General features: G+C 40.1%; 3 protein-coding genes and 1 long non-coding RNA gene across 9 annotated transcripts; 2 read left to right on the plus strand and 2 right to left on the minus strand.

The window, feature by feature from the left end:
- Nucleotides 1-32,381: 32,381 nt before the first annotated feature.
- edil3a (EGF like and discoidin domains 3a) lies at nt 32,382-158,850 on the plus strand. 4 transcript variants are annotated; one of them, XM_085425309.1, is made up of 10 exons: nt 32,382-32,764; nt 65,418-65,447; nt 74,801-74,929; nt 97,570-97,683; nt 106,502-106,683; nt 121,088-121,243; nt 122,052-122,196; nt 122,415-122,599; nt 143,659-143,814; nt 155,902-158,850. In XM_085425309.1, the coding sequence occupies exons 1-10, from the start codon at nt 32,701-32,703 to the stop codon at nt 156,049-156,051; spliced, it is 1,311 nt and encodes a 436-aa protein (XP_085281435.1). In that variant the 5' UTR covers nt 32,382-32,700; the 3' UTR covers nt 156,052-158,850. The 4 variants fall into 4 exon arrangements, with proteins under 4 accessions (XP_085281435.1, XP_085281437.1, XP_085281438.1 ...); XM_085425311.1 differs by having other exon boundaries at nt 65,421-65,447; XM_085425312.1 differs by lacking the exon at nt 65,418-65,447.
- Nucleotides 158,851-218,391: 59,541 nt separating this feature from the next.
- LOC146657311 (uncharacterized) lies at nt 218,392-222,047 on the minus strand. Of its 2 annotated transcripts, none has more exons than XR_014914053.1 (5): nt 221,696-222,047; nt 220,932-220,997; nt 220,433-220,581; nt 219,888-219,980; nt 218,392-219,590 (listed from the first exon to the last, which is right to left on the minus strand). It is a non-coding gene; the product is annotated as an uncharacterized LOC146657311 (long non-coding RNA). The 2 variants fall into 2 exon arrangements; XR_014914052.1 differs by having other exon boundaries at nt 221,540-222,047.
- A 7,488-nt stretch (nt 222,048-229,535) lies between these two features.
- LOC146657312 (hyaluronan and proteoglycan link protein 1-like) lies at nt 229,536-235,665 on the plus strand. The gene is made up of 4 exons (XM_085425306.1): nt 229,536-229,811; nt 234,171-234,515; nt 234,778-235,077; nt 235,194-235,665. Exons 1-4 carry the CDS (start codon nt 229,733-229,735, stop codon nt 235,481-235,483), a joined length of 1,014 nt encoding a protein of 337 aa, XP_085281432.1. The 5' UTR covers nt 229,536-229,732; the 3' UTR covers nt 235,484-235,665.
- A 3,124-nt stretch (nt 235,666-238,789) lies between these two features.
- vcana (versican a) lies at nt 238,790-251,081 on the minus strand. 2 transcript variants are annotated; one of them, XM_085425308.1, is made up of 8 exons: nt 245,827-251,081; nt 245,615-245,728; nt 245,386-245,499; nt 243,988-244,146; nt 243,629-243,711; nt 241,470-241,614; nt 241,172-241,354; nt 238,790-239,592 (listed from the first exon to the last, which is right to left on the minus strand). In XM_085425308.1, exons 1-8 carry the CDS (start codon nt 251,075-251,077, stop codon nt 239,576-239,578), a joined length of 6,066 nt encoding a protein of 2,021 aa, XP_085281434.1. In that variant the 5' UTR covers nt 251,078-251,081; the 3' UTR covers nt 238,790-239,575. The 2 variants fall into 2 exon arrangements, with proteins under 2 accessions (XP_085281434.1, XP_085281433.1); XM_085425307.1 differs by having other exon boundaries at nt 238,790-240,549; nt 245,827-251,080.
- Between the last annotated feature and the right edge of the window lie 37,277 nt (nt 251,082-288,358).

The following is a 288,358-nucleotide window of genomic DNA, read 5'->3' on the forward strand; positions in this document are numbered from 1 at the left end:
AAAGCCAAAATAACTTACACTCAGAAGAAAAGAAGCACTTGTGTACAGCAGACACAAAGAGAAAGTAACACGTTTTATGTTTTGTCTCACTTTTTTCTCACTCTACATCTGAGTTGAAAACAGTAAATGCACGTTCCATCAGTTTGTTGTGTTGTTCACATGCTGTCCCCAGAGTGAGTATACATTGTGAGCAGGGAGTGAGAAAAGAGAACAAAGACAAACTCCTGTGTATGGAAATAGGGAACCTGTCCATGTTTGTGTCTTCAAGGTCATGAAAAGGACAAAAATACAATGGCTTTTTATTTCTTTAACGAAACGCATGATTTATCTGTCAACAAGTCATACTGAGGTCAATAAAGGATGACAGAGTTGCAGATGAATTAAGCATGAACTCACTTTGAAGCTGTGAGAAACACCCTATGGACAAAAGTACTGGGACACCCATACATCACAGCTACAGGAGCTGATTGGTCAGCATGTAGCTCCTGGTGCTTCAGTTTCTGTGCTGATGTTAATGCCAGAGGAGGTTGGGAACACTGCAGGAACTGAATCAGCAGAGCATTGTTAGTTTTTATACACCATGCCCAGCTCTAAGCTATACGTGGTCTGACAGTTTATGGCTGAGTTGCTGCGCTACTTTGCAATGATACTACCTGCAGCTGATCACGGCATATCTAGGAAAGAAGACACTTCACACACTCATGTGTGTTGCAAAACTGGCACCATACTTCTAAACGATTGTTTCACAATGTTCATAAAGGCAGGCTCTGCGGCTAGTTACTTGATTTTATACACATGACAAAAACCTGAAAGATTAACACGTGACACAGAGTTTTGTCCATGAAGTGTATATCAAACTGACCTATTTTATAGTGTTCATTGTGGCTTTAAGTGCCATTACACTACAACATGCATTGTTACCATGCAACACAGACTCCTAGTTATACGTTTCATGCTATTTTCCTTCACCATGCTGGATTTACTTGTAACACAGTGTGCAGGGTCAGAGTCTTATCTTTCATTAATTTCGTTTAAAGTGACTTTTGCATCTCAAACCACGAAAATAAAGGTGATTAAGATTAACAAAAAATAAGAATAATCAATGCACTTCAAAGTTATTTCACTTTAGGAGATACTGAAACAATCCCAGGATGTTGTGCTCTATAGTCTTGTTGAATGTATGAGTTCAACTCCAGAGTAAAAGCTTATTTATTTCTAGTAAGAATGCAATGGCTGCTATCTGTGGAATGAAAGTCTTTTATAATCAAGTATTTTAGAGGAATAGTTTGGCATTTGGGGCGACCGTGGCTCAGGGGGTTGGGAATCGCATCTGTAACCGGAAGGTCGCCGGTTCGATCCCTGGGCTCTCTGTCCTGGTCGTTGTGTCCTTGGGCAAGACACTTTACCCTACTGGTGTTGGCCAGAGGGGCCGATGGCGCGATATGGCAGCCTCACTTCTGTCAGTCTGCCCCAGGGCAGCTGTGGCTGCAACTGTAGCTTGCCTCCACCAGTGTGTGAATGTGAGAGTGAATGAATAGTGGCATTGTAAAGCGCTTTCGGTGCCTTGAAAAGCGCTATATAAATCCAATCCATTATTTCTCTAAACATCTACGTGCTTTATTTCTTTTTATTTTCTTTTTCACATTAATTAAAAGGTTAGGCCTACTGTTTTTCTCCATTTCCAGCCTTTTTACTGCTCGACAATCTGTTTAGGACATGCATGTAAAGGGTTAAAGTTTCAATAATAATGTTGACGTGGAACAAAGATTGGTCTGCAATAATCTATGGGTGCATTGTAGCAAGGCTCTTTGATATCTCTCTGTCCATAAGTACTCAAAGTGACTCTCCTGTAATCATAGGCAGACTAACCTACACAGAGCATGAGCAAATAATCCCCAAACCCCAAAACAGAGCCAAGTCACATCATGTGTTCAGGCGTCCTGATTGCAGCACAGTCAGGATTATTAATGCTTTCAAAGTAAATTATACTGTGCAGGAATCGTTTAGGATTTCAGCAGAGCAGGAATCAGGTTTCCTTCAGAGTCACGCAGCATTCCTTTTAGTGTCTGTCAACAACTTACAAGAAATGCAAATCAGTATAAATAAATAAATATCAAGGGCCATTGGTGACTTTCAATATCACAAGCTCTAAACAGTTGAGAGTTAACATACTAATAATAAATAAAATTAATGATATATCTGTTTAACATCTTGAGCATGTTTAAATATGTTTTGTTTTTTCAATAACCAGCACTAACATAATTTAATGTAATTTAGTTACATGTTTTTCTGTAAAATGAAACATTATGCTGTTGAACTTATGGCACCTAACTGCAATATTCTACATACAGTTGGTTCAAGTTAGTTTGAATTCATGTATATGGTGTGAATTTATTCTAAGTTGACTTTTTGAGTGCTATGACTATTACATTATTCAGGTGCCAGCTATGGGCTTATCTGGTGTGAACTGCCACGGGGAGTTTAGTGTCCTGAGTTAAGGACTCGTCTGCCACGTGTGAGTTAGGCCTTTAACCTTCCTGCCTTCTTGGGACCTTTTTGTGCCACTGCTATGTGTTAAATGGCTGCCATTTCCACTGTGTTCAGTGGAATATAACCAAACTTGCCACAGGATAGTTTTTACCTGTCAATGTTAATATTCCAGTGTGAATTCCTTAAATCAGCCTAAAATGGCTGAGCAGCAGAAATCCCCACACCCATCACCCTGGGGACCATTTTCTGCCCATTGACTTCCATTATAAACGCTATTTTTCAACCCCAAATTATCATCATATGATTTTATTTTTTCTTCTTTTCTTGGATGTCAATGAAGACTCAGGGCCTTGAAGTTTTAATTTTTAAATTGCAAAAAAAATACAAAAAAAATAATGGCAGGTCAAAATGTATGTTGGTGCCAATCTTTGGTCCATCTAAAGGCCTACTTATAATGACAATCACATATTACTTCAACTGGTTTTTTGTGGAAATATTTAGTTTCGTTTTTTGGTTTTTGGGGCTTATAACACAGGGCGCTCATGTAATAACACTGGGATTTGAAGGGTTAAAACAACGAAAATATAATTAAAACTTTACATGAATATTTCAGGGAGAAGTAGTTTTACAAGGTTGGCTAATTTAAAGTGGAATAAAATATGGATATATGGTCTTTTTATGGCGTGGCTGAGAATGGTCCCTAGGGTGATGGGTGTGAGTTTTTTAAAGGATGGCAGGAGGGTTAAGGCACAACCTTTCAGGGTTTCTAGCCACTCAAAGAAATCTGCAGTATGAGACCAAGTTTAGTTTTAATTTAGGCCAACAATGTTTCTGTTGTAGCTACAAAGTCCCAAAAGGCATAACTCACACTTGGAGAGATAAAAATGTAATTAAAAAAAAAAAATAAACAAAAAACTTTTTGCATAGAGTATAAACTATACTGAAGTGAATATTGATAAGAACAAGCTGTATTAAACTAGCCTGGTCCTATCCCCTGAATCACGTGGCCTCTTGAAATTTGTGGGTTTGTTGTAGTCCAAATCAGCAGCATGCTCTCAACCGAACTGTGAGGCACCTATGCAAATGAGACTAGACCTAGTCAATCTGTGACTGAGACAGGAAATGGGGGCTGAATATTCCAGCATGCTTGCTGGTTATGTGATATTATGCATGCAGACCGCTTGGAAATGAGCCACCCATACTGAAGATGGAGTGGGCAGGAAAACACCAGTTTCCAGGTTTTGAAGTGGCACTCTTTCACAAGTACCACTTCATTCCCAAACAAGCCTTCTTGAAGCGGTATTTAGACTTTGCTGCCAGATGGGTTTATGTATCAACCAGATACATGAAGGTATCGCACAATGAATGGGGTGCTCTAACATGACTACTCATTCATTCTAATGAAAAGTGCTCACATAGAGCATATACCAGAAATAAGTAGTACTTTTCCTGGACTAAGTCAGTCTGAGAAAAATATTCTCTAGAAACTTCTTGGAACCGCTGCATCATTTTTAATAGATGTACTGGTCAGAAAAATTTCCATAATATTTGAATTTCTGTTTCTTAAGTAGTAGCTGTATGTTGCAAAACCTATTTCTGGAACTGAAGCCGAATAAACAAACACACAAACCTGATATCCGCTCACTCTGGTACATCTGTTAACCTGCTTGTTAAGGCAAATATCTCATCAGCAAATCACATCACAGGAACTTAATATTCCAAAACTTTTAACTTTTGTAATATGCTGTTAGTCCATCTGATTGGCATAGAGAGAAGAATGCACACATAAGAGATAAGATTATTAGTCCCAAAATGGGAAATTAGTTGTACATGTACATATTTATTATTTCATCAAATTATAACACATCTTTCCAGGAATAACAATTTAGCTTCATACAGTGTATACAAGATCCAGTAATAGTCCACAAATTCTTCTGCTGCATCAAGCCCTGGCTTACCTACCCACACTACACTGTGACTTCTGGCATCTCTGTTCTAGATACGGTGTATTATGCTAGTAGTGACTAATTTACCTTCAAGCCTAGTCAAGCAGAGATTAAAAGCAGGCTAAACATTTCTGCACCTCACCTCTCCATTATTTTAATTTGTGCCATCTCTTGGGGGAGTTTATCAGACTTTATGAAGCACCCCTCGGGACTTGTAAACAGACTTTGATGTGTGAAATCAGTTCCTCTTTAACCTTACTACACTATTTTGGCTGTTGTTCCATTAGCTATTGTAGTTTTGTTCATTCTGATAAATATTTAACCACAGACATACAGTCAGCTCGCTCTCAAGACAACACTTAACATTCCTTAAGTTATCTTGAAACTGCTTTAAATTATTCTGCCATTTCACACACTTGACCTTTGATGATACAAAGATGTGAGCCTAGATTTATTATTTATGACTGCCTTCATTTTCTTTTTACTGTGAATGACCTGTTTTCACTCGGTGCTGTGATTGTGCATTACAATTGAATCTGTTGTCTTCTAAACTATATGATTACCTTGTAATAGTACCCCAGGACATTTGATAATCCCAGCCTCCCAGTATCTCTGCTTATATTACAAAATGTTAACATTGCAGTGAAGTTCATAATATCTCTTAAAATTAGCAGTAACTGGATTTTTCAACAATACACCCATGAACCACATTACCCAGGTCACAAGTACCTAAAGGTTCATTTTTCAAGTATGGCAGTCCAGGTGGGAATAGCATTAAAAAGGAATACCCGTTCCTTTTAATGCCAAAGGGAAAACATCAAACAGAGAAAAGAGCATGAACTTAAGACATTTTCTTTTAAGGAATATATTCATTTTCACCTCTGATCAACTTTTAACTTTAGCTCCTTAGATCACAGAATACTTGTGTATCCCTGCGGTCTGGTGGAGGGATGATATCTGACACAGTTCAGTCCTTGAGACTAAGGTGCGTGCTTCTGTTCAGTCTGACCTGAAACATGTTCAAGATCTCTCCCCTGGGTCACAAAAACATCTAAAAGACAGACCATCAAGGGCACAGTGAAAGAAACAAGAGAACAAGAAGGCTCCATTGTCTTCTGTTTTTGAAGTCCATGTGCATGTGTTTCAGTGTAACGTGTTTGTGGATGAGGCAGAAGAGAGACAAAGAGGTTGAACAGGAATAGGTTGCACAGAAAAATGGAACTATTTCTTTTTGAGTATAACACTAAAGGCTTATTTTCGCCTTGGCTGAGGGACTTAAGAGCAATGCATAACTTCACAAGGTTTCACAACCTCACAAAAACAAGGAAAAGTGTTAAGGCATCAATTGTATTTAAATTATTTTACTGTGGTGAAGCGCCATAGTTTTCCCTAACACTTTCTTTTAAACAGACACCTGTTATTGCCTTAGCCTTTCTCATCTTACAAAGCTGACTGATAGACAAGAAAACCAAATTAGTCTGAGAAGGAAAAAGATTTCACTCTTGGAAGAAATAGCAAAAGACAAAAGCAAGAATGTTGCAGAAAATTGTTACCAAAATGAGTTGGAAATGCAATCAGTTACTCATCAGTTTCATGTGACAGCCTATCTCAATTTCACAGAGCCACCCCTCATTTATTTATTTTTTTATTTTTTTATTTTGCTTGCATGCAGCCAGCCATTCATAAGGAAAAGAAATGGGAGGAAAGGATAAAGGATGCCAAATAAGAAATACACTGAAAATCAGCGTCTGCGGGTCCTATGGAGTTAAATCAAAACTTACAATATTTAGTTGAAATCATTCAAAGACACAACAGTGAGTTTCTATTTCATCTGTAAACCACAATGGAGTTGCAGTCATGCTTTGGGGTTGCATTACTGCATTTCATGCATCGCCATCTGCAAAGTGTCCTGGAATTTTGTAAATAAAGTCTGCAACATGGAAAACTGTGGTCAAACTATTTATTACTGCGCACAGGAGAACACACATACACATCAAAACATAACAGGTTCATAGTAATGAGCGTTCTAACCTCGGGGCGTCGCAGCACCACTTTTATAACATCGCACAAACTCTGTGTATCTTTTAGTTACAACAGTCTTTTGTCCAACCCGGGCTGTTGCTGAACAAAGAAGACTCCCACTGTCCTTTCCCAGGCCAGCACCTGGCGCTGGCCCTGAGCTTCATCCTTCTGAGCAAAACAGCAGATCACATAGTGAAACATTGTTAGGCCCAGCTAAGCAGTTTTCACAAGGTCATGCTGACACATACTTACTTAATCTTAAGCATGCAAAGGTCATACAAAAATCATACAGTGAAATTCTAACCACCTAAATCTAAATGTGAGGGTAAACTAGAATTTTCCACAATTTGTACCACAATGATCCCTGCTATGCTTTTAATGCCAGTGAAGTTAAAACACACACACATGCAATGGAATAATCTCAGTCATGGATTGGCCTCTCCAGAGCTCAGATCTCAACATTTGAGGTTATTGATTGTAGGTTATTGTAGGGTCTTACAATATCCAATATATCTTACAATATAAAGTGCCTTGAGGTGACTGTGATTTGGTGTTTTATGATTTGAACTGAATTGAATGAGGGGTGCCTCAAAACCTTTGAACCGTACCGTAAGTTTCCACATGGATTACTACAAATATGAACATACTGTAATTAAGGGAGTCATTATTACCTTATAGTAAGTTTTTCTTCCTCCTTACTTTCTTGTAAAGATTTGCTAAGGTCTTTTGTGATATAGGATTTAGCTACCTTTAATATAAGTGCACACAGGTGAAAACCCTTAAAATGTAAATTAATATAATGAGAACAACTTATAAAGAAACACTAATTCAGACTTTAAGGAATATCTTAAGTTGATGTGTTTTGCTTAACCTATCAGCTGCATAAATATTAAAATATATTTTATTTTTATTAAAACCCAAAGCATTCAAAGAAGTGGCTCTGAGAAGACAAGGTAAATAGCAGTGACTCAGTAGCTGAGATCACAGCTAAGATGTTACGTGTTGAACAGAATTAATTTTCTCACAAAAAGCTTTGGGGACTGCTGTACACTCATATCTGAATCTCCAAGTAGTATTGTGCTGTCAGAAAACTGTCAAGACAGGCTTAAATACTCCCATGTCAGCACACGACACCTTGTAAATAGCAGATTGAGTCTTGAATGGGAAACGGCTGATAGTAGGAGAAAAACATGAAGCTCATTAGGGAAGTGGTGTTCCCCAAAGTCTGCCATGGAAGTTCTTTTTTGCAAGTAAAATTTTATACGAGATATCCATGTTGTGATGGTCACTTCTACGAAAAACTTTGTTTTTCTTTTGCTAAATATAATATGTTGTTGACCTTTCACTTTATTTTTGTTGTGCTTCAACAGAATTTATAAGTTTCATCATTTTCAGATGGTTTAGTCCAGTCCTACCTGACCTACTTTACCATTTTCAGAGAATTATTTATTTATTTATTTATTTATTTATTTATTTATTTATTGCATCTTAAGCCACTTAACACTGGCCTTTGAATCATTTCAATGCAATGTCTGCACAAAGCAACATCTCTATCCTTAGGCACTTTATTACAGTAGTCTGTTGCAAAAACACATTTTAATCCTGCTGAATCTATGAAAAATAGTTTGACAGAGATAAAATAGATAAAATATACCAACAAAATGTTCTTCAAAGAGCTATTAGCTAAGAACTTTGTACAGCTCTGCATGCTGTGCAGTGTGTCCTTAACTATTTCTAGGGATGCACTGAGCCACCCGGCATTTCTTCAAGTTTTCTTCAGCAATAGTATTTTTGCAGCAACTATGTAATTTCCATAAAGCTTTTAGCCCAAAACTTGGTATATCTCAGCACAGTATGCAGAAGAAAAAATAAATATGCAGCAGATGAACAGCATCAGAAAGTCATTTCCTTAATAAATGGGAAAGAAATCCCTTACAGAGTTTGGGGAGATGTATTTCAAGACTTCTACATTTTACTGTATATGAAACCATAAAACCAGTTACTTAAAAAATTCAGAAACATAAATCTCTAATAAATATTAATATAAATGAATAATCCAAATAATTATGCCTGATTTTCTTTACACTTCTTCCTAACACGTGCCTTTTCCTAAATCCACTAATCGTATTACATCCATCCATCATCCATCCAGGAGCCCAGGAGGCATCCTTGTCAGATGCCCAAACCACCTCAACTGGCTCCTTTCGATGTGGAGGAGCAGCGGCTCTACTCTGAGCCTCTCTCGAATGGCCGAACTTCTCACCCTATCGCTAAGGGAGAGGCCAGCCACTCTTCGGAAGAAACCCATTTCCGCTGCTTGAATTCGCGATCTCGTTCTTTTGGTCACCACAGCTCATGACCATAGGTGAGGGTAGGGGCGTAGATCGACCGGTAAATTGAGAGCTTCACTTTTACACTCAGCTCTCTCTTCACCACAACAGACCGGTACAGCGTCCGCATCGCTGCAGCCCCTGCACCAATCCGTCTGTCGATCTCCCGCTCCCTTCTCCTGTCACTCGTGAACAAGACCCCGAGATACTTAAACTCCTCCACTTGGGGCAGGGTCTCGTCCCTGACCCGGAGTGGGCGCTCCACCCTTTTCGTATTACAGTCACTAATAAAATAATTATGCTAAGTATAACTAATTGTTTTATAGTTGCATGCAGAATGAGTGATATAAAAAAACAAAACAAAAAAGAATCATTATGTAAGTACAAAATTTTCCTGAATTCGGTCTACAACTGAAGGGTAAAGCTATGAAAATCATCCATCTATTGATGACAAAGACATAACCATAAATTTCCAACTGTCCCCAGGTCAGAACAATCCATACACTGCTTCACACATGACATCAAGTCTATTCAAAGAATCTGCAAAGTCAATATGCTAACAAAAAACTATAACTCAAGGATTCCTGGGACAAGAATGGTGCTCGGATGACTGTACGCTAACCTGAACCAGGCAGCCAATATTAAGCAATTAAATCTTCAGCAGAGATCCACAGGTTTGCTGACTGTCTCGTGAGGTCACAAATTATGGTCTTAATGTACTGTGGACATCCATCCTGAAGCCATGACAGGAAACGGGCTACGTTTGTAACGTTGCAGGTATGGACACTCTTGCACTGTTTTGGCTTTGAGAAATTAAGCTTAGAACACTTCTTATTTAAATATATAAAATTCCCTCATTCATAACATTTCTTGGGAACACCAGTTAAATATAAAGAAATCCGATAGAATAAAAAATAAAATACCCTAGCAAGTTTATTTGTCTACTTTAACGTGCCTTTGCATTGACTATGTAAGTCTCTGAAACTCTGTTAGAGGGATGGAGAACCACTCTCCTGAAAGATTTTCCTTCACTTTTTTGATGTTGGTGGTAGATAAGTACAGACTGGGTCATTATTTATGTACATGTATACTTTTAAAATCATGAGCAGTGTTACAGAGGTTTGCCTCTGGCTAAATCGTAGCTTTAGGCTTTGATGGACAGGAAGACAAAAGAATTCTTAAACCAGCTGAGGCTAAATTGGGGGACTTAGAAGCATCTGCCCGAGGAGAGAACCTGGTATGGAGGTTGAAGAACATGAGTTGGATCAGTGATCATTTTTTGACGCCTGCCTGATTATTGTTTCATCAAAGATACCCTGGACTGTTAACTGCTACCTTGCTTTTATGGCTCTCTATTAATCTAGGCTTTCGTGTATAGTGAGGTTGCCAAGCCAGGCAGTGATACCTCAAGGATGTTTTCACCTGCTGCGTGGTAAAATGAAGAATCACTTTCTGGGAAGGAAGGATAGCCACAGTTATTCCCCAGTAAAGGCATTTTTACCCATGAATACTATGTTAATCTATTTTCAATGGTATCTGTAACTGTCAACCTACACGAAGGCTATATTGTGGTCATGCATAACCACTGGTAAGTGGTTTTCAGGGTGCTTGAACACAAACACTACTTTCTCTGTTGTAGGTATTAACAACGATGGAGTGATTCTCTGACAAATGGATAAATCAGAGTCTTGTGTTTGTATATGCAGTGGGTCTGACATGAGACCCTTTACCCCTTCAGAAAGAATCTACATAATGCTTCAATGAGTGCGAGTACAGGATGAACAGCACTAGTGTATTAATATTCAGTTTGGGGTGCAGGTTGTCAGTGGTCAAGGTTTCAGACAAGATCCTGTTCAATGCTGACCTTCTGGGAAAACACTTAATAACATGGTAGTTCATTGCATTTGTGGGAGGACATAAGGCAGCAGGGTGTAAAGGCTGATCTGAGATCAACAAATAACATTTAGTATACACTGATGTTGGAAGTTAGTGACTAAGTACATAACACATCTTTTTCTGTTTTTGTACAAACTGGTAGGCTCACATCTCGACCGCTATCTTCATCAGCAAAACGAGCAATAGATCTAAAATCGTTGTTCTCATGTGGACAGGATTCTTAGGGATCAGTGTGATAGTTGCAGTTTTCTATTACACTGTTGCCACATGTCTATAGGAACCTATTAAAAATAGGATACTAAGCTGATGTCAGTTCATCTGCACATGCTTTGAATAGACAACTAGAGATGCTATCTGGGCTTCTGGCCTTGTTAAAATTGATTTGCTTGAACAGCCTATTAACGGGGTCAATCTCTAGCCTGTCAACATCATAAGCATCAATACCATCACCACCATCACTGTGTTGTGTTGGCTGAAAAATAATAAGCGCCCAATGCTTGTAGAGAAATACTCACTGAATTTGCTATCGTCAATTAATTTATTTTTTGTGGTTTTCATGCTGGTGACCCGGTCCCATAGTTTTTAGATACGATTTTCTTTCACAGCATGTTTTCCTTCTTTGAATTTCTTGTTTATTTCCTTTTTCCAAGGGTTTTTTTGTTTGTTTGTTTGTTGTTGTTGTTTTATTTCAGTGGTCTTAAAAGCCTGTTTCATTTTGTTGATACAATCCTTCATTTTTTTTCCAAATGCATAATTTGTTTCTGGGTGAGACTTTCATTGTCTGTTTTAGGATTAAGTTGTTGACAAAAAAAAACTAATTTGAGGTAACCTCTGTGATCTTGTCAGTGATATATTCAGTTCTCAAGGGAAGCTATCCATGTTTGTGCAGAGAAAACAGCTTTTTGGTGGCTTATTTCTGTCATCTGTCTAATCTTTGATGGAATTCAGAATTATGTAAAGTGTCTTTTAAGGCTGTGGTTAATCTATGTCTGCATGTGTGTGCAGACATAGATTTGGGACTTGTCAAAAGTCCTGTTCTTGGTTATATTATATTAAATACACATTGGTCCTGCAACTGATGTATCCATAGGCCTATATTATTGGCTGTGTTTTTTTAGCTATTTGCTGATATATTGGTATTAGCATTTATCGCAGCTGATTCATAAAAATTAAAACAGGAAAGTAGCGAGAGGAGAAACATCCTTCAGTGTGTTATAAATATTAAGATTGCATAGTGTATCTACTAGCGCTCTGCAACTTCCCTGTTGGCGACATGCGTTTGGAGCAGACACTGCACACGAACAGCAGCGAGTTGAGTAAGAGTGTAAACAAGTAATCCACAAGATGTTGTGACAGTAAAACAAGTTTATTTTTAAACTGCATTGTCAAATTATCTCAGTAAGAACACATAAATTACACATAATAAATGTTAAAGAAATCTGTTTATGTTTCTGTATCTGAAAGAAAAAAATATCGGTTGATATATCCGATTTTTAAATACTGGTTTCTTTATTGGCCTTAAAATCCCAAGATCTTTGGGCTCTACTACAAAATCTCTGAAACAGAACATTGATTTTTATCCTTTTCAATTACTAGACCTCTACTAGCTGAGTGAATGCTGACTGAATGCTGAGTGAATGCCTATCAGAAGTTCACTGGGGAAGGCTGCTGAGTTTGGCTGGATACTTGGTCCACATTTTTGTCCATGATTTCATGCCGATTTTGTCACGGTCTGGCTGGCAGACCGTGGGGAGATGGGGAAATAGGACCCAAACGCCGGACTCTTCAGTGCAACAGTGTTTATTTACAAGGTGGTGAAGTAAACAACAATAAATCCCCAGTTTCCCAGACTCCCGTGGAATGTCTTCTTCCCAAAAGTCCCCGTGTAGTGCTCTCTGCCCCAGTGTCCCTGCACTCCCCGTGCTTACTGCTCCTTCTCGTCCCACACTCCTCCTGAGGGGAAAACAATAGAGGCAGCCGTTAACACTTATAGATGTGCATAGGGGCAGTGCAGACAACACACCTAATAATAATAATAATAATAATAATAATAATAATAACAGTCACAGTCCCCACTTCCCACGGACCCCGAGTCCCCAGAGCCGGGTCCGTGACAGTACCCCCCCTCTAAGGGTCGGCTCCCGACGACCCAAAACACAACAAAAACCACAACCCAAACATCTCAGGGCGGGCGGCGGGGGGGAAACAGGACGGAGGGCCGGAAAACCCCAGTTCAAAAGTCCAACCACTGCCATGGTGGCAGCAACAGTTCTTGCGGCCGACCCAGTGGACCGCAAGCAGGCAAAACCCGCTATGGGTCAGGCAGTGGTGGGAAAACCGTTCGGGCGGCCTACCTCCAACCCCGTGATGGGAGCAGAACGCTTCAGGCGGCCTGCCACGGATCCGGTGGCGACGGCGTTGCAGTTCCGGCGGGCGGCCACGGGTCCGGTGGCGGCGGCGTTGCTGCTCCCGCCTCAGCACAACCCACGATTCCCGATGTACCGGCCGGGCTGCTGGACGTGGCGGCCGGGCTGCTGGACGTGGCGGCCGGGCTGCTGGGCTGCTGGACGTGGCGGCCCCTCCGGCACGCCGACCTCCAGCTCTGGCTCAGCGGATCCCTCCGGACCTCCGAGCTCCTCTGCTGGCAACGCCGGTCCCTCCGGCTCGTTGAGGTCCGCCAGCAGCGGTGCGGGCTTATCAGTGGGTGGCTCGCTGAGCTGCTCCGGCTCACAGGGCTCCTCCGGCATTAGCTCGCTGGGCTCCTCCGGCATTAGCTCGCTGGGCTCCTCCGGCATTAGCTCGCTGGGCTCCTCCGGCTCGCTGAGCTCCACAGCTGGCGACGCGGGCTCCCCCCGCTCGCTGAGCTCCTGCTCGGGCAGCGCGAGCTCCTCCTGCGGCTCCCGCTCGCCGAGCTCCAGCTCCGGCTCGTTGAGCTCCTCCAGCAGCGGCGCTGAGCCGGTCACCCGGCGGTGACGACGGCGACATGGCAGCAGCAGGCGGTGGATGCGGTGGCAGAGCAGTGGATGTGGAAGGTGGAACAGATGATGACTGACCGACTAGCTGGGCAGCTAATTGAAGTGAGGGTGATATGTCCAACATGAAGGGTGGAGAGGAAAACAATGTTACCGCTGGCTCAGCAATTTCCAGGGGGCCAGAGGCAACTGAGGCCTCCAGTTCAGCCTCTGGGGAAGCCCTGGGGAGAATCTCAGCCTCCCGATTGTCTGTAGTGGCAGGCTCATGTTCTAGCACTGGGTCCGCGGCTCCTCGTGCGGTCAGTCCAGAGTCAGCTGGTTCTTCCCAAACCACAGGAGTGAGGTGAGCTACGGTTTGACGAGGATGACGCCGGCGCCGTCTCTTTCGTGTTGGCGGGGCAAAGGAACCTGTCCCCTGTTCATCTGTGACTGGATTCGTTAAAATGACAGGGTCCGGTCTACTCACTGTGGTGACCAGCACTGCCGGTCTTTGGTCTGCTGGCACAGAGGCCATTGAAGAAGTGAGAGGAGATGGAGTAGGGCGCCGTCCTCCTTGCAGTGGAGGGTCCAATAGGTGAGCAGCAAGCGGCGGTGGGAAAACCTTCCGCCTATTAAGAAAAAACCAGGCAGCGAGGGCTGCCAGGGAGGCAGCCGCATCCTCCTTGCCCGGACAGCCTAAACCAAACAGTTCAAAGCTAGAGCTAGCCCTCAACACAGTTACAATTTGAATTAGTTTTGCAATGTCCAGAAAGCTCATGGAACAGGTGGTTGAAGACAGGAAGGCATCAAAAAATACGACCTGCATGTGTCTCTGATGTGGATCCGTCGCCTGGATAATGCTCCGACAGTATTTCCAGAGCTGGGCGAGCAATTCCTCCTGTGAGACGGTCCTTGAGTCCGCTGGGCCCATAATGGCGGGATTATTCTGTCACGGTCTGGCTGGCAGACCGTGGGGAGATGGGGAAATAGGACCCAAACGCCGGACTCTTCAGTGCAACAGTGTTTATTTACAAGGTGGTGAAGTAAACAACAATAAATCCCCAGTTTCCCAGACTCCCGTGGAGTGTCTTCTTCCCAAAAGTCCCCGTGTAGTGCTCTCTGCCCCAGTGTCCCTGCACTCCCCGTGCTTACTGCTCCTTCTCGTCCCACACTCCTCCTGAGGGGAAAACAATAGAGGCAGCCGTTAACACTTATCCCAGCAGGCATACACTCACACTTGACTTGTTTGAAGACTGACGTGTAGTCAAACGCAATAATCCCGCGTCGGTGGAAGCTCCATCGCTCATCTAAATAGCTCCCCCGACGAGCCCAGATGAGGAGCAGGTGTGCGGCCAGGACTTCGGTGTGGCCAGCCCTCAAGTTAGACCACGCCCCCAGGGCTGAAGGTGCCTGTAACTTGGCCACAGCAGAAAGGCAAAACACACACATACCTGCCTACATACAGATGTGCATAGGGGCAGTGCAGACAACACACCAAATAATAATAATAATGTAACGTTCACAAGAACCAGACGGTTGGGGTCTCAGTTTGTCCGTTTATTCGGCACATAAGCCAGCGGGTTGTTAACTCAGGGGGAGCGCTCTCGAACTACACCTCTCTTCAGCCTGGCACACACACAGAACAACCAGGTCCCCCCACCCCTTCCTGTACACCACCCTCACTACTTCCTGCAGCCCAACCAAACATGAATCTTAAAGGAACAACAACAGTGTGCAGAGAAAACCAACATGTCACTGTCCAGTAACACTTAACCATCGTTACACTGCCCCCCCAGCAATAAGTTCCTCGTCCCCGAGGGAACGACACAGTCTCTGAGGCGGGGCGGTAGCCTACGTTCCCTCCTTGACCTCCTGAGCCCCTGAGGAGGACGCGGAGCTTCGGGGCTTTGGGGTGAAGAGTCCGAGGGGGGGGAACGCAGCCCCGGTCGGGGGCCCCTCTGAGCAGGGTCATGGACGCTCTGTACACGTCCCTCTGGAAAGGAGGGGAGGGACTGTCCTCTGTAGGGGGCCATCCGGTCTCTGTGGAGCGCTACTATCCTCCCCCTAGGAGGCAACTGCACCCTGTAAACAACCTCCCCCACTCGCTCTAGGACGCTGCAAGGCCCCACCCAGCTGCTATCCAGTTTAGGACACCGTCCCTTCTTCCTCTTTGGGCTGTAGACCCACACCAGCTCCCCAGCACGGAAGTGCCTCCCTTTAGTGGTGATGTCGTAATTCCTCTTTTGGCGCAGGCCTGCCTTCGCCAGCTGCTCTCGGGCGTAGGAATGTGCAGAATCCAGCCAGTCCTGCAGCTTCCTTGCGTAGTCCCGGCCCGGTGGTGCCTCTGGCGCGTCCGGGGGTTTCCCAAAAGCCAACTCTGCAGGAGTTCTCAGCTCTCTCCCTAACATGAGCAGGGCAGGCGTACATTGGGTGGAGTCCTGCACTGCCGACCTGTAGGCCATGAGGGTAAGGGGAAGATGGTAATCCCAGTCCCGTTGGTGTTCTGAGGTAAGGATGGCTAGCTGCTGGGCCAGCGTCCTGTTAAACCTTTCCACCAGCCCATCGCTTTGGGGGTGAAGTGGGGTGGTGCGGGTCTTCTTAATCCCAAGGCGTTCACACATGGCAGCAAATACCTTGGACTCAAAGTTATGCCCCTGGTCACTGTGGAGGGTCTCTGCTGTCCCAAAGCGGCTGAACATCCCCTCCACTAATACATCAGCGACAGTCTCAGCCTCCTGATCTGGGATGGCGTATGCTTCCGGCCACTTGGTAAAATAGTCCATGGCCACAAGAACATAGCGGTTTCCTCTGTCTGTGCGAGGAAATGGGCCCATGACGTCCACAGCTACTCGCTCCATTGGAGCTCCTGCTGGTTGCTGCTGAAGCTGAGCCCGGGACTGGTCTTGTGGCCCTTTGTGTGAGGAACATGCATCACAGCTGCGGCAAAAGTCCTCCACATCCCTCCGCTGTTGACCCCAGTAATAGCCCTGGCGGAGGCGGCGAAGAGTCTTGGAGACCCCAAAGTGGCCAGAGCCAGTGCTCCCATGGCAGGCTCCCAGCACAGCTGACCTCAGCGACCTTGGCACCACAACCTGCCACCTCTCCTCCCCCGTGGCAGGATCCTTCCAGGCACGCTCCAACACCCCCTCCTTCAGCCTGAGAGCTGCAAACTTGGCCCACAGCCCCCTGGTACAGATGGAAAACCCAGTGACCTCATCCCAAAGGGGTTGCTCCCCCTTCTCCAGCCACTGCAGGACCGGCAGCAGGTCTGTGTCTTGTTCCTGCCGTGCCCTCCACTCCGCTGCATCCACCACCAGAAGAACCCTGCAGGCGAGCTGTGCTGCTCCGTCTATTGTCGTGAGTTCCCGCTCTATTTCCTCTCGCTTCTCACAGTAACGGCAGCCAGCTGCAGCACATGGGCGGCGAGAGAGGGCGTCTGCGTTAGAATGGTGCGTCCCTGCTCTGTGCTCCACGGTGAAATTGAAGGCTTGGAGCTCCTCCAGCCAGCGAGCCACCTGTCCCTCTGGCTCCCTGAAAGACATCAGCCACTGAAGGGCAGCATGATCAGTTCTGACAACAAATGCTGTGCCACACAGGTAGTATTTAAAGTGTCTCACCCCCGCCACCACAGCCAACAGCTCTCGTCGTGTGACACAGTAGCGCCGCTCGCTCCTGTTCAGGACCCGGCTGAAGTACGCCACCACCTTCTCCCCTTCCGGTCCAACCTGCGACAACACCGCTCCCAGCCCCACATTACTTGCGTCAGTGTCCAGGACAAAAGGCAGGGCGGGGTCAGGGGGGGCAAGGACTGGGGACTCTGTCAGCGATCTGCGGAGGGTGTCGAACGCCTGCTGACAGTCCTGGGTCCAGATGAAGTCACGGTCCTTCTGCAGCAGGTGGAAGAGTGGTGCGGCTATGGAGGAAAAGCCCTTCACAAACCTCCTGTAATAAGACGCCAGTCCTAGGAAGCTTTTGAGCTGTTTCTGGTCTGCTGGTGTGGGCCACTCGGTAATGGTGTGAATTTTTTCCTCCAAAGTGCTGATGCCCTCACGACCCAGCTTGTGGCCCAGAAACTCCACCTCCCTCCTCATGAAGTGGCACTTGTCGGGATGCAGCTTCAGGCCTGCAGCCGCCACCCTCTCCAACACTTGTCTCAGGGCATCCAGGGCAGCATCAAAGGAGCTCCCGTGCACTAGAAGATCATCCAGGTAAACCAGACACTGTTGCCGTGGGACGCCAGCCAGCACACTGTCCATGAGCCTCTCGAAGGTCGCAGGAGCGTTGCAAAGGCCAAAACTCAGGACTTTGAACTGCCATAGTCCCCTGTTAGTGCAGAAGGCTGTCTTCGGTCTGGATTCCGGGGACAGTGGCACCTGCCAGTAGCCACTCCGCAGGTCCAGGGTGGAAAACCAGGAGGACCCGGCTACTAAGTCGAGGGACTCATCAATCCTGGGAAGGGGGTAAGAGTCTTTCTTCGTCACTTTGTTGAGTGGTCTGTAGTCCACACAGAAACGCATCCTAGGACTTTTTTTCTTAGGCACCATCACCACCGCGGAGGCCCACGGGCTATCAGATGGTTCTATGATGCCCGCCTTCATCATTTCACACAGCTCCCTGTCTGCAGCCTCCTGATGAGCCAGGGGCAGGCGGCGGGGGCGCACTTTAATAGGCTGGGCATCCCCGGTCTCAATGACGTGCTCTACCAAGTGTGTCAAGCCAACATCACTTTCTTTCAGGGCAAAAATGTCACTAAACTCTTTTAGTACCTGCCATAGACTCTCTTGCTGCTGTGGAGTCAGCCCCTCACAGTTCTTTGACCAGATACTCCTCACTGCTGAGAGCCTCTCCTCCTCCTCCTCCTCCTCCGCTCGCTGTTCTGCTGGCGGGTCTGCAGGGGTCTCTGCGGTGGAGGTGGACGCCGCGGCAGATGCTGTGCAGACCGGGGGAGGAATAAGCGGCACCTTCTTCCCATCAGGGAGTACGAGGAGGAATTTGCCTAAGTCCAGTACACCACCAATGGCTCGTAAAAAATCCAGCCCAAGGATGCAGGCGTCCTGCACGTCAGCCACCCAGGCAGCATAAGACACACCGAGGTCCCCCACCTTGAACTGGAACACTCCCTTCCCTCTCATTGGGGCCAGATCACCGGTCACAGTCTTAAGTTGCACGTTAGTCGGTTGTACAGCAGCTCCGGTTGGGACAATATCGGGTCGGACCAGCGTTGCATTGGATCCCGTGTCCAGCAGGGCCGTACAGGACACCCCCGCAATCGTCACTGGAACATGGCAAAAGCCGCCAACCTGGGTCCAGCCCACAGTGATGGCCGCACCGGGTGGAGGTGGCGGTGGTGTGGGGATGTCGTTCTCCCAGGCCCGTGTACTCCCGCCTACACGGGCCCGTGGGCGTTTCCCTGAACCGCTGCAAGCTTGGGGCACTGCCTGATGAGGTGTCCGACTTGTCCACATCCCCAGCAGCTCTGAGGTCGGCGGTGTGGGCCAGCCCGAGGGGAAGGCGACTGCAGCGAAGCTGTCTGCACCAAACTGCACAGGCCCGCTGGCGTCTCCATCTGTTCCACAGGTGCTGACACAGCCCTCACCACGTGTGCGTCGTCAGCGCCCCCAGAGGATCCTGCAAGCATCTCCCTCTCCAACGCTAGCTCCAGGGCTGCACTGAGTGTGGCCGGCCGAGCAAGCTGAGTTTGCATGCGGAGCTCTTTAGGGCTCAGGGCCTGCAGGAACTGGTCCCGAGCTAACTCCGCCTGCACTGATGGTGGCATGCTGTCATACGCCCTCCGGCAAAGGCACTCGACTTCATGGGCCAAAATGCGGAGGGGCTCACCTGGCAATCTGCGTCTGTTGTGGAACTCCGACCTCAGCAGCACTGGTTGGTTATACTGCCCGAAGCGCCTCTGAAGTGCTCCGACCAGAGCATTATAATCTCCCCTCTGCTCCTCGGTCAGCAGCAGCAGGCATGCAGCTGCATCCTCACACAGGCACAAAGCCAATTGGAGAGCTTTATGTTCCTCAGACCAGCCAGCTGCAACAGCTAACAGCTCGAACTGTGCGATAAACACTTCCCATGGCGTCTTGCCGCTGAACTTAGGCGTTTTTATATTCGCTGCAGCTTGCTGGGCGCCGCCATGTTTGTTTACATCACGTGACGGCGCGCCGAGCGAGGTCGACTCCTTCCCGCCGGAATCGCGGCCGCTGTGCGAACAGTTCCCGAGCCTAGTCAAACCTGGAGAAAATCCAGCCTCGGCAGACAGCCGCAGCGCCGTTTCCCTCACTCCATGGGCGGGCGAGCGCGGACGAACCTCCCTCTCCTCCCTCTCCTCCGTCTCCTTCTTAATCCTGCACGGCAACATCCTCGTCTCGTAACGGCAAGCGTCGCCGGCAACAGGGTCTCGGGCGTTCTGGGGTTCTTTTTTCTTTCTTCACTTCTGACACCAATGTAACGTTCACAAGAACCAGACGGTTGGGGTCTCAGTTTGTCCGTTTATTCGGCACATAAGCCAGCGGGTTGTTAACTCAGGGGGAGCGCTCTCGAACTACACCTCTCTTCAGCCTGGCACACACACAGAACAACCAGGTCCCCCCACCCCTTCCTGTACACCACCCTCACTACTTCCTGCAGCCCAACCAAACATGAATCTTAAAGGAACAACAACAGTGTGCAGAGAAAACCAACATGTCACTGTCCAGTAACACTTAACCATTGTTACAATAATAATAACAATAACAGTCACAGTCCCCACTGCCCACGGACCCCGAGTCCCCAGAGCCGGGTCCGTGACAGATTTCAGGCCAGTAGGGAACCTGTCTAAACTACAATGGTGTCATTACTCTGTATCCATTTAATATTTCATATTTAATATATGCACTGAAAATTGACTTCATAAAGGAAAGCCTCAAGGCAAAAAAACAAAGAAAAAAAAACATTGCATCCTGCTTTAGTTTGAAAGACACTGTATGTCAGTTAACTAAAATCAAATTGAGATCAAAGCACCATTTCTGTGCTCCTGATCATTTAAAAACAACAACAACCTAGAACTGATATTTGAAATGATTTATTTCTTGGTGCAGTAAATCATTTTTGTGAGTGTTTGCATGAGCATGTCTCTGTGCTTACAGCTCTCTACCAGACAACGTATTTGAAGATAAAACGAGCAAATATTTACCATAGGGGAAAAACTGCGGAGCTTAACCAACATATTTGCAAACAATCACAGTAAAGATGCAGAACAAAATTATGCCTCTGTTTGTTTATTTCACACCTCCTGAGGTTCATGGTTTCTATGGAGACCCACAGTATGTGGGTGGTGGCTGTGGGGACTCAGGAGAGACCTTATCCCCTGCTCAAGTTCTGCAACATCGACAGTCCAAACACTTTAGATCCACATTCATTAATATCCGCAGCTTTTCAAAATTTTGCTCACATTTACTTTTTAAAGCCTTAAAAGATTTCTTGCACAAAAAGGAAGGGAACTGCATTTTATATCTGCATCCAGGCTGTGGGTACAGTGTTTCATCATGTGGCCAAAGTGTTGTTTTGTTATTGTTTATTTATTCATTCATTCATTTACTTTTCTGGTACTCATTTACAAAATATAGGATCATTTGTGGGTTTGGGGGTTTTTTTTAACGGCTCTATGATATAAGATACTTGTTACTAGTACATTAAAGCTTAAATAAAATAAATACTATATATTCACTTTTTTGCAGTTTGTTTGTTTACACTACAGTACTGGGCAAAGACACAACATAGCTAAATCAAAATCCATTAGAAACCACAATATTTGAACTGAAAGTTGGCATTTCCAGAAGTCTCATGGAAGGTACTTTTGGCTGCTCCCTTATTTCCCAAGGGGTCACCACAGCAGATGGATCCTCATATTTGACATGACACAGATTTTACACCGGATGCCCTTTTTGAGGCAACCCTCCCATTTATCCGAGCTCGAGACCAGCGCGAGATCGACGCTAGCTCGTGATCCCCCGAGGCTGGGTTGCTTTCCCTCCTAGACTCAAAGCAGGGATCTTTTGTCTGTAAGTTGAGTGTTTTAATGACTATACCGTGGAGACGCTATTTCTGGAAGCCTCATGAAAGAATAAAATCTCCTTATCGATAAGGAGGAGAAAGCCAATTTTGTATTGTCAGCTTTACTTCAGCAGTGTGCCAATTACCCTGCAGCGTCCACAGTTCCCACAGCTGTTTTCCAGATCTGTAAGAGAAAGGGAAACAAATTTAGGAAGGCTTATGCTGCTCAAAGATGGCTCTTGAATTGGAATGGAAAAATGTCAAGTGTACTGCTTTGTAAAGACTGGGATAACAAAATTGAAAATCCTCCATTGCCAAACAGAGAGTTTCTCACAGACACAGGCAATCCTTGCATAACATCTGAATTATTTAAATATGGCAGCGGGGGTGCATAAGCATTACTGATTTAAGTCTTACTGGGTGAGAATGGACACAAACATTCCTTGACAGCTATAAAACCATTTTCAGCTGCAGAATGTGTGACAGCGTCCATAGAGTAAAGGGTGACAGTTTCTGCAAGTAGGATCAATATATTGATCGTAAGTCATGGATCACTGGCGCTGTCATGTTGGTGGTCATCCCAGCTCTGCTTAACTTATTGATCATTTAATAGATTTTGCCAAAGAAGTTAATGGTCATACAGGAATTAATCATTACCGTTTATCAGCCTGGTGTGTCTATGAAGGCATCTGTAAAATACCAGTTATTATTGCAATGCTTTTTATCAGTTTCATAAAAAACAAAAAAACAACTTTCAAGGAAAGTATTTGGTACTCATTGGACAGTGCTCTGTTTTCTATTAAATTCATATCAAGACTCTAAAGCTTTGTGATACAAGGGCATTGGATTGTCAGATATTGTTTTTATATATAATACAATGAAAAACAACAGCTGTTAATATAATACAATCGATTAAAAATATAAAAGAAATCATGTCTAACAAGAACATGGCAGCACAGCTGAGGTTTGAAATATTGTGTCTGAAAAATACACAAAAGATCTGAAACAATGTGCTCTGGACAGATGAGATCAAAGCGGAGATTATTGTCTGTAATGCACAGCACCACATTTGGATAACACCAAAACACAGCAAATCACTACAAACACCTAATACCAACTGTAAAGGACGGTGGTGGGGTGAGTATTCTCGAGCCAGATGTGAAGCTATCTGTCCAATAGCTAAAGTTTGGCCATTAATGAACAGTGAAGCCAAAGCACAGCAGCAAATTTACACCAGAATGACTGAATAAGAAAGAATCAGTATGCTGCAATGGCCCAGTCAAAGAGCTCAGCCCAACTGAAATACTGTGAAATGTCTGCAAATCTCAATGAACAGAGGCATAAGAGTAACATTCCTGTATGAGTTTACCAGAGACTGATAAACTCATACAGGAAATGGTTACATTAAGTTATTGCTGCTAAAGGTGGTTCTACAAGCTACTGACACAAGGGTGCATAAGTTTTCACAGGACTGCAAAACATTTTCTGAAAACTATTTTTTCACATGACTAGATTATACCACTTGTATATAATATAACTCAATACTCATTTAACATTATATTTTTACATTAACCTTTATTGCTGAAAGGCTTGAAAAAAACAATAAGATTGTGTTGCTTGATTTCAACTGAACTCCCTGCCACAAATAATTAAACAGTAAATTACCAGCAGACCTAGCTGCTGGTAATATGTGACTTTCAGTGACGTGCAGTTTGTCACTTTCCTTAAGTTATTCAACTCTGAAAAGAATATTTTCACACATGCAAGTGAGTAAACACTGTGATACTGTTGTTTACTCTCAGTAAGTGGAGGCTTGATGTTAAGTGTCACCTCTTGTTTATCCCTTTCATCTCCTCCGTTTCCACCCACTCAGTTACTGCATCATGGCTGCGATTTTGGAAAACAAGAAACAAAATTGTCAGAGGGCAAAACATTTACTTAATCTTTGAGTCAGGGATTTTAGATATCGCTGGTGGCTCGATGGTGAGGTTACTGTGTTACCATCACAGCAGGACACTTCTGTGTTTAAAGATCAAGGTTAGGTTTAGCCTGTGTGGAACTGTCCATCTGTGAACCCAGGTGCTCCGGTTTCATCCAAAAAGCCAAACTTTTTGGGTTAATAGTATAATCTATTGAAATAATGTGTGAAATTCAAACATTATTATCGTTGGATACAGCTGTTTACCCCTTAATATTAAGCTAAGTTAACTGGCTGTTTCTGATACCGGTTTCATTTTTATCCAACACAAATGATCATCTAATCTCACTGTTGCAAGGAGAGCACAGAAATATATATCTAACGGGCCAAAAGGTCTGCTTTTTAAAATACTTTTAGGGTGAACTGGCCTGTCAGGCTTCATGTATGTTTGTTTGAGCCAATAAGATCATGACATTATGTGTATTATGTAAATGCACTACACAGAGATACAGTAGAGACAGGGTAGTGGCTAATTTTGCTTTAACAGGGTGTTTTGTTGTCTGTGGCTGTTTCATTGCACTTTAAATACAAAACATTGCCAAATATGTAATCCACAAACACTTTTTGCAACAACCAGTAGACACGTTAGCACTGGCTCTTTCAATTTCCAAATGTCTTTTTCCAGCTTCTGGGTGTCTGTAAATACTTTCTATGGTTCCAGTGGAACAGAGGCTGTAAGTAACCTCCGTAAATGGTTTTATAAGCAGTTCACTGAAGCATGATGTCTCCTTACCTGAAAGCCCTTTTCATTATCCTTCACATATTACCACTGATACAATTTATTTTCAGGCATTTGCGGCATAGGCTGCTGATTCTCTCAACTGAGGCTACTTCTCACGCTCTTCAGAAAGATCGAGTGGCCTGTGTTCTCAAGATGAACTATAACTTTATATCTATAGGAAATCTCACATTAGCAAACTTTTCTAGACTTTTGGTTTTTCTTTTTTGTTTGGTTTCATCTGAGAACATTTTGAGTTGCACGTCTAGGTTGAGGCTAGAAGGGCAAACAAAGGCCAGTTTTTACTGCTCGTAAAACAACTTCAAACAGGATTTATGATCAGAGCAGATCCTTTGAAAGGCCGCAGCTTTTAATGAGTTTTGTCAAACAGCAAAGCATACTCATCAAGAATAACTAAATATATCACCCCGTTTCATAAGGCATTGCAAAAGAGAGAATTCATTTATAATAAACACACATTCGTTGATACTTTTAAAGATTCTTCTCAGCCTTTACCTTTTAGTGTGAGTTCTGCTGTTTCTGGTTGTTACGGGTAAACAGCTAAAGGGCTACAGGAGGGAAGAATGGGTAGGGATTTGGACATGATGGTAGGCAATGTGTGTTTACTCGAGATGATCACGGAACTGGAGGAGTCGGGTGGGAGGATTTGGTCATAACTCAGACTGTTACATTATAAATCCTGCTGTCTCATGCAGGCAAAGAGCGTATTGATTTTTGCACAAGAAATATAGTCCAGGTTGTTTGCCTTTGTTGATATGCAGCATTGTGGTGTGGAAAATGAGTTGCAGAGGTCTTGTGGGGGGTGTGATCGCACACATTGACGTGAATAACCACCCCTCAGCATAATCATGCATTTGTGTTTTCAATTCTGGTTCTTTGGTACATTTGTTTCAGTTGAGTAAGTCAGGTGTGCAATGTGTGCTTACACGGTTGGCCCAAAGTGCTCCTATAACTGTGTCTTTGCATATTTCAGCTGCGTTTCTCAATTCTTTGCATTATCAGGGGCTTGCTCATATTTCTGTGTTCATGAGAAAATCTGAAATGTGTCAATACTGCAGTCCTAAACTTTTTGAGACAACCCTCATCTTTTCATATTTTGCTTGGAAAATCAGAGATAGGTGCAGCGGTTTAATGAAATGTGCAAACATACATGGAAAAACTAAGCGGAGAAAACCAAACCTTTGTAGAATTCTAACAAAGCTGAAAGTTTGGCACGACCAACTTTTTTTTTCAACTGAGCCTGAACTCTTAGTCAAGGTTTCTTGTCATTTATTTACGTAGTCTCAAGGAACAGCTCTCCAAGCTTCTTGAAGGACGCTCCAAAGCTCTTTGAATGTTGTCTCTCTTTTGTTCTTTTCTCTCTCGAGTTGATCCCACACTACTTCAGTAATGTTGATGTCTGCGCTTTTTTGTAAGCTACTGTGTGCTTTTTTTTAATCAAGCTATTTCGGATTGTTGTCATACTGAAAAATGAGGGAAATTGTCAATCAGATACTTTCCATATAGTATTGTATTGATCAGAATCTGATGCTACTTTTCTGCATTCATAATTACATCAATTTCTTACAAGATCTCCAACACCATTGGTTGAAATGCAGCCACAAATCGTGACAGAGCCTCCACCGTGTTTCACAGATGGCCGTAGACACTCAGTGTCACTTGCGTCAATTTGAACCACAATTTCCAAATAAAACCAGTTGTCACTGATTTTCAGTCCAGTTCTTGTGTGCTTTAGCATACAGTCTTTACTACCTGTTTCCCTAGAGAATGGTTTCTTCACAGCCTCCTTTCTATTGAAATAATTACTCATGAGATTTCAGCAAACAGTAGACTGATCAACTGTTGCACCGATGTAACTTCCTTCTAGGACGCAAAATATAGAGGAAATGAAGGGTGGTTCAAGACTTTTGCACAGTACTGTACCTTTAAATAAAACATTTTTGAAACAGAATTCTGAAAATCTGGAAAAAGTCCAACAAAAACAATTTAATCTGTTCAAACTTGTTCCTCCAAACTTCGGAAGCCAAATACGTTTGCTTCTCACACCCTGCAATTTTTATCACCCACTAAAACTTAAAAATCAAAGGATTTTAAGTTTTTCTTAAAGGTCATAATAATAGCACCAGAAAATTCTGTTTTTATAACATCATTAGTGTATTCAATTTAGTTCCCCACAACTTTTTCACGTTTGTGTGTCCAACATTTTGAGAAAACCACTGTGATAAAGGAACTGTTGTTAAGAAGACAAAGAATATTTGATCAGTCTGGGTTTTTAACCTCCTTTTTTAACATCAAAAAATTGGTGATTATCATCTTGATGGTGACAGTGGTTGTGTCTCTGTTTCAGGCAGTGATTGTTGTGAATTAGAGGTTTAAAACTGCTGCTGTTGTGATTTGCTGCCATATAAATAAAACTGAATTGAACAATGACAATAACTTGTGAGAAGGAAAGTTTAGGATATTGCAACATCAGTGTGTTACTACATCAGTGTAACAAAGCCTACCTAAATATTATGATTTTCAGCCATAGTTTAGAAAAGAAATATAGGTTTCTGAATGAGGGGAGTCAGGCCAGTGTTTCAGTCATCCACCAGATTGTTGCCTTGGACATAGTCATGGTGGAAATAGATGGGGCAGGGTGCGCTGTGGCAAATGTTTCTTTTAGTTGGGGTGAGTAATGGAAAATGTTTCTTGTAAGGCGATGTATTATCGTTCTTTCACTCTAAAAATCACAGGGTAACTGGGCTGCATTGCAAAAGAACAAAATGTATCATATTAAATATTGTTGAGTGCAACAACAAGACAAAGGGGTTCTGTTTCCTCATCATTTACAGTTAAAATAGTGGAACTGTCTACTGACATAAAAGTGGCTAATATTGAGCATCACAATCATAGCTTAATTAATCACCTCACTCATTCATTTGTAGTTTCAGCACTCCGTGTATTTGCAGCTGAAAAAGTATAATAATAAGCACAATGAGAAAGAGAAGGAAAGTATGCTTGTGCCAGTGGTATCAGGAGTGAGGGACTAGAAGAAGAGAGGAAAGAGAAACAGAGAAGCCTGCTGGGGGAACATAACTCCGCTCTGTCCCAGTGCTGAGAGAGGAAAGAAAAAGAAGACACAATGCAATATTCTCTTTGGAATTAATACACTGTCTCTTCTGCAAGAGCATCTAATTTAGTGTTACTTGCCTTCCTCACAGTCTCAAGCTGCCCCTCGCTCTGTGTCTCTGCCACTTTCTTCATCCATCTCCTTTACTATCTCGCCGTTTCCATACTGCTCCATGCCATAACCATCCTCCCACCCACCCCTCACCCCGCAACATCCACCACCTCTTTCACTTCCCTGCCTCTCATTCTCTTCTTCTCTGCCTTAGGCCTTTGTTAGACTGTCTTTGTGGCGAGTGCAGAAAAAGAGAGACGGGGGCCTTGAACACAAGTCAAGCAGTTTGAATGGGAAAAGGATGGCAGAAGAAACTGGAGAAATGGGAGATGAGAGAGGGACCGAGTGGATATGAAAAACCGCTCGCCTCCTGTGAGAGACTGAATGAAAAGGAAAGGGAGCATGCTAATGAAAAGACAGGCAGGCAAGGACGAAAAAAGTGGTTATCTGTAGTTTTAAGAAAGTTAACCTCATTAAAATTGTGCTAAGAGAAATGCTGAGGGCATACCAGATAATAAATTCTCATGCTAATAGTACATGCTTGGTCAAAATTCATAGATTTTTTATCTATTAAGTTCCAATTCAAAAGGATTTCTGCATCCTAAAGGTGCTACAGCTGCCTCTCCAACTGAATAAAAGCAAAAACTCTGTATGCCCCAAATGAAACATTGCTGGAAGAGAAATAGTGAACACCCGTCTTCAGCTCTTAGTTTTTTTTCTAGAAATGAAAACATGGAACTCGTTTTAGTGGCTAAAACAAAAACAGCAGTAAATGAGTCAAATATGAGAAGGTCACTTTGTTTTCCAGCCCGTTGCTCACCCTAAATGGGTCCCCACGGTCTAAATGAGGATGGATGCGAGCTGAAGACGATTCACTGATCTGTGCTCTGTGTTTCGACAAGCCGAGGGAAAGACAAGGGCAAAGGAGGCAAACGGAGTTGAGTTTGAAGAAGGACTGACCATGTCTAGGTTTAGATATGCGAGTGTGAAGGATTTACAGAATACACTTGTGGCTGCTGTGATCTGTTTCTAAGCTGTGAGAGGACACTGGGAGGAGGTCAAGAGGTCGGTACTTAGCGTGGAGATTTAGCAGCGAGCCCTGGTGCCAGTGGACAATCTTCTTTGATCTTCTCTTTGTTACTCAATTCTTTTACTTTTTCCTACAGGGCATACACAAAACTAATGATGCGTTTAATGATCGCAGATGCATGCTTTTTAGTCAGATGTTAAAGTTTTATATTTTTTAGATGACATATTTTGTTTTTCTGACTACAAATAAAGGCTTTACCTCACACATTTTACCGATACCTTTATTTATAATGATATTATCAGTGCAAAAGCATGAAATCTATAGTCAAAGATTGAGAGGACGGGATGTGATCTTGGAGGGCTGGATGGACAGGTACTATTTTAAAGGGACCAGTGCAGTGCTTTGTAGCACTTTGTAGCAATATAAAATAGAAGTGGATCCTGTGTTTTTCATATGTAGGAATGTCCATTATTGGAGTTGTGCTTCGCTAGACCTGTGCCATTTCCTAAACCTAATTTATGGTCCTGCAAATATGTCTGTCTGCATACACATTTACGTGTGCAAAGTGAGGTGCAGTCCTCCAAAATCCCAAATGCACATTGCTGGACACAGATGACCTATGCCTATTGATTGACCTGAATAGGAAAGGGCGTAGCAGTGGAGTTTGCCAGGAGTGGGAGAACTTTAAAAAAAATCTTCAAAGATCAAATATCACAACATAACTTTGCTCTTCTCTGCAGCTGGCAGACAGACCACCAACAGCACAGGCAAGAGTAGCCAACAGTCTGGTTGTACCACATATTTTGTACACTGCTTTCATCGAAAACAAACACTGCAGGTACACTGTCAGCCTGCTACTGCCCCCAGACTGCCTTCATGTTACCTCCGCTTAAGCATAAAATAAGCATTACAACCACATGTTTTACCAGATGTCTGCAATCACAAAATGTTCTTGTCTAGAACAATAAAGACATTGACTTTGGTCATAAAACAACTAAATTTAGTTTGTTTGCCTGCTTGGTTGCAGTCAGAGTTGCTGCTGTGTTGTGTTGTTCTGGAGCCATCTCAGCAGGGTGAAGCAGTTTGCAGGATGTAGGTTGAACTATGGGTCGTTCAGTCTTTACTGTCAACATTGATGGTTGCACAGCAGTATTCTGTAGTGTTGCTCTTGTAAGGCAAACAGAGCTCAAAGGGTAGGCACCTGACTGTGGCCCTTGCTCCAGTGTAAGCGAGGTTGAATGGTACCTGGTGATTTTAGTTAATATTGACTTTCCTGCTTGTTCAGAGTGAAGGAAGAAAACTTAGGCAACATTAGGCAAAAGTGAACAAAGTGAAGAAAATACAGAAGAAAGTTTGTGAGCTGTTGTAGACAAGTCTTGTAGGATTATGTGAAAGAACTCCACACAAAATAATTCAACACAGGGACATGAAAAATAAAGAACAAAGATAACAACCAACGAGGAGAAAAAAGGAACTAGGACTCCAGTATCATACTGAAGTCTGTAACACAGCATGGGGTCTCCTTGTTGCTGGACTTACTGATATATCCTTCTAAAGACAGAGTTAGGTGCTGTTACATGGGCAGGTTTGATATTATCATAGCACAAACCGCACCTTTCCCCTTCAATATAATCAGAACTAAAGAAAAAGGCAAATAGAACAATGAGCAGGACAATTTAACAAATTCACATCTGTTAACCAATGTGTCCTTAACACAATGACTAGACAGCATCAACAGTTGTTCTAATTTAATTTTATGATCACAATTACAGCTAAGGAACATCAGCAGCCACTGGATAATTTTTTTTAGGGATGTGTCGCATCCCTTCTTTGCCTTCTTTGCCCTTGTCAGTGGATTCATGAAAACCAATGCTTTTTTAAATATAATGGTACGCAGATGTTCCAACATGATCATACTTTGAGGGAGAGGGATGTGCTATTCCACCAAGTATTACGTGCAATGGAGACAAGTCTGGAAATCTGACACAGTGGGAGGTGCTCTTTGGAATAGAGGGCAGCTTCTCATTATCATGATAGCAGACTTTACTGTGGCCACTGTGGATGATTTATTAGTCTTGACCAAGTGCATACAGTTATAGGTCTCTATCTACATTAAACCATAAGACACCTGATATCTTTCATGATTCATATTGAGGAGCCTGAAAGCATCTCAAGGTCAGACTGTTGGGTAAAGACATCGACTTAAAGTCAGAGTCCTGCTACTTTTCTTTCTTTCGTTCTGGAAACTTCTCTCTCAGATGTGCAGAAATGGCAATGGTCACAAATATGGAATGAAACAGTGCATTTATTCATGGATCAGTTATTCGTGTAAGGAGAACATGTCATTGTAATGTCTGCAGCCAGTATGCTCTTGCTATTGCAGAAAATGTCTTTAAATACTATTATTATTTCTTAGAAAACAGATCAAAAATGTTATTGAGGAGTAAGATAGCTATGTTGAACAAATATATGGGGGGAGTTGGTCGGGGCCCATAATCACAGTTCTCACCATGAGTTAATCAGTGTCAGTTTATAATTGGCAAAGTGCAATTGTCACATTAATTTAACTCAACCCAGATTCATGAAAATCCAATCAGAGGTGGGCGAAATATCACACGTGGCACAAAGGAACAATCAGTGTGGTGCCACCCTCTTGAGAAATAATCTAATTTTGAGAATGTCACACCCCAGTGAGACACCTGTATACGTTCAGTATGCATAAACAGTCTGCACACGCTGTGAAAAAGCATGGATGCGTTATTGTAGGTTACTTATTAAAGTTTATGTTTCAGTAAGATCTTCAGTTGAAGGATGGAAATGGCTTGTAAACTGGAAACTCGCTGTAAGCAGGGAAGTTGTGGTTTGTGTAAATTAATATGCGTTAATTAGATGTTCGTTAAACTCTGTTTCAGAGATGCTGTTCAGTCAGTGCCATCTTTTTCTCTCTCCTAGAAACAACAGGAGAATCTACAAAATGAAAATTGTTCATAGAACATTACGGCCAGTATCCTAATGCGATAAAGAATTTTCCAATTTAATCTTTTTGTTGAGGATACTAAAACTCATCAAGGCTTTCCAGAAAAATACTTTTGAAACTACTAAATTAATTGCTGAGCATCCAACTTCCGGAGGCTTAAAAAACAGAAATCTGAGAGTGAAATAAGGAGTTTGGGAGAGGCTGATTATGCGCAATTTAAATTTCTAGCAAGTTCTGACTTTTGGAAGAATTATTTTAAAGCTCTCTCTCTATTATTTATTTTTTTTCGGGCGGTGGGAGTGGGAGGAGGAAGAGTTTGCTCCACCAATAAAGCCTACCATGAAGCATCCTCCGAGTGACCAAAGGACCAAAGTGACTGTGGTCCAAGCTGTATAACGTTTTGACTGTGTGACTGCACCTTTAAAACAATAAAAAAAAAAAATAGTAAGGAAATTAAAAAAAAACCCAAACTTATTTATCCTTTAAAAAATAGCTTTATAACTTAATTTTTAATATTTCTAAAAATAACTTTATAAATACAACTAACTGCGTAAACAGGCATTGGCTTAAACTCTACATGACATGATATCAGAAAGAGAGAGAGAATTAAAAATAAGAAAATAAAAGTCGGCGAAAAACATGGTACTATTTGTTTTTTTTTTAATTCTAATTATTATTTATTTATTTATTTGAATACACGAGACATCAAATGAAGCGCAGTTCAAATTAAAAGTCATCACTTCTAGTTTTATTTTGTATGTGTGTAGCGGAAGTGATAATTCTTCTGACTCTGGGAGGTTTGACAGTAGTCGTCCGGCAGCACCGAGTGAGCGCACACGTCGCTCTCTCCACTACATCGCACCACTGCGGTAGGAGGAGTGCCCGGCAGGCACAGTCCACTTGTTCCTGCAGGACAAAATCCAGGTGGCGAGTCTCTCACTCTGTCTCTCTGTGTCTCCCTCTCTGTCGACTTTATCACAGCGCAAGACTTTACCTGAGAGGACATAGTCATATAGCAACAGCTCTCAGGGTAACCCTCACAGTCCAGCCGGAGCAAAGGAAGGAGAAGTTTGGGCTATTGCCACGCGATTTTACCCACAGCTCCGTAACCTTGGAAGTCGGACCTGATTATTGTGAGAGGATGGGACCGCTACTCCTTTCCGTCGCCCTGTGCTTGAGCGCCGCTGTCCCACAGCGTGTGAAAGGTGAGCGGAACAAGTGACAGGCAAAAATAATCATTGTCACATTTTCTTTTCTTTTCTTTTTCCCCACACAAATAGTTCTTTAGCGTGGGAGCATCACCGAACAGGGGATCGATCAGAATCCTTTGGCATATTTACATATTCTACTGAAAGTGACAAAGTGCTGGTGATTATTCAAAGAGGATCGTGGGGAGTGGGGGTATCCCACATGAACGGTTCAACACTGTATTGTTCGCGGGAAACGGAGCAATCTCGGCACGTTTTTTTTTTTTTTTAAATCCGTGCACGACTCGTTAGTTAATTGGTTTGATTGTGTTCAGAGGAGACCTGTTTGAGTATACAAGCGGCCGATTGTGTATTTTATCTGTGTGTAATTGCTCTTTGATAAAGGGCCACATGAGACTGCGCACAATTAAGGCAAATGTGCACAGCTCCAGTGTTTCGTGCGCCCTCACAGTGACCATCTTCAGCTGCTTGCTTGGCTTATGTGCGAAGCTTACATGGGGTAAAAGAAGCTGAGGGTCCAGGTTTAGCTCTCGTTAATTAATGCAGAGGGACAAAGGCATCTTTCTCCCCTTATTTTCCCTTTTTTTAATAACCAATATAAAAAGAAGAAAAAAAACGGAATAGAAAGATTTCTTGCGTGGTGACTAGACAAATCTAGAGGTGATATATATCCTGTAATAGTTGCCTTATCATTATTAACCAGCGCAATATTACAAGTAGGGTAAATGGACATTGAAGTAGGGCTGCTCGATTATGGCAAAAATGATAATCACGATTATTTTCACTGAAATTGAGATCACGATTATTTGACGATATTTATTTAACCCTTTAAGACCTACTATAGAACCAAGTCCACCAGAGCTTATATTATTATTTTTTTTACATGCTGTAGTGCCATTTGTGGGAGCATTTCAAGTTGCTATACATCAATACAACTGTTATAGCCCATATTTTAATAATATGTATGCATTAAGTCCATAGTAATTACATAAATTGCAAAAAAGTGCAATAAACTACAAAAAAAATAGAAAATCGCTTTTGTTTTGTTTACATATATTTCTACTTGGAGAAATTTAAGAGGTTTATCCCTCAAAACTTTAAATACAATAAAGTTGCAAAAAATAGTTTACAACAACAGGAAATTTATTTTGAGTGTCTTCATAGTTTTATTTTGGAGATACAGCAATTTTTATTTACTGCAGGAAAAACAAAAAACAATCCTATGATGCAAATTTGCAAAGAAAACAGCATGTGCATCATTTCACTGTGGGAAGTGTTACGAACAGCTGATAGGAACGGCAAAGCGTGTTTCTGGAATATTATGCTTTTGTTCCTGCAAGCGCTTTTTATGCAATTTTTGCAAAGCTATATGTGGAACGAAACCGTGACCGAGGACAAGCTGATGGCATAAGATGTAAGTACAACTCCTCCGGTTTCATATGCAAAACAAATTATTGCGCTAGCTTACACGGTTCAGGTTCTAAAGGGATTTAAAAATAGTTACGCAAAACGTAGCATGCTGCTCTGACCGGATTTAAAGGGTTAACAATGACTTTAAAAAATAATATAAAAAAGTGTGCAACACCACTGAAGTTTTTTTTTAAACTCTCTTTTCAACCAACGGCAGTCACTCTCCTCTCCAAATAACTTCTGCTTAGCTTTCCGAGCTTCCCTCGGGTCCTCTTAATCAGCGGTCTCCACCCTTTTTTGCGCCACGGACGGTTTATGCCCGACAATATTTTCACGGACCGGCCTTTAAGGTGTCGCGGATAAATGAGGGAGGGGCTAATAATCGGCTCAGTCATTTTTAATGATCGTTGAAAGCCCAGATCGTAATCGTGATTAAAATTCGATTAATTGAGCAGCCCTACATTGAAGTCTAATGTAAGGTCTTACCAAAACATGTCACACTGCTTTATGCAGAGAGAAAACTGCTGAAAGCTTATAGATTAACCTGACTCCCTGAATCACCGTTCCCATCATTTACATCCTCCCCCCTTTTGCCCTTTCTGTCCTCTGGTGATGGGGATGTTTAAGCTTTTGGCCGCTATATATTTTCCACCATCAGTGCAGAGCCGTACCTGTGGGATACAAACATATATATATATATATTTTTGATAAAGAAAACAGGGTAGTCCTGATAGAAGTGGGTCATGCCATTGTCCCTGTCTCTGTTCATTTAGCAACACGCTTGCCTCAGGAGTCACACATGTCAGACAGACCTCAGTCTCTACACTGGGAGTGTGCCCCAAGCAGAGTTTCTAAGGCTCCCTAAGCCTCACAGTGTCAACTCACAGTCAGCTGTTACAAGACATAATACTCCCTGGTAGGCTGGCATAATGAATGTACAGGAAGAGCAGAGAGCCGTGGTGCCGCGGGTCGACTTGTTTCAAGGCTCAGTGAGTTAAAAATAAACCCCGGACTAGTCCCTCAATTAATCATATCCCAGTTAAAAATTGTGCTATTGTAAAGGGATTTATTTTTTTTGTCCATCTGCTTCAAAAATGAGTTAAGCTGTAACCTTAGTCACAAAAGGGAGCTTGTTAGAGGAGGAAATGGAGGTTAATCGACAGTGTTAACGTTTCATCTGTGTTTGAACAACAGCCATAGTCATATTGGTCAGCCTGGCAGCTATATTTGCAACCGAACCCCTTCGTCACCGTTGCTGTCAGTCTGACATGTTTAAAAAATCCACAGTCAGATTAAAAGGGACACGAAAGCATTCAGCTGTCATGAAGAAAGTGGCAGAAAAAAATGTCTTGTGATTATTAGAAATCTCTTTGTGTTGCCTTGAAGATACGGTTTACTTACCTTTTGTCATTGCTCAAAGACAGCAGGTGTCTTCTGAGATAGCGGCTAACAAACACTGCATGGAGGATGTCACAGGGTGCCTCTGTCCACTGAAACAAATTGATGGGGTAGAAAGATTCGCCTTCAGGTAAAACAGACTGCATTGTTCCATGTCAGCGTGCAATACATCACCTCCTCTCTTTGGTTACTGGGGCTGACTCTCACACATTGTTTGGGGTCCTGCCTGTCTGTCTGGACAAAGCACATGACTGCACCCGTGGGTTCTGTGGATGGATATGTAAGACGCTTTTGTGCTTTGTTTGGAGTGTTAGCCTTAATGAGTTTTATGCATCTTAATTTTAGCCCCAGTCTTGTGATAAGGACTTCACAATTAGAGGCTTTTAGTCGAATGGACAGCCATCTGGAGTGGCAGTGTGATTGTTTGCTATTGGTGAGCCATGATTAGTGTTAATATTGTTGACTGCTGTTCATTTAAGCCAAAGATTGCACTTGTTTAACGCAGTTGAAGAAGTCAAACAATACACTAATGTAGAAATATTGCAATTTTGCGAATGTTGGCAGCTTTAAATTGCTCATCATGCTCAATATGATGTAGGTTTGAGAGGTTGGGAGGCTTACTGAAGGGCAGCAGAAGTTTTGTTTAGCTGAGAGAAATTGAGCTTCTGCTTCCAAACAGTTGGATGGATATAAATGAGATATACCGACTTGATAGATAAATCTATCAAGGCTGATTTGATAGATTTATCTGAAAGGTCAACACATTTACTGGCAGCTGAGGTTATGGTTGATGTACCAATGAATTTTAATAAGAATGACATGTGACCTACACTGCTCTGCAAAAGTAAAGAGCCACCCCTCATTTCTGTATATAAAATGGGAAAACACTACAAATATACATGGCAATACAGTATATAAGGCAAGAGTTTGTGCAATCCTAATGAGGTTAAAAAACCAATATTTGGTACGACCCAATTATTCTTCAACACTGCCGCAACTCTCTTAGGCAAGCTTCCCTGTCATTTCTTTAAGCAGTCTTCAGGAAAAGTTCTCTGGGGTTCTTAAAGAACATTCAGAGCTCTTCTTTGGATGTTGGCTGCTTTTGTTCTGTTCTCTATCAAGATGATCCCACTTGCTTCAATAAGGTCTGGGCTCTGGGGAGACCGATCCATGACTGATAGTCTTTAACTGTGTTTTTCTATCCAGGTATGCTTTAAATGCATTGACCTTGTACTGGGAACCATTTTCATGCTGGAAAATGAAGTTGTTGCCAATTACATGCTTTCCAGATGGTATTGCATAATGGATCAAATCGAATCGCACGTTTTTGCCTTCATAATTCCATCAAGTTTGAGAAGATGCTCAATAGCACTGAATGTAAAGCATCCCAAAACCTCACCAGAGCCTCCGTTGTGTTTTACAGATGACTGTAGACACTGTTGTACCTCTCTCCTGATGATTTTCAGTACAATTTGTGTGTAATTTGGCATACCTGTAGAAACCTGGAGAGATCCATCCATCCATCCATCCATCCATCCATCCATCCATCCTCTTCTGCTTATACCACAGGGCTAGAGGGCCAGGAGAGCTATTTAGAAAATAAATAAATAAAAGAGAGTCTAGCTCCTTGGGAGCAAAATATGAAGAAATAAGCCTTTTGCACATTACTGTAGCTCTACAGTGCTGTGCACTAGTGTGCTGAAGAAATGAAAGCCTTTTAAAAGAAGATGTATTTGTTTCCTTGCCACAAAAGAGGAAATAAATAACAGCAAAAACAAAATTTTTTACTCTGACTCAGAATTTTGGTCCATCTCTATTATATCTTTAATAAAATGGAGCTTTTGTTTGCAGACATTTAAATGGATATAATGCATATTAATTGTACAGATTTATCCAAACCTCATTACCTTTACTGGCCACTAAAGGTTATGGTTGATGTATGACTGACTTTTAATAACAATAACTGGCGACCTACCTCTACAGTGCTCTTCAATCCGGTTTTAAATGGCACAGTCCTTAATCAGTGGAGAGAGGTCAGACTTCTGTCAAATCAGCAGCCATGATTAGCAACGGATTCCAAGCAACTCATTGGACAACAACCCCTGCACAAGAAAATGCAACATAGAATATCAAAACATAGAACTAAGTGATGTATTGCCAGCGCTGCTGTTTTTTTGTGGAACTTAATAGGGATATTTGTTGTCAGTGCAGATGTTCACTAATCCTTTTTATATTTGAAGGAGACTTCATTTGTCTGTCATGCTGACAAGGTGATGCATACAATGCTATTTGTCTTTGCCATCTCAGTTCTCCTGCCTACATTTCATGCTTGACTTATATGGAGGGCACTGGAGTGATGGTTATCAAGGTTGCAAGGACATATGAAGAGGAAACGCTTACCAAAGAGCTTTAATGCAGCCTTGAGAAGAAAATAGCAGCATGGTGGTAAAAGACCTATTTTAGTCAATGCAAACTTTCAGACAGGAAAAAAATGGATGTTTCATAGTTATTTTATAACATTTTGTGGTTTTGTTTGATTTAGAGTTCTGTGCAAAAGTCTTGAGCTGCCCCTCATTTCTTTATATTTAGCTTTCAGGTTCCCAGACTTTCTTGTCATTAAAGTGGTTTTGAGAAGTCGTCACTCTTGGATGAGTGACGAAACATTTCCCAGGCTGTTCATCTATGTCCAGATGAACAGAATCATCTTTTTGGGAGTTTTTTACCTGGATGATTGAGCATGCATCAAGACATCTCGAGAAATAGTTCTCCAGATTTTTTTGTTTTGTTTTTAAGAGTTTTTCTTTTACACATTGGCTGCCTTTTTCCCCCAACAGGGTGATTCGCAAAGAGGGGAAAACTTGCATATATTAGCACTGTGTGCAGTGCATTCTCAAAAAAGTGGTTTAGACCTGCTTTTCAGTCAGTGGTGTTGGGGATCTTGTCAAAACTGGTGTAATTATGAATGAGGAGAAATACCATCAGGTTTTTATTTGACCATGCAATACTGGAAAACCCCTGATTTTTAATGGTGGGCAATGTGACCTCAAAATTAGATTATGACACTTTGAGAAAATTTACGATATTTCTGACAAAAAAGACATTTGGAGCATTTTATCGATGCTTCGGGCAGCAGCAAATGAAAGACATTTTCCATCCTTCTTTTCCAATGAGCTACTGTCATTGAGGACACACTTCCTGATTTGAAGTGTGAATCTATTTTATAAAAATAAGGTGCTACCAGCAGTGTGGTGCCAGAGAGACACAAGATGTGTGGAATGTAAGCACAAAAGTAACCCAGGGAGTGTAGTTTAACAATAAATAAAGTACCAAATTATTAATATTATTACATTATAAATATGAGCCATATTTTTGCTGTTGAGTCTTGGCTCATGCTTTAAGCCCTGTTTTGCCACCTTGTAAACACATCAATAATTGAATGGGTTGAACATCATTAGCTGCCTGTACTGTATGTCTTCCTTCGTAGCCTGGACAATGTGTGTGTTTTTTTCCTCGAGTCATGAAACACATTTGTTCTTCCCACCTTTGGCAGGAACAATTTTCCTTGCATATTTTGCTGAGTGCTGTGCTTTGTTGGAGGTTGCTGAAGTAGTTTTAGTTTTGGCTGACTTGTGGCTGTTGCTGTCAGTTATGCCTGGGCTTCTCTGCTTGCATGCATTGGGGAACACAAAGGCATGGGGATGCTACAACATCGTCAGTGTAAAAATATCATGTAAAAATTTATACCAAACAGTCAAAGCTAATCCTCACAAATGATATGATATGGCACAGCCCTAATAATGGTTTCATTTTCCAGCATGACAATGATCTCAGACACACTGCCAATACAGCAAAAGCAAAGCTGGATAGGAAAACAGACAATGGAACACTATCGGTCATAGACTGGCCTCCCCAGAGCACGGACCTCAACATTACTCCAACAATGTGGGATCACCCTGACAGAGAACAGAACAAAAGGCAACACCCCAAGATAATTCAGGCTATGTTGAAAAATAAAGGCGGTCCTACCAAAAATGGACTTTCAGGCTTGTTAGGATTGTCGAAACTCTCTTTCCCCTTATATACTGTGGTTTCCATTTATGTTTGCACATATTTTAGTAAATCATCCAACTATTTCCCATTTCCTTGCACATTAGAAAAAAACTAAAAAACTGAGGTGCCTCAAGACTTTTGCAGTAATGGTACAATAATCATGTGACCGTCACTGAAACACTGAAAATTATCGTGTTTGAAGCCCAGTTCTGTATCCTCAAGGTGACTTTTGCTTAACTCTGCATTTGGCAGTGAGTGAAAAGGAAGAATTCTTCAAGGCATCAAAGAGACAAAAGATAAACACAAAGACTGATCACCAGTAAAAATAGCAATTTTCACACAATAGCTTGTCTGTTTTCCCATAGACCTTAACTCAAAGGTGATGTTTCTCTTCACAAAACTATGGAAATGTTGATTCTGTATTTCCCCAAACAGTGTTAAAGTTCTATCACTGACTAAAGGCAATATATAACATTATGACAGCTGACTTAAGCTGTGGCGTTCTTAGCAAAGTGTTAATGTCAGGAAAAAAAGCAGGAAGAGCCCCGTAGCTTGAGTAAAAAGATTATACAAATTCTTCATTTGTAGTGTGAGTTATCGTTGAGTGTACATTCATTTTTCAGCTAAGAACATGCAGCGGCCTGTCCCTTTCATAGCTTGAGTATTAACAAGACCACATGCTGGGTTTAAGTAATCCCACTGGGTCACAATTAATGTTTCAACTGTTGGAGGCACAAGAAGACTCACTGCATGTGATGCAAAAAAAGTTGCAGGTAATAACTTCAAATATATGCACTTTAACAAGTGGACCTGCATGTTTGAAATCGTTAAAGGGTATAGTGGATCACTTCAAAGTGACACATGTGACACAATAACAATTTTAGCTCAATTATGCTGTTTTCATAATGCTTCAAACCAAAATTATAAATGAAAATGACATTTCTTTTTGATTACTTGATTTTCCTCCTTACAGCAGACAATTCAGTATCTCTGCTAGTACTAAACCTTACTGCCAGTGGATGGTTGTTAGTGGTGGAACGGTGGTCGCACAACGTAGTTTGATGATAAAGTATTAAAGCATGCAGAAGTGGAACGCTGAAGGTTCAAAACACTTTTGATCTGTGTAACTCAATGAACAGCATTCTTCCCCCTGCAAATGCGATCTTACTTCACTGTTTTATTCATGTGTGACATTCAGAAGACATCACCTGTATGTAATTTAACACTAAAATTTGTATCCGCAATGCATTTTTGTGTGACTCACCAATAAATACGAAATGATTAATTTGAAAAAGCACCGCAGGCTAGTTTAAGTATAAAAAGATGGGAAAAAAAATCTTTTTTCTGGCCCTTTTCCTGCAATGCTTCTTTTATTGGCACATAAATTCAGAAAAAAGCACAAATATCATAATTTTCTGTTCACTAAACTTATATGGAGTAATTTGCAGAAGCGCAGCTCCTCTTGTAAATGAGTAAATCTTTGCATTTTGATGGATAAAGGTCTGTCAGCATGAGGCAGAAAGGGGAAATAGGTTTTAAATGCGTAAAAGTGCCTTTTAGATTTGTTTATCGACACCACAGATGTGACTATTGTTAATAATATTAAAATATAAATAAAACAAATTTATGTCAGAGATGTATTCTGATACCTCTCAGTCATGGTACAGTATCATAACAAACTTGGATTTTTTTTAAAAATTCAAATTCTCAAGGTTCAGCTACCATTTTTTTAGGTTAAAAATCAGAGGTATACTGCAAAAAGAAAGGCCCTGGGGCCACAAGAAAAATATTAAAACCAAACTTTTCACAGATAAGGAAGCCTAACAAGGTAAACAATTGGTAACAGTCAAGTTGGATGAAAGGAAGATAAACCAGGGTATTTTTTGGCTGGAACGTTAAGAGTTTTCTTGTATATCGTTAAAATGTTTGTATCTATCTTTCTCTATATTATTTTAAGAATGTTGTTTTTATCAATAACTGCCTATGCAGATGTGTAGGTGTGCCAAGTGTAGGTGTGTGTGTGTGGGAAGAGGATAGGTATTTAGGAGGAGGGAGAAATGAAAAGCTTACTGACAAGTGTCAATGTGGATTGTAAGTGTATCCTCAGCCAAGCACAATTTCTATGCTCAGTGGGTGTGCCTGCTGAGTGCAAAGGACCCCCTGTATTTGACAGGGAGGTATCACACCAGTATCAGCATTCATTATTGGTTTTGGCCATGAGTGAAGACTTCACCTTTCCCCAACGGATCAATAGGAAGAATAAAGTATTTTGCATTAAGTGCAGAACTGCAGCAGCCGTTAAGTCTGATGAGATGTAAGCAGTTTCAGCTTGCTTAAGTTTTAGTGGTTGACAAACAAAGAATGTAACTCTTGCTTTTGTATGGGAGTATTAGACTCATTTACATCTCTCAAAAAGAGACAATTTCTGGTTGTATTAATTACAAATATGGTTAAACTGCTTCGGATGGAAGTGAAGCTGCTGTAGTTAAAATGAGATTGATTACTTTAGTCTTTGGTCTGATAAAGAACCCACCATATTCAGTCAGGCCAGTCTACTTACTTTAGTTTAGATGAGATTAAGTGCTTAAGCCACCTGTCCCAAGGAGATGATGCCTCCTGATTCTGTCCCAAGGACATACTTAAATGAAGAGTCCCAACTCAGTCTATATTAAAAAAAATCCTTGAATTATGTCTCTGTCTTTGATTGACAGTTATGATGCCATAAAACCTACAAGAAATAACTAGCACTCATGTAAATTAATTAAACACTGTAACTGTTTTGCAACATATAATTTATTTTAAAACTTCTTTGAGGTGTTTTCAGCTTTTTACACTTAAAGACTTGCCAGCTCTGTATTATACAGTATTTCAACTTACATTTGAGTATATTAGTACATGCACTGAATGTATTGTCTGTTTTTCTTTGTGTGTGTTTGTGTGTGTACAGAAGAGTTGGCTTTTGTGCTTGAAGCTTGGAGAGGTAACCCAGAAATGTCATCACACCAAGTCTAGGCAGCAATTCTGGCTGTTTTTCACAGTGTGGAAGTGCATCCATACTTCACTCATTTGGCAAAACACAAAACAACATGCATTTATTTATCGTGTGAGTCAGCCCGAGTTTACACTAAATTGCGCTGAATAGAAACAGGTGAGTGACTGAGAGGAAGCAGGATACAATCAGTCTGGATATGACAAGTTTCAACTGGAAGCCTTTGCTTTAAACATTTTTTTTTTCAGAAGAGCAATTTTAGGTAACGACATAATGTATATGTTATCCATTTTGAAGATAAGTGCAGTTTTTTTTTTAAGTGCAACATTTTCCATCCAGATGTTTTAGATTACCCTTGGGGTTTGTAGTACCAGCCACGGGTAGAAAGAGGGAGAAAAAATAGAGCTGAGAGCCAGGATGAAAATTCCCTTTAACATGATGTTCATCGAACAGAAACCACTCCTGCCCGAAAATCAAAGTGAGACATAGTCACAGTCAGTTGCCCTCACAAAAAGGGCAAAGGTTGCAACAATTTACACCAGATTTGTACTTTCAGGTACAAGTTTCTGATAACTTTTTTTGCTAGAGTCTCAATGCTCAACAACATGTCACAAGACAGCAATAGTTTCAGATGAGCTTCTCTTGTTTTTAGCTCAGTAATAAACCAAGGGCAAGCCAAATGTAGCAGTAACCACTTATTAAGGTCTTAACCCTGTATAGCACATAGTAAGTAGAAAGAAAATTATGGTTTTATACTAAAATACCAACATTAAAATATTACTTGACACCACTGTGACCAGTTTGCATGCTTTAAATCAAACAGAACTGAATTGAATAAACACTCAATTTGATTTGTGAACAAAAAGTCAGTATTTCTTTCCACTTCCTAACTTTTGCTTAATGTGGAGAATCCAACTGTTCACCTGTTCTCGATCCACTCGTGTTTTTCATTCTCATTGAAGGCTAGAGCCATTCCCAGCACGTACGATATACAGTAGATACATAAATTGTTAAAGATAATCTGAGAATCTGTTTTCAGATATTATTACTAAGATATTATTTTCAAATTTTGTGTCATGCGAGATACTAATAACAGCTCGAGCTGATTCAAGTTTGGTGAAAGGTCAAGGTCAAAATCAGCAAAAACTCCATGAGTATCTAAATTGGCTAAGCATTTGAGCTAAACCTTCATTGTTAGCACCCAAAGTCAAAGTTGACCTTGAAAAAATCTCCAAGTAGTATATCAGACGAAAGGGCACGAAGAGAGCTGTACAACACATTTTTTCTTTTGTTTTTTCAATACAGTGCCCTACAAGGTTACATTAATTTTACAGTTTTTACAGTTTAAAGATTTCAGCCTATTCTGCTTCAGCCCAACTATTTTTGTATGTAATACTTAAAGGTCATGGGTCAAAGGTCAGGGTCATGTCAATTGGGAAAAAGGTTTAGTTTCCATATTACCAAAACGAACATCAGCGTAAAACATTAAAGTTTTAGTGCAGCCCTTGCTTTTGAATTGTGCTCTTTGGGTTTTTGTTAATGGAACAAAGTGTAACAATGTCTGAAACCAAGACCAAATCTGTGGTATAAATGTTGTAACCGAACTGCTGTTGAGATGTCATTTCATTACTAACAGAGACACTGATGGAACCACACCAGAATTTATTTAGTGCTTTTCTGGTCACGGTGATCACTCAGAGTGCTTTAGGCCAGAAGCTGTGTTTCACCACAGCCTCATACAACAATTTATTCTATAAACTTTAAGCACTTTATCTACTGCTCAGCCAATTCAGCTCTCATAGTCCTGTGGGAGCCCAAGAAGGAATGCTCGCGTTGTGAGGCAACAATGCTAACCATTGCACCACCATGATGCCCAAGTGGGGTAGACACAGAAAAAACAAGGCAATTATGTAACAGACACATCATTACTTCACACTTCATAGCAGAGTAACAGTAGTCTGCTTCATTTTCAGATTTAGCTAACTACTGGGACACAATTGGTATGTTGGCAAAGTTGTTACAGTTACATAGTTTAACTGTACCTCTCTGCAGCTGTTTTTCTAAAATTAAAACTGTTTACAGCATGTGTGGAAATACAGGATGATAAGCAGCTGCCAGAATGTGCAGATGTAATGATATGCATTGATATTATCCATATGCTTGTTGCTACACAAGCTGGCCATGTGGTCTTTAAAACGTGCTTGCCTGTTTGAATACAGATGTTTTTTAACCATTTTTCCTTTAACGTTTGTGAATTCAGTCAATTAATCAATCAGTTTTACAGAAACCACAGAATAAATGTTCTCAGTGATAAACAAGACCACTGAGTTATACAAGAACCATTAAATTGTTTGTTTTCACTTTCTCCATATTTTATAAAGAAGAAAAAGTGTGTCATTTATAGCATAGTCATTTATAGCATAGTCAAGCGTTACAACACTGGTGTTGTCATGTTTAATTTTATGCCTCTTTTAGGACTTCTCACATTCTAGAGAAAGCAATCAGAGGAAGCAGACAGGAAGAAATGAAACAAATGTCAGCCTATGCTTAATGTATGAACTGTTCAGCTTTCAAGCTGTTACTTCCCTCTTATTTAGTTTAGTTTTCATATTGCCACCTTGTAAACACATTAGGTTGTATACCCAACCTAATTCTAACTTGCATTATTAACCATGTTTGATATCGTCCTATTTTATCTACTTTCTGAAACAGACCTTTGTACAACTCACCACTGTTTGAGGCACATGAAATATTTACAACTTTGATCTCTCTAACCTGTTCACTTGTCCTAGGTGGGTGTGCTCTATTGCAGATTCTGCCAGTGTATTGTGACTAAGCTTGAAATCTTGTTCTGCACCGAGTGTTGAACCTGTGAAGAGTGTGACAGATTAAATTAGCAACTGAAAAGTTCAAAGTTTAAATTGCAGTGTGTATTTTTAACTGTGTTCAGTGCACTGAAGGAGAGTCTTTGTGAGATATTGCACTCTCACTCTTGCTGTCTTCCTCTCTTGCATACACAAACTCTAGAAGTTATAATTATACACATAGAAGCATAGTTCTTTAGTTGTTGCTGCATTTCGTTGGAGATGTGGTTGGATAATAGGAATAATGCTATCGACTGGACACTAGCGGCGTCTAGTACATGTGTTTATCTGTCTGTGTCACATGCTGTTCGGTTACAAAGATGTGTTATCTTTTAAAGATGTGTGCTAAGGCAAAGACAAAAATCACTGAAAAGTGAATACAGCATTTTACGTCGAAGCTCAGTAATCACCCTTGACTGTACATCATCACTCACACTGAGCCTTTTCTTGCTTGACACTGAATCTCTAAGTAAGTAGTGCCTGCTACATGAAATTCACTGACCAAGGGGTAAGCAGGATGAAAAAAAATTCAATTTGTCAAGGCCTGCCCTTTCCGTTGCACACAATGCACAGCTTAGGCCTTCGGGTGTGAAGTATGAAGGGAACAAGAATCAGAAGATATTTTTCAAGTATTTTTCATGTCCTTCGATGTTTCCTGCGTTGAAGAGGAACATTAAACAGAGCTTACCAGCAATTTTTGACTTTTCAAATAGCCTGTGTAAACTTACCTAACAATAAATTGCGGCAGGTGAAGGACCTGCTATTCAGTGAGACAGAACAAAGTAGCTCATCATGTCATCCATGTGTTTTTCATTTTAATAAATGTGCTGTTAATTAATGGGGATGGTAATTGTTCTGTTGGCAAGAAAACGAGATCAGTACCATTCTCACATTTGTTCATTCAGTATTTAACTGGAGTAAACAGCTTATGTTTAATTTGATTCAACACTGCTTTTAAAGTGCTGGTTAATCTGTAATAATATTAATTGTTATATTAGCAGACTGAATTTTATATAAGTAAATTAAACCCTTCAAATTCTCATTAACTAAAGTGTTAAAATTTACTTCAAACAAGGCACTGCATGCAGCAGGTATTGCTGCAAAAAAAAGGGAAGCTTTGTTTTGCAAAATATACCAGTGGTGGATAGAAGCAGGTGGAAATCTCACTTTTCTTTGTGTCAAAGGTAAAACAGGTAGTTATACTGGTTAATGTTGTTGTTAACCAGTATAACTATAATGTTTAATATGTGAGCATGCCCATAAAATACACCCATTATAACAGTGTCATTGTTGTGATCTGTTGCCTCTTTAGCAGTTTTTAACATAGATTTATTTTGGTAATCATATGAAAATACGAACCACAAAAAAACCAAACCAAACCAAACTTTATATAAGGATTTCACACACTTAGCATCACAACTAGCTAATCGAATGAAACAACTTCTTCCTATTTCCTGTATTTATGCTAAGCTAACAGGCTTCAGAATCCATTAGACATTTGTGAGCTGCATGGTTTAACCCTCCTGTGTGTTTTTTGACAAGAAAATAAACATGTAGAATTTTACACAAATCTTGATTTCAATTTTTCTTGATAAAATTCTCAAGCAGAAATGTGGAAATATTAAATTAGCCATATTTCCTGCTTTTATCAAAGTTTTGATTGGTTCTCTGAAGCACCCTGTGTCTCCCTGTCTCACAAAAACACTTGCAAAAGCTGGGAAAACATGACTAAACATTTGCATTTGCCGTACAAGTGCATTCTTTGTGAATTTTCAATCAGCGTTGCTCAGTCAAAAGTGTGGCATAATTTTTCTTTCATCCAAAATGCCAAATGCAAAACATCATGACAACAAGAGGGCTAATGAGGTAACATTTAAGGAACAGGGTCAAAGAAATGCCTAGATGTGTTGTTGAATATGCATTAATCCCGTAAATTTGTGTCACAGTTTCCAGCTAAAATGCATTTTTGCTTCGCCTAGTTTGTCTTTCCTTGCCTGTTAATTTGCAGCGGCACTTTCCGTCACAGACACCTTCCTCTTCAGCGGTTACTGCGAAGATTCAGATGAGATGTGAGCTCTACTCCTTTATACATGTTTGATGAATCTTTTTATGCTACTTCTGGGATACAAGCATGAATGTGGGAGATGTTGTCTGGAAAAAAGGTACAAAAGATGGGAGGTGTCCAAGTTTGTAATGAGGCTAGCGAGGCTCTCCTGGCTCACAAGCAAACTAGGGCATCTGTAATGAGCGTGCAGAGAGAAAAGGGGGGGTGGGGGCTGAGAGAAAGCAGAGAGGCATGTTGTGAAGTTGCATCAGAGCATCAGCTGTCCAGTGGATGGTGGTGGGAAGCAGGTGTCTTTCATAGTTCTCCCTCAACAGGACTTGAAGAACAAATATAGTAAATTACCAGCGTCTTCAAACCTTTAAACATATTCAAAACAAAACTCAATTAGCTTGCTTTTTAAAAGGACATTTTTGTCTTCACAAGAATTTCAGACAGGTAGCAAAGCATGCTAGAGAATGATATAGGTGCCCATTATATGAGTGTTACCATTGAAAATAATATGTCTGATGGGATTACAGCAATTAGCAGTATGAAATGGATGTTCCACACTGCTCAATATGTCTGTGCAAATACGTAATCTGATGACCGCAATTATTAAAAAAAATTGAAAGGCACCAAGTGGCATTACTCCTTTGTGATATGGCTGTATTGGAAAATGACATATTTACTTAATCCAATTAGCCTTTCTAACTCTTAATGAGCAAGAACCTGAAATAGGATGCTTTTGAATCATAATAATTAGCACAATCCATCAAAAAGCCTTGATGCTATGCATCTCTGCCTGTCTGAGAATTACATCAGAGGAAAGATTTGAGCACTATTTAATTGTTTTGGCTTTTACTTTTGTGACTGAGGGATAGCCATGTTTCTATTTTTTCTGTAATTTGATAGATAGCTAATTGAATAAAAGAAAGTTTTCTATTTTTTATTCTACTTCTCCTTATGGCCTCAGAAAAAAAGTGTAATCCCCTGTAATTAAATGGAATGTCAGTGTACTTTGTTTGAAATTACAGGGTAATTATATTGACATACAAATACTTAGCAAGGTGCACTGAATAAAGGAGGTAGCAAGTGAGGCTTTTAAAGGGAACAGATAAACAGTTGTAATATAGGTAAATGTAAGTAATAACACAAGTAATTTTTGTTGTGAATGACTTCAGGTGTTTTACAGGAAAGGAGACACAAATTTTTGTGTAATTTTAAGTACTGTATAACTAATTTACTGCATAATTTCTTGTGGAAAAACATATTTGGAAATCTTACATTGTAAGTACATTTTATTTTTCATGGCAAGATTCGCATTATGGAGTGGCGTCAGACAACTTAACACAGTCGAATAATAGAACATCCATCGTGCACATCAACATAATGAGTATTAAATAAAGATGTAAAAATACAGCATTAATTCACTCCATAATACTCGATCATCACCAAAAAATGATGGAGTACTTAAAATCACTTATATTATACTTAAAATTACTTACAGTTTAATTTGTGTTCTATCGTGTAAAAAACCTTTAAATTACTAATGCACAACATAAAATTACTTACACATACACTATTTAAATTTACTTACAGTATAATTATTTCACTGTTTCCTGTAACAACCTGACTGTTACCTCTGAAATTGCAGAATATGTACCTCTAAGTATTTGTAAGTAAATATGATAGTCACAGGCCATATTATGAAGTGTTACCTTTTCGGTACTTTTGATTATAGTTTGTTTATTTCTCCTTCATAAACACATGGAAAACTGTCTCACGTGCTTGTTTTGTTAGCCACAAACTCTTCTTAAATTATCAGAAGTTGAGAAACCACACTTGGCATATACATTACATGTTATGACTCTGAAAGTCATTATATGAAATAGTATCATATCAGGTATTATGATGTTATTGTCTTGCCTACCTTGTACCAATTTTTAGCATTTATGCACCTAGAACACCTTACAAAAACATTGTATAATTTTTTATTTTATGACAATAAAATAATATGTATCACTACAAAAGTTTAATTATGCATCGCGTTATGATGCTGGGACGTTGCCTAGCAACCACCTAGCAGATGGCTAAAATGACCCATTTTTCAGCGTTAAAACATCTACCACCCCTATTTTTTTTTTTCACATTTCTCAATTTAATTACATACACTGAACAAAAATATAAACGCAACACCTTTGTTACTGCTCCCATTCCCCATGGGATGGACGTAGAGACCTAAAATTCATTCCAGATACACAATATAACCATCCCTCCCAAACAGTGGTCACAAATCAGTCCAAATGTGTGGTAGTGGGCACATCTGCTATATTGAGATAATCCATCCCACCTCACAGGTGTGCCACATCAGGATGCTGATCTGACATCATGAGTAGTGCACAGGTGTACCTCAGACTGCCCACAACAAAAGGCCACCCTGGAATGTGCAGTTTTTTGCGCTATTGGGGGTCTGGGGACCCAGAACCGGTCAGTATCTGGTGTGACCACCATTTGCCTCATGCAGTGCAACACATCGTCGCATGGAGTCTATCAGATTGTCAATTGTGGCCTGTGGAATGTTGGTCCACTCCACTTCAATGGCTGTGCGAGGTTGTTGGATATTCGTGGGAACTGGTACACGCTGTCGTATACGCCGGTCAAGCACATCCCGAACATGCTCAATGGGTGACATGTCCGGTGAGTATGCTGGCCATGCAAGAACTGGGACATTCTCAGCTGCCATCTGCCCTGAACAATGTGAACCATGATTCATCCGTGAAGCGCACACCTCTCCAACGTGCCAGACACCATCGAATGTGAGCATTTGCCCACACAAGTCTGTTACGGCGACGAGCTGGAGTCAGGTCAAGACCCCGATGAGGACGACGGGCATGCAGTTGAGCGTCCCTGAGACGGTTTCTGACAGTTTGTGCAGAAATTGTTTGGTTGTGCAAACCAATTGTTCCAGCAGCTGTCTGGGTGGCTGGTCTCAGACGATCTTGGAGGTGAACCTGCTGGATGTGGAGGTCCTGGGCTGGTGTGGTTACACGAGGTCTGCGGTTGTGAGGCCGGTTGGATGTGCTGCCATATTCTCTGAAACGCCTGTGGAGACGGCTTATGGTTGAGAAATGAACATTCAATGCACGGGCGACAGATCTAGTTGACATTCCTGCTGTCAGCATGCCAGTTGCACGCTCCCTCATTGCTTGTGGCATCTGTGGCATTTTGCTGTGAGACAAAACTGCACATTCCAGGGTGGCCTTTTGTTGTGGGCAGTCTGAGGTACACCTGTGCACTACTCATGATGTCAGATCAGCATCCTGATGTGGCACACCTGTGAGGTGGGATGGATTATCTCAATATAGCAGATGTGCCCACTACCACACATTTGGACTGATTTGTGACCACTGTTTGGGAGGGATGGTTATATTGTGTATCTGGAATGAATTTTAGGTCTCTACGTCCATCCCATGGGGAATGGGAGCAGTAACAAAGGTGTTGCGTTTATATTTTTGTTCAGTGTACATTAGGTGCCAACAGGAGGCCAAACAATAGCACAGGCATGCACTAGCTGTTATTATTGACCTCATCACCCCAGCTTATTTTCCTTTATAAGAGTCATATTTATGAACTCTGTGTTTCAGATCAAAATTCAGAACTGTGAAAGCATGGTCATCATCTTTAATAGGATATTTAATATCAGCCTAAAGGGATACTAAACCTGAAATAAGTACTGCAGCATTTAACTTTCTCTTGAACACTTTGTATAAGTAACATAAAATAAAACAAAGTATAAAATCAGCTGAGATCGTTCGGAGGTTAGTTAAACAGCAGAATCACTTTGGTGTTGGGAAGTGCTATTTGGGCTGTTTTCCAGCTTTAATGCCTCTGTCTTTAATGGCCTTGTGTAATACATAAACACGTAAGGAACAAGCTTGTGTTCCTCATTACGATGGGTATTTTTGTCAGTGTGTGGAACTGCAGCCTCCGAGTTTTATATTGTTAAATGTTAAGTTTGACAGTGTGTCCCAGGCCATGTTATGGAGTCATTTAAAAGTAATGTAACAATATGTTTGCAAAGAATTGCTTTCTCCAGGGAATAATTAAGTAACGTAATGCAATACTTGTGAAAAAAAAGCAGCCACTACTATTTAATAGAATAGATGCTTGAGAAAGGACACTAACATGATAACCCACACTTAAATTTTGATGCTGTGTATTTCAATGCAACTAGTGTGTCAAGGAAAGACTTTATATAAAAGAGGATTGCTTAGGCACAGTGCATTGTTGGGTCTGCTGGTTGAACCACTCAGTCATTATCCCTTGGATAGGGCTGAAAGATGTTAAATCCAAATTGTAAGTACTAGATTAATAAGACATTCATGACAGGTGCATGATATGAGCAGTGAATACTTTTCCCTGTCAGTTAAGGTCGTGCTTCTGCATCTGTGTATCAAAGATTTTTTAAGGACCTCTTAATTGTTTCAAATCTAAAATGTTTTTGTTGTTCTGTAACCGTTGCATACATTTGTTCTGTAGTCATGGTTCATACTATAGTGGTTAACTTCAGAAAAAGCTAGATCCCAAGTTGCTGGAAAAAAAAATCCTGTGAACCCTCTAGGCCTTGGGCTGAGTGCATTATCGCTGCCCCTGGCCCATGATGAGGAGAAGTATCGATCTTATCCTCAGACGAAAGCCCTCTGTGCACCTCTGCAGGGCTTAGTGCTGGCTGAGGCAGGATGCACAGTAATGAAAACAGTAGAGGGCAGAATGGGGGACCAGCTTATTGCTAACAAGGATGGAGACCTTTACACAAAAGAAAAGAAATAAGCTAGATGGGCATTTCTTTAAAACCCCTCCCTCTCTTCAAGCCACTCTACTTTTTCTTTCTCTAAGCACAGTTTAGGTCTTAACCACACCACGGACTCTAGCCTTGATGGTCTTATCTGGAATTTTGAGCTCCTGTGGGAATATATCTCTGTACAGAGTGGCTAAAAAATAAATTTAGCACACTCCCACTATGAAGTCAGAGAAGCAGTAGAGGCAAGAAAAGAGCAAGAAAGTGATTTCAGCATAACCAAACTTATAAAATTCAGAGGATGCTCCTGGCTGGCAAGAGAGATCTCCAATCCTTTGAGCTCCATTTTTGGATGCTTTTGTGGTAACAGAAGTTGCTTTATGACAAGGACTCCAAAGACAGATTTTTGGGTGTGCAGGCCTTAGAGGTGATGATTACATTTGATGATACCTCAGGCCTCACGCTGACTGGAGCTCAACCAAACCATACGAATTATGGGATGTGAATTTTGGATCATAAATGCTTTTAACATATAGTGATCAAAGTTGTAACAGAGTTGAAACAACTGTTTGTTTAATGCCTAACAACAGATTTAAAAGCCCCCCACAAATAAACGAGAAATAATTTGCTTTTCTTATGTATTATGTATGATTCTCTCTGCATTTTAGCCAGTGTAGGAAACACATCTGTGCCTCCTTCCTTACGAGGGTGGGGAATATATTGAACGCATAGTTTGCCACAGCTACACCTCTTGCTGTTGTTTATTGGAACTCTCTTAGAAAATACAGAAAAAGAGAGATTGAGTTGCTTCTGAATTTAGATTTAACAGTTAATAAAGTAAATGTATCCAATTGCCTGGTTCAATTAAATACTGTTCTGTTTTGTTTGGTTTCAATTTCCCCTTTTATTGCATGTTAGTTTAAAATGAGAAACTTATAATGAAACAAAGTAGTGCTTAAATGCAAAGAAATGCTTGCATTGGTTACTTAGATCAAAACACTGGCGTGACTGTATTCGTCAATGGGTTCACATTTAAGCGTATTAGGAAAAATTATATTTGCAGGCCATATCATAAAGCATGACATCTCCCATGACAGCTCAAAAAATATCAACACACTTTGCAGGTTGTAAATGCCTTAAGAATAAGTAAAAAAGCTGAACTAATATCAAACATCAACAGACTTAAATTTCCTTGTTATAAAGTAAAACCTGACTGAGCCCTTTGTTTGACCTCCTTACTTCCAGTAGATATAGAAATCTGTTTAACTCAGAGGGGGGCGGTGTAAAGGAATGTGCTCACCAACTGTCTGACTTAATAGGAGCACCTAAGGTTTCTTTCATCCTCAAATGTCCCTGCAGCAAAGGCGTAGATATCGTCTCTCTGGACCAGGACCTTCGATAAGCTTTCACAGACTTGGTGGCCAGTGTGAGCTCTGTTATCGTTTACCCATTTCATCTGTGTGATGTGCTGCTTCCTTTAGATCTCTCTCTTCTGTCTCGCTTCTCTGGTGACTTTAATTCCAGTCCACATTCCTGTATGTTAATTTTTTTCTACTTCTCTTTGTGCCTTTATCTTTATAAGGCAGTTTCTGAACGGTAGTTTGCATACGTGTTCAGCTTACCAGGACCACACTGTCTGTCTTTATAGTTTTCCATGGATGTTTAGCATTTTCAGCCCTCTCAAACATATTCGCTCTCTTCTTACTTTCCCCTCCCTGAGGCCAAACCAAGTTTATTCCCTCTAGCTATTACATCCAATTAAGGAGGAGTGAGAATTTCACCCCTCCTTCCTTTTCTCTACACTAACAATACAGTGGAATGAGTCGGAAGGTTCTCCTCTCTTGTTTGATGTGAACAAATTATTCTTTAGCTACACACTTCAAAAGGAAACCAAGATTTAGTTTATATTTTCCCTGCTTTGTCATTTGGTGAACACAATGAAAAATGAGACCTCTTGACGTGGATTGATTCCTTTTTAATTTCAGATATTCTCCTCCAGCTTGACAAATACTACAGTAGTTTGACACTATAATAGAGTAATTAAATTAAATTAAACGGGTCACAAGTTGTAATCATGTAGCCAAGCTTCCTTGCTTTAAGCAATGAAAATACTGGTTACTCAATGAAATTTGTGATACCAAGGTTTTTTTTTTCTTTTTAATAAAGAGTAGAGCAAGATGGCACTGGTGTTCAGGTGGTTTAAATAGCATAAAACATACAGTAACAAAAGTGTAGGGCGCTGGTTTATCTCAGTGGGACGAGCAGGCGACCATAGCTGCTGGCCCGGGTTCGAGTCTGGCCCTTTGCTGCACGTCTTCTCCACTCTCTTTCCTTTCAGTCTTTACTATATCTATTAATGGCAGAAAAAAACAGCGTAAGTGAAAGGTGTATATATTTGACAACACTTTTTATTTTAGATTTTCTGAGGGAGAGTTGGTTTCTGTAGGCTAGTAGATGTTTCTCAGCTTTCCTCTATGACTTTAAGCCAATAATTATGATATTCTGTTAAATGAACACTGTGTATTAACAATGTATTAACTTGTAGCATTGTATTAACATTGCGTTACACGTGGGCAGGCCTGCTAACTGTTGTTAATATTAATCATAGCCGCTAGCTATTACCTTAATGATAACGTAACAGATGGCTAATGTAGTAATCATATCACTGCTAATAGTTAGATGGCTAACGTTAATGTGTGCGTTGGCTTCTTTAATATTTATGGTAGCTGTTCAATTTCTTGACATTCCTCTTAAAGTGTTGTTCAGTATTGTGAATGCCAGCTACTTCCGTTACTAGTGAGTGACAGAGCTGCGTGCCTGCCTATCTGCAGTAGAGCTATATGTTGTAACAACAGGAGGAAGCGAACACAGCGCTCATCCTGCTGTGAACGAGTATCTAAGCTGATACTCTAATTGTTAGTATTTGAAAACCCTAACATAAGCTTTGCTCTTATGTATCAGTATCACAGTGTGTAACAGTATCAGGTGTGTTGGTAATATACAGGGTGGGCCATTTATATGGATACACCGTAATAAAATGGGAATGGTTGGTGATATTAAAGTCCTGTTTGTGGCACAGTAGTATATGTGAGGGGGCAAACTCCTCAAGATGGGTGGTGACCATGGTGGCCATTTAGAAGTCGGCCATCTTGGATACAACTTTTGTTTTTTCAATAGGAAGTGGGCCATGTGACACATCAAACTTATTGGTAATGTCATAAGAAAAACAATGGTGTGCTTGGTTTCAACGTAACTTTACTCATATATACTAATGTGCCACAAACAGGACTTTAATATCACCACCCATTCCCATGTTATTACGGTGTATCCATATAAATGGCCCACCCTGAATATGCCAGTCATGCTGACTTACAGTGTTGTCTTTTTCCTTGTTTTTTCCCCCACTATTTATGAGCCAAATCTCTGGATGAACAATTCTTCTACCTTCAGAGGCCCTTCAGTTGAATATAAAGCACCACCGCACAAGGGGAAAGCGGTCCTGATGACCTTTAAGTGCCTTTTCCTTCTTCAAAGTCTGTGCCATCAAAAATTCTTTTCCTACAAAATAATTTTTAGGAACTAAACAGCTACTGTGATCCTGGGCGTTGTTTCTCATACTGTCAGTGTCAAGTAGTGAATTTTATATATAACAGATGGCGGCTCTGGTAGGTGTTTGCCTTAAGTACATCCCAAAGCCCATGACAGCAGATTTCTGTGCCACAAATTATACAACTGACACATTTGACAGTTTAGTGTATCATATGAGTGTACAGGCGTTATACAACCTGACTTAAAAAAAAGACATAAATAAAATAAAACAAATAACCTCACTGTGTCAGTTCAGCTGTTCTAGAGCTTTTATTATTTTTTTGTGAAAGACAATAGCAGTTAACCTTTAGAGTTCCATCTCAGATAATTGAAGTGAACACAGGTTTCTGATACAAAGGGGTGGAAAATTACCATAAAATTTTAGGAAAGAGCTTCTGCTGCATAATGGGGTTGTGCGCTCTACCACTCAGGGACCTCATTTGCTTTTGTTTATTGGTTGTACAACACCCCGGCAGAATATGCCCTGCATACATAAGAGTGAAAACAGCTTTTTTAAAAAAAAATATTTGACCAATTTATGAGTGGAGATGCAAATCACATCTACCTGAAAACGATGTATAAAAAATGGCCATAGCTACCACGTCACTCACCAGTTTGTGGGTGACACAATAGTGACAATGTCATAGACTCATTATAAAGCCTTGAGATTAGTTTTTTTAATAGTTTTTTTCAATCACAATTTCTGAATAATTTCCTCTTCTGACCTTTAAAATTACAAACATTTACAAAATGAATTTAATATTTTATTCAATATGACCAAAAATGAAATGAATCACTGAACCCAAAAGAATCGCTACTCCTCCTGCTGTATTGTTCAAATGACTTTCAACTTTTATAACTGCGGAGCTGAATTAACTACTATCTCACTGATGTTCTGGTTTATGAAAGGTTTACACCAGTTTACAGCAGAAGAAGAAGAATACCCAGAGGTTACCTGGCCATCTGTTCTTTTATCAGTTAGTTTTGTGATATTAAAGTCTTTGCCAAGGAATCTCAATAAACAGAGTGTTAGTCAGTTAATGATTGTCTTTTTAAGAGTATCAAAAGTTAAAATGCAAATGAATCGTTTTGTTATGGCACTGAAGGGCACTTGCTTGTTTTAGTTTTCTATCTCTTACCTTTCAATCAATCACATTTCATTTGTAAAGGGTTTCAGTAACCAGCATGAGAGTTTTCATTTTATTGATAATTGCCTGTTAGGCTGTCAGATTTTTTTTCCTGTTACTGTATTCTTGTGGTAGAATTCAATAAATCATACAGACTAAGTTACCTTCAAGAACATATGTTATTATGTTGACACTTTGTTTTGCACACTGACTCTAAGACTAAGAAACATATCGATTCCATGTCAAAAAAACAGTATGAATCAAACCTTGGATATGTCTGCGCTCTGTATTGACCACATTACAAAAACACTTCTCTGCAGACAGACTCATCCATGGGGTTTTCATTATCTTATGCTTGGAATAGCAATTTGATGCTCTATTTGACTGAGCACCTCTTCCACATGCATTCACATACAGTTTGTCGTATTATTAGTTTCAGGAATTTTACATTTCTTTTTAATTGAATTTTTTCAATCAGTCATACTTTAAAAAAATGAGAATCTGTCTTATATTACGGCTCTGTGTTTGCCCACATCAGTTTCTTAATTCTGAACACAATATGTACCTTGTGCGTTATTGTGAATATGTTGCCATATGGTTTGAATACTTGCTACAGAAAAAGAAAATCCTTATATTTAAGTCTCCTAAACTTGTGTCTTAAGAGAGACACATAATTGCAGCAGATATATGAATAACATAGCTAAATGCCATTATCATACAGACGCACCAGCTACTTTGCAGGTACACCTTAATAGCACCTGGTTGGATCACCTTTTGCTTTCAGGACAAACTTAATTCTTTGTGGCACAGATTTAGAAAAGTGCTGGAAACATTCCTCAAAGATTCTGGACCATATTGATATGATAGCATCATGTAGCTGTTAAAGATTTGTCAGCTGCACATCTATGATGTGAATCTTCCATCCCAAAGGGGCTCTATTGGATTGAGTTCTGGAGACTTGTGGAGGCCATTTGAGTACAGTGAACTCATTCTCATGTTCCAGAAACCAGTTTGAGATTATTTGAGCTCTGTGAATTGGCATGTTATCCAGCTGGAAGCAGCCATTGGAAGATTGGTACACTGTGATAATAAAGGGAAGGACTTTGTCAGCAATTGGCCCAAAGATTGCCAAGAAAATATCCCCCAGGCCATTACACTACCATCACAGGCCTAAACGAGTGATACAAGGCAGGATGAATCTATGCTTTAATGTTATTAATACCAAATTCTGACCCCCATCATCTGAATGTCACAGCAGAAATTGAGACTCATCAGAGCAGTCTGTGCAAATTGTAGCCTCGTTTTTTCTTCTTCTTAGCTGGCAGGAGTAGGATCCAGTATGGATTTCTGCTGCTGTAGTACATCTGTTTCAAACTTCAGCATGTAGTGCGTTCATGCTTTTCTCCATACATTGGCTGGGGTTATTCGAGTTACTGTTGTCTTACAATAAGCTCAAAGAAGTCTGGCCATTCTCCTCTGACTTCTGGCATTAACAAAGGCAATTTTGCCTAGAGGACTGCCGCTCACTGGGTATTTTCTCTTTTGGACCGTTTTCTGTAAACCCTAGAGAAGGTTCTGTGGGAAATACTCCAACTACCATGCCACATTCAAAGCCACTTAAAAGTGGCTTTCTTTTCCATTCTGCTCAGGTTGAATTTCAGCAGGTCATCCTTTATTTTGATGACTAAAGAAAGCTAAAGTTGCATATTCTTATCACACTGGCATTAAACATCATTGCATTCATTATGGGTCCACTGTACTGGTCTAAGGCTACAAAGCCACAAAGCCACAGGGCAATGGACAGCGACTTGTCCATTGCCCTTTCCACCGTCACTCCACAATGCACAAGAATTGTTAATTCTCAAATAGTCTTTATAAAATTTGCACACAAAGATCACCTAACAGATCTTTGCCATTGTCCTGAAGGTCAACTCATACTTAACATTTTATGAGCACTTTTCAGTTTTGACAAGAATCACTACTTCTCCTTGGTTATTGATAACATAGCAAGATTAATTTGTCTTGGATATGACTCTTTGTGAGTTTCTCCAACTTCATTTTTTTGCAATACAGTCAGCAAAACACAACTTTCTTTGTGCACTTGCACATAACAGCCACAATTCACATAACCTCTGAATTTTGATGGATTGTTTATTTAAAAAATAATTTTAAGCCACATGTCCTGTATATCCGTTTAATAAAACAGTGTAAGTATTTCTGTGCTGTATCAGGAAACACAGCTGTACAGCTGAAGTATTTTGCCAGAAACTTTCCAATGAGATTTTTTTTTCATACCTCCTGCCCCATTTTTCACAATATATCTACTCCTGTTTTATTACATAGAGGTTGTAATGGTGCATAAAGCATGCCTAGAAGTCATATGAATTGTTGGGATAAGTGTCTGACATCTTTCTGTAGGGAGGTGCCTTTCTTTTCCATTCTAAACCACATGTCAAAGAGCCCCACATTAAGGGTATACTTTACCCTGCACTCCTGCTCCGCTGACAAAAAAGTAAAATGAGGATGGATGGGTTATTTACTTACAGAGAGATGGTGCTCACCACTCCACTTGATATAAAGGGTTGTGCTACTGCATTCTTCCTTGTCATTAGTTGGAAAACAACTAATGATAAGGAAGTGCCTCAACAATGCCTCCCTAATTATTGTTGGTATTGTGTCTGTGAGTCATTTCACAGTTAGCCACCCACTCCATAGCTGGATGATTTAATGTTAATAAGCACCGTAGTGATGGAACAAACACTTTTAAGGGTGCTCTTATGTGGGAGATAGATGTGCAATGAGCATCTGTTCATGGTTTGTGTGTGTGTGTGTGTGTTTGTGTGTGTTTGTGGAGCACAGGGAAAGGTGATATCTTTAGTGCAAATGTAGAACATGTATAAAGGCTGCCATATGTGCTGCAGTGCCACTAACTAAATCCTATTTGCAACAAACCACTTTAGACATTTGTTTCTTTTATTCACTGTGAGAAGAAGTAAAATGATATTTTCACACATAAATACTGATGGTCTTCATGGGAAGCTGTGCTGATATCAGTAAATGTCTTATAAGCGAAACAAAGTCTCAAGCGTTTACACTTTCAGAGTCCAGAGGACTTTTCTAAACATCTTAACCATGCAAAGTGTAAATGATTATTGCCTGTATTGTGTCTCATAGAAATGATACCTTTACCTAGAATCACCATTTGAAGCTGTCTGTGATGATTTATGACATTGCTAGTCTGCAGGTGACTAGAAGTGTGACTGTGATAATTACTATTGCTCATTTATGGCTGAAAACACATGGAACCTTTTAAGCTGCAGGTTGAGTCATGCACTAATTAAATGCAGGTCTGTGGCAAATTAAACTGGTTTGTGTGATAATTTTATGGATCTTTTTTTTTTTTAAGCTACTGTATGCTAATTAAGGCTGAGCATATCTCCTACTTACCACCAAATGTTGGGAAGAAGCATGGGAACTCTAACAAAAGTTTTACTGCTTGAGATAACTACAGTAGAGCTACTTGGCACACAGAAACAGGATTTGTCAGCTCCAGCAAGGTGGTGTCTGGGCTGCCATCATTAGCACTGACAGCCGACTGTCATATTTGATGCTACACTGCTAAATGGGAATACGATCCATTACCTGGATCGTTTTTCGACTTTGCCATGGCTTCACTGGCCATGACAGTGAGAGTGATAAGCTTTACAGAGCCTTTATTTTCGACAGAACTCGGGTTTACCTCTTTCTGGTTAACGTTATTGGGTTTTCAGTTGATCAGCCCTAATTAAGCACTAAAAAAGTTTGCAGTAGGTCACACTAGGTATAGCTGAAAGGCAACCTACTGAATCAGATCAAACTTCTCCATTAGCTTGTTATCTCTTAAAAAAACTGGATAGTAATTTGCCTTACTGATGTAAGGGGCATCCACTCAAACACCCGCTGGATATCCTTGTAAAAAACTACCATCAAAATGAGGTTCCTACACAACCTTTCCAGGATACAAAGCACCAGTGAGGGTCAGTGTCAACACAACAGCATAAAACAGTCAGTGGCTCCCACGACTGTGTAATGCACTGCTATCATAATAACAGTGCAATCATTGTGTTAACCCCTTACCCTGACAAATGCAGGTACATCAAAACAATAACGCTGTCTTTAGTATTGAAGTGTTGTAGGGTTATAAGGCTAATGGTAATGGTTAGGAAAAAACACTGAAATACATTAAATATTTCATGCAACCTAGCCCCACTCAAAGTCCAAATGTATTTATCGATTCACATTAAGCCTAACAGACAAATAATTCTCTGTTTCTTTGCTTTTTGTTTTAGACGTTTGCTCAGCAGCAGTTTCTGGAAAATGACTGCTGGTTAACAATGAACCTTAATGGAGAGTGCATCAGTCAGTATGTTACACTTGCTCTGCTGTGTGTTAGAAGACATTCAATTGGGAATTTGGCTGCAGTAAAATTCTCTGTACACAGAGAATAGAAGAAGAATAGAACAATAAATAGATGTAAAGGGCTTACTTGCTGACAAAAAGAAGAGTGCAAAAATGAAGTCACGAGTTCATGGATTTGCTGCTTTGGACGTGCCAGGACTTTAGAAGGCATTATTTACTTTCCATCTTGTGGAACGTGGTGTTAGAAATGCCTTTCATTTTTGGCACAAGTGTAGAACTTTGGGACATTGCAGATGTGACTTTTACTTACATGTTAACATTAAAAAAAGTAAATAAAAATTCAGAATAACACTTTCGCCTTCTGTTATGTGGAACTGGAACAGGGCCAGTTTGTGTTTTAACTTTAAATTTTCTAGTGAACTCAACTAAAGGGGTGAAATTCTTCGTGAATCAGACTGAGTGACTGTGAAGGCCACAGAATGTATTTCACATCATTGTTATAATTCTCAGCCTTCAGTGACCCATGTGCATTATCGCTGAACAGGCTACGTACTGTTGGCATTCTTTTGGTCCACATTGCATAACCCTCAAGGTTTTCATGGATACGTTTATGTGTGTAAAACAAGCTGTAAATACTAAAGGTCACAGCCATTTAACTCTACTAACTAAACTGTACTAGCTGATTTCTGTTGGTCAGTCATTGATTTAAATGCTTCTTGCAAACAAAGTTACTAAATCAAAATGGCTTATCATATTAAGGAATGTGAGTGTACTGTGTACATATTTACCCATCATGGTAAAAAAAATTGGTGAACCCTATTGTTTAATATATAAAGGGGTATCTTCACCCTTATATGAATGTGTATGTACAGTATGCATGTTCTGCATAGTTTTTATGCTTGTTCACTTGCTCCTCTATCTCCACTGAACACCTTGAGGTCATATCAATTCAGGAAAGCCTGACTGGTTCCTATTTAGATTATGGATGGTTATTACTGCCTCCTGGCTGTCAGTCAGATTAAACCAATAGAGGCTTATCATCTCATAGAGAGTACCTTCTCCTGGTAAGAAGGAGGGGCCATTTAAATAAGCCATCTCCAGAACCTTCCATGTTCTACAAATTTATTAATGTGGTCTGAAGAGATATCAATGCATCAAGTATTTATTGTACACCAATATGCTTGGTATTGCCCTTGTCTGTCAGTTTACTTTATGGATTTGTCTCAATAATATAGGACTATACCACAAGAATTACACTGTTGCCCATTCCTGTGTTTGCTCCTGCAGTAAACAAATATAATACCAGGTTCAGGGAGGAGAAAGACAAGACAGCGAAAGGAGTGCATGGGAAGGCGAAACACACACTTTCAAAAAGTTAACTGTGTGCATGCAATGTATTTTTGTGTCTTCATATGGGAAGAACTGACAATAAGCCATACTGTAGAATGACCCACGTAATATTTATAGCTTGCTGGCTAGCAGAACAGCTGTGTTTTTACCACTTTTTGATATAGACGAACCAATAGATTTTTAATAGATCCAGCCAATGGAGGGAATACTCTGGTAAGGCTCTAATGACAGCTTTTGACAAGATTTGTTGGATTTGCAGGATTTTATGAATAGAAAATATATCAACATTCAGTTTGTCAGTCATTTTTGAATCAGCATACAGCAATTCTTTGTTTTCTGTTGTAGAGATTTCATGTAATGACTTTGTTTTAACATTTTAGCATAAAATTAGAGGCACTTTCTCAAGAATGTTAGTAACAGTTTTTAAGTTGTGGTTAAGAATGATATTTATTGAAACAATGCCTATCTGGGTAGAATTCATGATAAGAACACAACCATTATGATGCCAATAATTTACTGTTGGCATTAAACACGTCACAATCAGACCTCACATGCATCAAAATGCATACCATCAATTCAGACTCCCTCTCTAAGAGGTTCAGCATTAATGCACAACATCTCTGCTGCTACTGATTTCAGGAAGTCAGCGAATAATCTGACAACAACAAAAGTGACTCCGCCTCGGTTTCCCAGTCAAAACTTTGCACTTTCACCATTTTAGTCTAGCTGAACGTGTAGGTAATCTTTAATACATATTTTTTATTGTTTATTTAAACCGATAGTCTATTTTTTGTCCACAGTTTATCCCGATGCTCACTGCTGTGGGAAATAAGCTATGTGATTCAGCTAACACTGGGTGTTTTGTTATTTTTATGGAGAACACCAACAATTAGAGACATAAATTTTGCCAACCCACTGTACTTTCAATATTTTATGCACTCTTATGATTCACCACTTCAACACTTGGATAAACATAAAACCCATCCTTTTATGCATCTCTGTCTTCTCAGCATGTGTATTTATGTGTGGGTGTGAATAGTTGTCTGCACTCTGAGGCATATGTTGTTGTTTTTTTTGCCTTTATCAAGTGTGCAGTTTTGTGTGTGTGCACATGCGTGTGCACACACACAAAACTGTGTCTGAGGGCTTGCAAGTGTGCGTCTTGACCCTTATGGTGAGGCTGAAGAGAAAACGGGCGCAGAAAGAAAACCACACTAAGTGAACCGTGGAATGCACTCGGTTTGGGGATTACATTGGCCCGTGCGCATGGTAAAACACAAAGGAGAGCTTCTGCTGCCAGGCAGATGAGAGGTTGAGAAAGTGCTTGGCTTTGACTCTGTGTGGCTTCAGTTGAAGCTTTCTCTCACAGTCAAAGCAGCATTAAAGGCTGTGGTTCACTCTTTAATTGTATCTGTTTATCACATTTATGACTAAGTGAATCATTTTTCCCTTCAGTTTACAGATGCTGCTGCCTTGATTCCAATCGTATATTTCTGTCTAAAGAGTACCACAACTAGTGATGCACTAAATAATTTGCTAGACATTTAGGAGATGTGTTGAATAAAATAAATAAAAAGAAAACTTATTTAAAATCCCCCGAGAGCACTTTATTTGATTTCCACATCCAAAAACACCACAGGGAGCAGAACCTGACAGAGCGCTGATGTTTGGTTTATAAAAAGAATAAAATCTGGTCTCCAAATGGTTCTGTGTGTTGTGGCTGGAAATGAAACAGATTTCTCAGATGGTTTTGTATATATTTGCACCTGTGTGCAATGCAGGCGCTCTATGTCTGCTTTTCTGCTTATGCAGGCTTCACCCTCTCCATATGTTAATGTCTAATTAGTATTCAGTGCTGTGGATGAAAAAAATGCTCATGACATTGAATCATACTTTAATTAAGCAAGAATTGGTAAGCAACATCATTAGCTATTGAGAAATAATAGACACGTATACTTAATATGCTCTGTACAGCAGCAAATCTCAATACATTCAGGCCTCGTTTGTCCATCCATCCATTTCTGGTTACACATTCTGTTCATCCCCAATAATAATGACAATCATATTTATCATCCTTGAATCTGATGCCCTTGGTTGACTGCCTCTGCATCTGTGCCCAACTTTTGGGCATGTCTTTTGGACCAATTTCACACTAATGATGGAGACAGAGGGTTGTGGTAATGCTAGCAGACAGGCCAAATCTAAGCCACAAAGCTGGACTGGGTCTTGGGAGCCAGGGATGCAGATAGTAAGTAAGTATGCCACAGGGGCTAATCCTACATTGGTCCAGAATGATGAACACATATTAGGGAAAGGTAACAGACCAGGACACGTGTATTGATGGGGCATCAGATGTTCCACTGTGCCAGGTTACGTTTCATGGCAGCACTGGAGAGCATGTCTGTTGGCAGGATATTGTACCCTACAGGTAGCAGGTGTGTCTGCCTTCACATACTGTGTGCTCAAGGGAATTACACTTAAATAAAACTTTGCATATGATAGCACAAAATGTAATTATCAGTACAGCCGAATCTGTTGCAATACAGCTGCGGCATTAAATACATAGTTGTGATGAAGCTAATAGGAATTTTCTCTCTTCCCTTTCCCCCCTTTTTCTCCTTTGTGTCTCAACAGCAGCAGATGGTGAGGAACCAACTTCAGCAGGTGGGAATTTTTTATGCTTGGTAACGTGATTTCCATTCATTTGTTTTCATGCAAGTGTGTGTGTGTAGAGGGGGAGATAGAGAAATGGAACGAGCCAAGCCTCGTCCTTCCTTCATTACTCCTGAGTCTAATTCCTGCATTGATTCCCTGCTCATGCCGGGCCAGAAACAGTCATGATTACATCATTTAGCATTTCACTTCATAAGGCAGTCCTATTTAAACTTCCTCTAATAGTGTGAATCTGAGAAATGTCTTGTCTTTGTCTAGTACAGAGTTTTGAGATTGAGCTCACAGTCCAATTTGGTCCACTGATTGCTTTTGCATGACTGTTTTTCAGTGGAAATGAAATATGGTGGATACCTGAGCCTTTATCATATTTCTCAGGGTGTTTTTTTTCCTTGTGTGTGAGTGCTGATTTTACAATCCATTTACTTAAAAGCAGCATTAATCCATAGCAATTCCAATATGCTTATTCTAGAGTTAATGCAGTGCATCCATAAATACATGCCATTAGCATCAGTCTTGATGTACATTGTATTAATAATAATAATAATAATAATAATGGATACTTTATTGATCCCCATGGGGAAATTACTTGTTTTTCTCTGCATTTGACCCATTCACTCAGTGAAGCAGTGGGCAGCCCACTAAGCAGGCGCCCGGGGAGCAGTGTGTAGGGACGGTACCTTGCTCAGGGGTACCTCAGGGTAGCCGTTAAGTGGATTCGAACCGCCGACCTTCCGATCATGGGGCGACCACTTTACCTACTGAGCTATCCCTATGGAGTGGACTGAGTGTATTCTTTTTTTGCTGGCTCCAATAGATGCTAAAGTACTTATCTCTGAATTATCATATAGATGTTAAAATCATATTTTTAAGGTAGCATATTTGGTATTCCAAAGTACTGCTTCTGATTATTGAAATAACTAATGTAACAAGAGTTTTATTACAAAAGCAAGACCACAGAGGACAACAGTAAACAAGAACCTGATTTATCTTCATCAGTGATGTAATTAAAATGTCACTTCACATCCTCGGGAAGTACTGCAGCTGAATATATAATTCCTCTTTCGTTGCATCCTCAACATCTACAGTAATTGTCTTTGTCTATGTTTCTTTCATTAATGTTAATCCCTGCTGGTTTGTTGGAGATCAAGTAGGTTAAAAAAAGAATGATTTATTTAGATTAGACATAATACCACAGGAATCAAAGTACTTTGCTGCAGCAATGCAAAGAATGTGACACAATAGACAAACTACACAGGCGTCTCAAGGGAATATGTAAGTCCAGTGCAGTGACTGCTGTCTACTTTTGCTACTAAAATAGGTTTGCCTGCTGTATAAACTACTTTTTGGCATCAGCATCTTGCTCTTTGCACAAATACCTATCGTAAATCCTTTTTTCCTAAAGCATTTCAAAGCAACTTTTCGTGTATTATACTCACTTCAGATCAGAGCAGCGAGAACACGGCAAGAAAAAATAATTATGGAGTAAGAAAATGAACTGAATTAGGTTTGACTTGTGACCACTGACCTGGAACTGGACCGAGACAGAAAATAGGACAGAGTGATGAGGAAGGCCAAAGTGCTCATGACAAGTTTGAAGAATTTAGCAAATCAGCTGCTATTTCACAGCATTTCATATCCTTACTCTACACAGCTTTCATACTTTGTCTCCATTCATACAAAGGGGGATATTGTTTGCTGTGTTTGGTTATTATGGTTATTTGGCAGTGTATGAATACTGCCAAGTTATCTACACGGCTTCCCTTTAAAGCAGTGAGTTTATTCTATAAAAGTATCGTTTATTAAGCACCTGATGTGTTTTATGAGCAAAACCAATTTCATCAAAAAAACCACACGGACACGGCTGTTCTTTGATCTGCCTCGGTTGGAGGAATTTAAACTTTTAAGGCCTTTTTACTTCCATTACTAATTGCAGGGGCTGCATAAATTAAACTTTAACAAGAAAACTATATATTTTCTGAATTCTGTTCGCCAAACCTTTATTGCACAATCTCAGCGGTTGCAGTATGTGCAGTCAAAATACCATGGATACTACTGAGACCGAAGAAGCATATTTGAGCATATTTAATTGTAAAACTAACATTTGCCAAGTAGAAAGTTGAATATTAGCTCTCCAGTGAACAAGTTAGAGCCAGCCTTTGTCACATTTTCAGAAATGTTATTGGTAGACTGGGAATTTTATTTAACATATATAATTTAGATTTTGCTAATAAACATTGGAGTTTTTAGAAAGTTTCATGTTTTTTTAAGAGACCCCTGCGAGAAAAGGTACGGCTCTGACATTTTCATGGCATTTAGTCTCTGACAAGACAGCCTTCATTTCCGCTTTTCTTTGGATCTTTCTAGAAGGATGGTGGTCTTCAATGTGACCTCTTCTTTTGAGTGACATATTCCAAAGCATTTTTGTTGCTGCGCGAGTCTTACTACTTTTACCTTCAAGTGTATTTGTCTGACATTGTCAAATCCTGATGGGCGGAAATGGCAGAGTGGGAAGGGCACGGGAGAACAAAAGGCCAAAGACTCACTAAAAGCCCAACCGTCCGGCGGCTCACGCTGAGAGCCTCGATGTAATATTGTTTGTGCAGTGCCAGCTTCCATCAGTTGAAATGCAGGATGGATGCAGTGACCATGAGCCCATGAGCCAGTAAAGTCATCATACAAAAAGGCTAGGTTAAAATACATTTGACGCAATTAGGGCATATCAGATGTCTCAGCAAAGTAGCAGGGTGCAGCTTCTGAGCTGAAGAGCTTAAATGTAAATTTCATACTCTTGAGGCAGGTAAAATGTGTGCGTGTGTGTGCATGTGTGTGTGTTTTCTTTAAAGATATTATGAAAGCCTAACCGTGTGGTTGAATCCTGGCTTGTCATTGTTAACTGGGAACTGTTTAAGATGGCAAAATTGGAACTGAAATTCAGAGTTGACAGTCACACAGGCATTTCAGTTTTGTTATTTAAATGTCTACCAAATTTCACTTTTTTAATAGCAGTTGCTGATCTAAGCAGGGTAAGGGCTTGCGTACTAATATTTGTGGTGCCAGATTAAAAGCATTTCCTCCCATGTTGCTGCACAGTAACTTTTTCCCTGGGATCAGCAGAAATATGTCACATGGAGACAATACTTTGCCTGACCTGCTCATAACCCTAAACAATGCATGTAACCCAACAAGCAGTAGGAAGATATGGTAAATGGACTGATTCTTATACATCTACTCTCCTGGAGTACTCAAAGCACTGCATACAACATGCCTCATTCACCTCCACTCATACCAGCACTTCTAGACTCAAGTGCAACTAATAAACATTCACACACGTTCACACTCCGATGAACGCATCGGAAGGCAATTTGGGGTTAGTATCTTGCCCAAGGATATTTGGCATGCAGACTGGGGGAGCCAGGAATTGAACCACCAACCTTCCAATCAGTAGCTGATCTGCTCTGCCACCTGAGCCACAGTCACCCCTTCCTAGAAGATATCTTTCCTTTATCTTGGATTTAATTTTCTTTGAAAAAGCTTTAATATATTATTCAGATTGTACATGTTGTTCTCTTTCAGTCTAGAAAAAAACATAATGAGGAAGGGGCTGGGTTCATTCATGTCCATATAAATTCAACTGACTATTAATACCTCAAGCTTTGCAGCTCATCTGTGCTTTCTAAAAATTGACTGCTACCATTATTATTAGCTGTGTCACTTCTTTCAGGCTAAGCAGAGTATGTGCAAAGCATGAAATACTGTCTCCCAAATGCCTGAATTCTTATACATTTGGGGGTGAGCTAATGCTTGTGACAGCAACTGTGACAGAGCACATACGTAGCCTTAAGCCTGAAAATGTCAAATCTCTGTGATTGATCTGCAAGGAAACAAAGGATGCTTTCCTGTGTTTAACCACTGGTCAGGATTTCACAGCTGATTGATTGGCCTCTCTTTGCAGTCAGAAAGGAAATCACAATGCCCATGCTGGACACAACACAGGCTTGCATCAATCACTATGCAAGTCTTGGTTTGTACAGCAGGGCAGCAGCTAACATTTAAATTCCCAAGAAAGCTCCCAGTGTTTCCTCCTTGCATTACCCGCAGTGTTAGGATAGTTACTATTAATCTGTAAAGATTTATTATTGTGCTAAAAATACAGTGAGTAATGCAATTATAACAAATTCATCTTAAGGTGTAATTCCTCCTATTTGAATGTCATCACTGCTGCTGAACAAGCTTTACTTTCTTTTTTTTTTTCTTTTTTTTTTTTTTGTGTCCCGTTTGGATCTTTAGCCATCAGAATTGTTGTCTTAAGGCCAAGAAAGATGCCAAGCGGATTTATTTTACCAAGTGGATCATCATGGCCTTGCCATATTGGTCCATTTGATTGACCTTTATTATAATTATGAATTTATTTTATTTTCAGTTGCTACAAACGGGACAGACATGACTGGGGGATAGGACAGGGAGAAAGAATGAAAGAAAGAGAGGGAGAGAAAGAAAACCAAAGGGGAGAAGAGACGGTGAGAAGGGGGGGAAGAAAGAAAAAAACAAACAAACAAAAAAAACAAAACACCTGGGTCACCTGTATGGAGAAAAAAAACAGAAGAGAAAGCAAACAACAAAGAGCAACATAATAAAAAAAAACGGCACCATCACAATAAACTAGCTAGCAGTAGATATCAGTAGATACTAAATAATAAACGATATTGTGCAGCACGCAAGATAGACAGCGCACAATGTGCTTTGAGGCAGCAGCCAAGAAAGGTGTAGTCCGCGTCTGTGAATACCCGTGTGTACATTAGATTACACACAGGTGCACTCTATTTAGTCATTAGCACTCATCAGGCAATGTCTATGGGCAACTGACTGCACTCAGAGCAAAGGGGGCTGAATAATTAAGCACACCCCACTTTTCAGTTATTTATTTGTAAAAAATGTTTGGAATCATGTATGATTTTCGTTCCACTTCTCACGTGTACACCACTTTGTATTGGTCTTTCACGTGGAATTCCAATAAAATTGATTCATGTTTGTGGCTGTTTGTGGATGTGACAATGTGGAAAAGTTTAAGGGGGCCGAATACTTTTGCAAGCCACTGTAGTAGAAGCATTAGCAGCTAATACTTTCCAGCAATCAGCAACACACAACTTAAATGGTACATGGTGTGTGTTTGTGTGAAGAAAACACAATTTAATGGCACACCATGTTTACTCCCTCGCCTTTCCTTGGAAAGTTGCTTCTTTTCTCTAAGTAGTGTTTGGTTTTTCCTCTCTGTTGCTTCCATCATGGCTCCCAGTACTTAATCCTTTCTAGAAATGGGCAGCTGTTGGAGTGAATAAGGGATTTCTTTCTTTTTTTGTTTATAGCATTAAAAAACACTTCTTTCTTAATGAAAATCATCATCCTCTTAGTTGAAAAGTTTGGAGACTATAAACTAACTTATTTCTTTTTTTAAAAATGTTTTTGTAACTATTATTTTCCCAAGAAATTAGAAACGGAACGCGGTTTTGTTTTGGTTCATGTTTTTTGTAAGTTTCTGAAAAATTGTGTCAGTCTCAGCCCACCGAGGGCACGAAAGTAGCTGTTGCAATTTTCATGTGGTGTTTTCCACTGGCGAGACAATTTGCGCTCTCTCAGATGAACAGTTTTTGATATTATATGCTAAGTGGATGTCAGATTTTTGTATGTGTGCTAATGTGATCTGGCATTTGATCCTGACTCATAACAGTTCTGCAGTTCCTCAGTTTTTGGCTTATTTTGAACTCATACCATACAAAAGTTTGCTTAATTTCCGGCACACTGGGGCGTTTTTTTTTTCTTCCTGTTTTTCTTTTTTTTTTGACAGAAATTATGAAATCAAATGTAGATGTCATACTGAACACTCTTTGTATCTCTCTAACACACTAACTGAGAAACCATTCCCTCCCTCTTTTCTCTCTCACTACCTCCTTTTGTCCCCACTTTTTCTGTTTTATGCACTTGCCATTAGGGATGCTGTCAGTACAGCATGGTGCGACTACAGATCATTACATCAAAAGAGCCCTGAAACCTGTCAACCCCCTTTCTCACAGTGAGCAGGTCCTCTGTGAAAGCTATTATACAAGCCTCTGTTCAACTGATTATCCACCACTCTGATTATTACTAATACAGGTCCAGGATTTGAAATAGTATGACTTCGATAGGATTACCTCATTTGAAATTCACACCTAGAGGCCTACTAATTCCAGTGAGAGAACAATAATAGGGTCGGTAGTGATTTTGTATTTATTTGTTTATTTACTTCATTTTTTTTCCTATTCTTTTTATGGGTTGGGGCTAGTGTGAAATGGTTGCCCCGTTGATATAGTAAACAATTTAAGGCTGCAGCTTTTTACTTGACGTTGTCAAATGTTGTGCTCATGGCTGCTAATTTGTCAAACTGACTTAAGAGGGCATGAGATTCTCACCCTTGAGACTTCTTCTTGTTTCCCATCGCTTAAAATGAAATAAGAGACCTGTCAAAGCACAGTTTCCCTGTCAACTCTAAGATATGACTGTAAAATGACTGGAATAGAAATTGCATCACAAGATAGGAAACTTACAAGGGCATGCTGATGAAAAGAATTCGGATTTGCTAGTTCTTTTCTCAGCAGGCTTTTTGAAACTTTAGAGTCATGTTAGATATCATTACTAAATGCAGATTGTGCAGTCAGTTCATGCTGTTGGCAATGTGGTAGCTCTTGTTTATAGATTAAAAAGCATGAAAGATAAATAGATTCAAAAAAATAAATACTGTACTAAAATTAGCCCATTTTTATGGGTCCCTTACAAAGCTCAGTTGCTGCTCCATTATATAAATATCAATTAACTGGTTCACAGGTAACATGGTCGTATTATAATATACTACATTTGAATTTTTCTGGATATAAATTAAATCAAAATCATGCTTTTATAAGCTGCTTTAGTTGCGCAAATGCTAAACATGGGTCCTTTAAGCCCTTTGGTAGCTGGTTGATTGGCAACATGACAATGTCATGATATAGAATAAGAACCTTCATTGGCTAAAGATGTCTCCCGTATTTGGTTGCTGTACTTGTGATCCTGTAGGAGGAGTTTGCGGACAGGCAAACAATGATTTTGTGGTTTATAATAAGATTTAATCTAAACATTACATTTTACAATAAATGATCAATTGACATGTACCTAGCTAGCACCCAGATGCCTGGGTGTAGGCGTGGGTGACGAGGGTTGACATGCAGCAAGGAGTCTGGGGTGGATGCAAGCCTGGGCGACCACTGTAAGAATTCAGCCTAAGTGCACGGTGCGCACACATCACTAGGTGAGCAACGAACACGCCTCATCAATCTGCAAAGTTTTGACAGACTCAGTGCAGTTTTACAACTCAATGTATAAAAGATTAGACAGATATTGGCAGGTTTTTGAGTTATGAAACCTACAAGCTTGCATCTAGGCGTCATCATTAACATTTTGCCTCATTCTGCAGGCTAGTTCATGAAAGATTTTGAATGTCACAGTTTTGTGGGCATTGGCAGTTAATTAATTCATTGCTGTATCATACACAGCAGGTTTTGTTATAATAATTTTTATTCATAACCTTAGTTATCATTATGGGTTGCAAAGAGGTACCATAACGAGAACAAAAACAAAAAGAAGAAAGAAAAAACAGCAACAAACATGGAAAGAATCATGCTCCAACAGAGTTATTAATCATTACCGGCGTAACTTTGAGGCGTTTTCTTTTTTTTCTTTTTTTTTTTTTGCTTGTTTTATTGAAATTCATTCTATTGTTTGCTTAAATCCCAAAGCATGAATTCTGTAGTGGCGAAGCTTCCCAGTGTTCTGTGCACCCAAATATTGATGAGAAAACAATGGTAATGATGAATGGGGTTTTGTTTACACAGCATGAATACATGTGATTTGTGGCTATGAATATGAATTCCCTTGCAAATTAGTGTTTGGCTCATAGGAGCCTTTTGTGTTCTGAGCAGCACTGACCCTCACAGAGGGTACAGCATAAGCGTTTGATTTTCTGTAGGAATGCTGAACTGCGGTTATCTGTGCACAACATGGGGTAACTTCAACCAAATGGACAGATTTTATTGGTGGAGGTCATTTGTACAGCACTGAAAGCAATAAAAACATCCACTGAAGCAAACTATGCAGAAAACAGTATGTTCCAATACAAATGAAGTGACTTAAAGGATTGCCTCAGTTTATTAGTAGAGTAAATTTGCTACAATTTTCTGAAATTCAAACAATGTTTCTGTCTTTTGGTAATGCTTTTGTGTCACAAAAGTACTTTGGAACACCAAAGGGCAACAAGTATCTCAATAAAAAAGCCATTGCAGTCATTGGAGTTAACAATTTAATGTACATTGGAGCAAAATAAGAACATCATGTGACCTTTTTAAAATGTTTTTTGCACCAATATATTTATAACTATTAAAGACAGTGCGTTTGTGCTGGCCATTCTGCTGCACATTCACAACTTTAGACTATACCTTATATTGTTCAAACCCTCAGAGGTTGGCTAGCCTGCCCCTAGTATTCAGGACAGCAGCAGTACTTTCACAGTGGCAATCACTTGAGCAATCACTTCTTCAGAGACTATTATTTTGCTCTGTGGAGTACAAATTCAGTACAGTATTAATAACGATTCTCCATTTTGGGGGACGCATGAACAGAAACTCTTAAAACTGGTGAATTGTTCACAACAATGGCCACTTTTCATTAATTCAAAATAATAATAATCTTGTTTCAAATTTAAGTAACTGCTTAGTCAAAACTCGACTTATTTGTGTGAGGATCTGTGTGTGTACGTATGCGTGGGTGACGCCGTGGGTACATTTCAGTGCATAGATGGTGGTGCTCCATTTTACCTTGCAGCTAGTCTGTGCTTTTCGCTTAGCACTGTGAGAATGAAGTGTTGCCTTCCTGGAGGGGACACATTCAGTGATTTCTAGACGGTGCCTTGGGCCGCCCTCTAGACAACAGCAGCAGTCACTGAAAGACAGACTCTCCCGACACTCCTTTCATCCTCAGTTTCTCCTGTCAAGCAGTTTTACTTAAACACCACCTCACGATGTCTCCCAGAATACCTTATGTATTAAAACTTTGTGTGTTATTGTGTGCTATTAAAAACTGTAGATGTGTTTAATGGGACACCCATTGTTTAGTTTATTAGACTACTGGCTGGATAATGATGTCTAAGTACACTTTTGTATCATATACCAAAATTATTGTGGAATATTATCTGCTGCAATTTGCTCTTGTGTGTACAGTTAAAAAATTTTTTTTTAAAAGCCACCCCCATCATCGGTGTCTGTATTCTTCTTTTTTCTGTGCAGGTCCTTGCCATCCAAACCCTTGCCACAACAGAGGAACGTGTGAGATCAGTGAGACCTACAGGGGTGATACCTTCATTGGTTATGTGTGCAAGTGTCTACCAGGTTTCAGCGGAGTTCACTGCCAACACAGTAAGTTGGACCAGCCTCTTCCCTATCCCTTATTTAAAGTGTCTCGAACGATTACGGAACTTAATATAAAGTCAAAAGGTTTGCAAGGCCTCTGTGTCTCTTTTATGGCATTACCAGGAAGAATGATTGGTCTGTTTGATCATAACGATTTTCTAACAGGAGTCAAATAATAACCTTGAGCAGTGAACAGATGTTGAAAAGCTGACAAAAAGTAAATTCCTGGTGAAAGGACGAGTTCAGCAAAATGATAGTGAGTTCAGGAGAGAAAGGAAGCGCTGAGCTTGCTTCCTTTTGTTGAGCATGCTCTTAATAAAGGTTGGTGTCAGAGGGTTTGTGCTGCCTGTGAGATAACTCTCGACAGTATGTTAGACTGGGAACACTGTTCTCATCCCATGCACAATTTATGCTGTCTTAGGAACTGACCTTTTGAACTCTTAAACTAGCACCTGGAATATGGGGACAAGGGTAATTAATGACTGCAATCATGGGGTACAAGCACATTTGGGTGTGACCAACACTATCGAGCCTTAAACTATTATTGAGACCGAGCAAGTCAGATATATAATTATTTTTCTTTGAACAGCAACATGCATCAATTCACGTTTCAAAGCTTCATTCAGCTATTGTTTAGATCCAATATCTGTTCTGAAAGAATGAGTCTGTTTCGCTTTAAGTATTCTTGGTAGTCTCAGCAGTTTTTGCAGTCAATTTAATAACAAAAATGTTAATAATACTTGTAGCTGCTCTTACAAAAAATAGTCTGTTATTAAATAGGACCGCTAAAGCTGAGCAAATTAGACTATTTATTTGAAAATGAAAAGTCATACATAACAAATGTGAGGTAGCATGGTGGTGTGTTGGTTAGCACCGTTGCCTCACAGCAAGAAGGTCCTGAGTTTAAAGCAAATGGCCAGCTAAGGCCCTTCTGTGAAGCGTTAGGATGTTTTGTTTACGTTTGTTCCTAGTTAACCTTGGAGGACAGAACCCACAAAGAATAAACTAAAAACCTAGAAAAATAAATTGTGTTAAACTCAATAAAAACAGAACTAAAACTAAATACTTTCAAACAATAAAACTAGTGGCCACGGGTGCTACCCCTCAGCCTCCTAGTAGATGTGCCTATTGTATTAGTTAGAAAGGTAATTTTCAGAAACATTGACCTCCGACCTTGAACTCAGTCACTCTGAGTGAGGATTCACACTTGTCTGACATTTTTAGGAGATGCACCAATCGTATCAATTTTTAAAAAATCCCAAGTGACGTCCTTCTTGCGTTATCGCACTCACAAGATTTTCAGAAAACCTTACCTCTTGTCCCTGAGTCTGAGGTCACTGAGATTTTCCCACATTTGAGATGTTTTTGTAGATGCACAGTTGTGTCAATTTGAAACTCTTTCACTCACTTCATTCTCGAGTTATCCCATTTCAGTGTCCACAGTGCGCGCCCACCTGCCCCTCAGGCAGGGTGACAATACCCCATCGGCTTTTTATACCTGAGGGGTACAAACGAATTAGTACAACTAAATGTGCGTTAGGCTGATTGATGATTCTAAACTTGCTGTATCTGTGAATGTCTTTCTGTCTCTCTGTTAGCCGTCAGTAGGTTGACAGCCTGTCTACCATGTACCCCAACTATTGTCCTATAGCAGCTGGGATTAGCACCAGCACAATTGTGACCCTAAATTGTATAAGCAAAAGAAAATAAATTGATGGACATAATAATTGTATCAGCAGACAATTAATGCAGACCTTTACATTTTCACTTTTCGACTGACTCCCGTGATTTAGACGTAGCATATAGCTTTCTCTGTGTGTGCCAAAATCTTGCTAAATCCCGCAGTATGATATATAGGCCAAGTTCTGTGGCTTTCCTGCCTCTGCGTGTGCTTGGCTGAGCATTGTATTAGCCTGCATAACACAGTTGTCCTTCACTGCCGGTGTGCTTGTAAGTAATGGCTTTAATGTATCATGGTGCAAACCGTGTGGCGTGATGGCTCCTTCTTAGTTTGTAAGAGAGAGGATTTGTAGAGAGAGAGAGAGAGAGCGAGAGAGCATGGTGAGATGTTAACCAACGCCTAACAAAAAATGTGCGCCAAGGTTAAAAAAGACAGAAATGTGGGGTTTTTTAACTCATAAAAGAAATAGTTTTTTATGCTGCACTGGTCAGTGTCAGGCATAAAACAGAAAAGGAAATAGAAGGAGTCAGTAGATCAATGTTATGTCATCGAGTTTGTCTCCAGCCTGAACTGTGAGCAATTGGCTATCATTCATGTCATAATTCAGTTATTGTTTCCTATTATGCCCTGGGGTGGTGGGAAACTGATTCGATACAGTCTGAATACACATTAAAGTCTGCCAATTTTACTCATGGACATCGTCTGAATGGCAGAGAGTCGTGAGAGAGACAGGAGGGAGACATTAATAAGCAAATCTGTTTCTGGGTAATTCCTGCAATTAAATTATAAAGCGACACGTATAATGACAGTTTAGCTGGCTTAATAATGGTAAGATACTGGCTTTAATGCACGATAAGCTGAAAGGTATATTGTGCACCTTCACAATTTGGAAAATGTATGAAACATTTCATTACTGGTGGACAGTTTTATCAGAAAGTTTGAGTTATTCACAGTTAATGTAGTGAAGGGGGAAAATGCAGTATTTGATACTGGGTTAGTTCACTGGTTAAGAGAAAAAAGGTTATTGATTCCAAACCTCCTGGTTAACCGGTGACTTATTATGTTGAGTTAGGTTTGCCCTCAACTAGTTCAAAGACATGCTCGATTAATTGTTAGGTGTGGATATGAGACTAAACGTTTGTCTGTGTCTCTGTGTTGACCCTCTGATCGACCGGTGACCCATCTAGGTTGTAGCCAGAGTCTTGACTATAAATTGAACTAGCAGTTAAGGAAAGATGAACAGATGGGAGATCCCCTAGTCACTAGTTTGGTAGATAGCTATAAAGCGATAATAAAATAAATTGATTGTATTACCTTTGCCTAAGCACAGGGGATATTTTAATAGTTTAGCAGAAGTTTTAATTTAAAGCTACTGTTAAGCTGACATATCGTATTAGTCTGCTGCTCCTGTTGATTACATATTAAAAAAAGGAAATTAATTATGGTAGGCTAAGTCATCCATTATTGTATGAAAATGTAGTTAACCTTTTAGTGCTTTCTTGCCGTTGTAGCTTTTCTCTTTGTGCGGTTATTCTGTTTGTGCCACACGGCTTCATAACGAGGTGATTATGTTGCAGTATTCAGTGTTATGCCCCCCACACTTCTTCTCGCAGCCACTGGGCTCAACAGTTTTTGTGGCAGAAACATTGCAGTGCAGGTAGCGTAAAGAGTGGGTGCTCTTTGGAAACTATTTCTACATGCTAAATGTTAGCAGTGACAGCTTTTATCACTTGTGACATTTGGTTTGTCCCATTTTGAAGCCTTGAGAAAAGCATTTTCACAGTCGTTGGCGTTTTGAAACTGGATGCGAGGATGAGGGGTCAATCTGCGCACTCATTGGTTCTAAGTCACAAGTCTGCAGCCAATGAGCATATCCTAGATAAGCCTCCTTTGTGGACTTCTAATGACTAAAATAAAGTAATGTTTTATTTATTATGACCAAAAATGGAAAAGAAATAGTTGCACAGAGGCAACTCCAAGTTTTTCAGACAAATTTGCTTTTTTATTTTAAATTACATTTCTTATTTTTAGAACTTAGATGTTTTCGACTCTTCCTGAGGTGATGAGATTTTCACATTCAGGTCAGATGTTCAAGTATCACTGCTGAAGGTGATGACAGCGTGCTGGCACACTAACTGTGCAGTTAACACAAAGTTTGACAAGCTTGATTTCACTCAGCCACGTCATATGAAAGTAAAAGATAGAGTATTTTGTCTCTGGCCTGTCAAAGATGAGGTGAATTTTATTGTGATTGCATTAAGTTGGGTTTTAAAGCAATTCTTAGTCTGTCTCAATCTCGTCTGAAAGCCGTGGCTTTCCTTTGGTTAGTGTCATTGCTTTTATTATTATAGTCATTATCATCACAAAGTCATTCATCTTTCAGATAGTGTGGTGTCATGTCCCTGTGGTGACAGGAGAACAAATGCAGCCTTATTGGGCAAGTAGCCAAGCGCCGTAATGAGCTGTCACAGTGTGAAGATTGGGACTGATTGCCTCAGACGTCGTGAGGTTGCAGATCATTTTTAGAGCACACGTTCTCAGTCCGTCAAGGACAAATGTTGTATAAACTGTAGGCATTTTTATTCCTGCTCTAAGAAAGTTGTGAGAAAGTCATGCGTAACATACATGTTTTATCTTTAGTTTACTAAAACAATCATTTGATGTGATGCAGTGATGCCTGCTTTTGAAAAATCCAAAGTTAAAGGCAGTAGATAAAGTGCTTTTCAAGCAGAAATGTACTGAATAAAGACCCTGTTTAAAAAAGAAAGATAAAAGAATTAACAGAGTAATTGGGCTAAACTGTCTCTTAGATGGTAAGTGCTCTCTTTCTCATTCGATCTTCCTCCAATCTTTCATAGCCTGCAGGTCCTTTCAATAGTTGCCACCTCGTGCTCGTGGATCAATATGTTTCTTTGGCTTTCTTTCCTTTCTTTCTATAAGACACCAACAGATCCAGATTGATTGGTGGAAAAAATTGTGAAAAGCTTTAGTTATTTTTATTCAACCCCTTTATTTGTTCATGTATCGTATTCCTATAATCCTAGACCCGCCACCTCGCAAACCTCTTGCCACAAAATAATCAGCCACTGTTTATGGCTGTGGCCTGATGTAAAGCCGCAGGGAACCATTACTGTTAGTTAGTTCACCATGGGGCTGAACGAAGACTGACTTTCATCAGCACATGAAGAAAAAAAGAGACTCCATAACTCCCTCTGCATGGTATGTCTCGTAGCCCATTTATTGACCTGATTAGTGTATTTCGGAGCGAGTGAGGAGGCATCCGGAGATCATTACTTATTTGTTTGTTGTGTGATTCTTGTGTGTCTGTCCTCAGGCTCTCCACCTTTCCAGTTTGATTTTCCAAAAAGAAAAACGAAGATGTGACTTTTTCACCCTTGTCTGTTTTTTTGTGCTCAATTTACTGCCTAAGATAACAGCACTAAAACCCGAGGCAGCATGAATGAGTAAATGACAGTGGTTATTTGACTACAACAACAGCTTGTGCTTGTCAGCTACAGCACAGCACCCCTTCACCTTAGCAGCACTCTAGTTACCTGCCTTGGCATCGCGGGAGGTGAGCCTGTAACTGCACATCTACAGCATTTTGTGATGGCAGAGAGGGGAAAATAGAAAGCCTCCTGCAGAGAGCACTGAGAGAGTACAGTAAAGTGAGGCAGAGCAGGTCTGGTGGGCTCTCGCCAAGATTGAAGCAGCTGTTATCTCCTTCAAATTGTGAGGCTGCACTATTAAAGTGACTTCAGCAAACATCAGAATGACACACGAAGACTTTCTTAGCCTTTTGTGGCTGTGTTTAAATGATAAACACAACCTGAGCATCACACTCAGGATTAAACAACCAGCATAATGTTTTTTAAGAGATATTAGAATAAAAAGGATCAGCCAGCTGTGGCTCAGGAGGTAGAACAGGCTGTCTAATAATCAGGAGGTTAGCGGTTTGATCCCTGCCTCTTTAACTCTGCATGTCAAAGTTGCTAGATGCTCACACACATGTTTTATTCAAATAAAAGGAAACTTTTATTCAAGTTTCGAGCAAGCATCACATCATTAATAGATCTACATATGCTTGGGCTTTACACCTCATCAATAATGTTAACGCCGTCACTGCTGGGACTCCCGGGAGAGGTACGAGTGTCGAACACGTGGACTGTGCATATGTTTTTTGTCCACAGTGGATTTTATTTAATCAAATAGAAACACTTCTAACCAGCAAATAGGCCCATATTTCCAGCAAATGATGCTCCAAATTGTCTCTGCGTCCACAAAATCAGCTTCACAAAGTACAGTTGCTATTTTGTTTATCGCTCCAGGGGAAAGTCGGTCGCATGCAGAAATCCACTTACTGTCTTAGATCATATAAGCAGTATAGCTGAATTATGTTTAAGGGCAGATTTGCACTTCAAGTCTAAAAAAATAAGTGTTTTCAGGGCAGGCTTAGTTAAATGGATTATGATAGATTTAAGTGCAACTTAAGTCAGTGAAAAAGTTTGTTGAAAAAGTACTTTGTCCATAGAAAGTTCATCTGTTTTCAAAATAAACAGAGGCATGGATTTAGTCACAGTGCCTGAGGTCTGTACTTGTAGCTATAAATTGGTTTCGTCTTAACAGCCTCAGTGTTACAACATGCTTGAAATTTCACTGAAATTATGCTAATCTGCACTGCAGTTATTTTTATATGAATAAATTAGCATGACTAACTTGTAGCACCACTTTGTTTTTCTCACTAAAACTTGTATATGTGTTCAAAGGACGAAGGCAAGACATTTGTGACGCTTTATTCCAGTCTGCTTGTCAATATGCCAATAAAGTTAAGTTTTTCTGTCTTCCCAAATTCATCATTGTATCAAAGATCTCAAAAACAATGTGTCCTACCACTACAAAGTGGCCTCAGAACCACTGTGAACACCTCCAGCTTCGAGCTTCTCCCTGTTGTTAGATTGCTGCGATACAGAGCTGTGTGGGAAACGCTGCCATTTCCTGACACCGTCTCAACATTACATTCAGTCTCACAGCCCACCCACTGCTCACAGTCTGTGGCTGGAAAGCTGCGTTTACAGGCTGAGATGAGTGTAGAGGATCCTGGGGGAAGGGTCTGTATGTCCAGCAGACATTCAAAGAAGTGACCACAAGCACAGAGCCAAACCGACAGACGCCGATGATCAGCAAAGAGCGTGCCTGTAGATCAAAATAAAAAGATTGCTCTGCCTGTGGGCCAGCAGTCGTTTTGTTTCGGCTTACTGCACATTTGGTCTTTTTTTTCCTTTAAGCATCAAACAGTAGAATTCCTCTTTACAGACTTCAATAACTGGTGTCAGTAAACCCAACATTGTGATGTCTTCTATGTTCTTTTTCTTCTGTGTGAATAAATACAGATGAACATCTAAAATGGTAGATTGTATGAAATTTGAAAGCAAAAGAGAATGTCTGTATCGTCCTACCTGTGTCCACTATATTGTTCTTGAGGGAGGGAAGCAATCAGTAAAGGAAAAATAAACCAAAGAATAAAATACATTTTTTATGTTAGCATGCCATACACAAGTAGTGCGTGTGTTTAGCGGCATAAATGTGTTTTACATAATCCCATTGTGGCATCAGCTTTACTTTTAGAGTTTAAAAGGCAAATACCTAGAATCAAACTCATTGCATGGGGTTATAAGGACTTGGTTTAAGGCTTGGGTAGTTTTATTTTTAGGTTATTGTTAGCATCAGGGAACTGCTTATGGATAGGCTAAGTCTCCAGAATATGACTGTAAGTTAGTGTAATGTCCTGAAATGATGGAACCATGAGAGTGTGTGTGTTTGTGTGTGTGTTGCCTGTAGCAGACTAGCTGTCTTGGACTTGCTGAGTGTGACAGTGGCTTCTTCAGAGTGGCTGATGGGCTCCTGGTGAATAAGCCACTCATGGGGTTTCTGTGTAAATGGCGTACTAGAAGCAGATGTGTGTCATTTTTGTAATATAACCAACACTAGCTTACTTGACAGATGTGTGATTATTTCCACTGTTCAGATAAGGCATTCGTCTCCTGCTTTATGAAGTTACACTTGGCATGTGAGGAGGCTTCGGTCAAATCCAGAGTTGGTGGAAACTCACCCAGTTTGAGTAGTGTGTGTGTTACTGACAGTTTTTATTTGCTTTCTGGTTCCAAATAACAATTTGGAAAAAAGCTGTAGGAATAATAACTGAGAGGATTCATAGGTTAATAAGAATTTACATGTGTACATTTGTTTCAATGTTTCAGTTTTTCAACCTCTACCTTTACAACAGCATTTGTGAGTTTACATTTTTCTGTCATTTTGTATTGGTGCTATACCAGCTTTTACAATAAATAAATACACACATTCTCTTCCATTACTGTTTTTGGGCTACAGTGTGAGTATTGTAACTCAACAGTAATATTCCACAATGGTGCACCATGATTGAGCAATTGGTGGTTGTTACGTACGGCAGATTTGCTTCCAAGCCCTACGCACAGGGTTTGGTTGAAAAGATTGAGACATTTAGAAAAGAAAAAGGTCTTTACTCTGTGAAATGAAAATGAAATGAGTAGATGTCTGAGCTAACCGTGGGCTCTCTAAAGGAATCACTCCCTGTATGGGTTTTTCCAGTTAATCTAGTCTATAGATAGTCTGTGGGAGCTGCACAGTTCATTACATGTGTGTAAAACCAAAACCCATCTGTGTCTTCATCGCCGTAATAACAGTAACACCAGTGATAGTGACAAAACTACTCCCCTTCATTTGTATTTTGCAGGACATTGAACATGAGTAGGGCATCGTTTTATGTGATGCAACCGTCTTTACATACACATTAATGCTTTTGTAGTAGAAGCTATTTTCACCATTCTTTGGGTAACTCCTGACGTTGCATCTAATTTAAGTCTCAGTTTTATAACGTTACTTTGTTGAAGGTTAATACCATTTGTGTCTCCCTTTGGTTTCCCTCAAGGGTCCTCTGTTTGTAAAGAACATGTAGGTGAGTGGGAAGATAGTTTTGCTACACAAGAGCAGTGATTCTCAGAAACTGGTTGAATGAATTTCTTGTATACCTGCGCCCAGAAATCAATATGTATTGACTATGTTTTGACTGCCAAAGCCTTTTGTTTGTATGACTTGATTTTATTTTATTGTTTTTTCTCCTTATAGTATAAGTGAGTGATTCTTTGGGGACTTTTCATTGTTAGTGGACTGAATCCTCAATAAGTATTAGACAGACAGGCAGATCGTAGACAGGTCAAGTCATAAAGTGGAACACATGTAACACACTTTGCAGTTTTGTAAACTATACTCTAATAAGAGCCAACAAAAAACAAGCACAAAAAATGTATATACTTTTCTGGTTGGCTTTTATTGAGTCTATACTTTGTGTGTGTGTGTGTTGTGGGTGTGTGTCGGCATGATTTCACAAAGAGGGAAACCCGGCCAAAGATGAGCCTTGTACTTCAAATGTCTATTTCCTTGGGTATCCTGCTGTCTCTGTCTCTTCATTCCTGGAGGAGCTGACCCTATCTCGCCTCTGTCAGAGGGCAGTTTGGATAACAAGCTGGGGAAACAAGCTAGAATCAAGGTGTTTAGGAGCGCTTTTTCTGTGCCTCTGACACCAGTATTTACTTAGCCTTTAAGGTGGAGTTGCCTGCGTGGTAGATCAAACTGACAGATGTTTTTCCTCAGGTTTATTGAATACATAGAATAGCGCTAGACGCTAGATATTTTTGGCCCCTGATCCTTGTTATGTTTTATGGACATTTTATACTATACATATTTAGCACCATGGCCTGAAATCATATAATTGTGATACCTCACCTCGCCCACATGTCTTCAGTGAGCAATCACTTCTGCAGATCCTTTGAAATTAAAATGCCTGTAGAAATATATTTTGAGTAAAATGACCTGTCCTTGTTAGCAAGCTGGTGCTTTGCCAGCAAAATTACAGCACAGCATAACATTGCTGTTAAAACAAAATATAACTGCACAGAATGCCTTGAGGAAGGTGAAGCTTTGTAAAATGGTCAGACTAGTGGCCTGAAGTGCAGTGCTGTAAGAGAAACATAACCTTCTAGTGTTTCCTGTCACTTTGGCAGTTCTTTATGTCACTTTTTACAAGCATTACTCACAAAGTAAAAAAAAAATAAAAAATTGGTATTTGAATCAGTACAGACAGTACAAAAACAAACTGTGCATTAAATAAAACTGAAGTTACAACTTAACAAAACATAGTAAATACATAAAAAGCTGAAGAATCTACAAAATCTGCCGACCATCAGGGGCATCCACACAAGACGCGATGCACAGTGACGTTCTTCAACTTCATGTGACAACAGGGGAAATACCTGCTGGCGATGTGAAGCTGGCAGGTCCCGAGTTAAACTTTTCTCAACGTGCAGATGAATAACTGAAGCGACTACCAATGAGTGGAAAGGATGCTGCTGATTGATATAAGACAAGGTGGTAAATACATCAGAGGGTTACCAGGGTAACTGAAGCCCGGAAGATCTGCTGGTGACCTACAGTTGGTTACATCTCCTTTAACAGTACTGATAGAGCATTTCACTGCTTTGAAAGCTCAGGATGGGTTTGTCAGGGCCTGTATTTTCTTAACTTAGTGCACTGAGATTAAATGAGAAAATGTGAAGAAGGAAACAAAACTACGAAAAAAAACAGCCTTGGAAATGTGATCTGTGGATGTTATGAAAAGAAACAGGTGAAAAATAATGAGATGAGTAAAGCTGCAAAGGTGTTTGGGCATTTCTATTTTCTTTGTTTGCAGCGCTGTGCACGCATTCACCTGGTTTATCGTTTCTGCAGAGGAGTTGTTAGTGAACGAGCTGTTACCAGGGCCTAATTGTGTGAGGCCCCCTCAGTCAGTTGAGCTGCGTTGGCGCCTCCTGGCCTCTGCAGTAAAGATGGGCCATGTTGGCGGTTGGCCAAAGCATAAATAGAGATGCAATTCCAAATCCCAGATGGCGAAAATAGTCAGACTCCATTCTACCCAGGGCTTTTGGCTGCCAGTGCCAGCCCAAACAAAACACTGATAAATGTTGTGCTTGACTAGAGCTGCATTATTTCAGGATGGTCAGTGTGGGCCAAATCAGTGTCAGTGTTATTTTCCTGCAGGTGGAGTTCATTCAGTGTGACACATAAAAGATATTACATTCATGGTCATGAGAATGTGGAGCATTTAAACCATAACATGGTGATATCGTGATGTATTTCTTTTTGATGATGTTAAATGAATAAATGACAGTGGTAATGTTTTTTTTAGTAAAGCAATCATGGTTGTGTTAGAGACATAATTATGTCAGAAAAGGGTCAAAATTCAAATAAGTCAAAAATATTAGTGTCAAATTTCTCTCTGCTGAAAGCACTTATTCACAAAGCTGGAAGTGCCTTTCACTGTTTTATAAATGCTTTCATTTCACCCAGGTAGATGTTGGTCATTCACTGGACTTTTTTCTATTTGACAATGTAAAAAACAAACAAAGAATAATTAAGTAAGAAAATCAGTAAGTTAAAAAAATCACTGTTATAACAGTATTATATCCAAGGTCCTCAGTTCATTAATTCTGCTTCTTCTACCAATTGTTTTCCTTAGAGAGTGGCGCAACATTTAGAACAGGCATGATTCCCAGATGAGTTTGGTAATCATCTAAAATTTTTCTTGGCATGTTTTATTTTTCAAATATCACAATAACTAATAACTGAGAAATTTGCCAGAAACAGTCATGTTTCCATTAAAATAATAGTTTGGCATATGATGATGATGATGATGATAATAATCCATGATTAATCTTAAAACAAAAAGCAAAGAAAATAAGAAATGTGTATTTGCATTAAAGGAGCCAAGTGGGGTAATGACAATAGTAATAACACCACCAGCGTACAGGGAGGGTACATGGGATATAGGATGCTGTGCCACTACCACAAGGAAAATTGGACTTGCACCAAGAAATTGTTGTCGTGTAGGACAGCAGAATGGACCTGACATTTGAAAAAGAAGGCCGACCAAATTTTAGATAGCGACAGAAATGGTTCAAATATAGTTTTAATATCTGCAGTGAGATAAAAAGTTGGGTAATACAATGCTGCTGAATTCTTTGAAAGCAGCAAATAAGAGATACATTTTGACCTTGAATCAGCTTATTCAGCAAAGAGGAAGAAATTACTTTTTCATTTCTGAACACTTTTTAGTTAGATATATTTAAAAAATCCGAGATGTGCTAAATGCGACTATGCAAAGCTAAATTTGTCAGTTAATGGGGAATATATATGCTCAAAGCCTCGGGATGTCTAGTATCTCAATGAGCCAAAGAGCCTCAATGCACTAATAATTTTATGGCCATGGCCTTACTCGGTTTGTGCTGTCAATTCTTATATTCTGGGTGAGATGGCTTATACATGTGTGCACTGTAGGAATATGAAAATTTGCAATTTTCTATTACAAAAAGAGAAATCCTGTTTTAGTGGCTTAACACTTTGTTTTCCTCACCTTCATAGCAACAGTGCTCACAAGCACTGTCAGGAGAGGGGCAGCCAATTAAAAATACAGATAGGGAGCTCAAAGGGAGAGGAGTTGTTTTAGGCAGGATGAACTGAGTGGCAGTTGGTAATCACTCAAAGCTACTCCAGTGGAGCTGGAAATCAGCACAGTAATTTGTCTTTATATCTTAAAGAATTGAGGTTGTCAGTGATGTTAAAAAGAGGGTTTGGCTAACGGACATTGTCATTGACCATCGTTGTTCACTGACTGTCAGATGTGACAGCCATTACTAAAGAAACTGAAAAATTGCTTCACCACAGTCAGCAAGCCTGTGTCAGGATGTGAATTGTTGTTTTCATTCAGTATAAGTTGTTCGCCCTCACCTTGGTTAGTCTTACCTCTGTTTTCTTCTGCACCTTTTGTCTATCTGGTTATTACATCCTTGTGTCCAGTCAGTCACTCATTCACCCCAGGGCCCCAACTTCAACTTTACTGTGAGGTTGTCCTGTTTGACAAGCTTTTCAATATTGTTCTGTCTTTTTTCCCCTAGTGTGATTTTTTTGTCTGTGACATTCGGTCAGTTTGTAGACTTCCCCTTCTGCCTGCTCCCCATCTGGATTGTTTGTCTTGCTGCCTGTGCTCCTGTGAATTGTTACCGCTGGTTATGATTTTTGATTTTTTAAGCACATTCTGTGTTGTTGTACTAGCTTACGTATCACTTTAGGTTTAGAAATACACTGTGGACAAAAGGACTGGGCACCCACCGGAGCTTGGATAACCCATGATTCTAAACTCATAGCCAATAATATAGAGTTGATGTTGGACAAGAGAGCCTAGCTCACAGTCTCATTACTAGTTTATCACATTTTTCTTATGGGGTTAGGGTTAGGGCTCCGTATTGGGCAGCCAAGTTCTACACCAAACTCATCCAACCACACTTTTATGTACTTTGCTTTGCGCACTGGGGCACAGTCATGCTCAAACAGAAAAGGGCTTTCCCCAAACTGTTCCCACAAAGTTGAAAGCATGAGATTGTCCAAAATGCTGTGGTAAGCTGAAGAATTAAGATTTCCTTTCACTGGAACTAAGGGGCTCCAGGCCAATCTTAGAAAAACATCCCAATAGGATTATCTCTAATACACCAAATGTTACAATCTGCACAATGCAGTCAGGCAAATAATGTTTCCCTGGCATTCACCAAACCCAGACTTGTCTTTTAGACTGATGGATAGAGAAACATGAATTGTCACTCCACTGGTCCAGAGTCCACCGGTGGCTTTACACCAGACCATCTGAGATAAGGTGATGTACGGCTCAAAAACAGCCATGGAAAACTACACAACAAAGCTCCCAGCTGATGTTAATCCCAAAGGAGGTTTGGAACTCTGCACTTATTGAGTCAGCAGAGCATTAACCACTTTCATCAACATTTCCTCTCACCATTTGGTGAACGTCATCTGTAACTTTATGTGGTCTGACACTGCGTGGTTGAGTTACAGTCGTTCTTAAATGTTTCCACTTTGCAATAATGCCACACGCTGCCTTTATTTATGTATTAATTTATATTTTTCATGGAGAGAAATTGGCTGTTGTTTTATTGATTTTGAAGAAATCAATAATACATGAAACTGAGTATGAGTAGTCCAGTTAGGTAGATATCACCAGTTCCCACTTCATTTTTATTTGTTCTGTATTAAGAGCTTTTGTAGTATTTTTGTGACCTTGTAAGTAGATATAAGAGCAGAAAGTAGCCTTGTAAGAGTACATGTCTCTTCTGATTTTCCCTCTTTGCCCATCATCTCCTTTTACCTTTTCCGTTCATGTCATTTAAGCATTCTAGCAAGTGTACCTGAGTAACATTAAGGAGCTTGTGGATCAGACTCTTTTGTTCCAAATTTCATCAGTATTCCCTTCACACATCTGCTGTGGAGGCTCCATCTGTAAGCTTAAAATGACACTTAAGGCCTTACTCTGAGTGTCATTCTTCCTCCAGGCTGAGGGCTCTTCACATTCTGCACATCCCAGTTTCGGCAGAGCCCCCCAGTCTGCATATCTTCAAAATGATGAGTGTTTTGCTTCTCAGATACTTAAACCTCTGCAGTGCATCCTAAGACACCTTTTCCAGGGCTTCTGGAGTGCTGCTGTGAATAACTTCTCAGTAGGCTAATCCCACTTCAAAAAGCATGTCCTTGGAATACACTATTCTTAATCCTGCATTCACAGCTTCATGCATCATCATCTCCCCTGACACATACGCCACATGTGCACCACTGTGAAAACAAGCTGGGATGAGATGAGAAGTTTTTTAGTCATCAATAAAACCGGTATGCTGCTGAGAATCGAATAACAGCATCTCAACTATATTACTGCGACTACACGTTTCACAGACGCATCGGATGAAGTTTCTCTTTTAACTGGTTGACTGACTTCATCAGACCCTTAATAGAAATTCTGCCTTTTGTGGTGATAGTCACTTCACATGACTAAGGAAAGGATAGACTGACAGCACAGACTGACAGTGGAGACAGGCACTTCCTTGTTCTGTCTTCTATCGCTGACTCAACTTGGAGAGACAGGGCTTGTCTTTGCTTCATGTAGCATAGACTAGACACATTTCACCGGACTGGGACTTTGCAAACCCAACATCCAAAGATGACGGTCCATATACAAAGATGCATTTCTGGAGACCTGTTGGCACAAAAGGATTATAGAAGTTTCCACCAAAAAATCCACAAACAGAAAAAGTTCTACATAACTACTGTATTTACAATATGTGCATACATGTATAATGTTTCTGAGTATATGCTAAAGCTTATTTAATCAAGACCTCTAGGTTGAAATGCAGGCAGAAAAATAATATCATGCATTTAGATTTTATAATTGGCATAACAACTAAGCCTTAAATCTGCACTTAAAGCTCAATGGGTGGTGTATTTTTTCCACTGAGATATGAGCAGATGCATAACATTCAAACAACCGTGTGGGAGATGGGATACATGTATTTTCACAAAAGAAGTAAGCAAGACCATTGCATGATTGCAAGAGCAGCATGAGATATGTTGTTCTTATCAAAACTGAAGTAGTGCCGTGCCTCTAGCTTGACCTGCGCCGTATATAATATCACATAAACTACCTTTGCCACTGAATGATAACATAATCTACTGTTGCTGCTGTATGTTCTTTAGTTGAAAGAACTGAAAACTATAAATAATCATCATCAGACATGAAATTCTTGTTCTTGTAACTTCCTCACTGGTACATAGCCCATTAACTAAAGACATTAGTATTTTACCACACTGGTTATATGCTTGTTTTTTGGGGGGTTTCTACGTTTTTTTCACCCATCGATTGCAATCTATTTTCAGTATCAGATCAAACATTTACAGCACCGCTATGAATCACAAGATATCAGTACCAGCCTGTCCCAGAGGAACTCTAACCACTATTACGAATAGCATGATTACTTCCAAGAAAGTATGGGTGTCCAAGGTCAGGGGTTAATTATGTGGCAGGCATAAACAACCGGTGATCCACTTAATTGCTGTCGATCACGGACCATAGAGGTCAGACCACTGCTCCATTCTTGCCTAGAGGATCAGCTTGCTTACCAAATACTTTTGCATTTGCTGGCTCAGTAACACAAAACAGATAAGATGAGATGAATCTTCCCCAGGGGAAATTTTTCATGTAAGCTAAATTACCGTATGTCCAGATGCAAAGATGTAACACTGTGAAACAACTCCTTATGAAAACAAAGTCTTGACTAACCTCCAGTTCTGTGGCTTACAGTGCCTTGGCAGGGGCATAAAAGAAGGCTTTACCCAGTCTTGCCCAACATCTGACTGTAATTTAATGAAGGACGTGGGTGTGATGTAGGGGCAATACTACTGGGACATTACCTTTCATTCAGCTAATTAAGTTAGGGGGCTTAACAAGTTAGAGAGGATTAAAGGCTTTTAGCAGCCGTTTATTTCAATCATTTATGTGATTTAATGTCATGGTCCTGGGTCGTTGACCCAGCGTTTTGTGTTTTGTGATTATTTCCCTCTGTTCTAGTTATTCTGTGTCCTCCCCCCTTGTGTCCGGTTCGGGTTCTAGATTTCCTGTTTTGTTCTGAAAGTCTGTGTCTGTTGTCATTGTGTTCAGCTTGTGTCCTCCAGTCATCATGTGTATTCAGATCAGCTGTTCTTCCCTCCTGTGTGCGATTACCCGATTACCTTGTGTGTGTGTGTGTGTGTATATATAGTGGGTGTCGGTCTGTGTTCGTTGTCGGCTCGTCTGCGTTCTATGGTGTTCCTGTCTCGGCGTCTCTCTGCCCCGCACCCCTTTTGTATGGTCTCAGGTTTGTCATTTAGTTCTCCCAGTTTAGGTTTCTTCAGTTGTTTTGTCATGCCTCACTGCCTGTTTCTGCCATTGTCACTTTGTAAATAAACATCACTCGTATCATCAGTCACTGCTGCATTTTGGGTCCTCCCTTTCCTCCACACCACACGGCTCACTCCGCCAGCCGTGACATTTAAGTTGTTGTTTGGGCTGTTTGGACATACTGATGCCATAGCCTCTAGATACAGTCCAATGGAAACTAGAAGCATATTTAAATATGATTCTGCTGTGCAAATTAAGCTTCCATAGACCGTATTAAAGAAAACACCAGACCATGGGTGGTGAATAGTGCTTTAGAAATCCTAATTTTCAAGATGTGACCCATTAAATACACTTGAAAGCAGAGTTGTTGGTCTGTTTAGTTATGGTGAATGGCTGTACTAGGGGTAGATGAAGAGTCCAGTGGAGCCCAGAGTTTGGGTGAACCGTCTTTATACAGGCCTGATCCTGCTCCCTGGACACATCATAGTCAGTTTAATACTTGGAGCCAGTCTTATTTCCTGACACACAAGACTACTCATTGCTCTCCATATTGTCTGGCTTTTTTTTTTTTTCAGGGAGCAAGATGTTCCAGTGAATTGACAAGAGCATGATGATGGTATGGCCAAAGGCTAAGGAATTTTATTAAAAAAATTTATTTTATCTTTTGGAGATGTGATAATGATGAAATTTTGACAAATCAGAAATATCAAATTTAAAGAGACACAAATGAATAAATTATGATAAATTACCAGGGAGTACCATTCAATAGAGTCTTAGCTGAATCAGTCTTGTGCAGGCTCTATAGAAACATTACACGCTTCATTGGTCTGGCTGGACAGTCAGTATACAGGTTCACATTTAATTGCCTAAAAATAGAAAACAATTAATGACATCGTTAAATGTCAGCTGGGATTGGTTCCAGGCCCCTACAATACAGATCTCAATGAGAAAATGGGATGGATGGATTCTTTTATTTTTTTCAATCCAATTGAAATTTAAGTTAATTCTACTCATGCTAGTTTGCTAAATTGTTCTGATTACAAAATTCAGGCCTTAATGAAACATGTAGAATGGTGGATTTTGGCTAACTGTGAGTGACAAACCACCACGTGACTCTGTTCAATTCATGTAAATCAAGTTTATTTATTGGCACCTTATTTATTTATTTTATCGCTTCCTGTTTTGCTTTCATAATAATCTTTTTTCTCGCCATCTCGATCCCTACCTTTTCCTCTCTTCTCCAGTTTCTACCAGTTGGATTAACTGCATCCCCCAAAGTAATCCCCTTTCTCCCAACTGATTTACTGGCAAGTCTCACTTTCCCCACGCTAATCTCCTAGGAGCTGATGGCCTTTCATAAAAGGAAAGCAAATCGCAAAGATGGACTAGCTGTGTTTTCCTCTCTCTGTGGATTGTTGTGCTCTAGGCTATTTGAGTGGCCGAGCCATTTGGCTTACCTCTATAATTGAACCTACTGGTGGCAACAAGCTATGTACTTGTAGCAACAGCATCACATTTCTAAGTGGTGTGATTGCAGTTGTGAAATAACCGTGGATGTGGATTGTGCCTGTGTGCACACTGAACTTTGCAGAGTATGCTGTTCAAGACCTTGTGGGCTGCAAGGAAGCAACATTTGTGCTATATATTTTGAGTTTTTCATAAAATTTTAATTTTTTTATTAGATCCAGAATCAGTCAATTCAGCATTCAGTTAATGCAGTGATTATACAGTAAAGTAGCTTTTCTGTAACTGGTAATAGAGACTGAACTTTTAAAAGGAGACAGCATTTGGTAGAAAAAAAAAACTGATAAAGAGATGAAAACAGATGAACGTGCAAAATTTAGATATTTTGGGTGGTTATGGTGTGATAAGAAATGACATCAAACAGAATCCCTTATGTAGTGAGCGAAAGGCTGAATGGCGAATGGAGACATGGGAAGAGGCCCGCTGAATAACCTGGATGAAGCGGGGATGGGAAGGAGGAGGGATACATGACAGACAGCATGAGAGACAAAGTGACAGTGACAGACAATTCATTTAAAGAACAGAGGCTGGAGATTTGATTGGCTCACAGAACACAGACAGATCGGTCACTGGATGAGACTACCAATGTCAAACTTTCAAAATGAATGGATTTGACAGCAAGTGAAAACCAATGACAAAAAAGCAGAGCAGCGAATAGAGCTTATAGCGCCATTAACACCCCCCCCCCCAAAAACAAACAAACAAACAAACAAACAAACAAAACAAACAAAAACAAAAAAAACCCTTTAGTTTAATGTGATATGAAAGGGGTAACTGTTTCCTCAGTGGGTAATAATCATAATCATGATAATCATAAGTTTTTGTGTTTTTGTAATTGTCAAGACTGCCTAAAATTGCTGTTTTTTTGAATATCTTCATTTAAACAAATAAAAGCTGACTTGCTTTTGGAGGTTTTGAAGATTGATAATTGTAATGTGATTATACAACCCGAGTTACTACAGTTTAAATAAAACATATTCCATTTTCACTTCATTTACCTTCTCTAACCAATGTTTCATTCTGACAAGCATGTTTTTGCTCATGTTTTGCTAATAATGTGTTGTCAGGGTGAGAGTGGTTTCATGTAAAGCTTGACAAATCTGTTTTTGACTATCCAGATATTCCTTTGTTGGTTTGGCATGTGTTTTTCACTCGTGAGATGTGGATATTCGTTTTTCCAAAATGTGGAAATAATTACCATCTCAGCTTGGGCGAATGACATCCCTCTCACTCACAGCAGTGATCTTCACACTTCAGTTCACCTCATTGCTGCCAACTTAGCGACTTTGATGCTAAATTTATCAGCTTTTCATGCCCTTTTACATACTTTTTTTTGTTGTTTAGTTTTATGCGCACAAAAAAATAGTCGCCACTACAGCTCTCGGAGACCAATGTGTTGCTCTTCTGCCACAAGCACACCTCATTCTTCTGATCTGATCTGTTGAAGAAATTGCAGAGAAGCAAGTAGCAGGGCCTGTTTGTGTTGCTCCCCTACTGCCATAATCAGACTGTCCTATACTACGCTTATCAAAGCACAGTTAAAAACAAACACAAATCAGCTACTGTGAAGCACAATAACACCTAATTACTGTACTGTTTGTATCTGATTGTAGCAAGCAATTTGGAGGTTAAAACACAGACATTCAAAGGTTTAGGCTATCTAACCTTGAACAACATTTATGCAAGTACTACAAAATAAATCAGATATTTTTTGTTGTTCAAAGTGATTTCTTATTTAAAGTGGACCAATTATGAACATATTTCAGCTGGAACAGGCTCCCAGCTCGCCCCACAACCCTAAGATGGATAAGTTGTTGAGAAAACAGACCTCATTACTCTGCCCCTTCTTCTCTTACTAAGTGTATTTTTTGTGATTGCAAAAGTGTCATGAAGTTGTTATTGTCTCTTTGGTTGTTTTTGCTTTTTTCCTGTTCAGATTGTAACCCAGGCTCTGACTTAGCATTCAGTACATCTCTTCAGTCGTCTCACAGTTGAAGACTCTAGTGCATTCACCCTAGTGGACAATGAAAAAGATGTAATCATGATGTAATTTTGGAGGAATGGGACCGTGCAGCAACTGAAAACTGAAGTTTTAATGGCTTTGTATTAAAATGGCTCTTTTTTTTTTTTGTGAAGCAGCGAAAAACAGCCAAGCATAGACGTGCACAGACGATCACAAACTGCCTCTGTAATGATTAAAAACTAAAAAGATACTTGCCACAAAATTGTCATGTGGCTGCCAGAGATGGAGCTGACAGGCTAGGACTGTAACACATTGAAACATATTCAGTGTATTTTACAATATAATCAAATATAAGTAAGCCATGCTGTTTAGATTTGACTACAGATTAAAGACGTTCCTGCTTCTAGTCACACCACCACATTGACCTATATGCATGAAGACCTGACTATATTCCTCCTGAGCGTCCAACATTCCCCCTGAAAAAAAAAGATGTATTTTGAGATAATAAAAGTGACTCGCGCTATTGTGTACGCTACAGATAAAATCTTAAAGCGATGAAGCACCATAACAGACTTACTTTAATCATGTTTCACTTTCTTAAGCTTCCTAAATCTCAAGCCTAGTTACACATTCATGAAGCCAAAATGTACTTATAACTCGCAGACAGCCCAGGGTAGGTGTTAGAGGAGTCTTGTAGCAGCCATAGGCAAGTTTGGAAGTCAAATCATTAGAAATTTGTTAAAAATTGTTCAAAAGTTCACCACTTTTCCTCTCGCTGCTTCAAAATCATCCCTGTAATTTCTTGCTGTTAACTCTACCTGTAACAGAACAGAGTGCAAATGGGGTGTAATGGGTGGGGTTGGAGTTGTGTCACCTTCGATAACCAGTTTGATGAATCAGTCAGAGAAAATCTGTTTCGCAGCGCAATTACAGAGCAAAGGTGATAACGCATTCTGCTCTCCTGTATCTGTGATACTTGAATGAAGAGACAGAGGATAACAAGCACGCTGGAAAAAGCTTCTGACAGTGGGGCAAAATTGTGTGTCATCACCGTCTTCCACTTTAGTGTAGGTATTTTATAGCACCATAGATATACAGGAGTTCAGCTGCAGTTATTCTGACTTAGAAAAATAACATTGTTAAATGTGATAAATTTGATGCTTTCTAAGTGGACGTTTGTCTGTAAAGCAGTGGCCCACACAAGTCTCCCCTCTCGCTGAACTTTTGATATTGTAAGACAACGACAACAATTTTTTTTCCTAAAAGAATTTTTTTTTTTTTGCATATATGGAAATATTAGTTATTCAATTAAATTCAGACGACTCCTCGAGTTATTGAGTAATGCATTAAGGATGGTCTGAATCCACCATTGGAATAAAGAAAATAATGTAAACAAGTTAACAAGTTTCTATTGATTTATTATTTTTCTAGTACATTCAGCATTTATATTTAGTTCAAATTCAGCAATTCAAAGTTATTTTATTGGCATGGCAGTTTTTAAATAAACACATATAATTAATATATAATTCTATGCATACTGTATGTGTATGTGTGGAAGATGTGCCTTGTCCTTCTCCTTTGAAATGTCTATTTGAATTTGGAATTGGTTAAAGGAAGTGTTCCTTACCTCACTAAATTTTTTACACTTCAGGAGGAAAATACATCTCTGTTTCTGTTTCAACCTTACCTATCAAACAGTAATCATATGTCGGGCTTTCTTTATGTTGCCATGCCTTGTTGTGTCTTTCTCGTTTGATTGCCAGTTTGTTTTCACCGAGCTTATACTGGCTTAGGATCTGTCTCTGCTTTCTGTCTCTGATGGTAAGGAGATATTCTTCCAATTCATAGTCTTTGTTTAGCACTAAATAAAACATGTGAGTCTGCATTGGGTTTTAGTTTCTTCTTTCCAGTGTTTCAGATAGCTATCTTCGCGTTGTTTTGATTTGGTTCACTCTGATTGGTGTTTGGAAAGCAGTGTTGTGAGACTGATCAGCGTGTGTTTGAGAGGAGGCAGCGTAGTATCAACACTAGCTGACACATGGGACTCTTTTCTGGGATCATCTCTTGGGTTTGGAGGGCTTTGCATTGGATGGTGTCTTGGGGCCTGGATTTAAGATGATTAAAAAATGTGAGTGCTCTCGTTTGAATGTTAATTGTCAGTGAATATCTGCCTAATTCTGCTTGACAGACATTTGCTGGTGTGTTGCTGTGTGTGTGTAAAGCATATATAGAGAATTCTGCATGTAGAGATTTCAAAGAGTGTTTATCTCAGTAGGTATAGCTCTGATGAATAAACCCCATACTTTGCTAACCTAAGTAGGCTTTTTGCAAACTACCCAAATGATGTGGTATGTTCTGAAAAATACTACAAAGAAAGTAAACTGTCAAGAAGTGGATTATATTCTAGCAAAAATAATCTTCCTCTGAGTTTTTGAGTTATTAGTTCCAAGAAACCTGTGTCTTTGTGTGAGCTTCCATGTGCACACAGAATTGAGAAACACGCAGAGAAAATTCAATATGTGCTCCCTACCAATCCATTTTAATGAAGATGAAGTCTTTGTAATTGCCCACGTCTGCTTCATATAAATGAATGCACTCTCTTTTTTTCTTGCCTCTTCCAGATATTAACGAATGCGAAAGGGACCCGTGTAAGAATGGGGGCATTTGCACAGATCTGGTTGCCAACTATTCCTGTGAATGTCCAGGAGAATACATGGGGAGGAACTGTCAATACAGTAAGTACTCCTGTTTCTTTTTTTGGCAGTGTTTACCTTCTAACTCTTACAACATACCATTGATTCGAACAGCACACCTGATGCTGCAGGTAATTGCACTGCTGGTAGTATTACCGACACAAAGTGATCGATCAGAGAAAAGGGGGGCTGGTAATTCTCATAAAGAGCGTCTGTCTTCTGCTTTAGTGCTTGGTGCACCTCCCTTTGATGATAGATTTTCAATGATATGCAAGTTTATCAGGAAAATCCCCACATGGAAAAAGCAGATTTAGTGAGTCACAGCTGGAAGACCTTGGGCTCTATGAATAAGTACACTTGGGAGAGTTTTGAAGTACAGTTTGAAGTATCATCCTTATCATCAGTTCAGAGTAAGATTTGAACATTTTCACCTAAATGTAAATAGCAGCTTTATGCAAATGTGACATTGATGTTGTTGTGCGTTTTAAAAAATGTAACACTTTCTCTGAATAAGACATCATTAAGACATTATAAGATATTGTAATGCATAACAATTAATTATTATAAGCACTAAAAATAATGTATTTCAATTCCAGTATTCAAATGCTTGCCTTCAAACTAAAATAACTGAACTACATGACACATTATAACTACTATGACTTAACCATTTATAAAGTCACAAAGAGATCCATCCCTACAAACCAGCATTCTTATAAATACCCAATTCTGGTGTTAATATAAAGTGAGATTCTTATGCAAAGTGACTGGAGGAGGTTATTATTGGCAAAGCTATGACACTATAACACATTCTCAGCTATATTCTTTGCTGCTTAGTGTTAGACACAAAGAATCAGATGACTACCAAAACCTTATCAAGTGTTTATTTTCCAAAACACACAGTTCCAACACAGAAAACGGCACCGTCACAGTAAACACAGCTGCCAGTGGTACAAGTGGGAGGTATTATTGACTATTCTCCCAGGACAAGTTTGAATGTGAAACAGAAAGTGAGGCTGATGTTGTGAGTGAGTATGTGAGCTCAGCCAGCTTTTATTGGGCAAATAAAAGCTAAAGTGAAAATGATCAGTATTATTAGCATCGCCAGAAGAAAAGAAAATGCATTTTAAGGCTTTAGTGATGAAAGACTGCAAATTTTGTGCGTAGCTATCAAATGTTTACTGATGCCATATAAGTGCCTGAGACTTGATGCCTTTTGGTCTTGTGTTGGGGAGAATATGGTGCTGCCTAATGTAAGGTCAAATTGGCTCATGCTGGCTCATGCAGAGTCATTTGGGATGCTGGCTGCACAGAAAAACATGCATTTCATGTTGCTGGTTACAAAAACACAGAAACCTAAACCTGAACATAAAGGGTCTTGGAAATGTTTCATATGTTCTACAAAAGGCCTAACAGAAAATTGTTTCTGGGCTCTTATTGAAAGGAATCAGTTGGGTGTGAGGGTTAGATTTCAGGTGAAGAGGATTAATAACTGTAGGAGCCACCCTGTGAACAGTGTGCTTTCTGAGCACCATTAAATGTAAAGAACCATACAGTTAGACTCATGAGTATTTGGATAATGGCACCATTCTTTTTATTTTGTCTGTGTACATCACCACAGTGCATTTTAATTACACAACCAAGATTTGACTGAAGTGACCACTTAAAGTTTTTTCAGCAAGTATTGCATTGCTTGTTTAGGAAAATATATATATATAGCCGTTTTTATACATATTCCCCATTTTCACAGGCCCCAAACAAACTGAATTTAAGGATTGTTTTGATACTCGGATGAAAATCCTTCATAATCAATAACTGCCTGAAGTCTAGAAGCCATGTATCCACTGTAGCCACCTTCAGCTGCTGCTTGCTTGTACTGTATGTCTCTCTGTTTGGTCTGTTGAGTTCAAATCAGCTAACGGTCACGTCACTGGTTCCACTGGCAGGCCTACATGCCCATGTCATAACATTGCCTCCACTATTTTGACAGGTAATGTGGTATGGTTTTCGAATCACGAGCTGTTTCTCTCCTTGTTCACACTTTTCACTTCCTATTATTCTGGTCTAAGTTAATCTGGGTTTCATCTTTTCAAATTTGTTGGGATCTTTGTTGTTGTTTTTCCCTCAAATGTGCAGATGTCTTCTGGCAAAGTCTAATCTAACCTTCTTGTTGAACAGCGGTTTGCACCTCGTTGTAAACTGTCTATATTTCTGTTCATGACGGCGTTGACCGTCTTGATTGTCGACCCTGGCAGTAGTACACCTACCTTCATGAGAGTGTGACTGTCTTTGTTAACCACACACACACACACACACACACACACACACACACACACACACACACACACACACACACACACACACACACTTGTGTGTGTATATATATATATATATATTAGGGGTGCAACGATACACAAAATTCACAGTTCGGTTCGGTTCGATACTTTGGTGTCACGGTTCGATATTTTTTCGATACAAAAAAATGTTCATGCCTTTTTAATTTGTCATTTATTAAAATTATAATTTTTATATATTATAGTCTGATTTGTCATAACTTTTCCGTTTTGTGGTAAGCTTTTCTTTGGCTTTCACTTCTTCACCCTGACTTGTCTTATTTGGCTGAGCAGAACTAAAATATATATCCTGCTGCTTTTACACACGCACTCACATAAGCTCAGCGATTCTCTGCGCGATCAACCTCTCACATGTTTAAGCTGCGGGAGATTTCACTTGTCATGTTTGCATAGTAAGCTAACGATTGATGAGTTGATGTCAGAGGAATTGGTGCGCAAATTATCATCACTCACCAATCAGTACTGTCGCTCTCTATGCACAGTTCGCGCGATTGCAAAGTGAAAGCAAAAAACAAGCGCAAATTCAAACGCGATTTCAATATGTCACATATTGACAGTGGCTCACCGATGCCAATAATATATATATATATATATATATATATATATATATATATATATATATATATATATATATATATATATATATATATAATAACATTTAACATTTGAAGAAGTAAGAAGTTATCATATCATCATAGTATAGTGGTCACATTCTTTAGGAACATAATTAAACCTAATATTATAAACATATTATAAACATTTTAATTCTCATAAAATGAAAGATGGATTTGTCTTGTCTTGTGTAAGTATTTTGTGTTTACCAGCCCTCTTTTTTTCCCACTGGCTGCATGGAAAAAGTCTTTAAAGGAGTAGGTTTTTGCAAGAAGCCCAAGAGCTCAAAGAGGCTTTATGTGTTTATTATGCTATTGTGAGGATTTCGTCTGCAGTCTAGGAAAATATTAGGATTAATATATCAGTGAACTTGGAGCCCTGAGCAGGCCCCCAACACGGCTACTCACAAATTAATTCATCAGATTTTGTTTGCTTAATGTGCCTTATAATCTGAAAAATACGGTAACTTCTACCTTCCTTTAGCATGTCCAGAAGTCAAACTTCTTGTGTGATGGTTCCCTTCTTCCTCTGCCTTTTGGATGCTACCGCAGGTGCCTTTGACGGTGCAAAACATTTTCAGAATCAGAATCAGAATACTTTATTTACTATTTACTATATACTATTTACTATAATTACTTTGTTGACATTGTTGTGTTTGTTGGGGAGAGAACTTACAAACATACAGTACAGCACTTCAGAGTCACACTGCTAGCGATCGCAGATTTATGTAAATTTGACAAGCTGAATGCATTCTGTACTGGACAGACGCGGCACGGAGGAGACTGATTGACTGATTGATAGTTACGCCTATTCAATTGTTTGCTAATGCAAATATCTAATCAGCCAGTCTCACGGTAGTAATTCAATGCATTTAGGCATGTAGACATGGTGAATATGAAGCACCAGAATGGGGAACAAAAGAAACTTAAGAGACTTTGAATGTGGTTGTTGGTGCCAGATGGGCTTGTCTTAGTACTTCAGAAACTGCTGATCTACTGGGATTTTCCTGCACAATCATCTTTACAGCTTTACAGAGAATGGTCTAGAAAGAGAAGATGTCAAGTGAGCACTTCTCAAGGTGAAATTTCGCTGTTGTGCCAGAGGGTAGATGAGAATAACTAGACTGCTTCAAGCTGATAGGAAGATAACAGTAACTGAAACGGAGTAGTGTACCCGAGTATTGTTTCCATGAGCAACCCCTTTGTGACCAGCAGGATAATGCATCATGTCAAAAAGCTCAAATCATCTCATACTGGTTTCTTGAATATGACAAGGAGTTCAATGTATTCAACATTTTAATTTTAATGTTTCTCATAACGCAAAGTGTAAGTATTTATTTTATTATGGTCATTTTGTATTGACATTTTTTTTTTCATATTGATTGCATCAGTGGTTCCCTATATATTAGCTGTTCTGTGAAAATGTAATTGTAGACTACGAGTTTTTCAATATGCTATAGACCATCCAAAGTTCAGAACTGCACAGCACGTATACAATATGTGCAGTATTTGCACCTGGTATTTCAGCTAATATTAATCAAAGGTTTTATTGGCTGACATACTGAGAGGTAGAGCAGGGAAAGCTTATTTTTAAAATAAACAGTGGAAACCTATTTCAAAAATGTATTTAGATAATATAATGTAAGGAAAGTTAATATGTGCATGTGGATTGTTGTACTAACACAAGCTATGCATTTTTCTCTGTTTGTTCTGCTTTATTCAACAAGAGCGTAGCAGTATTCTTTTAAAACACACATTGCTAGCTTGGTCACTTTTAAAGTTGCAGCTACACAAGAACATGTGTACAGGTGCATTTTATTCACCGCCATTTGTCACCTGTGGAACGTCTGTCGTGCGGCTAACATCTGTTAGGTGTATTTATTATTCTTTGACTTATCCCCTCTTTTTGCTCCATGGTCATTAGTATTGGTGCGGTGGCATTAATTTCAGTGGGGCGCTAATTTGTTTAGGCTTTAGGTAGGGCTTGTGGGAGATGGATTCAGCTGTCACATCACGGTACTGGCGGTGTTAGTGATGTGTGCTGTCGCAACGCTGATGTATGCTCAGGGGCCAGGAGGGCAAGGCCCCGGGGCTGGCTGCCTCTGCTGCTCTGACTGACGACTGGCAGGCAGCTCGTTAAGAGTGGCCCATCATTGCCACAAGGTCAGAGGGACCGTGGATTTGCAGCAGTGTCTTGTCACAACATCTATATGGAATATCTTACAAGAGAGCTGCCCAAAAGGCACAACATCTAGACAAATATAATATTGTGTTGATGCAACACTGCACCTCGATCCGCAGGCTCTAATGGGGAAAAATAGATTTCCATTTCATTTTTAGGAGGTAAATTTGGGTGATATGACATTTGGTGCCAGTGTCTGAAAAAGCATGTGTAACTGCAGGGTCCCTAACAAATTGAAAGTCAGGATTCATTAAGAAGACTCTCTTATTAAATTAAACTTGCTGCATTCTTTGCATTTGGTCAGGAGGGATTGTTCTCCCCGCAACGCCCATGTTCTGTTCATATCATTCAAAAAAGTATATTTAAGCATGTTATCAGCACAGCTCTAGGAAAGGCAGTGAAAATAATCTGCAAAGTCTGAAAGAGTGGGTATCATGGCTGGAGACTCTTTTGTTTTTCTTAGAAATAGAGAAACGTATTCTGCATTGCCCGGTTACTGTTGTTCCTGACTTTAAGTTCCTAGGGCGACGTAATCAGTTCTGCAAAAAAAGTTCACTTTTTTCTTCAACCTGGCAACCCCAAAGTCTGTAAAATCCAAGCAAATCTGCAGTTTGCGTTACTAATTCAGCATCTGAGCAAATGTGAAACAAGGTCACATTTTCCATTCTATCATCACTTAATTCCTTTCCAGTTAGACATTTGTTCAGTATTTTGTTGTAATCAAAACAAGGATTCTTGAGATGAAGCCTACAATGTGTTTTGTAAGGTCAGTGTGAACCCTAAACACCAAATTTTTGTCAGTGCATCCTTGAGTCCAGAAAAAGTTTGTGCCAAACTTGAATCTGTCATGATCCTGGGTCTGCTGACCCAGCGTTTTGTGTTTAGTTTATGTAGCCTTCAGGTTTCCTAAGTTTATCATTATCATGCCTAGGTGTTACTAGTTATTTTCCCCTCGTGTTTCCACTATGTTAAGTCTCCCCTGCTTTCATGTATTTTATGTCTGTGGCGTATGTTGTCAGTCCAGGTTGTCATGTTTATATCTCACTGTGTTTCCTGTTTTATTGTGAAGAGGTCTGGTGTTCTGTGTTCATCATGTTCAGTTTTACTCTCCCACTTGTGCTTCCTTCCAGCCTCCAGTAGATCCCCCTGGACTGTCCTCAGACATTACTCACTGTCTCCATGGCTCCCTGTTGATTAGCACCCCACTGTTTTTAGCAGCTGGATAAGTCATGCTAGGGTTGTTTTCATCATTCCACTCTTTTCTGACTCTTGGCTTTCTTGTGTGGTGTAAGCCTTCTCACACGTCTCAGTGTTGCCAGTTTGGTTGTCTGTTGGAATGCATGTGTGTCGTTTGGATCTGTGTTTCAGTACTGACTTTGAAATGCCTTTTTTTTTTTTTTTTTTTTTAGATATTTTGTTTAAATGATGAAGGCAGCTTCATAGTATTTAGGTGACCATTGCTCCAGGCATCCCCTGAAGGCTGGTTCGCACAGCCACTTGCACTTCAACCAGCATAAGCAAGCTGTGTCTCGAGCTGAAGTCTGTACTTGATGTGTCCTCATTCTTTTGAGACTCTTCCAAGTTCCCTCAGTTTTTTTTCTGTGCTGTAGTTTTTAGAGCTCTTGCACTATATCTGCAATCACAAGCATGCTACTTGAATAATCAAATTGTTTGATTGATTTTTAATGACAAACCAGTGGTCCTAGAAAAAGTTTAAAAATGATGGTGTCATTAACGATTAAGGTATTATTTTTTTCGCATTCCTTTCAGAGACATACCAAAGTAAATGTGAAAGATAAACAAAGGTTGTGGGGAATTCAGCCTCCATAATGCTAGCATTGATAGAGAATGACATGCATCACACTGCAAACACTGTTGCAATCACAGCAGACCAGTAATAACTGAAAAAATCATGCAGAGACAAATCTTCTATAACTATAACTGAGAAGATAGAAGACAATGCCATTAAATAATAATTAATTGCTAAAATGTCATCAACTAGCTGACTTTTGCATAAGTAGCAAATAATCCTGCTCATCTTTATTACTATTAGTGCTATGAGTGGGTTCTCTAGTTTTCTTTCACATTGCATATCACGTGAAACCAATTTCTCGCCATTTTTTATGCAGGTAAACTGCATGTTACAGTTTAAAGTTTGCATGATGAGGAGTTTGGGAAGCTGGCTGTGTCACTGCAACATCACCCCTGTTTAACATACTTTATTGAGTGTGAGAGATTATAAACAGGTGGAGTAACAGCTGAATCACTTTTGGTGTCAATGGGCCACAGCTTATTTTAAGGTGCAACCACAGTTGCGTACAGTGTTTTCTTGCCCACATCACTTCCTTGATTCTGATGCTTTTCCACAGATTCGCAATTCGTACTTTCAAACAATATAGGATCTATAAAACATTTTTACATTATCAGAGCTGTCAAAAACAAAATCTGTTGTGTTTCGACAGAAACAATATTTTTATGTGCAATGTACTGTGGTATGTTGTATAATTTATGTACACCTTCTCCAGCCCATTCCATCTACATCTATATTCTGTGCCAAGTTTTTTTTTTGTTTCATCTCTCAGTATTTTTCTTTTTTTAATGGAAACACAAAGAAGTACTTGTTGTGCAGAGCAATAAATTCTTTATTGGATCAGCATTGCCAGAATCCCTTTTGCCACAGGTATATTTATTAAAATGCATTGGATATGCCTGGACACACTAATTAGGCTTAACTGCAAATAACAGCAGCTTTAAAAAGGGCTTTTTGACTGAGGATAATGGTGTCAGACTTCCCCATTTTAATGCAGCCTCTAAGATATTTAAAGCTATTGCAAAGCTTGTTGACTTTGGGAATGATGCTGTTCAACTGTGGCTGCAGCTCCTTGGGAGAGAGCCCGGGGGCTCTGTTCCTGATGGAAGAGATGAAGGAACAACCTGTTAGTCCATCAAATGTGTGTAGTAGCACTGAGACGGAGACAAGAGTCCCAATCTGCAGCTGTGACTTAAAAGAACTTGGGAGACATGAGAAAAGCGCGTTGTTGACAATCAAAATTGTAGGGACAGTAGAATAGAAAATAGCTATGGTGAACATAACAGTGAGTTAACAAATAATGCAACAATAGTCAAGAGAAAGTCAGAGTTTGAATGACCTTGGCTAATATAATACAAATGAAATTTTGGAGCATCTGGGAACTGAGAAGTGGTTCCACTTGAGAACTGGTGCCAAATTGCTCAGTCTATTGGAACTCCAAGCTGATCAGTTCCCTTTTATTATTGCTGGCTTAGTTTTCTGACAGTTGTCCATTGCAGAAGGCTGACACTGAATTCATGGCACTGGAGCTTTTTTCCCACCTAAGTCACATGCAAGCCTTTTTTGGCTACTCTTGGTCTACACTGTGTTCAGACATAGAGATAATAAAAGCAACCAGTGATGCTGTGTAGGCCTATATTGTTATTTTCCAATAAGCTCAGTAATCAATTGTGAATCAATGGGGAATCGGACCACTGAGGGGAATCCATAATGATGACTCCAATTCAACATTTAAAGATAAAAAGAGTGAAACAAAACAAAATGGGGAGGATAAAGTCAGTGGTTTTGTGTTTTTTTTTTTTAATATTATACGCGTTCCTGAAACTCACTTTCCCACATTTCTGAGTGTTAGAATGATAGGAGGACTCATCTATCGCTTCCTCTCTCTGTCTCTCTGTTCTCTCAGAATGCTCTGGCCCACTGGGCATGGAGGGCGGTATAATCTCCAACCAACAGATAACGGCCTCTTCTACCCACCGTGCTCTCTTTGGCCTACAGAAGTGGTACCCGTACTTTGCAAGGCTCAACAAGAAGGGGCTGGTCAATGCCTGGACTGCAGCCGAAAATGACAGATGGCCATGGATCCAGGTAAAGCACAGTCACAAGACAGGCGCCACATAAAGTTGGGCCACAGCCAAGTGCAAATGAATTCAGCTCTCAGTTACAGACAGATTCCTGTTTTTGATCTTTAAATGGTTTAGTGTTATATTATTTAGAGGATCCCTGGTGTTTCACGTCACCTGTTTGTAGCTGATGGTAAGTATAAAGTGTTTGCGGTTTGGAGTTAATTACAGATCCTGTAAAACTGATGGCTAGCTTGCTCTTAATAAAGACTCACCATAGGTTTAAGCTGTAGGGTAGAACAGATACTGCTGCAGTTTGGATTAACATGAGAAACAACATCAAGTGGCAAACCGTTTACTTTTTAAAATCTTTATTCAGCGGCACCATCTCTTGTTTTGTTTGAATTGTGATTTACTCACAATAGTAGCTGTGCTGCCACTGTATCTGTTGTCAGAAATTGACTTTTGCAAAGTCCCCTACCGACAAAACTTTGTTGCATTGTTTTGTAATTATTCAGAGGTATTGTTGGTTTCTGTTTGTTAAGCGTTTTATGTTTTACTGAGCTATCGAGAGAAGTTTGATGTTTAAATTTATACTCAACTGTGTTGTAAACAGTAATTTTCTTGTTATCCGTGGAAAAAAAAAGGATTAATTGAATTCTGCTCAACAATTCCCTTCGTATTTTTGTCCTTTTGTACCCTAGAGTGTTTGTATAACCACCTAGAGGGCTTTCGTCAATAACAAGCATATAATTGTAAAATGAAAATGTGTGTTTATAGCAGCAAAGCACTGAGGCACAAAACCCTCCTCTTACTCCGACTTTGTTATAGTTAACCTTCACACTGTGCCATTAGTCGGTGCTTACTGTCAAAGAGCTGCATAGACAGATCGATATCATGGATTAGTTGTTGATCCTGAATTATGTCTGCACATCATATCAATAGATTCTGTCCTCTCTGGTCCTGCACTGTGGAAATCTTATTAATGTGTAGTCTTACAAAATTGTACTGATAAGAGCCTGGGAGCAGTTTTTTGCACTGAGTGAAGTGATGGTATTTAAATGTTTGCATCATTATTACCCAAAATGTAAACTGACCTAAGAGGAAATGGATTTATTTCTTTGGATTTATAGCAAAAATTCATTCTAAAACAGCTCTAGCACATGAAAACAGTTCTGATATCTGGATTTGCGCTCAACTCAAGATTTTCTACTCTTCATAAATAGACTCTGAGTTATATAGGATTTTTAAGGCGGATACCAATACCGATATTTGGTGATCTAAACATGCGATATATTGGCCAATAATTTTTATTTCGTATCAGACACACAAAACATGTTTAATACCATTTTATATTCAGAACAAGTTGTGGATTATTAATTTACGCGTTGCCCGACTCTGCTCAGATCAGCTGGTTGTTGTGTTTGCAGCTTTGCAAACACGTTTCCATCTGAGAAGTTGCAGAGGCCTCCCTAGTGGACAGACTATTCGATATCAGAATTCACACCTTGGTTAACAGGTCTTTCTCTGGTCTCTTCTTTATTTTTTAAATGTTCCTTTAATGGCTATTATAAGTGCAGGTATCTTTAAATAGCTAATAATGGCCGATGACCCCTGCAGATACATCGGTCAGGCTCCAGTAATAGAGATCAATAGTAATAATGAACTATTTTGGAAATAAGGTGTTTTTTTTCTCACATTACATTCCTCTCACTCTGTACTGTGATGACAGACAGCAAACTTTGAAGCACGCTGTTGTCAGATATAAGAGAAACAGACAATGAACCGTGAACAAAGTATAATCGAAAAACACCATGACAGTGTGATGGAGAAAGTGAAGCTGTATGTAACAACAAGAGAAAAATAAGACAGGACAAAAATGGATTTGTAAAAAAAAGAAAGAAAGAGATGATTGAGAGAAGAGAGCCCTGGCACATGGAGAGGGTGAGGAGAGCGGCACATCAAACATTCAGGCAGCTTGTTTGACTTTAATGATGCCATGTGGGATGCTACGCAGGGTGCTGTAGGCATTGTGTGTTTCTACATAGGGCCTGGATAATTGGGATGTGAGTACAGAGGTATACAGTCATGTCAGTGTTTTGGGATTATGCTAAGGAGTCGGTGGTGTGCTTTTGTAGTGTGGAGTGACTGTTCACATGTCTGTCATGCAAAGCAGGTTACACTGACAGATGACAATCCCGTCAGGAGACACTTCAGGTTTGTATGGCTATTTGTAAGGTTTACTCTGGAGCAGAATGTACTACAGTATGTGTTTGGATGCCAGCCAGTTTCAGCTCTTTCCCCCTAAATCTCAACAAATGAATCAGCCGTACACAGAGCAACGAATTTTGAATAATACATCATAGATTTTCAGACAAAGCACTTCATATGCCTTTGTTTGCATTTATGTTGGTTTGTGTGTTTTTGATTTGTGCGTGAGTGTGAGCTCGCTACTGTTCACACATCTATGTACCGTGAGACAGCCTTGCCACTTCTAGCTCACACATAAAATTGCATTTGAGCACTCAAGGGAAATATGCTGCCGGTCTCACCAATATCAGCAAAATATAGCTTTAGCCGGCTGTGCTGGAAGAATGAAACAATACAAATCACTTGTGAAGGCTAAAAGGGTCTATACATATTTCACCTGCAGTTAAGCAATTAATGACATTACATTAAAATGCAGATCTCCATCAGTATGGACACATTTCTTTGTTTATAGAACACGCTTAGATTCTTGGACTTCAATTCTGTTCCTATCTGAGAAGCTATTTCCTCTTCATTCCAGCGTGACCTCAGTTATTAAAACATTCTACCGTCTGCTGTGGTTGAAATGTGACCCTGAGAAAGGTTTTTCTGTCACAGTTTATTTTATAATCGCAGCATGACTGCACGGAGGTTAAATTGAATAAAGCCTTTGGACACATAGGCTTGAACGTTACGACTTTGAACTAAAAGGCCTGAGATTTCCTCCCAAAACAAACTCTTAGATAAAACCAGTTAAGATTTTGAGGTCTTAAACTTGCCGCTGCACCTTTAGCACTGAGAGCAACAACATGATTTGTACTCTGAGTTATTTAGCAGTTTCTAACAGTGGTATGGCGGCCATCAATCCCTTAGCAGAGAAGCATCAAATCACTCACAGTGGTTAACTTGCCTATTTCTGCTTCTGCTACAACACCTCGGTGGTGCTTCGATCTTTAGGTGCTTTATAAATGGTGTGAAGATTTGTTTTCCTGCCATTTAAAATCATTTAAACTTCTTCAATGTCCATCTGTTCACATACAATAACGTGCTTGTATATCACCAGCTACTGCTGGCTTTTGTTGGCCTATAAGTTGGCACTTTAATATAGTTATGATTGTGTTAAAGAATATAAAGTTTGATTACTGTACACACTAAACATTACTGAAATAAAAAACAAGAAAGAAAGAACAAAGAGATGCTGATGTTCAGCACTCTTGAGCCAACCTGTATTTATTTATATTTTCTGGCAATATAGTATTTATTTACTAGGGATAGAATATGTGCAGCCATTTACTGAAACACACATGAAAATACAGCAACAATGGCAACAACAGAGTTTGTACAGTGGTGCCACAGGGCTGTTAGGTAGCTTCAAGGGCAGTCTAATTGTTACAATATTGTTGCAATTCCCTCCGCAGTTCTGATCTCAGCATGTAATCAACAAGGGGTATATTTTGCCTGACCTTTGTATGCCTGTGTGTACGCATGTGTGTGATGTTTTGCTTGTTGGTATGAATATTCTGTGTGTGGAATAATTAGTGGTCTTAACAACATACAGGGAGTGCAGAATTATTAGGCAAATGAGTATTTTGTCCACATCATCCTCTTCATGCATGTTGTCTTACTCCAAGCTGTATAGGCTCGAAAGCCTACTACCAATTAAGCATATTAGGTGATGTGCATCTCTGTAATGAGAAGGGGTGTGGTCTAATGACATCAACACCCTATATCAGGTGTGCATAATTATTAGGCAACGTCCTTTCCTTTGGCAAAATGGGTCAAAAGAAGGACTTGACAGGCTCAGAAAAGTCAAAAATAGTGAGATATCTTGCAGAGGGATGCTGCAGTCTCAAAATTGCAAAGCTTCTGAAGCGTGATCATCGAACAATCAAGCGTTTCATTCAAAATAGTCAACAGGGTCGCAAGAAGCGTGTGGAAAAGCCAAGGCGCAAAATAACTGCCCATGAACTGAGAAAAGTCAAGCGTGCAGCTGCCAAGATGCCACTTGCCACCAGTTTGGCCATATTTCAGAGCTGCAACATCACTGGAGTGCCCAAAAGCACAAGGTGTGCAATACTCAGAGACATGGTCAAGGTAAGAAAGGCTGAAAGACGACCACCACTGAACAAGACACACAAGCTGAAACGTCAAGACTGGGCCAAGAAATATCTCAAGACTGGTTTTTCTAAGGTTTTATGGACTGATGAAATGAGAGTGAGTCTTGATGGGCCAGATGGATGGGCCCGTGGCTGGATTGGTAAAGGGCAGAGAGCTCCAGTCCGACTCAGACGCCAGCAAGGTGGAGGTGGAGTACTGGTTTGGGCTGGTATCATCAAAGATGAGCTTGTGGGGCCTTTTCGGGTTGAGGATGGAGTCAAGCTCAACTCCCAGTCCTACTGCCAGTTTCTGGAAGACACCTTCTTCAAGCAGTGGTACAGGAAGAAGTCTGCATCCTTCAAGAAAAACATGATTTTCATGCAGGACAATGCTCCATCACACGCGTCCAAGTACTCCACAGCGTGGCTGGCAAGAAAGGGTATAAAAGAAGAAAAACTAATGACATGGCCACCTTGTTCACCTGATCTGAACCCCATTGAGAACCTGTGGTCCATCATCAAATGTGAGATTTACAAGGAGGGAAAACAGTACACCTCTCTGAACAGTGTCTGGGAGGCTGTGGTTGCTGCTGCACGCAATGTTGATGGTGAACAGATCAAAACACTGACAGAATCCATGGATGGCAGGCTTTTGAGTGTCCTTGCACAGAAAGGTGGCTATATTGGTCGCTGATTTGTTTTTGTTTTGTTTTTGAATGTCAGAAATGTATATTTGTGAATGTGGAGATGTTATATTAGTTTCACTGGTGAAAATAAACCCCTCCTTGAATCGCTACCTTATCGTGGTGGAGGGGTTTGTGTGTCCCAGGGATCCCAGGGGCTATGTTGTCTGGGGACTTTTGCCCCCTGGTAGGGTCTCCCATGGCAAATTGGCCCTGGGTGAGGGACCAGACAAAGAGCGATTCATAAGACCCTTATGAAAAGGACACCGAGGGAACAGTTTACCCTGCCCGGGATAGGGTTACCGGGGCCCCGCCCTGGAGCCAGGCCCGGGGAGGGTGCCCGAGGGCGAGCGTCTGGTGGCCGGGCCTTAGTCCATGGGGTCCGGCCGGGCACAGCCCGAAGAGGAGACATGGGCCCATCCTCCCGCAGGCCCACCACCCGCAGGAGGCGCCATAGGGGTCGGGTGCATTGTGTGCCGGGTGGCGGCCAGGAGCGGAGGCCCTGGCGGACTGACCCCCGGCTGCCAAGACTGGCAATAGGGACATGGAATGTCACCTCTCTGGTGGGGAAGGAGCCTGAGTTAGTGCGTGAGGTTGAGAGGTACCGGCTAGATATAGTCGGGCTCACCTCTACACATGGCTTGGGCTCTGGAACCAGTCTCCTGGAGAGGGGCTGGACTCTGTCTCAGTCTGGAGTTGCCCCTGGTGAGAGGCGGCGGGCTGGGGTGGGTATCCTAATATCCCCTCGGCTTGCTGCCGGTACGTTGGGGTTTTTCCCGGTGGACGAGAGGGTTTGTTCCCTGCGCCTTAGGGTCGGGGAACGGGTCCTGACTGTCATCTGCGCTTATGCGCCGAGTGGCAGTTCAGAGTACCCAGCCTTCTTAGAGTCCCTGGGGGGGGTGCTGGAGGGTGCTCCACCTGGAGACTCTGTTGTCCTGCTGGGAGACTTCAATGCTCACGTGGGTAACGACAGCGAGGCCTGGAGGGGCGTGATTGGGAGGAACGGCCTCCCTGATCTGAACCCGAGCGGTGCTCTGTTATTGGACTTCTGTGCTAACCACAGTTTGGCCATAACGAACACCCTGTTCGAACATAAGAGTGTCCATAAGTGCACGTGGCACCAGGACGCTCTAGGCCGTAGGTCGATGATCGATTTTGTAATCGTATCAGCAGACCTGCGACCATATGTTCTGGACACTCGGGTAAAGAGAGGGGCTGAGCTGTCAACTGATCACCACCTGGTGGTGAGTTGGATCAGGTGGCAGGGGAGGACGCTGGACAGACCTGGTGCACCTAAACGCGTAGTGAGGGTGTGCTGGGAACGTCTAGCAGAGGCCCCAGTCCGCGAGATCTTCAACGCACACCTCCGGCAGAGCTTCGACAGCATTCCGAGGGAGACTGGGGACATTGAACATGGTCCATTCGGACTCAGAGTCTCCATTGCCGAAGCTGCTGCATTGAGCTGCGGCCGCAAGGTGGTGGGTGCCTGCCGTGGTGGTAATCCCCAAACCAAATGGTGGACACCAGAGGTGAAGGGAGCCACCAGGCTGAAGAAGGAGTCCTATCGGGCTTGGTTAGCCTGTGGGACTCCGGAGGCAGCCGACAGGTATCGACAGGCCAAGCGGAATGCGGCTCGGGCAGTGGCTGAAGCAAAAACTCGGGTGTGGGAGGAGTTCGGAGAGGCCATGGAAAAAGACTTTCGGACTGCCTCGAAGAGATTCTGGCAAACCGTCAGACGTCTCAGGAGGGGAAAGCGGTGCTCTACCTGCACTGTGTATAGTGCTGGCGGAGCGCTGCTGACGTCGACTGAGAAAATTGTCAGGCGGTGGAAGGAATACTTCGAGGACCTCCTTAATCCCACTGACACGTCTTCCGAGGAGGAAGCAGAGTCTGGGGATGAGGGGAATGACCCGCCAATTTCCGGGGGCGAGGTCACTGAGGCAGTTAAACAACTCCTTGGTGGCAGAGCCCCTGGTGTTGATGAGGTCCGCCCCGAGTTCCTGAAGGCTCTGGACGTTGTAGGGCTGTCCTGGTTGACACGCCTCTGCAATGTTGCGTGGAGATCAGGGGCAGTACCTGTGGACTGGCAGACCGGGGTGGTGGTCCCCATCTTTAAGAAAGGGGACCGGAGGGTGTGTTCCAACTACAGGGGGATCACACTCCTCAGCCTCCCTGGGAAAGTCTATGCCAGGGTGCTGGAAAGGAGAGTTCGTCCGTTAGTCGAACCTCGGATACAGGAGGAACAATGCGGTTTTCGTCCTGGTCGCGGAACACTGGACCAGCTCTTTATCCTCTCCAGGATACTTGAGGGTGCATGGGAGTTTGCCCAACCAGTCTACATGTGTTTTGTGGACTTGGAGAAGGCATTCGACCGTGTCCCTCGGGGTGTCCTGTGAGAGGTGTTGCGGGAATATGGGGTGTCTGGCCCATTGCTACGGGCCATTCGATCCCTATACAACCGTTGCAAGAGCTTGGTTCGCATTGCCGGCAATAAGTCGGACTCGTTCCCGGTGGGTGATGGGCTTCGCCAGGGCTGCCCTTTGTCTCCGGTTCTGTTCATAATTTTTATGGACAGGATTTCTAGGCGCAGCCAAGTGGCGGAGGGCTTTCGCTTTGGTGGCCTCAGAATCTCATCTCTGATTTTTGCAGATGATGTGGTTCTGTTGGCTTCATCGGGTGAAGGCCTCCAGCTCGCACTGGAACGGTTCGCAGCCGAGTGTGAAGCAGCGGGAATGAGGATCAGCACCTCCAAATCTGAGGCCATGGTTCTCAGCCGGAAAAGGGTGGAGTGCCCACTCCGGGTCGGGGATGAGTTCCTGCCACAAGTGGAGGAGTTCAAGTATCTCGGGGTCTTGTTCGCGAGTGATGGGAGAAGGGAGCCGGAGATCGACAGACGGATTGGGGCTGCAGCTGCAGTAATGCGGACGCTGCACCGGTCCGTCGTGGTGAAGAGGGAGCTGAGTGTAAAAGCGAAGCTCTCAATTTACCGGTCGATCTACGTCCCTACCCTCACCTATGGCCACGAGCTGTGGGTAGTGACCGAAAGAACGAGATCGCGGATACAAGCGGCAGAAATGAGCTTCCTCCGAAGGGTGGCTGGCCTCTCCCTTAGAGATAGGGTGAGAAGTTCGGCCATCCAGGAGGGGCTCAGAGTAGAGCAGCTGCTGCTCCACATCGAAAGGAGCCAGCTGAGGTGGTTCGGGCATCTGACAAGGATGCCCCCTGGGCGCCTCCTGGGTGAGGTGTTCCAGGCATGTCCCACCGGGAGGAGGCCCCGGGGCAGACCCAGGACATGCTGGAGAGATTATATCTCTCGGCTGGCCTGGGAACGCCTTGGTATTCCCCCGGATAAGCTGGAGGAGGTGGCTGGGGAGAGGGAGGTCTGGGCCTCTTTGCTTAGGCTGCTGCCCCCGCGACCCGGCCCCGGACAAAGCGGATGAAGATGGATGGATGGATGGATGGTGAAAATAAACAATTGAATGGGTATATATTTGTTTTTTGTTAAGTTGCCTAATAATTATGCACAGTAATAGTCACCTGCACACACAGATATCCCCCTAAAATAGCTAAAACTAAAGACAAACTAAAAACTACTTCCAAAAACATTCAGCTTTGATATTAATAAGTTTTTTGGGTTCATTGAGAACATGGTTGTTGTTCAATAATAAAATTATTCCTCAAAAATACAATTCAATTCAATTCAATTCAATTTTATTTATATAGCGCCAAATCACAACATAAGTCGCCTCAAGGCGCTTCATAGATACAGAGAAAAACCCAACAATCATATGACCCCCTATGAGCAAGCACTTTGGCAACAGTGGGAAGGAAAAACTCCCTTTTAACAGGAAGAAACCTCCGGCAGAACCAGGCTCAGGGAGGGGCGGCCATCTGCTGCGACCGGTTGGAGTGAGAGAAGGAAGACAGGATAAAAGACATGCTGTGGAAGAGAGACAGAGGTTAATAACAGATATGATTCAATGCAGAGAGGTCTATTAACACATAGTGAGTGAGAAAGGTGACTCGAAAGGAAAAACTCAATGCATCATGGGATGCATTGAGTTTTACAACTTGCCTGATAATTCTGCACTCCCTATAAATGACTCAAAGCTAGCTGTTCTGCAGTCAGCTGCGTTTTTACCTGGAGGTTGTTGTTGTCGTAAATAAATGCAGTTCTGCCTGTTTTTACTTAGAGCAAGATTTCGAGCTCTGGAAAGATTCTAATGGAAAATATGTTTTAAAAATGTCCTGTTTTTCTTTTTTATTTATCAGAATCCAGTCAATTAAAACCAATATGACATAAGTGAATGTGTCACGTGCAGAAAGAAACTAAATGTTCAAAGTTTCCATCGTGATTTGAGCTCCAGCTAACAAGTATGTCATTACTGCTTGTGCTCTTAATGATTTTCTCAATTATCCATTCTGCTTGCAAAATGTGAAGAAACAATGAAAAATGGCTATAATAATTTCTCAGAGTCAAGCTGCCATTCGCTGACAAATTGTTTCAGTCCTAGTCATTATGCATAACTCAATTAGCTTCTGACATGTATTTTTATGGCAGGGGACTACAAATGTAGATAAAAACAAGCAGTAATGGCTGAATTATCTACATGTATTAGCACAGGTTGAATTTTTGTTTTAATTATGAATTTGGCTCTCTAAATTCTCAAAAATAGTTTTTTTAGGCAGTCTCAAAGGATGAGGGGAAAATTAAAGCTCCCGTGTTAATGACCTTAAGTATGTATGTATATTTTCTTTATGCCTCTCGAACAGTTATGCTGAACATTTTCTGGCGGTACTGAAAACATTACAGGGAAAAACAGGTTGAATCATGCTGTGCAAACAAAGGATATGTTCTTTGTTTTGCAAATAGAGTCTGAGAACAGAAAATATTTGATGTAGATTTTTTTTTTACTTTAGAGGCTCATTTTACTGAGTGCTTCGTACACAGGTTGCTGTCTGTGTCTGGAACAAGAGAGAGTGAAATTGTGAAAGGGTAAAAGTTCATTCTATACTTCTTTCTTTAATATGCTGCAGTGTTACTATTTTATATCTAAACCAAATTTACAGAGTACACAGTGTATGCTAAGTGTATGCTCTTTGTTAGATTATAATGAAAAAAAACCTTCAATAGCAAACTATATCTAAAATGCAAGCTCATCCTACTACAAGACATCAACCTCTGAATGCGGATCTGAATTGTTTTTTTAGACGAGAGCTGCAGCTGCAGACCAAAAGTAATAGAAAAGGGAAAAAGATCAAACTGTGCTAAATACTGAGTCACTCAGTCTCATTAGCAATGACCCTAAACTGCACAGATACATAATATATAACCCATATCAGAGAAATGTCAACAAAATTTTGCTAGCAGTTTATAAAGTTATAGTTTATATAGTTATAAAGTTATGATTTTGTAAAATTAGACAAACATAGAAAGCTATAGTCTCACAAATTTGCTAGGTACCTGATTTCTTTCTTTTGTTTTCTCATTGTAAATATTTATTTTGCATTTCTTTTTTTAACAAGACATGCATCACTATTAGCACTCGAGCGACAGAGGTCCTTTTCTGAGTGGTGAATTAAAATGTGAAGAATCACCCCAATTACCTCAGCGGTGGCCTTTTAGTGACAGGGCTTCTAATTAGTGCAAGAAGTATCTATCTCTGTGGAGAATAATGAGAAGAGCAAAGAAATGCTGTGAATTGGAAAGTGTGGGTCACTGCGGCTCCGAGGCTCTAAGAGGTTTCCTCATGTATAATTACCATGATACGTTGGTTTAAGCGTGTAGAAAAAATTGGCGTAATTGAGTCGTAGCCCTAAAAGTGGAAATTAAGATACAAATCACTGCTGTAAAATATTTATTTCTTTTTTTGACAGTTCAAGCATAGATGATAACCATTATAAACAGCGCTGGATCTGTTAGAGGCGATGTTCTAATCTCGAATGTCGTCAGGAGACAATGCTTAGAGCATTTCTGCTTTTTCAATAACAGAAAAAGGAGAATATAACTTGAGCTCGTGCTCTCAAATATTTTACTTGTAAATTGCCTTATTTCATAGTAATGTTACCACTCGTTTACCAGAAAATGTGCTCAAGCCCGCAGAATACCACAGCAAATGTAGTCGCACTGCCAGTTCCATTTTTGGCACAGGCTTTTAAAGGGTTTGTGCTCTTAAACAGACTTTAGCTAACAAACATAAAGCGAAATGCAGGCTTCTTTCTTTTCACTAAGTTGCTGTGTGAAATGCACAGACACAATAACAGCAGCACTGACTCACACAGAACCAGCCTAATTCATAGGAGTAATTAAAATTCTGTTTTAGTCTGCATTTCTTTTATTGGTTTGGCTGTCCCAGGTTAATGGTCCTTTGCCTAATACTTCCTCAGAAGTGTGCTACTGCTACCCATCTGTTCTGCACAGAAATGGAAAGTTAGACAGCTGTGTTTTTATATTTTGACAGGGAATGAGATAGATGAGCCTTTTTTAGTGAAAATGACGCTGTTTCATTTCAATGTAGTTCCAACAAAGAATAACTGTCATCAGCTCTTATTTTCTTTATCTTATTTGTCACAGTCTGAGAGGCTATGTTGGTCTGAGAATTGCCCAGTGCCCTCTGGCTCTACTCCCCCCCCCCCCCCCCCCCCCCCCCCCCACACACACACACACAGGTTTTTTTTAATCAGTGTTAAAATTGACTGTAATAAATGGCAAATAGTATGTGTCTGTGAGTACAATGAACACAGCATCACTCCTTAGTCACCACAGGCTTCTGCGTTTTGCCACAGTGAAGTTAGCTGTCATCAACTGTCATCAGCTGTCTCATTTTTTTTATACAAGCTCACCAGAAATTACAGGCGAGTGGCATTTTTTTTAACCAGTGCTGACAGATTGAAGACAAAGACTGTAGGGAAGCATAGATGTGGCGGGTCTAATATTACTCACAGGTCTTTCAAACTTGCTGCAGTTGTGAATAGAGAAGAAGAACCAGCCGGTGTGATAGGCTGAGGTTTCTTCCAGTCAATCAGTATTCCTCAGAAATGTAAAACTCTGTCAGCGACTATCACCGAGACAAGCTGGTGTTGACACCATCAAGTCTTCTGCACTGATATTGAAGAGACAGGATCCTTAAAGAGACACTTTGTTTATTTTGAGTTCACCGTTAATACCATCGGTTTTTGTAAAACACTCTATATATATATATATAGACTTTGTATCCAAGAAAGTCCAGTGATTAGAAAATCGACACGCTGTCAAACATGCTGCTGCTTTGCCAAAAGAAAATGTTCAGGAAAATATTGAAAATGCATCCTCTGGCCATTTCATTAGTTACACTGGTGTAATTGGTTATTATTAACCCAAATATTTTATGTGGAAATCAGATGGAAGTAGGGCTGTGCGATATGACCAAAATCTCATATCCCGATATTAAGACATCTATCGTCCGTTAACGATGTAAATCACAAAAATGTAACATTTTCTGTAAATTCTGTGAATCTCGGGCAGCTCGACTTGCGTGAAGTGTTTCCAGCTGGGCGTCGCTTACCTGGAGTCGAGTGTTTTAACCGATGCATGAAACTATACATTTTTAGACATAAGTTGTAACAGCCGCCGTTTTCTTTGCGAGTATTTATTACATGGCGTGCTGCGGGGAAAAGCCTGTTCTAACGTTTGAGTCCAAGGTTTATTTTTAGCACCTGGCGGCTCTTTTTTGCTTCTCATCCGTAAACACTCTGCATCTTTCACGTGATTCGGTTTATTTGGAAAAGTCTCAACAGGATCTTGAGCTTTATTGTGAAAGGTTTATGTGGAACAAGCGGACACGCGGAGGTTTTACCGTCGTTGTTGCTAACGACAACGCATAAAAACAAACACTTGTCTGTCTGTAGTGTGGTTATATTAAATGTAAGAGAAAGAGAGAACTTTAAGAAATTATTATAGCCACTACAGTGACCATCAAAATAATGAAAAAATATTGCCGTAAACAGTTTATTTTGCGACACCACGAAACAAACGATAGCGTAAAATGAAACGATAGACGTTTTTATATCGTCATCCGATATATATCGTTATATCAAACAGCCCTAGATGGAAGTAACTCAGAGCATTTAGCCATTTAGACATGGTCAGGAGGAGTTCCTGCAGTTTAAACAGAGAATCAGAAAGGGTAAGAAAGGTGATTGGTGCCAGACAGGTATTTCAGAAACTGCTGATTTACTGGGTTTATATTGGTCCACATAAAGAGAAAATATCCAGTGAGCAGCATTTCTCTGGTTGAAAATGCTATGTTGATGGCAGAAGTCAGGAGAATGGCCAGACTGCTTCAACCTGACAGGAAGGCAACAGTAACTCAGATAACCATTCATTACATCCAAAATATGCAGGAAAACATCTTGAAGCAGACGGGCAACAGCAGAAGAAGACCACGCCGGGTGTCAGCTATGAACAGGAAACTGTGACAACTATTCACATGAACTCACCTGCATTGAACAAGAGAAGATTGCAGAAACACTGTGTGGTCTGATGAGTCTCAATTTCTCCTATGATGGGGTCAGAATGTGGTGTAAACACAAAAGCATGGACCCATCCTGTCTTCTATCAACAGTGCAATGATGGCGGGGATATTTTCTTGGCACATTTTGGCACTGATACTACCAGTTGAGCTTTGTTTAAATGCTACAGCCTATCTGAGTAGTGTTGCTGACCATGTTGATCTCTTTATGACCGCAGTTTACGTGTCTTCTGATGGCTGCTTCTAGCAGGTTAACTCACCATTTCACAAAGCTTACATCATATCAGATTGGTTTCTTGAAAAGAACAAGGAGTTCACTGTACAGATGCCAGACCAAATAAGGATGTTAATATGGACCACAACCTTAGAGGAATGCTTCCAACACCTTGCTGAATCATTGCCACAAATAATTAAGACAGTTCTGAACGCAAAACGGGGTTCAATGTTATGCTAGCAAGGTGTACCTAATGAAATGGCCGGTGAGCATATACTTTATCAAAATGAGCTGTCAGGGAAAGCTACTGAAGATATTGGTCTATATGTAATGAATCTGGTTTGTGGGTGCTGAGTAGGATCTATGGAAGCCATTCGTCATTTTCCTCTTTCTTAGTGCCTCTTTTTCCTCTTGGCTCACCAAGCTGCTTTACACTGGCACCATATTGACAGTTTGCACAGTGTGGGCAGACTGGATATGGGGTGTACAATTGATTAAATGTTCTATTTGGACACAGACTTTTAGAATAAGATGGATGGCCCTGACAGAAAAGATACAAGGGGGTGAACTGAACTCGATGACATGCATGCTCACAGACACTTACACCTCTATATACAGTGTCTGAAAATAAAGCTAGAATTTCATCTTCAGCCTATCTGTGTTTTTTTCTACTCCACAGATAAACCTGCAGAGGAGAATGAGGGTCACGGGCCTAATTACCCAGGGTGCAAAGCGTATCGGCAGCCCAGAGTACGTCAAGTCTTACAAAGTAGCCTACAGTGATGACGGGAAGACCTGGAGAACATACAAAGTCAAGGGCAAAGATGAGGATATGGTGAGACACTTGTACGGGCACACAGACATAGGTGTACGCATCCATCGTCACCCATTGCTTCTTGTTCTGTGGTAGACAGACGAAATACACACTCATACATGCGCACACATCGACTAGAGACTGTGCACTCAGTCAAGGACAGGGTGGAGGACATGATGAGATGGCTTTTTAATTAGCTAGCGCACACCGGGCCCATCCTGCTGCCCCTTACCCCCCTCCACTTTTATGACTTCTAGATTGAATTTTTATACTATTTGGGGATGAACAGCCACCAAATAGGCCACAGAGCATTCTATCATTCCTGACAGCAAGCCACGACTGTCCTCTCTTTGGCTGAGCTCCGAAACAACCAGACCTCCAAACTTATTATCAGATATGTTGTCAGATTTGTATGCTCTACGTCTGGGCTTTGATATTTTTAATTTAGAGCTCTTTTGTTTTGCTCAGTCAAAGCTAGACACGGCTATGACATGTCTATGTTTGTTTGTACATCTTTCGCTCCAATCATATAGTTTCTGTCAGGCTATCTTCAGCGATTTGGATGAAACACTCCAGAAGGTAACGTGATATAATTGGAGCACTAATTTAAAACACACCACTGTTCTTATGAATTACTGGCTCAAATGGTGCGACAAATTGTCTATTTTTCCCTGTAATTCTAGCTCATTGACCTTGAATGACAGTAATTTGTTGAGCGTGGAGTAGACACTAGAGACAGCGGCGGATAGACTGCCACATTATTGAAAACTGATCTGCTTCACCATCCTCCCCCGCCCCCCATCTGCTGTTATTTCATCCCTTGCAACAGATTTTCAGAGGAAATGTCGATAACAACGCTCCATCAGCCAACTCCTTCACCCCTCCCATTGAAGCCCAGTACGTGCGCATTTACCCCCAAGTCTGCAGGAGGCACTGTACTTTACGCATGGAGCTGCTCGGTTGTGAGCTAACAGGTGAGTGAGCTTTCTTTATCCAACTGAATACACTAATCACCATCATTATCATAAATGCATCATACTGGAATTTGGAAATCCACTCCAGTATGCCTCTTGCACAGTTGTTCCTCTTGTTTTTAAGTAGTGTCAGCACTGAATCCATTTTCAGGAGGCCTGGGGTTAGATGTAAAAAAAAAAAAAACAGTTTAGAGCCAATCTGTTTTTGTTGTTGCCAGGCTGTTCTGAACCACTGGGTATGAAGTCAGGCCATATCCAGGACTATCAGGTCACAGCCTCCAGCATCTTCAGGACGCTCAACATGGACATGTTCACTTGGGAGCCTGGGAAAGCCCGTTTAGACAAGCAGGGCAAGGTCAACGCTTGGACAGCTGGTCATAGCGACCAGTCGCAGTGGCTACAGGTGAGATATAATCTGAGCCAAGTCTGTTATCTGTTGCAGCTACTGTAGAGATAAATCAATGTATTAGCAGCAAAATGAACAACAGACACCCCTGTTCTTGCAGATAGCTGGCTTTCATTCTGATGAAGGATTAGCTCTTACCTCCCTGGCATAATAATTGATGGTTGTGCATGGTAATGCATGCCAATGGATTCAATTATATTTCATAGGGAAGGACTTCACTGTTCATGCCAGTTGAGAATTAAATTATCTCTTAAAAAACCACCTTTGTTAGCTGCTTCTCAGTATCCTTCTTGGAAACAGTCAGTAATAGGTTGTAAATTCTGTTTATTTCCATGTCAGTCTTTCTGAATCCAACACCCACACTGCCTCAGTTGGAAGAGTTGCGCCCTGTTATCTCTGGCTGCAGTCCAAGGCTTTCTATCTCTATGAAACCAGCCCATCTATTTGTTTTCATTACAGAAGTGAAGGCTAAACATGTCTCCTGAAAGGGACAAGACACGTCTCTAAGTGAACGTTTACCTCCCAGTCTTTCTGTTTAACAATATGTGAGATTGATGGTGGCTGAGGGAGTTTCAGATAGATATCAATAAGGCTCAGTCAGGCTTAGAATTCCCTTACGTATGGCCTCATATATTGGATTTTTTCTTTTTTTTTGTTTTTCATACAAAAAAGAAAAGTCATAAACGCTTTTTGCTTTTAAAGTGCGAAACCAGATCTTACTTCATGCTGTGAAAGTGATAGCATAGAAGAAAATGTGATGTGGATTATCTCATCGGGGAATTGAAGATCAGTGATTTCTTTGATTTCTTGGCCTTTCTCGCGGACTTGCTCGCACATACCCCCTCCCTATCAGTGACACAGTTAACGCTCTGTAGTCATACCGACTGGTCTGGCTGTTATTAGATTGGTTGGGTTCTGATTCAGACATGTTTTTTTATTACGCTGAAAGCTTTTTTTAGATGGTGACGGCACACAGGGCTGTGTGTCGGTGGAGACAGGTACTTAGGCGGGCTCCATCCATGCTAGGGAGTTTGGCTAAGCAAAATTGATTGCTTTGGGTAAAAGAAAACTTGCAGTCTCATATTACATGCTGTGCTGGCAGGAAAGAGGAGATGCCATACAGATGAAGTGAGAAAATCAATGGCTTCCATTGCCAAGAACCATTTCTGTGCACACGAGCAGATACAATATCCAGCTTTTAAAAGTCGACATTTAAGAGTTCTGTACTGTAAAGTATGTTGATGAGGCTGTTGGTAATGACTGTTTTGAATATTTAGCGATCATCTTATATGCATTTGTTAAGCTCCTGCTATAATCACTGTCTTCTTTCTACTCGTTGCCATGGCAAATAATTGATTCAGAGTGGCGTTACTGAATGACTTAAAACCTCACAGACTAATGGAATTAATCAACCTTAATGATAAAATAAGTATTCCTATTAATCAAGAAAACTGTTCTTTTGCAGATTGGACACAGTGAAAAACCCTCTTTATGCATCAGGGTACATAATTTAATATAATATGGATTGCTTAATGCAGTGGTTCCCAAACTTTTTTTGCTGGGCCCCCCTTGTTTTACAAGAAAAATGTTTGCGCTCCCCCTTCTCGCGCATGCACGCGCGCACGCACAAACACATCCTCCAACCACACACGCCCATATTTTGCTCCATTGCGGTTTATTTCACACCTCAAACATTTAGTAAACAATTAAGCAAATACAAGTAATCTGCAATAAATTACAGGTAGTAATACAATAAACTACTAACTCTTTTACGCTACGTCCACACCTACACGGGTATTTTTGAAAACGCATCTATTTCATCCACACGTAAACGGCGTTTTGAATCACCGAAAACGTTTTGCGTTTACATGTCAACGAGGAATACAGAGTTCATCACGCAACGTCAAAGGTATGTGCCTTTTTTCACGTCACGCTGTGCGCACGTTTTTGTTTACATGAGATGAATTGCAGAATGGCAGATAGAGACAAAATACTGTTAATCTGACTATCTTCAGGTTTTACACGCTTACATACACACGCAGTTACTGTCCCTCCATTTAGAAAGGCAGAGGCGGCACGGTGTGATTATTTTACATGTAGTTGGGTTTTTTTTCTTGTGTAATAATATTCAACATTGCTATCAATACATTTTTCAAAAAAATGCCTCTCTGTGCAAAATGGGTTTAAAAACATAAAAAACTGTGGGATCCTGTTTGTCCGTGATCTGAACAGCCCGGCGCTGCTCCCGACACAGGGAGAACCTGCAGGGGAGACCTACCTCGGCACTTGTGCAGGTGAAACCAAAGGAAAGATATGCTTCACCATATTTTCTAGTCTTTGGCTTAGAATGAAGTTGGTTTGGAAACATATTCAGCAATGCTTCATCTCCTGCTTTGCATTTCTGTGGGCGCCCCGTGCTAGCAGTGTCCAAGCGTTTTGTTCCCCCCCCCCCCCCCCCCCCCCCCCCCCCCCCACACACACACACACACACACACACACACACACACACACACACACACTTATGGAAGGTCTGGCTTAATGTATACAACAGAAAAGACATGATGATGCACAGATTTTGTCAGAAGGCCTTTTTTTCTTATCAGAATACCCACACATTTCTAATAGATATTGGCATTCCAGGTCAATCAGCTGTGACAATGGGTAGGAGGGAGGTAACAATAAATGCACATTTGTCAAGCCTGATGTCACCTTGCACTCAGTACAGGAACAGTTTACTATGTTCAGACTGATAAATAATCACCACTCAGTACCCAAAGCTGAGATATCTGTAGCATTACCTCAGCCGTGGCTAAGTAAAACAGTTTTTAGACCAACTATGCCCAAATATGCCAAACCTAACACATTTACATTCAAAGACACAGCGAGTCCTAGAGAAAGTTGCTGGAAAATCACAGCACAAATTACTGTGCTGTTAAACTGTTGTTTGCAATAGAAATGCAGCCATTTAGTTTGAGGACAGCTCAAAGTAAATGTTCAGCAGCTGTAAATGTTTGTAAAGTTAGACCTAATCTATCACTCTACATTAGGGTGGGCAAATCTGAAATTGAATAGATATATTTTACACAAAAATAACTGCTGAAACCTGGAGGGCCACTGATCTAGCGCCTTCTTCCTTATCAAAGTAACACAGGCAATTGTCAAGCCTGTAAGACTTTGTTCTGGAGAGAGCATATCAACCAACCAATGTGGAGCCCTAAATAGTAAGACATTTCCCCACCTAGTAAGCACGTCTATTATCATCATTTGATCTAACTGCACAGTTAACATTCTGAAGTTAGCAACAGCCTTAATATAAAAAATATTAAGGCTATTATATTCCTTTTCATTTTGCGACAGAAAGCTTTTAAGTAAAGAAAAAAAAATCACCAAGAGCTGGACCTTTTGGTCACCTTCCAAGTTGAAGCTATTCTGTTCTGACAGGGGATAAAATTACACACGGGGAGACTAAACCAGAAAATTTCAAGATGTTTTCAAGAGAGGAGCTGAAGCTGTCAGACGAGGCTGCCAAATGTTTCGAGCTGGCATAAGCTGATTAGTTAATTATGCACATTAACATGTCCATGTTGCAGAGAGAACGTGATAGAGAGACAGTTGCTACTTTTCAGTTTCATAACTGTTCTGTTAAAGCAACAAGTGTACTGCAAATTTTCTGACAAGCACTGCTCGGGACTGTGGAGAGTTTTTATGGTGGATTATGATAAAGAAGCCCCAGAGAAACAAGTACACAAGGCTGGAATGAAGTGGGATTGTCTCTTCCCTCATATTTAATTTGGTTGCGGTTAACAAATGACTTGGCAAGAGTTTTGAATTCTCCATTTGTATCTCTGTCATAGGCGGCACTGAGGAGGTTTTACATTTTCTTGCTATTTGTATGTTGGTTATTTGTTGACACTCAGCTGCAGTATTGGTATTGACATGCCTTTGCACTTAGAAGTCACAGAACCTTCAGGAATTTAAACAGGAATGTAAAACTCTTCTACAAAGGAATTGCAACTTTTTCTTAGATTATTCCTAATATTGGGTAACTACATTGCAATGGGCTCAAGTAAATAATCATTAAATGTAACCATACAGTACATTAGTGAAACAAGTGTAAGCATGGCCTTGTGTAGACATAGATAGCACAAAATACATCACTTAGTTTGCAACTTGTTAGATTTATTTGTATCCAGCAAAGGTTACAAAACAAGTTATGAACGCAATTCCGGTCTGTGGTTCATTTGTTATCCCCCGTCTCCATGGTTTTCACACCCAATTATCTCCTTAAAATGATGAATACGTGTGGTGTGCGGCTGTGGCACCCTGATAATCACCTCTGCCTCTGATGATGCAGAGTGAGCGAGGTTTGTGTGAAAACTTTGAAAGAAGTACAGTAACTCTCTTTTTAATAATGGCGCTAATGGTTTACTCGGCAAACAGTGGTTGTTGCTAATATATACACTGTTTCTTTAATGCAGTGGTGTTGTAGCAGCTGTAACATCATATCCTTTTTACACTGATGAGTCACCATGTGCTTGACCAACTACTCCCAAAGCATGGGTCACAGCTCACTGGTAGGCTGTGAAAAAACTGCAGGTGGACCACAAGTAGTTATTTACAATAAATGGAAATCCTTTTCATTTTCCTATTGCTGTAAATTTTAAGAATAAAAATGAAAATAAGATGCAGGTGTAACGCAATCTGTACTTACGCCAAACCTTTAATGCGTGGAAATCAGGACTGTTGACCTTGGGCAGTTCACTAGGTGTCGGTGTCATCAATTTCACCCCGATGTTTAACCCAGAATCACAGTTTCTCTAGAAATAGGTTACAAGAAATCAAATGCGTCCCAAATATCTATATCCCCCGTCCGAGGCTAGTTTCGTAAAGGAGATTGGTAGTAGCTGCTCCACCACAGGAACAATAAGGCTTCCAGCACACAATGGACACCACACTTACTTAACATAAACACATTTATTTGACACAATTTTAAATAATAAACCTTTTTTGTAGTGTCTTTCCACTCAGTGTCACAAGGAAAATAAAATAAATAAATAAAATCAAATATGTATCCTTTAAGGTCCTTTGACCAAATGAAAATCAGATACATGAAGTAATGCTATTAATGGAGATTCAACCTCAACAAAGCTAATCATTGCAAGGTTTTTGTTTTAGTGGAAACAAAAACAAGAAGAAAACATTTTTTCTTTAGTCTTGTGAGCAATCATCAAAAATAAGAAAACCAAAGAAAACCATAGGCCTGTGTCTGATATTATTATTTACATCTAAACCTAGAGTCTAGCATTAGCATTTATGGATTCAAACACAGCATCAGTGCTTCAGAGTTTCTGTGGTTTCTGTAAGTAAATCACACCAATCCATCTGTTTACTCTGTATTAGACAGATTTGCCCAGATATTATCACTGTTTAGTTTGTAACACGGGCTTATTGAATGAAGAGCATTGATGTTGCAGGATCGTAAAAAAAAAAAGAAAGAAAAATGAGCAACCATAAACTAACATGCAGAGCAGAGCACACATAATTAGTGTGAACTATGATAGTGCGGGTTTACTTAGGCAGATGCTGATGAGGTAAATATTGAAAGTGCAGCAGGTGAAGTACTGGGTACTCATGGGGGGGAGAAGTGCCTCTCTGTTGGAGCACGTGGGACCGAGGAGAAAACACATTGGGCGATTACAAACAAAGATGGGGTAACAAGTTAAAGAACTGCCAAAGAGAGCTGAGATCAAGGTAGCACTAGTTTACAAGCACACATTTCCTCAATGCCAATATTATGTGCAGAAATCAAGTATCAGTTTAAAAAAAAAGCTATTGCACTCTCATCTTCTCTGTTGATCCTAAGAATTTGGATTGATACTACCAGTACAGGAGGTTTGGGAAGTTGGAAATTATCATAAAGCACTACAGGTATATGACAGAATTGGGTTGCAGCCATTTATTTCTTGACATTGGCTAAATGAGTCTGTGTAGTCAATGCTCACTAAAAATGATGAAGGCCAGCCAGGAGATAGTTTTCCCTCTCCAGCTTTTTGGCTTTGACAAAGTTCCAGTCTGCCACCTTGAAAATAGCGAGACAGTAGGACAGCAGATTGCATCATCAAGTTCTGGTTTATATTTTTTATCTATTACCTTCATTCATGAATCAGTATGAAATAAATACCAGGCTATGTGAACAGTTTGACTCAGTACTTTGTATATGGTTGTTGATAGCAGTAATTGGTGGTTTTGACCATTTCCTTGTTTAAATCACAAGAAATGATCCATGTTGAAAGAGCAGTCCTGACCTAGGAAGAAGAAGACATTACCGGCATGAAAAGAAGCAGGTTAGCTGAGCTTTTTGTCTGAAGTCTTCTCGATTTAAATGAGCATTGCTTTAATTCGTGGACCTTAAAAAGTCATATTGTAGCAGGAGTTAGTGATCCGGTTATACTGCTATGTTTTTTAATGGAAAAAAAAATACTTTTCACTCTATTGAGTACCTCTTTGTGATTTGCATACTTAAGAAACACTTCAAAAGTTTAAAGGATCCCTCAATGTCATGGAGACAATGGCAATACTTCCTTAGCATACTTAAGGCATTTCGTACAGTATTAATGGCTTTTAAGCAAGTAAGATTTCCAGAGAGAGAAGCGTAAAAGCCACTAAGCACTGTTCATCTGAGGCAAGTGGATATATTTAATTCATGGTCCAATGCTCTTAATATGAAGCACGTCTGGAATCCAAAGTCTATCAGCACCAAAAAGGAATGGCAGTGGTTATACAGTACCGGAGGAGACTCCCAGCAGGATGAATGTGAGAGATTAGTCTTGTCGTGTTAAGGCTAGGCACAGTACAAGCAGCACTTCAGATAGATACAAGCCAACGTTTAAATGGGATGAACAGTCTGTTGCTCAGCTGTTACTCAGATGTTCTTCTTCTCGCCTTATCCTCATCTTGAGATTCATGAAGCACTCTCGGTTTCGTTAATGTTCTCAGTGTTCAGTCATAGTAACCCTGCTTGCTGTGGGTGGTTGATTATTACAGGGGCGGTGGTGTGGCAGACAGCGTCATTGTTTCACAGCAACGAGGCCCCGGGTTTGCTTATTCTGTCCAGGTACTGCAGCTTCTCCCACAGTCCATAGACATGCATAGATGTGAATGTGAGCGTGAGTGGTTGCCTTTCTGTGTACGCCCTGAGACAGAATGGTGACTTGTTCAAATAGATAGATGGATAGATGATTAAAGGCACTCAGGACGCTCAGTAAGCAAATATTTAGATTAAAAAAACATTTTGCTAAAAGCAGTATTCATGATTTTTACCAGAAAGTGTAACTTTTTAATGGGTTGCATTTCCTAACAAACAGTGGTAAATAAGATCAAATAAATGTTGTTATGTTGTCATTTAGCTTGTCTTTATCTCACCCACTCTCACAGACAGGTTAACCTCAGTAAAGGTCAATGTTGCAGTTGGTAATGTTGTATTTATAAACTAAGGAATTAAAATGATATCTCAAAAAAGGCGTGTGATATCCCACCAAAAGAAGGCACTGCACTTACCTGGTTTGACAGCATCAGTGCATCTCAAAAGTCTAAATAAACACACAAACACATCTGCGGATATCCGTTGTTTCATTAGAGTGAATTTTGTAATAGGAGCAGAAAAATTACATTAAAGTCAGTAAATTAATTTCAGATATAGTAGTGAATGATTATAATCCTGCAATTTTTTATTTACTCTTTAAAAGCATTCATCAATTTTTAAACCTCTATGAGTGTAATTTATAGTGCAATTCAAAATGCACTTGTAATAAAGTGCATTAATTAATATACTGTTGAAGAAAATCACCCACAGTGTTCGTTCATAAAGCATTTTACACGTTGACACTTCACACTTTTTCTCATGTGGGTCAAAGACAAGAGCGCACAATAAGTAAATGTGATGCAAGATTGAGTCCTGCACAGTGCCTGTGAGCCTGCATTTAATATAATCAAACCGGGTATTATCATTTCACCAATTTTGCCGAGCGCAGCTTCCTAATCAAATTGCTGCTTCAAATACAGCGCTGCTGACTGCAAACTCTATTTCTTTTAATCAATAGAATTAGCTGGGTGTTTGTCTCATCCATCCACAGAGGAGAATGGCTTTAATTTGTCCCATTGAAACTCTCATCTCTTCTTGAGTGTTTATGCAGCAAAGATGAAGTGTGTCCTTTCTAAAAAAAAAAAAAAGGAAAGAAAAAAAAAACAGAAAAAAAAAACAGAAAAGCTGCAACTGAGAGAGCAAAGGCATTGTGGCATGAAAGGATTTAAGAGGGATTCTTATTGTCTAGCATGGCAATGATCATGTCTTTATTTCAAGAACAAAAGACCAGCACTTTGTTGCAAATACTTGCATGAGACAGTAAGAACTCACTGGGAACTTTAAAGGGTGAGTCGCTGTCTTCTCTGTCCTTCAAGTATGATCCCCTCTGCAGTGGAAGATTTTTTTTGCAACAAATATTAGGCAGCACAAACGTGGTGTCCTCTTAATCCAGCATTTTTTTTATTACTGTCATATTGATCTGGTTGAAACTAGATAAAGGCACTTGTCCCTGCAGATTGGACTATTCAGCATTCTAATCACATTCTTTATTTTTCCCGGCTGTGCAGCTTTTTATCGTTATTTGTCCTACTGCACTAAATACAAAACCGAATCGATAGGAGCGGCGCCTGTAGCTAAGTTTTCTTTCTGAACTAATTGAAGAAAGCGACTGCTACAGGGAAAACATCTCCGATCGGTTTCTGTTTCAGATGCCGCTGAGAAGCACATAACCATGAACTATGAACAGTGATCTGCCAGGTTGCAGCCACGCTTGTCGATGGGGATTTTATCCAACATAATATTAGCCGATCCTTTTTCTGCGTAAATATTTATTTTGCTTAGTTTTATTTGTTAGTCGTGCTTGCCTAAACTTGGGCTGCGGCACTGCCTGCTGGTTCTGACTTTGAAAGCCATGTTAACAGATGACCGCTGCTCCAAATCCCACTGCCAGCGCTGACGTGCCATCTCAGTTGCAGAAAGGCAAATTGAAATTTGCACCGTGTAGCTACGGGCGGTGCGTGAATGATTTTACAAGTGGGGAAGTTTTTTTGTTTTGTTTTTTTTTGTTGAATATTAAATGGAATCGCTCTGGGCTCTTATCAGACTTCAGTAGAAAAAGCATGTCAGATGGGACACATCTGCTACTGCATATGTAACTGCTGGCTACCCAACTATAATATAATCTGAATAGACATAAAAAGTAACTGTTGATTCAAAAATAAAACATTTTTCTCACATATGTTGCGAATTCTGGGCAGCACGGTGGCACGGTGGTTAGCACTGTTGCCTCACAGCAAGAAGGTCTTGAGTTTACCATCAGGCCGGGGTCTTTCTGTGTGGAGTTTGCATGTTCTCCCCGTGTTTGCGTGGGTTCTCTCCGGGTACTCTGGCTTCCTCCCACCGTCCAAAGACATGCAGCTTGTGGGGATAGGTTAATTGGATAATCCAAATTGCCACTAGGTGTGAATGGTTGTCTGTCCCTATGTGTTAGTCTTGCGACAGACTGGCGACCTGTCCAGGGTGTACCCCGCCTTTCGCCCTATGACAGCTGGGATAGGCTCCAGCGCCCCCCGCGACCCTGAAAAGGATAAGCGGAAGCAAATGGATGGATGGATGTTGCGAATTCTATTATTTTGACACCATTATCCATGAACTCAAAAACAATTTGCACACTAGCCGAAAACATGCCCGATGTAAATTCAGTGGAAGCGTTATCGTCCGAGCCTCACTTCCACCCTGTCCAATACGACTCTTTCTTGGCTCTATTTTATTCAGATTCCCTGCAGCTAGTGTGCTGATTCAATTAGCTTCCAAATAAAGTTATAGAAGGAATGGTAAATCCATCTGCTTCTCTGTTTCATTTGGTTGTGTTCTTTTTAGCGTTTCCTCCCTCCCACCACATCCTTAAATGTCCAGGTCTAAAATCTGTGTAAAATAACTCATTTGTTCTTATTATCAAAGGAAGCCATCTTATCCTTCAGCACCACATCCTCTCTCTCTTTCTTCCTCTGTTTCTCTCATTCCTTCTGACCTAACGCAGGATGCATTTGTCTGTTTTATCCCGGGATGATTGATTCATGAGTCGGCAGCAGAGCATGCCGTGGTTCTGCAGGAATTGTCAGAAGTGAAGGTGCCAGATCTTAAATCGGTGCAGCAGAGTTTCGCTGTGTTTTGCATGTGTATCTTGTGGTTTCATCGTGTTTGGAAGCCATCTCTTGGCACACAGGGGCATCCGCTACTCACATCTGTACACTTAAATCAGACATGATATCCACTCAGGAGAGTATGGACTGGATTTAAGGAGGACTGCTACATGCTAGAGTATCATGATAAATTTAGAATAGTCTGAAGCCAAGCTGTGGCTGTGTAGATATGATACTGCAGTATGCACTTATGTCCATAAATGTGTTTTTTAATTTCATCACTTCCTCTTTTTATTGCTTACGATGTCCTCCTTCTCTTCCATTTTGTGCACTGTGTGTTTATATATGTCCATATGTGTGAGAATTTGATATGAATATTTCATATACCGTGTGAGAAGGAGGAGAAGGAAGCGGGGAAAGTGGTATTGTTAGAGTTTGTATTGTTGATTGTTATTTATGCTTAGAAATATTTAACCATAGATGCTTAGAGGTGTATAATCAATTGTGTAGTGATAAGTTGTGTGATCTTTAACAGGCTACAGAGGCTTGGTGTGCATTTCACACTAGAATGCACACCTACATCCTGGGAGCACGGGAAGAGGTCGCATCTTGTTTTAATTGTTTTATGGTAGGATTAACGTAGCTACGTCTGTTCTAGTCTAAGTGCTTTTCTGTTTAGATGAACTGCTGGACTTCCTCACCGGGGGGGGTCTAGTCTACCCTCTTCCTGACCAAGGATGTTTGACCCTTTGATCAGCAACACACACACACACACACACACACACACACACACACACACACACAGGCAAGGTACGCTTTGTTTGTATGTAGACGTCGTATGTTAATGAACCTATGCATATTCATGTAACCTCAATAAAAGGACAGTGTTACGGGAGGACGGACGAGAGCAACTGGGGTCAAGCGAAGGGACGGCGCTCTGTCCGGTCTCTCCCGTGCACGAGTAACATGAAGAACTTTGCCTATTTGTGTCTTGCTTAGCAGTGTAATTATATTGTCTTCAACGTTCCAGCGGATGGGTTCAAGCTACAAACCTATCAGGTATGATGAGATATAAGTGCAGCACTCGGAGTAAACATTTATTTTTTAAACTGCAACCTCGTTTGCACTACCTCCAGAAAGAGTAATCAGCGATAAAATGGAAAACCTTTCTTTAGGTTATTAAATCATTTTACATTTTTTACGCCTGCTTAATATTTCAACAGTAAGGAGTTCTCTTCCCACCAGAGTGAGTTACAGATTTGAGTTCGGTCAAGATCACACAAGGAGACAGAATGCTTTAGATTTTTCGCTGTGAGTAAGTGTCCATCAGATGTCTAGCCACAGTGAGCATTAAACAGAGTGTGAAATTCCCCAAGTCCCTTACTAGTGCACCATCAAGACCATTTTTTACGCGTGTGGATCCAACTCCCACACTTCACTCATTCTGACATGGGAAGCATCTGGCTACAGATGATGTTCTCCGTGCCGTAATAGCTCTAAATGATCCAGATGACCATGGTTGATTTCTTTCCTTTTGCCATGACCAATTCCCTGCATCGGTGCAACCATTTAGACTTAACTTGACATGCTGAAGTGAGGCTCCATCTGTTTTATGGCTACAGTATGTGCTCCAAGTTTTCTGAAAGAGGCCTTTTCAGATAGCAGTGCTTGTGCTCTAAGCCGGTTGCTTTGATTAAAGTCTGACTTTGCTTTAGAGCAAAGAATGGAAATTAAATAATCATTTAATAATCTGAATATGCACTTTCTCCTTTAAAGCATGGAGCTGTGCTTTGAAGTTGTGGATTGGATGAATGAGGTCTAAAAAAAGCTGACCTTGCAGGTTTTTTTGTTTCAAGCTGTGACTGTAAGGCGGATGGTCATATTTCACTACTAATTTATCAAATAGTTTTTACTCCGTAAAACGATGCGATATTGCCATCACCCTGCCAGGCAGGCGGGCAACATGAACACCCAAGTTTGTGAATGCAATAACTCAAGAACGAGTAAGACTTTTAAGTTGATACCATAGGTGTAGCTACTAAAAATCTCGGAAGAGTTAGAATCTCAGTGACCTTAACCTCAAGGTTGAGGTCAAAGGTCAGATTTTCTCAAATCTTGTAGATGCGGTTACTCGAGAAGAAAGTCACTTAGCATTTTGAAATTAGTAATGTAAGTGTATCTACCAGGAAGCTGAGGGGTACCGCTGACCACCACCAGTATTTTAATAAATTATGGCTATAGGATACGGTACTGTGAAAAAGTCTTTAGCCACCCCTCATTTCTGTGTATTATTCTAGGAAAATGGGGGAAAAAATGCAGTGCAATGTTCTAAAACCTTAAAAAATATTTTTTAATAAGGAAATAAAGTGGAAAATAAAATGATATGAAGAATATGAAGGACCATTCCTTAGACATCTGGAGTATCTTCCTAGCCTGAGGCGCATAATACAAAGCAAGTTTGGTATAGCCTGGATATTTGTACCATCAGAGTTTGCACAATTCCAACGAGATTAAAAGTCAATATTTGGTATGAGCACCTTTATTCTTCAACACAGCCTGAACTCTCTTAGGCAGTTTTCTAGTAATTTCTTTAAGTAGTCTTCAGGAATAGTTCTGCAGGCTTCTTGTCCATAATCCAAAGCTCTTCTTTGGATGTTGGCTTTCTTATGCTCCATTTTCTGTCCCACACTGCTTTTCTCTGTTTTCTTTGTATTGTTGTTGGTTTTTCTCCCTTACACTCGTTTCTTTTTTCTTTACCTTATACAGCTGCCTCTTTAAGACAATTGTTTTTGTGATTTGGCGCTATATACTGTAAATAAAACTGAATTGATCAAATTATCCATTTTTGTGAAAGGCTCCTAGTAACAAAGTGCCTAAAGATCCATCCATTCTCTTCCACTTGCCGTTATCAGGGTTACGTGGAGGCTGTAGCCTACCCCGGCTGTCATACGGCGAGAGGCGAGGTAGACCCTGGACCCGTCTGTCGCAGGGCTAACACACAGAGACAGGCAACCATTCGCACCTATGGGCAATTTAGAATCACCAATAAACTTAACCCCACTAAAGTACATTCCTCATAAAATGGCCAGGCACAATTAAAGAAAGAACATCAGAAAGTCTGGAAAACATTTGTTCAACATCACTTTAAAGATGACAAGTAATATGAAGAAATGAAGTGTCTCTTCTTTACTTTTGAACTGTTCATTTATCTCCTGTTAGAAATTCTGATGCTGAAATATCAGCAAACAGCTTATTTTCGCCAGTACATCCACCCTACCGATATACTGGTCGTGCGCTCTGATTTATTATGTATCTAATATGGATACATTTATGGATAAAACTTCTCATGCTGCCATTCTGTCAGGTTTGGCTGATAGAGTCCAAGTCCACATTTGGAGGTTCAATTGAGGGTAAAGGTTGAAGTTTGACAGTCAGAACTTGTCATGTCTGGGAGATTTCTAATTCGCCTTTTGTTTTCATCTATTTTTTTTCTTTTTGCTACCAAAAATTGCTTATTGAACTTTGGGAAAATACCAGGGAAAAAACACAAGGACCCCTACTCCCTGAATGTGAAATGCCAGCGATGTTTGGCACCGTAGCAATTAAAATGGACTTAAATTAACACGATCGAGGCTTACCAGACATGCTGAAATGCTAACTTTAGCAACATTAGCATTCACCGGATAAATGGAAATGATACTGCTGGTGTCGCTAGATAAGATGTACAAACAAAATTATTTATTTTTAGCAACAAAGAATTTAAATTCAGTTACATGCAGCATTGCTTCATTCGAGAGCGCTGCCAGGAAGATGAGAGAGAAAGGAGTGAGAAGAGTGCAGGGGAGGATGTTTAATGCATGCAATGTTCCTGGCATGTATAACTGTTTGCCTTTCAAATTTGTGTGTTTGCAATTCACTGTGAGTTACTGCTTCCCTCTCATTTTGGCTGTAAGATGTGCTTTGACCAGCCAACCAGCTGACTCGCTGCGACAAAGACACACGGCACATGAAGATTTTTCTTTCAGGCGACTGCATTTGATTCTTATTTTGACATTTAGGACTTTTGAAATCAGTATAGTCCAGTCAAATTAAAAAAGAAAAAATGTTTACGCCCAAGTGTGAACGGTCACAGCCACACTGACCAGCCTGTTATGCTTTCCCTCTGTGACATTGACTTTTGTATGCTAAATGCTCCAGGGCAGCTTCAAACTGCCTGCAAACCTTCCTTTCAGTGTGTGAGAACTCAGCAGCCATTTATACCTTCTGACATCCCACCACCACTTAGGGTGGCTGTAGCTCAGGTGGCAGAGCAGGTCAGCCACTAATCAGAAGGTCGGTGGTTCGATCCCAGGCTGCCTCCTGGCTGCATGCCAAATATCCTTGGGCAAGATACTAACCCCATGTTTGCCTACTGGTGGTGGTCAGAGGGCCCGGTGGCGCCAGTGTCCGGCAGCCTCGCCTCTGTCAGTGCGCCCCAGGGCAACTGTGGCTACAATGTAGCTTGCCATCGCCAGTGTGTGAATGGGTGGATGACTGAATGTAGTGTGAAGCGCTTTGGGGTCCTTAGGGACTAGAAAAGCGCTATACAAATGCAGGCCATTTCACCCCGGTCACAAAAGGTGTAAGAAAGGAGGATCCACTATCTGTGAGTGTGTGTGTGCACGAGCCATACTGAAATTTGTAGGAGTACGCACATCTCGGTCTGCGTGCTAATGCAGGGAGCTTGTTAGCTTGTAGACTTGATTCTATATAATTCTATATAACATGGCTGCGTAAGACAGATGGTAACCGAAACACAAAAAGTGATCATTTGTACTGCACTGTGGAGTAGAAAACAACATCACAAGGAAAAAGTGAAGTTGATTGAGCGCTGGTGCGTGGGTTTGTGCGCATCCACGAGGAGGAACGAGAAGAGAATGAGTCATAATTCACTCGTGGAGCAGGAGACCTCCTTAGGTAACATAAACAGAGGTGTAACATTAGGTGAGTTATTGTTCCCTTAAATTATATAATACAACAATATAATCTGAGCTGATTAGAGTTAGTGACAACAGTATTTTATCAAACAAATCACCTAACAATGAAGTGTACATTTATGGACAAGCTAACACTTCCCCAGATATATACTGTGTATTTGTCACCCAAGCCAGTCACTAATCCTGCGTGAGCGTGTGTCATGCATTTCTGTTTTATTTACAATAAAACTTTTTCTCATGTTGGTTTTATATGCTGACATTTTTACAATAATAAACAAATATATCTGATATATGATATTCACATTTCAGAAATTTAAAGGTGATTTGTAAAGCCGTAAATATGTTGCAATTTATTTTTTTTATGCTATCATTTTCACTTTCATGGTACTGGGACAATGTGCTGTCATACAGAGAAAAGAAAAAAAACTTCGTCAGCTCAGCGAGACTCAGACCAGTGGTTCATTTTATGAAATAGGCTTAGCCAGCTCACCTCTGTGTGCAGTGGCACATCTTTAAGCTTAGAAAGGTATCATAACACAAACAGGCTCATTTTTGCTCTCAGTAAAGAGGTGATGTACTCACTGAACCATCTGTCTGGAAATTGTCTGCCTGCAGTCTCATCCCTCATTTTTTTTTTTTTTTTTTTTTTTTTTTTTTTTGTAATTTCATGTGTGCTTTTTGGATTAAAGATCTTTTTTGGAGACAGGTGGTTTGAACCAGTATATAAAAGTGTTTGCCATTTGGCATGTTATGCTGTTTTCAGACGGTATTACATGTCACCAGCTGCCTCTCTGATAACTCATACATAACTCAAAGCAAATGGGCCATTTCTCTGTGTAATGGCTCCCTTATTTGACTTCGCATCAGCAAACAGCAGGAACAGTCTACAAACATCCACAGTGGTTCAACTGTCTGCTGTGATTACTCAGTCCAATGTATATCAGTCCACAAAAAGGTACACTGTGACATTAGGTGGCTTTGTTTGGATTGAATTCTTACAAAAATACATCAAACATCCAGTGGTAAAAACTGTACAATTGCAGATGACTGACGAGTGTAATTGTCAGATTTGTAAGGCGTCTTTTATGTTTTTTACAGTATTGTGTATATAATCTTATTCTTTCGACTGCCTCTTTCTCTAGCATCCTCCTCTGTCACACCAACCCTCTGCATGTCCTCCTTCTCTACATGAACCACCTCTGAGGTCTTCCTCTTTTCCTCCTTTTCCACAGTTAAGCAGCATTATTGAAGAATGTGACAAATAGTTTAAAATACCTTTGTTATTAGTTTTTGACATTTTCCATTAAACGGTTCTCAAATTTAACTTAATATCTCAGTGTTTCGTGGTTTTAAACTACTCAGTCAGTTTTTTCCCCTTGTGACTAAGAAATTAGTCACCAGGAACATCCCTACTCCCAACTAAAATCTTAACACCACCAGCTCTGTCTCCTGTATTTTAATAATTCGATTTTAGCATTAAAAATCTCTTTTCGATTTCAGCGCTTGCACATACTGGTGGATTAACCATTACAAAAACATGAAAAAAGGGTTTTGGTAATTGCCAATACTCGTAATTCAGGGTAGCTGTGACATAAATCGTACATTGGTTGGTGGTCTTTCTTTCTTAAAGGTGAGATTAAAATCAAACAACACACGCCTAAAACAGTGATAACAAATTCAATTTAATGCTAAGTTTCATTAGCAATGAGAGCCATTAACATTACCAATTAACATATGCAGGACTGACTGCCCCAGTGCAATTTTGACTGTTATTATGCCTGTAATACGTGAAACAGATTTTAATTTGTTCTTAATTGCATCACACGTGCATTTTTCTCTGACTGCTGAACTTGACACAATTCAACTTGATTTTTTCTCAGCACTGCCCTGGTCTCCTTACCAGGCCATGTGCTATTTTATCATGCTACCAACTGAGTTGTAGTAATATGACAAGATGTTCACGTTCAGCGTGATCACATGAAGCATACAGTGCATTGTTTAAGTTTTCATGAGTAAGTAAACAAACCTCCTACAGGTATGTGGAAACTTCCTGTAGACAGAAAAGCACTTTTTAATGTTCTTGTTGCATCTTTAAGCTTTAATGATAGCTGCCCTGTTGTGGGGTTCATGGGCCGTAGCACTATCCGCCTCATGACTGTGAGTTGAATTCTGAATTCTGCCCTCTAAATATACAGTATACACAAAGACACAACACCTCCCTTAGGCTGCAAAGATTAAACGAGTCTTCGCTGCATACAGTTAAATCAGCACAGCTGGACGAAGACTGTTAGCAGGTTGCTGTATATGTGCACGTACTGTATTCATAATATAGAAAAGTGGGACGTATTCGGCTCCTTATTAAGCTTTCCTCTCACTGCATTAATCTTCTTTATCCTGCAGTGGCAAAACCATTTCAATACAAACAGGACATTTAAATACCAACTCATAATGAGCGGGAGAGATAAGTGTTTCTCTGACAGAAGTGTACAAACATTTCCACTTTGCACAAAGCCATCAAAGACAAAGTACAAATAAGTAACTGACCCTGTCAGTTACTCCCTATTGCCTCTGCGCATCATGGTTCTGGTAATACTGAGAGCTTAGATATGAGATGAATCTAATTTTGTAATCTCAGACTCAGAAAGCCAAATCCTAAAATAGATTCTCGTGTTTCACTTCTCTGTAAATTGTACGCCACAAGCATTCAGAGATTGCTACAAAGACTTCACACGCTCCTAGTTTGTCTGGGTTAAAAGCTTGTGGAGGAGAGAACGGGGTTGAGAGCGTGATGGAGGAAAGAACAGAAGGTGGGGGCTGGAGGAGAGGCCGTGCTTTAACAAGCTTATCTCGCTCCCTAATGCAGTTTGGGCCATCAAAGCGTTGAGAGGCAGGGACGCTAGGGGCGGCTGTATTTTTTGACCGCTACCTGTGACAGCAATTACTGGTTCCCCTTTAAGCATGCCTTTGTTTGGTGGCAGACTTGAATGCTCGGGTAGAACAAGATTACCTCAATGTTTTGCAACTGCAGCATAATCAAAGCCTCACAATGCCATGCCCCTCTGAATCAACCGAGCTAGGTCTGCCACCATTTCTTTCTGGACCCTTTATTCAGGAGGTGGCTTGACATTATTTTCATTATAACAGTGTTGGGTGTTTTTTTTAAAGGTATACATCACAGGCAAATATTCCACAACACTTCCGCAGCTTCTCTTAGAAACAGCAATGAGAACTGTGGTGCATAAAAAAAACGGAGGTGTTAACAAAATTCATTTAGAAGTGGAATTTAATGAATAGAGCTTTCACGACAATTAGATAATGCATCCATAGCACGCTACTGTATTCGCTAGTTGCATACCTGTGCTTCAGGTATTCAGTGAAATAAATGTCCCACTCCCAAACCTTTGTTCTGCTTTCAGTAGCTTATCATCTCACATATGTTGGCCGAGTTAATCCCTTTAGAGATAGTGTGGCCTTACCTTGGACCTTCGGTGCCATAAAAAACTATTTGCCCCCTTCCTGATTTTTTTGTTTTTTTACATATTTGTTACACTTAAATGTTTCAGATCGTCAAACAAATGTGAATATTGGACAAAGATAACCAGAGTAAATACAAGGTTCAGGTTTTAAGTGATGATTTCATTTGCAAAGGGAAAACATTATTGTTATGGCCCGTCTAGGGTTAGCCAGACCACAACATAAGGGTGATCCATCCTCGTCAGATCTCAAGCAGCCACAACTATTAATTTAACTTTAGTAATTAAAATTTGTTTGGAGATTAAAACAAATGAAACAAAAAACTGAGAAACAGGGAAGGAGACAAAAACTTCTTCACTGTAATCCAAACCTGTGTCTGCTTATGTAGCATAGCACACAGCACAGTGTCATCATTTAAAGCCTCTGTAATACCCAGTACTAAGATTTGCTGTCATCTCATTTGCATTAACGCTAAGACAAAACTGTCAGGGTTTGGGGTTTAATTGTAATTTTGATTTTGTAAGATCACTTCCCTGCTCTTTCTTTAGAGCTAATTTCCCCCCCTCTGCGTATTCATGTCATTTCTTTCAGTTTTATTTTACCAAACTTTCTTTTTGTCTGTTGTTTGGGGGGGTTTTTCCCTTCATTTGCATCTTGCTTACCTGATAGTTTTCTGTGCATTTACAGTCCAGTCCCTTGTTGGTTGTGTCAGCCTTTGTGTGTAATCCTAAACTGCATTCCTCTATTTTGATACTAGTGGTTTTTTATTGTGTTCCTTGCAAATTTAGCTTTCGGTTTACTTGTTTTCTTTGAACTTTGTTGAACAACCTTCCGGAATTTTATTTATTCCTTTGGCTTGTCATTAAGGCTTAGGTTTTGCAAACTACCTGTCAGCCTCCGGTGTCCTGCATTTGTGTGTGTTTGCATGTGTGTGTGTGTGAGAGAGAGAGGGTTTTTTTTTTCTAACTCGTCACAACAGATAATGCAGTCAACTGGAAAGTGTTTTGTGATGTGCCAAGCTGCACTGCAGGGTTCTGCAACGTGTCAAAACCAGGAGACGGAGTGAAACTAAACCATACCTCATGCGCTAGTTTGTTTGCTTATTTGTTTAATCTATGAGGGGGGCATTTTTTTTTTTTTTTTTATCAGAACAGTGTGACACAGTATAAGTTGGCCTGTGACCAGGCCAATTAGTGTGATGCATGGTTGTCTTGGTGTTGTGTACAGCATATTCAGCAAAAGAAACAACTCTGCATACTTACATTTCTCTCATGCGCTCGCTGCGCCTCTAAATTTTGCAGCTATCTATGGCACAGCAAAATGTCAAGTTGAACCCGGTATTTCATCCTCTATTCATAGCAAATTGGTGCCACGTTGATGTATGTGCTAAGTAGAACAGCTTTACTGTTAAATTTGAGCTATTTTGTGTAAAGGGGGTACCAGCCTAAAGCAGCTTCTTTGATATCACCTACGCAGTGTTGTTATTATGTTAGTTTGCTGTTTATCTAATATAAAATGTCCTCGTTTAAAAATGGAAGATGGAAAAACAAAATTTCCTTTTTATAAAAAAAAAAAAAATGTGTGAATTGCATGTTAAATAACAAGAACAATAAACTTTTTTCTGTTGTTCTACAGAGTTTTCAGGTTTTCATTGTGTTAAAGGGGTCTCACATTACACACCCACTGATTCCTGAGAAAAAACAAACTATTTATTTAGTAATACTGCACTTAAACCTTAAAGTTATGCATGGCTTTGCTGAGGACTAGATTAAAAATTACTTTCAATCCCTTTCACTTAATGAATGCAATATTTATTTAACATAATTATCATGGTGGTAAAATCTCGCCCCAAAAAGCTTGATTATCATCTCCTTGGTTCAAAGTGTAGCCTGTATCCTGAAATTCTTCTTAACTTCATTTTTTGTTTCAGACCAACAGTGTTATGTACTTTTGAATATAATAAAGCATAATTGAACATTAAAAAGCCTATAAATGTAACAGTTTGTGTATTTACTGCCTGGAACCCTTGCGCAGTAAATTGTTTGCAACAAATGAGAACCTATTAAAAATTAACCCAAATGGAGCAGTGTGGGTCTCAGAAGCTGCTGCAGCATGCAATTTCTGTTTTGCTGAGGCGAGATTGTGGACTTAGCCTTGTTGTTCAATATTCTGTGAATAATTGAAACTGACTTGACTGGCGCCCGGTGTCTTTATTCAGTAAATCCTCAGATAAAATCGAAAGGAAAAATGCTGACTTAATCCTGAAAACTTAGCATATCTGACACTTTGCTACCTGAGTTTGTTGAGCAATCGAATTTATCATTCTGGTTTTGCCTCTCCTTCTCTCTGCTCCCATCCCTCCTTGGGCTTTGCTCCTCTCAGGTGGACTTGCTTGTGCCAACCAAGGTGACAGGTATCATCACCCAGGGAGCGAAAGACTTCGGCCATGTCCAGTTTGTTGGCTCATATAAAGTCGCTTTCAGTAATGATGGAGAGCAGTGGAATGTATATCAAGATGAGAAGCAGGGCAAGGACAAGGTAAGTTGCTTTTACACTACATATTGATTTGATTGGTTTTTATTTTATTTTATTTGAACGAAGGGTCTCACTCAGCCAAATAAACCTGAAGCAGACAAAAACGTAGCAAATATCAAAAAGATGTGTAAATGTGTTATAAGGTGTTAAATTGTGAAAATGTTCATCTTGGAAGCTGTCTGTTTCTCCTTTCCATTTCCTCTTAGCATCTTCTTATCAGCGTCTCAAACTGAGCTGTCCTGGTCTGTCCTGGTCTGTCCTATTGCCTTTCTCTGGTTTGAGATCAGATAAGACCACCCTGTCAACCTGGCCAGGCCGGTGCTATGCTGAAAATCTTGTTTACGGTCCTTCAGCAGAGTACAAATGTCCATTCCAATCGCCCACAACAACAGAGACAGTGCAGAGCTGCAGCGGGCTCTTTGTTGATATCAGGGAACCTGCAGACACAGGCTAACAGCTAAAGCTGGAGCGTCTTGTCTTTCAGATACTGATTGCAAGACAATCTGTGTTTACTTTTCGATCTTGCTGTGCTATTGAACGATAAGGCCTACCTCTTCATTCTGATTCATCCAATGCTGATGTGTCGAATTCAAGAAGCCAAATACGCTTAGCATGAAACAGCTTTGGGATAATATACTGTATACTTTGTTTATTCTCCAGTCTAACTTAAATCCATTTAGGCTTTGTAGATGATTTCAAAATATTTAACATTTTAAAATAGTTACAATAGTTAAATTAGTTTTCAACTGGAGATGACATTTGTATTAATAAATAACTGACTCATAACTATTAATGAAACAAAGTCCAGCTGTTAAAATTTGTGAATTTGGTTTTGTCAGAACAGCCCTACCTTAGTTCTTATTTTTATGCATATTTATCACACATTTCACATCATCGAACTAATTTTGATATTAGACAAAGATAACTGGAGTAAATGCAAAATGCAGATTTTAAATGATGATTTCATTTATAAAGGAGAAACCACTCTGCCTCTATGCAAGCAAGTAATTGTCCCTCTTTGATAAATCATGAATTAACTGTGATTAACCATGTTTTTGCTTAGCTAAGTTCCATGTCATTAACCACACCCAGGCCTGAAAAAGAAACATATCATGCTATGATCTAAAGAAACAGCTGAGAAATAAATTCACTGACATCTATCAGTCTGCAAATGGTTACAAAGCAATTTCGGAGACTTTGGGACTCCAGCGAACCACAGTGAGAGTCATTATCCAAAAATGGAGAAAAGTTAAAACAGTGGTGAACCTTCCGAGGAGTGGCCGGCCTACCAAAATTACTCCAAGAGCGCATCGATGACTCATCCAGGAGGTCACAAAAGAACCCAGAACAACATCTAAAGAACTGCAAGCTTCACTTGTCTCAGTTAAGGTCAACGTTCATGATTCAACAGTGAGAAAAAGACTGGGCAAAAATGGCATCCATGGGAGAGTTTAAAGAGAAAACCACTGCTGACTTAAAATAACGCAAATGCTCATCTCACATTTACCAAAAACATCTTTGATCTAAAAACATATGGGGAATGATTCTGTGGATTGATGAGACAAAAGCTAAAGTTTTTGGAAGCTTTGAGTTTTGTTGCATCTGGTGTAAAACTAACGCAGCATTTTATAAAAAGAACATCATAGTCTGATGGTCTGAGGCTGCTTAATCCAATTGAGATGTTTCTGTATGACATTAAACAGGCCATTCATGCAGGAAAGCCCTCCAGTGTGGTTGAATTAAAACAATTCTGCAAAGAAGAGTGGGCCATAATTCCTCCACAGTGATGGGAAAGACTCATTGCCAGTTATCACAAATGCTTGATTGTAGCTCTTGCTTCCAAGGGTTGACACAGCCAGTTGTTAGGTTCAGTGGCCAACAGCTTTTTTTTTACAACGGGCTAAGGCTAATTTTTTTCCTGTAAATTAATGAACTAATCTTTAAACTGCATTTTGTATTTAGCCACATTGTCTTTGTCTAGTATCTAAATTAGTTTGACGATGCAAAACATCATCACTCATCATCATCACATCTGTTTGAATCATTCTGTTTTAGCTCATTTATTGGTCACCTCCCAAAAAGTCCATCCTCCTCTGATTGGTCAGTGGGCATGAAGAAAGTCAGACACATAGACAGTATAAAAGATGGAGCTGGTTTCCAGATCTGAACAAATGAAGCTAATGCATAACTGCCCTTAAACCTGCAGTTTTTTGTAACGGCCACCAGGAGGCAAGAGCTGTCCTCTGCAGGAGCTGTTGACATTTTGCTAATGGGTTTATAGTCAAAGTCATTTCAGGTTATACTGCATAATTATAAAGCATTAAGTCTATTTATTACATTTTGGTGTCAAAAAGGAAGATTTTTCGAGATGTGATCACTGGATACTGAAATGTGCTTTAGCAAGTCAGTTTGAAAATACCAAAACGGCTTGAAACAGCTTATCTTTTGTGCTGTCTATGGTCAGGCAGCTTTGGTGAAGTGCTTCACCACCTTAACTCAGGTTAGTTTCTGCTAACAGAAAACAAGTCGTTTTAAGTGTAAATCACGGCACATTATGTAAATGATTGTTTTGTCAGCACAGAGCAGAGGTTGAAAAATATGCCAAGCGGCAGGTTTCCAGTAGTCTTAATGTGTTACGCTGTATGTCTCTATTTTATGCTCTGTTTATTGTCTGACAACAGAAACAGAAAACTGGGAATATTTTCAATGGAAAGTCATCTCTATTAGAGTGGCTAGTACATAGCTTTGTGCCATTCTACCATTAAACACATGGTGATTGCCTTGTTATTGCTGCAACATTGCCATCAGAAGTAAAACAGCTCAGAAGCTGTGAGAGCATGAAGACTCTTGTGTTCACCGTTGCAACCAGCAGCAGAACATTTGGTGTGCTTTGTTCATAGCTGAGATATTTTCGAGTAAGAATTAGCAGAAGGTACTCTAGCGAGGAATTGATAGTGGACTGCATGGCATCTGGCTGCATGTGGATTTAGTTGAAGCACTTGTTTGAGAGTGTACCAAAAGAACTAGGTAAGTAGCCATTATGCCATTGTGTTACTTAATGATGAAGAGAAGTACCATGTTTCCTGGGAGAGAACAGCATGGAATTCTTTACATGAATAAAGAAAGTATAAAAGACAAATAAAACCTCACAAGGCATAATTTGAGCACTTTAATATCTGAAGGCAGACTGGAATTTTTGGATTCAGAATCTGTATTCCAGTATATACATCTATAAGTGATTTTTTTAAACCAATAGTACAATAAGACGACACTGAGTTTAACATCCTTTAGTTACTAGTTTTCTGTCATGCTTTGTATCATAGCCCAGCTGTGGGTCATACTCTGTAGTTTGTGCACAGATATTTTCAGGCTTTCTTAGATAAACTGTTTCTGAGCAGTTTGAAGAGGTTACTGGTGCCCGTAGCAGGCATTAAGTTGAGGCAGTGTCCTGTCTTTTTTCTTTTTCTTTTTTGTCAACATATTTTTGAAACACCTTGAGAATTTTATTTTGAATTTGGCACTACTGCTCACTTGCAGCATCAGCAGGTCAAAGATCCCCTCTGTGTAACATTCAATAAAAAAAATTGTGTAACTGTGCTACTGGGTTGAAGATGTTTGTGAAGCATTGAAGAATTATAACTTCCTGCTTCTTTTCAGCAAGATCCATATTTGAAACATTAGCATCTATCAACACGTTGTCTTTCCAAATCAAAATAATTGGCCAAACCGAGAAGATGAAGAATTTAACTTGTTTTTCCTCTCTGAAACTACACACTATTACAGTACATACACAGCAAAACATAACCTCAAATGAGGAATCACTCCCATCACTGAGCAAAATGGAAACACTGATTTAAACTGCAGTGTGACCCACTGATGGAGGCATGCAACCACGAGGGGAGTTGCAGTCTTAGAAAAGAGCTTCCATTTTTGTTTGTCTCTGATACACGATAGATCAAAGCAGCGCTTCGTTGACACCAACAGCTGCTCTCAGTTTATCCCCTTATCTTTGCTGGGGATCCAGTGAAGTAGCAGATCCCTGGAAATAATTTTCCATTTCTACAGGTCATATTCTTTGCTTGAGGAGTTTGTAACACCCGTGGTGATCTTTGGCTGAGGGCCAGGCATGCTCACCATGATTTATACTCAGACAATTTCAATACCTTGGAATGAATGTTTTCTAAGCGTCATCTGAGTTAGAACGTGAAAGAAGGAAAAATACTGGTTGTATCTCAAGAGAATGATACATTTATTTTTAAGTCTAGTTTCAGCTCCACATTTTTTTGTTCTCTCCTGTGTTGTTATTGCTGTATAATTCAGAGAAGAGCTAAGACTATACCGTCACTCCGAGCATGTGTGCTCTGTATTAGAGGGCGGGCGTGTTTTGCAAGACTTCAGCAAATGTCAATCAGTTTGTCCCTTGCTGGAGCCAAGTGGCTGTTCAGATGTATGATTCTTCAAGGTGTTTTCCCCCTTCAGTCAGCCGAAGCAGCCATTAATGCTAGAGGACACATTTGGCTGTTAGACTCCCGAGGCTCCTCCTGCCACACCACAATGCTTGACTTGGCAGGGATATACTGTGAAAGTTTGTGTGTGTGTATGTCCGTGTGTGTGTTTGCCTATTTCCAACAAAGTGGTAGAGGCTTGTAAGTATTCTTCTCAGCTCCCCCCTCCAGCTCCTGTGTGGCAGAGGCTGCAGGCAGTTAGATCTAGATTGAGAGAGGAGACTCTGTCAGAATACAGATGTTGTCAAAGCAGGGCCCAGCGGTGCACGCACAACAGTATCCCTCTACAAAATCTATAGAGTGCCCTGTTTGCCTTTTCTTTGTACACCAATCCCACATACTGCTGTACTGCACTTGTAACTGAGACAAGTAAGAGCAAAGTCCATTGTTTAAACATAATTACACTGAGACACATCCATAATCCTACATATCGGCTAAGCTGGATTCCCTTTCCGCACGTGGGTCACTATGTTACCTTGTCCTGCACCACCGCTCTTGCATTGGTGTCAGTATTGAAACAGTCCGTCGATGGGTTCAATCAAGCACAAAAGTAATTGATTTATGTTTAATAGTGTTTTACTCAGGTGACCTGGGTTAATTAGTCATCAGAGCCTTCAATTCCATTCAGGTCAGAGGGTAACTGAATACTAGATGGGTTTGAATACCGACATACCTAAAATGAACCCATGGTAGTAGTATTTAGTAGCTGCGGTCCACTGTGCACCTCAGGATTACAAAAACACATAACTAGGTAACGTATTGCTGACCCCCTCAAAGACTGGTCTCGGTGTGCGTTTCAGTTTGATGCAGCGTGACTGCCTCTTTCTCACCTCGCATGATGCTTTTGACCTTTCACTGAAGACGTATGTGAGTTTTCCTGGTATTACCGCAGGCGGCTCTGGGCAACAAGGGGTTAGAGAGCAAAGAGATCTGAGCGACCTGATTCCTTGACCTGTGCAGCAGGTTTAAATAATGTAGTATGGGCTGAGTTGCAGCTCTAGAGTCGCATAGGGCCTCACCTCATAATGCTCCTGACTGTCAGGAAAATCAATAGTTAGGAGCAGTTGTGGCTGCTGTGTCACTCCGAATGCACACATAGTGACATGTGCTCTTTGTCATTATGCCTTCATTGCTGCATAATCTCTTTGTTTAGTGTGAAGGTAGAGGCAACTAGCTTCAGCATATTTGACTAAGTTTACTATTCCAAGAAAAGTAATACATGCAAAAACACCACCTGATTCAGAGTCTCCTTTTCTTCAGAATTATCAACATAGCTTTGTGAATTTTGCAGCAGTTCAAATAAACTTACAGTTTAGAATAAAACACTGCCACATTGTTAAGTGTTTCAGTTATCCGTGGCACAATTATTAACACTTGGCTTCACCTGTCAGTTGCCAACTCCTTTATTGTCACTGTCACTTCTGCAAGTCACGCATGGCAGGTTGGGCTTGTTTATACTCAGCTACGCATAGTTTGTTTTCTTCTTCTTCCCTTAGAAAACAAATAAAAACTGTCATTTGTCTTCTGCTTAATAGATTCTAATTCCAGTTACAGTAATAACAGGTTCTGCCACTGTTCTAACTCAAGTACAAAGCATATCGATCAATCTGTCCATCCATCCATCCAGCCATCCAAATATCCATTTTCTTAACCGTTTATTAAATTCAGGGTCATTGCACGCCTGCAGTCCATCTTAGCTGTCACTGGACAAAAGCAAGAACAAAGGCAGTAATAATAAGTAATTACAGATTGTATATTTAGTAATCTTTTATTAATAACAAAACTCCAAAGATGCTTGAAACTGCCTTAATTTTTTTAAACAATGCCTTTCCCTGTTTTGCTGTGGAATCATATCCATCCATCCATCCATTTTCCTCTGTTCATCCGGGTCAGGTCGTAGAAGCAGGAGCCCAAGCAGAAAAGTCCAGACCTCCCTCTCGCTGGCCAACTCCTCCAGTTTGGCCCAGGGAACACCAAGGTGTCCCCTTGGAGAGATATAATATAATATATATATATATGTGTGTGTATGTATGTATAATATAATATAATCTCTCCAGCGTGTCCTGGGTCTGCCCCGGGGACATGTCCAGAACAACTTACCTTACCTCACCTCATCTCACCTCACCCAGGAGGGAGCCCAAGGGGCCCTAACCACTTCAACTGGCCCTTTTCAATGTGGAGGAGTCGAAGCTCTGCTCCGAACTCCTCACCTTATCTCTAAGGGAGAGGCCAGCCACCATTCGGAAAAAGCTCTTTTCTGCCATTAGCATCTGCGATGTCGTTCCTTCGGTCAGTACCCAAAGCTCGTGACCATAGGCGAGGGTAGGGATGTAGATTGACCAGTAAATCAAGAGCTTCGCTTTTACAATCAGCTTTCTCCTCACCACGACAGACCAGTACAGTGTGTGCATCACTGTAGCCATAGGATTGTTATTTGATCTCCCGCTCCCTTCTCCCCTCACTCTAGAATATGATCCCGAGGTACTTGAGTTCCTGTCCCAAATGGAGTTTGTCTATGAACTGGAGTGGGCACTAAACCCTTTTCCACCTGAGAACCATGGCCTCACACTTGGAGGTGCTGATTCTCATTCTCATGTGAATGAGGTGGCGAGGCCACTGCCTGATGACGCTTGGCTATGCCTAGAAAGTCTGTCCATAAAAATTATGAACAGAATGGGTAACAAAGAGTCCAACATACTGTCGGCTGTGCGGACCAAGCGCTTGCAACAGTTGTATAAGGATCAAATATCTAGTCGGTACCTCTCAGCCTTATGCACTAGCTCAGGCTGTTTCCCCACCAGAGAGGTGAGGTTCAGTGCCCCAGTTGCTAGTCTCGGGACCCGGGGAGTTGTCCTCCAGGGTGTCCACCCCCAGGTGGTGGACCTACAGGAGGGTGGGCCTGTCTCCCTTCCTCGGGCTGTGCCCGGCCAGGCCCCGTGAACTAAGGTCTGGCCACCAAGAGCTCACCTCCGGGCACCCTCCCTGGGCCTGGAAGTAAAATTGCAAGTTTTGTACATTTTTATGCAAAATTTTCTATGTTAGACAAACTGATCAGCATAGGAAAAAAAAAATCATAAAACCTGTTAAATAACTGGAATTTGGAAATCTGAATCTTTATGTGTGTTTACAGTATGCAAACCTAATGATAACATGCTGTTTATACATTTTTCAGAGACTTCCTTTTCTTGCTCTTGAGAAATGATCCAGCTTTCCTTTAGTTTGCATCAGTCTTTTACATCAGTTTTAGATGTGTTTAACTATGCCAAGTGATTCAAAATTGCATCTTTATGTCTTTCCCGTCTCTGAATGACTTGAAACACTGGAGGGTGTTTGCCATTATCCTGTTGATGTGGAGGAAATCTTCAACACCTTCCCATCCCCCATCTTTTTTTTGTTTTCCTCCACACATTATTTGTCCTTTTATTGTGATTCTTCACATACCCTGTTCCAAAGAGTAGATTTATATACATTGTGTGCGACCTGGCATGTCCCTGGATAGTCTGGCAGACATCTCTGTCATATTTCGATCAGCTGCTGGCTTTATGGCCTCCCTCTTCTGCCTTTTATAACGTGCTACCTAAAGTCACAGTGAGACTCCTGCATGTGACACATTTCTCAGGTTGAAATAATGTTGTCAAATACTAAAAAAGTTGAAAGAAATGCCCACAGAATTGTTTAGAAATGTTGTTCTTGAAGAATCAGCACTGTTGATCAATTAATACTCGTTTTGTGAAACGCATTTATTGTACTACAGTATGAACAATAATTGCCAAATACCACAGAAAATGTAACATTAAACCTCCTGAAATAAATGGGACACTTCTATGCAAGAGCACGTACCAAATTACGCCAGTCAAATTCATTCCTAAGTAATAAGGTTGGTCCGTCTGATGTCTTGATGCTTGTGTTGACTGTGGACTGTACAGTCACTAACAAAGACCAGAAAGTGAAGTATTTCTTCATAAATGTATCTGGTACCAAAATACAACCCTAAGCTGTTGCATACTCTCTTTTCTGACAGTATATTTTTGTTTCTCCTAACTGAAAGGCAACGACCGAGAGGCAAGATGGGAACAGAGTTCAGGAAAAGTTCATTCCAAATGCTCTATAAAATTCACATATGTTTAATCTTGTGTAGTCTTCTTGTTGAAAACCAGAGGAATCATAAAAAATGTGTTATTGTACAACTTTTGGATCGTTATCATCCTGAAAAAGCAAAATAAGTGATTAAATTCGGATGCAGATGGAAAATGACTTATGTGATTGACTCATTAGACAGAAACTGTGTAAATCTGTTACACATTGAAGCACGGAACAATAGACAAAAGGAAACCTAAAATATAATGCTTTTATTTTTTTTTAAGCACTCAAAAACAGCAGAACAAAGAGACGGAAAAGACTAGGAAACTGACAGAGAGCAGGATTCCATGTGATGTTGTTTGCACCAGATACAAACCTTGTCTGACTACAGTCTAAGCTCTGTGCTACAATATAGATGAGAAAGAGAGGGGAAGAGAATGGGTTTCACTGAAGGAGGAAAATGATAAAAAAGAATGTAGAATGAAAAGGTGACCCAAAAATAAGGAAAGTAATGAAAGAGTACACCTGTCACCTTCAGCTTATGTTCCCATTAAGAGTAACTCACACAGGAGCCAGAAAATGAAAACCATAGGGGCAGACATGCTAACTAAAGAATTAGTCAGAGACGAGTTAATCGAAACGCACCTGGTTAGAAGAGAAATAAGAGGTTTGATTGTCACGCCATTGTGCATTGATTGCAGACCATAATGTCTTATATGTCCATCTGTAAATAGATACCAAGTGAGTCATGAGAGTATCTGATATTTTAAGCCATGATTTATACAATAGCTTTCTCTGTAATTTGAGCAGTATAGTATCGTTCATGCAATATTGTATTGCATGAACTTTGAATGCAAAGCTCCTCTAGCAGCGTCCGAGAAATAAACTGAGGTGATGAAAATAAGAAAATAAGAATAGCATACCTCGTTAAACATTGTTAGTGCAGATGCTATATAATTATGTATAATTAATAGTAGCCTAAACCTTTTGTTGCATTTTCTTTGACAGTAACTACTTCTAAAAAATGCTGTAGATGGATAAACTCAGTATTTATTGAAATGTAAGAAAAGAACAATAAATAAATTTCAGCTTTTCAATTTTTCACATTTAGTTCTGTCCTCTTTTTCTTGCATTTGTTTGTCATGATTATCAAATTTTTGAGTTGTGCTATTTGGAAAATAAAAAGATTCAGAGTTTTTACATTGTACAGTTACCATTGCAATTTTCTTTGATCTGACAATACTTACCTCATTTTCTTTATTTCATTTTCACTCTCACGTATTTCCTGCCCATTTGATCAGATCCCCCTGCCCTCGTTAGTATCAACCATATCCAGTAACCCTCTTCTCCTGTGTTCCTTTTCCCCTGTGGCAGCTAAACTCAGTGTTTTTGTGTCTCACATTCCAGCTGTTTCTCCTCACATTCTCCTTGTAGTCATTAGATTGTACTGTTGTGTTATTGATACTGCTGTTGTGTAGCACTTTTTTTGGGTGGGATACAGCCAGATTTATTTGGACTGTGTAGCAAACTTTGTTGCAAGTAAAGACCTTCTTATTCAAGCTGTCTGAGAGTGACTCATGCATTTGAGTCGCATCTGTTGGGATCCTCGTTACGGTTCCCAGTTGACTTGACAATCTTAGACTTTATACATAATGGTTTCGAAGCGACAGTTCCCCCATGTCTAATATGACAATGATTCGCATTCGTTCTCTGTGTTGCGTAATTTATATTGTGTACTTTGATTGCACAGTTATTTTCTCATGTTGCCACTATACCGGTGAACAAGAAAGCACTTTGCCTCGTGTTTTTCTATGCATAATTTGTCCTATTCAAAGTTATACTGGCTTGCCTAAAACAATCGGCTTTTCATCCTTTTCATTTAAGATTATTTTACCCGATTGACTAGAAAACAATTCTGCGCTTATGTTTGATGAGGACATTTGGATGTGCAGAGGACATTTATACAAAACCGAAGCTGGTGCTTAATACTTAAATCTTCAAATCTCCTCTCTGGCCTGGTGTTTTAGAAAACACTGTACAGTCTGTGAATATTTGGTTGAATCACACAGTCTGAACTGTTTTTTTTTTCTCCAAAATTCTTAATGCCACTATGAATATTTGAAAGGGGATTAGATGAGTATTTACTCAAAAGATGTGAAGCCCCATTTCTAGCACCTGCTTGGATTTAGCCCACTGATTTTTTCATTCCACACAACACCGAATCCCATTTCATCCCAATTACGCAGGCATAATCATATCTGTTTAATTGAAATGATCATATTCGTCAATGAAGCACTCCCTGTAGATGCATTTCTCCTTAATATACTTCATTGTACAGTCTATTAAACACACACCAAAGCTTGTAATAATTAACAACAGAGCATGCATACCAGTGTGACAATTATAGTTGTTTGTAATAGCTGGTCAGTCACTGACCTGTTTATTTATGGTTCACCTTAAAGTTCTTAATTTTCATTGAATCTCTATGAAATTATATTTTCCCAAAACTAGGGTGATATGGTCTGCAAAAAAAAATCATCTCTCAACAAAAAAATGTGAATTAGACAAAAAGAGACATGCAGATCTACTGATGTATCAACAACTGTAACCAAAACTTTGCGTTTCTATCAATGTTAACAAAATCCCCAGCACCACTGGCTGCAGAAACTATGTTCTCTTTGGAATTTTAGATTCAATGAAATGTGTATTTTTTTAAAGACCACTTTAAAAAAAATTACAAGAAGAAACGAGGGGTAGTTCGAGACTTTTGCACACTGTCATATGAATGATGGTGACTATATGAGGAGTAGGCGTGTTCATTAATATCTATCAGAATGCATATTATTCTCTAGCACAACATGTAATGACTTTTATGGAGCCAATATTGAAGAAAACTGCAGGGCTTTTTTTAAAATAACATTATGCCAAAGCCAAAGTGAAGAATTCAAGACTGTGTGGCAAAACTGAAGGAAAACAGCACCAACAAGCCTGAGGTGCAGGTTACTTAACAACATTCAGTAAGGAGGAGAAACAGCAGCTGATGTTTTTGACTAATTATGAAGGTGGCACTTCCAGCTGTGCCACTCTAACAATGCGCAATCTTCCCCAGGGGGGAAACTGTTGATATGTTTGCATAGTGCATAAAAGAAACCACGAATAGGACTGAGTTGTGGGAATGTTCTCTTTCTGGTCATGTTTAGATTGAAATTCTTATTGGCTGCACTTCATTCATTACCAGTTCAAGCATGAGGTCTTCAAGGTAACAGTCTGTAGAAATCAAATGAGAAATGCACCAAGAACGTTTTGCAACCCCCTACCGAAAATACTTTTGGTTGTATGTGTGCGTGATTTCTCTCTTTGTCTTCACACATGACGCACGTTGAAGCATGTGGCTAGAATATTGGACATGAATATTGCATTTCAATTCTTTCCATGGGGATTTGTTTTTGCAGAAACAATCGAGTCAACTAACCATTAACAGCCATTCATGTTGTCATTTTTCCAGGTATTCCAAGGGAACTTTGACAACGACACACACAGAAAGAACGTGATAGACCCGCCTATCTACGCTCGGTTCATTCGGATCCTTCCCTGGTCGTGGTATGGCAGGATCACTTTGCGTGTAGAAATACTCGGATGCACAGAGGAAGAGTAAACCCTTTCCTTCATCTTTCTGCCCATCGCCCCTTGTCCCTTGGCATACTGGAGTGTCTCACAAAGTACTTCAGAAATAAACTGTGCAACCTGTAAAAAGAAATTGATTTCCAATGGATTTTTCAAGAGTATGCGTTGGTTGTGATGGGTTGCTGTTTGTTCTTTTGTACAATGATTTAAAACCTGCCCCTGCCCCTGTTTGTCCTTTTGTTTTTCCTATTTAAAGCGTGATCTTTGTCTTTTTATTCCTCTCAAGATTTGCCATCCTGTTTGGAATGAACTTCTATAATATATATATGGGAGGGGTGGGTTTGGGGGTGGTGTCAGAAAGGGAGTCTCCCTGTGGTTTTAACTTGTTGCCATAGAAGCTATTGTACAGTGTCACTTTTTAACAAATGTGTGAAATCTGTCTGTTGTGCTTCATTGGACATGATTAACCAGCTTCATGCCATGACTAAACTGTCTAAATGATCATGTAGATGACATGTTATCTCATCATCAAATGTGTTTTTACTTTGAATACAGCACCTCCTCAAGCCATGCCTTTTCCCTAATGGACACTGGCATTACATCATCAATCAAAACACTGCTAAAGCTCTTGTATTATATGTAAAAGACTAAGAAATTGCATGGTGCGTGAACTATAAATATATATTATGAGAAATCATTTAAAACCTCCAGCCCTGAAAGCAAATGGATTTGATTTAGAGACCTATTTTTATGTGCATTTTTAAATAGTTCTGAAACATTACAACACACTGCAAAAGCTTAATAAAGATGACTGATATGTGAGACAAAAAGCAAGCGCTGCAGTTTAAAGTGGTTCTGCAGCACTGACACTGAGGCTTATAAGGTTGTATGTAGTTGAAATGTTAGCTCACATTTTTTTTAACATTCGATTATTGCTAGATGTAAGATTATTTGCTATTATTGTTTGTTTGCCATTTTGCATTTATTTTATTTTGTTTGGTTTTTCAGTCTCAGCTGTTAGATTCACAACATGTTTTTAATGTCCTCGTGTTGTCTTGGAGATCTAAGTCAAATCAATTAAAAAAGCTCAGGATAGATGTTATCCATATTAACCCACAGCGCATATTTTTGGCCTCCTAGTTGAAGATTTCTGTGTTATTATTTAAAGAAAATACCACATGAGTGAAAGCAATTATTGAAAACATCCATATATGCATAACTCAAACGCTGAAAGCAGTTTCTTAATATCCTTAATTTCTTTGGCTTGATAAGTGAAAACCTTTAATTAATTTCCTCATTTTCAAAAGACAGGAAAATTGCTCATATTACTATCGTCATCTCAGACCTACAATGACCAGAGTGACAGAACAGAGCTGTAAATTAATTATGGAAATGGAATAATAAGCTTTTATTAAAATACTGGATTAAAGTATAGGAATAAAATATTAAAATGCTTATATGTGTTTCCACTGTTGCTCTCTGCATTTTCAAATGGTTGCAGGTTGCTAAACATATTTAAAGACTTGCAGTTTTTACTGTATGGCTTCTCTTGTTGGCTACATCTGCAGTAAATGAACAGCAATGTTTAGCCAGTTAAATAAATGGAAGCAAACAAACCCTGAGGTATTGCAGTAGTGTCAGAGCTTGTGGGCCTGTATCGGACCTGGATTGCTCAAGGGTTTTCCACTCTTGGCTAGTTTTTCCAAAGCTCTCTAGTGCAACAATAAAATCCAAAAGGAGCCACTTCCGCTTTGATACTCCATGTTTCACTTCAGCCTTGTCAGCTTTCAGGCCCATAACAAACCCTTCATTTTATATTTTCAGAATCTAGTTCTGAAAAAGAAAGTGAGAAATTTACAGGAATTCTGTACTGAAATAACTGCATCAGCCTTTAACAGATATTTTGATGGCATGAATGAATAAAAATAAAAATCCTCTAACATTATTTTTTAACTTAATTCTGCAATGTGAAATGATGAAAAGTACAGAAAGACATCATGAATGCTTCTAGACAAAAGGTAAAAAGTCTGAAATTAAAAAAACAAAACCTAACAATGAAGTTACCTAACAACCAAGCATAGGCAGTAGTGTAGGTTTGGTAAATGGCAGTGTGATATGATACAGTATGCTATAATGGACCGGATGTGTGTTAAGATGTTATTTAAGTGTTACGTATTTGTGTAAGTAACATCGAAAGTCTGCTGTAGATTACCTATGTGTTTCTTTTTCTTTGTCTTTGGAGTGAACTGGTGACTCCATTGACACTTCATAGGTTCATGATCACAGGACACACATAAGTATACGAGTATCTCTTGTATATTTTACATATTCTCTGTGATTCTTTATCGACAAGTATCAAGTATTTCCAAGATCTGCTCCAGTTTGTCTTTGTAGTTAATTTGTCGTGAGCATTTATGACAAAGCAGGTGTGCTGCAAAGCTTTGTGGAATTTTGCATGATGATTTGAAGCGTACAGTACAACAAGGATGTCCACAGGCACATTGTGTTCTTGCATATCATAAAGATCTAATAGCCTTTACTTTGTATTCACCATCAGTTGTCTTGTGCATTGTAAAACTGAAGCATCTCACGGGTCCAAATGGGGAAAAAAATAGAAACTCATCATGTCTTTGTATTTCAGTGTCAACTGTTCACATATTATTTCTTACTTCCTCAATCTCACTGTCACCCACTATCTAGAAAATGTACCCATCATAATAATAGTTAGGTTCAAGCCTGCAGAGGAGAATCTAAAACTCTGTACAGTGGAAAAAAAAAGACATTGCTTCAAAACAAAAAGTTCTTTCAGTTTGACAAATAAAAACATATCTGTGAAAATGATACGTTTGCTTTGTGTTTTTTGAAATCTTTGATGCCATTGATATTACTTTAGTAGGAAACATAATAGCTTCAAAAAAGAGTTTCCCACCTTTCTAAAGGCTGGGAACGCAGCATCCACACAGTGGAGCACACAAGTATTTCAAAGAGAGAAAGTTATCTTTGCTTTTTATGTTTTCTTTTTCATTTTAGCATCATAAGTCTTTTGCTGTTTCACTGTTGTTACAAAATTAGTTCAATTTCAAACTTCTTTCAATAGCCACAGCGCAACAGCCTTTTTTCCCAGGATGTGTGCTATTTCACAAAGACACACACATACAATGAGTTATACAGTGAGTACCCCTTATGTCAAGGATAAGACTAAATACCTATGTGGAAAATAAAGATTTGTTAGTGTAATTGTCAGCTGTGAATGGACTGGTTTATGATTTGTGACAAACAATTAAGTCTCAAGGTTCAACAAACTGCATACATACAATCCCATTAAATAAAAACCCAATCACTAACTGAGTGTACAATATATATCCAGGCTTTTTGATGCCATTTTAGCTAAAAACAATGAAATATTATTATTATATTATATCATTAGTTATAATTTAATGTTTTTGGAAATGCTTTTTTGCTTTCAGTAATACATTCATGTTTGGTCACTATGTAGCCAGTATTCCTGTATTAGTATTAATAGCAACCTCTTGCATAGTCTGCAAATAGGGAAACAATTCAAATGCTTACCAGCACAAACATTACGAATTCTTAGGATATTTAAACAAGGCATATTCCAGGCAACTACTTTTCCATTTCATTGAAATCCAAGAAAAAAAGTTAGACCAGTCGATTTGTCAGAAAACTCTAAGAAAACACTGACATTGAGCAAAAAAAAACTCTACATGGATACCAATTAACTGGTAGTATCTAATATTATGGTACAAAACAATTATTAGTAACAAAAAAAATAAATTGCAGTAACAAGTTACAATGGGTATGACATGAAGCTGCTGAGCTAGCTGTTTCCATCCTCAGTGTTCAGTTTACAGTAATGGATTGGATTTATATAGCGCTTTTCAAGGCAACCAAAGCGCTTTTCAATGCCACTATTCATTCATTCTCACATTCACACACTGGTGGAGGCAGCTACAGTTGTAGCCACTGCTGCCCTGGGGCAGACTGACAGAAGCGAGGCTGCCATATTGCGCCATCAGCCCCTCTGGCCATCACCAGTAGGCAGTAAGGTAAAGTGTCTTGCCCAAGGACACAACGACCAGGACAGAGAGCCCAGGAATCAAACCGGCGACCTTCCGGTTACAGATACGCTTCCCAACCCCTGAGCCACGGTCGCCCCAGTACAATCATTGCACCTATTCGTCCAATTTTTGGCATTTGCTGTTTTCGTTGTACCAGCAGCTACAGTTTTGGAGGAATGTTTCAGAGTTGACACCAGCTGACAGTAGCAGTACAAACTTTGATCACTCCCACTCAGCATGCAGCAGCAACAAATGCAGCACCACAATCACAGAGCTACCCGAGCGGCATAAGACCAGCACATCCATGAGTAACATGGTAATCATTAGTGAAGACCTTGTGCTGCTATATGGCCATAAAAATCATCGACAGACATCAGTATTAAAAGCATCATCCTTTTTTCTTTGCCAAGGTTGATGACTTTGACTGGATTTTTCATACCTTATAGAATTTTACAGTTTAAAAATACTTGTTGTAATTTGTGATGCCTCCATTTAAACCAAAGAATAATTATGTTTCTGCTCCCATTTCTTGTCCTCTGTTGCCTTGCTGTTTCCTGAAAGAAACATGTGCATTGGACCTACTCATGCTATTTGTTATATTACGACTAAGCAGCAAGTTGCACCTGTGACGTTAGTAGAATAGTGGCACCCTCATCAGTTCTGCTCGTTTCCAACCCCCCACTAATTTGCACTGCTCTTTGCAGACTGCATTGTTCATTGCTGATATGAGCTGACTGCCTTGGTGTTCCTAAATTCGTGCATTGTCCTTAGATCTCACACAGAATTTCTTTGGTGTTTATTTTTTCGATTACAACCTCGCAGTAATTTACCATGCATGCCAGATCTGACCCTATGTTTCATTGATTTACTGTGACATGCGATGGCCATTCTGTGCCTCCCTGAGGTTAGTGCCACAGTTGTGGCAGCTTATCAAAATGAGAGTTACAGGGCTAACACAGTGCAGGCAAAAGTCCACTAATGCTTCTGCTATGGAAGTGTCAGTCCAGTTTAATGTAATTGGCTTGTAAACCTAGGTGACTGAAGCTATAGGGCAATTAAAAAGTGATATGAAAAGGGGAAAAAATCAGTTTAGTCGAAGACCCTTAAAGATTTTACATTTAAATTAGGAAGGGTCACGTTAAGGAAGATTGTGCATGCAACATTCCATCTAATCTACCTTAGATGTAATGTGAATACATATTATGGTGATCATTTATTGCATAAAAAGTTCAAGAAGTCAAACATTTTGTTTGATATATGGAATTTCCCATGTTGGGTCTGTCAGTAAATGCAACATGAGGTGAGCACTGTGACTCTGGACCACAAGAAGTTGTTGTTCCACTTGCAATAAAGAAATGTTCTGCAAGAGCCCTGGATCGATCCTGGTTTTGGATGTTGGAAGACATTTACATTATGAATCAAAGTTGCTGTTCACTTGACTGGCAAAGCAATTTCCCTGTGCAGTCGTGTTTTTATCCATCTGTTGGTTTAATTTTCACATCATGTGTTTTTAATTTCTTGTTCTCTTACTTCCCACCTTAGTAATCAAAGCAATTCTTGTTTTTCTCTCCATTTTATGTCAAACAGCTGTTGTTTTTAAAGGCTCTGTAATAAAGCAGAAAATTGTTTGCCATTTTAGTTTCAGCATTTGTGTTCGTGTTTGGACTCGTCTTTGTTGTCTTGACCTTTTATTCTATTTGCAGTTTCACGTCTCTTATCTTCTCCCAAGCAAGGAGCCTTAATCTATTACTGTGATCAAAAAGCAAGTCATATTTACTCTGGTGGCCCCATGATTGAATTTAGCTTTACAAACTGAAATAGCTTAACAGATTAAAGGATCACGAAACCTTATAAACCTGAGGTAGAAGGAGGCATCCTAATTAACAAAAGGCCTTGTGTAAAAAATAATTAAATTTCACTAAGTTAAACATATATAAACAGGTAATCCTATAGTATGTTTTAAAAGTACCTACAGGTAAAACATTATCCAGTGCAGTGCATAACAGAAAGCACATGTAGATACTGTATGTGATAACACTAAATAGAGATCAGAGGAATAAATTGTTAATAAAACAGTATTTCTCCACTTCAAGTACTTTACGAACACCGAACTCTGGAGAGGAAATTGAGTTAAATATCTTACTCCACCATCACAGGACTCAATATCAAATATGTACAAGCTCTTGTCACGATTCATTTCAAGCACTTTATTCAAGCATGGTGTTGCATAGCCTTAGAAATATCAAGAGTCCTATATAACGATTCAACATGTCTATTTTTAAAAAGCCATGCTGAAAGAATGAGGAATAAAATGTTTAGTGTGAGTGGAGTGTAATGTGTAGTCGCTCTTACTGCCTGTCTATAGAATTTGCAAAAAGCTATTTGTAGGAAAGTCGAGATTAGGACTTGTTCCAATCAGGAGTGTGTCCACCCCTCTGTTGCAGAATGCTACATTATAATGTGAGCAAAAATGACAGGTTTTGGATCACATTAAATACTCTGCTGCTGTTCTCGTGTAAAACTGACTAACGGAGCTGCAACAGTAAAATGTTTAACAAGAACTACTTCAGACAGCATAGAAAAACCTCAGAAATACAAAAAGATTTTTATTTTTTAGGGATAAAAATGTTTCAATCTTCAATTATTTTAATTAAGCCAGATAGCAAACAAATGATTCTGATTCTTTTGACAGAATTATCTTAACTTCTACTTTTACTTACTCTCGTACTGCATCTACTTTCTCCTTTGACAGCATCACACATCAAGGTACCGTGTAAAAGTCTTGAGCTGTCCCGCATTTCTTTATATTTTACTTACAAGAATCAGTTCTCACGAGCAATACTTCTCTCAAGCAGTCAGTATTTTGTCTACACATAATAGACAATGTAGCAAATAACCGATTTAAAAAGTACCTTTAGGCACTTTGTTCCCATTTCTTTAGTTGAATCTATAAAAAAAGACATAAAATAATATTTTTGCATCAACAAGGTGATTCCTGAAGAGGTATTAGCCAAAAAAATGGCATATCTTGACATGGTGTGCAGTATGTTTTTAAAAAATTTGAGGAAACTGAAAAAGAGCAGGACAAAGGGTGTGAGAGAAGTGTGAGGTCGAAAAAATCTGCAGGAAATGGACAATATCTGAAGGCCATGTGCTTAAAGAAATTACTAGAAAGCTTAATAAGAAAGCCTGTTGACTTTATAAGCTTGTTAGAATTACACACTCTCTGCATTTATCTTGTATGCTAAATTAAATTTATCTTTGCACACATTTTAATAAATAGTTACATATATTTCTCACTTTTCAGCAAAATAAAAAGAAAATAGAGTTGGCCAGTAAAGTACATTTCCCCAACCCTAAACAATTACATCATTAAATGTTCTGATTTAATTATGTGTAAGCTTTTTTTTTTCTCAGCAAAATATTCTGATTTGGGTTCAAGTACGAACCTTGTTAATGTTATTTGATCTTTGTTTTCATGGTTCGAATAACACGTGAAGTTATGGAGCAGACATGGTTAAAACAAACAGTGACTATCGGTTAGAAACAAGAAATAAGCAGTGATAAGTAATTCAGTGATCTTACATATTTTTCTTACCTCACTTGTGAAAGCTTTTGTGATTTATCTCATCATCCCTTATCCAGAGCATTTTGTATCTGGAGCACTACAGTACATAGAGTGTTTGAGCTATATATAGTGTCACTTATCATATGGAATAAATTTATCTGCATGCCGTGTTGTTTGTCGCAATGAATATTGAGGACATATGAGTTTCAAGTGCACTGTGATATCTCTCTTGTTATCTTGTTTGTGCAGTCTTTGGGGAGTTTTTGGCAGAACTGGGCCACACTTGTGTGGACTGTTCACTTCTCTAATGACAATGAAGCAAATGTTATTTTTGGTTCAGTTTTAAAAACCTGTAGTGCATTCAAGAGGGACAGAAATTGTGACTAATAAGCTCCTAAAAGCATTAAACTATCTTTTTCCCCCTGTTTTTGAGGTCATCTTGAATGCCTCCTTACACAGCGAGTGTAGCGAGTCGCATTGAGGTTAATAAAACAGCTCCTGTTTCTGTGAGAAGTCACATGACTGAAAACAGTGAAAGTAGGCAACACATAGGGAGATTAGAGGTTCTCGGACAGGACCAGTGTTCCAAAGCACCAGAGTTTATTACTTTGTATGTATAACCTTCTCACAAAGGTAGAGCGAATCCCTGGGAATTTTTACAACTGCTGGCATTGGTTGTTATTAGATTTGGTTACTTTAACAAGTCAGGCGCAATGCATTTACATTTCAAAACAGTATGTATGTGAGTACACACTGAAAATGAATCAAATGAATATTGACTTCATATTGCTCCTCCAATTTCTGGTTTTAAGCTGGTTCAAAGCAACAATAGGTGGATTGGTTTTATTATGTTGTAAATAAGGTGACAGATTTCAGGGCCAATACTAAAAAATATAGGATTTTAACTGTGTCTTAGTAATAAAAGAACTTTATTATAATGCCTATTATATGCCCCATTGTTATTCACAGTGTTTTGGGAACAGGTGTATTAATGTGGAATGTTATGACATAAGATAACATTATACCATATATATTTATCACCTATAACCCCACCCCCCACCCCACTGCCACAGTGTCATCATAAACTTTCTTTGGTTACTCCCTAGTGGTTAAAAAATATTCTCTCTCTAGAGTCAAGTTTAAAGTTTTAAATGAAACTTAATTACATGCAAAGTTGGGCTTGATGACAGATCAGAGAATAGAAGCACTGTCTACTTGCTGACATACACAGACTTTCCAGCAGTCTGGGATGATATTAGTCCAACAGTGCATTTTGTTTTACTTACACAGCTTTACCTTTATTTAAAATTAAGATGGAAATGCCTAAAGGGTATTCATTGCATTCTGAAGCAGTAAAGGATCTAAAGGACTAGAAAGTGAAAGAAAAGAATACAAATGGAATAGTTACTGTTAAAAATAGATTAGGACTGTTTTCTTCTTCACTATCCACATTTTCTTCTAGAATGAGATAAAGATGAAGGAGAAACTGTATTACTCTGGCTTTACATCAGTAGAAATAGCCTGGAATAATCTAAATCCTCTTCCTAAGGTGATTTTTTGTTGTTGTTGTTGTCTGTTCTTTAAGATTATGGCATTCTTGTGGTGTCTTGTCTTATATCGCTAGCTAGTCAGATATTCTGATCTTAGAAGCTTAAGAAAAATCAAAGCTTGAATGGGAGATGAGGAAGAATAGCACTGGGTGAGTAAGTGATAATGTGACCAGTTGAAGGAGGTGACAAAAACTTTGCAGCAGTCTATGAAAGATACATGAGCCAAGCTCCCATGAGCCTCCAGTCCACGTTAAGAGGAACGTGTGAGTCCAGTGCCTTTGAGAGTCACCTTTCTCAAAACTTGCACAAAGCTGTATATACAAAACTTAAAACTTGAGCAGAGATGTGCTCTTACTGTAGGCAGTGTTTAAAGTTCGGAGAGTAAACTGAGTAAACTGGACCTGAATAGACCTGAACTATCAGTTCTCTCTACTTATATAAGACTTGTTACAGTCACAAATGCTTATTTTAAGCATTGTCCTAACCAAAATATCTATTCTGATGTGGCTCTACTTTTTTTTAATTTTAATTTGTTTTTAGCTCACTGCTGTATTTTCAAATACGGAAGTAATTCAAGCATAGTGTTTATGCTCATATTTCCTCCACATAAAGGTTGTACACTCCACCTCTCATTTAGTCTCTCTCCTCATAGCGCCAGCTATCCCTACGCAGCTATCCAAAACTTCAGCTCCTTCCACAGAATTTGTATATGATTGATATCTGGAGATTGGCTACGCTACTCCATAATGTGCATCTTCTTTAGCTGCTCTTTTGTTGCTTTGGCAGTATGTTTTGGGTCTGTCTTGCTGTACGACCCATCCATGACACACTTTCAGTGTTCTGGCCGAAGGAACAAGGCCCCTGTCCAAGTTTTTATGGTATGTGGCTGCGCCCTTTGGCCCTTTGATGTGCTGTGCTTCTACCTCCATGGTTGACTGTGGCAATGGTGTTCTGATATATCACCTTTCTCATGGTTATGCTCACACCATGAGGCAGCTCCAGCCCGAGGGCATTTCATATTTTATCCATTTCCAGATAACCACACTTAAAAGTGACCTTTTCAAAGCTTCTTCTGGAGGCGCTGCTGGGCTTTCTTTACTAGGGCTGATGTGTTTGTGGACCAGGATAGGTCCTCGGATATGTGGGTGCCGAGGAACTTAAAGGAGGACACCCTCTCCACATAGTCACCTTTTATGGAGAGGGGAGGGGGATCAGTTCTTGTTTTGCATGTCCATGACCACTTCCTTGGTTTTCTTGGTGTTTAGGGTGAGGTTATTGTAGTTACACCATTCTGACAGTCGCTGGACCTTATCCCTGTAGGCGGTGTCATCATCGTTGGTGATGAGCCCCATCAGAGTGGTGTCGTCTGCAAATTTGATGATGATGTTGCAGGGGTGCGTAGGGGTGCAGTCACTGGTGTAGATGGTGTATAATAGTGGACTCAGCACACATCCCTGTGGTGAGCCAGTGCTGAGTGACAGGGTGGATGATCGCTGGTTGCCAACCTTGACTGATTGTGAACGGTCTGTGAGGAAGTTTTTGATCCATGCACATGTGGAGGGGGGGAAGTCCAAGTTTACCAGCTTGTCTATAAGAATGTCTGGGATGATAGTATTGAGCTGAAATCAACGAAGAGCATCCTTACTGATGTCCCAGGATTCTCCAGGTGATGCAGAGCGGAGTGGAGAGCAGTGGAAATTGCATCCTCTGTGGACCTATTTGCCTTGTAGGCAAACTGGTGGGGGTCGAAGCTGGGTGGGAGGCAGTCCTTTATGTGTTTTAGGACCAGCTTCTCAAAGCACTTTGCAACCACTGGAGTCAGTGCGATGGGTCTGTAGTCACTGAGGCTACTGATGGTGGTGGACTTGGGGACTGGGACTATTGTTGGCGATTTCAGGCAGTGAGGGACAGAGGCATGTGTCAGGGAGAGGTTGAATAGTCTGGTGAACACATGAGCCAGCTGGTCGGCACAGGCTTTGAGGACTCTACCAGGTATTCCGTCGGGGCCAGCAGCTTTCCTCTGATTTACTGCTCTGGACACATTCGTGTCACTAATGTCTCTCGATAACTCTTTAATCTTAGCCATGTTGGTGAAGAGGTTGAAATAGAAGAAACTGTGAACAGGTGGGCTCTGGATCCATAATGAGTTATGATCATGACTATCTGTAACTGATTGATTGTCTGTTATCTGTTTGCCAATCTGTGGAAGCCATGATTCTTGTTGGGTTGTTGGGAATCAAATACTTAATTCACTTTATCTTATGCAAATTAATTTAGGACATTTATGTAATGTGTTTTTTTAGACTTTTGGTTGAAATTCTGTCGCTTTCCATTGAAATGAAACTATCATAAAATTAGAGACTGTTCATTTCTTTATAAGTGAGTAAGTCCACAAATTCAGCAGAGGATCAATTAATTATTTCCCCCCTGTAAGTGAAGTATGAAGTTATATTAACTGGTGCGATGTATAAAAAGTCCAAAAAGACACATTAACTTGCATCCTGTACTGCTCTTCTCTACTGCTCTTCTCAAGCTATTGCTCATTTTTTAACTCTGCAGTACAGCGAGCTGAACAGCAAGGATAATAACTGGTGCGTAGAACTAATCAGTCACAATGTTACAGATGTTTTTAACTTCATCTTTACCTCTAACTACCAGCTGTCTCTGTTACTGCCTGCACCGTAGGACTGTCTGAAAGGACCTTATAATGTTGCACCACTGTTTTTTATGCATATGTTCTTCCTATGTAAGGAGGATGGCACTGAGACAGTACACCGGCCTAAAGTTTTCTATACGTGTTTTCTATAAGTGGTAAGAAAGGTATCAGTTGTGCTGCTTTGCAAAATTTAGTATTTATTTACCTAAGTATTTGCAGTTTTTGAGACTTTATACATCTGCTAATGTATTATTTAGAGGAACATGTTGTTGTGTTGTGTTTTTAGTCATTAGGGTATAAGGTAAGATATAAGGACAACTTATAGAATCTAGACTTTAGATTATATGGACATAGCACATATGAAGCTATTATGATTTTTTTTTAATGGAAATATACCAATTTTAATTGTTCCCCCTTTTTAGAATAGCTTTTTAACATTTGTGATATTTTGAAGATTTAAATTGGTTGTTGGTTGGCTTGGAAACGCCTTAATATCTCCTCTGGAAGAGTTAGAGAAGGTGTCTGGGGAGACAGGGATCTGGGCATCTCTGCTTAGACTGCTGCCTCCGCAACCCAGACCCAGATAGACATCAGAAAATGAAAGCATAGATAGCCGGGCAAAGCATTATTGTGATGGTGTAAGTCTAAGGTCTAAAACAAAATTACAGAAGTTACAAAAACAAAATGCTGTTTTTATACGAGTATAAAAACAGCATCATATAATATATGAGTAATAACAGTTTGACTCCTAGGAGCCAGCTCCCCACAGTAAGAACTTTTACTTTCAGTACTTCAGATTCATAGAGCTGGTAAATATACTTGCATTTTTTGCATGTCTTGCATTGAAGGATTTATGGTTTTCCTTTAATAGTTATGTTCATGTAAAATATTCATGCCCCTCAGTACTTCTGTTATTATTTTACAATAAACTGTATCAAAAGGGCCTCAAGACAAAGTTACACCTCTGTGCTGACAGTCTCACTCTGCATACAGCAATCCTGTTTAAGCAGCCAAAAAAACCAACCACACTCTGCTTTTTCAAAAAGTAAACTTCATTAGAAGGAATGTTGAGAGGATGATATTAACAAAAAGGTTTGTGTAATGTAGTGTTACAACACACACACACACACACACACACACACACACACACACACACACACACACACACACACACACACACACACACACACACACACACACACACATATATTTTTAAATTTTGTTTCTTTTCTTTTGTCGCCCTTCAGTTTGTTGCCTGTAGACTTGTGAAACATGTTTTCATCTTTGTCTGCTGGTTCAAATGTGCTTGCTGCTATAGATACTCTGTGGACCCAATTAGAATCAAACAATAGAAGCAAAATCCCTCAAGGTAGTGATTGTGTGGTTTGGACATTTTTATCTGCAGTGGTATGCGGTGCTGAATCTGACACAATTTGAAAGCATTTGTTTTATATCAATACTCTGATACTGTACACTCTTAATTTATGAGCCACTGTAAAGGAAGGATAGAGAGGCCCCACTATGATGGCAAACCAGGGATTCAGCTTTTGATGACTGGTCAAAAGAAACAAAAAGATGGATGAAGTTTGGTCCAACCATGCAGTAGGCCAAGTGACCTATCTCTTTAAATTTTAGAGAAACGTCTGTACTGTACAGTTAAAGGAAATCATTATTATTTAATCATCCATAATGACCTAATTACTAATAAAATTGCAAGCTTTTTTTAGTGAGATTAAAACGTTCATTAATATGTGCCACCAGCTTTTGAATGATGCAGTTTTTCAGATTAAATTCCATTGTGTTGCACCAGTTTCAATGACAACACAATGCACAGTACTAATAATAAAACTAATAAGTATCAAAATAACAAAACCGCAGCTGGGGAGAACATCCTGGGGCAACTGTGTTAACTAAGTGTTATCACATTGCAAAAATAGCGCAAGTACAAAAAAAATCACAATAGGCACACAACAATTGACAGTAATACGAAAACGTTGTTGCAAAATCATAATTGCTCACACAAATTTAGGCGTGAGATGATATCAAGTGCCTGTACTGTGCAATCATGGTCTAAAAATTGAATGCATAAACAAAACTACCAAAAGCAATGCAAAAAAACAGACCGGTGGTTCTCCAAACTTTGAACAAAAATAAAAAAATAAATTAAAAAAAAAGCCTGAGAGCTGCTTGGCCTGGAACAAAGAGACATCATTCTTCTCCAACCTCCCTTAAACAGGGGCAGGACAGTCCAATTACTTTGTCGGGTAGCACCTGAGAGCAAGGAGAGGAGAACAAACTCAGCAGCTTAACAGACATTAGAGCACAACATATTTTTATGGATATTGATTGATTTATTGATCAATTTGATCATTATTCTCATGGTGTCAGCTATCAAACTTTTCCCTTCAGAACAGAAGGAATTCACCAAGATGATTTGGTCCTTACTTATATCCTGCAGCTGTACATTCATGACGCAAATCTCCTGTTGCACCACATCCCAAAGGCCCTCTTTTGCATTGAGATCAGGTGGTGGAGGCCAATGAGTGAACACATTTTTGTGATCAAGAAACCACTTTGAGAGTTGACCTTTGTGACACTGTGGTTATAAAGGGATATATATGGCCAGCAACAATCATCATGTAGGCAAACTGAGACTCATCAGACCAGGCAATGTACTTTTTGTACTTTTAGTTTCCTGTTCTTCAGTTACAAAAGGGGAACCTGGAAGCAGGAGGTAACTTCAGAGATGCTCTTCTGCATACTTCAGTTGTTACTAAGTAGTTACTGTTCCCTTCCTATCATCTCAAAGCAGCCTGCCCGTTCTTCTCTGATCTCTGGCATCAACAAGGCATTTTCACCCAGGGAACTGCTGCTCACTAGATATGTTCTCTTTTTCAGACCATTCTTTGCAAACTCTAGAGATGCAGGATGTGCAGGAAATTTATGGTTAAAGAAAACAGAAGTAGAAAATCATCAGTCTCTGAAATACTCAGACCAGCCTATCCAGCATCAACAACCCATTCAAAGTAATTAAAATCACCTTTGTTCCCTATTCCGATGCTCAGTTTGAACTTCAGCAGGTCTACAAGCTTAAAATGTGCTCAGTTGATGCCATGTGATTGGCTGATTGGATATTTGTGCTAACAAGCAGTTGAACAGATGTAACTGTATTGTACATAGCAATTATTATTATTATTATTATTATTATTGTTGTTGTTGTTGTTGCTGTTGTTTCTCATTGTCATGTCAGTCTTTATAGTGTGTCACTCTTCTATAATTGAGCAGTCTACAGAAGTAATTTTGTTTTAATGAGTGAAAAGGGGAAAGTGTTTTAATGACATGAATCCCTCAGATAATATTTTGTATAGACTAATGAGCCTCGTGACAGATCACTCACACAACCCAAATTCTAGATGTGTGTACATTCACGTGTGAATGAGTGCGGATGCAATGCTCACAAACAGAGCTGCAAGAGTTAGGAACACTGTCAAATTAGACAGCGAGAGGTCTTTTTTTTGGCCTGTCCTCTAACGTCATAACAAAGCAGAGGATATTTGAAGGGTAATATTGTTATCTAGAGGGTAAACATACTATCTCATTTATGATCTGAACTTCAGAGACATCTCACTGTGATGGATGCAGTGCCTTCTTTATTGATAACACAGAGCTCATATAGCAGAACAAATGAACTACACACCCTTATTTAATGAGAAATTTTATTATTAGGTAATTCTCAATTTTGTGTTAATACATTTGTGTCATTAAAATATATATCAAAAGCAGTTAAGATAAATTCTATATGTTATGAATTTTGATGTAATTTATAATTAAATTAGTTCAGAGATATTTAACTTACAAAATTGTTTTTGAAAAGAGCGCTTTCTGGTTTTTCTCTCAACATCAAATCGATCAAATTATTGTTATTATGTTCCTATTTGCATCTGTTTGTAGTTTGTAGCTCGCTCACAATTACTATTTCAGCTTCTTTTCAAAAGAAAAACATGTTTGTATATGTTGCTTCCACTTGTCTAATTATATTTGAAAAACTAAGTTTTCCTCTAAAACCTGTATTAAATGATAATAATTAACTGTCATCATGTGCACAAATAAGATATGCTTATTTGCATGTTTATATGTTATTCCAGCAGCATATATAAGCCACTTATATCCTCAGAGGGAGTCATACGAGTAAACAAACCTTTAAATCTGTGCAGAGATATAAAATCTTCCTGATTTGCATAAGCATTTTTTTACACTTTGAGATGGCAGAGATCATACCAAATTGGCATGAAAGCCCAATGAGCTATTTGGGTGCAGCGTTACACTTCAGAGAGCCTTTCAAATCAACCGCCCTCTCATCTCTGCCAATGAATGCTGCATGTGATTAAAACTTAACACCAAAACACAGGAAGCAACTCAGTGGTTTTATCGAGAATGAAAACTTGTGCCTTGAAATCCACATAAGGAAAAAGAAAAAAAAAGACATGAAGAGAGGAAATGAAAAGGAATAACCGCCGATTTCATCTCTGCAGTTATACACTTTTATTGCATGAAATATATTCAGAAACAGAGTTCAGAGAAGAAAGGAAATTTAATATTCTAGGAAACATTCTTCTCATTTCAAGAGGAAAAACTGCCAGTTAATGGTGGTAAACAGTAGGTAGATTGTAATGTTCAAAAGTGGTAAATATGACAAGCGTGATGCTGACATTAGAGGAGTTTATATTGTTTGTTTGTTATTTAATGTTGGAGAAAATGTAATTTTGTGACTACATGCAGACTACGTAGCGATTGTGAGTCCCTATGTTAACATTTCATGTGATCGTAAGAAGGAGTTTTGCTTTTTGGCTATTTTCGAGATGAATTTTATCTGTAACTGCTTAAAGTTCACAAAAAGAACACATTTTCAAGTCTGAGCTTGAGAAAGCACATAATCAGGTCCAACCTTAAGCAAACTCTAAGAGACCCTTAATGTTGGAGCGAGAGAGAGGGGAGAATGAAAAGGGGAATATGAGGTAGGATGTGACTGGGAAGAGGAAATAGCTTTGATGCCTGCAATCGCAATCTGGTCAATCAGCAATCAGAGTGCGCTGAAACACTAATGAGGGGTTCTGCTGATGCAGATGTGATATGACAGTTAAATCAACTACCGGAGTTGGCCTGTGGTGTTCTTATGGAGTGAGCCGTAGACTCGCTGTGATTTGAAAGGTTATTTGAGAAAAAGAAAATGTTTTATTCCTACAGGTTTGACACCAGATTCTAAGGGAACCCGCAGTCAAACAGCCCAGGAGAAATGATAATAATATACATCACGGACATTTCACACACTCTGATGTTAGACCCATTTTCATAATAGTCTCAGTCAGTCTGCTGATAGGTGATATTGTATTATCTCTTAACAATTACAGAATGATATTAAAAGTTCTGTCTGTTATTTTGTTCTTATGCAAGCATGAAATTGTGAAAAGATTCTGCCATAATCTAAAATGTGTGGACAGATTAATTAAATCCATATATATGTGTTGAATGATAACAAGGCATCTGTTTAGATATAGGTATATCTCCATCCACACTGGTGGCTGTAGCTCAGGTGGCAGAGCAGGTCAGCACTAATCAGAAGGTCGGTGGTTCGATCCCAGGCTGCCTCCTGGCTGCATGCCAAATATCCTTGGGCAAGATACTAACCCCATGTCTTCCTACTGGTGGTGGTCAGAGGGCCCGGTGGCGCCTGTGTCCGGCAGCCTCGCCTCTGTCAGTGCGCCCCAGGGCAGCTGTGGCTACAATGTAGCTTGCCATCGCCAGTGTGTGTGAATGACTGAATGTAGTGTGAAGCGCTTTGGGGTCCTTAGGGACTAGAAAAGCGCTATACAAATGCAGGCCATTTACCACACCAAGAGCTATTGTTTTAAATACATGTGCTTGTTTGGGATGAGTCTACATTGTCTGAGCTTGAAAACAGTGCACGGTGGCTGCGTGAGCAGTGACTCCATTCGACACTCCAGCCTAATAACACGCACGGTTAAAGCGCGCTAATGCTCTCCAAATGACGGCATCTGTCCAGAGCAGCTGTCCTCGCTTGTGTGCTCATCTGCTCTGGTCAGGCCACCTATGCTGACCTCCTCTGACTTGCTTTGGGCTCAGACATCACCAAGAATGATGATACCAGTTGTTCAGCTACCAGGACAGGTGAACTGCCGCGTTTGATCTACATTGTAAGCCCCATGTCTAACACAGCACACTGAGCCTGCTGTGCTCAGTAGTAGGCTCTGCTGTAAACCACGAGCAGCTTTTCAGGGGTCAAACAGATGGCATCAGTGGATACAGGAGATTCATCAGATTAGGTTGATTTGTCAAACAAGACTGATTATGTAATAGCTTTCATCAGCCTGAAGTTCACTCTGGCTTTCTGTCCTCTTCTTCTGCTGTGATCAAAAAGTTCTGAAAACAAGTGCTTAAAAATCAAAGTCTCATTTTACCAACTGCCAGTGTCTTACCTAATTTAAACTGGACCAATGCAGCTGTTGTTTGTTTCAGTAGAAATCCCATCACGTTCCCTTGTACTTGTGCTTCTGGGATGTGCGCTGGACATCCTCCACTCTGTCAAAATGGCAATCCTTCAACTTGATTTGCATTTTGGAGAAGCAGATGAATTTGCTGAGAGGCAAATCTGGCCAGTGATCCATATGTTTAGGCCGGATTGTGCACATAATGCCAAAAAACTCATGGGTTTTTTAATGCTCTCTGAGCCAGCACACTGCCATACTCTGCAGTTCCAAACATTTCCTCTGAATGTTCCTCAGACGCTTCAGGATTTCACAGAAGTAATTTTCCCCTGGTGGATGAATTCGTGATTTGCGATGTGCATATGGATGCTCATGAGTTTCGAACTTTATGTTTGCTCTCTGCACAAGTTTGAGATGAAGCAGAGAACTCACAGACTTCCTGTACTGCAAGCGGTCAGAATGGATTTTCAGGGATTAAACTAGAAACAGTGACTTGGGTGAATAACACCACGAGAAGACATAATATGACAGCACAAGATTGCTATTGCTAATAAACTTTTGTGTGTGTGTGTCTGTGTGGATGTGAGTTTTCTTTGTTTGTTTTGTTTTGGGGTTTTTTTTGTGGTATTTTTGCACAAGGCAGAAAGCATCTGCAATTTTCAGGGGATTTAAAATATTTTTTATAGGAAGGGAAAAAGCAAACAAGTGCATTGTTGAAAAATTACTGCCCATGTGTTTTATCATGTTCGGTCCAAAAATGTCTATTTTTTTGTTTCTCTGACCTCTGAATGCAAATTTCAGCGCAATATTTATTTCCTGCATACAGTGGAATGTGAAACTGAGCATAAAGAAAGAAATAGTAGTGCATCTTAATTAATTTTTAAATTACACAATTATAATTATCACAATAAAGTGTCTGATTGCTCCCTTGTTCCATGATTGTGATAGCAGATCCAGTCTTTGTATGTGTACACATATTTTCTTACATGCTCTGTTGCACGCCCATGTTCACGCGTCAGACTCTGAGATGTGAAGCGAAAAGGCTATGACTCACCAAAGCTAGTGAACATTAAACCTCATTTACTTCTTTAATGAGATATCTGTATGAGGTGACTAGTTCTGCCAACTAATCCCGGTATTGCACACAAGAAATGTAATTGGCTAATTGTCAAAATGCAATGCAGTCTATTGCAGGCCCATATATCCCATTATTGAGATAGCTGATGAGTGAATGGTAGCAGCATGTGGTGCTGTCTGGGAACAAGCAAGCTCTATCTTCCTTCCAGGCCTGCAATAAGAGCTGTCTGTGAGGTCTGATAAGAGACCCCAAATTAATGACATTTTAATTACTGAGCCATTTGGATTCTCTGCCTTTGTTTTATAACAAGGGCAGTAGAATAATCTTTAGGATGCTTACTTTGCAGCCACTCTGTTATATAAAAGAAAACAATGTAGGGTGCCCAGTTAACATAACATGTTAATATCAATCAAAAGGAAAGCATTTGTTTAAAAAATGGCAAACAAGTATGGCAACGAGATACATGTCACCCAGTCAATGTGCCAGCCAGTTTCCAGACCCTCTAAACTAGAGGTGTCAAAGTCATTTTACATCTTGGGCTGCAAACAGCCAACTTTTTATCTGAAGTGGGTTTCTGTCAATGTCAAGTAGTTTAACTGCACATCTAATCCCTCAGATATGTTACAGTTTTTCTCAAATGCTAAAACACATTTCACAAACGTTACCACCAGGTCCCCCAATGTCCAAACACAACACCCTTCTCTAAAGCTACATAAACACAACCACACCTTCCCACTGCAAAACTCAAACTCCCACACCAAGAGAGCAGCTCGAAGCTGTCAAAACTGTAAACACTATACACAGCATTACACACTACAGCAAAACTATTGAAAACACAATGCTCAATTTGTGAGAAGGTTCTTTGTTTCATAACTGCCAATGCATATTTTAGAAACTATACAGTAACGGATCGTCGTAGATCTCTGCAGAGGATTAGGCATTTAGATTTGTGAGTTTCATATGAGTAGTATAAATCTATAGAAAATCCTGCATGTACGTACACTACTGTAACACAACTCAATGCAAAAACAGAATCTATTGCACACAACAGTAATCTTGAAAACATGAACAGGGTGTGAAGTGTATTTACGTTATTCACACCACACACACACCACAATCACTGTGCGGCATCATGTCGCTGAGCTGTTGCTCGCATCTCGTCCGTAATGATGGTGCGAGGTTGTCTTGCTCTCCCTCCTGGACCTTCTCCTCTCCCATGTTGGCCTTCTCCTCTTCCTCGTTGGTCGCTCCTCTTCCTCCTCTCATTTGAACTCCTCTTCCTCATTGGCCTGCTCCTCTTCTTCCAGGGCCAGCTCTTCTCCCTCCTCTGCATCAAATTCCTCTTCCCCTGACTCTGCCTTCATCCATTGTGTTTGTTTGGAACCTTCAGCATACTGTGCACTCTGAACTTGCTTTTACATGTGGGTACAGCATTAGCAACAAGTGTCTTCAATTTTGAGTCATTGTGTGTAGTGAATGACGCCAGGTGTGTTCCCTGTGTTCAAAGATTGGTGACTGTGGCAAGCATTTTGCATCACATGGGCTTTCATTTGAGGATATGAGCAGAGTTGTTTTGCAACATGTGTTTAAGCAAGGAAAAATGTGTTTAGATTTATGAGTACAGAGGGTTGTGTTTTGTGAATTGTGTCTTCATGTGACATGTGTTTATGGTACTGGAATATGGTGGCTACATTTAGTAAATGTGTTTAGACTACTGGTCATTTGGGTTACAGGATTGGCTTTTGTGTTTTAACATTTGAGAAAAACTGTAATAGAAGAAAAAGAGGAGCAATTTCAACAGTGCATTTCAGTTTCGTCTACATGAGAAATGCTGCTGTAGTTAATGAAAGAAATCTGTCAGGACAACTCTTTGGGGTTAAATTGTAAGATATTAATGCGTAAATTCATGGAAAAGTTCTGGTATTAGCTTATTGCTATTCATGTCATTAATTATGAAGCTGAAGGTTTTTGTTAATTTGCAGAAAATTGCCCATTTTATTCATTTATTTCACTTTGGACCCTTTATACACTTAAAAGTCCAAACACATATTCGAAAGATGCCCAGTGGGCTGAATTGGAGTCTTCGCCGGGTCGATTCTGGCCACCGGGCCTTATGTTTGACACCGCTGTTATAAACAACATTTTCTACTTTTTCTGATCTGTTAAGAATTTCAAAATAATTTCCCTGGATTTCACATCTCATGTAACTTCACACCATCACACTGTTTGTCTTCTCTGGAAAATGTTCATGTGACAGGTTCACAGTTCAGACTTAGTAATTAGTTTTATTTAACACTCACTCATCACATACTGGGAACAGCAGTACGTTAAATGACATATCTGTTGACATGTATTATCTGTCCTGAATAAATTTGCATGTAATGATTTGCATGTAAATGTTTTACAGATATGTGATGATGATTTCCCCCCCCAGTAGGTATCTTTATTATGCACCTTTTAAATCCAACCTCTCTTTTTCCATTTACAATAACTGTGCCAGCACAAAATGGACTTGTTGGCTGGTGTATCAGCACTAAAGTGGGTTCTTGTTGTTTTTCATTTTCCCATTATGGTTTTTAGAGCTAACCTTCAAAGAGCGGAGATTCTTTTGTTACTTTGAAAAAAGCAAGATTGTGTAACTTGCAATATTCCAGTGAACTCTGATGCACATTATGAACAAGATAAAATTTCTATTTTTTGTCCTATTTTTCTGTGGACTCTGCTGCTGCTGGGTATATAACTAATGAATTTAACACTTAGCAAGTTAACAATATAAGACTGCATACTGTATGTCTAATGGATTTTTTAATGAATGTGTTTAGCACTAATGCATCACTTAAAACATGAAAACACTCCAATTACAGTGTTGATAAGGCTGAACATGACAAATTGCTCTCTGACTTTTCACATATCTACTGTCATGCTTGCAGATTTTGTGAGGCTGTAGAAAGAGTAAAAACAATGTCAGCTTGACAGAATGCTCACACAAACAATGGTGACACGTTGATGTTGTACAAGTATAATATTCCTCATAATCACCATCTTTTCAACTCCCATTAAACACAAAGCACAATCGAAGCTGATGGGAATTTCATTTGTTTTGCGGGCATGTGGTTATATGCCAAATAGTTTGACAAACTGATGTTTTCTCTAATATTTAGACCACATGGTGGAGCCAGGTAAAAACTCAGAGGACCACCATTAATAACTGAATTAATTTGAACAGAGACTGTATGAATTAAACTGATTAGGCAGAAATAGCAGCCTTATGCTGGGAAAACAAGGAAACTGAGCTCACTATTGTCAGGAGGCTGCGTCCTTTGGGAACCATTGTGGTTATGAAGCGACGTATATAAAACACATGGATACATTTGAAGGCAAACAATAAAACACACACTGGCTGTCTGATGATTGCAGTGATTTTTTGTTTTTCAGGAACTTATTTCACGTGGAATTAATCTCTGGCTCTTATATACTGTGTCTTTTGTCCTGTCTTCCTCCCCTCACCCCCAACTGGTAGTGGCAGATGGCTGCCCCTCCCTGAGCCTGATTCTACTGGACGTTTCCTCTGCCAAGGGAGTTTTTTCTCCCCACTGTCACCAAGTGGTAGCCCACAGGGCCATCTGATTGTTGGGGTTTTCTCTCTATTATTGTAGAGTCTTTAACTTACAATATAAAGTACCTCAAGGGGACTGCTGTTGTGATTTGGTGTGATCTAAATAAATAATCCCACTTAGACTGACTGCAGTCGTGTTGAGGCACGTCCTACTGCAAAGATTTACAAATAATTTATAAATGCAGACAGACTGCCAACACTTTGCAATCAGTCTAAGTCAGTTTGCACTGATGAGTCTGCAACACATCTCTTTGCAATAAGAACCTCGACTCAGCTGTTTGCCGACTGGTTATATCTGATTTTGCAGTTAAATTGCTCTTCTGCAGCAACTAGAAATTTGTGGAGGAATTTCTTATTTTTTAGAGCAAATCTAAGAAGTTCTGGGTACAGAACTAAATAAGACAATAAATCTGAATGTAGATTTATTGTCATTCAGCAAATGGATCAGTTATCATACTGAAATTTCAACACAATGAAATAAGTAAATATGAATATAAAAGCAAGTATTAAAAAGAATCTAAGCTATATACATATAAAAAATATAAGAAAACATAAAGTCTATATACATATATTAGTAAAAGAAAAACTTGACAATATATTGCACAACAAAAGAGCAGACCTGGTCTCTGTCTTCAAAGCAACCATTTCAAAGGCTGCAACTTCACTGGTCGTGCCCTGGTGTCCAATCACTGTTTTCACTAATGTGACTGTAGTGTAAGGAACAAATAAACCCTGGATGTCATTAGCCTGAGTGAACACACTGAAAAAAAATGCAGTTCTAAGTTTAAATGCAGTAAATCCTTTATCAAAAAAGTAAATTAGAAGAAAAATCTTTTTGTAAGCATCTTGTGATGGTCAAACTTTAAATATTTATAAGCCACCTTGAAGAAAAAGCAGCACCTCTAGTAATCTCATCAAGGTCTGAAGTATCTTCTCAAAAGTGTTGCAGTGCATATCTGGTGATTTTCCTGTATGCCACCAGAGAGGGCAACACTGCCATCAGAGCAGCCGTTTCATTAGGGCGAGAAAAAGTGGACAAAAGGAAAATGCATTTGCATAAAAATAACAATAGTGAAATACAAATAGGATGGTTCATGACCACGGTGAAAGTGGCATCCCTCTGAGACAAAACCAGGGCCATGTCTTTAATTTGAAGGAGAAAGGACGATAAAACCTTTCACCGATAAGAGGCACAAGCGCTCATCTCTTCCTCACCCAATGTTCTCATATTGTCTCTGATTTTTGCTGTTGTTTTTCTCTCCACTCACAATTCCATTACTTATTTATCTCTTGTTTTTGCCATAGTCTGTTCTGGGATTGCTGCGCTGTGTATGGAATGACTATGAGCCCCTATGTATCTTTCTGATGGTGAGATTTTACTAAAATGCTAAAGGCTAGCTTCGATGCAGGAATTATGACTGACAGGAATTTGTTGTCAGTGGAAGATGAATATATCAGTCTGCATGTGTCTGAGTAGTACACAGTGTAGTAATTCCCTTGTATGCAAAAAGGTTACAACAGAAGCCAGATGCAAATGATAAGTGAGACATTTCTTCTTACTATGCCAAGGTGCACCTAGATTATGCTGGGGGCAAACACAACCAAGGGGAATATTAAAGTGTGTTAAAGAATGAGAGAGAGCACATCCCTTCTTTTGTGTGTGTCTATGCATTCATTACCCCCCCCCCCCTCTGTATGTCAGAATCTATGCATGCATGTGTACACTCAAAGAACACAATGAACAGTCTGTTGATACGCTCACAAGAACAGAGAGCACCTTTGAATTGTAACATCAATGTTGCTAAGTCACCAGTGCCACAGAAGACATTTCATGAATCAGGCAAAAGGATAAAAAAAGGACAGGGATAACGAGCCGGCCATGGTCTGCAGCGGTATCACATTGGGCCACATGGTCCCATAAAGCTATAATAAGGAAAAATGGTCAAGGCGTGAAGAGGAGCCAAGTGGCGGGGTGAAGGCCACTAATTTCTCTCGTCTGGCACGAGAGATAAGGGAAAGATTAAGATTAAGAATGTCCATCCTGTTGAAGGCTAATTACGAGGCACTGTGCGCAGTTGTGTAAGAAGCATTTAACTAGGAAAGACCGGAGTATGTCCACTTGTTGTTTTTGTGCAGTAGTGGGTAGTAACAAAGTACAAATACTTTTCGACTGTACTCAAGTAGAATTTTCAGGTATCTCTACTTTCCTTGAATATTTATTTTTCGACAATGTTTTACTTTTGCTCCCTACATTTTTAAACTTTCTGCTCCTTACGTTTTTTAAAACAGGCTCATTACTTTGGGTTTAAAACAATTCCATGTTTAAAGGTTGTTAAGATAAAAAGAAAATGAAAGCTGTTTCTAAGGAAGCGTTTTTCAGCTACCTGATTTTTTTTCTTTTCAGAATTATTAAGACACCAACAACAAGGTCATTAACGTGCTACATTTTAATGTACAGGATACTAATGAGTAAGAAATTACATTGATGATGAGCTAGAATGCAGTATATTGCCTTTAATAGAGAATAATGGTGTGATGCCATGATGGGGAGGAAAGATCAACTGTTGTGATATTTTGATACCATGGTAGCATTTACAGGATATTGTTTTATAGTGATATTATACAGGAAAACTGATACTCAATAAGGCCCATTTACTAGTTGTTTTTCTCTTTCTCTGTGACCCAAGAATTAATGTGTAAGAATCACAGGATGGTACCTCAAGGTTGAAAACACCACAGAGATCACTTCCTTACTCCCATCCTCCCTTCTTTATCTCCTAGAAAAGGCTTGTTAAAGGCCAGATGGTTTGTTTCAGAATTCACTGATGAAAGAACTCTGTATTCTATGTCTAGGAGTGTATTTTGCTGGGATGATCATAAATTGTAGCTGAACTGATAAACTACACAAAGGATACTTCTTTGCTCAGAAGGCAGGAAGACGTTTCCTTATTTGGTCTGTACCGGTTTGAACTGAGAACCTGCTGACACACGAACCTTTTTTTCCTCTATATAAACTGTTGTGTACTGAATAAACCTTGAGTTGATTTTGGAAGAGCAACCTGAAGCAGTTTCTGTGTCATTTTGTTCTCCCAAGCTACTCCCGGCGCTGTAACTAACCCGCTGAACGGCATACCTGAGTGTTACTTTGAATAATTAGGAGTCTTATAAGGAAAGTACAAAACTCTGCTTATCGCTCACGCCACGGAGGAAACCCGGGACGGAAATTTCCTTCATGAAATGCAAAACCTATGAAGCTTTGTTAAAACTCAACAGAGGACGCAAACATAAGCAGAAGAGGATGCAGTGTGTGCACACTTACACACACAAACAGAGGAGGCAAAAGTGCAGAAGTACAGATACCAGGGGTAAAAATACTTCAGTAAAATTACTTAAGCAACTTTTATACTCAAATAAAAGTGAAATTGTACAGGCTCTGAAATGTAGTCAAAGTAAGACATTAAAAATCTCCTTAAAGGACAATTCTACTAAATATTTTTTTCAAAGGTAACTGAATGTTGTGTTATATTAATATAATAATAAAACAATATTGCACATATAATAAAAATGTTACACTGTAAATTCTAACACTGATTAATCTGCTTACTTTTCACAATCAGTGAAATCATAGAGGGTGACTTTGCCTCCTCAACTAAACAGTAAAATGTAGGTTTTTGTTAGTGTAAAGGATGTGATTGCCTGACCTGCTGCTCTTTGTGGATTTATATTCAACAAGATGTTAACAGTTTCACAGGTTATAATGTTTACACTATATTTACATTAGACAGTAGAAAGCTAATTAATCTAAGCATCATCAGCTTAAATGCAAATTCATCTCTGCTACACTTGATGTAACCTAAATCTGACCATGAGCACCACATCAACCAGTCGAATACACGTCACTACTGTGAATTCACCACATAATGGAAGCTAACCTGTTTATCTCACACAAAGCTACCCAGTATTTTCATGCAACATTTGAGTAACCCAAAGTTAGTAGAGCTTTGTTTGTTTTGCAGAACTTCAGAAATTTATCAAAACACATCTACAAATCCAATATGTGACTAAAATGATGACATCACATGCAAGCTTTAAATTTAAATTTATCACGTGCCACTGAGCAGTCTTTGCCTTTAAATCTATCCTCTCTTCTTCCTCTTCGGTCTTTCTTATCTTTCTCCATTTCTGAGTGAAGTTAGCTGTGAAAAACAGCAGCTGGACCTTTAGTGACACACTGTGTGACAACCTGCACACAAACAGTTTGTGTGTTTGCTGATGTTTGTCGAGATGATAGAAATGTTGAATTTGAAATTAGCTGCTACTTAAAAAAATGTGTCTCCCTTCATCCTCTTCTGGAGAGCTAGCTGCATCACAAGTTACAGACACCTGCCCTCCTCGACCCCTACCTCCAGAGCATAAACGCTGTAAATGATACTGTTAAAGGTTAATATAATTCAGAATTGTGCATCAGGAAACGCTGTGTCTTTCCGCTGTTCTCTGATGAACAATTAAGTTATAAAACTGCTAAAGACGGGTGATAGGTTTGTAGCATAAACCTATTCGCTGGAACGTTGAAGACAATATAATTACACCGCAAAGCAAGACACGAAGTAGGCGAATTTCTTCATGTTACTCGTGCACGGGAGAGAACCGGACAAAGCGCCGTCCCTTCGCTTGACCCCAGTTGCTCTCGTCCGTTCTCCCGTACCACTGCCCTTTTATTGAGGTTACATGAATATGCATAGGTTCATTAACATATGACGTCTACATTCACACAAAGAGTACCTTGCCTGTGTGTGTGTGTGTGTGTGTGTGTGTGTGTGTGTGTGTGTGTGTGTGTGTGTGTGTGTGTGTGAGGTCCAGATGTGACCCTGTGAAGACTCCCCAAAGCTGGTGCCAGGAGTCTAGCGGTCCATCTGAACAAAAGGCTCTTATACTTAAACAGATATACGTGTGCTTGCTATACCATAAATCAATAAGAAAAGATACGACCTCTCCTAGGAGGTGTGATCTACGCCGGAACACTCTGTAGAGGGAGTGAACGCACTCCCCCTTCATGCTACACAGAGCTGTTACAGACCTCCTAGGATGAGACATTCTTTCAATCTACAAATGATTATACACCTCTAAGCATATATGGTTAAATATTTCTAAGCATAAATGACAATCAACAATACAAATCTAACAACGGGAGTTTTTGCTTTGCTTTGTTTTGTTTTTTACTGAAAACATCTGTATGATGGTATTATAGAATCAAAACAATTAGGTAAGGATGCTAAAGTTAACCTCAGAGGAACTGTGTTGATTATTGTGTTGGTCATTGAGATGTTAACTTGTGGTTCATTGCAAAAAACTTTGAAAAATCAACAATTTTTACTTTAATAATTAGTCACGAAAATATGCAAACATTAGATTGTTTTAAAGTATAGGTTCTCCTCAGTAAGTTCTTCACTGATAGCCGTGCAGACGTGGAACTTTTCAGGATCAGTAGGAGAGCGAGTGATCAAATGGCCCTCATTTACATAAAAGTAGTTTGAGACTAAGATTAAGTACACATAAATTTCTACCACCATTAAATCTGCATAATTAATCTACAGCCGTTGATTACAAACACCATCACCTGTGTCGAGTGAGGGTTGCTAATGTTTTCGACCTACAGTGTCAGTCGCAATCACAAAGGAGGACAGCATAAACCTCCAAGAAGTCGGGGTTGCTGCTGACATCTGGTTTGTAATTTTTGATCACTGAAGCAATTTTACTTGTTGTCTGTCCCAGAACAGAAAAACAGATGGAGAGACCTGACACTTACCTTTTAAAGTTGTTCTCTGCAGCCGGGCACTAAAGTGCAGCCCCAGACTACCTCCTCAGCCTGAGGGAGTGGGAGCACAGTTAGCTGTGGTGGGAGTATTTTCTGAACTGTTTATACATGCAAAAAGGCTCATCCGAATATGTGCGACCTATGTGCTGAAGCTGTGTACATGCCTGCGTATTCTTTTGTGTTAATGTGTTTGAAAAAGCACAGGCTGTGCAGCACGGTTGTCTAGTTGTGTTTTAATAAAGTTGCCTTCAGCAACAATACAGTATGGCTCTGCTCAACTGTATGTGTAACTGTGAATATCTTAGTGTTCTTTTTATATCCAGCCTTTCCTTCCGCTCTCATGCATAATGCATATCTGTCACCTGTGCTCTGTCTGAGTGACTAACTCTTTGTATCAAAGAATTTTCTGACCTACAGAAGACTTCTCTTCAAAACTGGTGGTGCAGGCACGCAAGTACACACACACACACACAAACAAATGAATGCCTGCAAAGTAATAGTTTGATAGCTTCAGCCCAAATGATCCTGTTTTTTTCTAACAATTTCTATTTTCATTATAGCTTCCGTTCATTTTCACAGTGTTTCCAGCCTGGCTGTGCTCGCTGCCGTTGTTATTTCTTACAGGCTGCACATTTTTAGCTCAGTTTATATGTTTCTAGTTACTATACAGTAGATCCCACGCTGTGAGCATTCAAATGTGTGTACCAGCTACAATATTACTCCACCAGAGTGCACAATGCATGCACATTTTGGGTAATTTCTGGAGTTAGAACAAAGATAAAGTAGCTTTAGGCAAAATGAATATATTACCAGTTTTTCTCTTCTAAACTTCTTTCATTTCATTTCATTTTTCTCATTTCTTATAAACAACACAGAAATACCATCAAACATGGATGCTGTAAAAACAAATGTTCAGGGCCATAAAATTACTTCTTGTAGGGTATGAAGTAAGAAAATGATGTGAGAAGAGGAAATATTAGCTCTAAGTAGCCTCTGTTTTAAATCTCAGGAATTGTGCGAGCAAGTCATCCTTTTTGAGCTGAAACGTGATACAGTTTTGCTCTTGAGACCATCTGTTCATACACGCTATAGAACATCATCTCTTTCGCAAAGACTCATTCGCACAAGAAGATATTGTTTCATGATTGCAAACATTTTGTCATCATGACATAAAGACATACTGTAGATTCTACTCACTCACACACATATTGAGCTGTACATATGCTGGCTTCATTTTGGTTGTGTCAGCTCCACCTGAACTTCTTCTTCTCTTTCTACAAGCTTTAAGCAACTATTTGTTCCGTTTTAATTTTTAATTCCAGTGGAGCATTGCATAACTCAGAGTACAAAATTAACATTCTCCCACAAATTTCTTCTGATTGGCTCCCCCGTGCATACAATACGGTCTAAGGTGGGTGAATATAGTAAGGAAATTGGCCTTTCTGGACATTGTATAAAGCAGGGATGTCGAACTCATTTAACATCAAGGGCCATATACAGCCATCTTTGATTTTAAGTGGGTCGGACGAGTGAAACTCCCCTTTCTGTCAGTTTAAAGATATTCAACCACACATTTAATCACTGCGATATTTTAATATAAGATAAAGAAGTTCAATTTCAACAACACATTCCAGGTTTTTTTTATATAAATGTGTAAAATTGACCAAAAAATGTTCAGCTAGCTCTCTGCCCCGACTGTATTTATAAAGCATTTTTGTTGCTCTATAAACAAGTTCTGTTTTTAACCTAAAATTTCAGTAGTAAAGTAAAAACCAGGAACTTTTCTCTTAATAAATTTTTCATCCATTACTTTGTGACTTTGGTGTAGTATGAATGGGCGTGGGAGAGGTGTTTACAAGCAGAAAAAAGCTGTAATACTTACAGAAAAGCTTTTAAATCCAAAAATATATGCCCTCCTTATATTTTCCAAAGCACTTCACTGGGCCACATTAGAGTATTTGCTGGTGCAATTCTGGCCCACAGGCCTTGTGTTTGACACCCTTGGTATAAAAGCAAGATTAGAAAAAGAAGTGAAAAAGTCTGTTCTGGACTTTTGGCTTATAGTGACATTAATATGAGAACATGGAATTATTGTGAGGCATAGCAACAACCTTCATGCTCCTGCTTTTTAAGTCTATACAGAAATAATAAATAGCTGCCCATGCTTGCCTTCACTAGCTTCTACTGCACGGCTCTGTAGCATAATTATCATTATAACTATGCTCCCTAACTTACATGGGCAGCTCTGCTACTGCATGGTACGCATACTGTTATTAAATGGTTGGTGCCCTGCTAGCTGTAGGGCGGACTGCACAGACTGAGGTCCTTTTCAGTTCTTGTGTTGGATCCAAACGTATGGGTTGCATCCAAGTCAAACAGCGTTGCTATATTGCACACACAGATAATTGGTAAATTCTCACAGCCTCCAGCCATGAATTGTGTAAACGAGACTCTGAAGACAATGCATTATCAGGGCCCTCTTTATCTAGCAGTGTAAAAACATCAGCCCAGTTAGCACACATTTAACCATCCTATTTTATTCATACTGTGATTCTTCTCCGATACCCTTGGAAAAACTCTCAAAAAGACAAATTACTGGGGTTTTTTTTGTCAAAACGTCCTTAAACTGTGATGAAATGTCTTTGAATTATGGTCAAATAGATGATCCAGCCTCTTACTCAGTATGTGTCTGAGTCAGAAGGACAAAATGTGTGGAGGTAAGAGTTATTCTTTATCATTCATTTGGAGATAGCAAATGTAAACCAGACAGCAAAGCAATATGACTGTCAAAAATGGAGTCAACGTGTGCACGCGGTGCTGGTGAAACACCTGCAGGAGGGAAAAAGAGCTGGGAAATCAAACACTCCATCTTAACTCTGACTCCATCTGGTCTTCCAGTCATACTGAACAGTCGCTGCTGCTGGTATCATCGCACGCAGAAACACACCCGCTCACTTATCTCACTCACTTTCCAGCTCACTGTCTCCCCGTGCACCACGCTAAACCCTTCATCATCTAGTGCACTGGTGTGTGGCAGTGATTGAATAATGACTCATATGTAAATACTTGAATATTTAGGCTGAAGTTTTTCTTCTCTGTAGTAGGTACTGCACATGTTAGCACACTGTGTTCTCAGAGCTACAGTTCTGAGGCTGATGGAATACAATGCGACCCATTTTTGTATCTGTTCTTGAAGAGAGGCCAATGGTCTCAGCTCTGCAGATGGCACATTTATATTCATTTCACAAATGCTACACAACTCTAAATTATTTGGTCTGTTACAGGAAATTTGCATTTGCATTTATTTTGAATCCTAAATTAAATTAAACCCTCCATAATTTGTTAGTTGCACAAAATATGCCATACTAGCAGAAAATTGCATCGTGGCAGTAAGTGAAAGACAAAAAACATGTAAAGTATTTTCTGGGTCAGCATCTTCTTTTTTTTAAACTTTGAAGTAAGAATATTCTGTTCATGTCAGTCTCCATGTGACCCACTCAAGGTCATGAGTTTAATTGCCTTGGCAAGCTTGGTGAGCCTGCATCCACCTCAAAGATCTTTAAGTATGGGCATCATACACCTGACTAGAGAATCATAGTCTGAAAAGATTGAAAACCCTGAATAGATGAAAAGAACTGAGAGAAATCAGACACCTGCTAAGCTACAGTACGACAATAACTGACCTGCATGGTGCAGATGCCATACTTCAGAATTCTGCACCATTCGGGTTATTGGATGGTTTGCCTACTCATGTGTGAAAGAAAAGCAGAGCTCCGGGTGCTTCAGGAGGAAATGCTTGATGATCCACATCTTGTAGGGCTATAGTTTAGCCTGGCAGTAACACTGATAAAACATAGCAAATCCTCATCTGGCCAATGTTTGTGTGTCAAATGCAGACAAAAGAATCAATAAACTTGTATTTTTACTGAAAATATAAAGAAAAACCTTCAGTTTTGTATAATTGGTGACCTTTTTAATTTCAGAGAGAAAAATCTGAGTTTCATTTGCTTTTTAATGTGTTTTTTTCATTAACTCTTGTTAATAGAATTCATGACCACTGAATGATCAACCGTGCTAAAAAGCTAACAGGGTCATTGAAAGACTATTAACAAATGGTATTGTGCCTCATGTTTATCTCAGAGCAGCCTTGACCACAACTTGTCCACTGCAACTGAACTAAGTCTGTAAATCTGACACGGTGCCCATGCTGCAATGTGTTCAATAATGCAAAGCATTGGCAGTGGTGTTGGTAGTGGAGGAGCAGGGGTGAATTATACTCGTTCCTCGATATAATTTCAGCAAACAGAACAAAATTAATAGAATGTGGGAGAAAAAAGAGGAACTTTTGGCAGGAGAAGGCATGATCATAGAGGAAGCCTTGCTATAGGGTATAGAGGGGGGAAAAATGTTGACTTAAGTCACAAAAATAAATTGTTTCCCATGTATCCTCCCAGTTCATTCAAGAGCGTCTGAAAGGATGTCTTTAAAATCAAACCAACCGTGTACATTTAATATCATGGCCACAAAAAGGAAAAAAAATAGTAATTTCCTCTTTCCAGTCCATCAAAGACTTTGGAGCTCACTGACCTCACAGCTGGATCGAGCAGCAGAGAGAGTTAAGGGGAAAGAGTACTAACACTGAACATAGCCTTACACTTTCCAAACCAACCAAAGACCCACTGGGCCTAATCATGACCATCATGGAGGGTTCTGACTGCAGATAATCCCCTGACGAGATTTATGAGCACCTACTTTTAAAGTTATAGCAGAAAAGTGCAGTTTGGATATATGCTAATCAGACTTGATCAAAAAAGACACCAAACTTTTTTTTGATACTGTTGTGCTTAAATGTTCAGTTTCTCTTTCCTTATGGAAGCCATTACATAAAGTGTTTAAATGATGTGCATTCAACTTACGGCTTCATTTACCTTCAAACAGCAACAACGTCAATTCAAAGTTTCTATTTTTGCTCCTTTGCTATTCATCCATGTGCTTCTATAAAGTCCACTTCCATTCAACATATTTTTCCCTTCTTTTTCAAATAAACTCATTAACTGCATCTTTTGTCGTGTGGTCTCTTGAGAGAGGAACAAAAGCAGGGATAGAGTTACCGACAGCCCTGTAGCACTTTCAGGACTGAAGACTGAACAGCACAATGGCAAGTGTGTCACCAACAGTCCCTGAGGACTATACAAAATTAGCCAAAGGAAGATTAAAGAGACAACTTTAGTTACAGTCTTAACAATCACAATTTAGCAACATCTCCAAAAAGATTCACACGTTTTGTGGAGAGCTGAGGTCACCTACTCTGTTCATGAAGCAAATTCAAGTACGAGCCATTATCTCTTAATGACTTTACTCGTTAAGTGTCTGGCAAGTAAAAAAATTGAAAGGTGATCATCAAAAAGATTTCAGTTCATTTTTTTTGTTGAACTTGTTGATCTGCATAACCTGAACGCAGTGTATTTCTTACTGTTATGTTACCGCCGTGGAAGCAGTCAGTCGTTGCATCATGAGAGATGGTCACACTTACTAACAGCCTGCAGCAGCATGTAACACACTGGCAGTGATTTTGCAGTGCAATGCTAATGTAATTTCCTCTTAAATCATAATTATAACAACACATGCCTTGTAAATTTGTTCATATTGTCTCTTCTTCTACTGTGAAGAAGTCTGCTTACAGAAGCTGTCAATCAAATGCAAGAATCCCCATGCAGCCTGCAGTCAGCTGAGTGCATTTATGCGCACAAGCTGAACTCATTCCTTCAGTTGTTTCCATGTAAATCCTCAGACATTTTTGCAACAAAGGGTACTTAAAATGATTTAGAATGCAGAATAGCCTGCTACAAAAGCATTAATCTTAAAAATTTACTTAAGTGCAGCACAAGTAGCATGCATGCATTCATTGCATATTTACTGTATGGTTTTTGCTGGAAAAAAACAAAAGAAAAAAATCTCAGCATTTCTGACTTGCAGCATTCAAAAGACTAAGCCTCTGTTGAACCAAAGCAATGAAAAAAACATCTGAGGATCTGCTGGTTCACATCTTCAGCGCATGCCATCACACTATGACTTTCTTGCAGCATTGTTGCAACACACACATGCATCTATGTAATGACTCACTCCATTGTTACATTATGCATCGCTCCACATTGTGGTTGTTTTTCAGCACACTGGGTAAGATAAATATACATCCCCCTCCCCATCAGCCCCTCTTTTTCTTTTCTTTTCATGCTTCTCTGATGTACTGTAAATAGCATTTCTATGAGACAGGCGTGAGCTGCAGGTTTCAAAGGTACAGAGCACAATATACATATTCTACTCACTATTTTTCAAAGTGGGAATTTGAAACAAAAATGTGATGTTTGGGCATAAAAGGTCAGAACACAGGCACTAGAACATCTACATTATGAACATTCAGAGAGCATTGATTGCATCCTCCTACCCCTTTCAACCCACATCTGCACTCAAGACCATTTGTGCAGGAGAGGGAGTATCTGTGGAGCATGATGTGTCCAATAGTGCCATCTGTTGTTCGCTGGATCACACTGCGATTAACTGAGCTCTACTTTGGATAGTAAAATGAATGTTAGGAGGAAAGAGAGAGAAAAACGTCCACACTGTACAGATGTAGTCAGATTTTATCCATGGATTTTGAGTCTTGCTTTCAAGCTAATATTTAGGCTGACTGTGTAAAAAAATTCAACGGTTAAACTTTAAAAGTCTTTTGGATCAAAAATCAACCAAGATGTGTTCATTATTCCACGCAGAGATCACAGCACTGTTATTATACCTATTCAAATGCAAGAAAATGCCATGCTTACACTCACTCAGACAACAAAAATATAAGTACGTCAGACAAGGACAATGTACTTAAGCACTACCCTCTGGAAAAAAAAGTATAGTTGTGGGCCCATTAACTGTACAGACAGCACCACCTGCTGTTTAGACTTTATTTATACTGTATGTTGCATGTTGAACACCAAATGAGGCAGAATAGATATCTTGTCTTGGATGAATGCACTGCATCTATCTTCCCTTCAGAGTCTTTAAACGCAATATCCTGTTTAAAGAAGCTGGATGCAGCGATGCTCAGCACAGAGTAGCATATTCCTCAGTGAGTGGGCTGACAAACGTCTTAGTCAGTGAAGGGCATCAGCCCCTAATGCATAATAACACCTACAGCCTCCAAATGGTTGATTGTTTAACCCCTCTGCCTCCCCTTGCTGTTATCTGAGTGATTTTATGCTCTTTTCTGTCTCAGAATGTGAATGTGGGGGTGGTCTCACCCCATTAGAAGCCACAGAAGAGACATTCTCCCTGTGGTGATATCCATCACAGCACCGGCCCTGTAAAGACTAATAATGGGAGTGAAAAAACTGAAGCACTTGGGGGCGGCAGTGATTGATGATGCGCTAAGGTCATTGTGACCAGCCAATCATAGCTCAATATGGTCGAAACTAAGCAGGAACATTTTGGGCCTGTTGCGCTGCTTTAAAAAAGGCTTTTTCGTATCAACAGTTTAATTTGTGTGTGTGTTTGGACCTGCAGCAGGCGAAAAAAGTGTCTATATCGTAACTCATGACTCAAATCTGCAGGAATCTAATACCCATAGTGGATCAATGGAGGAAAGGATGAAACAGCCGTCTGCTTCTTGCTGTTATGTGGCATGTAACCCACAAGATGCCAGTGATTTCCTTGTGCTGTCATTTGGCTGTTCAAACACACCTATCAAAGCCAGCTAGAAGGCGACCTCACATTTTCTATGAGAAACAAATGTGCGTCTACACTGTGATAACATTCTCCTCAAAGTACTTTCCCAGCAAGTGACAACGTTTCTTTTTCATAAACAAAAACCCTGTCTGGTAGAAAAGCTGATTTACTCATTCTTCCTTTTCTGAAACCTTTTATAAAGTTTGACAGAAGTTTTCTTCATTTCACAAGTCATCTGAGTCTTTCTTCCTTTCATTGCTACTCTTGGTCGTGTAAAGGGAGATGAAAGGTCCAGAGCAGTCTGCTGTCCTTGTATTGTCTGCCTCAGTCTCCCAGTAGGAGGAATGTAGGTACACAGAAGAAGTCAATATTGACTCGAGTCTGCTGCTTTGTCACCTTCACTGAATGGTGCTGATTGCCTTTGACCTTTGACCTATCTTATGCTTTGTCTGAATGATCACAAACTCCAATAACTGTGGAATTTAAATTTCTCAGGTGCTGTGTCTGCCCATGTGTGAGGGTGTTGTGGAGTGACAGAATTATGCTTGAATGTGATAATAAAGCCAAATGAAATTTTTCAGAAAGTAACCCGTCACAGAGAGACAGTACAGTAAGAGCTCTGCAAGTGACTGTGACTGTATTTGCAGTGCAGTTCCACTCTATGGCTTTATCACTACTAATTGTGTTTATCTTACATATCAGTAAATATGAGGAGTAACACGGTGGCTGGCAGTAATTTAAGCTCAGCAAGTTTTAGTAATCGAGAGGATGTCAAAACAAGGTTTTTCAAGAGTAGTGTTGGGCTTCTCGTTTTTTATCGGTCCTAAATTGTATGCTTTAAAGAGAGTTGTGCCAGAGTGCCTGTTGTTAACTCACACTGACATTACGTCCCATTACTTCACTCTCACAGCACTTCACTATTAATATTAAAATGATGGCTTATTAGGAATAACAGAGTTCAATTCAATTCAATTATCAATTCAATTTTATTTATGTAGTGCCAAACAGCAGTTGCCTCAAGGTGCTTTACATTGTGTGTTAAAGACTCAATTATAGAGTGAAAACCTCAACAATCAAATGATCCCCTGGGAGTAAGCACTTGGCAACAGTGGAAAGGAAAAAGTCATTTTTAACAGGAAGAAACCTTCAGCAGAACCAGGTTGTGGGAGGGGGACAGAACAGGAGACACACAGTGGAAGAAAGCCAAAGACTAAACAAGCAAACAACAACAACAAATCACCCCACCCCCACACCAACTCAATTAATCAAGGCTTTATTCGCCATGTGCAGGTTGCCCTGCAGTGTGTGCATATCAGTGTATATGTATGTGTGTGCGTGTCCAGAGTTCAGCTGAGACAGTGTCCTTCGCCCTGCTAGGCTAAGTAAACAGCCTTCCAGCCAACCCAGGTGGCCTTGCATGGAATGGGAAGGAACAGACTAAACACAGTCGTTATCAGGGTGTTTTTGTTCGGCTCCTGTAACATGCGGATACCCTCCAGAGGGTATCCGCATGAAGTGATGGTGCTTTTTACTTTAGTGCGAACAGCTCATATGAATTTCAAAGCAGTTCTACAGTCTCTCAATCTCCCTTTGGAGAGCCGCGAGCTTCGCCATACTTGCGCTCTGTGATGTTGTCATTCTTGTGCTCAAAGAGCCGATTCTGAGAACTCACGACCACAGTGAGCCTCCACAAGATGTCATCCAATTTGCGCTCAGAGATGTTATTCCGAGCGAGCCCTTCCGAGATGTAATCCAGTCTGCACTCAGTGATCTTATTCTGAGTATTCACGGCAGCCGTAAGCCTTTCCAAGATCTTATCCGTGCTGCACTCAATGAGCCCATTTTGAGAAACTCACGCCTCTTCCCATCGTTCCAATCCCAGTGGTCAGCCTTGTGGGGGTTTGAACAGCCGGTTCCGCTTTCTTAATTCTTCGATAAGTCAGGGCCAAGCCAGCTCCGATCAGCAAGATCCCTGTTATCATGGTTCCGAATAGGTAGATATCTTCAGCACTCAGGCTCACCCAAGCCCAAACTTCTCGTTGAGAAAGGGGTGTCAATTGCATTCAGAGACCAGTTGATCAAATCCATAATTCCTCTTTTAGGTTTTAGAGAACAGACTGTGAGAGAGTGTTCCAGGGAAAAGTAATACAAAAAAACACGAGACTAGACAAGGACATAAGAGGCTAAGCAGGGAAGCTAAGGGAGAGGAGGAGAGGAGAAAAGTGCGACAACAGCAAGAGCAGAGAGACTATTTTAATGATTTCAAATGATTTCAAATTCCTGCACATCGCTTTACTTGTCTGCAGCGAGCAAGTTCAAAATGTTTGCATTTGACTTTTGTCCCTGAGCAAATAGGAATACAATGGGCCCTTTCTTCAAACCTGCCCTACACCGTACCCTTGTTATTTCTCCTCTGCTTTATTACTTTGCACGCTAACACATACAAATTCTTGTGGGAGCAAATATTAGTGTGGGAGCCAAAACCGCAGTGTAAGTTAAAGGGTATGTTTAAAGTGTTCTAACAGCCCAGTAGCTCCTCTGTCTGGAGCATTTCTCCACCTTATGTCCTGAGAAGCTCAGAAGTGACAATTTACAGTTAATCCTGGTCAGCTTAAATGATGTTGGTGCAAAACTGCTGAGCTTTGATTATATTGTAAAGCTATCATTTAATAGGACATGTAGATGTGGTAAAAATATATGAGAGTACTCAGAAATTCCCCTTTTGTTGTATTTGCTGTAAAGGATTATTTTCTGCTGGGCTTTACTCTTGTATTTCTCTCGGGTCCATTGGCCTTTTCTTTACTTTCTCATGTCTAGAGTTCTATATATTTCAGTGTAGGGGATTATTGTGGCCTTTGATGATAGCAGACAAAGTATTTTCCATTGCTCTGGGTCCTATCTTTGGAGAGAAAACAAGCTAGCGCTGTTCAATCGACCTGTCAAAAGCTAGGAGCATAACCATAGATAATTCTTATGAGAATTCACCCAGAAAAAGAAAAAGAAAAAAGATAGGGCTGGTTGTCCCTGTATCAGAGTGGATTCTGTCATCTCCCCATGCTTTTCTCACACCATCTGAGGATGGAAAAAGGAAAGGGCAAAAACAAAAGACAAGTGCTTTTATGATTCATTTTTAAACTAACATACCAGAGGCAGTTTCTGTCTGCGCTTTGCTGTGAGACTTCGTTTCACCTTGTTGAGCTGTTTTAGAGAACTCCAGAGCTCCATAATCCATGAAGGTTCTCAAAATCGGACTCGTCTTCAGGTGCGCACGCGGGAAATCAAACGCTACCATTCATTCTGCTGCTTCCTTCTTCTGTATGAAAAATGTGTGCAGTAGCCTCTCAACAGTGTGAAATTACTCCCCTGGGTGGGCAGAGAAAAGGCAGTCAGCCAAAGAATGTCACCTGGATTCCACTCAATGTCCCCTCATTTGTCATGACTTTACTGCACAGCACAGGCACAACGTACAGAACCCTGATTTTTTTGTGGTGCACTATAAACTGTTGTTGCTGATAGTGTTTTCTGTTGTCACGTTGAGAAACAATCTTGTTGTCTCTAAGGGTTGGTTTGCCAACAATTCTTCACCATTGTTCTTAGTACCACTAGCACCTTAGCAGCATCTTAGACAGCCTCCTTGTTCTACTTTGCACATTTACAAACACCTAACTCTTCTACTCTTTTGACAACAATGTCATTAGTGCTCCTTTCTCATTTTGTGTAGCTAGAAAATGTTATTACACTAAGTCTGCCTGATCCCCAAATAAAGCAGTGCCTGGTGATTTAAAAAGGGGAAAGAAAGTGAGACTTTTTTGAGGGAGGCTGAGTCTGATTGGTATGAATGCCACATTGTGCCCAAGGAGTGTGAAGGAGAGTCATTACACCCACAGAGGAATCATGGGAGGGTCTCTTTTTGAACTCTGAGCATTTGTTTTGAAGTTTGATGTTTGAAGCTTCCAATTATCATGACCAAGTCACTTCCTCGAGCCAACATTTGGCATTTAATGTGAACATGTCACACAGACTCTCAAAGCTGGTGTTCATTTGTTCTAATTTGCATGTTTTCAGGTTTTTAGTGTGTCTAAGTGTGTGTTTAGCATGTGTGCATCAGAAATAAACTGTGACCAGATTAGAACACATTTGCATGAAATTGTAGCTGCATAGTTGATACCTTAAACTTCTTTAACTATCAGAACTGAACATCAGGCATTTCTCATGCTGCTATTTGTGGAAAACAGTTTGAAGACAAATGTCTCTAAATCTAGTTACTGATTGTTCTCATCATTTGCTGCCACTGTATCAAATTACAGACATTGGAGCTGGATCATTTTAGTTCTGTGAGTTGTGGTGTGGGGCCCAAGTGGACTGGACTTGTTCTGTCATATCTTTAATTCTCAAGTGGATTGTGGTTTGGAGGTGTGTATAGCTTGTCCTTCTGTTGTGTTCCCTGACCTTTTCCTGAGCAGTTTTTTGTGGTATGGTGAGGTGCATTGGTCTCCTATAGCTCCTGCTAAAGGAAAGTGTACTTGGTCTGCATTAATGTTCAGAAAAAGTGCTTGTTAACATGTTTTCAACAACAAATCTGATTGAACTAGAATTACAGTATTGTGCAAAAGTCTTTGCCCACCCCTCACTGTATATTTTGCTGGGAAAATTTGAAATAGGTGCAGTGATGTATTCAAATGTTTAAACGTGCACGAATTGCAGTATATAAGGAAAAGCAGAGTTTGTATAATTCTAACAAACTTGAAAGTCAATATTTTGTATAATTACCTTCATGATCACCAACAGCACTGCCTGAACTTTCTTAGGTGAGTTTTCTTCTAATAAAATGATCCCACACTGCTTAAATAATGTTGAGGTCTGGATTCTTGGGAGGTATTCTGTGTTCTGTAATAAAGTTGTGCGTTTACTGCTTTGGCAGTTTGTTTTGGCATCATTGTCATGCTGAAAAATGCATTGCATGGTGGACCAAAATCTAATAGTTTTTGTTATGGTTTTTGCATAACTCCGTTCATTTTGCAAGATCTCACGCGTTCAAATGAAGCCCTATCCATGATAGCGCCTCCAACATGTTTTACACATGGCTGTAGACACCCACTTTTGCACCTTTCCTGGCCACAACCATACATACTGACAACAGTTTGAGCAAAAAATGTTTAAATTCAATTTATTACTCTTTAAGACTTGGGGCCAGAGTTTTTTTTTTGTGTAATTTGGCATATCTTAGCTCACCTTTTCTCTGTGTTTCCCTTCTTTAAGAATGGCCCCTTAACAGCTACTCTTCCACTGAGACGACTTCTAATAAGTGAACAGTAGATGGATCAACCAAAATGCCAGATGGATCTTCCAGGTCCTCGGATTGGTCTTTGCTGAATTTTGTCATACTTCCAAAAGACATGACTCTCAGATGTTGTTCATCTGCTGTAGATTTTTTTAAAGCCTGCCACTTCTGCTTTAGTCCTTTACACATCCAGTTTCCACATTGCCCACCAGTGGAAGAATAGCCAAGTTTTTGACCAATAGGAAATTGGTGGTGCAAAAAAATTTTGTTAACTTTGACATTTTTAAATGAAGAAATGTGAATATATTATGTGTTTTTTATAGGTTATGTGCAGTTACAACTCGGATTCATCCCTTGAGTTAGATGCCTTTTTTATATTCGGATGATTCGTAGGTCAGTGTCAAGAGGCTTAAAAAAGTACAACGACTGGACTGAAAATGTGTGAAAAAGTAGCCAATACCCAAAGAACAACTGTGAAAGACCTTTCAGAAGCCTTCAGAAAAATACAAAGTACAAGCAACTCTTGCTCCTTGGAAGTAAAATATAAAGAAATACGGGGTAATTCAAGACTTTTGCAAAGTACTATAAAATTAGGGTCATTAAAGTAATTCACAAAGTGTAAGTTATTGTCATTATGCATCATTTGTGCTTGTGTTTGTGTGTGTTTCTTTGACTTGGGTGGAAAGGGGTTGTATCTGTGCATTAGGGGCACATAAATCTTAAGTCCATGCATGAATCTGTCACTGGTTTTGTATTTCAACGTGCATGTCTGTTTTTTGTGTGCAGCTTGTCTGTGCAGTCATGGATCCTTGCTGAATTTTCTGTGGGTGTTTTGCTGGCTGTCACTCCAGTGATCCATCTTGTCTCCTCTCCCAGCTGCTGATTTGCTACAAGCTACAAGGGGAATTTGCTGAAGGAATTACACCGAACTTTAAGCCATGAATCTGACATTAGCATGCCATACTTCATCTGACATAAACACAAACGGCCATCCAGTTGTTTTCAAGAATTGCATCACTCTACTGGGAAAGAATCCTCAACATGAATTAAATATATACAGTGCTGTATGTAAGAGCCTTACGCTATAGTTTGCTGGCATGTATCACAATTTTTTTCTGTTTTGATGATAAAAGCTTTTCAGAACAGCTTTTCTCATCTGATTTGAAGAGAAAAGCTGTCATCACATTCCTTTATACCCAAAAGGAATGTGATGACCCAGGAATATAATTTAAAATACAGAAAATACAGCATGGGGCCTCTTTGTCTCTAATTTGAGATGGGCATAATTCCAATGGTCTCTTGCCGTTTAATAAAAGAATTGTGTGGTACTTCATGGTAAAGTTAAAAAGGGTTAGTGCAGTTTAGTGTCACATATGTTTTACATGCCTCTCTGCTCCAAAGCTTACGATGATTCTCGAGGACATTTCTGCTCCTCAGAACTACTAAAAATGTCATTAGTGCAGTTTTATCACCGTGCAAAGGTAATAAATGTTCTTTATACCTCATGATTTCATTTTATCTCTCTTACTTATTCGTGAGCTTGTATTAGTCGACATTCTGTTTTGTTATTCATTCACAATAAACTTCTGTAGAGGAATTCATCTCATTCTCAGCACAGCTGCTATGTGAGTTACAGTTTTGATACAATAACTGGTAATGTGAAACACAAAAAGATATGACACTCATGCTGTAAGAACTGCAGCTTAAATGACACCATTATGTTTATATTTAATTTGTTTCACTTGCTTCACTTTTCATTACTTACACAGGGTCAGTAAATGGACCAATGATGTTCTTTATTTACGTTACACTCATGAACAGTATAAAAGATGGACATGGCTACTGTGCTGTCACCCATTAGTTTTTAAAGCCCTGTTTTGAAGCTTTGAGATTAGCATTCCAACCACTGCGGTCTTGATCGCAAAATACTGGATGCGCTGGATCTTGCTGATAAACTGCACTGTCATTAGCTAATAACCTGTGACTGACAACTCATTAGCCTATGTCCATACACAGATAATCCTCCATAGGCAAAATATGCTTCATATTTTTTTAATTAAATAAGACTCCAAATAAGTTACTGAGCTCATAAATTCACCAGGAAAGTGTTTAAGGAGGTCAAGGCAGAGAGCCTTTTTCTCATTTTATGCCTCTACAGGCATCAAAGTGTTTTTGCAGCTACAGCTATCGCCAACCAGAATGCAGAATGCAAGTTCTCCTATATTGACTTCATTTTTCTGACCTGGAAGCTTCATCTGTGTTTTAAACTGTCTGTGATTACACTGATTATTAGATGTTGCAGAATCCTTCAACTAATAGTATACTGTGAGGGTGTGTGGCATCAGTGTGTGGGTATTTACACAGTAGGATGATGCACAATGGCAGTTTAATGGCATCTGTCATCATTCAATTAGTTTGAGAATCACTTGAACAAAACACTGCAAAGCTGTGTTACAGATGATTAATCATTATAAATAATACTCTTGTAAATCTTTAGTCATGCGTTAGTTAACAGTGCACAAATTGTTTCAGTTGTGTGATGATCAACTTAAGTCAGTCTAACTGTTTTATTTGTACTGATACGATTATTCAAAGGGAATAAGCATATTTTTATTAGGCCTGATTGAATGATTTTACTTCCTTTGGTTCATTTTTCTGACCTGGAAACTTCATCTACTGATGGCATATTTACCTTGTTTTATGTTAGATATTACAATATCACAGTGATGTTTTTACATCAGCAAAAATCTATTTTTTAGCGGCCTAAACCTGAAACACTCACTCTGACTCCTAAATATAGAAATCTATCAAAACTTCTTTAAAAGTAAAAATGAAATTCTTATTTATGATGTAAATGAACTGATTTCATGTTTTATACACACACTAGACCTATCTGACAAGTCCGAAATCAATTAAATGTAACATTTAACCACTGAAACATTTTTCCTGCTCAGTATTGCAAGTAAATAACTGTAATTGGGCATCAAAAAAGATAATAATAAAAGGTGCTTTACTATTTTTCAGCTTTTTGTAAAACACTAAATTTATAAATTCATCTAGAACTACAATAATTATATTTTAGCAAAAGAAGAAATCATTTTGATTACAGAACTTACACATGCTGGTACATTAACTATCAAAAAATCTTTTCTTTATGATTGTCAGTGCTATTAATGTGGGGTAGCTGTGGCAAACCTTATATTCAGTCTTAAGCGCTGTAGTTTATAAACAAGCAAAAAAAAAAAAAGGACCAACAGGTGTTGTGTAACTTGTGTTGTGTGATTGAGCTGCACCAGTGAAGCATCCCTGTGACAGTGAGTGGTGTTGGGGTGAGGAACCAAAGTGGAGGCATCAGGAGGCACATAATTTCAAAACAAACAGAGCATTTATTTCATTATAATCAAGTCAGAAATAACAAAATCCAAAGTGAAAGTCCAAAAATCACAAGGAACTAAACACAGGATAACGCAGAGAATAGGACTAGGTAAGGAGAGTCATTACACCCACAGAGGAATCATGGGAGGGTCTCTTTTTGAACTCTGAGCATTTGTTTTGAAGTTTGATGTTTGAAGCTTCCAATTATCATGACTAAGTCACTTCCTCGGGCCAACATTTGGCATTTAATGTGAACATGTCACACAGACTCTCAAAGCTGGTGTTCATTTGTTCTAATTTGCATGTTTTCAGGTTTTTAGTGTGTCTAAGTGTGTGTTTAGCATGTGTGCATCAGAAATAAACTGTGACCAGATTAGAACACATTTGCATGAAATTGTAGCTGCATAGTTGATACCTTAAACTTCTTTAACCATCAGAACTGAACATCAGGCATTTCTCATGCTGCTATTTGTGGAAAACAGTTTGAAGACAAATGTCTCTAAATCTAGTTACTGATTGTTCTCATCATTTGCTGCCACTGTATCAAATTACAGACATTGGAGCTGGATCATTTTAGTTCTGTGAGTTGTGGTGTGGGGCCCAAGTGGACTGGACTTGTTCTGTCATATTTTTAATTCTCAAGTGGATTGTGGTTTGGAGGTGTGTATAGCTTGTCCTTCTGTTGTGTTCCCTGACCTTTTCCTGAGCAGTTTTTTGTGGTATAGTGAGGTGCATTGGTCTCCTATAGCTCCTGCTAAAGGAAAGTGTACTTGGTCTGCATTAATGTTCAGAAAAAGTGCTTGTTAACATGTTTTCAACAACAAATCTGATTGAACTAGAATTACAGTATTGTGCAAAAGTCTTTGCCCACCCCTCACTGTATATTTTGCTGGGAAAATTTGAAATAGGTGCAGTGATGTATTCAAATGTTTAAACGTGCATGAATTGCAGTATATAAGGAAAAGCAGAGTTTGTATAATTCTAACAAACTTGAAAGTCAATATTTTGTATAATTACCTTCATGATCACCAACAGCACTGCCTGAACTTTCTTAGGTGTGATTGAGCTGCACCAGTGAAGCATCACTGTGACAGTGAGTGGTGTTGGGGTGGCACATAATTAAAAAAAAACCAGAGCATTTATTTCATTATAATCATTATAATCAAGTCAGAAATAACAAAATCCAAAGTGAAAGTCCAAAAATCACAAGGAACTAAACACAGGATAACGCAGAGAATAGGACTAGGTAATTGGAGACAGATGGGAAATAGAACAAAGCTAAGCTTAACACAAGAATTAGTTGTCTTAATTAGTTAATTAGTTAGTTAAGAATAATCAGGGAAGACATGGGTGATTATATTTAGCACAGAATGAGGGGGAAACACTGATGGAACTAAGAAATAACATGAACGCAGTGCAAAAACTCATGAAAACTAAAAAGGAAACATAAATCAAATAATGCAATAAAATCCAGGCTGGGTATTACTAGAATGATGGAACATCAAAAACGGAATTCAACACTCAACCAGCAAAGCACAGAAACCAAAACTACAAACAAGAGAATAACAGAAAAGCCAAACATACCAATTAAAAACAACTTAAACCCAGGGCCATGACAATCCCTCACCGTTAGCGTAATGATTACACTTGATAGACTCGACTGTAATTTTACAGTCTGTAATTTTACTGGCACTTTTAATTAAATGTTGTGCATCAGTTAGACCAGTACAGTCCAGGGTGCATTAATGGTTTTTGCCCATGCTGAGAAAAAGTATTCTGGGAGATTCAATTAAACTCCGGATGACTCTTATTTATTAACCTGTCAGTAAATAGTTGTTGTCCTGTGAGATGGTTTGTTTTATTTTTAGCATACCTGCCTGTTTTTTTTTTCACTTATATTGTAAAAATCATTCTGTGTTTAAAATTTTCAGTGAAGCGATGCATACATTAGCAATGTCACATTTTTTTTAATTCTAAAGTTGTGTGTTTTTTCTGTTACTTTTGATGAGTTTGCACCTTCTTGTCTTATCTACGTTTGGGTATGGCATCTTTTCCCCCATAGTCCAAAGACATGCAAGTTATGCAAAAGTAAGACCATAAATTAAAGGTTATGCATTAAAAATTCAGCGGTTGTACCCAAACTCCTGCCCCCCGTGACTCTGCACAGGATTAGTGGGCTCAGATGATGGATGTTATATTTATTATTTTACCTGTGCTTTATCAAGATGTAATAATTTAATATTTTGTACCGTGAGTGAAGGCTAAATGACAAATATCTGGCAACTGCACCAACATCAGTTATTCAGGCAAGTGCACAGCAGTGTGTGTGCCTCTACCAAATCCTGTAGCACACTACCTGCAGGCTGTCATTAAGTGAGCATTACATGTACCAGTTTCCTGTAGATAAATGAACACAAGCTCTCATCAGCACAAGTTCTCAGTGCCCCTGCTATGCAGAGTTCAGTCTGAATTTTATGTTTGCCACATGCGCCTGCTTCATGCTGTCAGCCTATTGCTGAAGTGGGTGTGGGAGCCCCCGAATTTTTCATGTTCGTAAAACACAAAGTGACCAACCACAGCAATTAAAGTAAGCAGGATATTCACTCAGACTCTGATTAATCTGTCATTATTTTGCTCTGCAGAATGGCTGTGTGTAATTAGTGGGCACCAAGAGGCTGCTGCTGATTTGTGAGGTTTGGTTTGTTAGTAAAAGTGAAGATTGGTTGTGTTTCAAGTGCAAGAATTAATTAGTATGAAAGATTTATTTGTACTTGGCTGTTACGAAGACATGTCAGATAATCTTTTCCCCAGAATTTGATCAGAATACAAACCCACATGTCCATTTTAGCAGCTTCACACGCCTAAGGAGGCATATGGGACCCCTCAAGAATAAACAGAGCCAAATGTTTTTTAAATGCTTTTGTAAGCGTGCATCAGTGCCATTTCCAGCAGTGCAGCAAAGTGGCTTTTCTTTTTTTCTTCTTTTTTTTCAAAAGCTGCAATCAAAGCCAGCAAATCCTAAAACTTAAAAAGCTTCCCCGTCTTCAATTAGTTGCTTTCAGTGACCTTTGAAAGCATGCACAGATACATGGATATCATACAGAAAATCCTAATTTAATTTCATTATAATATTGAATTACATTTTTTTTATGTAAGAATCCCTTGTAGTCATATTTTCACTTTCAGAATATCATTCTTTAAAGTACTCTTAAGTATTCTTATCCATGTGTCCCACTTCTTTATACTGGGGATGGAGAAGAAAGCAGGTTGGTTATGTAATCCCTCTGAGGCCTGCTGCGGTCTACTTGTTACTGAGGCTCCATCGCAGTGAATCAGCTCATATTGAGAATGACTCAGTAGAGACTCACTGCTATGGCCTCAGTATCTGTTGAATCAGCGTTATGTTAGATAGAACAGTGTGATCCAGGTCCCAGCCTCACCTGCTGTGAAAACAGGTTGCTTTATTCCTCAGTGTAAAAGCCAGTCAGATCATCCAAGTGGTCAATGTGTCGATGTGTTTTTTAACAAACTTGATTTGTACTTTACATTTATCTGAGAGGGGGCTGATGAAAAAAATAGTCAACATTGTGAATACTGGCTTGCTAATAAGTGTTTGCATTGAATAACAGTGATTTTCTATGCTGAGCTGTTATTGTTGTTGTGGTAAAATTACACGTGACAAGTACTGTGATTTTGTGGAAGTCTAAGGAGTTAAAAATTGGACCACAAAGTGAAAAATTATGTTTGTTAAAATCTAATATTAGCAGCAATTAAGCAGCAATACTTCAAGCTAGAATGTGTGGCTTCGTAGTTTTGTGGTGCTTAAGAAGCAGAAGATGCCCAGTAAGGCCCTGGGAACAGATACATAAAACCCTTTTGGGGTTGAAGAATGGGCATCAAACAAGTGACCCAGTGTGAATAAAAGTAGCTTACTTTTACTTAAGCTCGAGAGGGTACTTGAGTTTGCACCTGAGTTTTTAGTGTTGGTGGGTGTAACGGCTGCTGTGGATTTGTGCTGACTGTTGTGCGCTTGGCTTCTGACATCATTTTAAACCACCCTTACATAACACACATGCGTGGAGGTGATGAAGAGTTTATTAAGGAACATTTAATGCATAAATCAAAACCTAAACTAGCAAATAGCAAATCAAAGTGTGCACGGCGCTTTGTTAACAGAAGGCACAGTCAGTGTTTCCACATTGCGTCAGGCTCTGAAAGAAAAATCCTCTCTGTGCATCTACACTGTTACCATAAACCAGGCAGATGACGATAACAGACTGATATTTTCCTGTTTCAAGATTTTGCACCCATGCAGTATCACCAGTGATGCTTTTAACATTGAATGTGCAAAGATTTTCCAGGCCTATGTGCTTGTTGTCACATTAGTGCTGGTGGAAAAGCAAAGGAACGGCTTGGAAGGAGCCTAATGTTCAGTAGCCAGTGATTTTTATATCTCGGCAGGGAATACAGCATGTACATGATCCAATCCAAGGGAATTATGTTTCATAAAGACTCGATGCGTTGGAAGAGAATAATCATGCGAACATGAAGGGTTTCGCTTCTTTGTGCATTGTACACGAGGTCCCATGTGAGAACGTTAGCCAGCTGTGTTGTCTGCTTGATGTTCATTGATCTCTAGTAGCATGCCATTTTTTATAAGACAGTTAAAAGATTGCTAATAGGAGCTCCCTGATCCCAAAACCAGCCTCAGCTCATTTTCCACTCACTAACCATTAAGATTTCACAGCGGTGTATTAAAGTGAACTGCAGAGGTCTTTGCACACTGTATACCAGAAGCACAACTGAAAGAATTTCATCGCTCCTGGTAGGGTTCTTTAATTGTTTAACTGGTCGAAATTTTGACTTGAAACTTCACTCTCTGCTGCACATGATGCAGGCAGACACTGTGAACGGAGTTTCCCAGAATTCACGTTTCCACCGATTTGTCAGTGTCTTGCAAAACAGTAGAATGCAATGATGGTGGTCCACTGTCATTTTCTTTAATAAGCACTGCAATGGAAACGTTTTCTTTTACATGATTCTGACAGATGGGGTGTTGACTGTATTTGCGTAAGTCTGCTACATTTAGCCAGCAAAAGCAGATGATTTTCACGTGGAGTTTGGCTGCATTTTGGAAGAAATACAGGTGGTCAGAACTTAGTAAGCAAACAGATGGACAGAAAAGAAGTGGATTATGCTGTAGGAGAAGATTTGGAGGAGGTGTCAGTGAATTATTTCTTGTTGCTATTGGTAACTGTTAAAAGAAACATGAATTCAAGCTGATTGCAAGATCTCATCTCTTTTTAGTTTTTGTGTTCATTTTTTGTTTTTAATGACAATTTAAAGCCAACAGGACACACAAAGAACTTCACAGAAATATATGTAACCTACTTTGTTCCCTAATATTAAAATTGTCAGTAGAACTAAAGTTTTTGCTGTTACCACTGATTTAAATACAATTCCAACATATTAACATGTTTTCATTTTCAAATTTGGAAAGTTCTGGTTCATTTAAGATACATAATCTTTTCTCGGTGCCAAAGATGTTAATTTGAAAGTTTTTTTCAACCTTTTGTATTATTTTAAGATTATACCACCAAAGAAATCACACCAAGAATCCAAATTCCAGGCCGTCTTACTGTTTCAAACCTCTCTTTCTCCCTCTTCATCTGGCAAGTTTTTCTCATTTCCCTCCTGTGTATAAAGGACATGTGGAAGCTATTTTCATGTTGCAGTGTGGACCCCAAAACAAGGAATCAGCTAGAGTCTGCTGCACATTATCTTGTGCAGTCAACCAAGCTGATTTAGGACAGAGATGCCCAAGTTTGAGGCTTTAGTTTGGTTTTAAGGGAAGGACAGGAGTCAATGAAAAGATCATCTCCCATTTGTGTTTGCATACTTGTATTTAGGTCAAGTTGTTGTGTATAATCCTTTTAGTATTGCTGATTGACAGTGTGTTTTTCTTTCTATAAAATTGTTCATGGAATAAGCAAATGAGGAGAAAATTGTGAGAAAGCTTTGATTGAGAAGAATGGAGATATACACGGCAACAGTGGACAGGAAACAAACTGTGAGCAGAATGAAAGGGAATGGGCTTGAATAGAGAATTACACAGTGCTGAAATAAAAGAGACCTGTTATTGTGCTCAGAGAACATCAGTGTTGGACAGCTACGGCTGGGATAAACTCTTGGATATAACTGTGGGATAAACTCTGATTCAGTGTTGCATTTCATAAAACATCAAACTTATTGAAAGTGAGAACCGGTCTTGATTTTGGACGCGTGAAAAGTCTTTCAGCTTTAGGATGCTGACACACAGTGAATGCCAGTGGAAGGACATACTTTGTGTTAACGAAGTACCTTCATGCAGTAAGCTATGCCACTGGGAGCAGATAAATGTGACCTATTTATTTTAGATCTTGATCAAACCCATGTGTTACTTAGAAACAAAAGTAGGGGAGGAGACTCTAGTGGGAAATACAAGCAGCTGGAACATGTCCTACACAGTCCCTAAACCCATTTGAGGTTTAGGGCTAGCCTTCCGGTCTGAACTGATGCTTTCAAATGTAGGGTGGTCCTGAAAACTCATTTCCCCCGAGGACACCCCAGGACTGGGACTAATTAAATGCACATTTCACATGGAGAGTGTTTACATTCTCCATGTGAAAAAAAGGAGTTTTACGCTTGCAGCCAAAAAACCAAGGTAGAAACCTGTTTGGTCAGTCATATGAATGGATGCTGTGTGGTGGGATGCACTTGTAAAAAGAAAAATGATTCTTTTATTGAACACTTACCACAGGACTGTTTAATAATACTTTATAGTCTGTTGGACGTCGTATGTGACATGCAGCAAAGTTTCTATGAGTCAATGACCTTAAACTATCACACTTAACATTGGCGTGTGTAACAAAGTGGGTGAGCACTTATAACAATTTTATACTCACCATGTTTCTGCATGTGCTTGTTTGTACCTTACAGAGAGTTAGACAGATAGACTATGTGCACGTTAGCAAATGCTACTTCCGGTGCGGAAACTCCTGTTGGGAGCTTGGTTTCCGGTGTCCTATTCGCTCCTTGTTTACGGTCCAAAACAAGTTAAGCAAATGAATGAATCAAGCGGCGATTTACATTTCTATAGATGTCTTGGGCATTTACCCAATATATCTGTAAATGATGTTCATCGACTTGTCGATATTTTTCCCCGCGCCTCAGAGCAAAAAGAGAAAAGGGATTCAAATGTTATATTTCTCAGCTGTCCCTCGTTTATCGCGGGTGTTATGTTCTAAAAATAACTAGCGATAGGTGAAATCAAGTAATCAATTTTAGTTTTTGACGGTGCAAAACGTTTCGTGGACATCGTGGACATACAGTACTGCACTTCAGAGTCACACTGCTAGCGATCGAAGCAGCGATTCTGTACTGTACAGGAGAGACGTCACGGAGGAGATCGTCTGCAGCGAACAGGACGCAGGATACAATGTGATGTAAAAAAAATAAGCATGCAAACTTGCACTAAAAAATGTGAAACAGCGAGGTGAAAGGTGAACCGCGTTATAGCGAGGGACCACTGTAATTTTTAAGGTAAGTCACAACATACCCTTCGTAAATACTAATGTATAGAAACCCTCACCAGCAATCATTCATTTTTTGTGTGGCTTTTTTTCACGGTTTGTTAACATGCTGTGTAGGTGTGTACTTGACTAGCTGATCTTGACATAACGGGGAAACATCTGGTTTGACTATTCTTCACCTGTAGTTTGAATGCTGAACATTTGCCTGTTTAAATCATAAGACCAGTCACTATACAGAGATACTTCTGAATGTGGACGATGTGTCTGCTTGTGTTGAGTGATGTAAACAACTGATCGATCTAAACTCTTTAAACGTCAAAATTGATCATTAGATTTTTTTTATGACACAACAGTGGTGAGTGTTCCCACCTCCTCCTCTTTGTAACTTAACGCGATCTTTCCGTTTTGAGTTTTGGACATGATTTTGGAGTATATCTTCGCAGTACCAACTGACGGCAAAGTAAAGCTACCGGAAATGTACAACCCCACATCCGGTCTCAAACCAGGAAGTTAGCATTTTCTCGTGCACAGGGTCTATTGTGCAACAAATGCAAGCATGTCATATGCATATAAATTACTACAAAATCAGCCAGGAGAGAAGTATGTTTTCTTAGAGAAAATCATTGATTTTGAAACTTTTTTTCATTACAGTCATTACTTTTCTGTCATTCATTCTTTTTTTGTTGTTGTTGCAGTTTCAGTTTTATATTTCTGTCTTGGCTGTCTTGTTTGGGTAAGCAGAAAGACATTAAATGCTTTTTGTGAGGGGCATGTGTTGCTTTGCATGGGAATATAAAGTAGCATGTGGCTGAGGGTGAGAAATGTGCTGATGATGACACCAGCAATGCCGAGAGTAAAATGGGCTTTAGTATCATTCAATCCGAGGATTATTTCCTGTCAAACAGGAGCCTGTTCTGCAGAACTGAGAAGAGAAGAGGAACAAATTTGTTCCTCTCCCTTTTCTTCGCTTTTTCACACTGCTTCCCCTCACACAAAGGATCCTCTGTGTGAGGAGATTGTGTGCAGCAGCGAGTGAGGGTGGTGTGCAGAAAGTTGGATCTGGATGGATGGGAGGGTCTGCTTTTTATGACATTGCACTGTTGGCTGAAGATGTAATTATCAATAACTAGATGGGCACTTGAAGAGCGCAGTCATCAAGCAATGCAAAAAAAGAGTAATATAGTGAATTTGATTTGCACTAAAATGTAATAAAGATTTCTTTTTGCTCATGCTCTTTCTCCCCACCAACTTTAATGGAATTCAAAAAAAGGAGTCTTAATGACAGACAGGCAAACAGTTTGCAGTAAAGGCATCTGAACAAGCAGAATTAAACCACCTACTCAGCTTTTACCTTGGATAGAGGAATAACTCAAAAGCACAAGCAAAGACATCTTGTTTCAATAGTGAATCAAAGAAACAGTCGGGGACTGTGTGCATATTGATTGCCTGTAATACAGCCCAAAAATCACCTTGGAGAAACTGCAGTTCATGATGAGTTTAAAGGCAGACATCCTCCCACATATTACATCCCACTGTATGTGGCATTAATTTACGCATAAATGATGGATGCAGCACTTTTAATTATATAAGATAAGAAACTTACAACTAAACAGCTGGAATCACTTATGTGTGTTGCAAAGCGAAAATGGTGACCAGTCGAAATATTTAGATTTAGGGCTTTCAAGAGGAAATTGTTATAATGTATTCAGCATATGTACACTGATTTAAATAAATGAATCCATACAGATTTTTAGAGTGTTTGCAACACTGACAGAGTTTTCTAAACAGCTGCAGAGTTAGTGTTCATCAGAGAAACAGAGATGTGCACTCATCGGGTTTTCCCCCGTGTTAGGCTCCCTTAATAGGTTTTATGTCTAATCGATTTTAAATGAAGGAACTGCTCTGGAATGATTCCAGGTCTTTGTTACACGCAAGCCAAGAACCAATCATACAGTTTAACTTGTGGGTATTTTTAATTTTGTTCCTTCAGCTTTTCACTTGGGGAAATTTGTGAACAGTGCCATTTGCTTTCCACACATTCTCACCCATAGGGTACCTACAACATTACTGCACCGCAGGCTTAATTTACATTACTTCACTACAACTCTCACTTGCTTCTCCGTCTTAGCTGTAAAGATTCTATTGGTAAATACGTAAAATAATTACGTTAATAAATAAGCAATTTTTGGCCTTACTAATATTCATTTTTCTGTAAGTTTTCTGAGCTGCACTTTGAGTGACACTGTGTGTTTCCAATCTGCAAATGGACGATAAAAAAACCCTTTTCCCCCCAAACTGGAAACAGATTTTGCTGTACAAAGCTAAATGCTGTCCTAGTTTATTCACCTTCACAAAGACACACAATGAGCCTGTTTTTTAAGGCACTAAAAAAAAGCCGAAATTTGTTTTTTGTCTTTTATTCACAAGGCTTATTTCACACAGGTGCCTCCCCACCCTTTTTCTTGGCTACAGTTTGGGTTGAGTCCTTGAAGTCTAGGTGGATTGTGTGACTTTTTATTGCACCTTAAATCAGTTGTGAATAAAAAACATATGGGGCTCAAGTGCTGGCTTCTTTGCTATTCAGTAAATCACTGTGGGCGCAGTAATTTGCCCTGAATCCACCCAAACTGTTTCCCGATACTCCAAACTTTAATAACGTTTTATGCTGATTTTCCTCTCTGTTAAAGACTTTTTGACCATATTCTGGCATCCCATCTCCTTATGGCTCAACAAGGTTTTTCAAAATGTATTTTCTCTTTTGTTTCAACTCCAAATAAAAATCCATATAAATTCAATAAACTGTGTAAAAACATTTGCATTTTAATGCAAACTAAAATATTTTTAAAGAAGGTTTTTAAAATTCTTTTCAGCTTTTAATTGCATGTGAGTTTTGTACTTTTTTAAAACACATTTCAAGTGGAATAGCACATAGTTCAAGAAGTTTCAGAAATAAATATGAGTAATCAGAGGTGTGGACTCGAGTCACATGACTTGGACTCGAGTCAGACTCGAGTCATTAATTTTATGACTTTAGACTTGACTTGAAAAATGTTCTAAGACTTGTGACTTGACTTGGACTTTTACACCAATGACCTGGGACTTGAATTGGACTTGAACCGGTTTACTTGAAAAGACTTGATATTTCACCCCAAATATAAAATTTAACATACATATTATATAGAGATTGAAAATGTGACGTCATTCAGGGGTAAAACCGCAAAGGATTCTGGGAACTTGTGGCAAGAAGTACTAGCACACGCAGGCTTTCAATTGAAATCAGTCACACAGCGATAAAAAGAAACACAAAAATGTCAAGAAGCTGTTGTATTATTAACTGCAATAGCCGGTCGCATAACAGCCACGGGAAGCCGACGGGTAAAGAGATCGGTTGTTATCGGATTACGTCGCTGAAGAGAAATTGTTCGAGCCATGTTTCCGAAGTAACAAAGACGCGACGGATGGCCTGGATTGCAGCCATTCAAAGACCAAATATAACGTCCCAGAACACTCCAGCTCACATGTTAGTCTGCTCCAAGCATTTACACAAAGGTCAGTCTGCTGTTGTAGTTAATGCGTCATTTTCATAACATAATTGGTGATATAGGTTACAAGCAAGTCTGGCGCTGAACAGAAATTGTCGCGCTATGCTCCTTTATTTATTGTGCATAAATAGTGAATTGTCCTGACACAATATTGTGTTTCGCTTCTGTTATTATGGTACACTGACAAAAACATATACTTTTATTCACAGGGTAAAACAGTTGTTTTGTATCACTAATTGCACAGTACGATTACAGCATACAATATTATTGTCACTGCTACATTTCTGTGACGCGTACCAGAAATTATTTCCACTACTAATTAATTACCGTTGAGCTCAAAGGTCCTATTAATAAACGGTTAACGAATGTGTATTTATGAAGACGATTTGTGAGACTGGTAAGCTTATGATAGGTGCGATGGTCTTTCGTTCTACACGGTGCATTTCAAGGTCCTGTACCCATCCGGCGGTAAACTGTACCTGGGCTTGTTGCAGTGACCTGAAGTTACTAAACTTCATGAGTGTATGCACTCACTCCAAGAACCGTATGATTATAAATATACATATAAATATGCTACGATGAGATAGCTGACTTCATCTAACTAGCAAATGTTGTCCAGGCTACGTTGGTGATACAGTTTTTTTTTAATATGTATGATATTTTTGTCATGCGATTTTAAAGCTGGTCCTACAACCGCATCCAAGAATAACATGCAGCTTATCTCAGAACTGTCGGTGAAAATTATTCTTGGAGCTAGGTTTAATTGAGCTGCATTTTAAAGAGGTGCAATTTCACAATTTGTGTATATTTTCTAAGTTCACTATTTTGTCATGTGTTGAGAAAAACACAGATTTTAAAATTACATGGTCTAATATTTACATTTAGCATAACTGCAACATTATTTTTTCGTTTGTTTTTTATAAAGACTCGAAAGGACTTGAAATTCAAAATTTCAGACTTGTGACTTTACTCGGACTTTTACACCAGTGACTTGAGACTCGACTCTGACTTGCCTGACATTACTTGAGACTTGACTTGAGACTTGAGGATAAAGACTTGAGATTTACTTGAGACTTGCAAAATAATGACTTGGTCCCACCTCTGTGAGTAATAATAAAAAAATTAACCTCCAGCAGCAATTAAAGAAGGGTGAAGTGGCAGTAGCTACTTAAATGATGACACATGTGACTTGTGGTTTTGCTATTTGCCCAAAAGAATCATTTGAATTTACTCATTTCCCAGTCCAACTGTAAAGTCGTTCACTGTGCCAGTGTGGTCTGTAGACGCATCCCAGAAAACATAAAGAGGAATGTGTGGGCTGTGGCAACATACAGCAATTACATGTGGGTTTCAATGGCTCCCTCTTCTTTATCTTTAGGTAGCTCTTGTGTTGAATTTACAGCTTTCCATTTAAAATGCTTAAATGAGTATTGTGCCTTATACTGCATTTTAACACCGATCATGCAACTGGTGGCGTTTTATCAGAAACACTGTGTTCTCTGACGTCCCTTGAATGAATAAATTTGATTACAACACAGTGTTTGACTATTATAGTTCAAACAAACTATAGTTGGGTACACATATCTAAATTATTATTAAGAGGGAAAACAATCCAACCTACATGGCCTTGTGTGAAAAATCATGAATTCTTTACAAGGTTGAGGTCACACCAAAGCCTGAAAACTGCCAGACCTGCTGAATGAAGAAATCAATTAACTAGAAACTAGTGATGTGCGGATCGATCCTGAAATATCGATTCCTCCGATACCAATCATTTATGTTCTAGAATCGATTCTCACATTAAAATATCGATATTTTAGTAATTTAGAGTAAATTTGTAGTTTATCATTAACAGGAACACAGTGGAAAGAAACTATAACATTCGGATTGCCTACATTCAAAGGAACTACTTCCTCTTCCGCCTTTCATAGTCATGTGCGAAATACGGCTGTATAAATGTCTCGCAGCCCCTTGGCGTGCGCACTCACAACAATGGCTGAGCGTAATTGTGCGGATGTATTTTACCTCCACAAACAGCTGAGCCGTGGTTTGCAATAAATGTGGCAAAAAAAGTGAGGTGTTGTGGCCATACTTGCCAACCTTGAGACCTCAGAATTAGGGAGACATTCAAAAGGGCTGTTTGGGCGGATAAATATATTTTACAGGGTTTATTTATCGGATAAAATACGTTAAATGTCACCGTTATTATTGGCCGGCCCGGAAACAGCGGGGGTGTCCAAATTCAGAGGCTGCTTCCACCTGAGGACCGGCCTTCGCGGTCTAAAGAAAGCCGGGTAGTACGTCACGAGCTCCCTCGGTGGAGTGAAACTCTGCCGTCTGCTCCTTGCTGTCTAAAATATAACCGGACACTGACGTGAACTCTTCTGTTTAATCAGTTTTCTGTTTGACGTTTATTCAGCTGTGTGAAAACCCCGGAGGAACCCTCCCGAGGGAATAATAAAGTTTAATTTAATCTAATCTAATAACTTTAATCTCAGCCAAACCGATTTACTCACGAACAAATAAAACACTGAAAAAGCCAAACAAGAACATTTTTAAGTTATCAAAGTGACTTGTACATCATGTTTAACCCGAGTGGTGAAAGACCGCGGGGGTTTGAAGACGATGTGTCGGTCGGCTCAGATATTTGAAGTTTACACAGCTACATTCTCACCTGAAAATATGTTAAAAGTTTTTTTGCGACCCAGAAAGAGAAATAAGAGTGATATTAAAACTAAGTCGCTGCCGTCATTGTTGGAAACTGGAATTGGCTGGGCCGCGCTATGAATTCTGCGATATGGTTTTTCAACTTTGTTGTCCGGGTGGAAAATCTGGAGAAAGGTGGGATTCTCCCGGAAAAATCGGGAGGGTTGGCATGTATGGTTGTGGCAACATCACTAACCTTGTCAAACACCTCAGAGTAAATCATATCACAAAATATGACGAGCGTATGTTGAGGCGAACTGAAGAGGAGGAGAGGGACAGGTGCTGCTAGGGTGAGAGTCTCTCACGGAGTCCTTTAGTCCTCCAGGCAGGCAAGGTGTTCAAATAGCACACAACTTTAGTTTTTTTATTTCTATATGATGAACTCTGCATTATTAAGTGATAAGAAGAAGGTATTCTGATGTCCTGTAATCATTATGACGCTATAATTTGAGATACAATAAATAAAATCCGTTTTGTACAAAGTATCGGTATCGGATCAGTATCGTCGATACCACCCTGAATATTACTTGGTATCGGATCGGAAAGGAAATCAGTGGCATCGCACATCACTACTAGAAACTGTCTGAAAATCTGAAGCAGACTAAGAGACCTCAAAAAGCAACACAACATGAAATGGTGATGAACTTTCCCAGGAGTGGCCAGCCTATCAAAATTACTCTAAGAGCGCATCAACGACTCATCAAGAAGGTCACAGAAGAAGCCAGAACAACATCTAAAGAACTGCAGGCCTCACTTGTCTCAGGTAAGGTCAGAGTTCATGACTCCACCATAAGAAAGAGACTGGGCAAAAATGGCATCCATGAAGTGCCAAGTTCCAAGACTAAAACCAGTGCTTGGCAAAAGGAACATAAAAGCTCGTCTCAGTCTTGCCAGAAAACATCTTGATGGTCTTCAAGACTTTTGGCAATAACACAGCATTTCAGAAAAGGATCATACCAACAGTAAATTATGGTGGTGTAGTGTGATGGTCTGGGCCTGTTTTGCTGGCTTAGGATCAGGATGGCTTGCTGTGATAAATGGAACCATGAATTCTGCCATCTACCAAAACATCCTGAAGGAGAATGTCCGGCCATCTGTTTTTAACCTCAAGCTGAAGCGCTCTTCAGTTCTGCAGCAGGACAATGATCCAAAATACACCAGCAAGTCCACCTCTGAATGCCATAGTCAAAGTCCTGACCTCAGCCCAACTGAGATGCTGTGGCATGAACTTAAAAAGGTGGTTAATGCTCAAAAACTATCTAATGTGGTCGAATTTCAACAATTCGGCAAAGATGAGTGGATCAGAATTCTTCCACAGCGCTGTAAAAGACTCATTGCCAGTTATTGCAAACATTTCATTGCAATTATTGCTGCTATGGGTGTTTAAGAGGCCAATTTTGTGTTTACTTGTGTTATCTTTGTCTAGCATATAAATTTGTTTGATGTTCTGAAATATTTAAGTGTGACAACATACAAAGAAATAGGAATCAGGAAGGGGGCAAACATCGCTGTATATACTGTTGTCAGTTTGAGTTACTGGGGAAGGGCAGAAACAGCATGAGATAACGATTTAAATGACACGCTGTTCAACTGAAATCTTCTAAGTCTCAGTGTGTGTTGCTCACTGTGTTATGGTTACCCACATTCATTAGCTTTTCTCAAATGCAGATCAAATGAATCCTGTAAAAGTTTCCAATTATGCCTCTGTGTGTATTCAGACGATGCAATTTCTTTTGCGAGGAATGACTCGCGCTTGTTGTTCTGAGTCATGTCCTGCTAACATACCTTTGGTGTTTATTCTGCATAAGTTGCAGTGTGTGTCAAAACCTTGTGCTACAAACGCCCTTTCACACATTTTTCTTGTGAATTTTTTACAACTGATGATGTCTTTAGGAAAAGACTATTTGTTTCCATTACAAATCTTGAACAGGCTGGCATTTTAATTGATACTTTTTCAGGGTTGCTGACAAAGTGCTCTCAGAATACAGGCAACATATGTAAACAGGCTCATACTCAAAGTGATACATGATTGGAAATTTAGGGTTCGCTATCTTGCTCAGGGACAAAAGAACCAGGAATTTAACCACCAACCTTTTGAGCCCCAACCACACTAAACCAACGATCCAGCTTCACCATCTCATTGAAAAAAAAAACCCTACACTCAAAAAAATGAAACGTTGACTTTAATTAAAATTATTTTGTCAACAGGTTCCACGAAATTGAATTATGTTAGTTTAAAGCAAAAATCTTTAGTTCATCTAATTTAAAAAAACTACTTAAGATTAACAAGACATATTTAAGACTAACTAAATCAAGTTATGTTGTATGAACATAGATGATATATTTTCAGGTTAGATAGTTTAGATTAGTTACTTCAACACATTTCTTATTTGTGGCAGTAAAATGTTAAATTTAAGTTAGATTAATTCAAATATTATATTTTCAGCCACCTTGTGCTTTATTAATTAGTTTTACATAAATCTATTTTGTCAACAGGTTCCACACAAATGAATTAAGTACATCCAACTTATTTTTTTAAATTTATTTTATTGCCAACACATTCAGTGAGCATTTGTGTAAACCCAGTCCAAAATAAAACACAACAGCTCATTAGGGTTAGTAATTAACAGTATGTAGACAGATGCAACATCAAGACTTTAAATTAAATGTCTGTATCTACCAGAAATAGAAGAAAAAAAAAAAAACGCATTGAAGATCACATAACACATTGATAAGATGACACTTGAGTTATGCACATGTGATGCTAGTAAGGTCTGTGAGTGTTTTTTTCTTTTAGTGTCTAAAATGGATAGCAAAGTTGCTATTTGCAATGATTGCTTAGGGTCAGTCCAGTAACACAATGCCAATGAAGTGCTTTCCTTTAACAATGCAAAGTGAAGTGTCCACCTCAACAGCCACAATTTAAAAAAAAAAAAAAAATGTAACAACAACAACAACAACAACAATAATAATAATACTAATTGTCCACTGATATTAGCAATCAAAGAAAATTACATCACCATCCCAAATAAAACTTTAACAAAACATGCCAACATTATGGTCTAACAATAAAACAGCTTGTCAGCGTTCAGTTTTTTTGCAACAGCACAGCAGTAACCATTTAACACTCGCCACTGTCAACATTTATTTTACCAGTGTTTGGGCAAAAAACTTCAGATGGAAACATTTTAACATGGAAACAATTGTTCGTCTTTAAAAGTCCACAAAATATACATTCATCCTGCATTCCCAACTTGGATGATCTGATATCCTCGTGTTGGTGTTGTTCCCAGACCATCATGACAATGTTGTTCCAGGTTCAACATTGCAAGTGACCAATCACATTGTTGTGACGTTATTCTATTCCAAGCCATTCGTGCATTTATGAAATTCCAATGTTGCAAGGACAATATCAATTCTGCTTACTGTTTATTAAAGGGTTACGGTTAGGGTTAGGGTCAGTTGATCGGCGGACAGAGGCGGTTTCACGCAGCTTAAGTACAGTTTTTTGTTTTACGCCGGTTTTTCCCGAAGTCGCAAAAGTATGACGTCACAACATTCTGATTGGTCACTTGCAATGTTGATCCTGGAACAACATTTAGTATGATGATCTGGGAACAACACCAACACGAGGATATCAGATCAACCTCCTAACTTACCCTTAATTTTAGTATGTATTGCAATTACCTTTACAATGCACACAATGTAACACAAACTGAATATGAACATATTTCCACCTCATAACAATATGCCTTGAACGCTAATATACACACCACCCTTCAACATTTCTGGTGCAGTATCATCTCTCAATTAAATCCTTTAAATCTCAATACTTTTGATTGTCTCTTAGCTTTCAGTCTTGAGGTTAACTGAGATTCAGTGCATATATCCCACCCATTAAGAGTGCACATGCAGAGGCCAGGTCTTCCAGGTCATGCAGGACACACTAGATGGTTATACCCACTGTAGGGTAATTTCCAATAAACCAAGTTCAAAAAAGAAGAGTCTATGGCTGACGCGTGTTCCTGGTTTCCAAAAGAAATGCTTCCAGTTGCATTATGATTTGAAGATGTAACAATGAACTCCTTCCTAAAAAGCATGAAAGTTCCAAAAAATAGCAGTTATCCAGAACTAGCTGTGCACACGGTCAGAAAACCGTGAGACTCCTAACCTCTCTGTCCATGCTCCTCCCCTTCCCTCTCACACAGGGTTTCATGCTACTATTGCACTTACATAATTAAAGTGAGAGGTACCCCCTTTTAGGTTCCAATCCCAAAACAGTGACTTAAAATTACTTTATGTAAACACATATATTTTCACATTTATTAATCCTGAAAAGATGACTTATGTAATGAATCTATGAATTATAAAACAAACATGAACTCAATCGTAAATAAAAATATAAAGCAGACGTCTGGCGCTTACACCCACATCGGCTGGAGGAGTGCTGGCATCAGCTCTTTCGATGGTAAAGATAGCAGGGGTAATTTGTTCCTGCTCCCTCTGAACAGCTGTAGCTTAGACACAAAAACATAGAAAAATGGCATCCAGTTTTAAAAAAAGAAAGAAAAAGGGCCAAAGCTACCCTTTAATGACGTAAACACAATATTAGGAACATGCACCCCAGTGCGCCACTATTTTAGACTACAGATTCAACGATAAATATAAATAGTTTGGGTATACAAGAAGATTTCCCAAAACATTTAAACAGGTTCCATGCAAATTACAACAACAACAACATTACAACATGCAACAACATTAGTTATTCAAAATTTGGTTTAATACAGATAAAAAACTAAACTAAAATTACCAACCAATTATTCTTTGAAGAGGATGCTTGGGTCTTCATTCAGGTAAAAAGGTAGTGCCCTGAGGACACACTCCCTCCCCTTTTCAATGGTTTCCTTCTGTAGAGAGTGGCAGAGATACAGGAAGAGAAAACAGATATACTTTAGGATGACAGAAACTCACATTATACGCAAAATGAATGACATATCCACTGCACAGATAGACATGTACACAAGACCAACTAATCATCACATGGACATGAATAGTTAACCTGTTGGGCAGGGTTTCCACCACATTATATATGTCCATAATGGAGGTAAAGACAAACTAATACATCATCTTTTTTGCATTCAAAACATAACATAAAAACATTCACTTCTGGTTTAACCTAAATCAAGGGATCAGATTTTACATATGTTTAGGTAATTTAAATTTTCCAACGTTTTGAGTACCAAACTTTGTCTTGCTTAATATAAATGTAAGTGCACTGTGCAGCTACCATACACTAGCTGTTTAAATTTGAAAATGATCTTATTAGCCATAATATTTTGCTACCAACAGAATAACGCACCTGTGTGGCTGGGGCCAAAGTTTGTCTAATTTTCTTCCCTGCAACGCCTCCTTTTTTCTTGAAGACTTTTATGAGCTGGTCAGTGTATTGGTCAAGTTGTGTAAAAAGCCTTGGAACATGTGCAGCAGTATCACATATTCTGCTTCCACCTGAAAATATGTCAACAAACACAACATACTGTACTGTAAATATACATACTATATGTACACATATACAAACTAAAACTAATGTAGTAAGACCTCATTAAAGCTATAATTTTAACACAAACATTTACACAAAATGCTAATGGAGCCATTACAGCTTTTATTGTTATTTATCAAGTTCCAAAAAATATTGATCACAGCTGATCTGAAAAGAATTTCATGCCTCAGGCCCTTGAACTGCAACCTTTACCATGGTTCAGATGTGGAGAAGAAATAACAGGGGCATGGGATGGGTCACAAAAGAAAACTTAACTTATAAAACAGTTTTGTTTTTAAAAGTATAACAGTTCACATACCACATACAAGCTCAGCAATACCACATACACCACATCAGTATAGGAGGGAGCAGGTAAAGGCAGGATCTGAGATTTATAAAGAAAAAAAATAATTAATTCCTTAATTTCAAGAAGCAAATTATTGTTTGAATTACAACTAAATAAAATACTACTCAGAAGAAAAGCAAGAGATTGACACTGCCATGTGCTAACTTTCTATAGAAGCAATTATCACCAGGTCTGTCGACCTCCATTGTCTGTCCACTCATATGTCTTGAATAATTTTATTAAAAAAATTAAGTGTGTACTTTCACAAACTGTAATTTATAACTACATTGATATGTATAACTCCGCTAGGAAACATGCTGTATTTACAGACCATTTTTACATAATACAGATTACTGATAGAGCAGAACAATGGTGTCACAGTGGCTTTCGCCCTTGACTTTTTGGATTTTAAATGTCACTTTATGCTATCCTTGCTATCCTATTCGATATTTCCGACTCTCGGATTACAGAAAAGGAATCCCAAGAAAGCAAATGGAAAAATAACCCCTTGAAAGAATAACCCCATGAACCCCTGTAGCTAATCCCTTAATAAAACAAAAAACAATAAAAATGTTTCTTACACAGTCCACAAAATAAGCATGTCCAGGACCCAGTAAAACTAATGTAAAACAAGCACACGCAAACGATATAACATGTCTTGTAAGACAAACGCAAAATATAACCATGCTGGACATATAGATACTACACAACATAGTCAAAGAAAAAAGTGGTCTTACCTCTCAAAGAAACAGCAGCTTGGCGCCAAAACAGCCTTTTTCAGTTAAATTTGAAGTCTTGCGCATGAGCAGGCACAAGCCGTGAAACCTTCTTGTTCTGCGCGGTTTCATTACAACTGTTTTTGCATTACTGCCACCTTGTGGATATACAAGGTATATCGATCCTAATTGACTTAACTTAAATGTTATGCGATCAAGTAACACATTAGTATTATGTACGTTGAATAATAGACACAATTACGTAGACTTGATTAGAAAAACATATGTTAACTTAACAAAAACATATATTTTAAGTAAAATGAAAATAAATAATTAATATACACTGAACAATCCACCTCATTCATTTTTTTGAGTGTAGGATTTGACAAATGTTTGTAATAGAGCTCCAAATTTCCAGTAAATCTTTTATTAATAGAAGTCATCACATGTGCTTTCCATAGCTATCCATATTGACACAATGATTTAATTCCATCAGCTCAATTAAAAGTTTTAAATGTTGTTGCCGACAGCCAAAATTCAGCAATGACCAACCACGCTCGACTTTATGATTTACACTTGTGAGCTGACATAAGTGCTGCGTTTCCACAAGTGTTGTTACTGTTGTGACTCTCCCACAGGCCTTTGCCCTCCAACCACATGACACCCCCCCCCCCCCCCCCCCCCCCCCCCCACACACACACACACACACACACACACACATAGCCCCAAACGCTAACAGTGAGATCTTGGCAGCCAAGTACAAGGACAAGGCCAGCCTCCAGATGGAGACATGAGAAAAAAGAGAACACAAAGCAAAACAGAAACAAATGTTGGTTTGTGATAGTGATAACAAACTATATCCTCATTAGACAGAGAAATCTTAGGTGTGTGATTCTGTACATAATGATGGAGATTTATGTTATGTGGCGGTGAATATGAAAATTTGGTGGGATCTCAAGACAGATGGATCTCAAAGAGAACAGATTCATTGAATTAGGACTGCTTCAAAGACAATTTGAAGGGCTCATTTCAGTGTTTCTTTTGATAAAGTATAATACATTTTAGGTAACAAAAAAAGAAGAAATTTACAATATGACATTACAGCATCTACCCAGACACCAGTCACAGACATCAATAACAGGCTAGGTGATATAAATGTCAAGTTATGTTTCAGTGGCTTTTGAGTTCTTGATCTTCACTGAGATTTGAAGAATCATTCAAACCTTATGAGTTTCTTAACTGCTGCATTGTGGTTTGTGTGTGTCAGGTCCAAAACAGCAAATGGATGACATGTCCCAACACACAGCCAGAGTTCTGTTATGCTTCTGCCTAAGTCACCCTGGCTGTCTTTCAGTCATAGTGCACAGATGGCGCACAGAAGAGCCAGAAGAGCCAAGTGAAGGTGTGGATCCATCCCATCTCAGGATTTGTTGACTGAGAATATCCATGACAAAACATGAAGTTTTCTCTTCATGTTTTGTCATGGCTCTTTTTGTTTCTCGCTGATCTGATATGGAGAGGATGACTGTGAAACACCAGATGTGTGGCGTCAAAGCTCCTCTGCTCACGTCTGTATCTACATATTAGCTTTCCCGTCCCACCCAAACCTTTTAACCCTTTAAGACCTACCATAGAACCAAGTCCGCCAGAGCTTATATTATATTTTTACATGCTGTGGAGCCATTTTTGGGAGCATTTCAAGTTGCTATACATCAATACAACCATTATAGCCCAGATTTTAATAATATGTATTCATTAAGTGCATAGTAATTACATAAATTGCAAAAAAGTGCAATAAACTACAAAAAAATTGAAAATCGTTTTTGATTTTTTAACATATATTTGTAGTTAGAGAAATTTAAGAGACTTATCCCTCAAAACTGTAAATACAAAAAAGTTGCACAAAATAGTTTCCCCACCACAGGAAATTTATTTTGAGTGTCTTCATAGTTTTATTTTTGAAATACACCAATTTTTATACACTGCAGGAAAAACGAAAATAAATATTATACTGCAAATTTGCAAAAAAGCAGCATATGCATCAAAATAAACTATTTCCAGCAGTGCAATATGAGTCCTAAGCATCCCAGAAACGACACAGAAAGTCATAAAGTCAAAGATAACTTTTAAAAAGAGCAGTATAGGCCCTGAGGCCCTGATCGCAAAAAAGACTACATTTCCGCGAAAATGACGTCACTTCCGGTTTCGGGCAGGTAATGGCGGAAATGCAAAAGTTCGCGCTGACGTCTATTCCAACGTAGGAAGTGTTATGGACAGCTGATCGGATCGGTAAAGCGTGTTTCTGGAATATTATGTTTTTGTTCCTGCAAGCGCTTTTTATGCAGTTTTTGCAAAGCTTTATGTGGAAGGAAACCGTGACCGAGGACAAGCTGATGGCATAAGATGTAAGTACAACTCCTCCGGTTTCATATGCAAAAAAAATTTTTGCGCTAGCTTACGTGGTTGCAGAGCTACCGGGATTTAAAAATAGTTACGCAAAACAGAGCGTGCCCGCTCCGACCGGTTTTAAAGGGTTAAAGTCCAAGTTTTTGGCTTCTTTGTTCCATTACCAAGATTGAGCAGCCTGTTATTCTCGTGTAAACTTCTTCTATTGTCTAATCGTGTAGATAATGAGGAACATGTGTTTGGCGGTGGCTAATGTGAAAATGTCAAACCCATGCTTGTTCAGCTTTGACCTTTTCCTGTCTAGTGTCATGAGGAGGATTACATAAGAAAGTCCCAGGGGGTCCTGACAGACACTCTTCCGATGCCTTATCCTATCCTGCCTGTCGATGCCTTATTTTGGCCAGGACCCAAAAAACTGCTATCTGTTGCCATGACTTCTTGTTAATAAATAGCAGACTATGAATCTGGATTAGGAAAGGAAGGAAGGAAGGAAGGAAGGAAGGAAGGAAGGAAGGAAGGAAGGAGATTTTCCAACCTGGCTAAAGGTTGGGAGTCCACAAATGGCCAGCTGTGAATGTGCTCATGGCCCAGAGACCTGGCTCTGACACAACAGACCCAGAGAAACAGACAATCTGCACAGGACACCTAAGCCTGTAAATTATACAGGTGCATCTGTATTTGCGTAATCTTAAGCAAAAAATGTTTTATGCTTTTCTCTATAATCTATTGCTACTGTGAGATCACATCAACCTTTATCTGTTGATAAACTGTTGATAAAAATACATTTTTTTGGCACTGAATATAAGTTTGGAATTCTGATCTGCTTTCTGCATCTTCTTTAGGACAAGCAGGGGAAAACATGCATCTTGAAAACAAATTTACCATCTTTACAAGATTGAAGAAGGACCCTGTAGATGAGCAGAGCTTCCACATGTTGACTGCTGTGCTTCAGCATCTGGCAAAAAATGTAGAAAACAAACAAACAAAAAGGATTTATGAAAGATCAATATATCTCACATTTAGCAGGCATGTGCATGTCTGATAATTACAAAAACAGAAAAGGTTTATACTGAAAGCCTACAATCCTTGCAAGCATATTCAAATAAAATTATGTTGGGTTTCCAGATGCTTGAAGCTTTTTAATCCATGCACATTTTAAATATATTTGAATACATCTGGGAGCTAAACCATGTAACACATTTTGCTGACTGTATTGGTTTTGTGCACAATGCCAAAGCTGACACCAATTCCTCTTTTATTTTTCTGTCAACACGACTCAATGGGAACATTGTAACAAAAAGTCATTTCTTTCAAACATGTGTACCAGATTATCATGCTGTCACAAATAGTCAGTTGATGGGAGGTTAGGGCTTTTGTACTTATACAGTTTAGTCAATAACAGTAAGTCGTTAAAAAATTGCACTGCCTTTGATGTCCTTTCCAGTGTCTAATCTATACGATACCGCTGATTGTATCACTGTTTTAAGCGCAAAATGTGCCTCACACTGTGATGGTGTATGAACCAAAGTTCACTTTTTCACTGTCCCCGTGGCAGTCTTATGTAACCTCTTTTTGGAGGGTCCAGTCTAAGCTTGGAGATTTTGATTACTGCCATATACACCAGAAGCACAGTGTACCCTACTGTCATCTCTACTGAATGTGAAGGACTGACAGATGGGCCAGAATCAGAAAGAAAGCAATAAACAATTTGGGATGTCCCATCTGTTATAATTCTGGTGCTAGAGCAGTCCAGAGAAGCATCAGTACCATATTCCTCCATTCCTGAGGCTTGACCATGTTTCAAAGACATTCAGAACACCTGAAAAACATCTAAGAGGGACCACACTGGTCATCTCTGCCACATTTTACCTCCCTAGAGCTGTTCCGAATGCTCTGCAGTATTGCTGTCTCAGCCTTGGCCAGAACATCAGAAGAGACTGAGAGAAACAAGCTCAAACAATTTACAGTAAGGGTTGGAAGAGTGGGTATTAGCCGACTTTGTCTTACCTTCTTAGTAACAGATGTTTAGTGCCAAAGGGGAAAGAGAGGCAGGGAGGATGTCTTTATAGATAAAAGAAACTAAGAGGTTTAAAATAAAAGGATCCCTCACAGGGACATTTTCTGTGTGCATCACTTTTTTCTGGCCATTCAAGTGGTTTTCACATCCCTGCATGTGCATGTATGGGCAGACAGATGCCTTCTGTCCTTTCATAAAGTTCATAGTTGTGCATGACTTCATCTCTTAGCTTATATTTAATTGAAGCGTAATAGATAGACAATTATCCCTTGGATGCACAACATACCAATATCTACACTCTTCCACGAGTGGGGTCAAAATTGACCCCAAATAAAATCAATGCATTTTGCAATAAACTCGGTTGTTATTCTTGAAAATCTTTCAAACGAAGAGCTGTAATATTTTCATATTCCAGGTATTCCTCATAAAACATGTTTGTGACATGAGGCCACTTGCATTTTTATTTATTTTTTCATTAATTTTAAGAAATTGCAGTTTTTGTATCACTTGTATCACTTTTGTATGCTTGCTCAACATATATTGCAGAAGCTGTGTCTTCCCTCTGAAAGGCACGAGTTGTTCATCCACTGTAACACAATCAGTGAGGATGAATTTCTGCCTGCCGTTGACCAGGAACAGGCCCCATATGTAGCGGAAAGCTGCCATGTTGTTTGTTTTCAGTCGGCAGGCTCTGGTCCTCTTGTCATCAAAGTGCAAGAAATGGCGAATATCTTCAAATCTACGAATTGACATAGTGGCCTTGTACAATGGGTTATGCAGAGGACTCCCAAAAAACACATAGACTCGTACATCCCAGTTCTTCTCACTTCCTGCAAGAATGGTCAATCAAATGAAGGCCAGGAGCTTATGTTTGATTACATTTTTCCACTCTTTTCCCCTGTCTGTGGCTACTCTTTGTGCCTCCATGTTTGTGCATGTCAGCATCTCTTCTATTATATTATCAGACATGAACATCTTCCATGCATCTCTTGGGGAGACAGTACTAAACCCAGGTGCAAGCCCTGGCCAACTATTCAGAATATTGTGGCTTGGTGTTTTAGCCTGGCTGGGAGGTAACTCTGCCCAGTAAGAGCAGTAAGAGGAGCTCATTCTGTTAGACACAATATCCATTTCCTCTTCAGAGGACTCATCAGAGGACTCCTCTGTACCAGACTGGCATTGTTCAGTGGCAGGACAATAGTCATCTCTATATCTGAGATGTCAGATTCTGAGTCAGTTCCTTCAATGGGCTCTTCATCCCATCCATCCTGGATATTTGTAGGGCAAGGTCCACAAGGATCCTGGCTGGCCTCATAGCAGCTATGTTAGATATTAAAAAAAAAAAAAAACATCAGAAAGGAAAATGTTTGAAATGCACAGGAAACTATAAATCATGTATGTTGCTGTGTAAAAATTAATTCCTGATTCATCAGATTTGTAAGTGGGACAGTCAGAGCTGCTAAGAATTAAAGGTTCATAGCAGATTCCATAGGAACTGTTTGTGGAAGAGCGGGGTAGTGATACAAAAACTGCAATTTTTTTTAATTAATGAAAAAATAAATAGAAATGCAAATGGCCTCATGTTACAAACATATATTATGAGGAATACTTTTCATTTTAAAGATTTTTTTTTTCTCTGTCCCGTTTGGCTCTTTTGCCATCAGAATTGTTGTCTAAAGGCAAAGAAAGATGCCCAACGGATTTACTTTACCAAATTGACCATCCCAGCCTTGCCGTAATGGTCCATTTGATTCACCTTTTATTGTTTATTTTATTTTCACTTACTGAATACGGGACAGACTTGACTGGGGGAAAGAAGGGGAGAAAGAAAGAGGGAAAGAGAAACAGCTGAGAAGAGTGACGGGGGAGAAGGGCAAAAGACAAAAACCAACAGAATGAGCAGGGGAAAAAAAATGCATATATCAATCACCTGGATCACCTGCTGAGAAAGAAAAAAGAAAACAAGCAGAAGAGAACAAGAGTAATAGAATAAACAACATCACAATGATATATGGGAATATGACAGTAAATACTAAATATTAAACATTATTGTGCAGCACATAAGATCAACAGAACACAGTGTGCTTTGAGGTAGGAGCCAAAAAGGGTGTCGTTTGTGGGTGTGATCACCCGTGTGTACACCTGTGAGCATGGACGCGCTTGTTTTTTTTAAAAGGTTCCTTCATGTAATGATCTGCTAGAGGGTGTGGGGGTGTCCTCCAGGGCATGAAGCAGGTATGGAGGAGATCAAAACTCCAGACATCCAGAGGCCCCCAGAACACAAGAGACCAAGGAAGACCAACAGAGGGGCAGCCGCGCCACTGTCCCAGTAAGAGCTGAGGAGAGTCCCAGATGAGGGCTCACTCAGCAGCCGCGGAGCAGAAGCCAGGGGGAGTTGCAGTGACACGCCCGTGAGCTCCGCCGGCAGCCAGCCGTGCCTGAGTGACCGAGCCCCAGGCCGAGAGGCTGGGGGCACCCCACCTCCGAAGTGGCCCGAGCGAGCCCAAGGCTCCAGGCCCCGATAAGCGGCCGCCAAGGAGTGAGCCGGTGTGTACCTGGACGCCCATCCCCGGACACAAAGAACCACCAACGCACCAATGTCTGAGGGAGTCCGCCACTGGCAGGGGAAGTGGTGGTAGGGGGAGATAGGCCTCCAAACCTTGGAGGGCCTGAGATGTCCCCAGAGAAGTGGCGTCTGACACCCAACCTGACATATAGACACAGACATACAGGCACACACATATACAAACATCCATTCCCACCCTCATGCTCTCATATGCACTTACTCCACACTCAACCAACGTGGAGACAGACATAAAGAGACGCTGTACACACGATCACCCTCCCCAAGCTTACTCTATTAACCGGGTCTAGGTACCCTTGCCCCTGGAGGGGGGAACTGCACCCAGACCCAGGTGGTGTTACCCTTTTCCCTGCGGTGGGGGGAGGCAGACTGCCCCCATTTTAAAGATTTTTAAAGAAAAACAACCTGTGGGGTCAAAACCTACGGGTGCATCTAAAGGTTAAGAGCACCGGATAATAAAAACGGGAAGAAGCCACAAAAATTCAGAGTTAATGAACCAAAAGCAAATCCTCAGACAAAGCATGTGATCCAAAAGAGTTTTTACATTTTACAGTTATGTTTTTACTAACTGGTGTGACTGTTACTGTGATCCATACTACACCACAAAGATCATTAAAATTTCCCTGCTATCGAATACACAGAACCTTCTGGATAATCACAAGCAGGTTAATTGTCTAAAGTTTTGCTCTGTCCTTTTTTCTCCTGAGAGAAAAGAGTTTTTTGTTGCTTTTTTTTTTATAAAAAGTGGCAAAGGGGGGCTGATTTACAGCTTCTACATGGTGATGGGCTGAGGGGAGAAGGAGTGGTCTCAAACATGCTGGGCTACAATAAAAGGCACTTGTTTGGACCTCCGAGGAGCCCAAACTTTCCAGAAGCACCACAGGCGGCTGCTGAACAAACGGAAAAAAAGGAGGGGATAGCTGATTAGTAAAAATTGAAAGAGAAGAAAAAGCGCTCAGCTTTCTTTAAATATTTACATTATAGATAAATTACATTTTTAACTTTTTGCTAAAGGAACACTTTTTGCAAAAACTAAAAAGTGAGAGAGAAAATGATGAGGCTGCTGTGCATCACTATAGTCTGCTTGATCCTGGCTGGCAGTGCGTACAGTGAAGCGACGATCTTAACAGGTAAGATTTAAAATGATGTGAAATAGTTTAACATGCCCAAGTGTCTGTATGTATGTGTGATCTTTTATAAATGCATGATGTTGCATCAATCGTGTGCATGCGGGGGGATGAGCTGTGCAAGAAGCCTGAGCAAAGTGGTACCCCATCAAAAGCTTGTCTTATAACGGTGTCGTTGTAGCAGCAGGTAACAAACACATCTCTGGAGTAACGCTCACACAGACACAGTGTAACTCAGCATTACACTCACTGATGTGCTGCACACAGACCACCCCAGCACGAACAGGCTGGTGAATAAATTACCCTTGCCATTCATAGGGGCTTCCTACCCACTCTGCTGAATGAGTAATACCACTGGTTGTCCTCCTAAAATAGGTCACAAGTGCTGCAGTGGATAAAATTGGGCTGGTAGTGCTTGTCCCCCTTTTTGTGGATGTAAATGCGGACTTTAATGTGATTTATGGTGTTGATTTTTTTTTTTTAACTTTCTGACACTATTTGTTCCAGACACAAAATGAAAACTTAGAGAAATCTTTCCAAGGAGCCCCTGCACTCCATCATAACACTGTTGTAATTTCAAATTCACAGCTTCCTACAGAATGACACCATGAGATGAAGCTGCTCCCAATAAAACACAGCTAGATCTAGTGCTGCAGAGAAAGAAAAAAGGGAATTGCTGGAGATGCCCTCATGTTATATGTATTGACTGATATTTAATGTGCTTTCAGCAGCTCTGCAAGCTGACTCAGTATGTCAAATTAGGAACGTCTCAGCTGTCTCTCTTCCAGGAGCAGAGGAAACGGCTTATTTGTTGGGACAAAAATTTCATTCTATGAGGAGAGCTTGTATTTTTTTTGTCATTCAAACATTTAAACATTTGCGGGTGATGTCACAAGTGTGTGTTTATGTGTTCATTTATATGATGTCATTGCCTGAAGTATGTAAAAGCATTTGCTCAGCCCAGGCCAGCTGCGTTGTTCCGTACAGTATATTTTTTGGCCACATGAGCTGTGTATTCTCCCTCAGTTCGAGGGGCGTTGCCTGTCCTTATACCTACTGACTCACTCTGCCACTGGGAGCTTTTGGAAATCAGCCCATGGTAGCAGGCAGCCTGACAGGAGCGGAGTTAAGATTAATGACCCACAGCCAAATGTATAGAGCCCCATGCTGAACAGCGGCCAAATGACTCTGTCTTTTCCTGTGAAGTAATAGTCTGTTAAGTCTAATGCTTACTGTGGTTGTTGGTTACTGAAGCCTGGCCTGGTTGCTACTGTGGTAGAGTGGGGAAAGGGGCTTGGCTGCAAATGAGGCCTGGGGTGAGGAGAAGATGTGTTTAGGGTAGGAGATGAGATGTTCGCAGAGGCACGTTTTTGGTGGTATTGATCCTGTATTATTAAGCTCAACAGAAATTTAACAAATCACTCTGATGGAAATCTATGGTGCGCTTGTACCGAGGATGTGCACACACACGTTTTTTGTGTTTGCACTTGTTTTGCATGACAGAATACAGGAAAGAGCTTATTGGCATACGTGTGTAGGAGTTGGCCTGCTGTGTTTATCCCAGCTGCACTTGTTAATTCTTTCTCCATATTGACACAAGTGGGCCAGCAACATAAGAGAGCGACACTTTGGGATGTTGTAAAGCATTGCTCGCTCTGCTAGAGGGTGTGGCATTTTGTGCACAAGGAGATATAAACATGCAGACTGTTGCTCTGCAGAGTTTCATCCTTTCAAAGAGATTTTTAATGTTGATTGTTTAGTAACTTCATGCAGGAAAGGCTCAGGGGTTACACAGTATACAGTATAGTAAGAGCATAACATGATGCATGGGGCACAGAGTGGACCTGGATCACTGTAAAGATCATTTCCACTTCAGTGTTGCAAAGAAGCAGATGGTTCCAATCACTTGCTAAAACCACCTTTTACACAGTGAGACTGAACTGTGCTTGGTAATAAAATGGCAGTAGGTCTTGGCTGCAGCTGCTAAGCTTCTTTTTATTGCCCTACACATGTGTTCATTTATGTTTTGGGGTTTTTGGGGGGTTTTTTGTTTTGTTTTTTTGTCAACTGCTGCACAGTTGACGAAAGTGTCAGTCATAATGGTTCCCTATTATTTGACCACCAATAATTATGACAATTTGGAACCACCTTGGGCCTCAGAGGGTTGCAGACGGTTGGAGAATGGCAAAGAAAAGAAAGGCTTCCCTCTCTTCCCAGAAGGATTACTACCCGCAGGCTGTTGCTTTATATGTGCAGCATGTCTCGCATGGCCAGGGCCACAGTCTCCTTTGGGATGTCTGTCTAGTGGTAACTGCAGGAGCAGGAGAAATTCAGGAGTTGCTTTAACATGCATCTGTCTCTCTGGGATTGTAACTGTCAAGGGTGTAGAACAAATAAAAAGACAAATTTATTTACTGTGCCTTCGTTTAACATCATCCCAAGCAGTTCATACTTCAGCATTCACTGAATTGGCTCCGTCCTCCTCAGGGTTACAGCTCACACAGAGGCTCTTGATTTAACATTCGAACAGTGTTCTCACGAGACACTACAATGAAGCCCTTTACTCTGTTTTCTAATAATTTCAGACATCACTGTTGGCTGTAATTACATCTGGTGAGTCTGTGTTGATGTCAGCACTGCCCTTACCTCTGCCAGTTCAGTCATCCTGGATGCCTCAGGTTTCAATTCTACTTTATGCACAGCGTTACCCATGCAGAGTGTTTACGAGGCACAGCGAAGCTGTGAGTCATTTCTCTCTGACAAAACGGGCAAAGACGACTCTTGTCCAGACACTGGCAATTAGCAGCGGCAGAAGTGTTTTTCCCAGCTCATAAAATACCTGGCGTCTCGGTGACCACTCAAGAGGCAAGTGAGGCAATGGGTGTGGTGATTTGGTAATAGAGGTAGTCACTGGCATGTGCAGCCTCATGAAAGAAATGAGAACATAGAGTTTAGAGTGGCATAAGGTGAGACTGAAGGGTAGATTAGGTCTGTCAGCACTGCCTTTGCTAATTAATTCTAATGATCTGAGAACCACTGAAAGAACTCCAGACACACTTCTACTGTGTGAACCAGGACAGTTTCGGCAGGCGTTTGACGAGAGGTTCATTCAGTGTCACTCCACTGTGAGTGTGTGTGTTCTGAGGGAAGGTTGTGGTTTGAGCAGAGTCAAAGCCACTGTCTACTTTTATTTCCTGTAATAGCCATGTGGGAAATGTTTCCCGCTGAAGAGCCAGCGACACAGTATTCCAGTCATGCTCAGGTGTGGCTGCTCAAAGTGAAAGGCCTTCAACATGAAAGCTGCATCCTCAGTCAGAAATCAGAAGCTGACTGCAGACTTACATGCAGATCGTCCATACTGAGTGAGTGAGAAAAGACACAGAGTAGCGCCTATACTTTTTAATGAGTACCTGAAACTTAAAGAACAAGACGGGTTATTTATGAATATAATAAAAAAGTCTTCTGCGGTGCTTCTTGCCTTACCTCACTTATGTTTACACGTTAGATTGTTAAAAGGTTAAACTGCGGTGTGTTTATAGGTTGAGGATAGGGGCAGGGGGTGTCAGCGGTGCTGTCTACATGCATTTATCTAGTGCTTGTTATTGTCTGGCACAGACAGCCCCCACTCTCTTTCCTGGCTGGGGTCTTAACTAAGCAAGCCCTGTGAGGTCTAAAGATAGAGGATGGGAACCGGTGGTGAGACACAGATGACCTGTCATTTTTAGTTAAAGGCTGACCTAGCTTGGACAGGAAAGATAGAGAGGGAGTGCACAGAGGAAATAAGTAAAAGAAATAATGATGACAGCTAGATTCTGTATTTTGTCAACAATATTTTCTGCTCTCTTTTCCCATTATTTATGTGCCTGACACACTTAACACAAATCAGATGTAGTGGATGAAAGAAAAGCACTTCATTTTGTGGGTTAATGCTGAGGAACCAACGGCTTATAAGTGCAAGTACTGACAACAGCAGGAAGGAGACTGAAAAAGGATTATTGGCTTTCAGGGCTGAGGACTGGCCGGTGCCCAATATTACATTTAATAAACCAAACAGACTCCAGACTCTTCACTGGCTTTGTGTGATGTAATGCTTCAGATGTCACACTGTGTATTGTATATTACAATAATACAAACATTATAGACATGCCAAAATACGTAGCTGTTTCATTAACAAGGCAAACAAAAAAAAGGCAACAAGGAGAAGTTTAAAAAAGTGTTTCTACAATTTTTCCCCCCCTTTTTTGCATTGAAAATCATTACATAAAAATGTTATACAAAGGGTTTTTGGTTTTGGTTTTTTTATCCAAGTATCATAATTCTAAACAAGAGCAGAAAGGTTATATCATATTTCTTCTTTTCTAGTCAAGGTTTCTGCTGAACTAGGTGGCAACATCACCCTGCCTTGCAGGATCTTGTCCTCAGACACGGTGTCCTTTGGCAACAACGGACACCGGATAAAATGGACAAAGGTGGAAGATGATGAAGCTCTGAACGAGGATGTGCTGGTTAAAATGGGACCACACATAAGGGCCTATGAGAGCTTTGAGGGCCGTGTCTTCTTGCAGAAACTCGACAGTGAAGATGCCTCTTTAATAATGACTGAAGTCTCCATGGACGACAAGGGAAAATATCACTGTGACATCGACAACGGGATTGAAGATTCACTGCAAGAGGTTATCTTGGAGGTGCATGCTGGTCTGATGACTGGTAAATCCTGTTTTATTTTGTTTTGTTATTTTGTTTTGTTACTATTTCCATACTTACACTTGTTTGAAATTCATTTAATAATATATTCAATTTCATAAAAATAAAAAAATGGTATACGCTTGTTACCATGCAACATCACGAACGTATCCCCCCCTGAACGGGATTGTACTATATACATATATATGTATATTCAAGAGAGAAAAACCAAGAGAGACAACATTTGCTTTCTTCCTCATATTTTCATCTGATCTACTTCGTTCAGGTGTCGTGTTCCCATACTACCCTCCTTTGGGCCGATACAACCTGAACTTCAACAATGCCGTGCAAGCCTGTGAGGACCAGGAAGCTGTGATTGCCTCACATGAACAGCTGCTTGCTGCGTGGAAAGGCGGTTTGGATTGGTGCAACGCTGGATGGTTAAGTGACGGCACAGTGCAGTATCCTATCACCAAACCCAGACATCCTTGTGGTGGCTCCAACAATGAGCCTGGCCTCAGAACCTATGGACGCCAAGAGAAGATTAGGCAATTTGATGTGTTCTGCTACACTACTGCACTCAAAGGTCAGTTAATAAAAATGTCTTTGTACATGAAACGCAGTGACCACAAAGACTAGTACATTTATATAGTAGCACATCTGCTTGAATTATTCTGTCTTGTTTGCCTTATCTGCTGTCAGGTCATTTCTATTGGCTGGTCCAGCCTGAAAGGCTGACCTTCGATGAGGCTGTGGAGGCATGCAGAGATGACGGTGCAGAGATTGCCAAGGTGGGCCACATGTTTGCTGCCTGGAAGCTTGAAGGCTATGATCGCTGTGATGCCGGCTGGCTGGCTGATGGAAGTGTCCGGTACCCCATCTCCAGGCCGCGGAAGAACTGCAGCCCCACAGAAGAAGCAGTGCGCTTTGTTGGGTTTCCCGACAAGACAGTGAAGTCTTATGGCGTGTATTGCTACAAGCCTGATCAGTGATGGGTTAGATAGGTCTAAATAAGCCATGACCACCAAAGAGCAGCAAAAGCCACAACCAGTAAAATAAACAATGAAGCAGATAAGCTTTTGATCTAATCTTGCATGAACCCAGTACCTTTCTAAAGCTGTGATAACCCTAAAAATACATATATATACATACATGCATACATCTTATACCCTCCTAAGAATTAAAAAAATGACCTGTAGCTATTATGTTTTGCATTTTCCTATAGGTGGCTTTCATTGGTTTTACACAGAGTATTAAGTAAAGGTCTATTTTGTCAAAATGTGACTGATGAAACAGAGACAGAGAAGTAAATGGTTAGCATAATCTGACTACAGTTTGTGTCCTGCAAAACATGATTGGATTTGTGAAGTTCCAAATGTAGTGCAAATATGCACACGTGCAGTTGACATGTGCTGCTTTAAAGTCTGCAAGAACAGAAAAGCGTGACATTTTATTTTTATCGAGTTCGGCATTTGGGAATTACGTTAAATTTATTACAAACTGCTATGGGTACTTGTTACCCTGCACAAAGTGATCATTTGCATGTTGTTTGCTTTTAGCTTCTGAAACTAAAAAATTAAAAAAAAGCTTTTCAGACAGAATAGTTGTGATCAAAATATTTGCAAAGAAAATGAAGGTAAACGTTTTGGTCTACAACTCTTTTTGCTGTGAAAGCTTCAATTACCACAATTTCCAGTTACAGTCGGAAAGACCACTATAATCTAATGCAATGTATTCTTTTGTCCTAACAAAAGGTTTTTACTTTTTAATGATGGGTTACTGATAGTTTTTTGTTTGTTTGTTTGTTTGTTTTTTTACATGTGCATAATGTGCTTTTCAAGAAAAACTACAGATTAAGTTTCTAACACTAGTAGGATTTTAGCGGAGAAGTTAAACTGAAGATGTGATTTGTCCCAACACACGAGTGGCATTTCCTAGAAGAAATCTAATGTTACAGCAGTTAATATATGACTATTAAATGTGTGGTTGCACATGACCACTGATGGAGTTGCACATCTTCATATTGTGGCTATGAGCTGCTATGAGCTGCAAAATTTCAATTCGTATTTTGATGATCAATCACACTCACAGATGGTAATTAGAGGTGCAACAAAACTTTTCTAGAGATACAGAGATATGGCACTCACTGTAGAACACATGCAATAATGTGGTGATGCATTGTTTGTAATAATAAAACTCAAGTTGTCAAGGAAAAAACATTTTGTATCTTAGCACCTTGTACCTTTTCAAATGAAGCTGTTTGAAATAAAGAACACAACTCTTAAATCCATTTTGAATCATATATTCCTTTTTTAAAAATTGCATTCCTTCTTATTTTACTGGAGCAAAATCATGCAGCATGTGGAGTTGTTGAAGTTTAAGCAGGGACCTAAATGGGATCGTTTAAGTTGCCAAATTGGAGGCCATGAATTTGGCGTAAAGCCATGTCAACTGAAAGGACTTAAGATTAGACTCTCCCCACATTCATTTATTCTTTGCCATTTTTATCTTCAGTGCCAGGCTGCCAACCCACCACTAAGTCAGACAAAGGGAACAGTAGCACAGTCTTTAAGAGGCTTGTGGGAATCTCTGGGAACAGGGTCAGATTTAGGTGGATACAGCAGGGAAATGCTAGACAAATGTAAATGTGTGCGATCCATCTTAGGTAACTTTTTTTGGATAATGCAGCTAAAAGCAACAGCAGATATTTTTGAGGAATAAACTGTGTACATAAACTATAGATTTTTGCACTTGTATTATACAAAAGACTATATGCATGTATTTAAACAGCTGGCATCAAGTGAGCTGTTCTTTGGGCCTCTGTGTGTTTAGGCAGCCAGTCAAATCAATGAGCAGTCTGTTGACTTCAACCAGTCCAGTGCAGTGCACTAGTCTAGCTACATTCCAGATGCTTGACAGAATTCCAGATATGCATGTATGGAAAATAAAAAAAACCCAAACATCATGGCATTAAGTGAATGGTACACTTTATTCTAAGGTGCCTGCTAAGCTGAAGAAGTCAGTAAGAGCTTGGGAGCATTTCATTTCCAAAATAAATCTAGAACTTCTGTTAAATCCCAGTGAAACTCAGGCCTAGGGGTTTTTGAGACATCTGCACTTCGTGAGGCAGGATTTCAGGTCTGACTCGATGCGGAGCATCCAGGAGCAGCCATTAATCACAAGTCACGTCTCCTCTAACGACAGAGTTGGCACTCACAGAGAAAAACGCAGCTTAGCTTGCACACAGATTACAATGACCAACCTGATGTTGTTACTCAGGTAATGGTGCTTTGTGTTATTAGTAAGCAACAATGTGAACTCCAAGTGACTGCTGCATAAACAGGCACTGTGGGAGTAGTAGTGAAAGGTAATGTAGTCAAAAAGCTTCTGATTTTCCACACAGGGAATTCATGTGGATCCTTTATGCACCAGCATGTAGACTCAAGATGTTTTTCAAGAAGACCACTTTTACTCATGCTATTCACTAAAAAGAAAAGAGAAAAGCAGTGGGGTATCCTTATGCAGGTTCACAGTACTGAAGCATCAGCCTTTTCTGCATGGCATCACTTTTCCCTAATCCAGTTTTAGTTTGCTACAATTCACATTCACATTGCCACTTCCTATCTTCTCCCCTGGATGTACCAACTGTCTACCAACGGGCTTGCAGAGCATGTCTGATAGGTTTTTCTACAAGTGTGTGATGTATGTTTAAGACACCGCAATACTTTGAAAAATTGGATACTGGTATGATTTTCCACACAGTGCGATTCACATGAAGTTTAAATTCATCATTATATGCTTAGTGTCCATGAGTTGTGTGGGTGCTAAAAAAAATGAAACGTGATAGCAGAAAAAATCTTCGGTTCATGAGTAAGGCTGATAGCACTACCTGCTGGGGAAATCACTGTAGTGCACACTGCATCCTAAATTAGCTTTAGTGCAAGAAGACCCATGTTTTAAATTTTGTTCAACTTCATTACCTGGCTTCTGCAATTTTGCAGCACATTTCCTATATAATAAAAACTCTAATCATAATAAAGAAAAGTGTAATAAGACTGCTACACTATCAAAACATTACAAGAAGGACAAACTCTGGACTAATTAGATCTGAATAAGATCTGCAAAAAATCTGGTCAACAAATTTAATTTTGTAAGTAAATAATCTTTATTTTATTTCATTGGTGATTTAAAGCAGGAAAAACAACAGTTAAAAAACAGTTTTTTTTTTAATTCACAAACGTACCAACCATTCACATTGTAAAGTAATCTTTAAAAAAAGAAACACTTATAAATATAAAATCATATTATGTGCACATCAAGGCTAAAACACACAGACAAATACTCAGACAACAAAACAACATTTCTCCTTAAAAAAAAATTCACGTCTGTTAATGTTACAGAACAAAATCGATGCAGATTATTGCTGATGTGTGTCTCTGAGTTCTTTGGTCCACTGTTGCCATTAAAGTTGAAAAAAAAAAACAAAAACAAAGAAGAAGAAAGAAAAAGAAGAAGGCATGTAAATGGATCATATTGCTGAGTAATTACTTTTAGATTGTTAGCATGCAAATGTTGCCGGCGTCCTGGTGAACAAACAATAAAAACATTTAAAAAGAATCCCCGTGAGGCCCAAGTGACAGAATCATATTTCATCAGTAAAACAAGTAAAGCAATCAAGAGCAGCTTGAAAATAAATTATACGCATCTCTGCCTAAACAGCTGTTACGTTCAAGTCTTTCTGAGTGATTCACAAAATACATTCTCTCAATGACTGATCTTAATTGACCACAATAACAGAAACAATTTTTTTAGAAATCATACCAAAAGAGAAAAAAAAAAGACTTACATATAAGCTACCCCACAACAGATGACAGCAAGAGTCTTTGGTGTGTGATTATGCACAGCATTAGTTATATAAGTTATTGTAAACATGCTGTTGTGACTAATTAAAGGGTATGCAATGAACATATTTGAGCAGAAAATAGAGGCTTCTTGAGCTACACTTTCCTTTTGAAGTAGACGATAGTCATCAATTTCCATCTGTTGATAAAGGCTTTGTCGATAGGCACTTAGAGAGCAATCTTTCATATTGAACTGTCTCCTACAAAAGAAAATGTCAGTTACATTTTTTAAAATCTATCTATAGAAATCTATTTATAAACATTTAGTCTGACATATATCTGATGACAGCAGGAGAGAATGAAAGGTGATAATTTGATACTAAAAGCTGCCATCACAAAGAAGCTGATAACCAAGCAATCAGTGAAAAACTTTCCCCAGACTTGTGATATTTTAATCTAGAATGTGAATAACTACTATACAGGAAACCTGTCAAACCATGTCAGGGTATAATTTGCCCCTTTATAGAATGAGCTATAAATTCTGGGAAAAGATCTGTATGTAAGAAAGTTTATAGCTCTTTGTATGCAACATAATGTTTAACTCATGCGATATGAGTTCTTTGCAAGCGCAATAAAAAGGAAGCCCAAATTAAAACAGCACAATATTAATGTTTACATGAGCAGTATAATCTCTTTCTTTCTATTAGAAAATGAACACTTGCATAGATTTTAAATAGCCCAGTTGATTTTAAAATTGACTAGACAACCATCATGAAAAAGGGTGATTTTAGTGTTTTTTTTAAGTATGATAAGAGTAGTTTTTGCTTTTCCAGTAGCCAGCTGAAACTTTTTTTAATCCACATTGGCATTATTATAAAATAGTGCCCCTTGATAAGAAAAAGTCTTGTATCTACATGTCTATAAAAGGCACTTTGTAAGATTCCATTGACAAAAACTGCAGGTTGTTGTTTTTTTTCTTTGATAAGTTTTCTCATGTGCTTTTTTTTTTTTTTTGTTCTTTTCAAACAAGCATCTGGCACGTGCTCTCGTCTCAGGTGTGCCGTGTTATTTCCACTTATGTTCTATTTTGTGTCTCCTTCCTGGTCGGAGCTGATGACGAAAGTGGAAGGACTCATCTTGCCAGTTATTGAAGTTGTGGATGCTGTAGAGACTATTGTGCTGATGCCTTCTGATAAAGGTCCTCTGATAGCTTGAGGCTGTTGGGGGGGAAAAAATCCCATTTTAGCTCTCAAACTATAATTATTTGTCAAAATCTTACACATTGGATTAATGCTGAGTAGCAAACTCAGTAAATAGGTTTATATCTTATTAAATGCACAAAAATATATGTTGTTCTCTGTGCTTCAATATTACAATGAAGGTCAAATTTTGTTGTTGGCTGATCAGGAAAATATATTTTAGCCAATGAAAACTCGAAACGAAAAGTATTTATTTAGAACATAACCACAGCTGTTTTAAAGCAAATTATGAATTAATTAAGCATTAACTCTTTCACCCATAAAGATAACGTTGGACAACAAGAAAACATTTAATGACAAATTTTGAAAATTCAAAAACCATGCACTTCAGAAATAAGGGTTGCTCCTAATAGGCATCTGAGGGCAGTTAAATGCCAATGTATTAAGAAAATATGATAAATGTTCAGGGCTGGGACAAAATGCAAAAAAGTAACAACTTATAAATAAATGCAAGCATAAAAATGTTAAATGAATAAATAACATACTAAATGTTATATTTTTTTTTTCAGTTTTGGCACTTTTGGCACTCCATACATATCAGAGTAATGTCTATCTATTGAGAGCAACAGTGTGCACTTACGGTTCATGCAGCTGATTTTCGGGATATCCCATCGTCCATTCCCACGACAACGGATAGTTGGGACATGTCTCTGAATAAAGCCTATACGGCACTGGTACCTCACCAGCGAGTTGATCTCATACCGTTCACGTGTCTTCCCAAAGGAACGTGCATTCTCTACCACAGGAGGCTGACTACAGGCCACTGTAAACCAGACGAGACAAAGGCATTTGATAAGGAATTTTACAGGAACTATGGGTTTTCATTTTTACCTTAAGAAATTTTTAAAAAGTGGATTTTTTGTTTGTTTGTTTTTTACCTGTGCCCTTCTTGCAGGTGAAAGTGAGGTGGTAGTTGCAAGGAACATCATTCCACTGACCATCCTCATGCCATATCATCACCACACAGTCCTCGCCAGCAGAGAAGAAGCTGTCAGGCTGGTTGGGCCTCCAGTTTTCATATTGCTAAAATAAGAGCAGGCAAGAGTAAAACATTACTGTTATTAAACTACATTCTAAGCCTAACAGCTTTGCTTTTTTATTAGTAAAATAGACACTATTTACAGACATTATCTATAGACACTCCTGTTGAAGGGTCACTGCAGCAGTAGCTCTTCATATTTGATTTGGCAGATTTTTATACCAAATTTCCTTCCTGACACAAGCCAAAAGGGAATAGTGTCTCCTCCCAAGATCGAACTGAGCATTTTTTGCTTGTTAGGGCAATGTGTATACCAATAGGCACTTGTACGGTAAAGGTTACCAAATCACTACAAATATTGTGCCTGCTACATATCTCGCTAGAAAAAAGTGAAGCCAAAATCCTTTTGTTTTTCCTTTTCCTTTTCATAATTGCAATTCTAATTACTGTCCACAAGAGGGAGAAAGTGTATCTTTATGTAGGCCAATTCTGAGCAAACCAGACTCAAAGGGCAAAAATGAAAGGTTTATAAAATGGGCTCATAAACTTTGTCCAGAGAGGAGCCATCTGCATTATCCTGATGTAAATGTCACAGTAACCTACTATTTACACAAAAAATAAGAGTAGCTTGGATTTTATAGTCAGTGCAGTCTACACCCCTGATTCAGTATCGCATACTTGGCATGACTGGTATTCCGTGTAACAACTAATGTGTCTTTCACACAACAGAGTTTTGGGATAACGGACAACCATTAGTATGTGATGTCTTTTCATCATTAGCTGACATGTCAAGCGTTACGATTGTACATCTCCAGGAACAAAATTCCACAACAGCACATGTACGTTCATACATTAATACAGCATACACACAGCTGCAGTGCTGCGAGGCATTCGAGCTGGCATCGGTGCTACCTGCAGTCTTTCAGCACATTCTAGGTTCAAAAGCTTTCTTCAAAGCTGTGACAGACCCCCACCCCCCTCACCCCACCAATCATGCCTTGAGGCTCCGCTGCTCTCTCATTATGGTTAACAAACATGCTCTGACTTCCTGCTCAGCTTGCTTCAGGTTAACAAATGGCTGACCCATCAACTCCTCAGCAGGTCTGCATCCTCCTCAGAACATTCAAACAAACTTTGATCACCCACACCTAAACACACATCCGAAGATTTTCCAGCCTATGTGTTTCAATTCTCTATAGTAATTATTTAATCACTGGTCTTTTCTTTTGCCGTTGTAAATAGTTCACAGTTATTTAAAATCAGTCTTATTTATTACATTTAAGTCCACTAGAGGTGACCACCCACACAGACCCCCTGGGCACCCTCAATCCAGTGTATTTTTTTTTTTTTACTCATTCTACAGCTGAGCACAGGTGCTGTCCATCTGTGTGTCTGCCTGCTTTGGTGGCCTTTTTCCCTGGGTGGTTGCCTGTTGGTTGGGCCTGCTCATGAGTGTGGGGGATAAAGAAGAAACATACCTGTCTACGCCTGACAAAGTCCCCTCTCCGCTGTGTCACTCACACCTTCATCACCCCTCATTCTTTCAGCAGTGAAACAGCCTCCAGGCCTGTGCTTATCTTTTAACCCCCCCCAGGCTGGCTCAATGCTTCCTGCCTTTCTCTGGGTCTGGAAGGGCATCTTTGAAGCAAGAACGTCAGTGTGTGCAAATCTTAAGCACACTATATATTGTATTTAGTTTCTTTTCTGTTTAGTGGACAGCAGCTAGAAGGACTATAGCAAATATTAACTCTAACTTTTAATTAATTAATTTATTTTTGCTTTGTGGAAGCTATTTGTTTTTCTACACAGAGCTCATACTCATTAAAAGGAGTTAAAATGAAATACACCATGTTCTCCATCAGATTTATTACCACAGCGGTCACCGGGGTGTAGTGACATGAGGTGGAGGAGAATGCGTCATGAGAACAGCAATGCGACTCCCAGAAAGGAAAGACCCTCCCTAAATGACTAAATCTGTCAACAGCATTGCGCATATTTACACTGCTCCGGTGCCATGTTTGTTGAGTCGATAATATGTAAGAAAGCATCCTGTCTTACCATAGGGCAACCATCGGTCCAGCGGAAGTCGCTGTCATACATCTTATCATTCAGGCCGATCCACTGGTAGTCCTGTCCAAGACCTGCCAAGTAAAACACAACCAGTTACATTCCTCAGTTGGCCTATTTCCATTTTAGGACTGGTAAGTCAGAGAAAGCAGGAGAAAGCCCAAGATAACGTGGATGTTTTCATTGCTCGAACCCTTATCTTGCATAGTCTCTACCCAAACACGTATTTGTTCTTGAGTTGGCTTTATGAGAGAAAATTTCCCATTAATTAGGTTTTTTTTTTATTAAGTATCATCTTTATCACATTAATCTAAAGTATTGTTAATTATTTACACCTGTCGTGAACTTACGGTTGACATATTGTTGCTCCTCGTGGGACAGGATGCTTGTGAGATGAGCCCCGTTGATGCGGCACTCTCTCTCTGCTGTGTCCCAGTTTTTCCTCTGAGGGAAGTACTTGTAGCAGTGGCCTTGAAACTTATGCCAGCCGTAGTCACATGTTTCTGTATCTGATAGAAGACAGAGTGACAGAGAATGAGGTATACAGAAAACAGAAAGAGATGTGCAACAAATCAACAGACATGAAATAAACTGAGGAATAGACTTTAGCTCTTAATTCAATCCATGTATCAGTCTCACAAACTAACATTTATGGCATTATCTAATCTAGGCCTTACACAGGAGCAAACTGATCCATCAGACCTTGTGTTGGTGTATGTGATTCTGCATAAATCAGAAATGTGATAAACTAATGTATTAGTTCAGCCATAAACAGATCAGATGTATTTCAAACTCTGAAGCTTTACTCTGTTAATGGCATGTATTTCTAAACGTATACACTTTAGTATAGAGTCCGTTTATCCGTCCCCTCTCCTTAATTCAGCCTTGGAAGTCTAATACACAAAAACATAGGTATAATCTTTCTTTAAGTTCTACATCAAGTTTTTTTTTTTTTTTTGGCAAAACTTAGTCAGACAGCAGCTGTGTCTGAGTAAAATATCTGGGTGGGATTCACTGTTGAGTGACTAACAAAATTTAGGGTGTAGACACTGGTCAAGAGACATCACCCAAGGCACATATTGCCCTGGTTTCAGCACACTTGGTGTAAATATATGGTTCAACTGGTAACAGTAAAATAATTTTTTCTTAAATATTCCAGAACTCCCTTGTCCAGATAAACTTTTTTAAGCAAGAACTCAGAGACTTCATTGTATTTTCTAGTCCAGTAAAGTTGTCTTAGATGGAAATATAGTGATTTGAGATCTAGCATGCATTTACTCTGACTGGATTCAACTTGATGACAACAGGCCATATCTTTAAATACTAAGAAACTGAAATCTTTGGGAATTCAAGGGGTTTTGAAGTATGTTAGCTACAATGAGACACCAAAAAGAGACAGTAAAAAAAAAGCTGTGGTGATGAAATAAAGATGTTGTTGATTAGTCAGCTGACGCCTGAGGACGAGACGTCGATCAGCTGCATGCAAACAGTATGATTATATTTAATGTGGCGTGTCTAAACATTTTTGTGGTTCACTCAACTGAGTAATATGTTAAATGTCTAAATACATAGTCAAATATAAGAGGCTATAATGTTAACATTTTGTTTCTCTCTTATATGTGCTTAGCACTAGCTCAATTTGGATAATTGAGACCAGCCCAGAAATAACTGATGAGTTTTATTAATGGGAAAAATAATAATAAGAAAGAATCTAGAGAGAAAAATTGTTAAATTAATTTCAAACTTACCCTCTTCACAAAACAGCCCAGCATAGCTCGGGAGACACACACATGTGAAAGAAGCCAAGCCATCGACACAAGTGCCTCCATTGCGGCAAGGGTTTGATTCACACTCATCAATATCTTCATAAGAAACAGACATAATCAATAGGAGCAGATGAGCAAAACAACTTGTAGTCCCAGAAATATTATGTTCTTTTAGCAGTGCTTCATGTGAGCTTTGCAAGAATTGTCCTACCTATTTCACATTGATGACCACTGAAACCAGGAGCACAGTGACAGGTATAGGTGCTGCCAATCCTCAAGCAAGAGCCTCCATTTAGACAAACATCCTCTGTGCATGAGTCAATTCCTGATGGCAAAGTAAAATAAAAGTCGAATTAAACAGAAGTTTATTGGAGTATTCATTTTTTTTGCTCTATTTCAGTGCCAACTTAGAAGGAAACTTACCAGAAATCTCCATAGTCTCGCCAACAACAGTGTGTCCCAGATCAAATCCTCTATTAGGCGGTGTGGTTGTTTCCTCCTCTTTTATTGATGGTTTTCCTTCAATAACTGATGGTGGTGCAGTCATGTCACTGCCCTGTTTCTGGTCTTGCTCAGAAAAGGTTGATGGTGTGGTTGATGCAATTGTACCTAGCTGATTTTGCACCTGGGCTAGTGATACTGTCTTGAATTGAGTGCTGGTTGGTATTTCAGTGTAAGGAGAGACACCTATGTCACCTTTCCCAAACGTGACATCAACACCTTCCTTCTTTGAAGCTTCTGTAGCATTTACCTTAAATACTTTCTTGATTTCATCTGGAGATAGAGCCTGTTCTATACTGATGATCTTTGGTGCCTTTGTAGTCATCAGTTCATCAAATACATCATCAAAGCTGGGGGATGAAATCCCAGAACTTACAGAGCCACTTTCAGCCTTATCATTAGGGACAGAAGGTGACTCATCATCACCCAGCTTAACAACACTTGCTGTAGTCATGCTGTTTTCTTGGAGGGTAGAGACTGATTTTCCACTGATTGTGGTTGATGCCGTAACCATGATAGCTTCTGCTATTACCTTTGAGTCAGGTGTTTGAGCAACAGATGGTGGTGTAGAAATTAACACTGTATCATTTTCTAGTGTTTGGTTGTACAGGGGATCTGCTGCCACCACATAAGGATTTAGTGCTTCATAATCTGGTTGTGGATCAGTTAGACTGAGGTGAGTCGTTGCACCACTTGAGACCTGATCAACAGCTGGTTCAACTGTCCCATCTGCTACCGAAACACGGTCGTCTTCAGAAACAAAAGCAGGTGCAACTGTTGATACTGCAGTCTGGCTTGTGACATGATTAGCAAATACAGGGCGAGTTGTGGTCAGTGATATATCATGAGAAAGACCAGGGTTGGGGCGGTGTGTAAGTGTAATTTCTGACTTGGCTTGTTCAAATAATTCCATGGGAGTTGTCAGTGGTTGTAGAGGAGAAAGAGTTGAGTCCAACTGAATGACAACATCTGGCTGTGATGGTGTTGAGGGGACATTTGAAGTGGGTATTGTGGTGATCATTACTGTTGTCTCTGAGATAGCTGTGCTTGTTATAGCTGCATTTTGTGACTCCTTTGGTTCTGACTCAAAGGAAGTTGATGTATTCAATGACTCAATAGATCTGGTCACAGCAGGGGGCTGTGTTGCATGGGCTGCAGTGCTGAAGACCTCATGGGATGTCTGACCTGAGGTTTCTTCAAAAGATTCTGACTCATCTGTTTGGGAGCTTGCCGGCTGAGTGGATAAAGTGCTAGTAATCATAGTCTTCTTAACGGTCGACAAACTAGGAGTGACAGAGTCAGACCCAAAGGTGCTCAATCCCATTTCACTTGAACCTGCTGTAGAAATAATAATACTTGTTCCTGTTGATATAAACCTCTCTTCACTCTTCACTGGCGTCTTGGCATAACGTGAACTGTCTTCATCGGTTGAGGTGTCTCTCTCAGTCGATACTACAGCTGGCTTCTCAGTGGTAGAAGCAAGAATGGTAAGGGCAGGTTCTGTTATCATTTTGGGTGACTGGTCAGTAATTTCTGAAGTGAAAACCAACCCTTCAGTCTCAGTGGTAGAAACTGAGGACACACCTGAGGATGGAGTCCTTTTTGTTTCAAATGAAAATGAATAAGTTGCTTCACCTGAGATCTCTAGTGATGCGTCTACAGCGCTTGACACTGCAGGAGATCTTGTGTCAGTAGCTATAGTTTCTTCTTCTTCTTCACTTGGAGGTTTTGGAGTTGTAGATTCTACTCCAACAGGCTCCGCTCCTGTCCCCATATGAGATGAAGTTATAATAGCATGAGGAGATGTTTTCTGGATGTCACTGTCTGAACTACTTGAAATTTCCCCTTTCAATGTTGTGACTGTTAATGCAGTCTGGGCAGTTACAACCATAGCAGTGCTTAACTTCTCACTAGACAACACTGGGCTCACTGTGGCTGGCACATTTTTCTCAGAAGAGATGCCAGTGTGGGGAGTAGGCATGATCTCAGACCTGGCTTGCTCAGTACTAAACAGTGAAGAGGGTGTAGATGTTTTTTCAGTCATCCAACTTTCCAAAGATGATGCTGAAGGTTTCTCTGAGCTTTCTTGTGCAAAGTCATCAGAGTCACCTGAAGAGTCGTCATCAGATGTTTTACTGGTGGATTTCATTGTTCCAGGTTTAGTGGAGACTGGTGCGACAGTGACTGAAGGTTTAGTGGTTTGTGTGAAAACGGATGAACTTAAGGTTTTATCAGTTATGCCGTGACTTGTAGCTGTTAGAATTACGGGTGATGCTGTCGTATATTTTTCTTTTTTAACTGTGGTGACCACATAATCTTCACTAGTCACTAAAGTGACAGAGGTAGAGTCTGCTGTTTCCATTAACATTTGAGAAGAAAAAGATGAGGAAGTGGAAATCTCAGTAGTGTCTCCTTGGAATTGATCAGAAATTGGTTTGGTAGTCTCAAATGAGAAAACTTTGTGTGTTGTTGTAACATCATAGATTTCTCCAGAGCTTGACTGCGTGGACACGGAAGTATCTTGTGTGGCCTGCGCCAACCTTGTGACATTTACTTCACTTGATGTTTCTTCCGAAGAAACGTCTTTCACAGGTGACGATTCTGAAGTGAACAAGTATTCAGAAGATGTTGAGGCTGATGATGTATCACTGGCTGAGGTTGGTGTAGGACTCAAAAATGTGTCACCCACAGTCCCTGAACCCTCTGGTTCTTCTGTAACTTCCAGCTTTTGAGTTATTGTAATTGCTGTGACACCCCCAGCTTCCTCTGTCAGAATAGTTGGATAAAATGAAGAAGAGGGAACCACAGACATCGTATCTGCATCAGTGATTGTATCATCTTTGGTAATAAGCTCTGTACTGTAGCTGTCTTCTCTCATACTATCTGTAACTCCAGAGAACAGTTTATCTTCCTGTTGTGTATCCTCGATGAATATGATAGATGTGCTGGTTGATGTTTTGGATGCATCCAGAACTATGGTCGGTGTTTGTTCAGTTAGTCGAGTCTTGGCTTGGCTCCTGTCGGGAGTAATAATCTCAACTTGTTGATCTGTAACGCTGTGATATATAACAGTGGGAACTGGGGCAGATGTTGATGTAAATTCATCTTGTTTATGCTCACTGCTCAAGCTTTCTGTGCTGAAATCAACAACAGTGTGATTATATATTAAGGCATCAGTTGTATGGGAGGGCAGGGCTGTAGAGGGGGATTCTGTTGTGTGTTCAGCCACAGCAACCTCATCTTTCTCAGTGCTTGAAAGGGGATGATCTGTTGCTGGAGTAATTTTACTTTCCTGTGAGAAAACCCTGTTATCAGAGGTTGCTGTTGCTGTAGCAAAACCCTTGGTTTCACCTGCTGTTTCTGAAAATGTGGCAGTCTCCATCACTGAAGGCTTTAGGGTGAACTTCACAGTGGTTTGGTTGCCAGAACTCTCTACCTCTGTCAAAGTAAAATCTGGTTTTGGTGTTGATTTTTTACTTGTGATTGCATATTCTGTTGATGTGTACGACTTCTCTGTGGTGTAGAGAGAAGCTGCAGGTGCAGTAGATTTTGGAACATCAGCTGTTCCACTTTCATTAAGTCTTTTTGCTGTGCTTGTTGGTTTCTCTGTGCTGAAAATGGAATGGCCTGTACTCTCTGTGCTAGTAACAGATGTACTTTCATGAGTTGCTCCTATTATTCTTGGTTTGGTTGTGGGTAGAACTGATAATCCTGTGTCTTTTACTGTAATAAGCACGTCAGTGGTATGGCCACCTGGGTCACTATCTTCTGGAAACACTGAATTTATAACCGCTGAGGAAATTGTACTATCCAAAACTCCAGAACTCTCCCTTTCAGGTACTCTTGTGGAGGATGACCCACTTGAGTCATCGCCTGACCACTCATCTTGATCGGTGACTCCACTGCCCTGATCAGAAGTGTAAATCTCAGGGCTAATCATGCTTGGAGATTGAGTTGGTGATATAAATTCTTTGGTTACCTGTGTACTAGACTGAGGTGAAAATGCAACACTGACCATGTCAGATGTGCTCTGAGTCTCATCTGTTTCTGTCTCATCTGTTTGCACTTTAAATTCCTTGTATGGTTTTGTAGCAGTTTCAATTAATATCCCTTCACCAGATCCATCTTGACTTGATTCCAAATCAAAGTCTTGAGGGAAGCTGCCAGAGTTGTCCATGTCATTGTAGGCAGAGGTCATCATTGGGGTAATACTGGGTATTGCCATTGGCCGAAATGTTTTGAGTGTATAGGGACTAGATGTAGCAGTTGTAAATTCTCTATCACTTGAATGCTCTTCCCCAGTGAATACAGGTGTGTTTGATGGACTAAATGTTGTTACTGCTAGGGTTGCTGATTCCACAGAGGGCTGTTCAGGTGCTGTTTCATCTGTGTATGTTGATGTGTAATCTCCTGAGAAGTCTGGGTCGGGAAAATGACCTGCTTCTGACTCAAACTGAGTAGTGGCAGAAAACAGAGGAGCATCTGTAGACTGCCCGGTCATGAACTCATGAGGTGAAATCATTGTACTGTGAGTCAAAGTTTTCAGGTTTTCAACTGTTGCTGTAAAGGATGTGTGTGTTCTTTGAGAGTCACTGAAAGTAGTTGATGGTGCTGATGTTGATGTCGTAGTCATGAAATCAAAAGAAACAGTGTTCCTTGTTGTTACCATCTCTATTGTTTCAGTTGAAGTTGTATCTGAGAAAGAAGATAACGTAAACATGTCTACAGTTTGGTCAGTTAATGTAAAGGGTTCAGGAGATAACACTGTGTTGTCAGTTAAGGGGTAAAGCAAGGTTTTCTCTGGGTGACTAATTAATGGAATCTCAAGTTCTGCGACTGGACTTGATGTTGGGGCCATTGTGCTGAGCGATGAAAAAGATGGAGGAACTGCATTGACAAAGGCCGGTATATGGGTTATCTCATCATGCGAGCGCCACTCTTCAGTAAAGGAGTTAGTTTCATCTCTTGCAGTTGTGGTATAGTATTTGTCTGTTCCAGATGACATCGCATCTGTATCAACATGTTGTGTTACTGCAAGTGATAGTGGTATTGACTCCACAGTGCTGGATACAGATGGAGATACGTCACTGAAAACAGAGCTTGCATTCAATATATCTGTGGTGTCATCACTTGAACGTTCTACATCCATTGGAGTTGTGTCCGAATAGGTCATTGTCTTATCAGTCAAAGGAGAAACAGAAGTCTTTTCTGTCTGATCTGAGAGAGCACTGGAGTAAACGTCAGCTGGAGTTGCTGTTGACTTCTCCGTGGTGAACAATGAGGAAGCTGTGGGAAGTGCAGTGAGATTTCTGATCATTTCAGGCGTCTGATCTCCTGAGCCCTCTTCTGTTGATGTCAAAAAAGAACTTTCCTCTGGTGTTAATGAATATTCATCGAACTTGCTTGTGGTGACAGATTTTTGCGTACCAGATGACACTGATATTGGCTTCTGAGTACTGAAGACAGATGAGGATGAAGTAAAAGCACCTTTTGAAGTATCACTTGAAAGCAGTGTTGTTGTTATGATGCTTGAGACTTCAGGGAAAACAGTAGTGCTGTCTCCAGAAAAATCTGCATCTGTGGCACTCGGGAAGGATGTAGTTTCTGACTTCATTGTTGACGGACTGACAGAAGCAAACGAGTCCATTACGGTAGGTTGACTGCTTTCACTTTCAACCTCAACATCTGGAACACTGGTAAGGGATGGTACTTTAGTCTCATCTGTATCAACATGTTGTGTTACTGCAAGTGATAGTGGTATTGACTCCACAGTGCTGGATACAGATGGAGATACGTCACTGAAAACAGAGCTTGCATTCAATATATCTGTGGTGTCATCACTTGAACGTTCTACATCCATTGGAGTTGTGTCCGAATAGGTCATTGTCTTATCAGTCAAAGGAGAAACAGAAGTCTTTTCTGTCTGATCTGAGAGAGCACTGGAGTAAACGTCAGCTGGAGTTGCTGTTGACTTCTCCGTGGTGAACAATGAGGAAGCTGTGGGAAGTGCAGTGAGATTTATGATCATTTCAGGCGTCTGATCTCCTGAGCCCTCTTCTGTTGATGTCAAAAAAGAACTTTCCTCTGGTGTTAATGAATATTCATCGAACTTGCTTGTGGTGACAGATTTTTGCGTACCAGATGACACTGATATTGGCTTCTGAGTACTGAAGACAGATGAGGATGAAGTAAAAGCACCTTTTGAAGTATCACTTGAAAGCACTGTTGTTGTTATGATGCTTGAGACTTCAGGGAAGACAGTAGTGCTGTCTCCAGAAAAATCTGTATCTGTGGCACTCGGGAAGGATGTAGTTTCTGACTTCATTGTTGATGGACTGAAAGAAGCAAATGAGTCCATTACGGTAGGTTGACTGCTTTCACTTTCAACCTCAACATCTGGAACACTGGTAAGGGATGGTACTTTAGTCTGATCTGTATCAACATGTTGTGTTACTGCAAGTGATAGTGGTATTGACTCCACAGTGCTGGATACAGATGGAGATACGTCACTGAAAACAGAGCTTGCATTCAATATATCTGTGGTGTCATCACTTGAACGTTCTACATCCATTGGAGTTGTGTCCGAATAGGTCATTGTCTTATCAGTCAAAGGAGAAACAGAAGTCTTTTCTGTCTGATCTGAGAGAGCACTGGAGTAAACGTCAGCTGGAGTTGCTGTTGACTTGTCCGTGGTGAACAATGAGGAAGCTGTGGGAAGTGCAGTGAGATTTCTGATCATTTCAGGTGTCTGATCTCCTGAGCCCTCTTCTGTTGATGTCAAAAAAGAACTTTCCTCTGGTGTTAATGAATATTCATCGAACTTGCTTGTGGTGACAGATTTTTGCGTACCAGATGACACTGATATTGGCTTCTGAGTACTGAAGACAGATGAGGATGAAGTAAAAGCACCTTTTGAAGTATCACTTGAAAGCACTGTTGTTGTTATGATGCTTGAGACTTCAGGGAAAACAGTAGTGCTGTCTCCAGAAAAATCTGTATCTGTGGCACTCGGGAAGGATGTAGTTTCTGACTTCATTGTTGATGGACTGAAAGAAGCAAACGAGTCCATTACGGTAGGTTGACTGCTTTCACTTTCAACCTCAACATCTGGAACACTGGTAAGGGATGGTACTTTAGTCTCATCTGTATCAACATGTTGTGTTACTGCAAGTGATAGTGGTATTGACTCCACAATGCTGGATACAGATGGAGATACGTCACTGAAAACAGAGCTTGCATTCAATATATCTGTGGTGTCATCACTTGAACGTTCTACATCCATTGGAGTTGTGTCCAAATAGGTCATTGTCTTATCAGTCAAAGGAGAAACAGAAGTCTTTTCTGTCTGATCTGAGAGAGCACTGGAGTAAACATCAGCTGGAGTTGCTGTTGACTTCTCCGTGGTGAAAAATGAGGAAGCTGTGGGAAGTGCAGTGAGATTTCTGATCATTTCAGGCGTCTGATCTCCTGAGCCCTCTTCTGTTGATGTCAAAAAAGAACTTTCCTCTGGTGTTAATGAATATTCATCGAACTTGCTTGTGGTGACAGATTTTTGCGTACCAGATGACACTGATATTGGCTTCTGAGTACTGAAGACAGATGAGGATGAAGTAAAAGCACCGTTTGAAGTATCACTTGAAAGCAGTGTTGTTGTTATGATGCTTGAGACTTCAGGGAAAACAGTAGTGCTGTCTCCAGAAAAATCTGTATCTGTGGCACTCGGGAAGGATGTAGTTTCTGACTTCATTGTTGACGGACTGACAGAAGCAAACGAGTCCATTACGGTAGGTTGACTGCTTTCACTTTCAACCTCAACATCTGGAACACTGGTAAGGGATGGTACTTTAGTCTCATCTGTATCAACATGTTGTGTTACTGCAAGTGATAGTGGTATTGACTCCACAGTGCTGGATACAGATGGAGATACGTCACTGAAAACAGAGCTTGCATTCAATATATCTGTGGTGTCATCACTTGAACGTTCTACATCCATTGGAGTTGTGTCCAAATAGGTCATTGTCTTATCAGTCAAAGGAGAAACAGAAGTCTTTTCTGTCTGATCTGAGAGAGCACTGGAGTAAACGTCAGCTGGAGTTGCTGTTGACTTCTCCGTGGTGAACAATGAGGAAGCTGTGGGAAGTGCAGTGAGATTTCTGATCATTTCAGGCGTCTGATCTCCTGAGCCCTCTTCTGTTGATGTCAAAAAAGAACTTTCCTCTGGTGTTAATGAATATTCATCGAACTTGCTTGTGGTCACAGATTTTTGCGTACCAGATGACACTGATATTGGCTTCTGAGTACTGAAGACAGATGAGGATGAAGTAAAAGCACCTTTTGAAGTATCACTTGAAAGCAGTGTTGTTGTTATGATGCTTGAGACTTCAGGGAAAACAGTAGTGCTGTCTCCAGAAAAATCTGCATCTGTGGCACTCGGGAAGGATGTAGTTTCTGACTTCATTGTTGACGGACTGACAGAAGCAAACGAGTCCATTACGGTAGGTTGACTGCTTTCACTTTCAACCTCAACATCTGGAACACTGGTAAGGGATGGTACTTTAGTCTCATCTGTATCAACATGTTGTGTTACTGCAAGTGATAGTGGTATTGACTCCACAGTGCTGGATACAGATGGAGATACGTCACTGAAAACAGAGCTTGCATTCAATATATCTGTGGTGTCATCACTTGAACGTTCTACATCCATTGGAGTTGTGTCCAAATAGGTCATTGTCTTATCAGTCAAAGGAGAAACAGAAGTCTTTTCTGTCTGATCTGAGAGAGCACTGGAGTAAACGTCAGCTGGAGTTGCTGTTGACTTCTCCGTGGTGAACAATGAGGAAGCTGTGGGAAGTGCAGTGAGATTTCTGATCATTTCAGGCGTCTGATCTCCTGAGCCCTCTTCTGTTGATGTCAAAAAAGAACTTTCCTCTGGTGTTAATGAATATTCATCGAACTTGCTTGTGGTCACAGATTTTTGCGTACCAGATGACACTGATATTGGCTTCTGAGTACTGAAGACAGATGAGGATGAAGTAAAAGCACCTTTTGAAGTATCACTTGAAAGCACTGTTGTTGTTATGATGCTTGAGACTTCAGGGAAAACAGTAGTGCTGTCTCCAGAAAAATCTGCATCTGTGGCACTCGGGAAGGATGTAGTTTCTGACTTCATTGTTGACGGACTGACAGAAGCAAACGAGTCCATTACGGTAGGTTGACTGCTTTCACTTTCAACCTCAACATCTGGAACACTGGTAAGGGATGGTACTTTAGTCTCATCTGTATCAACATGTTGTGTTACTGCAAGTGATAGTGGTATTGACTCCACAGTGCTGGATACAGATGGAGATACGTCACTGAAAACAGAGCTTGCATTCAATATATCTGTGGTGTCATCACTTGAACGTTCTACATCCATTGGAGTTGTGTCCAAATAGGTCATTGTCTTATCAGTCAAAGGAGAAACAGAAGTCTTTTCTGTCTGATCTGAGAGAGCACTGGAGTAAACGTCAGCTGGAGTTGCTGTTGACTTCTCCGTGGTGAACAATGAGGAAGCTGTGGGAAGTGCAGTGAGATTTCTGATCATTTCAGGCGTCTGATCTCCTGAGCCCTCTTCTGTTGATGTCAAAAAAGAACTTTCCTCTGGTGTTAATGAATATTCATCGAACTTGCTTGTGGTGACAGATTTTTGCGTACCAGATGACACTGATATTGGCTTCTGAGTACTGAAGACAGATGAGGATGAAGTAAAAGCACCTTTTGAAGTATCACTTGAAAGCACTGTTGTTGTTATGATGCTTGAGACTTCAGGGAAAACAGTAGTGCTGTCTCCAGAAAAATCTGTATCTGTGGAACTCGGGAAGGATGTAGTTTCTGACTTCATTGTTGATGGACTGAAAGAAGCAAACGAGTCCATTACGGTAGGTTGACTGCTTTCACTTTCAACCTCAACATCTGGAACACTGGTAAGGGATGGTACTTTAGTCTCATCTGTATCAACATGTTGTGTTACTGCAAGTGATAGTGGTATTGACTCCACAGTGCTGGATACAGATGGAGATACATCACTGAAAACAGAGCTTGCATTCAATATATCTGTGGTGTCATCACTTGAACGTTCTACATCCATTGGAGTTGTGTCCAAATAGGTCATTGTCTTATCAGTCAAAGGAGAAACAGAAGTCTTTTCTGTCTGATCTGAGAGAGCACTGGAGTAAACGTCAGCTGGAGTTGCTGTTGACTTCTCCGTGGTGAACAATGAGGAAGCTGTGGGAAGTGCAGTGAGATTTCTGATCATTTCAGGCGTCTGATCTCCTGAGCCCTCTTCTGTTGATGTCAAAAAAGAACTTTCCTCTGGTGTTAATGAATATTCATCGAACTTGCTTGTGGTGACAGATTTTTGCGTACCAGATGACACTGATATTGGCTTCTGAGTACTGAAGACAGATGAGGATGAAGTAAAAGCACCTTTTGAAGTATCACTTGAAAGCACTGTTGTTGTTATGATGCTTGAGACTTCAGGGAAAACAGTAGTGCTGTCTCCAGAAAAATCTGTATCTGTGGCACTCGGGACGGATGTAGTTTCTGACTTCATTGTTGATGGACTGACAGAAGCAAACGAGTCCATTACGGTAGGTTGACTGCTTTCACTTTCAACCTCAACATCTGGAACACTGGTAAGGGATGGTACTTTAGTCTCATCTGTATCAACATGTTGTGTTACTGCAAGTGATAGTGGCATTGACTCCACAGTGCTGGATACAGATGGAGATACGTCACTGAAAACAGAGCTTGCATTCAATATATCTGTGGTGTCATCATTTGAACGTTCTACATCCATTGGAGTTGTGTCCAAATAGGTCATTGTCTTATCAGTCAAAGGAGAAACAGAAGTCTTTTCTGTCTGATCTGAGAGAGCACTGGAGTAAACATCAGCTGGAGTTGCTGTTGACTTCTCCGTGGTGAACAATGAGGAAGCTGTGGGAAGTGCAGTGAGATTTCTGATCATTTCAGGCGTCTGATCTCCTGAGCCCTCTTCTGTTGATGTCAAAAGAGAACTTTCCTCTGGTGTTAATGAATATTCATCGAACTTGCTTGTGGTCACAGATTTTTCCATACCAGATGACACTGATATTGGCTTCTGAGTACTGAAGACAGATGAGGATGAAGTAAAAGCACCTTTTGAAGTATCACTTGAAAGCACTGTTGTTGTTATGATGCTTGAGGCTTCAGGGAAACCAGTAGTGCTGTCTCCAGAAAAATCTGTATCTGTGGAACTCGGGACGGATGTAGTTTCTGACTTCATTGTTGACGGACTGACAGAAGCAAACGAGTCCATTACGGTAGGTTGACTGCTTTCACTTTCAACCTCAACATCTGGAACACTGGTAAGGGATGGTACTTTAGTCTCATCTGTATCAACATGTTGTGTTACTGCAAGTGATAGTGGTATTGACTCCACAGTGCTGGATACAGATGGAGATACGTCACTGAAAACAGAGCTTGCATTCAATATATCTGTGGTGTCATCACTTGAACGTTCTACATCCATTGGAGTTGTGTCCAAATAGGTCATTGTCTTATCAGTCAAAGGAGAAACAGAAATCTTTTCTGTCTGATCTGAGAGAGCGCTGGAGTAAACATCAGCTGGAGTTGCTGTTGACTTCTCCGTGGTGAACAATGAGGAAGCTGTGGGAAGTGCAGTGAGATTTCTGATCATTTCAGGCGTCTGATCTCCTGAGCCCTCTTCTGTTGATGTCAAAAAAGAACTTTCCTCTGGTGTTAATGAATATTCATCGAACTTGCTTGTGGTCACAGATTTTTCCGTACCAGATGACACTGATATTGGCTTCTGAGTACTGAAGACAGATGAGGATGAAGTAAAAGCACCTTTTGAAGTATCACTTGAAAGCACTGTTGTTGTTATGATGCTTGAGACTTCAGGGAAAACAGTAGTGCTGTCTCCAGAAAAATCTGTATCTGTGGAACTCGGGAAGGATGTAGTTTCTGACTTCATTGTTGATGGACTGAAAGAAGCAAACGAGTCCATTACGGTAGGTTGACCGCTTTCACTTTCAACCTCAACATCTTGAACACTGTTAAGGGATGGTACTTTAGTCTGATCTGTATCAACATGTTGTGTTACTGCAAGTGATAGTGGTATTGACTCCACAGTGCTGGATACAGATGGAGATACGTCACTGAAAACAGAGCTTGCATTCAATATATCTGTGGTGTCATCACTTGAACGTTCTACATCCATTGGAGTTGTGTCCAAATAGGTCATTGTCTTATCAGTCAAAGGAGAAACAGAAGTCTTTTCTGTCTGATCTGAGAGAGCACTGGAGTAAACGTCAGCTGGAGTTGCTGTTGACTTCTCCGTGGTGAACAATGAGGAAGCTGTGGGAAGTGCAGTGAGATTTCTGATCATTTCAGGCGTCTGATCTCCTGAGCCCTCTTCTGTTGATGTCAAAAAAGAACTTTCCTCTGGTGTTAATGAATATTCATCGAACTTGCTTGTGGTGACAGATTTTTGCGTACCAGATGACACTGATATTGGCTTCTGAGTACTGAAGACAGATGAGGATGAAGTAAAAGCACCTTTTGAAGTATCACTTGAAAGCAGTGTTGTTGTTATGATGCTTGAGACTTCAGGGAAAACAGTAGTGCTGTCTCCAGAAAAATCTGCATCTGTGGAACTCGGGAAGGATGTAGTTTCTGACTTCATTGTTGACGGACTGACAGAAGCAAACGAGTCCATTACGGTAGGTTGACTGCTTTCACTTTCAACCTCAACATCTGGAACACTGGTAAGGGATGGTACTTTAGTCTCATCTGTATCAACATGTTGTGTTACTGCAAGTGATAGTGGTATTGACTCCACAGTGCTGGATACAGATGGAGATACGTCACTGAAAACAGAGCTTGCATTCAATATATCTGTGGTGTCATCACTTGAACGTTCTACATCCATTGGAGTTGTGTCCAAATAGGTCATTGTCTTATCAGTCAAAGGAGAAACAGAAGTCTTTTCTGTCTGATCTGAGAGAGCACTGGAGTAAACGTCAGCTGGAGTTGCTGTTGACTTCTCCGTGGTGAACAATGAGGAAGCTGTGGGAAGTGCAGTGAGATTTCTGATCATTTCAGGCGTCTGATCTCCTGAGCCCTCTTCTGTTGATGTCAAAAAAGAACTTTCCTCTGGTGTTAATGAATATTCATCGAACTTGCTTGTGGTGACAGATTTTTGCGTACCAGATGACACTGATATTGGCTTCTGAGTACTGAAGACAGATGAGGATGAAGTAAAAGCACCTTTTGAAGTATCACTTGAAAGCAGTGTTGTTGTTATGATGCTTGAGACTTCAGGGAAAACAGTAGTGCTGTCTCCAGAAAAATCTGCATCTGTGGCACTCGGGAAGGATGTAGTTTCTGACTTCATTGTTGACGGACTGACAGAAGCAAACGAGTCCATTACGGTAGGTTGACTGCTTTCACTTTCAACCTCAACATCTGGAACACTGGTAAGGGATGGTACTTTAGTCTCATCTGTATCAACATGTTGTGTTACTGCAAGTGATAGTGGTATTGACTCCACAGTGCTGGATACAGATGGAGATACGTCACTGAAAACAGAGCTTGCATTCAATATATCTGTGGTGTCATCACTTGAACGTTCTACATCCATTGGAGTTGTGTCCAAATAGGTCATTGTCTTATCAGTCAAAGGAGAAACAGAAGTCTTTTCTGTCTGATCTGAGAGAGCGCTGGAGTAAACATCAGCTGGAGTTGCTGTTGACTTCTCCGTGGTGAACAATGAGGAAGCTGTGGGAAGTGCAGTGAGATTTATGATCATTTCAGGCGTCTGATCTCCTGAGCCCTCTTCTGTTGATGTCAAAAAAGAACTTTCCTCTGGTGTTAATGAATATTCATCGAACTTGCTTGTGGTGACAGATTTTTGCGTACCAGATGACACTGATATTGGCTTCTGAGTACTGAAGACAGATGAGGATGAAGTAAAAGCACCTTTTGAAGTATCACTTGAAAGCACTGTTGTTGTTATGATGCTTGAGACTTCAGGGAAAACAGTAGTGCTGTCTCCAGAAAAATCTGTATCTGTGGAACTCGGGAAGGATGTAGTTTCTGACTTCATTGTTGATGGACTGAAAGAAGCAAACGAGTCCATTACGGTAGGTTGACTGCTTTCACTTTCAACCTCAACATCTGGAACACTGGTAAGGGATGGTACTTTAGTCTGATCTGTATCAACATGTTGTGTTACTGCAAGTGATAGTGGTATTGACTCCACAGTGCTGGATACAGATGGAGATACATCACTGAAAACAGAGCTTGCATTCAATATATCTGTGGTGTCATCACTTGAACGTTCTACATCCATTGGAGTTGTGTCCAAATAGGTCATTGTCTTATCAGTCAAAGGAGAAACAGAAGTCTTTTCTGTCTGATCTGAGAGAGCACTGGAGTAAACGTCAGCTGGAGTTGCTGTTGACTTCTCCGTGGTGAACAATGAGGAAGCTGTGGGAAGTGCAGTGAGATTTATGATCATTTCAGGCGTCTGATCTCCTGAGCCCTCTTCTGTTGATGTCAAAAAAGAACTTTCCTCTGGTGTTAATGAATATTCATCGAACTTGCTTGTGGTCACAGATTTTTGCGTACCAGATGACACTGATATTGGCTTCTGAGTACTGAAGACAGATGAGGATGAAGTAAAAGCACCTTTTGAAGTATCACTTGAAAGCACTGTTGTTGTTATGATGCTTGAGACTTCAGGGAAAACAGTAGTGCTGTCTCCAGAAAAATCTGTATCTGTGGCACTCGGGACGGATGTAGTTTCTGACTTCATTGTTGATGGACTGACAGAAGCAAACAAGTCCATTACGGTAGGTTGACTGCTTTCACTTTCAACCTCAACATCTGGAACACTGGTAAGGGATGGTACTTTAGTCTCATCTGTATCAACATGTTGTGTTACTGCAAGTGATAGTGGCATTGACTCCACAGTGCTGGATACAGATGGAGATACGTCACTGAAAACAGAGCTTGCATTCAATATATCTGTGGTGTCATCATTTGAACGTTCTACATCCATTGGAGTTGTGTCCAAATAGGTCATTGTCTTATCAGTCAAAGGAGAAACAGAAGTCTTTTCTGTCTGATCTGAGAGAGCACTGGAGTAAACATCAGCTGGAGTTGCTGTTGACTTCTCCGTGGTGAACAATGAGGAAGCTGTGGGAAGTGCAGTGAGATTTCTGATCATTTCAGGCGTCTGATCTCCTGAGCCCTCTTCTGTTGATGTCAAAAGAGAACTTTCCTCTGGTGTTAATGAATATTCATCGAACTTGCTTGTGGTCACAGATTTTTCCATACCAGATGACACTGATATTGGCTTCTGAGTACTGAAGACAGATGAGGATGAAGTAAAAGCACCTTTTGAAGTATCACTTGAAAGCACTGTTGTTGTTATGATGCTTGAGACTTCAGGGAAACCAGTAGTGCTGTCTCCAGAAAAATCTGCATCTGTGGCACTCGGGAAGGATGTAGTTTCTGACTTCATTGTTGACGGACTGACAGAAGCAAACGAGTCCATTACGGTAGGTTGACTGCTTTCACTTTCAACCTCAACATCTGGAACACTGGTAAGGGATGGTACTTTAGTCTCATCTGTATCAACATGTTGTGTTACTGCAAGTGATAGTGGTATTGACTCCACAGTGCTGGATACAGATGGAGATACGTCACTGAAAACAGAGCTTGCATTCAATATATCTGTGGTGTCATCACTTGAACGTTCTACATCCATTGGAGTTGTGTCCAAATAGGTCATTGTCTTATCAGTCAAAGGAGAAACAGAAGTCTTTTCTGTCTGATCTGAGAGAGCGCTGGAGTAAACATCAGCTGGAGTTGCTGTTGACTTCTCCGTGGTGAACAATGAGGAAGCTGTGGGAAGTGCAGTGAGATTTCTGATCATTTCAGGCGTCTGATCTCCTGAGCCCTCTTCTGTTGATGTCAAAAAAGAACTTTCCTCTGGTGTTAATGAATATTCATCGAACTTGCTTGTGGTCACAGATTTTTCCGTACCAGATGACACTGATATTGGCTTCTGAGTACTGAAGACAGATGAGGATGAAGTAAAAGCACCTTTTGAAGTATCACTTGAAAGCACTGTTGTTGTTATGATGCTTGAGACTTCAGGGAAAACAGTAGTGCTGTCTCCAGAAAAATCTGTATCTGTGGAACTCGGGAAGGATGTAGTTTCTGACTTCATTGTTGATGGACTGAAAGAAGCAAACGAGTCCATTACGGTAGGTTGACCGCTTTCACTTTCAACCTCAACATCTGGAACACTGGTAAGGGATGGTACTTTAGTCTCATCTGTATCAACATGTTGTGTTACTGCAAGTGATAGTGGTATTGACTCCACAGTGCTGGATACAGATGGAGATACGTCACTGAAAACAGAGCTTGCATTCAATATATCTGTGGTGTCATCACTTGAACGTTCTACATCCATTGGAGTTGTGTCCAAATAGGTCATTGTCTTATCAGTCAAAGGAGAAACAGAAGTCTTTTCTGTCTGATCTGAGAGAGCGCTGGAGTAAACATCAGCTGGAGTTGCTGTTGACTTCTCCGTGGTGAACAATGAGGAAGCTGTGGGAAGTGCAGTGAGATTTCTGATCATTTCAGGCGTCTGATCTCCTGAGCCCTCTTCTGTTGATGTCAAAAAAGAACTTTCCTCTGGTGTTAATGAATATTCATCGAACTTGCTTGTGGTCACAGATTTTTCCGTACCAGATGACACTGATATTGGCTTCTGAGTACTGAAGACAGATGAGGATGAAGTAAAAGCACCTTTTGAAGTATCACTTGAAAGCACTGTTGTTGTTATGATGCTTGAGACTTCAGGGAAAACAGTAGTGCTGTCTCCAGAAAAATCTGTATCTGTGGAACTCGGGAAGGATGTAGTTTCTGACTTCATTGTTGATGGACTGAAAGAAGCAAACGAGTCCATTACGGTAGGTTGACTGCTTTCACTTTCAACCTCAACATCTGGAACACTGGTAAGGGATGGTACTTTAGTCTGATCTGTATCAACATGTTGTGTTACTGCAAGTGATAGTGGTATTGACTCCACAGTGCTGGATACAGATGGAGATACATCACTGAAAACAGAGCTTGCATTCAATATATCTGTGGTGTCATCACTTGAACGTTCTACATCCATTGGAGTTGTGTCCAAATAGGTCATTGTCTTATCAGTCAAAGGAGAAACAGAAGTCTTTTCTGTCTGATCTGAGAGAGCACTGGAGTAAACGTCAGCTGGAGTTGCTGTTGACTTCTCCGTGGTGAACAATGAGGAAGCTGTGGGAAGTGCAGTGAGATTTATGATCATTTCAGGCGTCTGATCTCCTGAGCCCTCTTCTGTTGATGTCAAAAAAGAACTTTCCTCTGGTGTTAATGAATATTCATCGAACTTGCTTGTGGTCACAGATTTTTGCGTACCAGATGACACTGATATTGGCTTCTGAGTACTGAAGACAGATGAGGATGAAGTAAAAGCACCTTTTGAAGTATCACTTGAAAGCACTGTTGTTGTTATGATGCTTGAGACTTCAGGGAAAACAGTAGTGCTGTCTCCAGAAAAATCTGTATCTGTGGCACTCGGGACGGATGTAGTTTCTGACTTCATTGTTGATGGACTGACAGAAGCAAACAAGTCCATTACGGTAGGTTGACTGCTTTCACTTTCAACCTCAACATCTGGAACACTGGTAAGGGATGGTACTTTAGTCTCATCTGTATCAACATGTTGTGTTACTGCAAGTGATAGTGGCATTGACTCCACAGTGCTGGATACAGATGGAGATACGTCACTGAAAACAGAGCTTGCATTCAATATATCTGTGGTGTCATCATTTGAACGTTCTACATCCATTGGAGTTGTGTCCAAATAGGTCATTGTCTTATCAGTCAAAGGAGAAACAGAAGTCTTTTCTGTCTGATCTGAGAGAGCACTGGAGTAAACATCAGCTGGAGTTGCTGTTGACTTCTCCGTGGTGAACAATGAGGAAGCTGTGGGAAGTGCAGTGAGATTTCTGATCATTTCAGGCGTCTGATCTCCTGAGCCCTCTTCTGTTGATGTCAAAAGAGAACTTTCCTCTGGTGTTAATGAATATTCATCGAACTTGCTTGTGGTCACAGATTTTTCCATACCAGATGACACTGATATTGGCTTCTGAGTACTGAAGACAGATGAGGATGAAGTAAAAGCACCTTTTGAAGTATCACTTGAAAGCACTGTTGTTGTTATGATGCTTGAGACTTCAGGGAAACCAGTAGTGCTGTCTCCAGAAAAATCTGCATCTGTGGCACTCGGGAAGGATGTAGTTTCTGACTTCATTGTTGACGGACTGACAGAAGCAAACGAGTCCATTACGGTAGGTTGACTGCTTTCACTTTCAACCTCAACATCTGGAACACTGGTAAGGGATGGTACTTTAGTCTCATCTGTATCAACATGTTGTGTTACTGCAAGTGATAGTGGTATTGACTCCACAGTGCTGGATACAGATGGAGATACGTCACTGAAAACAGAGCTTGCATTCAATATATCTGTGGTGTCATCACTTGAACGTTCTACATCCATTGGAGTTGTGTCCAAATAGGTCATTGTCTTATCAGTCAAAGGAGAAACAGAAGTCTTTTCTGTCTGATCTGAGAGAGCGCTGGAGTAAACATCAGCTGGAGTTGCTGTTGACTTCTCCGTGGTGAACAATGAGGAAGCTGTGGGAAGTGCAGTGAGATTTCTGATCATTTCAGGCGTCTGATCTCCTGAGCCCTCTTCTGTTGATGTCAAAAAAGAACTTTCCTCTGGTGTTAATGAATATTCATCGAACTTGCTTGTGGTCACAGATTTTTCCGTACCAGATGACACTGATATTGGCTTCTGAGTACTGAAGACAGATGAGGATGAAGTAAAAGCACCTTTTGAAGTATCACTTGAAAGCACTGTTGTTGTTATGATGCTTGAGACTTCAGGGAAAACAGTAGTGCTGTCTCCAGAAAAATCTGTATCTGTGGAACTCGGGAAGGATGTAGTTTCTGACTTCATTGTTGATGGACTGAAAGAAGCAAACGAGTCCATTACGGTAGGTTGACCGCTTTCACTTTCAACCTCAACATCTTGAACACTGTTAAGGGATGGTACTTTAGTCTGATCTGTATCAACATGTTGTGTTACTGCAAGTGATAGTGGTATTGACTCCACAGTGCTGGATACAGATGGAGATACGTCACTGAAAACAGAGCTTGCATTCAATATATCTGTGGTGTCATCACTTGAACGTTCTACATCCATTGGAGTTGTGTCCAAATAGGTCATTGTCTTATCAGTCAAAGGAGAAACAGAAGTCTTTTCTGTCTGATCTGAGAGAGCACTGGAGTAAACGTCAGCTGGAGTTGCTGTTGACTTCTCCGTGGTGAACAATGAGGAAGCTGTGGGAAGTGCAGTGAGATTTCTGATCATTTCAGGCGTCTGATCTCCTGAGCCCTCTTCTGTTGATGTCAAAAAAGAACTTTCCTCTGGTGTTAATGAATATTCATCGAACTTGCTTGTGGTGACAGATTTTTGCGTACCAGATGACACTGATATTGGCTTCTGAGTACTGAAGACAGATGAGGATGAAGTAAAAGCACCTTTTGAAGTATCACTTGAAAGCACTGTTGTTGTTATGATGCTTGAGACTTCAGGGAAAACAGTAGTGCTGTCTCCAGAAAAATCTGTATCTGTGGAACTCGGGAAGGATGTAGTTTCTGACTTCATTGTTGATGGACTGAAAGAAGCAAACGAGTCCATTACGGTAGGTTGACTGCTTTCACTTTCAACCTCAACATCTGGAACACTGGTAAGGGATGGTACTTTAGTCTGATCTGTATCAACATGTTGTGTTACTGCAAGTGATAGTGGTATTGACTCCACAGTGCTGGATACAGATGGAGATACATCACTGAAAACAGAGCTTGCATTCAATATATCTGTGGTGTCATCACTTGAACGTTCTACATCCATTGGAGTTGTGTCCAAATAGGTCATTGTCTTATCAGTCAAAGGAGAAACAGAAGTCTTTTCTGTCTGATCTGAGAGAGCACTGGAGTAAACGTCAGCTGGAGTTGCTGTTGACTTCTCCGTGGTGAACAATGAGGAAGCTGTGGGAAGTGCAGTGAGATTTCTGATCATTTCAGGCGTCTGATCTCCTGAGCCCTCTTCTGTTGATGTCAAAAAAGAACTTTCCTCTGGTGTTAATGAATATTCATCGAACTTGCTTGTGGTCACAGATTTTTGCATACCAGATGACACTGATATTGGCTTCTGAGTACTGAAGACAGATGAGGATGAAGTAAAAGCACCTTTTGAAGTATCACTTGAAAGCACTGTTGTTGTTATGATGCTTGAGACTTCAGGGAAAACAGTAGTGCTGTCTCCAGAAAAATCTGTATCTGTGGCACTCGGGACGGATGTAGTTTCTGACTTCATTGTTGATGGACTGACAGAAGCAAACAAGTCCATTACGGTAGGTTGACTGCTTTCACTTTCAACCTCAACATCTGGAACACTGGTAAGGGATGGTACTTTAGTCTCATCTGTATCAACATGTTGTGTTACTGCAAGTGATAGTGGCATTGACTCCACAGTGCTGGATACAGATGGAGATACGTCACTGAAAACAGAGCTTGCATTCAATATATCTGTGGTGTCATCACTTGAACGTTCTACATCCATTGGAGTTGTGTCCAAATAGGTCATTGTCTTATCAGTCAAAGGAGAAACAGAAGTCTTTTCTGTCTGATCTGAGAGAGCACTGGAGTAAACATCAGCTGGAGTTGCTGTTGACTTCTCCGTGGTGAACAATGAGGAAGCTGTGGGAAGTGCAGTGAGATTTCTGATCATTTCAGGCGTCTGATCTCCTGAGCCCTCTTCTGTTGATGTCAAAAAAGAACTTTCCTCTGGTGTTAATGAATATTCATCGAACTTGCTTGTGGTCACAGATTTTTGCGTACCAGATGACACTGATATTGGCTTCTGAGTACTGAAGACAGATGAGGATGAAGTAAAAGCACCTTTTGAAGTATCACTTGAAAGCACTGTTGTTGTTATGATGCTTGAGACTTCAGGGAAAACAGTAGTGCTGTCTCCAGAAAAATCTGTATCTGTGGCACTCGGGACGGATGTAGTTTCTGACTTCATTGTTGATGGACTGACAGAAGCAAACGAGTCCATTACGGTAGGTTGACTGCTTTCACTTTCAACCTCAACATCTGGAACACTGGTAAGGGATGGTACTTTAGTCTCATCTGTATCAACATGTTGTGTTACTGCAAGTGATAGTGGTATTGACTCCACAGTGCTGGATACAGATGGAGATACGTCACTGAAAACAGAGCTTGCATTCAATATATCTGTGGTGTCATCACTTGAACGTTCTACATCCATTGGAGTTGTGTCCAAATAGGTCATTGTCTTATCAGTCAAAGGAGAAACAGAAGTCTTTTCTGTCTGATCTGAGAGAGCGCTGGAGTAAACATCAGCTGGAGTTGCTGTTGACTTCTCCGTGGTGAACAATGAGGAAGCTGTGGGAAGTGCAGTGAGATTTCTGATCATTTCAGGCGTCTGATCTCCTGAGCCCTCTTCTGTTGATGTCAAAAAAGAACTTTCCTCTGGTGTTAATGAATATTCATCGAACTTGCTTGTGGTCACAGATTTTTGCGTACCAGATGACACTGATATTGGCTTCTGAGTACTGAAGACAGATGAGGATGAAGTAAAAGCACCTTTTGAAGTATCACTTGAAAGCACTGTTGTTGTTATGATGCTTGAGACTTCAGGGAAAACAGTAGTGCTGTCTCCAGAAAAATCTGCATCTGTGGCACTCGGGAAGGATGTAGTTTCTGACTTCATTGTTGACGGACTGACAGAAGCAAACGAGTCCATTACGGTAGGTTGACTGCTTTCACTTTCAACCTCAACATCTGGAACACTGGTAAGGGATGGTACTTTAGTCTCATCTGTATCAACATGTTGTGTTACTGCAAGTGATAGTGGTATTGACTCCACAGTGCTGGATACAGATGGAGATACGTCACTGAAAACAGAGCTTGCATTCAATATATCTGTGGTGTCATCACTTGAACGTTCTACATCCATTGGAGTTGTGTCCAAATAGGTCATTGTCTTATCAGTCAAAGGAGAAACAGAAGTCTTTTCTGTCTGATCTGAGAGAGCGCTGGAGTAAACATCAGCTGGAGTTGCTGTTGACTTCTCCGTGGTGAACAATGAGGAAGCTGTGGGAAGTGCAGTGAGATTTCTGATCATTTCAGGCGTCTGATCTCCTGAGCCCTCTTCTGTTGATGTCAAAAAAGAACTTTCCTCTGGTGTTAATGAATATTCATCGAACTTGCTTGTGGTCACAGATTTTTGCGTACCAGATGACACTGATATTGGCTTCTGAGTACTGAAGACAGATGAGGATGAAGTAAAAGCACCTTTTGAAGTATCACTTGAAAGCACTGTTGTTGTTATGATGCTTGAGACTTCAGGGAAAACAGTAGTGCTGTCTCCAGAAAAATCTGTATCTGTGGCACTCGGGACGGATGTAGTTTCTGACTTCATTGTTGATGGACTGACAGAAGCAAACGAGTCCATTACGGTAGGTTGACTGCTTTCACTTTCAACCTCAACATCTGGAACACTGGTAAGGGATGGTACTTTAGTCTCATCTGTATCAACATGTTGTGTTACTGCAAGTGATAGTGGCATTGACTCCACAGTGCTGGATACAGATGGAGATACGTCACTGAAAACAGAGCTTGCATTCAATATATCTGTGGTGTCATCACTTGAACGTTCTACATCCATTGGAGTTGTGTCCAAATAGGTCATTGTCTTATCAGTCAAAGGAGAAACAGAAGTCTTTTTTGTCTGATCTGAGAGAGCGCTGGAGTAAACATCAGCTGGAGTTGCTGTTGACTTCTCCGTGGTGAACAATGAGGAAGCTGTGGGAAGTGCAGTGAGATTTCTGATCATTTCAGGCGTCTGATCTCCTGAGCCCTCTTCTGTTGATGTCAAAAAAGAACTTTCCTCTGGTGTTAATGAATATTCATCGAACTTGCTTGTGGTCACAGATTTTTGCGTACCAGATGACACTGATATTGGCTTCTGAGTACTGAAGACAGATGAGGATGAAGTAAAAGCACCTTTTGAAGTATCACTTGAAAGCACTGTTGTTGTTATGATGCTTGAGACTTCAGGGAAAACAGTAGTGCTGTCTCCAGAAAAATCTGCATCTGTGGCACTCGGGAAGGATGTAGTTTCTGACTTCATTGTTGACGGACTGACAGAAGCAAACGAGTCCATTACGGTAGGTTGACTGCTTTCACTTTCAACCTCAACATCTGGAACACTGGTAAGGGATGGTACTTTAGTCTCATCTGTATCAACATGTTGTGTTACTGCAAGTGATAGTGGTATTGACTCCACAGTGCTGGATACAGATGGAGATACGTCACTGAAAACAGAGCTTGCATTCAATATATCTGTGGTGTCATCACTTGAACGTTCTACATCCATTGGAGTTGTGTCCAAATAGGTCATTGTCTTATCAGTCAAAGGAGAAACAGAAGTCTTTTCTGTCTGATCTGAGAGAGCGCTGGAGTAAACATCAGCTGGAGTTGCTGTTGACTTCTCCGTGGTGAACAATGAGGAAGCTGTGGGAAGTGCAGTGAGATTTCTGATCATTTCAGGCGTCTGATCTCCTGAGCCCTCTTCTGTTGATGTCAAAAAAGAACTTTCCTCTGGTGTTAATGAATATTCATCGAACTTGCTTGTGGTCACAGATTCTTCCGTACCAGATGACACTGATATTGGCTTCTGAGTACTGAAGACAGATGAGGATGAAGTAAAAGCACCTTTTGAAGTATCACTTGAAAGCACTGTTGTTGTTATGATGCTTGAGACTTCAGGGAAAACAGTAGTGCTGTCTCCAGAAAAATCTGTATCTGTGGAACTCGGGAAGGATGTAGTTTCTGACTTCATTGTTGATGGACTGAAAGAAGCAAACGAGTCCATTACGGTAGGTTGACTGCTTTCACTTTCAACCTCAACATCTGGAACACTGGTAAGGGATGGTACTTTAGTCTCATCTGTATCAACATGTTGTGTTACTGCAAGTGATAGTGGCATTGACTCCACAGTGCTGGATACAGATGGAGATACGTCACTGAAAACAGAGCTTGCATTCAATATATCTGTGGTGTCATCACTTGAACGTTCTACATCCATTGGAGTTGTGTCCAAATAGGTCATTGTCTTATCAGTCAAAGGAGAAACAGAAGTCTTTTCTGTCTGATCTGAGAGAGCACTGGAGTAAACGTCAGCTGGAGTTGCTGTTGACTTCTCCGTGGTGAACAATGAGGAAGCTGTGGGAAGTGCAGTGAGATTTCTGATCATTTCAGGCGTCTGATCTCCTGAGCCCTCTTCTGTTGATGTCAAAAAAGAACTTTCCTCTGGTGTTAATGAATATTCATCGAACTTGCTTGTGGTCACAGATTTTTGCGTACCAGATGACACTGATATTGGCTTCTGAGTACTGAAGACAGATGAGGATGAAGTAAAAGCACCTTTTGAAGTATCACTTGAAAGCACTGTTGTTGTTATGATGCTTGAGACTTCAGGGAAAACAGTAGTGCTGTCTCCAGAAAAATCTGTATCTGTGGCACTCGGGACGGATGTAGTTTCTGACTTCATTGTTGATGGACTGACAGAAGCAAACAAGTCCATTACGGTAGGTTGACTGCTTTCACTTTCAACCTCAACATCTGGAACACTGGTAAGGGATGGTACTTTAGTCTCATCTGTATCAACATGTTGTGTTACTGCAAGTGATAGTGGCATTGACTCCACAGTGCTGGATACAGATGGAGATACGTCACTGAAAACAGAGCTTGCATTCAATATATCTGTGGTGTCATCACTTGAACGTTCTACATCCATTGGAGTTGTGTCCAAATAGGTCATTGTCTTATCAGTCAAAGGAGAAACAGAAGTCTTTTCTGTCTGATCTGAGAGAGCACTGGAGTAAACATCAGCTGGAGTTGCTGTTGACTTCTCCGTGGTGAACAATGAGGAAGCTGTGGGAAGTGCAGTGAGATTTCTGATCATTTCAGGCGTCTGATCTCCTGAGCCCTCTTCTGTTGATGTCAAAAAAGAACTTTCCTCTGGTGTTAATGAATATTCATCGAACTTGCTTGTGGTGACAGATTTTTGCGTACCAGATGACACTGATATTGGCTTCTGAGTACTGAAGACAGATGAGGATGAAGTAAAAGCACCTTTTGAAGTATCACTTGAAAGCACTGTTGTTGTTATGATGCTTGAGACTTCAGGGAAAACAGTAGTGCTGTCTCCAGAAAAATCTGTATCTGTGGCACTCGGGACGGATGTAGTTTCTGACTTCATTGTTGATGGACTGACAGAAGCAAACGAGTCCATTACGGTAGGTTGACTGCTTTCACTTTCAACCTCAACATCTGGAACACTGGTAAGGGATGGTACTTTAGTCTCATCTGTATCAACATGTTGTGTTACTGCAAGTGATAGTGGTATTGACTCCACAGTGCTGGATACAGATGGAGATACGTCACTGAAAACAGAGCTTGCATTCAATATATCTGTGGTGTCATCACTTGAACGTTCTACATCCATTGGAGTTGTGTCCGAATAGGTCATTGTCTTATCAGTCAAAGGAGAAACAGAAGTCTTTTCTGTCTGATAAGAGAGAGCACTGGAGTAAACGTCAGCTGGAGTTGCTGTTGACTTGTCCGTGGTGAACAATGAGGAAGCTGTGGGAAGTGCAGTGAGATTTCTGATCATTTCAGACGTCTGATCTCCTGAGCCCTCTTTTGTTGATGTCAAAAAAGAACTTTCCTCTGGAGTTAATGAATATTCATCGAACTTGCTTGTGGTGACAGATTTTTCCATACCAGATGACACTGATATTGGCTTCTGAGTACTGAAGACAGATGAGGATGAAGTAAAAGCACCTTTTGAAGTATCACTTGAAAGCACTGTTGTTGTTATGATGCTTGAGACTTCAGGGAAAACAGTAGTGCTGTCTCCAGAAAAATCTGTATCTGTGGCACTCGGGAAGGATGTAGTTTCTGACTTCATTGTTGACGGACTGACAGAAGCAAACGAGTCCATTACGGTAGTTTGACTGCTTTCACTTTCAACCTCAACATCTGGAACACTGGTAAGGGATGGTACTTTAGTCTGATCTGTATCAACATGTTGTGTTACTGCAAGTGATAGTGGTATTGACTCCACAGTGCTGGATACAGATGGAGATACGTCACTGAAAACAGAGCTTGCATTCAATATATCTGTGGTGTCATCACTTGAACGTTCTACATCCATTGGAGTTGTGTCCGAATAGGTCATTGTCTTATCAGTCAAAGGAGAAACAGAAGTCTTTTCTGCCTGATCTGAGAGAGCACTGGAGTAAACGTCAGCTGGAGTTGCTGTTGACTGCTCCGTGGTGAACTTTGCGGAAGCTGTGGGAAGTGCAGTGAGATTTATGATCATTTCAGGCGTCTGATCTCCTGAGTCCTCTTCTGTTGATGTCAAAAAAGAACTTTCCTCTGGTGTTAATGAATATTCATCGAACTTGCTTGTGGTGACAGATTTTTCCGTACCAGATGACACTGATATTGGCTTCTGAGTACTGAAGACAGATGAGGATGAAGTAAAAGCACCTTTTGAAGTATCACTTGAAAGCACTGTTGTTGTTATGATGCTTGAGACTTCAGGGAAAACAGTAGTGCTGTCTCCAGAAAAATCTGTATCTGTGGCACTCAGGAAGGATGTAGTTTCTGACTTCATTGTTGACGGACTGAATATTTCAGTAGAATCAGTCGTTGCAATGGATCCATAAGACTGAGTAGTGGTTGGCTCATTTTTTTTCTTCTCTTCATGCGGAGTGGCAGGTGTGGAAGTTTGTTCTAACACACTAGTGCCAGGACTAGGTGTTTGATGAGTGCATCCTGATTGTACTATATTTGAAGTTACTTTACTTTCCATTTGGGCTTTAGCTTCTGTATGTGTAAAGGTTAAACGTGAAGATAATGCTAAGGTAGAGATATGTGGATGTGGGCTGGTTGTAAACATATTTACAGTTTGGACTACTGAACCCTCCTCCTGCGTTATAGATACCGCATCAGTTCCAACTCTTTCTGTAGAGGAAGTTAAACGTATTGGGCTGACTCTAATCCCTCCTTGACTTGTGATTTTATCCTCCGGAGTTTCAATCGGTGCTTCAGATTTTGAAGATTCAGTACCTCCTGCAGCTGGTGTGACCTCAGCCTTGGCTATCTGCTTAAGAGAGGGTGCACTACTAAATACTGAAGAAGTTGTTGTGCTTAAGGTAAATCCTTCTGTGGTCTGGATCTCTTTCCTCCCCTCTACATCTTGAGTGGGGCCTCTTGATGATGTTGCTGTTTCCCTATCAGCGTCAGCGGTGGAAGGACTATACACAGTCTCTAACACAGACTCTGTGCTGTCTTTAACAGCTGGACTGGGAGATGTGCTCGCTGTTTCCGCTATGATTTCATCTTTATCTTTGTCTGTGTAAAATCTGGTTGGAGAAGTAGTTGGAGATTCATCCTCAGTCTTCTGTCTCTGAGTCAGATTTGAGTCACTTTTCCCATGGGCAGGAGTTCTTCCTGTCTCATGTGTCCCTTTTTGTACAGACATAGTGCTGAAAGCAGGGGTTTTCACATTAGCCTTTGATGTTTGGGTTTCTTTAACTGCTTTGGTTCTCTGTGGCTCAGTTGGTGTTACTGCAGGAAGAAGGTCAGTAGTATCTGTGGAAGCCGAGCCAGCCACAGTTATTTGTGGAGTTTCCAGTGGAATCTTGTCTTCTACTGTTGTGGCAATAACAGAGGTTAAGTCTTTGTGTTTTTGGCCTTTTGTGGTCAGATCATCCCCTAATTGAGGAGGCATTGATTCAACGGTTGGCCCTCTGTCAGGCTCAGAGACAACCATATATGGGGTTTCTGTAAAAGCCAGAGGTTCTGTAGGTTCCTGTGTAGATTTAGTGAAGCTACCATCAGAGAAATCAGTCAAAATCTGGGTACCTTTGGCCTCTTTTTCTTCCACGCTTTGAGGCTCCAATGTGATCTCTTGTTTACCATTAATAAAGCTGATACCTGGGGTGATGGTTATGGTAGCTTGTGGGAAACGTTCTGGGTCTCTGCTTTGTATGATTGTCTCACCAACACCTACAGAGGGAGTGGGATGGTCCAGCAAAACTGGTGTGGCAAGAGACTGAGCATTCTGTGATTCTGAAGCCTGGTTAGCTGTAAAGAAAATAAAGGAAAATTAGCACATGAATATTTAGTTTATGCATTAAAAAAAATACCCAAGGAACAATGTTAACATATGAAAAGGCAGCAAAATTACACCATTCCTAACTTCCTATTTCTTCATTCAACATTGCTGTAATTCACATGCTAGCATCACAAAGCTATCGTGTATAGCACAGTGCTGTATAGTACATATGGTACAACTGTTAATCTGAATATGACTGTGTTGTGGAAGTGTTCAAATTATCATGTTCACTCCTTGTATATAACAAAAAAAGGAAATTCCTTGAAGTAATTCAGATCTTAGCTGTCTAAGTCTAACACAGAAGCAGCATTCTGTTTCCACTGCAGCAATGTTATCATCAGCCGCCTACACTATGTTGCCAAATGGGTTTATGTATTCCTATAAATAAACAAGATTTGTCTGGCTGGAAGTAGTCCACATACTGTTTAAAAGGTAGTGGCTTTAGACTGCTGCAAAAAATATGTTCATCCAAAGCGCTTTACTTAGGAAACAGTGAACAAAAAAATGAACTTTACTGAAAATGGACCTGATAACTGAGGCACAGCATGGCCTGTCCTCTCTGGAAATCATCTGTTTAGCTTCATTACAAGAGTGAACATTTCCACTTTTACTTTGCAAGCAAAGAAAAGAAAGGAAAAGCCCGTTGATACTAAGCCATAGAATTATGAATTTAACAAAGATGATAACATATACAGTGCTGGCTGTAGAAAGAAAAGCTGTGATTAATCTTAAAATTAACAGTGTTGCTATGCTCCTTACCCATGTTTGCATCTGTTCATAAACAAATTGAATAACCTCTACCTCCTTCTCTCTCTCTGTTTCTGCCACTTGTTCTCTCTCTCTCTCTCTCTCTCTCTCTCTCTCTCTCTCTCTCTCTCTCTCTCTCTCACTCCTTTCCCACAAATGACGATTAACAAAAATTACTGGTTGCAACAATAACACCTGCAGTAGCTCAGCTTTGCAAAAAGACACCTGTTAGAAATCCAGGTAAGGCCTGGGAACTAGGCAATATTCCCACTTGTCGGATCCACACACATTCAGAAACTATCCGTCTCTCACACACAACAACACACACACAGTCCTTCTCTAGTCTTCATCACCTGTCAGCATTATGTAGCTGTCCAACTTTCAAAGAAGCACAAGTTCAGCTTGCATTCAAGATTAGTTACAAATTAGGTAAATACTTCAATGAACTGGACAAACTGGGATTTACCTAAAAACTCTCCTATTTTGTTCTTGTTCTACTCCCAACCAGTATTTAAAGATTTGGGTTGAGGGAAATTAGAGTTAAATGTGTAACAACTGCTGGAATTGTTTTTTAAAAGCAATCATTTTTTAACAATCACATTTTTTAGTTTAAACATTTTGAAGTCGTTTTACATATTGAGTTTTAATAACTCATAATGGGCATGAATGTCATGATAATTGATTTTCTTTTCTTTTCTTTTCTTTTTTGTCTTTAATGACTTTTAAAAACAAGAATTGGGTGCACAAGTTTTAATTTAGTTTGGATTTTCTCTATTCCACACAGTATCAAAAGTGTACACACAGGCTCAAATATATACTCTCACTTAAATACCTATGGCCATTTAACTTGTCTTTAGCTGACTTCTCTTTAACTGACTAGGGCTGTTAGTTTATCTGCCAGCACAAAAAAGATTTTTGATGGCACTCACTGGATTGACCACTAATCAGAACAATGGGAAGGTTCAAGGAATTCATTCAAGTTCTAAACTGTAGATTAGCACAAGTTGGGAAGATCTCTTGGAGCTATTTATAAGCAACTGCAGATTTAAAGACCATCAGTTATTCGTATGTGTCACTTTACCAGGTCTGGAAGAAGAACCAAACTGTCGCCCTCAGATGAGAGGAAATTGGATGTTCAGGAACAACCTAGGAGCCACAGAGGCTTAATCCTGTCATGAAACTCCTGGAAGAGCAGTGTCACAGTCCACAGTGAAGTAATTTTTACATCACCATTGACTGAGATGGTGCCGACCAAGAAAGAAGCTTATGCTTCTAAATTGACATCCTTAACCTCAACAGAAATTTGCAGCTGTCTACATGAACAAGCTTTTCCAGAGAAAGTCTTTGTCTTGTCTGACCATAAAACCTAACAGCAATTACAAGAGTTATGTTTGGAGGAATAAAGGTGAGGCTTTAGCACAGAACACTGTACAAGCTGCTAAGTATGGTGGTGGTGATAGCATCATGCTCTGGAACTGTTTTGCTTCCAGTGGTACTGGTTGATTGCACAAAGTTAATGAAATTATCAAGGAGGTCTACCTCCAAATTTTTCAACTTCATCTCAAATCAACAGCTAGACAGTTGAAACTTTTGGGTTTTCCAAGAGGACAATCCCAAACACACATCAAAACTGGTTTTGGAATGTATAAAGCAAGCTAACATTAAGCTTCTGGAATGGCCTTCCCAAAGCGCAAACCTCAACCCTATTGAAAATTTGCAGATGACACTTAAAAGCCACTTAAAGGCCATTTAAACCAACAACTTTAAATTAACTCTACCAATGCTGCCAAGAGGACAGTTCAAACATCAAGCCAGAATTATGCCAAAATACCAAAAGTGTCTAGTCAAGGTGCAACTTTCTAGGAGGCTTTAAACCAAACACTAGTGGGGAAGTATGCATAGGTTTGAAACAGTATGCATCAGAAAAATCTAAAGTAAATTCAAATTCATTGTTCAATGATTGTATGCTGTGCAATCATTCAACCCTAACAAAAGAACGGGTCAAAGAAATCATTAAAAGCCCCCAACTTCAGTGCAATCCATATCCATGAATAACTTATGTAGACTACAACTAGGTCAAGATGAGACGCAGGACAAAAGGTTACAGCAGAAAATACTGCATGGAAACTTGGTGGACAGGTAGAGCATGAGCGAGTGTGGGACTGGCCTTAATGGAGATTACGATCCTTGTCTGCTTCTAGTTTTGTATATGCATGATAAGGGAGTGCTGTCAACAAAGCTAGCACAGCAATGTTGAAACACAGTGTAACAGTTGCTATCGTAATGCAGTGTATCACCACATGGTGGCGCCTCCTGTCTCACGACTGGTGTCACCCCCTTTTTTGTTCTTCTTCGCACTCCTCCTGTAATGGATGCTCCCGTGTGTACGCGGACTAGTGTGCTCTTCAGTAATGTGTGGTAGAGGTAGCACTTATTTTTGATATTGTAAATAAATGAGTACTTTTTGGAAAGTCAGAAGCTGTTGCTCATTCGCTATCCACCTGCACACCTCCGCGGCTGGCTTCATCTCCACCGCACGTTACAACAGCAACTCACACCCAGCCCTTATTAATTTGTTTCAAATAAGTCTTAGAATTTTGTAAGGTTACCTGGTGGAAGTGGACAGGCAAGTGATATTAGCTGTTAGCACTAGCTAACAAATGCTAACAACTAACATGTGAGCTCAGTGGTGCAAATAACAATATGACAGGGATTTCCAGTGAATTTAATTACCTGAATTTAACAATTACCATACAATGCCAGGTCTCCATAGCACTATATCTATATCAAAGTGAAGTGTAGATAACTTAACCTGCACCACCTTGTGGTACTGAGGCATATTCATATTCATAGACTCTAGGTATTAGAGTTTCCACTATTTTCTGATTGTCTCTTAGTGTTATAAGTTTGATAGCTCTCACCAATGGAGATGTTGTCAAAGCTAAGTATTTCTGTGCACAACACAGTTATACAGGAGTGTAATTCCAACAAGGTAAAATAGGTGAGGGTTGTTAGAGTTTACTGCATAAATGTATGTGAGAGGGTTAAAAGTACAAACCTTGCACAAAATAGCATTAATAAGTATAATTAAAGTGCAATCCTCTTATCAAGGACTTTACAAAAATGCAATTAAGCCCACTTCTAAAAATGTTAAGTACTCTTATAAAGATTTGTTTAGCAAGCTTTCGTGGACTGGATGTTAAATAGATGTTTAATTACTGTAAGAATGTACTGTTGGTGGTTTTGTGACATCTGTGGTTGCCACGCCTCAGAGTACCAATATTTCAACAAGTCATAATATGCCATATAAACACTAAGCACTAAACAATGAATTTAATTGTCAGCAATTAATCAGAAACACATGTGCACAGTTCACAATAACTCTGACAGATTTTGAGGTGCTCTAAACAACAATTCATTGATATTATTGTGCACTTTGTTACCATGCATCCAGACGGCACACTCTTCCCAGTGCCACAATATTTTCCAAAAGCTTTTCCCACACAAACTGGGAGGGCAGAAAAGAGAGTGTCTCAGCTGAGCTACATCACATGATGTAGCAGTAAAAGTAGCTATAATCACCCACTTTGGTCAGGCAGCCTCCAGCTGTCCTGACAGAGAATGGAGACTGTGAGTTAGAAATGACATCATCTTTTGAGGTGGTGTCCAGTCTGCACTGAAGAAAGGCATCTGTGGTTACTCAGGTAGACTGCCAACACACCTCTGCTATTGCCAGGCTGGCTGTCAGCAAGCTGGTACGTGCACACACGAGGAGAGAAATACTGCAGCTGCATAGTTATTTGCAGTACAAATACAGAAGTACAGACAGAGTTTGTATTTCTTTCACAGAGAGGGCTCTCTTACACAAGCAATGTCATGTGCATTCTTGGCATCTAAACCAACAACACTGGATATACACAGTGCTTATGGCCACATTAGCACTTTCATTGTGTATAATTTGGAAAGCAGATCATTGCTCTCTCAGGTGGGCTTAGAACCTACCACAAAGTTATTCTCAGTTTCTGCAAAATGACCAGTTCATTCACTTGTATGCTTTCCAATTTAGCAGATCCCTACCCTTCAACACAGACTGCTCGTGGTTGGGAAGTTATGCAAACAAGACCACCACTGAAAGCAACATTTAGTGATTTTCACGTTTTACTGTGACAAAATATATTTAAATTATTCCAACAATTTAAAACATAGTTTCAGTCTCAAACATTTGAATTATGCACAAAACCAGGTTATTTTATCTCACTATTAAATATAAACAGCTATAACAATAGAATTTACTGTTTTGGGAAATAATCCCATCAAAAACTGCAGTGAATCATTTATGATCAGCTTGTCCAAAGGCTTGGGCTTTAACTCACAGATGGCGCTGGTCACACTCTCTAAATGTCTCTCTTTGCTTCATATTATTATTATCTTTCTCTTCCTGTGTTTTTTTTTTTTTTTTGTCAAAATCATCCTGAAATTACAGTGGGGCAAAAAAGTATTTAGTCAGCCACCGATTGTGCAAGTTCCCCCACTTAAAATGATGACAGAGGTCAGTAATTTGCACCAGAGGTACACTTCAACTGTAAGAGACAGAATGTGAAAAAAAAATCCATGAATCCACATGGTAGGATTTGTAAAGAATTTATTCGTAAATCAGGGTGGAAAATAAGTATTTGGTCACCTCAAACAAGGAAAATCTCTGGCTCTCACAGACCTGTAACGTCTTCTGTAAGAAGCTTTTCTGTCCCCCACTCATTACCTGTATGAATGGCACCTGTTTGAACTCATCATCTGTATAAAAGACACCTGTCCACAGCCTCAAACAGTCAGACTCCAAACTCCGCCATGGCCAAGACCAAAGAGCTTTCGAAGGACACCAGGAAAAGTATTGTAGACCTGCACCAGACTGGGAAGAGTGAATCTACAATAGGCAAGCAGCTTGGTGTGAAAAAATCAACTGTGGGAGCAATCATCAGAAAATGGAAGACATACAAGACCACTGATAATCTCCCTCGATCTGGGGCTCCACGCAAGATCTCATCCCGTGGGGTCAAAATGATCATGAGAACGTTGAGCAAAGATCCCAGTACCACACGGGGGGACCTGGTGAATGACCTGCAGAGAGCTGGGACCAAAGTAACAAAGGTCACCATCAGTAACACACTACAACGGCAGGGAATCAAATCCCGCACTGCCAGACGTGTTCCGCTGCTGAAGCCAGTGCATGTCCAGGCCCGTCTGAAGTTTGCCAGAGAGCACATGGATGATACAGCAGAGGATTGGGAGAATGTCATGTGGTCAGATGAAACCAAAGTAGAACTTTTTGGTATAAACTCAACTCGTCGTGTTTGGAGGAAGAAGAATACTGAGTTGCATCCCAAGAACACCATACCTACTGTGAAGCATGGGGGTGGAAACATCATGCTGTGGGGCTGTTTTTCTGCCAAGGGGACAGGACGACTGATCCGTGTTAAGGACAGAATGAATGGGGCCATGTATCGTGAGATTTTGAGCCAAAACCTCCTTCCATCCGTGAGAACTTTGAAGATGAAACGAGGCTGGGTCTTCCAACATGACAATGATCCAAAACACACCGCCCGGGCAACAAAGGAGTGGCTCCGTAAGAAGCATTTGAAAGTCCTGGAGTGGCCTAGCCAGTCTCCAGACCTCAACCCCATAGAAAATCTGTGGCGGGAGTTGAAAGTCCGTGTTGCTCGGCAACAGCCCCAAAACATCACTGCTCTCGAGAAGATCTGCATGGAGGAATGGGCCAAAATACCAGCTACTGTGTGTGCAAACCTGGTAAAGACCTATAGTAAACGTTTGACCTCTGTTATTGCCAACAAAGGTTATGTTACAAATTATTGAGTTGTATTTTTGTTATTGACCAAATACTTATTTTCCACCCTGATTTACGAATAAATTCTTTACAAATCCTACCATGTGGATTCATGGATTTTTTTTTCACATTCTGTCTCTCACAGTTGAAGTGTACCTCTGGTGCAAATTACTGACCTCTATCATCATTTTAAGTGGGGGAACTTGCACAATCGGTGGCTGACTAAATACTTTTTTGCCCCACTGTATCTGGTTCCCTCAGGCAAAGCATGCCATTCAGCAGCAGTCACTGATAACACATAAACATGTGGTAGGGGTATCCCTCTTACTAAATGACTGAAGACTTACAACCAGTAATTTGAAACACCACAGAACCATGAGTACTCCCTCACTGTAACTAATTATGTTTGAGTCTATGCAAAGACCGTAGTTATATATTATCAAAATTCAGAGATCAAGTCCATTGAACCATAACTTAACCACTACTGTTAACGACCTTAATGGCTCGTACAAATAAGGACAGTAGATTTTAAGCCACCCATTCACCTGATGTAAACAAAATGCTAAAGAAGAAACCCTTTACAGTTGGCTTTGCTATATTCACATATCCGTTTTCTGCATTCTCTCCATAATTTTGTCTTTACAGACCCAAGAGGAACAACCAATTTGCAGCTACTCTACATCAGCAACATTACAATAAATGGGCCTAAAACACAGCAATGTGAACAAAGTGCAAAACTACACTTGTAACATCAGCCTTTCTTTTCATTTGTCACTCCTTTAATCTCACAACAAAACAGAGAAAAAAAAACTGCACTGAACAGAAAAATTTCACAAGAAAGCTGAAATATTATGGTATTGTTGGAGCGTCTTACCTGATGCAGTCTGAATCTGCGTAGTGGTGGTCTGGTTATCTGTGATCACTGCAGCTGGATGGGCTGTTGTACTGGCCACCGTTGAAGTCGTTGGAGCAGATATAAAGAACTCTGTACCAAACTCTGCTGCTGTTTCGTCCTCCATCAAGGTGCTACCAATTCGCTCTGTCACCTGAGTGGAAGACTCATCAAAGACATGGACAGCTGCTGAAGATTTCACTTCCTCAGTTAACATTACACTGTCGATCAGGATGATTGTGCCTGGTGAAACTTCAGGTGTTGGTGGTGTCTCAACACTGCTGGCAGTATTTGGTGTCACTGTGGTGGTTACCTTCACCTCACTGACACGATGGGTGTTATTTAAAGGTGGAATGGCTGTGATTGTATCATCAATTCTATTGGTGTCTGAAGGGCTGGCTGAGCCATCTGGTTGGGATGCCCTAGTAGGTGGCTGACCCTCTAAACCTATTATAGGATAAATGTCATCGTAGCTCAAATTATCGTCTGTTGCTATATCACTGATTGAAGGTGATGGTGTTAATTGTGAGGAGCTAAGCATTTCCTCATGGCTAACTTCAGATGATTTGGTCGGAGTGTCAGTGAGATCAGAGATCGATGTGATGTTCCTAGGATCTATGACAGTTTCCTCTGTCTCCCCTTCAGCAAACATGAGCTCGTTGCGGAGAGAAGCATCTGGTATAGGGACGTCAGGCTGAATCGTGCTGACCTGAATTACTGATTGATCATCTGACTCATCATCAGACACTGTGGCATCAGTGCTTTCCACCGTGATCTTAGTTTCTGTGGCTGTGCCACCATGGGCAGCAGCAGTTTCCACAAAGGTTACATTTTGATCATCAGTGCGAGAATCTGGCGCAGCTGTTACATCATCATCGTCCTCATGGTCGTCTTTGATAGTGGGTGCAACTGTTGTGATTAACTCTTCCTCATGGCCTGCTGGGGTGGGGCGAGGTGGAGCCATGCTGGTTGAGAACATAGATGGAGGATCTGTAGAAGAATCTGGAGAAACGTCTGCCTCTGATGTTTTTTCAGATGTCGTAGTTGTCAGAATGGTGCTACTCTCCAGTAAAGGGATGGAGGTACTAGGACTGATGATGTTGGTGGTCATTTCTACCACAGATACATCCACAAAGGAAGTCTGGCTGAATACCATTCTCCTTCCTATACAACATACATAAGCACATGATCACAAAGTCAGAATGAATTTACGTATCAAACAGAGCTTTTGGTTGGCTAAAGTGACATTTCTATCACATTACTGATCTGGATAGCCAAGATTCATTGTTTCATTGTCAGCATTTCACAAACACCATATTGATGTACATTAAGAAGCCAAGATTACAAACAGTAATGTGATTCAGCAGGTCAATTTTAAGTCACCCTTAATAAGTTTGCGAGATAAGTCTAATGAGTCTGTTGCAGTCAATTCACGATAGCAGCAAAAATAAGTGGCCACCCAATATTTAAATACCAAGTTTCCTAGAAACTTCCCTGTCAAAGGCTTCCTCTCTCATATCTAGCTTTAACAGTTATTCATTAAACTTCTTCAAATAAATTGTTGAAACCACAGTAACAAAGTTTTACTGTGCATTATAGGGCATGGAATCAGTGAGATTACCTCAATTTTATTTGAACAGCCAAGTGCACTTTAAATGTTTCTATGAGCGTGCTCTGTGGGAAAGGGCAACCATGTGTTTAACAGATGAATTAAACACCATATAAATCATAAGTAATCTAGTGTTGTGGTTTGGTCAAGAGCTACCCTGGCTTTTTTATTCGTGTATTCAACCCACCCGATTATCTGAAGAGCAGCCCTTGACTTGATCACTTGATTACAGTGATGGTGTTTAAAGTTTACTATTACAATTATTAAGACGTCCTTTTAACACTGGTTCTCCCCTGTCTTCCCAAGATCACTTTCATCAAAAGTTATCTCATTTACTCATAAACACCAGTGAAGCCGTTTTAGAAAGCTTTCCTCTGGGGCGCAGGCAGAATCTGTAAAGGCAGCTGTTGACCATTACGTAGCAGACCCCTTTCCTCATGAAACTATCTCTGATGTAAGGTGTGACATATGTTTTTCCCTTACAGGAAAAACTGTGCTTGCTCTCAGAGGGAGTGCATTATGTCACCAACGAGTTTGAGCTGTTCCCTTTATTCAGACCTTTGTTTTCTTTAGGCCACTCCAAAAACCAATCAGAGACTAATTTTCCAATTTTCCCACTGCACTACCTCTTCTCTCTTCGTCTTTTTGTCTAATCTAAGTAGAGTCGATTTACACAATATTCCTTTTATTAAGATATGATCAGGCGTGGGAATTCAGGAAATGATGGAGTGAATCCTGCCAAATGAGAGTACTTGAAAAGCACTTACGCTGGGAGTGTAAATACAACACGAGTGAGAGGGCTGACATGAAATACACAGAGCAGAAGCTGAAGGTGGCCCATTTGCGTGAACTCTGCAGGGACTTATCACCACGAGAGTTAGCATGGCCCAGGGGCAGTAAATGGCCAGGCAGTGGGCGGCTTATCTGTCCAACTTCTCATTTGTAAAGATGGAAAGGCCAGGTCAGAGGTCAGCAAGGATGACTGAATTTAGAAGTCCAGCAGTAGCTTTGTCCATTATCCAAACGTCTGCTCTGATAAGTACAAGTGAGAATGACAGACAGCAAACTGACAGAGGAAATGAGAGGTGAAAGATGGAAAGGTGGTAGATAGCGAGGCTAAAAAGGCTGACAGATGTGGCATTAGTTGCTTTTGGTGTTTCTCTAAATGGCAACTATCACCTGTCATTTTCTGTTGTTTTAAGAAAACCGATTAGTTAAGAACACTCACATTTTAAGGGATTAAATCTAATTCTGCCTACTTCCAGTCAACCATGAAACGTCACTATTTATAAAGATCTACAGCTATAATTCCTTTCCCTCTCATGGTCAGTAATTATCACAGTGTGCAGCAAGAGTTGGCGAAAAAAAATTTTTTTTTAAAAATCCTCATGATCTTATTTAGTGTTTAGGTTGATTCTTTGTTATAATGTGCAATTAATTTGACTTTATATATTACCAAGATTGATATCTTTAAATATTCAAAATTGCACTCAAGTGCATTAACTTGTTTTTGTTTGATTCACAATAACATTGAGGTTGTACGAGGGTAAAGCTTAAGAAACCTTGATTAGCCCAGCTGGAAGCAATAAAGAGTCAAACAGATATAAACTGTTCTCATTCTCTTAAGCAAACTTTTGGTCATTATTCCTCAATCAAGAAAAAAAAGTCAGTCTTTTGCTTTCAAAGAAAACAGAGTTTACCACTATGAATTCACTTTTCTCTTGGCTTGCTTTTTTGCCTCAGAAATGGGCGGGAGACAAACTTTGAGACAGTGAGGTCAACGGGATGCTGTAGTCTGGCACATGACATGCCGTGCTCAGAAGAAAATCCTCCCTCAGCGTTGCTCATGTTGCTGTTACTGAAACTATGCAATCGCAAGGCGTGAAACAGACGCAAACTAAGAGGGAGGAAAGAGAGGCTTTCAGATATGTTAAAAAGGTCAATGTGATTCAGATATGGAAAAGTGTAATGTGGTGCAAAGACACAGAAAATCAAAGGGTGGAGAAGCAGGAGTGAATGTAGGAGATGAGATCATAGCTCCTTACAGTCAAGCATGGTTTTGTTAGGGAGTGGTCTGTGTCTTTGGTCACTTTCTGTCTCTTCTAACATATACGTCGCATATGTAGGTAACACTTTGTTCCATTACAAACTCCAAATGCAATAAGGAGTAACAACAGGAATCTTGGAGTGAGTTTTTACCTTTAAAGCAGTAAGCCCCAAACTTTCTAGTTGGTTCTGGGAAGCCAGTCTGATTTCTGTAGCGATACATGGTCCTCACGCCGAGTTGGCCTCCGCCACACTTAGTTCTGGGGACTGCGACAGGATGCCGTACGCTGCCATCGGAGAGCCAGCCGTAGTCACATCTGTCCAGCCCCTGTCTCCAAGCAGCATGCAGCTGTCCGGGACTTGCCAGGACAGCTTTCCTCTTTTTACACTCTTCACTGGCTTCTTCAAAAGTCATCTTATGGGTCACGGGAGCATAAAAGACTTGACCTGATAAAAAATAATGAGAAACAGTGGCAAATGTAGATGCACATAGGCGAAATAGCAACAAATCATCTGTGGTCACAGCAACACAAAAAGAGGGTTTATTACCTAGTAGATCAGAAGTAATTTCTCCTTTAAAATGTATTTATTATTTTTAGATTGAAAACATACTGAAATAGCCTATACTTTAGATTTTTACTCCATTCTGACCTTTCAGAAAAGACCAACACAGCTGACATCAGTCACAGCTGTGCAGGGCAGAGACCCAAAACATCTCCCACCAATCATATTTAGGACAACAGTAGTTCTTTCATTATATTATTCTGAGGTGGGATAGCAATGCTGAAAATGTGCCTGGCCTGTCCATAAATATGTTTGTATTGCAGGACATTAGGTTTCCCCAAAGTGGGTAGAGCAAACACCTGCTGTTTCCTTCCTTCATGTTCATGTCAGAATCTCTGCAGAATGACCAGTGTGAACGTTTGTCTATGCTCACAGGATTATATAAATGAAAAGGGTACTAAAAGCCAAGATCTTAACTAAAACCAAACAACATTAAGAGACGATGGCAGACTGCCTATATGTTTTCAGTTAGTTTTGGGCGTAACGTTTCAAATATCCCTTGATGGTTTCATCCCATTGATTTACCATGGCATTGAGATTAGGAGATGTCGTTCACACAGGAATGTTTTCCATTTTAAAAACAGATAACATACGTTATATCCTCAAAAAACCTATTTGATTTCAGTATTTTACACGGTGGTTTTACTGGACCCTTCCTGCTCTTTAGATATCATATTGATGACTGCTATAAGCATAAATGGAGTTCACATTTTGTTTAGCTATATTATAAGATCCCTGGAATTACATAACTATAGAAAAAAAGCAGTCAGTGTCTTGCAGCTCACTCATTAATTTTCATGGTTAATTTATGGCCAAGTTATTACACTTAACAACCTCGAACACATCAAACCACATCCGCCAAGCATGTCTGTTCCTAGATCATAAATGGTCAGAAAACTGAGACAATATTACAATATAATGGAAATGAATATTCAGGTTGTTGTGGGGTGCCAAAACTTTCCTTGTTCAGTTCCAGAGGAAGACCGCTGTAACATGTCAGTCATCTCTATCGATTTTGTCCTTTCATTTCTCGTCCATCTCTATTCTCTAATGCACACAATAATGATGAGGGGTGTGTATATGCATATGTGTATATGTCCTCAGCGGATGGGTTCACGTTTATGACTCGAAGACTGTGACAAATATATTTGAACATATATTGTGTTGACTAAGATGACTGTGCAGTACAAATCCTAAGGTAGCTGATAAAGCACTTTAGTAAATAACAGGAATAACAGGATGGACAGAGAAAAAAGACAAACTAAGACTTCCCATAAACTGGGCCAAAGACCTTTAATAACCCCATTATCACATTTTTGTTGGTGTCTCATTCAAAAACCACTGTAGAAAATATGTTTCAAGTCCCACTTATAAAGAAACTGGAAAAAGGTCACCCACATTCACCAGCTTTTATATTTAAACAAGAACAAAAGTGTGTTTCCAAACTGTAAAAATTAAATGTACTTAAGCACGGATGATGATTTGAAGGCTTCTTAAGTTCAGACTAAACATGGGTCAGTGCTACGGAAGGACAATCCACTACTTACCATCCAGTTTGCCTACATAACAGTACACATCGTAGGTCTCTGTAGGTTTTCTGGTTCCATACGACCTGACACCAGGTTTATTAGGAAGGTTGCCATGACAGCCCTCTCTTGGCCTTGTAATTGGGTATCTGTATAAAAAAAGAGAAACAAAGAGCCATTTTAAAGTCTTTGTCTTTCACATCACTCCAGAATTCAGTCGGACATATAGAGCATACGTGATTAAACAGCAGTGTTGTTGTCTCTGGGACAGGCAACTGAAATGCAGCTAACCTCACTGTCTGGTCAGCAATCCAACCGGCATCGCATTGATCAAAGCCGTCCTCATAGGCTGCTTTCAGTTGCTCATAGGTTGCAATGTTTGCTCCAACGTTTTCACAAGTTTGTACAGCTTTCTGGTAGTCCAAAGTGTACCTGCTGATGCTTGATCGGTAGTGAAAGACAACACCTAATGATAAGCAGTGAAAAATGAAAATGAAAATTAAAAACTCAGGCATAGAGTGATCTGGAAGTCATTAGTTTAACTTCAGCGCTGTAAATTATGGCAAACGTCCTATAAAGCACCCTCTATGTGTGATATAACTAGGTCACTCAGCTTCTTCGGAAAGAAGGATCTCTGCAATAAATGGAGGAGCGACACAAAATGCAGTTCACCACAAACAAACGAGAGAACTCCATATGATGCCATGGCCCTGAAATCCCCATATTTGTGGACAGTAAATAGACGCAAAAGATATGATTGATAGTCATAATTAACATTGCA

This window comes from Rhamphochromis longiceps, linkage group LG12, assembly GCF_057381845.1.
Source record: "Rhamphochromis longiceps isolate RC_006_pf linkage group LG12, R_longiceps_female_GT1.1, whole genome shotgun sequence".
NCBI lineage: Eukaryota > Metazoa > Chordata > Actinopteri > Cichliformes > Cichlidae > Rhamphochromis > Rhamphochromis longiceps.

Excerpts from the sequence above, each read along its gene's own strand:
- edil3a (XM_085425309.1), top strand. The coding sequence starts at position 32,701 with ATGGGACCGCTACTCCTTTCCGTCGCCCTGTGCTTGAGCGCCGCTGTC. Across the intron at positions 122,600-143,658 it reads ACCAGTCGCAGTGGCTACAG|GTGGACTTGCTTGTGCCAAC; the intron begins GTGAGATATAAT and ends TGCTCCTCTCAG. Across the intron at positions 143,815-155,901 it reads AGAAGCAGGGCAAGGACAAG|GTATTCCAAGGGAACTTTGA; the intron begins GTAAGTTGCTTT and ends TCATTTTTCCAG.
- vcana (XM_085425307.1), bottom strand. The coding sequence starts at position 251,077 with ATGACCTATTCGGACACAACTCCAATGGATGTAGAACGTTCAAGTGAT. Across the intron at positions 243,712-243,987 it reads GGAGCAACAATATGTCAACC|GTCTTGGACAGGACTACCAG; the intron begins GTAAGTTCACGA and ends TTTACTTGGCAG. Across the intron at positions 241,615-243,628 it reads GGACCGATGGTTGCCCTATG|CAATATGAAAACTGGAGGCC; the intron begins GTAAGACAGGAT and ends CTCTTATTTTAG.
- LOC146657312 (XM_085425306.1), top strand. The coding sequence starts at position 229,733 with ATGATGAGGCTGCTGTGCATCACTATAGTCTGCTTGATCCTGGCTGGC. Across the intron at positions 229,812-234,170 it reads TGAAGCGACGATCTTAACAG|TCAAGGTTTCTGCTGAACTA; the intron begins GTAAGATTTAAA and ends CTTCTTTTCTAG. Across the intron at positions 235,078-235,193 it reads CTACACTACTGCACTCAAAG|GTCATTTCTATTGGCTGGTC; the intron begins GTCAGTTAATAA and ends ATCTGCTGTCAG.